The 281,643-nt window shown below is 40.9% G+C and overlaps 8 protein-coding genes and 3 long non-coding RNA genes across 46 annotated transcripts; 3 read left to right on the top strand and 8 right to left on the bottom strand.

The window, feature by feature from the left end:
• Nucleotides 1–105,818: 105,818 nt before the first annotated feature.
• Nucleotides 105,819–112,423, bottom strand: LOC148402698 (uncharacterized). Of its 2 annotated transcripts, none has more exons than XR_015855449.1 (4): nt 112,187–112,423; nt 110,842–110,897; nt 107,378–107,487; nt 105,819–106,408 (listed from the first exon to the last, which is right to left on the bottom strand). It is a non-coding gene; the product is annotated as an uncharacterized LOC148402698 (long non-coding RNA). The 2 variants fall into 2 exon arrangements; XR_015855450.1 differs by having other exon boundaries at nt 105,819–106,243.
• LOC148402697 (uncharacterized) lies at nt 111,760–112,612 on the top strand. Its single transcript, XR_015855447.1, has 3 exons — nt 111,760–112,023; nt 112,100–112,247; nt 112,370–112,612. It is a non-coding gene; the product is annotated as an uncharacterized LOC148402697 (long non-coding RNA).
• A 32,731-nt stretch (nt 112,613–145,343) lies between these two features.
• LOC148402696 (uncharacterized) lies at nt 145,344–158,194 on the bottom strand. 3 transcript variants are annotated; one of them, XR_015857305.1, is made up of 3 exons: nt 157,868–158,194; nt 156,586–156,648; nt 145,344–145,643 (listed from the first exon to the last, which is right to left on the bottom strand). It is a non-coding gene; the product is annotated as an uncharacterized LOC148402696 (long non-coding RNA). The 3 variants fall into 3 exon arrangements; XR_015857307.1 differs by having other exon boundaries at nt 157,974–158,194; XR_015857306.1 differs by having other exon boundaries at nt 158,074–158,186.
• Nucleotides 158,195–162,585: 4,391 nt separating this feature from the next.
• On the top strand, nt 162,586–168,715 carry tardbpa (TAR DNA binding protein a). 4 transcript variants are annotated; one of them, XM_088368979.1, is made up of 7 exons: nt 162,586–162,749; nt 163,047–163,347; nt 164,812–164,975; nt 165,826–165,966; nt 166,050–166,064; nt 166,154–166,324; nt 166,404–168,012. In XM_088368979.1, exons 2-7 carry the CDS (start codon nt 163,107–163,109, stop codon nt 166,887–166,889), a joined length of 1,218 nt encoding a protein of 405 aa, XP_088225105.1. In that variant the 5' UTR covers nt 162,586–162,749; nt 163,047–163,106; the 3' UTR covers nt 166,890–168,012. The 4 variants fall into 4 exon arrangements, 3 of the variants coding, with proteins under 3 accessions (XP_088225105.1, XP_088225104.1, XP_088225106.1); XR_015857113.1 differs by adding an exon at nt 168,086–168,715 and having other exon boundaries at nt 162,597–163,347; nt 166,404–167,444; XM_088368978.1 differs by having other exon boundaries at nt 162,597–163,347.
• Nucleotides 168,716–173,102: 4,387 nt separating this feature from the next.
• pgd (phosphogluconate dehydrogenase) lies at nt 173,103–178,317 on the bottom strand. Its single transcript, XM_088369300.1, has 13 exons — nt 178,229–178,317; nt 177,803–177,878; nt 177,187–177,366; nt 177,047–177,112; nt 176,851–176,969; nt 176,409–176,478; nt 176,195–176,329; nt 175,924–176,113; nt 174,995–175,125; nt 174,640–174,773; nt 174,414–174,513; nt 173,813–173,935; nt 173,103–173,496 (listed from the first exon to the last, which is right to left on the bottom strand). Exons 1-13 carry the CDS (start codon nt 178,234–178,236, stop codon nt 173,377–173,379), a joined length of 1,452 nt encoding a protein of 483 aa, XP_088225426.1. The 5' UTR covers nt 178,237–178,317; the 3' UTR covers nt 173,103–173,376.
• A 968-nt stretch (nt 178,318–179,285) lies between these two features.
• Nucleotides 179,286–227,255, bottom strand: kif1b (kinesin family member 1B). Of its 17 annotated transcripts, XM_088358945.1 has the most exons (54): nt 226,959–227,255; nt 224,565–224,721; nt 213,077–213,153; nt 212,788–212,967; nt 212,612–212,680; nt 210,748–210,926; nt 210,054–210,165; nt 209,743–209,820; nt 209,610–209,675; nt 209,439–209,456; nt 209,069–209,144; nt 208,614–208,692; nt 208,393–208,535; nt 207,742–207,783; nt 206,873–206,944; nt 205,775–205,986; nt 205,121–205,200; nt 204,812–204,887; nt 204,519–204,572; nt 203,667–203,729; nt 203,407–203,486; nt 202,815–202,921; nt 202,538–202,621; nt 202,242–202,422; nt 202,089–202,161; nt 195,965–196,073; nt 195,177–195,325; nt 194,364–194,542; nt 194,139–194,279; nt 192,017–192,268; nt 190,796–190,914; nt 190,586–190,671; nt 190,365–190,494; nt 189,974–190,109; nt 189,715–189,805; nt 189,507–189,625; nt 189,341–189,396; nt 188,983–189,183; nt 188,334–188,442; nt 187,970–188,036; nt 187,741–187,825; nt 187,436–187,541; nt 187,155–187,181; nt 185,685–185,799; nt 185,471–185,604; nt 184,564–184,625; nt 184,315–184,460; nt 183,957–184,217; nt 183,265–183,336; nt 183,068–183,189; nt 182,802–182,954; nt 182,504–182,696; nt 182,028–182,146; nt 179,286–181,943 (listed from the first exon to the last, which is right to left on the bottom strand). In XM_088358945.1, the coding sequence occupies exons 2-54, from the start codon at nt 224,668–224,670 to the stop codon at nt 181,901–181,903; spliced, it is 5,889 nt and encodes a 1,962-aa protein (XP_088215071.1). In that variant the 5' UTR covers nt 224,671–224,721; nt 226,959–227,255; the 3' UTR covers nt 179,286–181,900. The 17 variants fall into 17 exon arrangements, with proteins under 17 accessions (XP_088215071.1, XP_088215018.1, XP_088215049.1 ...); XM_088358892.1 differs by lacking the exons at nt 203,667–203,729; nt 204,519–204,572 and having other exon boundaries at nt 226,959–227,245; XM_088358923.1 differs by lacking the exons at nt 203,667–203,729; nt 204,519–204,572 and having other exon boundaries at nt 205,775–205,908; nt 226,959–227,245.
• Nucleotides 227,256–228,233: 978 nt separating this feature from the next.
• ube4b (ubiquitination factor E4B, UFD2 homolog (S. cerevisiae)) lies at nt 228,234–241,831 on the bottom strand. Of its 5 annotated transcripts, none has more exons than XM_088368954.1 (29): nt 241,464–241,831; nt 240,485–240,704; nt 240,234–240,399; nt 240,014–240,101; nt 239,529–239,673; nt 239,216–239,441; nt 238,615–239,064; nt 237,776–237,877; nt 236,955–237,096; nt 236,712–236,812; nt 236,188–236,302; nt 235,908–235,991; nt 235,734–235,790; nt 235,368–235,484; nt 235,089–235,187; nt 234,896–235,009; nt 234,253–234,451; nt 233,927–234,065; nt 233,736–233,835; nt 233,432–233,559; nt 233,233–233,331; nt 232,741–232,976; nt 232,464–232,590; nt 232,237–232,381; nt 231,655–231,789; nt 231,321–231,512; nt 230,933–231,107; nt 229,682–229,828; nt 228,234–229,254 (listed from the first exon to the last, which is right to left on the bottom strand). In XM_088368954.1, exons 1-29 carry the CDS (start codon nt 241,485–241,487, stop codon nt 229,190–229,192), a joined length of 4,137 nt encoding a protein of 1,378 aa, XP_088225080.1. In that variant the 5' UTR covers nt 241,488–241,831; the 3' UTR covers nt 228,234–229,189. The 5 variants fall into 5 exon arrangements, with proteins under 5 accessions (XP_088225080.1, XP_088225081.1, XP_088225082.1 ...); XM_088368955.1 differs by having other exon boundaries at nt 240,234–240,369; XM_088368956.1 differs by having other exon boundaries at nt 240,234–240,369; nt 240,581–240,704.
• Nucleotides 241,832–242,593: 762 nt separating this feature from the next.
• On the bottom strand, nt 242,594–245,382 carry rbp7a (retinol binding protein 7a, cellular). Its single transcript, XM_088359768.1, has 4 exons — nt 245,196–245,382; nt 243,389–243,567; nt 243,206–243,307; nt 242,594–242,943 (listed from the first exon to the last, which is right to left on the bottom strand). Exons 1-4 carry the CDS (start codon nt 245,266–245,268, stop codon nt 242,887–242,889), a joined length of 411 nt encoding a protein of 136 aa, XP_088215894.1. The 5' UTR covers nt 245,269–245,382; the 3' UTR covers nt 242,594–242,886.
• An 807-nt stretch (nt 245,383–246,189) lies between these two features.
• Nucleotides 246,190–251,500, bottom strand: nmnat1 (nicotinamide nucleotide adenylyltransferase 1). Of its 4 annotated transcripts, none has more exons than XM_088359717.1 (5): nt 251,476–251,500; nt 248,714–248,852; nt 248,447–248,630; nt 247,778–247,902; nt 246,190–246,926 (listed from the first exon to the last, which is right to left on the bottom strand). In XM_088359717.1, the coding sequence occupies exons 2-5, from the start codon at nt 248,826–248,828 to the stop codon at nt 246,526–246,528; spliced, it is 825 nt and encodes a 274-aa protein (XP_088215843.1). In that variant the 5' UTR covers nt 248,829–248,852; nt 251,476–251,500; the 3' UTR covers nt 246,190–246,525. The 4 variants fall into 4 exon arrangements, with proteins under 4 accessions (XP_088215843.1, XP_088215816.1, XP_088215834.1 ...); XM_088359690.1 differs by lacking the exon at nt 251,476–251,500 and adding an exon at nt 249,851–250,016; XM_088359708.1 differs by lacking the exon at nt 251,476–251,500 and adding an exon at nt 249,277–249,805.
• On the top strand, nt 249,218–252,946 carry lzic (leucine zipper and CTNNBIP1 domain containing). Of its 4 annotated transcripts, none has more exons than XM_088359755.1 (7): nt 249,218–249,336; nt 250,335–250,458; nt 250,822–250,957; nt 251,342–251,440; nt 251,523–251,618; nt 251,948–252,023; nt 252,103–252,946. In XM_088359755.1, the coding sequence occupies exons 2-7, from the start codon at nt 250,358–250,360 to the stop codon at nt 252,156–252,158; spliced, it is 564 nt and encodes a 187-aa protein (XP_088215881.1). In that variant the 5' UTR covers nt 249,218–249,336; nt 250,335–250,357; the 3' UTR covers nt 252,159–252,946. The 4 variants fall into 4 exon arrangements, with proteins under 4 accessions (XP_088215881.1, XP_088215872.1, XP_088215864.1 ...); XM_088359746.1 differs by having other exon boundaries at nt 249,231–249,357; XM_088359738.1 differs by lacking the exon at nt 249,218–249,336 and adding an exon at nt 249,917–250,079.
• A 1,218-nt stretch (nt 252,947–254,164) lies between these two features.
• Nucleotides 254,165–276,806, bottom strand: clstn1 (calsyntenin 1). Of its 4 annotated transcripts, XM_088359652.1 has the most exons (19): nt 276,525–276,806; nt 268,453–268,575; nt 266,207–266,236; nt 264,785–264,980; nt 264,391–264,599; nt 263,819–263,968; nt 263,404–263,589; nt 263,081–263,329; nt 262,298–262,419; nt 262,049–262,211; nt 261,778–261,828; nt 261,003–261,160; nt 260,741–260,889; nt 260,035–260,279; nt 259,159–259,329; nt 258,929–259,074; nt 258,716–258,851; nt 258,064–258,248; nt 254,165–257,220 (listed from the first exon to the last, which is right to left on the bottom strand). In XM_088359652.1, exons 1-19 carry the CDS (start codon nt 276,604–276,606, stop codon nt 257,023–257,025), a joined length of 2,949 nt encoding a protein of 982 aa, XP_088215778.1. In that variant the 5' UTR covers nt 276,607–276,806; the 3' UTR covers nt 254,165–257,022. The 4 variants fall into 4 exon arrangements, with proteins under 4 accessions (XP_088215778.1, XP_088215793.1, XP_088215784.1 ...); XM_088359667.1 differs by lacking the exon at nt 261,778–261,828; XM_088359658.1 differs by lacking the exon at nt 266,207–266,236.
• Between the last annotated feature and the right edge of the window lie 4,837 nt (nt 276,807–281,643).

Here is a 281,643-nt window from a genome sequence, read left to right as displayed (position 1 = left end):
TATCAGGTCAAAGTTTGTGTGAGGACTTGTTTTTCTATTTATTGCTGCCAAGAACAGGATAAGGTATCTGCAGTCGAGATGTGATATCCTGGACGTGCGCTCATTTGAACAAAGGGTGGATCAACTTTATTTGAATCAAACGAAGCCCTCTAATGACACAAAAATTGAGGCTCAACTCCTTGTGAAAACAGCAGGACGCGGATGTTTGAATTAAGTACGTACTTGCAAATCTTGTTTTGCAGGCAAGGCTGAAAAACAAACAGCTTTTTAGCCAAACGACAGAAAATAATTGCTTTTTATCTCCAAATACTGCACACCGGGGAATGAGAAGGCAGAGGCAGTATTAGGTGATGGAGGAGCAGCACAAGAACAAGTAAAACATGCCTTAAATAGACTACAAATGAAGTCACTTAACACCCACTCGCCTCCCTCGCCACTCTCTGCTCTGTGTCTTCAACAGAAAAAGTCTGTTTGACTACCTTGCACTCAGGTTCATGCTTGTCTTTTGCTCTTGCTTTTTTTTCATCCCTCTTCTAAAGAGCCACCTTGCCTGTCACGGCGCAGGAACAGGCATATTCCCCTTAAATTGCTCCTTTTGACAAGTGATCTGTAAATAAAGCCGGATTTTCAACTTCCCGCCGTCTGTCGCTGGCGTACTTTCTCCCCGCTCTGATCCTTGCCTCTTTCCAAAAAAACTCTACGCTGGAGACATGAAGGTCTCCCTGTGACCCATCCCCCTGTGAATGCACACACAAACAATCATAGGCGCACATTTAGCTCATACACCCCCCTTCGCCCCCAACTCCATTCCCCATGCCTCTATAAAAACACAAATATGCTATAACTCAGCCAGCGCTGCCACATAGCCTCCCCATCTTGCCCCACACCGAATGGAGGGTGTTGGAGGGGTGGGGGTGGGGGGGCAGGCCTTTCGGGAAGGTCACCAACAAATGGTTTTCCGATTCACTGCCCCTGAAATAATTTTGTGTATTAAAACCTGAATCTGCACTTTCTGGCCTGAAAGCTTTTCTAATTATTGCAGTGTCCTTGGGACAGACACAGATCCTTCACACGCCGGGGGAAACAAGCTATAGAGCAAGCACTAGAGCCTCAAACACCCCCTCGGCCACCCTCCCTCCCTCTCTCTCCCTCCCGCCCTCCGTCTATCCCTCCGTCTCCCCCACCTTCCTCTCCCCGCTTTACAGCCGACCCCCTCCCTCCCCAATCTGTTTTCAAAGCGTGTCTGTCCTTTATTAAATTGTTTTCTTTTCCACATTATCAGTTGCCATGGAGACCCCATCTCTCGGATTATTTGAATTTCATTATATCTATTGATTTGGGAGCATTTCATCTTTTTTATTGTTTTTCTGTCAATTTTCGAAACGAATAACCATCTAATTTGCGTCAGCGCTGATTATGTTCGTCCCTCAATAGAGGTCGGCAGCTGCGCCGGGGAAACAAATCAATGGAAAAACATCATAAAACTCGAAAGTACAATCAACTGGGATATGGGTGACATTCCGTGGTTGCTGAAACGAAGTCATCAAAAAATATATACTTTTTTTTCTCTCCTAGTGTCTCTGCATGTGCGTGCGGGGGTGTAGCGAAGAGGACACATATGTGCCGGGCCGGATATATTACGATATCACACTGTGGTAAATTTCCATACTGATAGCAGCCCCTCCCTGCCAGAGTAAAACGAAAAAAAAAAATGCTTACTGTATCTAAATAATTTATGCAATTTTAGCATTTATATATAAATTTTTTAATAAGCTGCTTGGAGCAAAGTGGCCATTAACAAAACACACAGCTGTCCAATGGGCTAAGCCCAGCAGATCAATTGCGCTTTTTATGACATGATAAAATGCTTTTAAAGCAATTTACGCAAATATGGAAAAAATGACTTCATGTGCTTCATTTATTCATAAGCACGTGGATTAGAAAGGAAAAGTAAAAGTCTTACAATGGCAAGACAGAAGTGATCGTCCCGGTCCTAACTGGAACGGACTTGCTGCCCTCTCCACAAGGACATAAAGTTTCATTACTGATGCACGCAGTCAAAGGCAATTTAGCAAACACAGTGTGCAAAACAAAACATCAGCATATCGCAAGTGTTCTTGTATTAAGCGGACCTTGCATGTTGTTTTCCAATTTTTATTCATTTTTGTGGGGCAGGGTGTCGGGTGATAGATTTTTTTCCCTCCCCCTGCCCGGTGTCACCCTGACCCAAAGCCAAGGGGAGGGGGGGGGGGGGGCGGCCTTGGTGACAGCGATGGACTCTTCCTGGCGAGCAAAGCGCACCCTGACCACGCGCCAAACTTTTTGGCCTCGCAGCAGAACAAGAGCGTCCAGCGCAGAGAGACAACAGACCGGCGCGATATTTCACCTGATCCGATCATTTAGCGTTTCGGTGCAGGCGCGCGTGCAGGCGAGCGTGGATGCGCTCAAATGCACGGGAGGACTGATGGGGCAAAGTGAGGAGGGGGTTGGTTGGGTCAGGCGGGGCCATTTGGAGGCTAATCTTGTTTCAAAGCATCCTCTCTTCATGTGCCAACAATGTGCCGCAGCAGCCCCGGCAAACACTGCTGCTGAAGGCCCCATGTTTGCAACACATGTCAACATTTGACAAAGCATTACTCCACCACCCCCCCGACAATATTCTCCAGCGCAGGCCTTTGAAATGAATGCGCTAACAAATGAGCTTTTTATGTTTATTTGTGCGTGGGTGTGTCAGAGGGGAGCGAAAGGCATACCTTCTTTTATAAGGCGACGGTTCTTAACTGAACCCAACGAGCCCGGGACACAAAAAGAGGGAGAGAGAATGTTTTGGGAGCTGTGATTCGGCTGTCTGGGTCAGACAGGATAAACACCATTTTAAGGCAGCAGCTAAGACCCGTCAGACAGTAATTACAGACTTGCCGCGGCCGTGACAAAAGTCTTCAGACTGTGTTTGGCACCGCAGGTGTGCCAGCCACACTCTTGTTAGTGTATGAAATATACGTAGTGTATTAGAGCTTAGTGACAAGAGCAAAAAAGAGCATTTCAACAAGCATGTGTTTAGAATTGACTAATTCTTGACAGTGTTGTGTCAACGTAGCAGGGGGCAGGCTTTCGGGTGAAAGTTTGGTTTGGGCGAGTCAAGTTTTTTTTTTTCCCCTACCCTTTCCACTCCTCGACCTGCAAAGATAACACGCCCTTGTCCCAAACAAAACATTCCCACGCAGTTGTGGATGTGTTTCCCTGGCAACTTTGTCCTGGCACTGAATTTAAGAAAGCTGATGCGATGACAGGTTTGCTCAGAAAAGCGATTTATTCTTCCGTTTGGCGGGTGACGTGTTGTCATGTCATAAACGAGGCGGACCCCTTTTCTCCTCACCCGGTCAGGCACGGTAAAACATGTCCATGTCCAAGCGTCTAAAAAGCACAATTACAGAGGACCTCGACTGAATAATTTAAAGAGTATAATTATTGACCTCTATGTGAATTCTTCTGAAAGCTACATTAAGATATAGAAAAGCACTGGAGGTGGAAGTGGAACTGAGGGGAAGTGTGTCTCCCCAGGCCTCCCTAATGCACTCTCCTGCTGTACTCCGACTTCCTGTGGACCCCTAATGTGCCCGCTGCTCGCTGGCCTGATGAAGACTGAAGTTAATGAGGCCCCTGTTTCTGAAATGAAGAATCACTAAAACCATCAACATGCATTACTATCAGGCTGCCACCCCCCCACAAAACCATGCGTTTTGCATGTTCGCAAACATGAACGCACACACAACGCCAACATGACTCTCTCTCATCAACACATGCACAATACTACCCATTCTGTAATTGTAGTCTCTCTCTTCATTTTGGAACCACCTTGGATTTTGGTCGACTGTACTCGCCTGTAGAGGAGGGGTTGCACCAGAGGGTGGGCTTTTATTTATTTTATTTTTTTTTGGGTGGGGCTGTGCGAGGGTTAACTGTCCCTCAGGGGGCTATCAGTGAACTGGACAGCCGTCTACTGGTGTCCCCGGTTCTTAATTGACAACCTGGCTCTGACAGATTAACAGCCAGTCAAGAGGAATCCGAGGCCCAGTCCACAATTAAAATAATCACTTTTCTCAAATTTGCCTGTATGTGTGTGTGGAGTGTAGATAAAGTACCAACCTTGTGAGCATGTGTGTGTGCGTGCGTGCGTGCGTGCGTGCGTGCGTGTGTGTGTGTGTGTGTGTGTGTGTGCGTGAGTGCGTGTGTGTGTGCTGTGTGTGTACTGGGGGGGTCGGTGAGAGCACCAGCAGACTTGGGGGAGGATATAGCGAGATGAGACCTTTTTAATTAAAAGAAAATATTTGTGTTTGCATACTATCGGGGTTGGATCCTGGGACAATTTATGAGAAAACTTGTCGTTGGTTTAATAGCTTGATTTGGACTATTTCACATCCTCGTTGCATAGATGCATATTTTATATCTCAATTAAGGTGCAAGTTTTGGGAGCAAAGCTGTATAACTACAATGTACAGGAGGCTGTAAAAACCCTGATTGCGCATGCGCAAATTTCCTACTATGAGCAATTTGAAGAGTTACTCAATCGGGGATTGCATCTGTCTATTGTGTTTCAGTGTGGAGAGAAAGAAGGCCCTGAAATAATTAGGCGACTTCTGCAACATCCTGAATGCCAAGGACAGGTGGATTAAAGTATTAAAACAATCGCATTTCGGTCTTGAAATAGTCCTGTGCACGACTCAGCAGCGTGTGCATCCGTTCAACTTTAGCTGGCAGCTCCATAACGCCACGGGAGAGGGATAGAGAGAAAAAAAAAGCCCAATCCCATTAGCTACGTACATGCATCTCAGCAGACCTGCGAGAAACGTGAGCAAATCTCACTGATGATTAACCCCCAACCCCCCCTCGAACCCGTCCCGAGCTCTCGTGTGATGATACATTATCGAGAGTCTGCCCTAATTTGGTTTCACGTCGCTTTACAAATTTGGTGCTTTCCACATGCAACAGTGTGTTTACTGTCACCAAATTGAAGGAGCAAGCAGCGGAGAACAACATGACCGAGTGTTAAGACGAATGTTGACAATAGACTTAAATTAAACAGCAACTGGACGGAAATAGGGAAAGGGAGTATAAGTGCTCAGCAGTCTCCAACAATATTTTTTCTTTTCTTGTATTTTAGTCAACTTAAATATTACAAACACCTTTCAGATATTGATGGGACAAGAACTGAAATTTTCCTTATAAATCACATTGGTTGAGGTGAGCTCATTGGTTAGCTGTAAGCCTATTAGCCCACCTCCCGCCATCTGCAGCCGCCACATTACAGCGCAGCCCTGGAAGGAGAACAGGAGAGACGTTAAGTGCGGTCCGCACAGCCACCGCTGCCTGCATTGCTGGAAAAGGCGTGTGTGACAAAACGCAAATTTGTTGTCTTAACAAGTGCTGACAGCTAACAAATTCTTGGAAAATTGGGCTTCTTAAAGGAAAAGGAGCTCTTGTTTGGTTAAGGCTTTGGCTTCCGAGATGTTTAGGAGCCACTGTCCACCGCAGCATCGGAGGGATTAAAAGGACGAAGCCATCTGTTGCCAGAATAAGCAGCAGCCCTTTTATGTGTCTGTAAGCTTTGTGCATCTAATATAAAATATGTCATGGCTGAGCACTTTACAGCAAACAAGTTTAATCTAAGTTTAGTGCCTTCACTTTTTTTCGGACCATGCATCAATGCCAAATGTAGTTTTTTTCCCGAGTCGCTGTCCCGCTACTTACTCCTAAAAATAAAGGCATTGCGCCTTTCCGGCAACGCAACCTTGTTTTGCTCTCACCTCTAATTTCTTGCACAGTTTCACCTTGGAACATGTTCTCCCCAATAGCTTGATAGCTTCCCATCTGAGCCGCCCAGTGCTCGACCCACTTCCGACACATATTTTCAGCACTCTAATTGTCGTTTAATCACATATCAACCTGTCACTTAAAGACCCCGTTCGCAAGGGGGAACATTTGCATATGTTGTAAAACTAATTTCTATTGAAAGCTCCACTGCTTGTGAAAGTGGGCACTCGCTCCAGCTCTCCCTCTCTTTCTCGCTCTCGCTCTTACTTTCACACGTGCAGACAGTTAAGTAGAAGAGAGAGACAAAGAGAGTCTTATAAAGTCAATGGCATCTCACCTTTATAGACGCCAAACTTGATATTCTCAAATCAGGTGAATATTTCTCACTTTTGTTCACAGTGTGTGCTGACACGTAACGTGTTAGAATAGGGACAACGACAAAAGTGATTTGGAGTGCAGGCACTGGTGCGGGCCTACGTGAAGGTGACAGCTCTGTATAGTTTTATACAGGAGCAAATCAGAGTTAATCATGTATCATTTTCTCAAATGTTGCATCCATTTGTTCACGCACAGATAAAGCAATGTCGCCTTTTTTTCTGTCACGAGTGAATTACATTTACATTATCACACTTATATATCCAGCAGCCGTGTTCCGCCTGAATGAGAATCGTGTTTTTCAGGACCAAGGAACGCCAGTCCTCGGGAGATCGCCTACTCTAATTACAAAGCCGAGGAAAGAAAGCTCTTTGTTCCACCTTTTATGATATTAATTGATAAAACAGGGCTCGGGTTGGAGGAAGGGATGGCACTTGGGGTGTACAGAAGGGTGTGGGGGGGGGTCTATTGGGCAGCTGTGTGCTTTTTCTAATCCTGTTAAAGGCCCTGATGGTGGCGCTTTGCTTTCCCGCAAGCGGCGGAGTGTAGGAGGCGAGCGGGGAAGACAGGACAACAGCGCGCCGGCTGAGGGTCCCAGCAGTGTTGTCTGGGCATAGACCTTAATTAACTGTCTCTTCAGGGGGTACTGAGGGTCACACTGAGACCCTGGGCCACAAACAGAAGCCTTAAGAGGAAGTGGCATCTCAACCACTGTTGAATCATGGGGAACCCCGTGGACCTTTAATACGGACCCCATACAGCTCCGAGCCATATAGATGTCGCAGGACATTAGCAGGGCTATTTTATAGCTGCTTATTAGCTTAGCAAATATTGCACCAGGGGGCTGATGTTTTGACCCGCCACTGAGTTATGGTTTTACAGTGTGGAAATCTACAATAGCCCTAAAATATTATACATGGCTATAGGTAAGGGGACAAGAATTCTATCGGCGCAAGATTGTCCAATCTTATTTGTCACTGGTTAAGTAGATGTAACAGGCTTTGTCATGGCGCTAATCTGCTTCTGCTCGTTTGGGGCCAACTTGCAGACAACAGTGTCTTGGAAATACAGGTACAGTGGTCCCAAGATATTTGAATATGTTACAGGGAATTAAGCGGGTATATATAGACATACGCGCGAGAGCACGCACACATATTCACCCGCAGCAGGGTTAGAGGTGTTAAGCAGGGGCCAAAGACGCCTCATTGAAATGTCCATCTTAACTCCACCCAAGTTAGTCGTACCCCCCTGCCCCCAACCCCGCGCCCTGTCCTCCGACAAGCGAGATGCTTTCAAGACTGTCAAAAGCATTTTCCGCAAAGCTGAGGAGAGGACAAGAAAAAAAAAGAAGGACCTGCCACTGTCACATATTTGTGCGTGCACACACACTTGCGAGGCTGTCAGGTAAATTAGATCTGAAAGCTGACAATTTCTGACCATATTTCCTTGATTATTTCAAACAAATGCACACCAGCCGCTCTAAGGAGATTAAAGTGACATAAAAGTCCCGGGTGGGAGGAGGGAGGGCAGAGAATCCAGGTCACCCCCATTTGTCCCCCTGCCTGACAGCAGCTATATCGCTAACCAATCCAATAAAAGTCCCCCCCCCCCCCTTTTGCTTTAATTAATTTTACAGCTAGCTTGCTTAATTACTTTCAATCAAAATCCTCTTGCCATCACAAAATTAGAAATGGTTCAACTCCATTAGTCTAAATTCTTCATTTACATACACAAAGACTGTCAGCTCTTGCTAAGCAAACGGCCTCCTGTTTGATGAGATAGTTTTTTTCCACACACTCTCTTCTTCGCACATAAGCGCCGACAACAACGGTGTTAATTCCTTTTTTTGAGAGGGGGGGAAGTAGCATAAAATTATTTGATCCCCTTACCGAGGACACCCTCTGCCTAATCAGGGCTCAGGTAATCTGCCGCACAACGTAATGGACAGTCGAGGGTGCGTCTTTGCAACTGTCGAAATTGATTACACACGCCGCTTTGCGTCGAAAGAAAAACGACTGACCTCAAACAATGCAGGGAGAAATATATCCTGCATGTCTAATGAAGAACCAGAATTATTAAGGCAATGTCTGGCATCATGTAAATGAAGCCAACTAAAGTTGTTCTCCCGGATTAGCTATTATTTCCAAAGCAATAGACGAGCTGCAGATTGCTGCCGCGCAGCGCCCATAAATCTGGCTCCTTTGCGGGCCCCACTCGCCGCTACTTGGCTCCCGTGTGAAAACTGGCAATGCACAACACTACAAGCGCTGGGCCGCAATGGGATTGTTCAGAAAGGGGTGAGGGCCGGCGCATGGCCCCCTCCGCCTGATCACTCCAACTTGGCACACAGGCAACCTCTCCATCACACACACTGCCCGAGGCCTGCACATCATCCAGAATTAAGGACATGCAGATAGCGTGTGTGCAATGACCAAAGTAAAAATGCAGGCGCACAAGCACACCACATTGTGCCTTTTTTTTTTTTTTGCACACACACACGCACACACACGCACGCACGCACGCACGCACGCACGCACACCCACTCACACACGCACACACACAGTGCGACTGCCATAATTAGATTGTCAGGATGAGAGCATTAAACTGGTAAAACGCACCCACTAGTTGAAAATACATTCCGGCTAAATCCACACTTGCCTATTGCTGTGACTTCACATGCTTGTGCCATAAACAACATCGTTTGATGTGTCGCGTTCAGATCAACTTACAGCCGCCGACCTTTCATAGAGTTGGAAAAAATAGAACACCTTGAATCAAACAGAGGAGCATGAGTGTCACCAGCTGGAAACATTTCGAAAAGAATTGCCAACAAGCGACCTGGGCCTTTTAGTCTGCAATCACTGGTTTCCTTTGCCCTCTTTAACCAGTCTCCATTAACACTGTTAATTAGCCAAATCCATCATTCTTGGGGTAAATGAAGACTGCCTCTTTAATTCAATTTAATAGGATCATTTCCCTACCCGCGTTCACTTTAGCCCCAGCTGCCCGCCCATTTGTCCCCCACTGTGACCCACCCCTCCCCAATGTATCTTGACTGCCTTGGCCGTGGCTTCTATGGTTTGGCCCCCTCCCGTCGGTGGAAGTGGAGGGTGATGATGAAGGCGTAATGGCAGCGGCGGGCCCACTCGCTGTTGATCTCGCATGTCTTGTCTTGGCTCGGCTGGTGGCGAGCAGCAGTTCTGGGTTCCCATTCTGACACACACACACACACACACACACACACACACACACACACACACACACACACACACACACACACACACACACACACACACACACACACACACTCGCACACGCAGTACCAGCCCTGCTCATCGGGGCTTGGCTAATCTTGTCACATCAGGACACAAGGGCCGAGTTGAGGCCTTTAGCAACCCCCCCGCCCCCTTCCTCGTCATGCACTACCTCCGTGCACCTCTGCACTTCGCCATCGCGCATTCACTGACTGGGCTGACTGAAGCTCACTCATGTTCTTTCTCACCTCTTGTCCATTTCACAAGGTCACAGGTGGCAAGCACCATCACACAAGTGGTGAAACATCTGATGACTCCCAGTGCGTTCCTGCCCCGCTACAGTAGCTTATCCTATTGGTGACGTGCAGACCAAACAAATATGACGTATCTTTTTTTTTTTGTCTTTATTTTCCTTTAATATTTTACATTTGCTTCTGTGTAAAAAAATACTAATGACAAAGGAACACCACACAGTGTTTTAATAATTATTTACTTGTCTGTAACCTGCTGGTTTCGTGTCAATATCAGTCCAACATGAGCCGGCTGTGTGGACCGTGCATTAGTGTGTTCTATATATAACTTTCTTACGTGGAAATTTGAATCTTAGAGTATTGTTTGTTCGTTGAGGGATTTTTTGGGGGGAGGTTGAGGGGACATTATTAAACAAATAGTAGTGTTAATAAGTATATAATTTACTCAGTAATAATCTATAATCCTTTAAAATACAGGTATGATACAAGTATAATATAATGGTTTTTTTTTACATTTAAATTAACATCATTTATTGATTTTGTGGAGAGGGGAATCTCCTAATTCTAAGGTATTGCCTTCTACTGGGCCATAGTGTGGCGCAGTGTCCTTTTGAAACTGTTGCTAAACATGACTCATTGCCGTACAATGAAAAATAAATCAAGTATGGAAAATAAAATAACAATGTAAATACATATAGTTACGCTATGGCCAAGTGGCCATTGAGGCCCTTATCTCATTATTCACCATGGGAGTAAAATTGGCCCCATTTCAACAAAATGACCCCCAACCCCCATGACAAAACACACTCATGTCCACATACATAAGCACGCACACAGCGTTCCCTTTAAAATGTTCCCAGACTTTCATTGTTTAGTCATTTGAGACAGACTCTGGGAGAGTTTCAAATGATTTTAACCATGATTTAATTTGGTTTGTGAAAGGGTGATGTCAGCACAATGGGAGGCAAGCCTCTAAATCCACTACATTCACCCCAAATGCCTAGATGAGATAATCACTGGTGGCATCTACAAAAACACTTATTATATTTGCCCATCGCCTGGCTGAAGCTGTTAAAACTCATCAGTGTTATTCCACTTTTTTTTCTCTGGGAAAGAGAAGAATAAAGTAGCTCGACTTATAGTGACAACTGTCACCCCGTGTAAAGAGACACTGCGACATTGTTGGGGCAGAGGGCACAGTTTAGAAATGGAAAAAGATAGAGCGGAGGGCTATCGAGTGTTTATTCAATAGTCATTGTGTTTGCACCCGATACTAATTAAATAAAACACGCACAACTTTCAGATGAACAAGTATAGCATCACATTTATATGTTTGTTACAATGTACTACAAGCAAAAAGTCCTAAATTGATGACATCGTTAGAGAGGCTGAGGCATTAAAAAGCAGCGGAGGAAAGAAGCTGACAAATGTGAGCTTTTGTCATAGCCTCATGTAATTTTAAATCCAAGCCCTATTTGCACTGCAGCAGGCCTTGTAAGCCCTAACTAGCATTGAGATATTCATGTAATGACTTTGTACTAAACAATAGGCATGTGAACGCAGCAAAGCCCGAACGCGCTCATATTACAACAATCCCGCAAAGTATACAAATACAGGTGGAATTCTCGCGAAAGAAAGCCAGAGATGACTGTTTACAGCCATTACAGGGAATAAACAGATTGGATTGAGTGTTCCGCAGGGGCCAAGCCCACGGAGGTGCAGGTCAGGATATGGAACACACGAGGTATTCACCTCCCGACAGGATATCCTCATGTATCAGCAGCAGTAGCCATGTTGACCCGCCCTGTTATTAAAGAGGCTAATCTGTTCAACATGTCAATGTTAGCACTTTTAGCTGCGATTAATAAAAGAAGACCCCAGGAGTGCTGCGTGTGCTTTCTCAGTGCCCCTGGTTGTTTCTCTTTGGATTGTGTTTTTACTGCCTTTTGCCGTTTGATTATTCAACATTCCTCTCTCCTATTAGCATAAACAGTGTGAATTATTAACTTTGTTGAAAGAACTATAATCAGTCGCATATCCCAAGCTGCACGGTGATTTTTTTTTTCTTTTTACGTTCCTGCCACTGCCAGGGTCTCATTGTAGTCATCATGAAAATAAATTAAATGTGCCTTTATGGTCAATGAATGTGGACCATGTGCAGGTAGTGGCAGATTTTGTGGTGTTTTATTTTGTGCTTCCACAAAGTGCTAGTAACACAACTGCTCTCGAATAGACTTGCTGTCCAAGTGCCTGGTGCTGTGTCTTAATTTGTAATCTAGTCAAACCAATTGTCCGCCCGCTAAAAAGGTCACAGAGACAAGAGACGACACAGCCTCCCGAAAGCAAGGGGTGTCTTTAGTAGCTTTTGTACCAAAGATGTAATTAGGACACCTTTATCTTCAGGGGTGAGAGGGCAGCGGCAAGACTTTTGGAAACACAAGAGCCACGTTATATGATGGGTCGTGATTTAGATGTGTGGTCAGACAATAGAAACAGTGATTTTATACATTTTGTAAGCAAGAAGCGTGACGGGGTGGCGGGGGGAAGGAAGCTTGTTGGGAAAAAGTGAGTGATGCAAAGCAACACAGGAGAGGCAGAGGGGGGAACTTAAAGGACGTGATTTATCTGGGCTTGATTGCGTGTTAATCGAGGTTACGTGAATTAAGTGGAATCTAATTGGAACAGACACTGGCAGTCTGACAGATCGACATGATGCAGATGGATTGAGGGGGGAGAAGGGGTAGAGTGAAGCAGAGAGGAAAAGGAAATGGCAGCAAGGAGGATAGTGCAAGCGAGAAAAACGGCATTATGTTATTTTTATACTTAAGATGCCGGACACAATGAACAAACAAAATAAAACCCCACCAGACAGCAGAAACACGTTCGGCTCATCAAGTTGCCGTGCATTATGACTGGCGGCTGGTGAGAGATGTAACCCGGCTAGGGGTGGACACACACGGTTGACATTGTGAGTGACGGGGCACACAGCATCCATTGGCCCCTCCCACTCCAGTTGCCGCAAACACTCGTTTCTGCATGATTGGAAATGAAGAGGGAAAAAAAACCCTGAGAGGCCAAGTGGCAGCTGCTGGAAAATTTCGCACCTCAATGAGGGGATGAGCAACTGCTCCACCGATCCTCTTGGTGACAACTGTTTCCAAGGCCCTCTCCCCAAATCTGAGGTATTTAGCTCACGGACCTGAATGACCCTTTCAAATGTTACCAGAGTAATGGGCTGTAAAACATGGCCACCTGTCGTACACTGTCAAAAGGCTTCAGAGGACAGAATTTTGGATTTGGGGGTTAAATATGTTGTTACGCAAACAAAAGTTGGGTTGAAGCTGTGCCCTGAGCTGCTGGTCTTTGCTCTCAAAGCTGGGCAGGACACGTGAGTGACAGGAAGGGCCCGAAATAACCTGGGACTTGATTGTGGCTTGTCACAGTGCCGTTATCTAAATCTGGGTTAAAAATATAGTCGTTGTCTGAGAATGGATCACTTCTGTTAAGACTGGGAACAAAATAAGATGGCAATAGGCGATCGATGTCTGAACTGTTGTTAAAATTTTAACTTGCACAACCAAACTGAGGCCTCGTATTCTTCATGTGGATCAGATTATTCTCAAGTATATATGAGATCAAAATATAGGATTTCCAAAATGTTCATTAACATCTCCAACACTTTTATAGTAATTGATGTATAATCCTGCTCACTAACAATATACAGCGATGGCCGCTTCCTAGGCTGAGTTACTTAAACCCAAGCACAGAAAAGGGAGCAAAAACAAGTCTAGGCATCATTCGGCATGTTGGATTACACCGCACAGTAAACTTCCTTCATCAAGTCAAAATGGCCAAATTGTTGGTGACATGATCCCGTCACAGTGCAGAGACCGAGGAGTAGATTCGGTCATCCCTTGATTTGATCGACTATGACTGTTACACTAATGGCATTAATAAGGGCAAAATTGCTATTTTGAAACACAGTTTTCACTCTCTGCTTACATATATCTGTAGTATATATATATATATATATATATATATATATATATATATATATATATATATATATATATATATATATATATATACACTATACACATACGTGTGTGTGTGTGTGTGTGTGTGTGTGTGTGTGTGTGTGTGTGTGTGTGTGCGTGCGTGCGTGTGTGTCCTGGTGTACTATGTCCTTGGATTGCATCATTTTGCAAGGTTTAAAAACAACACTTGACTGGAAAACTGACACTGCTATTTTAACTCGAGAGTTTTATTTATCAGTTGGCCTTTACAAAATATCTAAATATCCTTTAACACTATTTGTGTTGCGTATTCGGGTTTCTTATGAATATGGGCTGAATGTGAATAAATAGCGAAGAGTGTATCGTCATGTCGGCTGGCTCTAACATTGAGAGGAATGACACTTGGTGTGATCAAGGACATGAATTGCTCATTGATTTTTAGGGGCCAGCTTAACTATCCATTCCAATTGATTTTTAGCTTTGCTGGGTGTGCGAGTTATGGCACTTTTAATGTATCATCTCTATGTGTACTCATCTCCCACCGCCAGAGGATTTACAATAGTCTGCGCAAGAGCATATGTGTACATGAGGGACACGTTTCACGAGATATTCCAAGAGGTACATGACATAAAATTCTAATTTGTTTCATAAATAGTTCAAAAGAAGAATCATCTTTAATCTTCCGTTTTTATACCTGAGACATAACGTACGTATGAACTTGGTAAATGCTCCGTTGGGACCAAACTACTCCATTTTATGTCTTGATTCATTGATGGGCGCCAGACCTCTTTTCTGTGAATGGACTGTAATATCTTTTCATGTTAAGCAGGATTCATCAGTTCGACTCCTACCGAGAGAAAAGCTTGGGATTTCTATCGCATTTAGTCATTTTAGAATAGTAGCAGGATGATATTATCGTGACTGCAGGATTACCTGTCAATTAAATAATTAATAATCAACGATTTGCTATGTCAGAGCAATGTGATACAAAAGACAGTCTAAAGTCATCTGTCAGGTAGAAAGGCATTAAAATAGAGGCTCATTCTCCCGCACGCGGCTTAGGTTTCACCGAGCCCGGGATGCATTTCAATTCTCCAGCTAAAGGCTAAGCTCTCACACGATATCATCCTCTCAATGGTGTCCCTTTCATGTTTCAAACAACTCCAATTGAATTTTTTTTCCCAATGATTTGGGTTGAAGCGCTTGTGAGCTAACTGGGGAACAGAGGCTGCATAAAGCACAATTTACTCCTTTTAAAAAAAAAGTCATCTTAATTAATGTTTTACAAGTGCTTCTGTATTCTGAGTGAAAGGAAAAAAGCGCCTATCAAAGCCAGCAGGTTCAGATTACATACGCTAATTGAAATTCAGAATTTCTAAGACAACGTTTCTCTTTTTTTACTCTCTTCTCCCTGTGCGCACAACAAAAGGGAGTTTTTTTGTAGTTCACCAATGATAAAAAATCATTTATGTAATAAGGGTTTTTCCTTTTTTCCTCTTGTCTTTATTTCCATGTTCTGCTGGTGGGTTCATGAGACAGCTTAATAAAGCAGTAAATGCGTTGGTAATGCAGTGTGTGTGCGTGTGTGTGTCTGTGTGTGCGCTCGCGCTTGCGCATGTGCACATTCATGATCTAGTGTTTTACCTCAACTGCGGACTTCAAACAAGGCTTGTTCTCTTGAAGCTGCGTTTCTTCAAGAATAATAAGCAAAGTGACTAATGTTTAAAGTTTAACCAGACTGAGAAAATCCCAGCCCAAGCGAATATGGCCACAAAGCCATGAATAAATGAACAAATGAGTGGAAGAATGACGTGTGTATATCGTATGAATAAATGAATGAATGAATGAATAAATAAATAGACTAACAAATAAATAAATAAATAAATAAATAAATAAATAAATAAATAAATAGACTAACAAACAAACAAACAAACAAACAAATAAGAAGTTGAAGATTGAATCAACCAAGGGAATAATTATCTGATTGTCATTTGAAGGGCTGACTGCAGTAGGCACAGAAATGACTGTATTTCAAAAAATGTCATCCTTGGTAACCTTTGTTCTGAAGTTAATCATTGCTTCTCTTTTATATTTATCCAAACTCCCTTCTTTCAATAGGGCATTATTTTATTGGCTTGTTTTGCAAGCATTACAACTTTTCGTTCCCCCTGCCACCCTCCAAGGTCAGTTCCTTGTGTGTCACGAGGATTATTTGCACATGAGGCTTTTCAGGCCAGTTCTATTGTATTTACATCAAATAATTTTTGATAAGGGATGTAAAAGACCTATAAACCATGTATCATAAACGGGAGGAGTGAAGCTGAAATATGGACGAAAGATCAATGGTTGATTCTTTTCTTATCTGTTGATATTTTGAGTCAACTCTCTTAATTCCCTCCCACTCATTCGCCAGCCCTCTCAACCAACGCAAGCTTCGTCTCACTGAGCAGAGTAGAAGCTTGTTACATTTAGTTCAATGGCCTCCCAGTGCGGCCGGCGAGCAAGCTCTTGTTTCATAGAAAAGTACCTCCCCTGTTATCTCCCTAGCACTATAATCACTTAACAAAGACTTGGGCATTTGCACAAATTAAAACATCAATAATGCATAAGTGCTTTTCAGTTTTGAGCTATAGTGTCCCGCTATTGGGATGAAATACCTCCTCTGCCAGCGGAAAGGGGAAAAAAATGATGGCTCACTATCACCTATCCCACACTGAGAAAGGGCCATGGCTTTCCCCTGAGCAAATGACCTCTTTCAGATTTTAAGGCTGAATGTGGTACAAATGATTACGATTTGTAACAGGAGAAATTGGCATGGACTGAGAGTCGTGTGCCTTTTTTTTTTTTTTTTTTTATGCAAGGCACTAAGTGCCGGTGGTGCATCAGTGCAAACAGGCAACACGCTTAAGTGGCACAAGCGTTGGAATCCCTCCACGAACAACACGCAGCCACATCCTGGACTTTAACAAGTTTGATCAATTATGTGACGTCATCCCTTAAACTGTCGAAGAAAAATGATTAACGCGGGGGACAAGTGGCGAGACTGTTTCGGTTTAAATCTTGCGACTGAGCATTTTTTGCAGAGTTTTCCACTGCTGGTGAATGACATGCCAGAAAAAAAAAAAGTTTTTTATAAAATTCTATGCTTCCTCTATCGCAGCAAGATGCCGCTTCAACATGTCTATAAATCTGTCAGTTGATCAGGGCGGGGTTGCTTGATTATAGACAGTGTCACCATGCTACATTATTATTGCGCGTTTGTGTCACATTGTTCTCGCTGTTGGATTAATTGGCTGGTTCCCTTGCGTCATGTGATCAACATCCCACCTATGCAGAAAGTGCTGGGGTGAGGCTTTATTGTTTCAAACTGAAATGAACGGTACTGATTAGCGGAAATTATTTTTTTCTAGGAAGATTACACTTGGTGCATGATGGGTATGCAGAAGGTCAACATGGGAAACCAACCTTGTTATCGTTTGCCACCACGATTGGGTTTTCACTTTTGGGGGAAGCAGGAAGACGTTTCTCCTTGCGGCGGAGCCTATCAGATGGTTTTTTTTTTTCCGAACCGACTACGAGCTGGGTCCAGTATTTGTAAATCCATGACCAGCACCGGCAGAGGACGAGCCACCCTATACAGATGGCCTCAAGGACAATTAGCAGTAATGATTGGTTGCCACATAAATGAGGAGATTTCTATTTGCCACTGCACTTGCTGATGATCACACACCAAATGCCGCTGACAACAACATGATTTAAATAAGCACGCACGGGCAGGCAGCAAAAAGTGTCGTTCGCAAAAGATGAAGGTGGAACTTTAAATCATAAACATACACCAGACTATCACAAAGAATAAAGTGATGAGACAAATTGCACAGCCATCTAAAATATTATCTCTTCAATCAACCCCCTTCCCTCCGAGATATCTTCATCCCCCAAATCCCCCCACCCCACTCCCTCCTTGAATGAGTCTGGCAAACAATCCCCTTGTTAGCAAACTGTTAAGACAGCCGCTTGGTACACAAATTGCGCTCGACCAAGCGAATTTGTTTTGCAAGGGTGACCTGTTTAATCATCTCATTTTCTTTGGCGGACATTTATTCATCTGGTTTCCACGGTTACAGGGAACATTAAGGGGCTACAGTAATAAGGCTGGAGAGTCAAACAGGTAATAAAAAAATTAACGCCATTTTCCAGCAGCCGAGGACAGTGGGTGAAATGAATCAAGGGAGAGGGGAGTGGAGCAGCGAGGGGAGCGGGGGCGTCTGGGGTGCTGGTGGGGGGAGGCTTCCAATATTGTCCAAACAATAAGCCTAAGCGGTTATTTTACTCTGTAGATCAGGTGGTGCTGTTATGGACATGACACTTTGAGCGCAGAGCAGCAGAGATAAAGCTTTTAAAGTGGCCGTCCTCCTTTTTTTTATTGTCATTTAGCGATTACATATCAGAACAATTAAAAGTTAGCCCAAGATATGTATTAACTTGGCTCTTTATTATTTCTCCTTCGCTTCGGAAGGGAGATCTTTCGTGGCAGTGCCAATATCATACATGACATTTAGAAGGCCTGCTGAGAAATGTTTCGTCCTCTCGGGGTGAATCATGTTGTCTAATAGAGTCTGCTGAACAACTGCAGGAGAAAAACAAAAATAGACATGAGAATATCAAGTTTATGCCTCTCAAACTAGCACAAACTGTGACCTACGGACCAATCAGAAGAGTCCCCACTTCTTGCCAAGTATAGAAAATTCCAGCACAATAGGGGGAACAGGTGTTGAAGGCCTACAGAAAAGTGACGGAGCTGCTGAATGCCAAATAAGGCAGTGGGAAACTTTGCACCCAGGCGTCAACTGTAATGTGATTTTTCTGATAACCGTCACCGCTTCCCAACGGTCTCCTGCGCAATTGCTTTCCCGGCTTGAGACAACAATTCACCACTGTTTTCCTCTCAAATAATAGACGAACAAGAGAAAACAAGCAAGACATTTTATGCATTACTCATTTCTCCACTCCTTCCAAAAGTATTTTTGATTGACAACAGGTCTTTGGCACTCCTAAAATATGCACAAATGTTCTCAACCTAACCCTTAATCATTTAAATGGTCTGGTTTAACCAGTATTTGGGCATTTTATAACTCTGCCAACACCTGTCCCCAACCCGTGAGGAATAACAACCCCAAATTAAATTCTTTGTTTTGCGGTTACGTTTTTTGTGGGGTGGCTCATCCCGTGTGACTGAGGTCAGAGAGGGAAGCGCGACTGCGTGGAGACAATGAGAGTTGGTAGAGAGAAGGGCGACCCGATCGACACGCACGCGCGCCCCCCCCTCTTACCACACACACACACACACACACACACACACTTGAACACAAACTCGCATGTCACTAGGAGCGCTTGCAGCCCCCCTGCCAAGGCTCCACTGTGGCAGGAGCCCTGCTAAATGAACTCCCTGAGTACACGCTGGGTAAAATCCCCACGAGGCAACACAGAACGGACAGCAGATAGGGGGGGAAAAAAAGCTTAGCTGCGCAGCCACAAGACTGCCAACTGTTCTTCTAACAGCCTCTTAACAGGTGTAGGCTCCAGAACCATGTAATCCTATCAAGTTACCAACTAAAAAAAGGAAAGAAATAACAGCAAAGTCCTGCTCCACTCTGCCTCTTCTCTATCCTTCCCTTTCCGTTGGCACGGACAAAAATGAGCAGCTGCTCTTCAGATATAACGCGCACAGAGAGAAGGAATCATAGCTGACCTTAATGTCACCACCGAGCAAAAGCAGGAGGTGGAAGCTGAAGTGGAGGGTGAGGGCAGGCGGTGTTTAGACATTCATGTTTGCAGTCAATTACAGATGAGGACAGGGCTGCTGGCTCGGTAACTCGGCAGAACAAATATTTCCTCACTCCCAGCGCAAGGGAGAGAAGGGGGGGGAAACGCTTCTCTGTTACTTACATTTTCATCAAAAAGACAAAAAACAAACAGTCACGCAAAACTGAAACACAGCACCTTGTCGTGCAAATATGTGACAAAGAGTTAGAAAAAAAATATACAGAGTGGGAGCCCCACAAGCTGGTTGGCTTGCAAAGATAAGAGGGTCAAGAGATGGTCACCGATCATCGTCCTCGCCAAACTGCGCATCCGCTGCCTCCCGGCATCAAAGTTCCGAGCCGTCACATTCCACTGCAGCTAACGTACGCGCGGGCCGCGCGGTTTGCACCTCAAGACCCGCTGCCACATTTAAAAGGATTAGTCACCACATTTTGCGCCGGCTTAATCTCTCTTTCAGCCTGCCTAATAAGTGCGCTTCGATAAGCGAAGCATGCAAATTCATTCATGGCCGGTGGAGACCGCGCTTTCAGACAAACACGCAAAAGTCTTCCACTCTGCTAATTACCTCTTCATTTTACATTTTGCCCTCTTATAAGGCATATCAATGACGGGAGATTATTTCTCTCCCCTTTCTCCCTGTGAAATTTGAATTTTGTATGTAAGATTACGAGAAGGATACAACTTACTGGAAGCTTCTTTTTTTTTTTTTTTTTGGTGGCAGTTTAGATTTTAATTAGTTGTGCCAGATAAAAATACCCAATCAATTTTATCAATTGGATAAAACAACTGCATTCCAACAAAAATACGTGAGTTTTGTATTACGTACATTTTAGAACCTAAAAGACCCAAGGTACAACCTGTTTGTCATTCCATAATATTTCTGTGCAGAGTATTAATTAGGCCATTACTCCATATTGGTGACGGGGAGCTTTGAGGTTTTAATTAGGTGCCGGCCACTGCATGAGTGCACAGCCGTGAAGAAAGGGGGTGTTGATGCCACTTGCCTTACTCGTGGCCCATATCAAGTAGCCGCCAACACTTGGACTACCGCAGGAAGATGCGGGACAGCCCACGTCCACCTGGACTTTATACCACTGTTTGAGCTCACTTGTTTTCTTAATTTTTTTTTAAAAAGGCCCCTTGATGACTGGACACATACTCACTGCGGACCACTCTGTTCCTCTCTTTCCGTCGTCTACCGAGTACACACACACGCATGCATATGCTCAGACGCGCACAAGCATGCACGCGAGCCTATACGCACGCGCGCGCACGCGCATACACACGCACACACCCATGCATATGCTCAGACGCGCACAAGCCTGCACGCGAGCATGTACACGCGGGCGCGTACACACACACGCAGTTCCCTCCCCTTGTCTCCTATTTATATTCCCTCTTCTCCCACGGCACACACACACACGCACGCGCGCACACATGCACACACACACACACGCACGACCAAAACATCAATCAAGCAGTCGGCTCAAAACATATGAACTGCATTTAACTGCTGTATTTTACAATAATCTTCAACCAGTGTCTTTCTTATTTAATCTTACATTTGGAAAATTATAATCAATCACAGTGAAATTAGTCTGAATCTGAATATAAATTAATAAAAAGGTACATGTTAAATGTATTGCGCATATATCCTCACACTATCTACATCATAGGGTGCCCAAATTCCTGAAATATTTTTTATATTAACTGACATTTTTTAAAATATCTTGTAAGTTGCTGATGTAAAGTGAAGTTATTAAAAAAAAATGCGGGGGGGGGGGGGGGGGGTGAGCACGTTAGTAAGTTTTTGTTTTGACGGAAGAAAAAACTAAAACTAAAGTATTTTAAATGTTTTTCTAAGGCTCCTCATAGAATAAATGGCATCTCAAGGAGAAATTGTCATGAAAGAGGTTTAATACAATGACACTTTTTTTCACATCGAAATATCTGCCTGTTATATTTATTTCAAAACTCTGTTGATCTGTACACAACATTCTAATTAGCATAACACAAGCCCCCAATAAAAAAAAATCTGGATAGTTTAATTAAAAAATGTAAATTTACTGTCATCCAAGGAGCAAAAGAAATAGAAGTGCAACAGCATATTTTATTGCTTGGGCATCACAATGAATCAGGTTATGGCTAAATTGTGAGATAAGGTTATTGAGGCCCTTCAGACCACGACTTGTTTTCCTCCCTCGTATCATCCTGGTTTTGACGAAGGCCATAAAAGATGGAGGGTGCCACAAAGGGTTAATGAGACAACTCTGTGAGGCTAAACGCAATCAACATTATGACTCATAATGGGATGAGAAAAACATTTTCCAAACTGGCAAAAAGTTTAAAATTAGGGTGTGTCGCGATAAGAGTCTTACTCAACTCTTGTTATTCTTGACTAAAAGTGCACAGCGCTCACCGACAGTGAGCACACATGACAGGCAAGCCCGCAAGCCTGACTCGCATGAGTTTGTGGTCTCGTTGCCCTCGTGGACAACATCTACTTAAATGTAATGTGAACTGTCCTCTTCAGAACCACTTTAATTTCTCCATTATGACGAGTTCAAGTGCCAATAAGACGGACTCTGAACAGCAAGAAAACAAAAAAAAAACTGCTCACAGAGGGAGCTTATAAGTATCACACAATTATATTAAAAATAACAGCCTGAAGCAAAAGATGACGAGAGTGAATTACAGTTAAGGAAAAGAAATGTAGGACAAATAAAAATTCTGCATCTTAATATATTTGTATAACAATATTTATGACTGAGCAGCAGCACAGAAAATAAATATATTCTCATAATTTCTAACTATGATACAGTGTATGTATGTATGTATGTACGTACGTACGTATATATATATATATATATATATATATATATATATATATATATATATATGTATAAAGTTTTGTAAAAGCTGATACATTGTGTAGATATACGAATTAAAATGTACAGTAACTACTCATACACACAAACACACACCCACACTCACACACACACACACACCAGTCAGTACAGAAAACACACCCGTATTAGATGCATACACACAGACACGCATGCAAACACACAAAATGGAAAGAACTAAATGTTACTGTGCTGTAGTAATTATTAAAATAAAAGGGAACCCTTCCCTGGAGAAGAGAATACAAAGACACTCGGCCGCTGTAATTCAAATTAAAGCAGGACAAGGTTTTCCCCAGAAGTACCCAATGGAGAAATAAGCAGCATTACTGCCACAATGCCATTCACTGGAAACAGAGTGTATACAGTATTTTAATTTGATCTTCCCTATCAAGTGTATGTGTCCGTCACTGCACAACACCTACACAATTCAGAATTACCTGAAAAGGTGGTCAGAGTGACTGGCCTGCACAATTTACATGTGTGACAACAAAACAGTTTGTTTGCGTTGTCCCCTTGGCAACAAATCCTTAGGCCATTCATTCTATCCTAATGGCATTGTCAGTCCCTCTGTGGAGAAAACCAACACCTGTATTTGTACAGTAAAAATATGCTGGCTTGCTCACAAACAGATGAGAATAAATTTTAAAACAGGAAAAAAGTGCCAGGCAAGAGAAAATGAAACTGGTCCTGTGAACTTTTTCCACATGTGTGCTTTATGGTGTCAACACAGAGAAGAACGGGAGGCAATCATATTTGATATTGCAGTCACCTTTGGGCACTCTGAAAACTGCTATAAATAAGGGTGTTGCAACACTTAGGTACACTGTATACAGTATGCCGTCCTCACTGGCACGTAGTTTAATCATGAACAACTTCCCCCGTGAGTGTGTATGTATCCGTGTGTGTTTGTGTGAGGGAGCAAGATAAAGACACACCTTTAACTGTCTTCATTAAAAAAAAAAAAAAAAAAACATACCTGTCAAAATTGGAAAAGAAGAGGAGTACTCACCATATTCAGGGAAGTCGAAGTTAAATCCTCTCAGACATGTAACTTTCATAATAGTGCTCAACTCTGGTGGAAAGTCATTCAAATGTTGCTCGGTGGTGGGGCAGATGAAGCAGAAAAGTGACTACAACAAAAAAGGGGGGGCTTCCTTCAATCATGCACTAAACTCCTTGACATGTAATCTGTCAATAGTTTGTTGCTGCGATAATGCCGGCTGCCACAAGCGGATTTGATTGGCAGCTTCAGCTCTGGCCCCTCCTTCGTGCGGCTTGGGGGGAGGTAGGTGAGAGAATATGGAGCCTCCCCCTTCCCTCCTCTCTCGCTCTCTCGCTCTCTCTCACTCTCTCTCTATCTGCTGGCCTGCCTCTCTCTCGCCCTCTGCTTTGCTTCCATGCACACACGCACAGACCAAGCTGCTGGTGATGTCGTCTCAATAGGCTGATAGGAAATTATGGCAGAGGAGCCCCTGTGCTCTTTTTTTTTTTAACTCCCTCCCTCAGTGGGCTGGCCTTTTCCATCTTTGTGCTCTTCTAGCCTTTCAACTCTCTCGGGGAGGAGCCTGTGCTGCCTCCATTCAAATTAGGGGGAGCCCTTTTTTCCTCTTCTTTTAGGGAGAAACAAGTATTTTATGCATGTTCACAGTTGTTATCACTCACTAGGATGTACAGTAAAGATCCAAAATAATATATTGCACTGCCAAAAGACTAAATGGACATTAAGCAAAAACTACTTCTCAGCAACAAAACTGCAATGGCACTTTAATTAATCATTGTGCTAATGGTGATTATCTTATCTTTATTTAATTTTTACCTAAGCACATGTGCAAAAGTCGTGATTTCAAACCCTGAGTCTGGCCCAACCGTCTTGAAAATACATTCCAAAAACATGCATGGTAGGTTAGCTGAAGACTCAAAATTGTCCGTGGGTGTGTTTGAGTATCAATGGTTGTTTGTTTTCCTGTGCCAAGTGATTGGCTGGCAATTAGTAGATTACTGTTGCACCGAGTATCGGTACCACGACTATAAATTTCAGATGGAAAAAAATGACATGATACCATCATTCCCAGGGTAGCAACGGGGACACAAAAAAACAAACAAAAGAAGCAAAAGTGCTACAACTCTGTGTCAGATAGGGCAGTTTGCCTTCCGCTGCAACAGTAGAGCGGAAGGCCGTGTTGGATGTGCGATAGACGGTTACATCTTTCTCATGCAAATAAATAAATATCTGAGTCTGGATATTTATGCTGGTATTTCATTTAGGACGGTGTGCGCACATTTGAGGCACCTTCCTCGATCGCACTCATTCACTGATTCAGCTGTTTTGAATGCCCGCTGGGTGCATTTTGTTGACAGAGTGGGCGCTCATCTATTAGAATCACAAGCACAAGTGGAGTACTGCTCAATACTGTTGTAAAACGTCATGTGTATACAGCTGGTTGTTTCACCAAATATCAAGCTTAAGACACGGAGGTGCGTGTGTGTGTAAAAGCGAATTGATCACTTCTACAAAGTAACGTGTTAGATGCTTGGACTTAATTATCTCATCATTAGTAAAGTACTCCACCTTTGTGGTTCATGATTCATCTTTAAAACGTAGAGGATCATAACAGATGTATCACGCACGCACACACGCACACACACACGCACACACACACGCACGCACACACACACACACACACACACACACACACACACATATGTATATAAATATATATATATATATTTTTTTTATGGTTACCATTCCTTATTACTACTTTAAGACATGCATTCAGGATGCCTGTGATAAAGGCAAGGTGTGCCTTAGAATCATCAAGTGTCGATAAAAAAGAAAAGGAAAGAAAATTTAAAAAAAAAAACTTTGGACAACTTAGCTTAGAGCAAATAAGTTTCATCTCTCACGTAAATAGAGTTCCCACGCCATATAATACTCACTCACTCTCCGTGCCTCCCTCCGATAAGCTATCAGTTTTCGTTGTAATTTCAGGTGAAATGATAAAGGGTGGCCGTTACTAGGTGACAATGAATAGTTTATAAGTCAAACCTCGTATTTGCCTGGCAGTTTTTTTTTCCGCAGTGGAATGCAAAGTGCCTTTGGACCTTTTGGACATAATATGCCTGTACTGTCAACAAGACTTTTGGTATCAAGAATGCAGAGTTTACAAAAGGGCACAGTGTTGGATCAAGGTGGTGCCCAACTCGCATTTATTGGAGAGAGAGAGAAAGAAAAGAGGAAATTAACAAGTTTATGGCTGTGAACCAGCATGCAATGATACACTGTACTGGCTTCAGCTGAGTGTTGTCAGCAAAAAAAAAAATCTTCATAAAACAGGTTTTGGTTCATTTCTAAAATTTGATGACTCGTCTGAGATCATAAAGGGAAAACAGTTTCTCCTTGAGGAAAAAATATAATGCTTACGTACTTAATTACAGTCATAAACTTGATGTCCTTCGATCTAACAATGCATGACAAATTACATAATACAAAAACAATATAAATCAAAAACATATCAGTAGCCTCAATTTTATCAAAAATATAGAATGCTTAAATAAAGACTTTGTTTTAATGAAAGCGTCATTTTGATTTAAATTTGACACCACCATGATAAAGGTCAACCACAGTGTGCTCAGTGATACTATATACAAACTTTGATTTGGTTGACTTGGTCATAAAACCTTTATTAACTATATATGTGACAATTTAAGTCATACAAGTTCTAGCAGAAGTTAACAAGTCAGTATAAATTAATATCAATCGATTATTTTTTTTAAAGACGCTCTGAAGCTAGATTGGAGAATGAGAAGGGATAATACATATGCACTGCATGCATGTCATTTTTTTTCCATTGTTGCTTTAACATTGCGTGTTAAAACAACTATCAGCCGCTCATATACAACGTAAAAAACTACTCACACACACACACACACACACACACACACACACACAATAATCAAGTGACTCTTAATTTTCTTTTCAATTACCACCACCAAGAAAAGAAATTGCAAAAAGCATCTATAGTTAAAATAAAAAAAGGTGCAGCTCACAACAATGGAAGCCCCAAATACAATGCTCTGATTTCTCACATGATATGACTTCATATAGGCTGACTATTCATCCAATGTTGTCCGAACACCAAATTGTAAAACTTTTGGAGTGGTTAAAATTCAAGGTAAAACTACATCTAAACAATTATAGTTGCCCATGATGTGTTTCCATGGGGATGCAAATGTGAAAGCCAGGCAATATTCATGAGTCTCAGTATCTGAGTAAAACCAAGACCAGACATTATGACTGTGTGCAAGTTAAATTGCCTACAGTAAAGTTAGTTCGATACAATGTGGACGTTACGCCATGTATAGATAAAAGAGAGTGGTCTTGACTTGGATTAAAAGCACATTACGGCAAATCCTATTATTAGTCAGGCTTTGTGCTTTTGAAATACTTTTACAGGCTACAAAAGAAGCAGTCAACTTTTCCTCAATAGTGTATTCACTCCGATTTCCGCATTTGGTGTCAAGTTGCTAAAGAGATCATTACGGAAACTTGTTAGTCTAGTGCCATTAAAACATTGAAAACAAAGTGAGATTACAGCACAACGTACTATAACAATCCAACACATCAACACGCCATGAAAATATTTAAAATGACATCTTGTGGATTTGCAATGAGAAAAGCGCTGTTTTTTTTAAATAAGGAAAGTCACATTTTCATGTTTTTTTTTAGAATTCAATCTGACTAAGTGCAATATGAAAAAGAAACTATGTACTGTATGAACCAGTGTGACTGCATAGCTGGTTTTCATTCATTTCAAACATTTTCATGTTTTTTTAGAGTTCAACTTGACTAAGTGCAATATGAAAAAGAAACTACTGTATGAACGAGTGTGACTGCATAGCTGGTCATTGCAAACAGAATGTCATCAAAATGCACCGATAATGACACATCCATCCAAAACAACCTACCATTTTAAAAAGAAAATTCTGAGGGCCAATAATCAGAAGAAGAAAAAAAAGAACAATGTCAGCCAGCATAGCAATACCCACGTTCCCCAGGGAACAGTGAGTCCTGGCCAAAGTGAACACTTTGCCATCACGTTTGTTTTGCTTACGTCATTGTTGTTGCTGTTCAATGTTGTTGCTTCTCTCTGTTTTAACATGTAGCACTTTTTTGGTTTTTTGACAAGGGCAAAATACGGGTTTGTTTCTGGTGTACAGTCAATGTAAGCACATTATTAGATATGGATTACATGGGTTCAAAGACTATTACTGTTATAACTTTAAAGTATCAAAACATGGACATACTTTAGGCAATGAAGATTTGTTGTGTAAATCCGGCCAAGTCACAATCCAGTCAGGATTTTGACACAGACAAAAATAGCCTGTGCTGAACCATCTCTTAATGCTAATATCACAGTGGTGGATGTAAATGCATCATTGCATTTTCTTTGTCAATATCGAGCATGTTCCATTAAGACTTGTGATTCATCTAAATGGAAATCCAAGTCATGGAAAACAAAGTGGACAGTCAATGTTGTTAGACATTTATATTGTAGAGTGATCTTTGTTGGAATGTGCTTTAAGAATATGTTGTGCCAATATCTGTCTAGTTGGTGCTTATCATTAAAAAAAGTTGAATTACAAATCTATAATATCATTTGAGTGGACATATTCTATTCAATGGCAACTTCCTCAGCAGGGATGATGGTGGCTGGTGGAGCACAACCTCCTGGCTCTGGCGCTGCCATCGTTGGGGTCCAAAGCATTACTTTTCAAATGGAGCTGTGGGGGCTTTTCGTTTGATGTGGCCCGAGTGCATTGTATGCTTCACGCAAGAAAATGTTGAGGGTAAGGTGGAGTGTGTTCGTGTGTGAGTGTGTGTGCGTGCTGCCGTGCATGTGACATGGCGGGGGTGCATCAGTCAAAGGGCCAGTGAGGCCAGACGTTTGGCTGCCCCTCACAGTGGGGCTGGTCTGGTGCAGGCTCCACTCACAAGCCTCCGTTCCTGGGACAAAAGCTACAGTCCAGTTGAAAGATGTGAATTCAGTGGCTTTTGTGCCCAAAGCCCAGAGACATGCCGAGTGAGAAATCTGACCTTTGCTGGGAGTCAGATTGTGTTTCTCGAAACCCTCTGGGCAGCTTGGGCCAAAGAGTGAGTGAGCGGAAGGGATGGAGGGAGGGAGGGGCCGCAAGAGTGGGCTGAGGATGGAGCTCAGCTCTGACAGGTGGATGCTCAGGTTGCACTACATCTAACAACAAATAGGTATTTTCAGCAGGCCACTGACAAGTTTCTTCTTGATATTCACTGACGTGTTGCCATCAAATTGGAAAGGAAATTGAACGTGTAAAAGCTTAATTCCGAAGCTGGCGCTTTTAAAGCGGCATCCAAAAAGAGTTCAGCCTTGTGTTATTTGCGGGTGCCTATGAAGTAGGATATTATTCCCTCTCACGTTTGTTTAGACGACATTATATATTTATTTTTAGGCAGGGACTGAGCTGAATATTAAACTTAAAGCCAGCTCGATGGTGATGATGATTACGATGATGAAGGTACTGCAACAGCACCTCTTGATGATTGTCATTTGCATCACTCCTGACAATGATTCTTCACAATCTCGTTTGATTTTTATAATTGCTGTGTATACATGGACTTACACACACTATGAAAATCACAGCAGAATCTCATTAAGGTTACACACTTGGAGGCAATTAACATGGAGTTTTGTCTGGTGCATAAGTCATTTTATAACATGCTGCAACGGCTTTCTTTTATTTGCGCGCTGTTTGTACTAGTGCATGAATTATGACATAGTATGTTATTTGGCAGCAGTGTGCTGAGAGTAGAGATTTTGTAGATAGAATAGGCCTATGTTTTAGAGTAATATATTTTTCTTGACACAGCTTTCATCCCCCGGCCGTAATCATCATATCTCCCCCATTGCTCTCCCGGATGCAGACATCCATAATGCAATCTTCCTAATTTTGATCCCTCGCAATCTGGTTTTTAAAAGGGAGGTGGGGTGGGGGTGCGGGGGTGGGGGGCATAGTTCTGAAGGCTTGCTCGGTAATCATTTTAGACAGATAGCCTTTCCCATCGCAGATGAGCAAATATTTGTAAACCAGCTATCTAATGGAAAATTATAGTGAAATTAGAGTGAAATTCATGACAGTGAAATCCGATTAGCTGTAATTCTATTATGCCATCTAAGCCCACACAGCATATTTTTGTCGAGTTTTTTCCATAAATACCTATGCCAGGGGTCCCGCTAATCAAATAAAAATGAAATTCATCTCCCCATTAAATTCAGTTAGCTGCAATTTCTAAAGCCTAACAAAGATTTTAATTACAAAATTATAAAATTCTCCCTGGCCAAATTGGGTAGAGAAATAGTGCATCCCCTGCATGTGAAAAACAATCCCATGAAAGGAAATTGTTGATCAAAAAAGATATCCAGAGGAAAATAACATTAGGGAGAGCACTGGGGCCCTTATTCAGCGAGTCTGGGTGGGGAGTGACGTGTGCCAAGCGCTAGGCTCTTGGGCCGCAGGAAATGAACTTAGTCGAGATTCTCGCTGTCTCTAAATGTCTGCCCTCAGAGTTATTATCCTGTAATTGACTAATTGACACCTTAATTTCATTTATGGGGCTCCTGTGTTCATAAAGCAACCCCTGGGTGGGGCAGTGGTCTTGTCGGCGTCCAGGACACCAGGTAGGGCTGGGGGCCCTCAACTATGTCCTTCTCAGATGGTGATTACTCAAGCCATGAATATGCACAAAAAAACAAAGTGACTGTCGAGGCATGAAAGTAACCACGCACATCGAAATTATTGCAAAACTTAATTTCCTTAAGGATTTTTATTAGCTTCATCTTTGTTTATACTGTAGTAAGTACAAAGAATACAAAATATTCCCCAATTGCTTCTCTGGGTGTGTTTACGGCCAAAGTCATGTTTGGCCTACTGTGTATCCTCAGCTAGTTTGTGGCTATTTGCCATAGGACTCGGCCCTTATCCCTCTCAAACAGCCGAAGTCCACTGTAAAATTTACTGAGATTGTAAATGTTTACGTTATACTGTACATTACTGTGCCACATGAACTTCTGTTTAGAACACAACTTACCAGTAATTGAAATCATAATCTTAAAACATGAGTTAAATAGATAGATAGCTAGATAGATAGAGAGAGAGAGAGAGAGAGAGAGAGAGAGAGAGAGAGAGAGAGAGAGATAGGTTAGTTAGTTAGTTAGTTAGTTAGTTAGTTAGTTAGTTAGTTAGTTAGTTAGTTAGTTAGTTAGTTAGTTAGTTAGTTAGTTAGTTAGTTAGTTTGTTTGTTTGTTTGTTTGTTTGTTTGTTTGTTTGCTTGTTTGTTTTGACTGACTTCTTGCATTCTACCTCAGTTTCTCTTGCAAAACAAGCCCATACACCCTTAAAAATGCTGGTTTAAAAACACCCCAATTTGGGATTGAAAACTGAATCGACCCAGGGAGTTGAGTTAATTTTACCCAAAGGTCTAGGTTGTTTTGCACAAAACAGCCCATTTAAGAGATAAAAAAATATCCAACTTGTTTGTGCAAAACAACTCAAAGTTGGGTTAAAATGACCCAACTTCTTGGGTCGGTACAAGTTTTAACCAGCACTTTTAAGTGTGTATTTTATTTTAAGTTGTGTGGCCAGAACGACTAACAGGACAACTCTGGGCTCTCTCAGATCAGCAACCAGATTCAATTCCCAGCCACCCACTTCTCCTAACCATTGGGCTGCTAAAATCACAGCTCAGCACCCTCTGCAGAGTCCAAAGCTTCATCTGAAAAGGCACCTGCTGCTTTTATTCACTTTAGCCCCCTTTGGTAGCTAACTGTGTCTGTTTAAAGACACATGGAGGAGAAAGCCCAACTGGAAAATGCTGAATTATTTAGGCATGATGTCTAATTGATTCAAGGCAGACATCTTGCTTTTGGAAGGGATGGACCGTGTGTGTGCGTGTGCGGATAGGAGGGATATTTTGTGAGGTCTGTCTGCTGTGTAATGCAGACATAGTCTTGTACTATAAGTGTCTGGGTAAATATGACCAAACTGAAAATCTAATCTGCTTTTTCCACACCCAAGCTGGCTGGGTATTACGGATAATCTTTTTTTGTGAGTCATATGGTGGGAGATATAGATGCAGCTAATTTTTTAAGAGACAAATCTGATATTTGTCAACTGGTTGAAAAAAACCTGGGGATTTTCTCCTAATCCTCCCTCGGATGTGAAGGAGCGTTAACAGCAAAATGCAGATGGTGTTCTGCGCACGGAGACTACCCGGCGGCGAGTGCGGCACATACGGAGAGGCGCACCCTCGCCTCGCCAGGGCTCAGCACAACCTGCAGATAGCGAACTCCCCTCACATTTAATTAACAAGCCACTTGTGAAAAGAGAGTTGAGTTTATTCCAAAGCGCAAACTTAGCAAAATGCATTTCTCATTTGTTTCTCTTTTCTTTTTGCTCCCTTTCCTGACGCTACCTCCTTACTTCTAAGGCTATATACATCAAATATTCATTTGCAACTACACTCCAATAAGTAAAAGAAAACAAATTATAAATAAGAAGGCATGAATCTTTTAGGATCCCAATTCTAATCTTCCCTTCGAGTGTTTATGGCTTGATTTTGTCTTATGAAGCAGGTTTTCTTTCCGTTGCCACTGTTGGGCATAGCTCAACTCATCTTCAAAAGAAAAAGTGCGTTTTGAAGGTTCACACAAAAAACCAGAGGAAAATTTCAGACCTTCATTTGACACAAAATGTAAACCTGAGAGCTGCATCAACACTGTAATATTTGGGGAGGTTTTTGGCATGGCTCATTTTAGCACCAGAATGCAACATGTCAGAGCACTTTGGATGCATTCCTCAAGTACTTTGTGGCTCTGCAATACATTTGGCATTGTCTTGACACTGGTTTTGTTGCCCTCCCCCGAGCACATTGTATCATGTCAGCTATAATGCCAACTCGATAGTCATTCGGGAGAGCACAGACCTCAGACTAGGTGGAAAGAATTTGGTCTCAATATCAACATATTCCTGGCAAATAGTTTTATTGTGCTTATTGCAGCATACACAGAACTGAGCTGTCTTTGGGGCAGGATAAGCTGCCATACAAGGAAATCGTCTAAAAAAAATGTGACAAAAAATGTCACTTGATACAGCTCCTTATTAAAACCTAATAATAAATCAAAATCTTGTTAAAAACAGCTCCGCAAAGTGAAGTGACAGCTGCTGTCGATGTTGTGTGCTGGACAGTGTGGTAGAGTGAGAATGGGACTGTACAACTTACAGTCTGCGACAGAGGTGTTTACGGTTGAAAAGTTCCAATGACTTCCTCTTGTGATATTGTTTTTATGCAGTGCACCAAATTTTGATGACTCCTTTCAAGGCACGTCCAACCTATTGGAAACGTGGTGTGATGTAGAATTTGCATAATCCTATAAAACCAAGCAAAACAATACCTTCCTACCCTTCCAGGCTTGGGATCGGCACTCAGAGTTCAAGTGGCAGTCTGTTAGCCCACTGGCTGAGAATTGAACCCACGGTGTCAACACAAAGGACAAAGTACTACACCACCAATGAGAATTAGCATCACTGGTACAGTAATTACCCAAATTATTTTTTCACATTTCTGTAACAGGTAATCCACCAGTATGTAGATGCTCATTAATCAAAATGGCTTTTTTTTTTTTACAATTATTGTAATACAAAACAACTGAATAATATTAATACAAAAGCATATTATCATTTATTGATTAAGAAGTCAAATTAAAGTGATTGACTCAAAGTCCTGGCGAGAGAAAAATTGTTTTGTGGTTAAACGTGAAGCTTGATTAGATGAACCAGCTCAAATTTGCATATGAAAAGGTGACTTCAGTTTGAAATTCCTCATTCCTGTTCAAAATGGTAACACTTTTAGAGCTCGCTCATTACAGCACTCCATGATACTGGTTGGTGTCTGAAACTAATAGATGGTGGTGCCCTAATACATCTGTTGAGCACTCTACATGCATGAAAACAATTGAAAACATATGACATGGAACAATACCTATTAATGAACATTTAAGATATGTAACGAGACTGACTATCAGGTACTATGAGATGGACAGTTAAAATGGTAAAACCACTTAATTATAGTCATAGTAAATAAAAATACTTGGGGGTTGTGCATATAATTGTCTTTACATCAATAAAGAAGATGATTTTCAAGTAAACCTACAAATTGTACAAATTACAGTCTGCCAAGATTACTGAGTCTAAAATAGCAAAATGAGTGGTAATCTGAGCAGGATTCCAAATCTCTACCATACGCCACACTCTTTGAAGATATAATAGTATTTGCTTCCCCAACAAAAGCAATTTAGTTCAATTTTGAGTCCCTAAAAAGTTCAAGTTCAATGACCACTTTAAACAGTCATAAATTCTAAACCATAAAACACCTGACAAGAAACTATAATTGTTGCCTTCAGATCTAAGATTGAGCATATTGACATATAGCAGGAACAAGAGAAGGGAGGGGAGGAAAATAATAGTAAAGATAGAATGGCTTAAGCTGTTTTGCAGTAATTGGCTGAATGGCAAGGGCAGCAAAAAACGTAGAGGTGGATACCAGTGTGAAGGGGACTCGGTCACAGCGCAAAACAAAACTCAGCACCCGTGAGGAGCGTAGGTGTCTGTATGGTACATCTTAACTTGCATGAGGCACAAGTCCCTGCTCCGACAAGGCAGTAAACCGTAGATCACAGTCCATTTTCTGGACAAGTTAAGTAAATAACCCAAGCAAGCATGCAAAGACAGCATCAGGGAAAGAGAAATCCCCAAAGTCACAGTGGTGACACTCTAATAAATCCAATCAAACTGAAGGGGGGTGGAGTGGGGGGAGAAAGAGAGAGAGAGAGCGAGAGAGAGAAAGAGAGCGAGAGAGAGAGAAAGGGAGGAAGATATCCTCTTTGCTGCCTGTGAGTGTCCAACAGCATTGATGCAATAACACCTCATTCAGTGTTTAGCCCTTCTCAAAGGACAGGCGGGGATAACACTTTAAACCCTGTGGCTTTATCTCCTGCAGATTTTCCATAAAATGACAAGCCAGGGAGTCGGGGCCATGTGACTACCATGTAGGTCAAGGCAGATGGGGGGTAGAGCGGGAAGGAGGTGAAGGGAGAGAGGCGGGGTGGGGGAGGATTTCTAATGTAACTGTGGAAAATAGCAAGCGCTAACCAGATTAGATCAATTAAGATTCTGTCTTTTCTGGTGCTGACTGCAGCGAGGCTGACAAACAAACTCAATGACAGATGACAAACAATGGTCAAGAACTTGAAACATTGGCACAGCTTTCAATACTTCAAGATTTTTATGTGAACTGCTTCAACTTAAATGTTTTTTGCTAGTTTGTCCCAAATGAATCGAGTCAATTTTATTGTGTTAAACCCACAAAAGGGAATAGCATGGAATTAGTAAACACAAGTACAATTAACAAACTTTTTTGTGATTAATTTAGTTGAGATGCCAGGTCAAAATTACTTAAAACAAATTTAAAGGGGGAATTAAACATAATCAATAAAAAAAATGATATGGTTGAACATGTGCATACTATCTCAGTTGTTTATTATTGTCTTAATTTTTATTCCAAAAATGTGGCATTTGAACATGGGTGTGTAGACTTTTTTCTTAAATATTCACTTTAAGTAACATATTGCTCCACTTCCACCTAACAGCATGATTGAATTCAGTTTTGCACACATTATTGCTTTTTCCGTGGTAAATGGTAGCAAAATGTCCAACCCGGCCCACCCTTCTCTACCTTTTTGTTATTGTAGTAGTGCAGTATACTGCAGTTCATGTGTGTGTTTCAGCCAATCACTCCAGCTCACAAAGTCAATGAAAGGAAGATCTGACCTCAACATCTTGGGTTTTTTTGTTTCGTTTTTTTTTTTTTTTCCTGGTGAACCAGATCATTACAGCCTTTTTAGAATACTGATATATATCAATATTGTGAGCACCGTGGCCTCGTATAATAGAACTTAGAGTCCTTGTTTTCCACATGCTGACGGTGCAGAAGTTCCCAATGGAATACCAGTGATGCTTGATAGAAAACAAAAGGGTAAAGCTTCGTGCTTTTGAGTGACCTTGACCTATATTTGTGACCTAGTCACCTCCGTCAAACAGTTGATTCTATTTTGATCACAAACTTGAGAAAATTGCCCCCCAAAAAATTGCCTAAAAGCTGACTGCATTTCCTTTGACTAAAAACAGTATCACAGGGTGGCTTTGAGAGACCTGTCTTAAATGAAACTCAAATGCACTATCTTTATGAACAACACACCAATCAATACTAGTGTCTATCCATGCATAAGAGCTTGTTGCAATTGATTTTTGCCCTTCTTTGCAGTGAAAAAAATCCAGGAGCTTATATGAATTACAAGGTATCTTGCCTCAATTCATCAACACAACACAGATAATACTGGCCGTTGCCAAGGAAACGATAATGGTTTTTGTCAGTTTTTCAACAATCAATTACCTTGATGCGTTAAAGGGCAGTGTTTACAAAGACTGTAAATTACCAGCGAACATCTAGGTAGTTTATGGAATCCATAGCAGTGAACTATAGACAGTACAGTATGAATTTACAGTATGACTTTACTTCAATACGCTGCTAACAACAGGTTTCCTTGTGAGATTAGTAGTTTTATTTTATATAACATGGGTCATCATTTCCTAATAATTTGCTGTATACTCTACAAGCTCTTAGCCGATCAGTGTCATTCAAGTGGCTCCCTAAAGCCATATGATATTTAAGAGTGTGGCATTTTAGTGCTTCGACCCATATTTAGTCCAATGGAAATTGGAGAACCCTGGGTACACAATGGTTGAAATATTCGTAGTTGAAGTAGATCTTCACCAGACATTCAACTAGCAGTTGAAAAAGTATGTGTGTGTAGAGGTCAGTTTTATACTTGTTAAAGTAATTTGGCAGTGAAACTTCACATTACTAAGGCTTCTATGCATGTGCTTTTCTTTTACACAGGTGAGTAATTTTCACGAAGACACAATGGTTCAAAACCAGTAATAAGAGGAGCAAATCTCTTATTTGATTGATGGACAAAAAGGTCATAGTTAATTTGACCAAGTTTCTTAAAGCCCAACACTCCTGGCCAATCCACATCTTTGGGCTGAAAATAATATGATGCTCCATCTTTCAAAGATGTACTTTTCCTAAAGCATTGTTGATTGCCCTGTGTCCATTACTTGGAAGGATTATGATAATATTCCACATTGTGCTCGGCGTGATGCACAGGAAATTCAATACTCAAAAGGTTAATGCAATCAATTAGGATGACAAAGGAGTAAAGTAAAACCCTCCTGCTCGTGGAAAAAAAAGACAGGAGAAGAGAGGGGGAGAAAAGGTATTGAAAGCTTGAATGGATGCAGTGAGGGAAAAGAGCCACTTGAAAAGACAAAAAAATGGCATTTATTAACCACGTATCATCTGAAGGCGACTTGATTATAAAAAAGTAATTACAGAATAAATAGCATAGTTTGATTCTCAAGCAGTTGCAAGTGACCAATACAGGATCAACAGTTTTGTTTGAGATGATCATATATCGAATCCCAAATCTATTGTCCATTTTGCATTATGAACTTTTTCCCATTCTGAGTTAAGTTGTATCTCAAATTCCCCATGTGGCTTGCATGGGCCAAGTATTACCATCATAATTGCCTATGTGAAAGTTACCTTTGTTATTTAGATATTGTATATTGCTAACAACACAAAGGAGCCCCATCAGTGCAGATTAATGGACAAATCTAGACAGCAGCATTAAGATTTTACAACCGTTGTTGTAATCCACACTATCTTTTGAGGCATGTCAAAATGGTGATGTATTCATCACATTTCAATGATAGTGTTATGAGAGGCCACGCAGTGATTATTAGCCAACGTCTGCAATGCCTATTTTCCGCCAATATGTTGTGCAAGAAGAAAAGCCTAAAACCTTGTAATCCACTTAGGTAAGGAAGTAGACTTACCTACTTCTACAGACACAACCTGATAAATCCACTGCACTTCAGCACGTGTATATACTGCTAACACTTCAATCACATCTTCATGATTTTAATTCAAATCATTGTAGTAGAGGAAACTCTTTGTCGATGTCCAAATACGTCTAGACCACACTGGATGTTGGATTACTGCAGACGTTTGTTTGCAAGTGTAGAAAGAAAAATCCAACTTTGCAAGTCAAATGCTGCTAAATACACTCACACACGCAAACATCCAAATGAACAGGTCAATAGCACAAGCCTAAATAAAAAAATAAATAAATAAATAAATAAACTGTTGCTTTTGGACTGACTTAATCAGCTCTCCAGTGACAATTTTCTTTAAAATAAAAGGTACAAGGTCCACCAGAACAAAAGATTTGTTGGTAACCGTGACTCCAATGTTTTGCCTTTACGAATGTCACTTTTTCATGGGCTGCTGGAACTTGACCTACATCAAATTTCTCTGTTTAGGGGTTTTCAAGCCCAGGAGTCCAGTCAAAGAAACAATGGAGCAAAATGGGCTTTGAAGTTGGTGTTGAATAAAAACCCCAGGGCTGACACATGAAATGGCCTCACAGCTGGGCTGCCCCCAGCCCAAAGAAAAACAAATACTTTGAGAGAGGGGGACACGCCACTCCTGTCTCAGCTTCATAGGACTGGGAGGTGGGCTTTCACGATATGCCCGTAATGATGGATGGATTCAGAGGAAAGTCTATTCACATGGAGATGTTACATCATAAATATTTACACAGGACTGCCGTATCCATGTAGCCTTTACTTGTTTTGACACAGTGGAAAAAATTTAAAGGACAAAAAAAAAAAACTGCAACAGAAAAGTGGGGGGAATGATAAGGCTGATTTTATAATGCCATACTGAGTGAATTAGTAATGCACATTATGCTTAATAGGGTACCTTTTTGTCAAACTGTGGATATTTATCAATATAGCGACTGAATAAACTCTAGGTTTATTCAAAAAGACAGGAAGCAAGAAAAAAGCACAATAATAAAGAAAATAGGCCACCGTTTACAAAATCAATAATGGTCAAGTCCGCATTGCTTTTTCTACATGGGAACACAAGGAGAGACACTGTCAGCAACAAAGTAGGTACTAATGCTTGGCAAATCGTCACTTTAGTTAACAAACAACGTGCTCGAGCCTAACGAGAAGGAAAGGCGAGACGTCATTGTTGGTAAGCAGCCCTATACATTTCTGCTCAGTGAGCTCAATTAAAAGCCCAAACGTCCCTTGAGATCGTCCCTGGGACCAATGAAAACAAATTTGGCAGTTTAATTTTCTTCCCACTGTCTAGGAGAGAGACTGTGTGCTGCTCCAGAAGTGTTCCCTGGGCCTACGGTACGTCTACGAGAGCCACGAGGAGAGGGGGGATGTCACGCCAACACCGCGTTAAAGCCAGTCGGTCTTTATAAGTTGCATTAACATTTATCAGAAGCCAATTAAACTAACGATGTTGCTGCTATGTGGTTACACACCAGGGAAACGTTTGGATGGTATACACAGTTTGACACTCATACTGCACTTGCAAAATAACTTGTTCATCTATGCAGCTGCGTGTGGAACATCAGAGCTTCAACACCGACACCATAGAAGAAATGTGCGTATCTTTAAGGAAATCTTTGCCACAATTGTCATTTCATGTCTCCTCTCCAGTGTGCGAGTGACACCATCAGACACAAAGGAGTGTGGCGTAGCCCTCCGTCTCAATTCACGAGCATGGCAGCCCTCGGTGGTAGCCGGGGTCTCCGAGTTTGACATGAGGCAGCCCACGGTGTCACTACTGAATGTTGAGATCCCTCTTGACTAAGAGGCCAGGGGCAGGGGTTGTTGTCTGCATCCTCATGACAGACTCCCACATCAGCATTGTGCTCATACCAGCTAACATCATTAGCACACAAGGTTTCATCTCGGAGAAGAGGAGGAGGAGGGGGAAAAGGGGGGCAACCCAGTTTCTTTAAGTCACAAGTCATTAGTGTCCTCTGGAGAGTCAAATTGTACAGAGGCTGATTTTTTTTTTTTTTTAATCAGCAACAAAAGGTTTTATCCTCTTGTTAATTTGGTGGATGTCATCTGTACTTAGATGTCTGTGTCTAATGTCTGCCCCAGTAATAAATGCCATACCATGGAAAAAATTACATTATTTTGTCAAGATGACAATGTGGGATGTTGCCGTGATAATTTCCAGACATAAAGCAGGTATTATGGAACATCAGCCTGAAATTAACACAAGCAAAAAACAGCACAGTGCACAAAATAAACCTGTTGTTCCATAAAACAGTGATTTCATATTTGAGTTCATAATTTGTGTGCAACACAACGGTAAGGCAAAGCTCTTCAGCTGTTCATGTTAAGGAACTCATAAAAGAGCAGTTGTTGTATGTCAAAAGCGGCATATTGTTCTTGTAGCACGGAGCCAATTCACTGTCTGCCATGTATTTTACACAGCGTTACATACCTCATCACATGACAAGAATGGGAGCGAGTGAGAGGGGCCCTCTTTGGAAAACAGATACATCAGTGTGCCAGTATAGTGTACGACATTGCTGTGAGTTAATCAGTTGGAAAATAAAACGGTGGGATTCTAATAAGTCATTTGTCAATTTTTACAACCCCCAGACACATTGATCCATGGGGATTAATGAAGATGCCTGATATTGTTGTAGATATGAACAGGGGAGATGGTGGGGACAGTAATAAGTCATGTTGGGGATTTGTCTTACCTCGTTTTCTCTTCCTGGGGAGTCACTCCGTTCAGGGGGCTCACTTCATCTGAAAAGGAGAATGAAGGAGAAGCATAAAAACAGAGATACAGATTATTGAAATGTATACTCTGGAAAATGAAAATAGGTCATGTTGCCGATATGCACCCAATGACAACAATCTACACTCCTGATGACTTGTCGCTCACATGATTTTTATAAACAGAGTGAAAGAGCACACATAGTACGTCACAGCTTGGAGAAAAAGGCTGCATCAGGAACAGTTGGGAGAACACAACGTAGAGGCAAGGAACAAGTGGATCAATAGTCCCAGAAACGAGTTACCTTATTGTTATGGGGTTTAGTGAAAAAATATACACAAATGATTGAATCCTTTATTGCCTCTTTATCCTAAAGAATAGTACAGTACCTGCACTGTGACCTGCCCGTATCGCAGCCCGGCTAGAATCGGCAGGTGGCAGAGTACCATGCGCTTCTTTTTTTTTTTTTTTTAAATAAGCAAACCATAAGTTCAGACAATTGTCTGAACAAAAGAATCTGTTTATAATTGTCACGTAGACATGATAAATCTCATCGAAATAAACCATAGGGTAACTATTTACGTGATACGTCCTTTTTTTCCTTTTTAAGCATAGAAGATTTTTACCAAACCAAGACAACTGTCTGAACAAAAGAATCCGGTAATAATTGTCACGTAGACATGATAAATCTCATCGAAATAAACCATAAGGTAACTATTTACGTGATACGTCCTTTTTTTCCCCTTTTTAATGACATCAGAAACATAACAACATTCTCATGTTTAGATATCATTTCCCCTTTTCTTCAACAGTAATACTATTAAGATCCCTAATAACAATATCCATCTATCAGCTTTCTGAACGGCTTTATCCTGGCTCACAATATTCAGTTTCTTAGGAGCTACACTGAGAGCCAATAGAAAGTAACAAGAAAAAGCTACCGCAATAATTGTTGTCTTGTTTGAACGACTTGGGCTTGTCACATTTGGATGTGAAAAGTAAAAGTGCATTTGTCACTTATGACACCCATTAACCCTGACGAAAGGTAACACGAAGACAAACACTGACTTTGTTCATGCTGGTTGAGTCACTTTTAAATCCTTTCCAAAGTTTCCTAACCTTGAGAGCTCCCGCATCCTGGAAAAAGTAATAATTATTCTAACCTGATCTTCCTACTTATTTTATATCTCCCCTCAGCAACCTAACTTCTTCTTGGCAACAGTGCAGTTATTAATTCATGAGGCACTAATTAGTTCTTTGTTTAATTTTGTGTTAAACAGACTGACCGGAATGATAACGACTCGCGCTGTAGCGCTTCGGTCCCATGCCGCTCCTGTTTGCTACAACAAGGGAGCATCGTGCGACTAGCATGATGAACCCAATTCCCTTCTAAGTTGCACTTCATTAAGTCAAAATGTGACAAGGAGCTTAGAGGAAGAACTGGCAGATCTGATCATACATAACAATGCAGGCCCACTAAGTTTCTGCGAGGGGAGGGATGGGGTGAACGGAGGAGGAAGGGGGGCTCTGCGGTGTGGGACGAAGTGGATTCATGGATGCATGTTGATAATTTTCTATTTTTAACCCTTAGGGGACAGCTTTCATTTTCCTTTAATTGTTTTTGTTCTGAGCTGAAGTGTCCTCTTTTTAAATTGCAGCTCCTATCAACTCCCCTGATCAACCCCCAGTGCAACATTGCAGGTAAACAAGTAAACAACAAGGTTGCCCTTTTGCACGGCACAAATGCTCACGACATTTTCCCACCGAGCGCCTCGAAAGTCTTAAACTGTACGTGCGTGATGATGGCGAGGCTGGGCCGACCAAAATGAACATTTTTGGCAATGTAAGTTGAAAAACCTGCTGAGGTGACGGGCCTGTAAACTCTCAAAGCCTTATTCATAACGTAAGAATGCATTAAGGTGTTGCCATATTTGACATAGTGTACTTGCTGAGAAATGCGGGGTGAATGTACAGCACAAGGCGAAAAACACATTGAAGATGCATGATATGCACAGCGCTTATTGTTAGAACCCATTTCATCCAACAAATACCGTGTCATCTAACATTACACTTTGCTGGGAATCTCAATTTCTCTCACAATGCATGAATTCCTCAATACACTACTGGCTTTGTACAGGCGGAAAAAAAAAAAAAACACTTTCTTTTGCCAAATGGGGTACTTTTGTTCCAAATGCTTTTTCATCAGCTGACAAGCTCCACAAAGATGTTTAGCCTCAGCAAGGACTGAATATATGATAACATCAAAAAGCGGACAAGTAATTACACTGTATAATAGGCAAGATTGGCATTTTCAAAATCATTTTCATGTGGATGGAAATGACATTGCATTGACTATTCTGTATTCACTGGTGCAGATAAATAAACAAGGCATGGAGAAGGAGGGGGGTAGGTGGGGGCATACAGAACGCAGAGTACAATGGCAAGCAGGTCAGTAATTAGAAACTCTGTTTGCACAGTAATAATTTTAATATATTCATCAGGAAACAGAGCATGCCTAGAATGATAAAATCCTATCAAGGAACATATCCCAGATGCATTAACCTTTTAAACAGACTGACAGAACATTGTTGGGCACCTTGAAGAACAAAATAATAAAAAATCCACAGAGAAGTCCTTGTGGTATGTAGTCACACTGTGGCTGGAAATATTTAATACTTCCAGGACTTCCTTTCACGTACACATTTTTAAATAAAGCAAAATCATTTTAGAACCTTTCTTCCTTTTAATGCTGCAATTTTGTGTGTCAAGGTACTGACTGAAGATCGACACTGAAACACACAATCTGCTGATTGCATGAGTGTTGACAGGATGTTGGTAACCTTGTTTGTTAATGAAGGTGGCGGTGATGATGCTATGGAAATGTTTGCAAATTGCTTTAAGGAATCCTGACATGCAAAAAAAAAAACCTTGCCCTCCCAATGTCATTTCTCAAAGAGACACGAATATGTAATTATTGAGGAATTCAAGGTGGAGTACAAAGGTAATTATTCTGAGGTACCTGAAAAGAGTTGACACACCACGTGGAAAATGTAAGAAAACAACACACAGTATTCACTATTCTTGTCCGCACATAATTGAAGATCACAGTATTTATTTTGTTGGGGGTGGGGATATTTACATACTTTGAAACTGAAGCGGATCTTTGTGGAACAGGAGAACTGAACCATGCTTAGTCTCTCTATTCGTCAACGGACGCTACAGCTAATTGTTTACTTTTCAAACTTAGCTGGAGCCAGACCCCTTTTATCCACTGGTGAAAGGAGAATTTGAATCTCTTCCCTTTCTGCTCGAACCGCTTATAAAAAAAAAAACAGGGCATATGGAGTCATGTTTGCATTATTGTCAACTTTTTTAGAATATCTGTTTCGAATAGATGTTCTGATGAACATCTCTTTCTTTCTATTCAACTAGCTCAAATGACATGAAATATGATCCACAACAATGTGTCTACACTGTGCATCCACCGGTTAGCATTTGGAGTGCAGCAGAATGGGACACTGACCATTTACTCATGCATATTTGACAGCACCTAGTAGGCCCCTTTTTGAGCTGTCACTTTTGGCTTCTATTCTCTTGTCCCCCAGGAAAGGACCGAGTCGGGGGCTTCTGGGGCAGCTACCTCCACAGTCCCGCTGCCCCGTCCTCGCCTAATTTTTGTTGTCCGGCCCTTTGAAACCTCAATCTCATGCAGAACTAAAGAATTGTGATCCATGTGCAACAAGTGCCGGTGCCATGGAAACCCCCATTTTCCTGGAATAATATTCCTTTTTATCCCCTTTGAAGAGCTGTCACCAGGCATCACATGACCCCAGGCCTGACCATAACAAAGCCTATTTTCTGCCTGCCTTTTGATTGATTAAAAAAGACTTTCTAGTAAAACCATGTTAAAGGACACAAAAAGTGACACACACAAGAAAGGACCCTAGCAGATGGCCCAATAAGACAGGTTCCCTGGTAATAGGGCAAAGAAATGGGAAAATATCATCATTGTCACCCAGGAGAGGTCAGGCCAAGCGTGTAACTTGACTACAATGGTGATTAAGAGAATGATGGCCAATGTTTGGGATTACATGTTGCATATTACATATGTCAAATTAACACACAACACAGTGGAATCCAATTCCTATAAACAAACTGTGTTTAAAATACGATATCATCAGTGCTAAAATTTGCTCAGCTCTGTCTTTGTGGTTTGTTGAATTATAACAAAGCATGTTTTTGAGTTGGTTGGGTAAGTTTACAGAAAGTGCATTTCACCTGCATTCGCATTTAACAGCCAATACGGAACTTAGTTCGAGTCATCATCGATTCATGCAGAGCTGTAATGTGTTGCTATGACAATAATATAAAATGAAAATATAAAAGCCAGTTCATTGTGTTTTTAAAAAGATTTTTAAAAATCAAATTTAATGAGATGTGCAACTTGTAATCCATCTAATGCGAACACACTAACAAGGATGTCTCTTGCATTAATGGATGTTTCCTCTGTAATGCAAAATCAAAAATGGGAAAGGCTCAAATATCAAACATAGAAAGAAAATAATACTTCAGGCAACATTAAAGAAAAGGGTGATGCGGTCCCTTTGTTTCTGCATTGAGGACTATGCTGGAGACATATTTACCAAGACGATAGGAGAGGTGGGGGCGAGGTATTAGAAGCTCCCACACATGAGCAATTAGTATTCCAGATACTTATGGTTCTAAACACAAAAAGGCCTCACCAAATCCCCACGGCAGAGGTGTCAGACGGAAAATGACGAAAATCTGCTCCTTGACAGGGAGTCATTTATATTTTAGCTTCGTTCCATTATCTTAACGAATCCATCATCAGCCAATGCAATATTAACAGCAGAAAATCAACTCATTAGATCCAGGGGGATTTAATCAAGATTGCAATCATGTATGCGCTTCCTGGAGAGTTCGCGTCTTCTTTTTTTTTTTTTCTTTTTGGTCCTTTCCACGTAATTGCCACATCTCAGATCTTAATAAATTATTCTCGATCTGAGATTGATGCCTTTTTCCCCCCTCGCCTCTCACACCATGCACTCACTGTCTCCAACTATAATATTTACCATAAACATTATTATGTCATGGGCACACAGTTTAAAATGGCCTTTAGCTAACTCACAGAAGTAATTGGCTTCTCTATTTCTCTCTCGTTTCCTTGCTAATTGCCTGCTGATATTAGTAAGAGTTCCCTCAGAAGAAAAGCAAAGGACCCTCTTGCACAAGCTGGGATATATTGCTAGGAGTTTTCTGACATAAAAATCTTTCTTCTAGGGTGAATAGAAGGTCATTGTTTTGGTCTCGTTTGTTGGAAAAAAGATTGTTTACTAACGAGCACCAGATAGCAGAGGTTCTTGAAAACATGTTAACCAGGCAAGAGTGCAATGTCTTCTCACTTTTCAGCTTACGTACTATGAAAGTGCGAGATACCAGATACTATTCATTTAACATTAAACATATTTAAAAAACAAGACCTATTTTTCAATCTTAACATCCATCCATCCATTTTCTATAAATCAATACAGTAACCCAGCACCACCGGTTCCGTGGGTTCACGTTCCCAATATTTCTTTTTGCTTGTGTAGTTTATATGAATATATTTGTAATTTTATCGTCTAAAAAATGAAAACGAAGGTGGTCAAATTCAGTTAGTTAGGTGTATCATTGCAAGAGTTTCAAAGGTTCCTACTTTCTTTTCAATCTTTTGAGTCAGAGTGGGGGGTGCCACTGCAAGGGTGTGTGCATCTCTTCGAAGTCAGGTGGACGGGAGGAGAAATGGAAGTTGGATGGTTCCTGTCAAACACTAACCATTATATCTTTTTCAACAAAGAGATTATAGATCGACCATGGCTTGTCTCCGTTTCATTTAGGCAGCAGACGCTACAGTGTCTAGTGTTTAGTGAATTTCCTGATGGCTGATGTGATGATTTAAGGCTGCACATCAGCTAGTGATAGTCTTTTTAGTTGGCTGTGGATTTCAGTGAGGCATCAGTGTTCAAAACATGCATGGCCATCATGTCCCTGAACAAAATAAGCAGTAGAAAATGAATAGAAGGATGAGTGGATGGATGGATTCATGAATGGAAATCATTTGTATTCACTGACATGGTATTCACTGACAATGATATGGACAAGAACAATTTAGTGAAGAATTGTTTTGTGTCTTAAAAATATTTTTTTTGCACTGACAATAACATCATCAAAAAAGTTATACGTTCCCATAGCTGCAAAAATGCTTTAAAAAAAAGCTGTCACTTGCACGACAGGGCAGCACTTCACCAACTGCTTGTTCCCTCGTGCTTATCAGCATGTATTTGGGTTAAGAATTTGAGATATGGAGGTAATGTGTCTCTGCTGGTCACATTAAGTGAACTTAGCTGATGATGTACAAACAAGGTCATGATTGACACATGACTCAAAAAACAAGAGTTACTCCAATGGTATTTTACATTTTCTCAAAAAAGCTGTAGTGTGAACATTTTCTAACATTTCAAGTGTAAGATCCATTTTAAAAGTTTGTTTTGAGTCTATGAAATGTCTGCACCAATCACCATTTAGTTGTAACCAACTCTTATTTCTTATCTGGCTGGAGAACAGCAAGGTGTAGCTGAGAGCACATTCGCCACCTCAACCTGCTGCCTCCAATCCTTTTGCAGTGATGGGGAAGGACAGGACAGTGTACCTGTCTACATTCATGTCTCATCTTTGTGGCAACAGGACTTCATTCGGCATTGACTTCTAATATGTTCAACATGATCTCAAAGTGCAAAAACTGCCAAGGTCCTTTAATCTGTCCATGGAACAAAGTCTTCCGTACAAGGTCTAACCTGACCTTGTCACTGCGAGTCTAATTTGCTGTCTGTTAGGCAATATAAAGCTTATGCCATGCCTTCTACGCCAGCCCCTCCCAGTCAGTCTTCTTCCCTCCATAGACCTGCCTCGCTGTAGTAACAGAGTAAGCGGTGTGTAGCTACAGCACCAAATGTTGTGTTAATCCCTCTTTTTCTGAGATGGCCACAGTAAATCCAAGGCCTCTGTAAACCAATCTCAGAGTTTTTTATCTTGATTTATTAGATTACGAGCCCTGGGTCTCTGAGCCTATGCATCACACACTAATCCTAATCGGAATAGACAAGTATTAGCCCAGTTCAAGGGGAGCTAAACAGCAGGAGTGGCCAACTTTCAGTAAGAGGAGAACTACAAGCTTATTGGCTTGATGGGCTTTTATTTATCCATTTCCCTTTTTCCCCTCCACTTCCATTAGTAGAATGTGTGTGTAATTAAAAACATAAATCCTGACACATGAACCCTCAAAAGGCCGAAACCCACTGAACCTTAGCCGGTTTGGCTTTCTTTTCCTCTCACAATGAAGTTACTGAGCCAAGCCCAATCATTTGTATTTTTCTCAGATTTCTAACAATGAGCAAAGCAAACATGAAGGTCCCATTGAAAACAACTGCAAGAATTAATTTTACATCTCAGTGAATTCAAGGCAGTGTTGTCAAATTATGAGCAACACGGCTTTGTAACTAATTTCCCTTGGTCCAGAGACTGGTAGAAAAAAGAGAAGTAATCATTTTTATTTCTGTTAATTAGAAAGGTGTCTCTACGCTTTTTGCATCTGGGGCAGAATGTCACAAGCACTCATGTAACCATGACTGACCTTAAATTCAACTGTGGAGATGGTCTCAAGCATATTGCAAACGGCTGGTCTCACATTACTTTGAACCAATCCAACCAATGCGGAGGGCAAGTGGGTAACTTGGGCTGAATGGAAGCCATGTGACAGGAGGCAAAGGGCTGGGGTGCATTAAGAACCGGCTGCTTGAACACTAATGCTGGTCACAGCTGTTAGTCTGCCAAAAACTGCAGCAGCGGGGATATCCTGAAATACTATTGAAAACCACTAAACCTCCTCCCTGCTGCTGTAAAGCTATACAGCTGCTTGGCGCCAGCACAATCACTGATCAATCTCGGAGTCGACAACGTGCTTCTTTTCAACCTCGGGAGGTCACACTTTTGTGACCTCAAGAGGAATCGAAAGGCTGGCGTACATGTATATTATACCTTCGACAATTAAGCAACCCACATTGGAGTCTACTGACTGTGCAATTGTGTATGACTGGTCATGTACAGTATCTCTGCCCCTGCATGATGTACATCCATGTGGCATCACTACAGTGGTGAGCTCGCCTCTACCCACAGCCCTCAGGGGTGACAGGGGAGCTAAGGGAGATGTGACAGGCATGTCTGCTCCCTGTATGTGTTTGTTTGCCCCTGAAAATGAGACGCTGGTTTCACTCCAGCCCCCTGGGCATGTGTAGTTGTGCCTCCATTGCATCGCCTTCATCTGATACAAAGTGCAAGTCCACCGCATGATAATTTGCCTCTGCTGGTGGGGTGAAAGTGGATACATACAGCACTGTATATTACCATACACAGTTCAATTAGATCAGTCACTTTGTTTTGTTTTAAATCAAAGCAATGCCGGGGTCATACTTCAGTATTTGTGCTGTTACTCTACAAATTATTGTATGGTGGGACATCAATCACTGAAACAGGCTGTGTAGCTGCAGTTTGATTTTTTTTAATCATTGCAATTTCACCTGAATGCTGTTTTTTCAATACAAAATAAATCAAAATAATTCAAAATAATGATTTTAACTTGAACAAACATAGAAGGATGACACAATAAACCCCATGGGTTTTCCTGATGGGCAAATCAGACACGTCACTATATGATCATAATATTGAATCTTAAGTAAGAAAAAGAAAGAAAAAAAAAGAAAGAAGAATCCGAACCTCAGACTTACCATGGTATTAGCGTGCCAACAAAAAGTGAAGAATAGATTGCCTTTGCTCTTGTATGTCCTTACAACTAAGTGTCACCAAGTGTACTTTACAAGGAATATTCATTTCCTTAGGAAGGCCACGTCAGCCTTGTGACTCAATCCATATCCATTTTGTCCTGTCTGTCCTCGCTTTTCTGTAAGTGCCAGATATTTCACCTGCCTATCAGTTTCCCCCTTTAACATGCTGGTATATGCAGGAAAGGCGCCCATATAGTGTCACTGATTGTCCTCTGCAAAGCCCTCCTTGAAACTACTATCTTGCAGCCTCAACTCCCCTCTTCTTCCATCGCTCACATTACAGTGTGTAGAGGTCACAGCAAGAAATGGGTTCAATTGGGAAGATAAACTGTAGTCCAGTTTTACATATTATTGAGGTTGGGATGAAGAAAATGGCTAGTATAATTTGTAAGATAAATAATGTGAATCATTATATTGGCTTCACTAATATATGTTTACAAGAGTCAATTACAATTTTTCTACAGTTCTTGGAAGAGACCCTGAAAGACACATTGTGTTTTTATGTTTGCCTGTTTAGCGAACTGCTAGACCCGTTTTACGGCAAAATAAGAAGAATCAAACGAAATCCTTGCAGAAATGTGCCAAGCAGCTGTTTCAACGCGACAAAATCGGGAGGGGGTTAAAAGGAGTCAATGGGGGTTAAAGAGACAGAAGGTCTAGCACTTACAGAAAGATTAGCCAGGGACTTCAGTTTAGGACTTGTGGAAACCACATCAATCAAAGTGTGGAGCACTGCCAAGAAGAAAGAAGAAGAATGAGAGGAGCTATGGAAGAATCAAGTAAATTACTAGATTTGAGGAAAATAATTATATACTGTAAGTCAAAGCTATTTTGGTAGTGGTACCTTTTTTCTCTATTCCATTACGCTGGGCAAACTTTAATTTCCAACTTCCTGGGTCAGTCCAATTCTTAACCAAAATTGGGTCGTTTTTAAGCCAGCAGTTAGAGTGTAGAGTGTAATTAGGTTTGACGACAAATCATTTGCATTGAAAATAATAATAATAATAACTTTCTGTACATGCATATTTTAAGATTTGAACATAACACCGCTGAAGGATTTCTGCTTAGAATGCAAGTACACTTAATGTTGATTTGCACATGATGCTTTTTCCTCAAATTACCGTTGTCCCTTTCGAAAAGTATCTCAAAAAGTAACAGGTCTAAGTAAAATAGCAACCATGGACAGAATATTTTCTGCTGATTGAAATGAGGTAAGTTGACATGATATGCCTATGTCTCCCACCTATGATGATGGTTTGAACTCCTAATAATAAATCGTTTCATTTCCAAAAGCTGGACCAGTCAATTGTGGCAGTCAAAAGGTCATTTTGAGAAAATAGCTTCTCTACATACTGGTGTGTAAAACATAACAGGGAAATGAATGCATAGGATGTTTTAAGATGTATAAAGTCTCTTTAAAGTGAAGTTAAGGATAGCTCTCACACTGCAAAACTTTATCCCCTTTCGAGCAAATTTATGGCCGGACTGAAAGGCCACCATTACATCCATAGTGCCATTCCCTTTTGAATGAAAGAGTGTCATTTATGATAAAGCCACAAAATTCCTTATCTCGCTGCCCCCAAAAGTATTTCAAGCCAAAGTGTCACTTTTCCTAATCTGTGTCACTTATGACGCCATACAGCTTCGTCGGAGTGTCGCACTAACAGAGGCATGCACACACCCACAGGCTGTCAGTTTTCGTGCCCTTTCCAAGGACAAACTCCAGTACAAAACACACAAGGCATGTTGTGGAACAGGTAGACTTTTTTTTGTCTGTGTGGAAAGTGAATCAATTAAGAGAGAGACCTTAAAACTCACTTCTTAAACATACATTCCTTTCATGAACTATATTGTCCTGAACAACTGCTCTGTTGGAAGACTACCACATGAGTAGCATGCAAAAGAATGGCCTTCTCTAACTATGTCAGGAATATTCCAGTCAGTACCTTAAGAGTACATGTGGTTCACTTTGGTTAATAATAATCTCTTTTACCAGAGATATTGCTCGTAAGCCCAATTCAAAGTCTGCAAACTTTATCTTTACTATTGTAAGTGATTGTTGTAAAGTGAATTCTCTTGCCAAGAAGTCATTCTAGGTTATGCTGTCCTGTGGCCGTAAATATAGTTTTGTTCTCTTACTTCCCTTCAGGGACTCATGACCTAAAAAGGTACTGTCTGATTTCTGGGGTTATTTTCAGTTTGTGTGATAATGCTCACTCTTGTCCCTCTTTAGAGATTCTGACAAGAGGCAAACCAGAAGAAGGTTATTTTTGGGAGATAAAGGATCTCAATGGAAGTAAAATACAAACTCTTGGTCCAACCACTTAGTGCACAAACACTTAAACCCAAAATGATTCATATCGTACACATACTGTACATGCTTTTTTACACTTTACATTTTTAGATGGTTCACTTACATCTTGTCTAAGAAAGTGACACCATATTTTATAGCATTTACAGTGTTTTAACATTCTGAAAAATTATTCATATTCCTGAATATTTGGAACTTTCTTTATGGTACTTAGTAACAAAAGGAATATGGCCACAGCTGAGCAAAATTATGAGTAAAGTCACATTAAATTATATGTATAAGTAATTCCCAATGTTTTAATTGTTAACAAAAACCTTTATTTTCTTTTTGGTTACAGAAGGAGTTAAATGGGAGAAAAAAAAGATATTAGTAAGGCCTTTATGTTTTGTAAGTTTCAGTTTTATTTTTTGGGCCTTTGCATTGCCACTGTTCTTGTTTGTTGCTATATTTTGGTCCTTTTTGCACACTCTAATCTGTTTTTGATAGGGTGAGATGTGACTTCCTATCCTTAGCCCCATTGTTTTCCAGAATTTTAGAGGAATGAGGTTAAAACAAACAGTTCCAATGTAGAAGGTCAAACAACACTGTTATGAAACCGAGAAAAGAAGACTAAAGGTAACAGCAGGAGACCATCAGGGTATTCCTGTTCCTGAGCAAGGCAAGGCTCAGTAAACACCCTCTCTGTGGTCGAGAGTGAAAAGGGGGGAAAAAATCTCTTCATATTGGCACTGTGGACCACTTCCTGTGAGCCTTTGTCTAAATCACAGCCTCTTGTGTTTATTAGATTCCAAATTTGTATGCTCAAGGACTCCTTAATTATTTACAAAAGACACAAGTATTTCATGATTTCAAAAGTACGTATAAGAGTATTTCATGAGCCAACTGAGCGAAATCTTTATACACTGATCGAAGCAAGCAGCTTTCTTAATGCTTGACCCTTGACCTCTCTTGGGTAATAAGACCTCCATATCTATCCACACACACGTAGTAGCAGCACGGAACAATCGGAATTGGAATCCTGGAGTGCTGAGGGAAACAAAAAGAAAGGCTATGTTAGAAAAAGCTTCTAGTAGAGCCAAAGTCATGAACCCATTAAAAGACTACTTTGTCAGAATATTGAATTAATCTATCTCAAATATATTGAATCTAATATGCACATGTAGTGTGTCACACAGGACTGATCTATAAATGTCTCTCTTCCATTTCCAGTTCTTCTAAGGGAGCAGGAAGTAATAAGCATTTAGCACTTTAGCACTTCCAGTGGGCCATGTTGTCCCCCCGGTTAACATCACGAGCATTTTGCATGTTTTTCCCATCATATTTTTCTCCACACCTTCAGCGTCTCAGCTGTTCCTCCCTTTAGTCATACTCATTTCACACATTTCATAAAATTTACCACAAAGACACGAAAGAGGAAACTGTGAGCCGAGAGCTCCGAGCCAAAATAAAGCGCTCTCCGAGTACATAAATGTAATCTCTGTTATCCAGCTGCCCTCCTTAAATCACTCCCAACCCCTTCAACAAGTGGTCACAAGCCGGGGCAAAGCAGACTCCTCCAATTGCACGACAACCACAAAAGAGGATTCCAAAACTGATTGCTCAAGTCAAAAAACTGTATCTTTGAACATAATTACAGTATGTCTTAGTATCCTCCTTCCTGTTGGTGAAGTAATTGTGCAGATATTCCCAAGAATAAAAATAATTAACTATACCCCAAGATGGGAAGTGGGAGTTTTTGTCAGGGTTCTTTCATGTCAGTGTGTCAGGACATCAGTCTTTGGAGAGGGGAAATGACAGCGCACAATGAGCACACTATTGCACTAGGAATTGCCTCTAATTCATATTGCTGTATGGGGGTGCACTTGTGTAGGGAAGTTAAACAAACAACAGAAAATAAAACAGGTTACAGACCGTAAAAACCAGTATGTTTATTTCGTTTTTTTTGTCAAGCGAGACTAAAATCCCACAACATGGTCTGCCAAAGTGATTATGTGTGTAACTGGGTTGGCACCAGACCGCACAGCAAAGTCTCAAACACGTCATCTCTGAAGGCCTCAAGATACATTTGCAGACACGACACACATGAAAGCACAAGTTGACTGTTTACTGAACATGTGCTCCTATGACCGTACCAGATTTTTAACCAGCTGCTGAAATGTTGCTCTTTTCCTGAGTTTGGCGGGACAATAGCTCTTTCTAAAAAGGCTGACTATATGAAAGTTTGATGTAACAAATTGTTTGAAAAAACAGTGCCCAGACAAAGCATGAATCAAAAGACCCCTTATGATAATTACAATAAATGGATCTAGTTTTCCCTCGCTTTGAAACGGGTCACCGCAGCCCCCTTTTGGAGCCAGGCCTAGAGGTGGGACTTCAATGCTCAAGTGGCCAATAAGAGTGGCACCTGGAAGCTGTGATTGGGAGGAACAGCCACCCAATCTGAACCAAAGAGGTGTTCTGTGCTTGTCACGGATTGTCCATAACAAACACCATATAAAAAAAAAAAATAATAATAATAATATACATGTATGTTTTGGATACTCGGATGAAGAGAGGGGCAACTTGCTGGACGAAGTGGCTAGGGGGAGGGAAGTCTGGGCTCCCTTGCTTAAATTGTTGCCCCAGCAACACCACATTGGATAAGCGTAGAAAAATGAATGAATGAACGAATGAACGAACAAACCAACGAACGTTTAAAGAAAACAACTGATGTAGATAGAACGAACCAACCAACGAATGTTTAAAGAAAAACAACTGCTGTAAATAGAGTGACTATACCTAAATGTTGCATGGTTGAAATATTATTAAAGCATTTGCATATTGCTTCGAAATACATTATATTTCTTTGAAGATGATTGCTGAAAACACATGAGACTTGTATAGTGCTAAATTGTGTACATACGTCATAGCATCAACTGGCTTTTACCTTTTTAGCCAAACTGATGACTTGCTCCTCCCCCACCATAAACGGTAAGAACTTGAGCTGCCCAGTGACATAATTAGGAGATCCACTGGAAGCCACAGGATATCACCATCAATGAGTGTGAATCAGCTTGTGTGTTTATTTTCTGATCGTGGTCCACGGTAACTATTTAACTATCTCACCTTTAAATGTGCCCATATTATATTCACTGTTCTCTCCCATAGTGGTATTTGATTCACAGTAAACAGTTGGGTTTCGGCACATTCAGAGGACACTATAGCACTTGGGGGTGGAGACAATGGCTTGACTTTTAATGATTTTAAAGCCTCATTTTATGTACTTGACATTTTTTTTAATCTGTCAAATTTGGAAAGGTTTTTAACAACACCATTCTCTGTGATGTGTCAATGTGGTCTTTAATGTTAATTCTTATTGCAAATTAAAAATGTCTAATGTCCTTGTACACATTTTAGAAAGTGTTTTTGATAGCCCTCTCAGTGGCCACAATATTAGGCACAATAACACGATTTATAAACCCGCTGTAGGAGTTTTGTAATAATGTGTTCTGCAATACACAAAACTACAATCACAATAATAAACATAAGAAAATAAATGAAAACCTCTAAGAGAGCGTCATTCACAACAGTGTTAGCAAATGCAAATATTTCAACACACATTAGCTATATTGGATCTCTACTTTGGTTGTACAGGTGTATCAAATGTTGTGGCCAATGTGTGTATGCGCAGTGAGTTATCATTCAAGCAGTGAAGAGTATACAGGTTCAACTCACCCAAACAATACAAGCCCAGGGATGGTCTTGAAAATCCTAACAACCGGTTTGCAGGTTTTTTTTTTTTTTTTTTTGGGTGAGCTGTGTGCTGACTGCATTGTCTCCAGCCTCCACTCTGGTAATCTATTGTGTGTAACATGCTCTTGGTCACCTTGACTTTGGTTGCCATAGTTCTCAACACAAACATATCCCCACCCAGAAATACACCAAATAAGGCATGGAGGAAAATCTCATAAGCAGAAGAGACAGGGGGAGAGGCAGAGATATTCTCAAATTTATTGTAAACAGGTCCAAGAGATTCCACTGTGTACATATACTTGCAAGAGGTTACTGGTGACAAACACGCACACAGTCTGGCTAATTAGTATACAACATTAATTGTCCTACGCGCAGCTATTGTTGACTCAAAGAAAATGATAATTGCATGGGCATCAACACAAAATGAATTGAAGCTCTTTGGAATAGAGAGGTCTTTCAGGACAAGTCTGTTTGTACTAAAAATGACCTTTAAGGACCTTCCTCTAACACGGAGGAATCAGGCTACAAGAAGGCGGCCGTCCTGTCTAGCTGTCGACCCCGGCAGATGTGAGTTGTGAAGAGTTCAAAAGGATTCTTCGAGGGGGCACCTCCATTTACATAATCCTCTAGATATATTCCCCAGCAAACTAATCAAATTATTCACAAGTCCAGCGCCTATGTCCACTCCGCGATACGCAGTCTTTCCACTTTTCATTACCGACCTCTGTGCCTAACCGTATCGAGCCAACCAAAGTCACTTTTCCCTTTAGATTGGCCACCAGACACAGCAAACAAACAATGTCTGTGTCATCCTCCTCCTTGTCCACTTTGTCCAGCAGTATATACTCCTGGGATTTGACTTACTTTTGAAGAACACAGCAGACTAAGAGAAGAAGCATTTTATCACTTGGCATACACAATCTTTAAACAATAGGACGATATGTCCAAATAACGCTTTCAAGGGAGGTTGGCTGTTGTAGTAATTACCAGAGCAGAGTTAAAGCTATTCAGGGTAACTTTGAAAGACAAGTGCAGATGACACAAGGGATTTTGATAATCGTGGGGTTGGGTTCCTTGAGGGCCTAATCCGAAAAGAAGCTAAACAAAACTGCTGATTCAAATACAAGTATGACTTATTCAATAAGACAATGTCCAATGCGAGACCATTTCCGTATGCTCCTTTGCTCGCATAGTTTCAAGGTTGCAACATGTCTATTCCATCTACAAACCTATAGATACACAATACACAACAGTTATTGTCGACACCCATCAAGTTAAAAAAAAGGCATGTTATCTACATAGAAAACCTCATTGTCTGGATAATACATAACACATAATTTGAAATAGAGCTGAGCGTGCTCCTTTATTTGCCTTCCTTTTGTCGTGGCTTTGTCTGAAACTTCACACTGTTAATCAGGCTGCTGTCGCTTTGCGTGTTCCATCCACTGCCAGGGGGTAAAGGTTTAATGGATCAGCCAAAGTTTACATCCTGTATGCGGTCAATTTCAAAGACTTCTTTCCCCACACTGAAATAAACTATTTTATGTCTCCAAATATGCAGATCATTTTGCTTAATGAAAGATGCTTGACGTCTCAGATCCAATTAATATGCAAATGCAAGCCAGGATTTATTTGTGACATTCTATATGGGTGAGAAAACAAAAACGCTTCTTAACAGTAACTCTAATTGCTGCGACTAATTGTCATATATCATCATTCACTCTGAATCTCATAAACACCTATAATTCTAAAAATAAAAACACTACAGGCAAAGGAATGTGTGATTTTTTTTGCTTACTTCTGTTTGTTTTATTCCTGTCAAGGTTAGCCATCTGTGCTTAACAAGCTGATGTACATTCAAAAGCTGTCTGTTCCGAAAAGACATTTGTTCCATCACACAATTTTCTTGCAACATAATATATCGCTTACACGTACAGTTGCTGCTTCCTCTCGATTAGTGTCTTTTTAAACAATGCAGTTAAAAAGACGTGCGCAGTTGTAACACCCACTTTGAGTGTCACATACATTTTATGGCTTTCCATTGTCATCACGATATTACAACGCCTCCAAAAGCCAGACTAATGCAATTCGTCTTTGACATGACAAACATTCCATCGGTGATATATTTATCACTGTAAAATGAAATCAATAATGTAACTCAACTATTAAAATCATTTAATGGATGAAGCAATATAGTCTTGCATCGTCCTCAAGTTTAATGCTAAACGTTCCATTCATCGGAGCACTTATATTTTAAGAACCGTAAACTCTGATTGACACCTCATTGTTTAGAATAGGTAGTTCATTATTTTCCTAATTGTAAATATTGTACACTGGACTCCCACACGCGTCAACTCATAACCAAAGACAATTACTTCGAAAATGCCATACTTCAAGCTTGAGTGATGTAAACGTCATTGGATGAACTAAATAATTACGAAATACTAGGCATCAGACCAGAAGCTGCTAGAGCTAAGAAGGAAATGCATTTGTGCTATGTTTTCCACGTTGTCATTCTGCAGACCATTGAGTGAAATGATGATTTAGTGTCACCCCAAATGAGAAAATCTTGCAGGGCTGTAAACATAACAATCAGCCACTTTGGATTAGAGAGCCATATGTCCAATCTAACAACAGAAAAAAAGAAGAAGAAATGCTGACTAGAAGTGTGGTGGGCAAAATAAAAATGATCCACTGACAACACCTCTAATCCTTTTAATCTTCCTATGATATCTTTATAGCTTTCAACCTTGCTTTGGAAGACTCACGAGCCTCCCTGCTTGAATATCAAATGATGGTCATCTATAGAATGTACAGCACATTGTAGTTTGGAGCCAAGATGTAAAGTTGTTTTTGGAACATACCATAAATGGCCCATATCAATGCGGACAAGCAATCTGTAGTAATGATAAATTGACAAGTGTTGTGGTAATAACAATAATTGTTTTATGATTCTATTATTTGAATCAGTTATTTGAATTGCATAATGTATAGCCATATCCCAAAAATTAACGTACCTGTTCCCTGTTCGAACGTGAGACCATGAAACACTAAAAGCCACAATTACATTACAACAACAATTCAACTTTAGCGATCAGGTTTGACAATTTCTGATTCAGATATTGTAAAACATAAAAAGAAAAAGAAAAGAAAATACAGGATAATATACCAGTAGACTGAAACATTTGACACGAATCACCTCAAATATTGTGAAAGTGGTTAGGATATTTTTTTTACATCCGTAAAACATTAGTTTACAGACCCTATCCATTGATATGCTGACCAATCTGCCATAGACACAAATAAATGACTTTTTGGCAAAGAAAATATTAGGGACATTTCTGTTTCAGTACACAAGAAAACCGAGAACCAAGATGTGGTTTTCTGATGTCGCATCCGAATCGGGAAAGTCAAAATTAGACACCTCTGTACTAACTAAACAACTGCCCTGCACTATAGGCCAGACATATTTATACATAAAGCTTAACAAGACTCTGCACAGTCTTGAGAAAACATATTGCTTATGACAGAATCTGTCAGTGTTTGCTTGTGTACTTCATGTCTGTTTGCATGCTGTCCAAGCCTCAGATTGCTGTTTGAGGATGTAATTGCTCTGCTCTGCTCCCGCTGCGAGTGGCCTAGGATGGATCTACGCAGGCTGTTCAGCAGTCAATGGCCAGAGTAGATTGTAAACAGATCTCCCATGAATTGCGGCTTTAGCGGGTTTGTGAGTCTCCAAACAAGGTTGTACCGATAACGCCATTCTCTCCCTGACAAAATCAGCCACTTTGCTGCAAGGGTTTGATTTGAGAAATGCCAGTCAAAGTGATTGGCAGCATTAATCCCCCAGCGGAGCAAATAGGAGGAAACAAAACATGCCCTCTTTGAAAGCACATCCCTGCGCTAAATAGTTGATCTATGGAAAAACTGAGAACAGGCCACCGTGTGAGGTTGTACGTATATAATTCAAACAATCTAAACTATATGGACAAAAATATTGAGAGACCTGATCATATATAGCATATATATATATATATATATATATATATATATATATATATATATATATATATATATATATATATATATATATATATATATATATATATATATATATATATACACACACACACGTATATATACGTATATATTGGGTGCATAAAGTGAAAGTGGAAGAAAACTACATTGGTCCACTGGTGTAGTGTTTCAAAAGAGTTTTACAGTGCTTACACGCTCGTTCAGTGACTATTGTGAGTGTAAATAGAGGTATGTCACTATGTATAAATTATTTGATTTTAGTTTCAATGTCAAAATCTCTGAGCTGTAGTACCAATCATGAAGCAGAAAAGGGTTTGTTTGATTCATGATTGTCGAACTAAACAAAAAGATGTGTACTTCATGCAGTGTGTGCTTAAACAGCGCTACTCTATGATATTATGGTGTATAGCTATGCAACACATCCAAAGCTTTCAGAAGCTTAACATACAAGGGATAAAGACATTATGCAGCCATGTGGTTCGCTTCCCATATAAAAAATAATGTCTTTGGCACCTTGTATGAAAGTGTTACCATTACCTTCCATTTGCTTTCAAAGTTCATCCTTGATTCATGCACTGCCAGCTTGATTACGACCTGAGACAGTTGCATGGCTCTGACATACAAAGCACGCAATGACTTTTAAATTAAACATTAAGATTTGCTGGCCAGCAGGAAAGCAAGTCATCAAGCATTAAGCACACGTATTAATTTTCAAAGAACTGTTGGTAATGGGAACATCTTGGAGTCTGTGACAATAACGTGCCTTAGGCACAGGTTTCTACTATTTAGCATAACCCAAAAAATATTTTCTCTCAACTACACTGTATGGTATCACCCTTTGACATGGCATCAAGACAAAAACAAAATACAGTAGGACAATCTATTTAATTACACACAGACAGATGTAAAAGTTGCATTTGCAAGTCAAATTATTTTTAGTGTCTTTAAGTTAAGGGCACTTGCCTTTTTTCCACACTCTGGGCTCAAGCAGCTGGCCACCCCAAACATTCACTGCGGAATGAGCCCGCTGGCTACCAAAGGCCCCACTCGCCATTGGCCCTGCAGCTGTAAATGGGTAGAATACAGTAGAACCCCGGAACTTGACCACCTCGGTACTCGACATACTCAGAGTTCAATGTCTGGGCACCTTGACTCAGATCTCAAACAAAGCTTCCGAATTTGACCCGACCCGCGCGACTTTTGCAAACAAAATATGTACTGTACAGCTTGTACTTTGGTCGCATGCCATTTATTGGTGTTAAATGGCGTTGTTGTTTAGCAGGTTTGAAACCATTGTGATGCCCGACTGCGCTCATGTGCGGTGGTATTCGGGAAGTTGCAAGATCACGGGGGTTCACACTAAGGAGTAGAGTTCCCGCGATAACGACCGTGTACAAAGAGATCTAGTGTATTTGTCAACAAAAGCCATCCTTTTGTTCACATTGATTCAATGACACGGTTAATGTATCTTTCAATTTCTAACTTTCTCTCCTTTTTGAAACTTCTCATTCTGAGCAGTCGCAGATTACATCTGACTCATATCTCCACTCCCGCCAGACAACATTGGACAACATTTGCTGTATAGTAGTAGTTCTGAGGGCTATAAAGTTACTTTAATGAGTGAGGGGCATTCTGATTCCCTACAATGAGCTAATGTGGTTTTATCAGTCATAAGGAGCATCTCGAATGCTCACTGTTTAAGATTAACGATGAAACAATTAATTACCACACCACAGTGTCTCTATTCTACAGAAAAAGAGGAATTCAAGTAGCGTTATATATAACACAATATAATATAATATATGATATGATATGATATATGATATATGATATATGATATATGATATATGATATATGATATATAATATATAATATAATATAATATAATATAATTATTACTGTATATTAACGTACATTCTTTTGAATCCTTAAGTGTGTTTTTATTGTTGGCCTGCTGTTGATTGGAGCAAAAAGACTGCTTCTAAAAGTGGCACTTGGCATAAAATATTATTTATGAAGGAAAGGGAGTAAACACAACACGTAAGTAACTGTTGTCAAGATTTCGTTCCTAATTTCTCATGCGTTGAGGCAGGAAATTTCTTTCAGTTATCATGGGTACACGGCTAGAACAAAAGCAAAGGCTCTGCCATTTTTTCCCCTCCAAATGATGTGAAAATGGCCCATTATTGTGAAGAACAAAGAGGGTTGGCCTCATGTAAGAGCCAAGGCTCACTGATGCCCCGGTGACTCGGCTAGCTATTCTCCCAAGGCCTACTCCTTGATTAAATGCATAATCCAGCACTCCCCATCCCCAATGATTTAGTGTGCCTTTAAATCAGCTTGCGCACACATAAAAACCTCAAATAAAAATCACCAAGAAAAACCATTGCACTCTAACTGTTCTATTAAAATGATACCCAGCCTAGCCTTTCTTCTCTGCAATACCGTTTATTCCACATGAATGCATGTCTTCATTTTTTTTTTTCACAGGTATGCATATAAAATATTTAAAGTTTAAAATGTCACAGCTGAAACATCAAATGCAGGAGTCTCTCATTAATCAGCAAGGATGGCGCTTCTCTTTTAAGGTTATAACCCTTTGAAAGAGCAAAAATTACATTTTTGACCTTGAAGATGAGACAAACTCATAAACGTAAAATAATTTGCAGTTTAAAGGGGAAAGAGATATCAGCTGCCTCAGCCAGCAGCGCCGTGCCTTGTCACAGGAAGACCAAACAAGTCGCAATTTCACATTTATATCCGAGCTGTTACGATTAATTTGAAATCACACCAAAGGAGGGGAAAAAAAAGAAACAAAACTCAGAGAAAACATCAAAAGGGGCAACTGTCAAACTTTTAAATCCACAGGGTCCTTTCTATCTGCAGCGTGTAAAACTCCAAAGACTTTTTTTTCTTGCAGTTTTATTAAATGGTGCATGACATTTTCATTACTCAAGGAAATTAAATTGACTAATTTTCTTACAAGCCCTGCACGTCTGCTATTTTAGGGAGGTGAACAGAAGAGAGCAATTGTTCCACACCTACACAAAAGGAAGGTGTGTTCTCATAGTTCAAAGCCTTCTAAGAATTTGTAAAATTATGAGGGCGTTCAGGTTGCAGCCTTTTTTCCAAGAAATGACATTGTGATCCTTGGCTTGCCTGTTTCTTTTCAATCTGAGTGGAGCAACATAATACCACACTCAGTAACTTAATTGTGACAAACATGTTGTTTACCTTTCAGGAAAATTATACGAATGCTCATCAGATCCTATGACTCAAGAGAAGCTTTAATAAAACTCTTGTTCATGACCATGTCTCTTTATATTTTATTGTCATAGTGAAATGCCCAAAGCTATTTAACTTATCAACAAGCAGAAAACAGGGCTTTCTTGATTATTGCATGTTGCATTAATTATAACTACATCCATCCATTGTCTGAAAAGCTTTTCCTCTTAGTTCAGTATTCTGTGGATCATATGGCAATATACGATCTGGTATTTTATTTTAGAGTTTGTATGAGGTGAAGCCCCAGAAAGGAATTACTTTACACGTGTATTGTGCTAAAAGGTTTGACAAACCTTGGTCTGAAGACCCATAAATCCAAATTTTGAGTTTCTTCACAATTTCCTTTTATCAGTAGACCTTAAATGTAATAAGTTAAATCTTTTATCAGGTATCAATCATAGTCGCAAAGCTGATGCTTAAAGTTGACCTCACTTTCATTTTTATTCTTTGGCTTTTGACCCAACATAGGACTGACACTGTTCTATTGCTTTTTGGCGTCTACTGTATACTAACTTACGAATGGCATTCATTCTTTTTAATCTACGTTTTTTCACTGTCTTTGTAATTGTATCATTATTATTTGATGTTATAGGTAAAGCACTTTGTTATGGCCGCAGCTGTTTTTGTATTGTACTTCCAGGCAGCAAACCCATTCAATTCTGCCAGTCAGCAAAGTAAAAGAATAGGGAAATATGAATAATAAAATAAAATAATTAAAAAAACTGAGATAATGTGATTGCATAAGAATACACACCCTCATTTAACTGCGGATGTTCAGAATTAACAGTTCACATTCACAGCTATGGTTACAGTCACCTGCCACCATTTAATGTTTGGTTGACTACAAACACAACCACATCCCCAGTTATGATGATGTGCACAGATTGTCGGGTGTTTATTTTTACTCAATCAAGGAATTTTGTTTTTAGTTTTAATTGCATTGACCTCTACAGGTCACATTAACAGTGGAAAAATCTTTTGAAATGATTGAGCTTGCTCTCATTTTCATAAATGTTTTGGGATTGTTAAAGTCTTTTATTTTTTGGGGGGTAAGAAATTGTGATGGTTTAAATGTCGATTAACTCTTTTTTTACGATAATACAAAGACAATGTTCAATATTTATTAAGTCACAATTGTTGGGAGCCCCTGCAAAATACGCCATGCAACTTTTTTTGAGTTCAAATGTTTACGTTTTTCAACATGTACCTGTTTCAGGTTTGATGCAGAAGGTTAGCTTGTAATAAAAATTCTCCAAATGAAAAGATCTTTCAGTTAAGCAATCTGTGTGTGATTTGTTATTTCTCCTGGGATGGTTAAATATGACATTTACAGCGCTCAAAGATTATGTAAGGAGAAAAAGGAAGAGGAAAGAAAAAAACACAAGGCATAGACAGACTGATGGCAAAGACAAGGATAGAGCCCGGCAGCATGTCGACGTTGGCTGTCCTCTAGAGATGCAAAGGCTGATTACCCTCACCTCTCAGGGGTGTACACTACGTAGCTGACAACATCATTGGAAAATAGACTGCTGAGTTCCTTTGGGCCATATAACAGCTTACGTTTAATGCGTGGGGAAATCTCACTAAAAAGGAGGTGACATTAAAGCTGTACCTGTTATGTTGTTTAATATGTCACAAAGGGCACCACTTACTCAACTTGTTGGTTCTGGAGGTGTAATGGGGAGAAATGATAAAAACAAGTATGTAGGACAGGAGCAGAATGGTGTCACATGTTAAAGAATATTAGAATGCATACTACTTTCTGTAATTTAAAAAAAAAAAAAAAAAAAAAAAAAAGGATGTCCATAAGTCTGGATGACTTGTTTTTGTAGAAACAAAGAATAATGCAATGCATTTCACAGACTCTTCCAAGAAAGATTTTTGCTTAATTCACATAATAATTCACACAACATAATTTCCAATAATGTTAAAGCAACAACACCAAATTGGACTTGTTGAAAGAGACTCAGTGGTACTTTTAAATTGTCATCGGTGATTTGAGTTATACTGTGTTAGTCTCATCATTTGATGAATAAGGTCGAATCCTCTGCATGACCCCTGAGTTCATCAACAGTAACCATAATTTAGAGGCCGTCTGATCTCGATTTCAAAGGTTGTTGAATTGACTTAAAATGGCTTACAATGGTTAGAAAATGCTGAAGATTTCAGACCGTAAATCAGGCGAAAACTTGAATTACTGCAATGTTTTGGATGAGGAATTGGAGAAAGGCAGAAGTGGAGCTTTTTCAAAGCTTTGAGCATGGTTAATGCTTGTGTTAAATGATAGCAAAGCAATGTATTGTCCCTAACTACAACCATATGGTATAACAGTGAAGAGGAGGCGTTCCTTGGGGGATAATGGCTGAACGATACTAAAAAACAACAAAAAGAGCATGTAAGGTGGTCTGGATGGATGAGTGTTAGGGGAAAAAATTATCAGACGAATAAAAGCCAAGGAGCAACACTGCTCCACACTGGTGTTTCACCAAGTACCGGTACCAGTAATGTGCTGTGAATGTTAAGGGGTGAAAATAATCCGGTACCATAATTTCCAATTACCTGTATTTCGAATAAATATATATATAGTTTTTACTCCAAAAGTGTAGTATTTGGAAGCAAGAGCGGGCTGATCACCCTTTGGATCACTTGTGCCAGATGCTTGTAATTGAATATTTGTTGTAGCATACACCCAACATCCGTAGTTCAAATGGAGAGGATCCTAAATATTGTTTACGTGGATATTTATTTGAGTTAAAAGCTCGATCAGAACAAAAAATGCTTCATGCACACACCCCATTTGGAATATTCTACCAGTTTCTATATCAAAATGTGCTTTTTCCCATTTTTTGATGCGCTTAAAAATTGTGGCCAATATTAGGCTTTTTTCTCGAATTTGTAGCGTTTTCGTTTACGTTCAGTTTCGCAATTCTCTATAATTTTAGAGAAAAACATTGCATATAAACCTACTTATAGTATGGTGTTAAAAGGTAAACTCGGTCTCTTTAGGCCTTTTGTTTTGCTGGGCGTTCGTTTGTGGGTAGCTTGCACTTGGGCCCCCTGTGCTATAATCACAGAAACAATCTTTTGAAAGATTGTCCATAATTATATAAGCTCCTCTCCAAAACCAGCTCCATGTTAAGATCATGATTGCAGCTAAATTGAGCAGTGATTTGTCCAATGCAGACAGGGAACCAGTCGCATGGATTAATGGCATTTATATCAAGCCTGCTTTGCTTGCCCTCTTTACACTAAACACACGCTTACATGCAAAAGTACATCACAGCATTTATATTGTAAACACTATGACAGTAAAAAAGGTAAAAAAAAGTCACGAAAAGATTAAACCATATACGGTATATTGTTTTGTCTTTAGAAGCTGCTGACAAGTCATTTGTCATATTCATCAAGGCCATGTAATGTGATGAGATCGCATTAAAATAGCAATCAAAATTGAACTTTAAACACAATGTTTTCATTATTATCTTTTAGACTACGCATACTGTAACGGTGTTGTCAAAATACCAAACTTCCTTGTGAGAAGGAAGTGTATTGTTTGGGTATCCACACAATAACCGTATCTGCATACATCTGCACAATCTTGTAAGTGATTTATGAGAGCATTTGGTCTTGGTTAACAGTACGTTTACAAAGAGATTCCTGTGGCTTGGTCAGGTTTTGATGTTATAAATAACTTATTTAGGGAAAACTCAAAACTGTCTTCTCTAGCTTTGTTTAATGTTCCTTGAGAACCTCTCACCATTCTACCCCAAGATATTGATGGTCGGCAATCCATCAGATGTTCCAGGCAGATGGTTGTTGTTTGTATTGATATATGTTTGGTTTTCTTTTCAAATAGTTTGTTGTTCTATTTTGCTTTTTTGCAAAATTGTGGAAAGAAAAAATAGTGAACGTTAGTTAAAAACAGCTGTCAGAAGTAATTGAACAAAAATGTGTTCCCCATTGAATTCCAGTATAACTTAAAAGATTGCCTTCACAGTTTATAAAGGTTTTATGAGTCCAACAGTTTGAACTGTAACATTTTTTCCGAGGATTGTTCGATTTCTGTGTTGAAAGGTGACAAATACAGATTGTTTTTCCAAACAACTGTGAATGTTTAATCTTGTCTGTTTACGCCTCAACCATCTCAAGGCATGGCATTTTTTTTACACTCAAGACACACTTTAATCCTCAACAGTTAAAGACTTCATATCAGTTAAACATACATGTATCATTCTCCTCATTCCAGAAATGGTTGCAGCAGAACACAAATGATCTTTCTGGATGACTATTACTATATTTTTCTATCACATGTTGGTAATCAGAGACGTACAGTATGACATCCATTCCAAAAACTGGAGACCTAATTAGATCATTCTGAGAAAGAGTTATGCAAACGGCGTTCCGCCCAAATGACAGCTTCAGATCTGTTCACTTAGCGAAAAAAAATGAGACCCATTGCCAAAATGGTGCCCTAGACACATACTGAAATGATGACAAGCAATAAGTTTTGTGAGAAGTGGCTGACTTCAACTCTCCAAGAACATCCAATAAGCACAGTCAAACACACAAATGCAGCCGGTTGTTCCTCTACTTTAAGTTGGTCTGCACACAGCAGCTTCCATCAAAGTGCTGTTGGAGCCAAATTCCAGCCCGGCTGATTGTTTTAGATGTAGACACTTTTGGGACTTAAGAGGAAGAGGCTGGGGCACAATAATATTCAAACAAACATGAAATATTTCTGGAAGATGCTAAAGTCCCTGCAGAGCACCCAAAGCTGGGGGATTAAAGATTTACTAGTCCTCTTATCTTCCAATAATGAGGAATGTTAAAGAAAAGTTTTGCGTTTATGTTCTGAACCCGGTCCAACTCTATTAATGAACATTTGTTTGTGTTTCAGTACCAGTGCATGCACAGAGCACTGTTTCAATATTGCATTTATTTTTGAAATTATGTCCTTTAAGAACATCTTCCCCCTCTGCCCTACTTAGTAAGAGATTTTTCCTTTTTGTTGTTTTCCCACCCATAAAGCTGCACAACGTATGAAAGCGGCCCAACAAAAGGCACTACAATAGCGCTTTAGAACAAAGGCAGGAAGAAGGCTGAAGAGAAAACAGGGTGAAAATAGCATCATCTCTATACTTAATGAAACAGCATCCTTTCATTTTTTCCCCTCTAGTAATTATAATAAAGATGGAAAAACATAATAAACGTCGCCCTTCCCCCACCCGCTAACAGTAATTATAATAGACTCAACAATAAATGGTAAAGCAGCACAGAGCTGCATCTTGGGAATTCTCAGGGGTCTGTGGATTAGCTTGAAAAGCCTGAATGATTAAAATACACTAATTAAAATTTTGCGTTCCTTGGTAACTTGTCTTCCAAGGCCCCTTGTGCTTGCAAAATGGGAATAAATGCGACAAAAGCAAACACTCTTTTGGACCTGAATAAATAAACAAGTCTAATCAACTGAGTTTTCAAAGTGTAAGTTCCATGAAAGCATCCTTGATGACCTTTTCTCCCACACTAATGGGACTGTGGCACAAACACTGAAACTTGAGACTTTGTTGAAGCAACAGAAACGCTGCATGTCCTATTATGAACTAAGTTGTGTGAGGTCATTTTGGTCCATTAAATGTAATCACTTCAATGAAAATGTTTGGGTTTTTTTGTTGGACTTTTTGAGTGGGGGTTGCAGTCGCACAATTCTAAAAAAAATTGATTCTGTCAAATTTAATAATATGATATACAAAACAAAATCATCAACTTAGCCCTCCACAAAGTTTAATATATAAGACTTAAGAGACTTGTTTCTGTGTAATGGAGATAAAAGGAGAAGAGGGAAAAAACTCTTATGAAAATGTAAATTGATTTGTAGAGGTTATCAAAATGTTGATGTTGTCAATTATATCCCAAGCATATTTGTTTGGTAACTTAAAGATTGATTTTGAGATGGGAGTCTCACTATATTGCAGTAAAACCATATGACTGGCATGGATGATAATAAACAGCTTCAAATGAATTATTGTAAATATAACCCTCATGAGGAAAAGCATATCTGTAGATGGATGGATGGCTAACAGTAATTATCATTATGTTAGGTCAAAATTATTAGAGCAAATAAAAAGTTGACTAACGTACGGCAATCACTTTGGAGATACAATTTAAAATGGTCTAGTATTTCAATAAGTGGCTAATAAATCCCAGGAAAGGTTTGACTTTTTACAGATTCAAAGTTTTAGAGGCTAATGACCAGGACGCACATTGTGGTTACACGGTGTCAAGATGCATGATTTGCAGTGATAGGCCACGCAAAAATAAGTGACAGCTTCAGCCTATGCCTGTGTTTTTCAATGACTGATTGAAATAAGTTGTGTTTCCTTCTTTCATTGATAAAGAAGCCACAGTTTTTAGTGAGCCCTAACCTTATTCCTCCAGGCATTCAATGCAGACTTATACTATAAAAAAAAAGAAATAATCCTTACCAAAAAGGCAAAAAGAGAAATAAAAAAAACGCTTGGTAATTTAGTTTTAACCAATGAACACCTGCAAATGAGGATATTTCCCGAAGACGAACTGAGGCAGGAATGGATTGGAGACAGTTGCACCGAGTGGGCCACAGAGACTGGCAAATGTGACAGTCTGGGGTCGGCGCACGGGCAACCGGTGGGTATACTCAGTGCAAGCCAGGGCAACAAGACACACGTGGCCCGATCTTCAGCTGGAGTGCAAATTAGACACACTTGATTAAAATATTGAGTCATTTCACATTTGCTGTTGAGGGAATAAAAAAACAGGAGGAGTGTGACATGCAGGAGCATGTTTGTATGTGCGTGTCTAAGACAGAAAGTGATGGAGAGGAGGAAAGGGATTTGGTAAAAAGACAGCTTCCTTAAATTTCCACAATGGACACATTTCTCATTGCTATAGATTCCTTTTGACAAATATGCCCTTTCCCAAAAGGATAACTTGGAAACACTTTGTCTAGCACAGCAGCAAATTCTTGCCAATCAATTATTAGGGGCAGCACCGTTGTAGACTTCATGAGCGCTCTATGTTCCACAGGCTTCAAAGAACAGTCGTCTGCTTAAAGATTGTTAGGAATACGTAATAAGAGGTGCAAAGAAAAGTCAGAGCACTTGTGTTATAAAATAGCTGCTTTCAATAAAACAAAAGGAAATTAACACTCAGGAGTTACCCTGGTAACCTAATTGCATCGCGACGCAGCGCACAGGAGCCAAAGTAACTGAATTTTGATGAAAAGGCAGAGATAATTTACAGCATTGAGAAATTGGTTGCTGTGGCGACGCGTTAATTACATCTCAAATTAACAATGCAAGTGTAGTGAAATTAAATATAAATCATATTTTCTGCATAAATTACAGGGGTTGATTAGTGCGGGCGCCAGGAGAGAGAGGTTGAGATTTCAAGGGCCTGTCACATCCCCCTCTCGCCTCCCTCCCTTCCGCTCTTCCTCTGTCGCTCTCCTCCTCATCTTTCTCGGTGTCACTGCCTTCCTTCACACTTTACCTTTCTTACATTGTGACTGCATTATTGTACGCTGGAGGACACAAGTACATCTATTCCCATTTTCATTTTAGGTCAAGTGCAGCAGACCAACACCTAAATGGATGGGACCTTTTGGAAAACACGCATGCAATATATATATGATGTCATTACATTATTTCCTTCATTTCAAAGTAGACCATCGACGTTTTGTACTGTCAGGAATATAATTTTTCACAACATCAAGAGAAAACAAAAATCAACAACTCTATAGGGTCTGTATGGTCTCAAATCCCAAGCCCACTGGGCACTTTGTCCTGCAGGGATGCAAGTTCCCTCCCTTCACTTTGATGCCCTTAAATGAGCCACTAAACTCCCGCGCTCTGTCTCGCACATCATGTAGCACAGGCAGTGGATCCCATTGTTGAAATACTTTTTCAAAACAAATATAATCACTAAGGTTATTAGTTTTTCTCATTCGACAATGCGGTCATGTTAAAAGATGTATTACTTTTAAGAAAAATGAAGGAATTGAGTTTGGGATATCAATTGTAAGATCTTTATCACACCCTTTTGACACCTAGTCCCGCTTCCATTATATTATTACGATCCCGAAAATACACACAATGTACTCACAGTAAAGCATGTGTTTGTGTTTGAGAAACACATAACATCATTGACAATATCTGTCAATTACATTTTTTGTCATGACAATTTAGATTAGAAAGATACAAAACAATGATGGGTGTCCCTCTTCAGTGCCCCATAATCGACTGACACAATGCATGTTGCTAGCTGTTTTCAAATCCAAGGTGTTCTCATCTCCTTCCATATATCCACAGGCAGTGTGTGTATAAAGTGCCTCTGTGTTTGTGTTATACTAATGAGTGAAACTTAACTGGGTATTTGAAATTGTCTACGAGGAACATGTTGGTGCGGAGAAAGAGAAAGGAGACATTAAGCACAACAAGGATAGAAAATCATCATCTCTTCCTAGAAATTCCTCGTGTGGCCCAACTTGCCTTTAAGCATCACAAACAAGCCTCAGGAGAGTAGTCTAAGGGGGAGGGAGGTGTGGGCTACGGGGTGCTGTGCAGGGAGACGAAGGCAAGCACAAACACTGCGGCAACAGGAACCAACTTGAGTCGACTAAATTATTCATACACCAGATGGGTACGTTTCCCTGCGATTTCACTGTAAATCGGCCGCCAATTCCGCTCCCCGATGCTTTCCTCCAGTCGGCGGACGGTGCATGAAATTAAGATAGCTATCACTCCATCTAAATCGTTTCACGTCTGATTCGTATCATCTGTGAAGAGTGGAAGCCCCTTGACACCACGATCTTACGTTTGTTCTATTCTACAGGCACAATGAAGAGGGAAGATGTTCTCTTTCCGCCGTCTTCAAAGACACACAAACTGCTATGACCTTGTCAGATAGCTATTATACAAATGAGAGGCTCCTCAGAGACACATGTCATATATGTAACTGACTACATCTACTTGATGTGCAACTGGAGAAAACCCAAAGGTGACGGCATTTCAGGGGAAAAGTACAATACATGTACTGTGGTCCTTCTATGATAGTGATTTCCAACTAAGGTGCCATGGGAAATGATTCAATCATTCAAATTATCCACCTATACCTGTGACGTATATTGGCAGGCAGAACAAAGAAATGCTCTATTAGATGGCAGAAGGTAGGATAAACCAGTATCTCCACTTGTCCATGTAATAAATCAAAGAGATCATCAAAAAATCATCCTTATTTCAGGATTGCATCCATACTGGGACTTTCTGTGATAGTTTTGTTTGGTGGTGTGTTGTGAGATTTTTCAAAATAAAGTAATGTGGAAGCCGTGGCCCAATCAAGGTACAGAAGATTCACTAAAAGTCTTCTAGAGCCAAAGTGTGTCCCACTCTCTACAACCTTGAGCATTCTCTGGAATGTCCAAAAATATACTTTCACCTGCGAAAATTGTTTGAACTTGTGGGGGTATTTCTATCAAATGAACAAGGCCACACAACTGAGCTTAAGTAGCGATATGAAACAAGTTATCCACTAACGGCATTCCCTTTTTCTTCTTATTCAACCTTTCCTCTTTGGAGCTCAAACTGTCCTGCCTCTTTTCTGAGGAACTGAAACTTCCTGTGCTATACAAGAAGGTTGGGATGACCTCAGTCCCTTAGGTGCTTCTCTTCCATACTCATCCATTTGTGAAAGATGACGACTTTAAAAAGGACAAGATATCATTAAGAGAGTAAGTAGGCTTTCCAGTGGTCTTTTTGCACCACCCCCCTCTGGAGGTAATTCTGATGCATTTATACAGAACTGAAGTGCTTAAGAGTGGGAGGGGCTGTGGTTTAATGGTCCAATAATGTAATGGCAAAGCACAGTTGTCCTCCCAAGATGGTACAAAAAAAAGTAACACACTGAGGCTGACCACTTTGATGATTTAAAAGGCAGTTAAAGAGGTGATGAAAAAAAGATGTGCTGGGGTGTCCTGATAGCCAAACAGTTGGGGCCCATGCCACATGGCAGTGGTAACACAGGTCCACTTCAGGCCAGGGACCTTTATTTTATGTCAAACTGTTCCCCTAACTTTGTGTCCACCTTCATAATACATGCCATCAAATGACAGTAAAATACCAAATGAACAATAAAAAAGGAATGTACTTCCAGTACCTTAATTAATTCCCTGAGATGCACTGAACATCTCTATAAGACTCTGAGTTGTAATGAAAACTCTATCCGCGAGGATTCTGTTAAACTACCCGCCATGTTCTCATGTGAGTTTAGTAGGAAATCTTAATAGGTGAGTACAACAAAATTTACAAAGGGGACAACATGAGCCTCACTTCACGTGCACATATAAGCTTTGCCTGCACAATCCCCCCCAAAGCGAAGTGACTAGAGCATTGTGTAAAAACTGCATTATGCCTGAAAATTTACCTTTAGATTTGAAACAAGGATAACGAAAGTCTGACTGACTATTAAAACGTAATCCCCCACTATATTGTGGTTGCGGCCTATATCAAAGCGTCCTAAATATATCATTTTATTGAATGGAAGTGCGGCTCACCAAAATGTTTATTATTTTTCTTGATTTTAAATGTCAGGGAAAAAAAGACTGTGTTTCCATCTACTGCAGATAATTCAATAATAATCCATTTACAATAATTGGCTTTATAGAATCAAACATTGAATGCCATACAATAGATAACAGAGGGACGACCTGATGATGTTCTTTAAGATTACTAACTAGTTAAGTCTGAATAAACATCAACACTCTATTTCACTTCAATTGCAATTCAGTGACTAATGAGTTCATCGACTAATAAATAATGTCAATTCCAAATGATGCAATTGTTTGAAAGCGCTTGATTGGGAGTATATATTTTCATAAGTAAAAGAAAGTTTTTTAAGCTTAAATATAATTTCTATTAATTGCAGAATCTTACTCCTTTTACAAATCTAGAATCTTTTTGCCTTTTACAAAAGCCTACAAAATACCCATGAGAATAAGCTGAAATACCACCTATCAAAGTGTACCACTGAAACCATAAATTGTAAAATGACATTTATTTAAGTGGTATGGTAGATATTTTGAGAAAAGGTCAGTAGAACCGGTCAGAGCTCCTTTCAAGTTGAAACACTACCTTTGCCAGTTTTCCTCATTTGTCTTTCTTTCACATTTTCACTTTAGTATATGCTTTGGCTCAGCATCCATCATTTAGCGCTTAGGACCAAGCAAATGAGAAGGAGTCCATATCATTGGGTGCATTCAAAATCCTGCCATCATATCACTGCGACTGGAAACAGTCACCTACGGGCTGCAACTCAAATACCCTTTTACCACGTAGTTATGTCCTGTAAATGTCATATGGCCTACTGGATGAAAAGCACCAGATCTTCCCAACAAGTTTAAATAAAGCGCACAGGTTGATGCTGGTGCTCCCAGGGGACCCAAAAGCTGATGGCTTTGAAACGGGAGGAGGGTGATGGGGAGGGCGTATTTTCATGGGGAATACGCAGCATGACAGATCCTGGATGGTTCACAGCTGAGATTGTTTTATCGAATGGACCAAGAGCTCAGTGTCCGTGTTTTGTTTGTTTTGAAAGTCAGCACCATCGCAAAGCTTCACCAAGTTCAAATAGTCACGTGCACATGATTACTGGCTGCCGGTGCTGCAATCCCAATGAAAGAAATGAAATGAGGACCATAACATAAATGAATATCACAGAAACCCAAATACCGCAATCTGAGTGGACAGTTCAAGCCTGATTAAAGAACATCCTAAATAGATGGAACTAAATTGTGTGTTGACTCCAACACGTTGCCTGGTCTGCTGCTGGTCATGTTTAATCTGGGCTTCTTACAAACGTGATTTTATGATGAAAATCCTAGATAACAAGTTCTAAATTGAGTGCTCACTCATTCCTAAATAGTGCGCACTGTTGGGAGCTTTCGCTTTATGTGTAGGTCTGACGGTTTTCACCACTGCATATTTTCTGACATCACGGAAAGCCCAAATGGAAGTTGGTGTGATGAATTTGGAAGTGTTGTGGAAGAAGTAAACACAGTTTGGAGTTAACGACAATAAATTATCACTCATTATTTGAAAACCCAGGTAACCCAAAAAAGACCCGCCCTGTTTAATTTAACTAGCAATTAGATGTACAGGTATGTGCAGCGCCCATTCTGCGTCGCATTGCAAATAAAACCTGTTGAGCGCCAAATGTCAGAGTGGACTGAAATGACACAGACACAAAGTTGAAAGGTGATATGGCATGATTCGGGAATGTGATGGGCTCCAAGTCAGCTCTTAGGGCTGCTGCACACTGCGAGACAGTCGGGGACTTCTCCACCCCCACCACACACCCCGCACATCCGGCGATCGATCCGCACACACAACTGCAACAGCACAACCGCGGCTCCCTCGATGTGTTCCAAACCGAGGAATTATGTTGCGGTTGACAAAGAATACGCTGATCACCTTAGCCACCATAGCTAAATTTCTACGTCATCAATCAACCAAAACCCCAATTATCTCTTCACATTTACAATTTATTAATGATAACGAACTTAATATTAATATTTCACAACACCAAAATACTAACAATATTAATAATAATAAACAAGAATGAACAAAAATACAATTTATTCTTAACTAAACCAAAGCTTCTTATTTGAGATCAGTGAGAACACATCTGGATGAATGATGGAAATATCTGCATTACCATTTATATGTTCTGAAAGCACAGTGTTTGGAGCGGGGAAATAATCAGAATTAAAATTACCAACCTTTTTTTTTATTTGATGTGAATACATCTATACAACATAAAACGTGTAACAATTGTCTACTCCGAATTGAATCATTGTAATTCTATGTATTTAAGTTATGGTTGTATTTGCTGCAACTGTTAGTTTGACAATGACAATAATATAAATGACGTGAATGTATCTGAGGAAAGAAACTTCAGGGGTTTGCCTTTTCAATATTAAATGTATACCCTATTTTCCAGATTATAAGTCGCTCCGAAGTACAAATCACACCAGCCATAAAATGAATAATAAACAAGAAAAAGACACATACAAGTCACACTGGAGTTGCATTTTGGGGGGGAATGTATCTGATCAAATCCAACAGCAAGAACAGACATGTAATCTTGAAAGGCAATTTAAAATAAAAAAAATAGAGGCAACAACAGGCTGAATAATTGTATGGTATGCTAACGTTACATGACGCATAAACAAGGAACTGAGAATGTGCCTGACGTAATGTCACGACTCCTCCCCGATCATGTCCATATTGTCATAGTTTTGTCTGTGTGCTCGCCCCTCCCCTCCTGTGTGCCCATGATCAGTGTGATCTTTCTCACCTGCCTCTCATTACCTGTCTCGTATTTAAGTCCTGTCTGCGTGTCACTTCCCTGTCGGATCATTGTTGTGTGTTCATGTCATGATGTCTCTTTGGTTCCTGTTCCCGTCATTGGTAATGTCACCCTGTCTTTTTGTTTCACGTCTTTTTGGTCAATCTCGTTGTTAGGTTTTGTTAAGTCATGTCAGTTGCTGAGTCATTTCGTTTGCGTTCTTCAATAAACCCTGGTCCAAGCTGCACTTGGTCGTCCTGCTCCATTTCGATCCGTTTCCTGACACGTAACATATTAAGAGTTATCCAGATAACTACAGCATAAATAACATGCTAACAAGTTCACCAAACCATCCGTGTCACTTCAAATCACTAAATCCAATGAAATCTTCATCGTGTGTCACTTTTAAAAAACTCCGCTAACTCCGGAGATAGAAGATGCAGCGCTTACGTCAGACTTATCGTCAGTTGTAGTTCTGATTATTTCACAGGCCTAGTGCGCCCTCATGCGGTTTATTGTGAAAATAATGTGATATAATGTAATAATTTGTTAATAATTGCACACATAGGTCGCTCTTAGGTATAAGTCGCACCCTCGGCCAAAATGAAAAAAACTGCGACTTATAGTCCGGAAAATACGGTAGACATGTAATTTGCAAAACATTTTAAACAATAAAATTCGGATGACATCTCACATCTAAATTTGATACCATTGGTCGTTTCTTCACATGGGGTGAAATGAATCCCAAATTGTTCAAAAGCCACTCCAGTCAAAAACAATAACGTGGTTGAGATAGGAGCAGTCTGCCAAATACAATCAAATCATATCAAACTGTAATTGAAATGATTGGCATTGTAATTGGAGTGAAACGTCTCGCATCAGGAGAAGCTTGATACGTATCCTGAATGTATAGTACCATCGGTAGTTTATCGAGATATATAGTATATGACATCAGACCCAGTGATGGAAGAGACACATCATAAATTCCCACAATGCATCATAATCGGCATGGTCATGGCTTGTCTGGGAGCATTCAACAATTAATAAACTGCTCTCAGTATAGTTTTCTAAATGGAGCCTATCACAAAAGTCGAAAGGTCTCACTACTACTACTGCACTACACATACGTATGACAAAAATGAAATCTTCAAATGTAATGTAGTGAGAGGAACTTGACACTCACATTAGGCCTCGACTGGAAAGCGCAGTATTTGATCAGGAGAAACTAGAAAGGAAACTAGATCCCACATGACTTATTTTCCTACAGGCTCTCAGCTTTGGGTGTCACTCAGACTTAATAAAGCTCTCAGATTTTCATTTTATCACAGAAAATAGACTGAGCAAAAATAAAATGAGTGGGTTTTGCCCTAATGGAGCAAAGTAATGGTGAGGTGAATCGGGCACAACGCATTTTGTCCATAGTAATACTATCAAAATGAAAGCATATTCACTTCTGGAGTTTTCAGAGAATCAATTCAAACTGAATATTGCCCTTTTCCACAGACTCTATTTCATCATGGATCCAACAAATACAGCACTTTGGCAGTAGTCTGTCACCTTGGGTGATACCAACAAAGTCTTTCCATCCTCTCCAGTTACACTATTCTCTAACCCACTGAGCCTCTACCACCAACCTATAACTCTTATTTTATTTCCGCACTTTATACATTAGAGGTGCATTACGCACATCCCACCAGATAGGGTGAGTCCACTTTTACATCCAGGTGTTACATTGCAAGGTTAGGTCATTTAGATGGCTATGACCTTTGATAGCTCCATCTTCAATGAAAATGATCTGGTGATCTCCCCAATGACATGCACACGGATGCCCTTGTGATGTACATCGCACACTGTGGCAATAAGGCCGCAGCAATTCACGTGGGAGACATTATGGAAATATTCATTGGAGAATTACAAATTATAATTAAAAGGCCACAATTCTTGGTCTTAGCTGGGAAGGGAGTGTACATGGATTAGGTCCAGAAACTAAAAGGAGAGTCTTCAAAAGGGAAAAACTAAGTATCAGCGCCGCTTCTTCACAGCGTTTGTTCTGATGCTGCTGTTGATCATAACGCAAACACTTTGCTTTTAAAGATCTAATTAGATCAAATAAAGTAACGGGGGAAAGATATCCCAAGTGTGCTGATATGTAACTAATTATTCTTAAGGAGACAGATTTTGGATCATGTATCCCCATCAGTGCAAAGACTTTCTCAACCTTTATCATTCATGTAAATAATGAATAAAATATTTCTTTGTTGGGAGAGGAAGTGGTACATCTGTTAGGCACATCGTTTACTTTTCATTGCAAGAAGACAAGCATGACAATCTGACCTACAGAGTGGACGCGATCTATGTCAGCGATTTGTCCTTTTCAGAGGATGCTATTGTAGAGTAACATGTCCAAACCATAAGCTTGCTCAAAAATACTTTCATTAAAATAACTGCATTTATCTAATTTATGATTTAGAAGTAAAATGATGTTGGTTTTTCTTAGATGTACTATTTTAGTGAAGTTCAAGCAGTCAAAGCAGCAATGAGTATCATAGGGATCATGGAGAAGGCGCGCCGGTGCCGAGGTCAGGCCACCAGCAACCAGGACGGTAGCGTCTCCAGTCGCCCCTGGCAACCATCACATCGGCATGCTCCGGAACAGACAGGCCTGCTCTCACAACAGATGGAACTAATGATGCGAAACAAAAGAGATCATCTCACCGTAGTCCTCCAGGAAGCCACAAAGAGAGACTCAGAAGTTTGAATGATGGGATCGTATGGACTGGGTGTGCGGTGGATTTTTTTTCTTTCCTTTTGTTGTTTTTTTTAAACAAGAAAAGGCATTCAAAGTTTTTCAAAGACATTGATGTAAAAAAAAACTAAATGTACAAAGAAATGATAGCATTTGCCATGTGCCATTGACCAACCTTGAATTGTTTTTGTTTTGCTGACCACTGGTAACCACAATGCAAAAACACAAAATTTGAACATGATTCAGATCATACAGCGGCCGTTGCAACAATAATACCCCCTCAGTGCAATAAATAGAATCCAAACTTGAAAATTAAATATTTCAAATACTTTCACACTGCCAGTTATTCCTCTCACGTGTTTTAGGTTTGACAGCAAAGCCTTGAGTCAGTTGGAATAAAAATGGCATATACGCCAGAGTTGTAAGCAAACTGCTGTGTCCTGAACTGACAAAAAAACAAATCAAATTTGATCGGGGGACATTTGCATATCCTGAGGGATAGGATTAGATTTAGAGGTCATCTCTTATGAGCCAGTCCTCGGCAGAGAGCGATGTAATGTTTCTTTGTCAACCACATTCAATCGAAAGCAGTCTGTTTTCTGAGTCACACATTCACCGAGATGAAGAGCGGCGCTCTGAACAGAGTGCGTGAACAGAAAGGGGAGCAAACCACCTTGGGATGGGATTTAACCAATATGAAGCCTCCTCCCATGCCCATCCACAGATGAAGAGGATCCATGGGAAAAGTTCATCTCCAACACTGACATAAACAGCAGAGCAAGGCCTATATTAGAGTCAGGTTAGCCAAGATAACCCTATCAGCACGATCCCCAGGGGCACCACACGCAGGCCTTACTGGCAAGTAAAGCTACAGTTCCTTGACTCCTTGGCACATTAGCTCTTAGATTACAATGACCTTCATTATATCAGCTACCCTTATTACAACACGTGGTAGGCATCTTTCCCTTGGGGGAAGCACAGTGGGGGAAAGTGTCGAGCAAAGCAGTGAGAATCACTAGAGTGCGTTGAGTGGTGAATACCACAGCTCAAACTTGAAATGCAAAGTATAATTTTCACCTGTCAAGCAAAGTGTTTGAAAATTACATCCCTTGAAGTCATTTATGTGGGGTAACCAGACACCTGGATTTTCCTAGACACATGTATTTTTTTAAATTATGAAAGGAGAAATACATGCCTAAAAGTGTATTTTCAAAATAATATATTAGCTTGTAAAATGGAGAATGGATTAAACAAAATCAAAGATTATTACAATGATAAAACAAAATTCCATGGTTTTGAATAATTAAAGGAAGATTTTCTTGGAAGCAACAATTGTGGTGGGCAAAAAAATAATTATTGTTTATATGCTTCAGAGGTATATATCAATTTTTCATCATTTCTGTCCGACCGAGGAACCAGCGAGGCTCGGATAGTTTGTGTGACAGCCACCGCTGACCTTTAGAAAACATCTTCAAAATTGAGATGACCTCCAGGGTGGAGAGGCCGCTTTTTCGTCATTTCTGTCCAATCGAGGGACCAGCGAGGCTCGGACAGTTTGTGTGACAGTCACCGCTGACGCTTAGAAAATATTCCATATATATATATATATATATATACATACACATTTATACTGTTTATTCGACTATATAGGACAGTTTTGTCAAGAGTATTGCCAATGACTATTTGAAAAAAAGAGAAAACTGTAACTTCATTATAGATTCATAATGAGCACCAGTGCCAAAAACAAGTCCCAGAGCAAAGCAAACAGGCACCTGCTGAATGCTCTCTGCTCATGGGTTTTCATAGCTTAATTAATCTAGGCCTTGGGGTATCATGACTGGTGCATGCTGCTTGTGTGCATGTTGAAGACAATTATGTTGTTCCACAAAACGGAGGTTCAAGTTCAAACCGTAACAGACCAACCAGTACTTTGTAAAAGACCTCACGTTTTGGCTTTGATATAAGAAATGTTACTGACCTAGTAATTTGTTCTTGATGGGATACTTTTAATTACAAATTACTTCAGTCATGAATACCTTTCAGGAAAAAAACCAAAGCGACATAGATCAACTGGTAAATCGAGACGGACCGGTAAGAAAGTCTGCATCATAGCAGATGCTGCACTGATCCACTTGTTGATCTCAACAAAATATGTTTTATGAGGTTTCTAAAGTTTCTTCATTCCTGACGTGGCAGCTCAGCTTTTCCGTCCTCACAAATGACAGCTAAATTACGTAGAAGAAAAAAGTTAAGCAGAGCTGCAGCGCTATTGTCTGACTACAGATTAGCATTATCTTCTGATAACAGGCCTAAATGCATTTTTTGTTTTTGTTATCGGGGTTGTTGATGTGTCGGCTGCATGCACTGATTTGGAAACTACGGTAATTTATCCATCAATATTCTATGAATACCACTTGTCCTCATTCAGGCCGCTGGATGAGCTGAAGCCAATCCCAGCTCACTCTCGGCGAGTTTTGGGGTACACCATCACAGACAGGTTATTAAGACAACTATGTTTAATTTGTGGACAAACAACACGTCACCTTTAAATTGGCCTTACTTTAGAGCAGTGAAGGTGAATCTGCAGAGTCTTTATCGCCTGCAGCAAAATGCTCACGCTGCCATCGGATTTCTGTTGATAAACATGAAACACGGCATGTCATCAAACGTAGCTTTATAGAAATCAGGACATTTCAAAGCAATCATATGGCATAAAAGATTCACATATTAGTTCCAATGTTATGTATGAACCGTCAAAAGAACCGTCACACCAGACAAAACCTTTTCATCTCTGCATACACATCATGATTGCATACATCCCATATTACAATACCATGACAATCTATCCTACAGAGTGGACAAATTGTATGTTTATTTGGCAATACAATTATTTCTGACATAAATTTGAGTCACAAATAATCCAAAAATTAAATATTCTGAGCTAATAAATATTCTGCTTTTGCTTCGATTGTCTTGGTCAATTAACAAAAACAGTTTTCATCTTGCAAACCTAAAGAATAATTCAAACGACGAAGGGAAAAATGAATAAAAACAATATTGTGCTTATTAAATAGTCTAGTTCATGAAAATGTATTGGTGTTCAAAATCGAAAGGGAGGAAAAAAGTGACATTCCCATGACTGTTAATTACTAGTTTTAAATACCTATGATAATGTAAGAGAGTCTTCATCAAATGAAGTAATTACGGTTGCATATTACATTTTCAATTAAGTCACTATCGTAATGCCTTAATTATTAAAAGTTGATACTATGCACAGTGTTGCTCACTATGCTTCATGATGCAGCCGTTGGTGTGGGCATGTCAGTAATTCGCAAAAATCCATGTTTAATAGCAAATTGCAGAATTCCCACACGTAGATATGTGGTATACCTTTCTAAGTGATGATCAAATAAGACAAGAAACAGGTAATTTTGGCCAATCTCGTGCTTTTTTTTACAAAATCACACTGAAGTACTCATAGTGAGAATGATGTTGATGCGTTAAAACATTGATCACTTCATTGTAAAACATATGAAAAAATTAAAACAAGGATAAAATAAACGTGGAACAGAAAAAAAAACTTTGCTAACATGCAAGCTATGTAGGATTACAGATGGTGTTCTGCATCTGAAAATCCTCAAAATGTCACTGCTATATTTCCTATATCTTAAAGGCGTTGCTCAACGATGTTGCTGAGTAAAAAGTAAAAGTACGATGGATTAGTCTCATATGTCCCACCCGGGTGATCTCTAATCCAAACATCTGAGGTAAACATAAAACCAGGTGAAGCAATCTGACTGTCTGAGAGATATCTTTAATACCCATGAGGCTGCTACTATACCATCCGCCTTGCGTGACAATCCCATGTCATAATTGCTAAACATTTTTCTTGCCTTTCATCCCAAAAGGTCTGTTTTAGAAAATTTTAAGATTTGATTGTGAGCTGACAGATAAGGCGAGAAAGTAATGCATCATTAACAATGTGCGTGTGTGTGTGCGTGTGTGTGTGTGTGTGTGTGTGTGTGTGTGTGTGTGTGTGTGTGTGTGTGTGTGTGTGTGTGCGTGTGTTTGTGTGTGCGTGTGTGAGTGTATGTGTGTGTGTGTGTGTGTGTGTGTGAGAATGGGATGCTGCTGACCTCGAACTCAGGGAATGTGGGTGGAAAGAGAGAATAGTTCAAAGACCTACTCAATTATAACAATACGGCTTCCAATGAGGAATCAGTCTGGGGACCCTGGGGTGTGCAATCATATCTCTGGGGCTGAGGTTGCTTAGGTGGTTAACAAGCTCTTTGGTGGTCCTGCCTAGAGGGTGGATAACATCCGCCAAGAGTTCCTCAAGGCACCAGATGTTGTGGGTTTGTCTCGTTTGATATGCGTCTGTCTCTGCCTGGACATTGGGCCTCTGGCTTGACAGACAGGGGTAGCCGTTGTCTTGTTGTGAGGAAGGGGATCGGAAGGTGTTTTCCAATCCAGGAAGCTCAGAGGTTTTGGAGAGGGGCAAAAACCTTGGATATAAAACCGGTGTGGTTCCTCGCCGTGGAACAGCTCTATGGGCTTTATTGTTATGGTCAGAGTAAATCTGTCCCAAGTCTAAATTTGCGCAGGGGTGGGTGTGTAGATTTTGCACTACTGTGGTCTTAAACACAGTAAACTTAATTTGCCACAAACTGTGGCTCCTTACATTCCCTTTAAATGTGCAAATGGGAGGCACTTCTACAGTCCTTGACACGGGGAAGGGGAAAAAAAAGATTCACAGAATTTTCCGGACTATAAGTTGCAGTTTTTTCTTAGTTTGGCCGGGGGTGCGACTTATACTCAGGAGCGACTTGTGTATGAAATTATTAACACATTATATCATTTCATGTTATTTTTACACTAAACTGCATGAGGGTGCTCTAGGCCTGTTGAATAATCGGAACTGCAACTGACGATGAGTCTGACGTAAAACACGTAGAAGAGGAAGTGCTTCTACTTCCGGGATTAGCGGAGTTGTTTAAAAATGACACAGAGGATGAAGATTTAAGTGGATTTAATGATTTAGAGTGACGCGGATGACACGATAAACTCGTAAGCATTTTATTCATGCTATAGTTATTTGAATAACTCTTAATATGTTACGTCCGCCATGTTCTCAGTTCCTTGTTCATGTGTTTATGTAACATTATCATACCGTACCTTTAGCTTGTCTTTGCCTATTCTATTTGTATTTTAAATTGCCTTTCAAGATGACATGACTGTTCTTGGTGTTGGATTTCATCAAATATATTTCCCCCAAAAGTGCGACTTATACTCCGGTGTGACTTATATATGTCTATATATCTCTTTCTTCTTTATTATGCATTTTATGGCTGGTGCAATTTATACTCCGGAGCGACTTATAGTTCGAAAAATACGGTATTTGTGTCCTACACTAGGTCAAGGCACGCAAAGTACATTTGTAAGGAACTGCAAGAAGACCTCCACAGGCTGATAATACAAAGTTGGCTGGGTTATGCTTACTGTTTTGACACATTGCACAGAGTCTGGAGACATGCTTCAGCTTTCTGAAAATGTGAGAAATAAGGTGATACTGTGTATATGAGTGTATGTCTGTCTGTGTGCATGTATGTCACTGCCAAAGAATGCTGCCAACTTTGGTTTCAGTGTCTTCTCACCTCAGAGAGAGCACAAGAGGGAAAAGAAAACAAGGCACATTCACCACATCGTTTCAGATAGGGCTTATTTTGTAAATGAAAAGAACACCTTGATCGTTACGTAAAAAAACAGGTTTTGATACGTTATGGCATGACTGTTTTTCAATACATTTTTCACACATGACCTCACAGCTTGCAAAAGAATGTACACACCCAGGGAACAGATAGTTGATGCAAAAACGCTAACAAAAAGCAAAACTGGGAGTATTTCACAAGTGAATGAGGCATGTCGGCTCAAGGTATTTCCTTAACAAAAGTGATTTTCCATTACAGCACTGACACTAGAAATGCAGAAAATTAGATACTGTAAATAAGAATCCACATCTAATGTATAATTATCTTGAAAAGGGACAAAACATAATGGTGGCATAGGTAGAGATAAGCTTAAAATATAGTGTACTGACTTAAAGTACAGCGAATGACAAATATTGAATTGTCTTAAATGACATGACACCAAAACTCAAGGAGGAACCATCACATTTTTGTCTATTTTACTAGATGTTTTGCAGCTGTTTTTATAAGGTGATATTTTCCACAAGGCATACTTATTAAAAGACACACTAAGGCAGTAAACACAATCTAGAGCCAAGTGACTTGCTAAGGCCTTGTCAGAACATGCGAACAAGGGAAGGCTCTGAAAAAGTGCATATTTTGATTCTCGTGATAAAAACAGCAATCTTAAGGAGCTGAAATATGTTAACTGTTGAGTGCCTAGCTGTTGAGAGCATCTTTGGACACAAAGTAAAGACAAGTCTGAGTTTTGTGGTGATAATGGTGTGCAAGCTATTTCAAAAATGACTGATATGATTAGAAGAGCAGACTTGATTACCTTCAAATTAATTGAGTCATCCAATAAAAAAGCTGAGTGAGGTTAGAGAGCAGCATACATGAGGGCACAATAGAAAATCACGACCTGAGTGGTAAGATTTTCTGAGGTTATGTTACCGTTCGTTGCCTTTGGGCATGCGGGATAAATATATTGTAGAGTGCAGTATAGACACTGCTGTCACGCAATGGTACTTGGGCAAAAAGGTATCCACTGTACATGCTCACAATTCTTAATGCAGACAGCACAAAAAGCATCTTTCACCAGCAAAAAGTAAATATTTGTTTTTACTATTTCTTTTTTTTAAGTCAGACTTGATAACCATCATGTGGACCGGGGCTTTCGAATTGGCATGGAGACAAGACGGTTGAGTGATGGGGAAAAAATAAAAAATAAATCAGTCAGTGTGGACCGGCACAGTGTGTTACCATGGCCACTTTTGAGCACCTTGTTGTCAGCCAAGAGTCTGTGCTTTAAAGCTGTCATGGTCCCAGATACATATTTGCAGTTCAAGTTCAGTGTGAAAGCATGAAAAAGGTGCTTGAAAAAAGTAGAAGCTTTTTTTTCAAAGTCTTAGAAGTGGTATTTGATTGACAGTTGAGTGGAGCGTTGTTTCACTGCATTCTGCGGACACGCCACAGCATTTGAGAGCCCAGAGAATGTCTTGATTTTTCATGATTTCATGATGTACTTTTTGTATGTTCTTTTTTTAATCATTCTAAGCTGACAGTTTTTTTTTCACTGCAATCTTCTCTGGGGATTGTCAAATTTAGATGACTTGTTTTAACTTAATGTGGACTTCAAGTGTATGAATCTAAAAAAGAAAGACCTTTTAAAATTAAAAGGTTCTTTAAATCAATGAACATGTATGTGTCATTTAAAACAAAAAAAATACATGATTTTCAAGCCATTTCTTTCCAGGTTTAAATGAGGACAAACTGTCATGCTAAGTGATTTGTATATTACTTTGTTTAAATTTCCCTCTAGGTGCTCCATGATGCCAGATGTTGTATTTAGCTCCTCTTGTCTCTGTGATAACATTTTGCCCCAAAGCCTCACTTTAAGTACAATTTTGAAAACAAATTAAAAATGTTTTTCTAGTTCCAATTCAACATAACAAAATGTGATTAGCGCTTATTTTGACTCTAAAATGATAGTATTGATATAAACTCTGCTGTATATTATTATTTATTTATTTGTATTATTTATTTATTTATTTATTATTATTCTGCACTACCTTTAATCATTAACAAATATGGTGAAGACATTCTGACAGCGTTAAGAACCAAAGTTGAAAAATAAATAAAGTCAGAGCTCTGCACTCTTAGGTAGAACACGCAGTATAATAACAACACCCTTAGTGTAATAACTATGCAAAAATGAATTAATAAAATGTTGTTAAAATACACTGCATGAATAAAAATAAAAATGGCATTTGTCATAGCGTTTGTTTGCAGTTAGCGTCAAACTCTATTTTGGGGCATGTAAAAACAAGTATGATTATTAGCTTTAAAGCATTTAAAGAAAAATTATTTAAAATTTCCATCAAGCACACATAATCTGTTGATTGAGTGAGACTAAATTAGAGCGACTTTTGAGTCCTTCCAATTAAAAGAGATGCAGTCGACAGTGTGTACCAACTACGGACATGTTAATTATGTATGCCAGGAGTGGTTCAGTCCTTTATTGGAAAATTTACACCCGTGCAGTGATTTATATAAATCAGCATTGGCCGCAAAGCAGTAAAACTCTAATTGTTTCTTCCATTTTGAAAGTCTGGCGTCCATTAAGGATGCAGTGAGTAATAAAAAGGACTTTTAATCAATCCTGTCGTTGATAAGTTTGATGTGTGAATGGTCTCTTACCTGACAGAGCTACCATATGTTAATTTTTTTTTTTCAATTAGCTGATAACTTCTCCAAAGATCAGCTTATAGAATATGTATTACCTTCTTAGTCAAACAGAAATGTGTTTTTTGTGGTTTTGAAAAAAACAATCACAGTTCACGAGGCACCTGCAAAAATGACTAACAGCACTGTAACAAGCTGTCCTCCAGGGCTGTTGTCCTCCAACGGCGTTGCCGTTAAGGATTTCCACAATGAGATACATTTTCAAACCAATAGCCGAAATTTTGCGCTTTTCACTTCCTCACTTTCATCCCTTATCATGTCTTTAATATAATAATAAATATTAATATGATTTGTCCGCTCAATCCATATAGACCACAGGTGTCAAACTCAAAGCCCGGGGGCCAGATACGGCCCGCCACATCACTTTATGTGGCCTTCGAAGACAAATTGTGCATCAAACTCGTGTGTCATTACTAGAATTTCAAATTGTGTTCACTCTTATTCATATCTGTTTTTTAAATATTTGACCAGTTTTTACCCGTCTGATTTGAAAACAAGTTATTTGTCAGTGTGTTTTGTAGCTTTTACTGTATATAATATGAGGTGCTCATACATTTATTTGGGTTGACAGTCATAATGGCCCTCCGAAAGAAGCTATGACTACAATGCGGCCCGCGAAAAAATTGAGTTTGACACCCCTGATATAGACTAAGACGTCATGGATAACATCTATAATTAAGACAAAAACACAAACATTTTATCATTAAAATAACATTAAGTTGTAGAGCTCCAACATAGTTCCATTGTCGCATGCAAAGTGACCCTTTCAAAGTCGGATTGCACTTGTCGACCCCTTCCCGACCGGCAATCGTGGCCACAGTAAATCCTGAAGACTGCTCATGCTATAATTAATAAAATCCCCATTACATGCCTGGTGCCTGTTGTTTGCTATTTCAACACCCCATTTGTGCCACGATTACAGTCATTATCAGTAAACGCCATTAATTCTCTACCCCAATGCCAGAACTGCATACTAATACACAGTAGTGGGCTTTAAAATCTCTTTCTTTTTTTTTTTTCTTTCACTTTTCAAGGAGCCTGAGTTGGAGTGAGGCCAGGAGGTGCCACTCCAAAACTGGAGTCATCCGATGACTCGGAAGGAACCTTTGAATAGAGAGGCCTGCTGCCACTTTGGAGATAGTTTGATTATTTCTCTTCTTCGCCAAAATAAATCATTATTAAGCTTATACCATGAATAAAACAAAATTAGCAGACTGCAAAATATTGCTTTCTTTTCTCACTCTATTCCCTTGTGCAAGCATGCAAATTATAATGCTTATTTATGTAAATTGGGTGTCGTCTTTAATTAGTAATGCTTGGAGGCATTAAAAAACATGTATCCCCCCAAAATGATTTGTTTTGTTGTTCTGTTGAGTTTAAGGTTCAAAATGAATGATTATGCCTACTAAAAAGGTTTATTAAAGCTCGCTTTTTGTCCTCTCTCTTTCAGAATATTATCTTCTCCGCGCACTTCTCTGGCAGAGTGTATGGTCTGTGAAATCAAAAATCCTCTTCACACAGTGCTCAGAGCACCACTCAAAAACAAACACTTCTAAAGGTTGACAATACACTTCCACTTATCAAATAGAAACATTTGCGACAAAAATGTGTGTAATGACATTCAAGTCAAGTGTGCTTCAAACTCACATGCTTATATCTACAATTTATACAATGTGCATCTTGGTGTAATGGTGCCCAGCAAACTACGGTGTGATAATGTGTTGATTCTATTAGCATTTTGTTGAGACATCGCAGAAATACACACTTGGAACATATCCAGCCACGAGTTGAGAGCTGTGTTATCATTCCAATGCTAATACCGATGTAAATTCAGACAGCCTGTCAGCTTCCAAGACCAATCTCACTACTGATTTGGTTCCTATTTTAATATTTGTCTGAAAGGATTTGCAATGTAGTAATAAATCGAGCAGGCGGCACTGTTTTTATGCATTTACAGTTGATTTACAGTGAAGTGCTGAGTGGCTATCAAACAAAAAACTGCTTTATGTCATTATAGAAGGTGTTGGGTCATCCTCAGATAGGGGGCTACGTCACACAGTGTTTCCAACTACTTTGGGTTGAAAGTGACCAACTAAGTACAATATGCAGCTTTATTTTTTTGCGTAAACATTATTATTATCATCAGTAGCTATTCAACATTCAGCAGAGCTGCCGGAATGAGCTAAAATAGCAAGTTAAGATTCCCCCTCCCCAGCCTCAAAGTGTGATTTATGACAAGGAAGCCCAAACCATTATAGCATTTTTATTATTATTGTTCTTTCACGGCTAATGCAACAATAGATTTTTGCATGATTGATGCATTACACTAAACATTAGATGATTGCATTACTTTGCATAGAACAGCTAAATGACACAAGATTACTTATTGTTATTTTCCTCTGTGATCTTACTCTAAGTGCAAAGCATACAGTATTTCTTGTCATATATTGATTACCGCACGGGCAGCACGCATACACATTGAATAAACTGTGTATACGAATGCGGACCTTCTGTAATAGCTTTGATTGTCTGATTTCACCGATGCTTAGCTGAGTAAACTGCCTTTGTTGGATGAAAGTTAGCAAATGGGTAGCAGACCAAACAAAGACACCTTGACAGTCAGCCTCTTCTTTCTGCAAATCGTAACAATGGGCTCTTGTGTGAAGGACTACTAAATTCCACACGTACTCATAATAAGGACTATTACACTTGTCTTGGTTCTTGTTATTCCATGAAACTGAAGCGAATAACATTATATGTACAACAGAATTACCAGTAAAAACGTTTTTAAATTATTATTATTTTATTTTTTTATTAGTTATTTAGGTGCAAAAAGTGTCATTTTTATGCAATTCGTCACATTAGAACCTCCATGAAAACAATGAAATACTATTTCTCTAGCACTTCATCTCTCTCTCTCTCTCTCTCTCTCTCTCTCTCTCTCTCTCTCTCTCTCTCTCTCTCTCTCTTTCTCTCTCTCTCTCTCGCTCTCTCTCTCTCCCTATTATAAATTACCTTTTAAACCTTGTCAAAAATTCAAGAAATTAGTTAGTGCATAGACAGCAGAATGAACTGGATTGACAGATTTGCTAACCTGGACACCTCCTCTATCAGAATGTTGACAGACACTTTTGGTGTATGTCATTTCTGGCACAAAGATGTTGGGTTAAGGGCCAACTGTTTTGTTTTTATTTGTTTTGTTTCCCAAAAGTACTTATTTGTGCTGATCTAGTCTGAACAACACTATAATTACCTGAAAACGTAATCTCAAAGCTATGCCTGACAAAGGCAACAAACTGTAATAAAACACAGTTTTTGGGTTCTCAGCTGTGGTGACTTTTATAAGAGATATTAACAGGATGTTTAAAGGACATCGCACGTTTCCATTTGTCTTGAGGAAATGACTTGGCAGTCTGATCAATGTAAAGAGGTATTTTGTTTTGTTTTGGTTTTAGACAATACTATAAATTGGTCTTTTAAAAAAAAAAAAACTAAAATTTAACCATTGCAGACAGGTTAGAACTATTATAAATGGTAAGGTCTACTTTACTTGTTCATTTAATGAAAGAGACAACACCACCTACTAATATACAGAGTGGATGATAATAAATGCTGAGTTGCACTGAAATTACATCCATCCATCCATTTTCTGTACCGCTTTGTCCCCACGGGGGTCGCGGGTGTGCTGGAGCCTATCCCATCGATCATCGGGCAGTAGGCGGGGGACACCCTGAACCGGTTGCCAGCCAATCGCAGGGCACACAGAGACAAACAACCTTCCGCACTCGTACTCACACCTAGGGACAATTTGAAGTGCTCAATCGTACAACCAAGCATGTTTTTGGCATGTGGGAGGAAACCGGACAATAAAGCAGACTTTGACTTTGACTTTGAGATGTGGCTTACTAAGAGCGTATCTACTAATAACTTTAAAAACGGTATGATTTTACAATAAATATGACAGCCTTTTGTTATTTTTTTTTTTTTTTTATCAAAAGCCGGTAGATGAGAAGAGACACTCAAATGCCTGTCGGGGCCAGCATACATGAGGTAAACAAGGCTAAGGGGGAAATCTGGCATGGGCTAAGCAAAGACATAAAAATATTTTCCCTTGTATTTAATGTCTTCCATAATTCATTGCTAGCAAAAGCTAATCAATAGGATCTTAATGAAAACTTGAGCCATATTTTATTTTGCCGCAGAGAAGTCCCAGATCAGCATTTGTTGCCTTGTTATGTGCTGCTTTTCACCCTTGGGCTGTTTGACAGATGTGCATCACATTTGTAAGTACCTCAAATATTTTCTTCATCCACCAGTGATTGGTCAAATTATTGCAGAGCTTCTGAAAAAAATCTTGTGATGACAGCAGTTAATGTTAACAGAAAATAGGATGGTTTTTCTATAGAATTGAATAACATGAAGACTTTAAATTCCATTAAAAAAAAAACTTGTTTGATAGTTTTTCTTAAGTGTTATCCATACTCTCCAAGGACTGCAAGGTCACATATCGCCTACGAGTAGATGTTTAAATAAATAAATAAATAAATGAATGAATAAATAAATAGATTCACTCTTTACCAGACACCACAAAACGGGAGTCATCAACAAATCCTAGCATTTTGGACTAGAGCAGGGGTGTCAAAGTTATTTTTTATGCGGGCCGCATTGTAGTCATAGCTTCTTTCGGAGGGCCATTATGACTGTCAACCCAAGTAAATGTATGAGCACCACATATTATATACTGTAAACGCGACAAAACAAACTGACAAATAACTCATTTTCAAATCAGACGAGTAAAACCTGGTCAAATATTAAAAATAAAGATATTATCAAAAGTGAAGACAATTTGCAACTCTAGTAATGACACACGAATTTGATGCACAATTTGTCTTTGCGGGCCACATAAAATGATGTGGCGGGCCGTATGTGGCCCCCGGGCCTTGACTTTGACACCTGTGGACTAGAGTATCATGATGTCAGCATTCACATATTTTAGATTTATGGCCTTTTCTGTGACAATAATTCAGTTTGAAAATGTCACTCTATCCTCAGTCACCAGGGGCGTCATCCACTTGAACAAATAAACACCTCTTCCCTCACAGACTCAACAGGGGAAAAACTGGGTTGTTTAACAATGTGGCTGCAGGCATCTTGACGAATGCCACGATTCCACCAAGCAGTACATTTTGGTTAACATTCCACCACAGGCAATAGTAGGTACAGATATAACTACATCAGCTGAACAGTGTGCTCCATCCAATGAACGCCCCAAAGAAACCTAGAAACTGAATCAGGACGAAAAACAAATACATCACTTAATTTACAAACTATACTGTAGTGCAAAGAAAGTGCACACTCTAAAGGACACAGTACAGTGCACAAAATGTTCATATTTTATAATAGTACATCAGACCACGAGTGTGGCCATTTAGTAACTTAAGTACAAATGACTATTGTCTGTTTCGGCTGCTTTGTTTAGACTGGTGCGCTAATGATGTGTGGCATGAGGAAACAAGCAGTGAACAATTATCTCTCCCTCTACTTGTATTGTATTATTGACAGAAACCAAGAATAATTGTTCATTAAATAATAGTGACTAGAACAAAGACTGCTAATGTGATATCCCATCACATATTCCATTCCTGTTTTTAACAGGAAACAATTCTTCGCCAACGAATCAACAGACACCAGCATGTCTAGCACCACCTTTACAAAGGTTTCTTTCATCTCTTAAAGATGGTTGGTACTTTCTGCAGTTGAGTAAATAAGCACCCAGGCCACCATTTGAGGATATACAGTGTGTGAAAAGCTTAAACTAGCTACAGTGCATAATTACATTTGTTCCCCTTCCTGACCAAGCTTCATAGTTTTCTCAACCATTCAAACATCAGCCTCTTCGTCATAATCCACCAAAACGCTTCTGATAAAATTGGACTTTACCTGAGTCAACCTGTGGCACTACTTACTGCAAAATCCCCAAGAGACCCAAAGAACTATTATTTGACAAATAATAAATCAGACAAACTCTGCCCCTTCTAGAAATGTATGACAGTGACACATAAGTTAACGTGCAGCTCTTTGGACTTTATAAATGACATTAAGCATTGTCCACCTTATAACTGTCATGAATAATTAATTCAGACATAGAATAAGGAAAGAATGTGTACTGAAATTGTTAATGAAAACGACTTGTAGGCCGACGAGTGAAATAGAATGCTAATTGTTTCCAGTGATCCTTGTCAACGTACAGGTTCCGGTATTGCTCTGGTTCCCGTCAAATATCTATGACTACAATTAGATGGGAAAAGGTCATTTTTCATGCTCGGAAAGGCATCCTAATGAGCTGGTCGCCACCTATTTAACACTTTCCTCCAGTCCACTAAAAAAGGACTTTCCGTATCCACCAGACAGCATGATTCATTTGAACTGGAGACTCAACGAGATGGTTTTGTTTTGTTGTCTTATGGAGACGTGTTTAATGCCTGTGTTCGAGGTAAATTTGTCAAAAAAGAAAGAACAAAACAATAACGTTTTAAAGGTCAGGCCATAAAATACAATATTGTCTGTCTTTACAGTGCCAGGAGCATTATTTATAGTTAATGCCAACCTGAGCATTTTCATGTGTGGGAACATTATTTCTCAGGGAAAAAATTGGCCACGATCTATCTACTGCGTATGACATTACACGACTGTACTGTATTGAGAGCTGTCCACTGGCTAAATGTCGTTTGCATTTGGATTTGCATTTTTAGCCAGGGGTGAGAGTGTGGAGACACACTGGGCCGATGACAGCTGACACCTCGAGTTGTGCATGGGTGCAGGCTCGCTCTCCTAACAGTCGAGAAACCATGATCAAGTGAATCCTAATCACTGAGTTAATATGCCTCAAATGTGTAAAATCAGATCATTCTTTTCTGTGTGTTTCATGTTCAAACAGGAGCACATGTGATCTGGCATGCCTTCATAAAACACTAAGGCTTCCATCAGTCACTGATTATTGCAATGACGAACTAAAATCCCTAAACACAAAGGAACCGGCAGTGCATTGCTTTAGCTGTCACATTTAACTAGTGAGAGTGACCTTAGCCTATACAGGCTGAAGGAGAATGAATCACAGTCAATTAGACAGAAATATTTCATCAGACATGCATTCCGTGTTGATTAATATTAACCCCCAACTCCTGTCTTTCCATTTTCCGTTTGTATCTGGAAATTCCTGGCCAATAGTTTGGAATATGGGATAGAAGTGACAGCAGGCGGCTGCAGAGGGGCTGCCCGTTTGGTGTGTAAAGACCGGCTGAGTGGGCCGGCGCGCCACTACCACTCGTCTCGCCCTTATGGCACGCCGTGTTTACGCCCATCCCTCAGGCCATTTGTTTGCAGCACTTCCTTGGCCCACAGCACCATGCATAATGCACGAATGAAAATGTTAACAGTGGCAAATAAAATCGGCAAGGTGCCCCCACAAATCAGGGCAGTTTAGGAGCACATTTAATCATCCATGCGTTGGGGACAATGCATAGCAATTAATTGTGGCATTTCAAAGAAGACCCCATTTTTTCCAGGATCCTTTAAGCTCCTTGCATATTTGCACTGACACGTGCTGCAGGCCACTGGCAGGCATCTCATGCTCAACTAAATCCATGTGCACCTCTTGCCACATTTTGGCCCAATTATGTTTATCGTCGCATCAAGTAGATGACGGGGGAACCCCCTGAAGAGAGTTGCACAGAGTTACATCAACACAGCCCACCCAACAGGAGAAATAACGAAAACCAAGCATTGTTTGATGAGGGTCTCTCAAGTATACAAACGGAAAAGGAGCACCATCAAGGCCTTGCGTTTCTCTACTATGCTCCAAGACAAACAAGTTACAGTGTCATATGCTGGTGTCAGGAACATAAATATTTTACTCAAAGGCATGTGCTGTACATGGAAGAGAAAGAAAGTTAAATGCAGGCACACTCATATTTGGAAGGGGTAGAAAAACAACCACGATAACAGGTTTAACTGAATTCAGAAATATTGTGAAATTAAAAAGCCAAGACTGGTAACTGTCACTGGCCGTAAGGGCAGCGTTTCGTGCAGATACAATCTGTAGTGCCTTTCAGCACTTCCTGAACACTAGACACCCTAATCTAATGACAGGGGGGGATAGAATCTAGTCAGGCTTTTAGCCCAGTGCCATCACGCTTCCTCCCACATCTGACTGCAGTCAAAAATCCACTTGTTATTTTTATTTCCACTATATCTTCCCTGAGGTGCACTCGACGCAGCTTGAGTCATCATTGTTCAAGTCTTTAGAGTTGAAAAACCATACACAGCCGCAGACACACACAGACACACACACACACACACACTCACACACACGTATAAGCTGGTGGCAAGGTTATAGCCAGACAAGGGGCCACTCGTATTCTGCCAACCCCAGGGAAAACTCACAGAGGGCTCCGGAGAGGGAAAACAGAGATGTGCCGTGTTGCTGACATGGCAGCCGTCACGTCACACTAAGCAGTAAGAGTGATGTGCACAGACAGCACTGAGATTTGTGTAATGCTGCTGTGGCTTCTAACCAACGAGTAAAGGGTTGGTGCCTGACATGACCCACAATAGCCTTCTGAATGTCTACAAGGGAGCCCAGAAAGTCCAAAGAAATGTGGGTTGTTCTAAGATGATCTTCTTTGCCTCGTGATAGTGTGCAAACTTTTGGAATATAGGATAAAATGCAATTTTCAATGAGTAGTACATTAGATATTTCTTGTGCATTACATGTAATTGTATTTTTGTGTTATCGATGAAGACGGACAGGCGTTGAACTATCAATCAGACAATGTTGTAGATGATCCTCAAGGCTTGTAGTAAAATACATTACTGAGTAAAAAGTCTACTGTGTGATGATTTGAACTTTTGAATTTTAATAGGTTATCTGTGTTCTTTTACATGTACGAATAAAAATGTGCAACAAACGAAAACATGATTATATCGTTTTATTAATCGTTAACAGTAATAACTCCAGTGGTCTATTACGTGTGGGAGTATTTGACATAGTTTGTATGAATTTGATTTTAATGCAGCGTAGGACATGAACCAAACTAATCAAGTATTCAATTCTGATTTTTTTTTTTTTTTTAAACTATGCTCATATAGTACACTCTTAAAAGGACTGGGTCTAAAATAACCCAATTTTGGTAAAAAAAAAAAAAAAAAATGACCCCCCTGCTTATTGGGTTAATTTCACCCACTTTTCTGGGTTTTATTATGTTTTTTTACAAATAAAAAAATGTTGGGCCAAATGGACCCAAAGTTGAAATAACGTCTGCCCCTTTTCTTGGCTATTTTTTGACCCAGCGGTTTTAAGGGTGCGCTAGATCCAAACATTGAACAAGTCACAGAATAAAAACCTTTCTGTAGTCTGATTAATCTATTTTCCTCACTCTCTTGAAGGAAGTCAGCTGACACTATTTCCCCTCTTAGGGTTAATAAGCAAGAACATGGAGTTGAACATAATCTTAATTAAAGTGTAATGAATAAAAAAAAACCACACTTTAAGGCTTGCACTTGCATTACAAAGTTCAAGTGACACAATTCCAATGTTTTGCTCCCAAGTGGCAAAATTCAAATGCATGTCATGGCAGTGAAAATAGGAAAATTTACCTATGAAATTGGATACCCGTAGATCGGTATCAGGCCTCTTCCAAATGTGGAAAAATATCAAACATTGTAATGGTTTTCTGTCTAAGCAATGTCCTATGTCTGTCTCGATTACAAAGCAGAACTGGCGTACCACAGCAGCACGTCTACCGTGATTATAACATTTGGACACATTCAACAACATTCCAAACATCAACTGACAATATGAACAACCTTGATGGATGCAAGAAAATGCAATGTTTGGCAACTTTGTTAACGTAATATAGCCCAGTGTTTCCCGACCTATTTTGCACCATGAACTGGTTTCATATGGAGACTTATATTTGATTGATAGGAACAAATATACACATATGAATTAAAATATGTCTCACTGTGAATGTGGTTGTTATAGTTAGAGCAGTGCACTTTTTTTTTTTTCAACAAGCCTTACAATGTGTTCCGCAATACAATGGCTACGCTTACAATATCAATTTCAATATCCCTTTCAAAACCAGAATATTGGAAGTATTTGGGTTGTTGTTGTTTTATGTTTTATTTGTTTTATTTGGCTCATTGTCTGCGTGTGACGTCGAAACTATGTTCTCAACGCCGATTGGCTCTCACCGACGAGCGACGGGCTGTGCTCACATGGGTCAGGGATTGAAAACTCAGACACAGAGAATGATGCAATGCCTACCTCTGTCCATCATTATATGGCAATGTGCTTAATTGTTCTAACTTTTAGCACCTTGAGATCATTTGAGTTACATTACGCACTCACCTAATTCCTAAAACTCTAAATGAGCATTGGACGCTTAAAACATGATATTTGTTTTGCCGTACTGCATATCAATCCATGTTTTCAAGGACCAAAGTTCAAAAATGTGTCTGCAACCATAGCATTTTCATGACAGGCAAAACCACAGCGCTTCCGTATTTAATGGGCACATGAAGACAAAGCAAGCTTACAAAATAAGCAAAAGACGACTAACACAACATCCATGATAAATCACTGCCACTTTTATAGCATCTAATAAGTTGATGCAAAGCCATTTTTCTTCCTGCCCATCGTTCAAACATTTAACGCTTATTTACAAGGAACTTGTTAAAATAACTAATAATATTCTGTGTCAATTTCCGTGTGGCATATCATGATGAAATTTATTGTTTTTGAGTGTTTAAAAAGGTAATGACATGAATAACAAACTGTCAAAACGCCTTCATTTGCATAGACGGCCCATAACTCCTGATACCTTGCATTAAAAAAAGTGTTTTTTAACAAAACGAGCTATAAAAGAGGCATTCAAAGTGAGTGATGGCGAAGAGTCCTCCACAAAGTCGCACCACGGAGACAGCTTCAGCCACCAATACAGATGCGTCAGGGATCAAGTGAGCCAATAAAAAGACATATATCCTACAGCTTTGACTTATTTATCCTATGTGGATGAGCTCAAGATGGAACATCTCGTATAACAGAGCTTAATTAATTGTGATAAAAGGGCCAATTTAGAGGCTGCGCAACAAAAGTGAGCCAAACAATAATATTCCCCACAAATCATCTTTGCTTGTCAAATCTTTCGAGTGAAGTGTTCTTATTCAAAGTCTTCGGTTACGTGAGGCTTTTGTTAAAGATGCTGAATGAGCCAAACGGCCTGCAAGGCCTCGCTACAGACCACACATTGAATTTTTGCGCTCATGACGATGGTTAGGCCAGCATCAGATGATTAAATGTGGCCCTTCAACTAGATTTTGAGGATTTTGCACAAAAACCCGAGCCTGTCCCAACTGTCCCAGTCACAAGAGGCCCTGTTGGCGTTGATTGCGAGGCTATGAGGAGTCTCTCCCCGGTGCCCTCTCAGTGCAACTCTAATTAATAGCCAATTCATCTTCTCCGATCTGAGCCAGCACACAGAGTAATATATCGTTAGTTTGGCAACCGGGCTATTAAAGTGTAATAACCAAGTACCAGCACTCGATTTGGAAGAGTAGCACATACTTAACTATGAAGTGGAAATAATTAATTTATTGGTAGATCTGTGGTAACCAATCATTTACTATTTGCATGATGCATAAGCATTTCCAATCAGATTGCGACATGCAGCAAGTTCTAAATGGACGATCTAGAAGCCAAAACCAATAGTGTCTTATGTCAACATTAAATTTCTTTTCCCTTTTTTTTTTTTTTTTTTTTTTGATAAAAGCAATTGAACAGACCATGGGACTCTTTATGTCGAAACCATTGTAAATGTTGAGATGAGAAACTAGTGTCCTTCCAAAAGTAGAAACTACAATATGAAAGTCACATACTTCCGCATAATAGCATCTTGAAACTTATAATTGCGTAAAACGAAATACGCAAGTACTTTTGGCCTGCTACTAAAGCTACACCTTTATAACCTATTATTCTTTTTGCTAGAACTAATGAAGTTTTTGTCTCTGCAGCTTAACACACTAATTGACCGTATCTTTTTTTTTTTTTTTTTTTTGGAGGAAAGCCCAGATTGAAAAAAATAGGCAGCCCCTTAAAGACTGCACTCCCTTGCTCACTTATTAATACAAGTCCCTTATTAATTAAACTTTCACCAAGTCAGGATTTTTATTAAAAAGATAAAGGCTGCCGACTGCCGTAGTGTAAAAGCAGAACTATTGTCTTGTATGTTGAAATGTCTATAAATTTAAAAAGATTACTTAATACCACCATTTTAAGGAATAAGAAAGGGACCTGGGGATACAGATGAAAGATTTTAATCCCACAACACCTAAAATTTGACATGTTTCATTCACACTCATTTTCTTGGACTGATTAAGTCCATTCACTTCCAAATCCTAAGTATTTACTGTAGAGCAATTTAGGAGAGACTGAAGTGTAAATATGTTTTGCCATCCGTGTGTGTCATTGCAGACACCCTGGCACAACCAAATATTGACTGCAATTGTATGATCGGTCTACCACTTGATCAATTAAATCCCACTAGTGTCATTAGCTTTGAAACAAATTGATATTTGACCAATGTTTGTAAAAATGCCACATCTAAAATAAGTACCATGTGGATTTAGGGAAAGCTGCAAGTGTAATCAAGTGCAGCCACTCTCAATATGTGGAAGGAACATACATGAGAGTCGCTTAGAAATCATCTTTAACAGCTTTAACACAGCAATCAGGGCTTTGTTTTACAAACTAATTTGTTAACAAATAGATAGAAACTACTTGAAAAAGGTAGTGTCACCACCAAATAGAATTTCCTAATTATAAAGATACAAGTTCTGTGTCAAACTAATTTTTGTCGTGTGCCACATCATAGTCATAATTTCCTTCAGAGGCCCATTATGACTGTCAACCCAAATAAATATATGAACGTCTAATAATATATACAGCAGGGGTGCCCAACTCCGCTCCTCAAGAGGGCCTATCCAGCCTGTTTTAGGTGCAGCCCTACTACAGCATCCCCTCATTTAAATCATCAGCTCATCAGCAAGGTTTGGAAAGGCCTGATAATGATCCTGATGATTTGAATCAGGTTTCTTGCAGTAAGGACGCATCTAAAACTGGATAGGGGCTTTTGAGGACCGGACTTGGGTACCCTTGATATACAGTATAGTCTACACAATAAACTGATGAATAACTAGTTTTGAAGTCAGAGATGAGTAAAAACTGTTCAGTTTGTTAAAAAGATGAATGGTAATAAAACTTTCTAGCAACATCTCTATTCGTGAAGACAATGTGTAGTAATTTTAGTATTGACACAAAGTCGATTCAGAATTTAATATAATTACACTATACATGGGGGCCACAGTTTGACACCCCCTGTTCTACTACATTTTTGTTTTTCTGATTTGTTTTTGTCTGACAAGAACAATTTATCCAATTCAGCCAAAACGATAAAAGTAGATGCAATGAAACAAACGTAGTCGTCTGTTGCTAGCCACCTCTGTTGTATACTTACATTGTTTCACTTTTAATGCTATGAACGTGCATATGTACTTTTTTTGGCTGCATTGGTCAGTTTGAGTGTCAAATTCAACATGAAACATGGTCCAAGTGAGACAAAAACAACTATTTGAGGCATCCAGTTGAATGAGGAACATACAAATTGTGGATATAAGGTCATGTGGAGTTCAAGTTTAATCCAATTCCCTCATTTCATAGGAATTGAGCTTCTTGCTTGTTCTCGGAAAAGCGATTCAGGCCTGTTTTCCAATTTTTTGGAGGGTGTCAGTTTGCTGTTTTCTGCTAACAAGATGTCACTAATATGCACTGGAATGCTGTGTGAAATGTGAATAGACAATTTAACTGGCTGAATAGAACTTAATGGCGTAAATCAAATGTGGGGGGACAGCTTGGAAGCATAGATTTTTCCAGACAAGAATCACTGTTGACAACATTTTCCACCCAGTTTGCCATTTCTGTCAGAGCCAAAATCTGAAATTAAGAGTAAAATGTTTCCAAGGTACTACAACCGTTAACAAACCATGTCTCATTAGCATTTCTTCCTCAACCGGTGAGATTGTAATGACACGTTGTAAAGAAAATGCCACTTAGCAAGAGGGCACTCATAATTAAAAGAAAAACAGTATTCCTGCATGCATGGCAACAAATTTGATGTTCTTTTTAAATAAGGTTATTCGAAGTCTTAAAAAAAAGTAAATCCAGCATGGGTGTTTTGATGTGAGTTTTCCTGCATTGTTCCTCTGAGCATCTTATTCAAGTCCAATTTGCGCCACTGTGACCAGACCCCAGTCATCTTTAAACGCTATTTAAAATGCAATTTGATTATCCACCAAATTGCTACCAAGCCTTTCCCTGTGCAGCTTGGAGCTGGGGAGGTTAACCAGTTTTAATTAGAGTTTGTGCATAAAAGAGAGGTCTTTGTGGCATTTTGAACATGACATCCCAGAACGACCGCCACTTTCAAAGAGTCATCGCCTAAATGAGTTCAAACTAATAGATCCAAAGAATGGGAGCAGGCCTAGCAGGGAGGGTTCAATAATCACTGTGGTCTTCTTTGGAAGTGGCAGGCCTACAGGATATGGCGCATTTAAATCATCCAAAACTTTTCTTTAATCATAGTTTAGAAAATTGGCTTGGACCGTTCGCAAGAAACAGCTGCTGTGCCCGTTAGTCATTTATTGAGATTTACCAAAGGTTCCCCTTTAAATATTTACATTGTCCCACGGCGCAGCAATATTGTCCAAGAATGAGGAGATACGAGCCAAGGAGGTGCGTTCAAGTTCTTCAAATCAATTTGCTAATTGCTGGAGCTGCAATAGGAGAACAGCAAGGAGTCCCTTCTGGCAAATTGTATTATAATAAACACTAAAAAAATATTTTCATCTTTTGCCAAGAGTGTGCCTGATGCCATGCAACAGTGGAGATCAAACTGAGACTACAAGTTGCTGCTGTGGCGATCGCTATCAATGAAGCAACCGAGGTCTCCAAACATAAAAGAATCTCTCAGGAACGACATCTTTGCACCTACTAGGGGATCAAATGTGACTGAAAGAGCTTATTACTCTTACAGACTTGGCATGAACACACTTGGCAGCTATTGCGCAGTAACAAACATTAATGAGACTTGATGCATAAAACCACTTGGTAAAGTAAACATTGCATCCTGCTAGACGCAAAAGTTTTGATGAGGCTACCAAGATCACTTGATGTCATAAGTCCTGGGGCATCTCCTGCCCTCAGAGAGCAAGATGCCCAGACATTATGGCAGATGTTAGGGTTTGTTCTGGTGTGCTTGAATCCCATACCGCGCCCTTTGTTACAGGTCAAACTTCCTTTCCACCCCCAGGGACTGAGGGCAACTCTGTATCTGTTATGATAACAGCCAACATCCTCTTCAGGGTTGAGGGCATAACCTGCTACATCTCGTCAATGCCACATTACCTATCCAAACCTTTTCCACTCTAACATCAGTAGCCAATGGCACGCGGTTTGGATCACGACAGGTCAAAGTAAGTGTCAAACAAGAGCTCAAAGGGCAATACTGTCTGATCATCATGAGCCAATAGACAAGAGTTAAACTGGGCAAAAAGGCTTTGTCTGCTATGACCTGCTCTCTGCAGAAATATCGCAAGGTACTGTGCCAATAAGGATTTGTGGGTGTGCGAAGCCCTATAAAAAATGTCCCAGAGAAACAACTTTTGTCTGGAAAAAGACCAGATTCCAGTGTACATTTGAAATCTGTAGCTTTAAACATAAAGCATTGACTTGAGACTTGCAACCGCACAAATACATTTCTTGCTTTAGGTCACCAATTTGCGCAGTAGATTGTGTTATGCTTGTACCTAGTATTTATACAAAGTCATGATTTAAAGGACTTTCACCTTGTTTTTGCTTATTATTTTATTTGTCTTCATTTGATTGATGATTTATAGTTTACATCCATCCATCCAGCCATCTTTTTCCGCTTATCCGGGGTCGGGTCACGGGGGCAGCAGCTTTAGGAGGGACTCCCAGACTTCCTTGTCCCCAGCCACTTCATCCAGCTCATCCCGGGGGATCCCAAGGCGTTCCCAGGCCAGCTGAGCGACATAGTCTCTCCAGCGCGTCCTGGGTCGTCCCCGGGGTCTCCTACCGGTGGGACATGCCCGGAACACCTCCTCAGGGAGGCGTCCAGGAGGCATCCTGATAAGATGCCCGAGCCACCTCATTTGGCTCCTCTCAACGTGGAGGAGTAGCGACTCCGAGTCTCTCCCGGATGACCGAGCTTCTCACCCTATCTCTAAGGGAGAGCCCGGACATCCTGCGGAGAAAACTCATTTCGGCCGCTTGTTTTCGGGATCTCATTCTTTCGGTCATGACGCATAGCTCGTGACCATAGGTGAGGGTAGGAGTGTAAATCGACCGGTAAATTGAGAGCTTCGCCTTTTGGCTCAGCTCTCTCTTCACCACGACGGACCGGTACAGGGTCCACATTACTGCCGATGCTGCACCGATCCGCCTGTCGATCTCGCGCTCCATCCTTCCCTCACTCGTGGACAATACTCCAAGATACTTGAACTCCTCCACTTGGGGCAGGATCTCATCCCCGATCCGGCGAGGGCATTCAGCCCCTTTCCGACCGAGGACCATGGACTCGGATTTGGAGGTGCTGACCCTCATCCCGACCGCTTCACACTCGGCTGCGAACCGTTCGAGCGAGAGCTGGAGATCACGGCCTGAAGAAGCCAACAGCACCACGTCATCTGCAAAAAGCAGAGACGCGATGCTGAGGTCCCCAAACCGGACCTCCTCAACGCTAAAAATTATGAACAGAATCGGTGACAACGGGCACCCTTGGCGGAGTCCAACCCTCACTGGGAAGGAATCCGACTTACTGCCGGAAATGCGGACCAGACTCTGGCATCGGTGATACAGGGACCGAACCGCCCTTATCAGTTGGCTCGGCACCCCGTACTCCCGAAGCATCTTCCACAGAACCTCCCAAGGGACACGGTCGAATGCCTTCTCCAAGTTCACAAAACACATGTGGACTGGTTGGGCGAACTCCCATGCACCCTCGAGGATCTTGCCGAGGGTGTAGCGCTGGTCCACTGTTCCACGGCCAGGACAAAAGCCACACTGCTCCTCCTGAATCCGAGGTTCGACCTCCCGACGGACCCTCCTCTCCAGCACCCCTGGATAGACCTTACCAGGGAGGCTGAGGAGTGTGATTCCCTTGTGATTGGAACACACCCTCCGGTCCCCCTTCTTAAAGAGGGGAACCACCACCCGAGTCTGCCAATCCAGAGGCACTGTCCCCGATGTCCACGTAATGTTGTAGAGGCGTGTCAGCCATGACAGCCCCACAACATCCAGAGCCTTTAAGAACTCCGGGCGGATCTCATCCACCCCCGGGGCCCTGCCACCGAGGAGTTTTTTAACTACCTCAGTGACTTCGACCCCAGAGATTGGAGAATCCGCCTCAGAGTGTCCAGGCCCTGCTTCCTCAATGGAAGGCGTGTAGGTGGAATTGAGGAGGTCTTCGAAGTATTCTCCCCACCGACTCACGACGTCCCGAGTCGAGGTCAGCAGCACGCCATCCCCACTGTAAACAGTGTTGACGTTGCACTGCTTCCCCCTCCTGAGACGCCGGATAGTGGACCAGAATTTCCTCGAAGCCGTCCGGAAGTCATTCTCCATGGCCTCACCAAACTCCTCCCACGCCCAGGTTTTTGCCTCAGCAACCGCCGAAGCCGCGTTCCGCTTGGCCATCCGGTACCTGTCAGCTGCCTCCGGAGTCCCGCAGGCCAAAACGGCCCGATAGGACTCCTTCTTCAGCTTCACCTCAACAATGGAGGCGCGGAACATGGTCCACTCGGACTCAATGTCCCCCGCCTCCCCCGGGACGTGGGAAAAGCTCTGCCGGAGGTGGGAGTTGAAGCTCTTCCTGACAGGAGATTCTGCCAGACGTTCCCAGCAGACCCTCACAGAGCGTTTGGGTCTGCCAGGTCGGACCAGCATCTTCCCCCACCATTGGAGCCAACCCACCACCAGGTGGTGATCAGTTGACAGCTCCGCCCCTCTCTTCACCCAAGTGTCCAAAACATGCGGCCGCAAATCCTATGACACGACTACAAAGTCGATCATCGAACTGCGGCCTAGGGTGTCCTGGTGCCAAGTGCACACATGGACACCCTTATGTTTGAACATGGTGTTCATTATAGAAAATCCGTGTCGAGCACTGAAGTCCAATAATAGAACACCGCTCGGGTTCAGATTGGGGGGGGGGGGCGTTCCTCCCAATCACGCCCTTCCAGGTCTTACTGTCATTGCCCATGTGAGTATTGAAGTCACCCAGTAGAACAATGGAGGCCCCAGAAGGAGCGCTCTCCAGCACTTCCGCCAGGGACCCCAAGAAGGGTGGGTACTCTGAGCTGCCGTTTGGTGCATAGACACAAACAACAGTCAGGACCCGTCCCCCCACCCGAAGGCGGAGAGAGGCTACCCTCTCGTTCACCGGGGTGAACCCCAATGTACAGGAGCCCAGCTGGGGGGGCAATAAGTATACCCACACCTGCTCGACGCCTCTCACCATGGGCAACTCCAGAGTGGAAGAGAGTCCAGCCCCTCTCGAGAGGGCTAGTACCAGAACCCAAACTGTGTGTGGAGGCAAGTCCGACTATATCTATTTATTACTCATTGAATTGAAAACACACAAGATGTGACATTTTTCACAGACAGGTTGTTTGAATTCTAATTTGTATGACTTTGGGGCATTCTACTTTAGGGGTTCCCAATGTATTTTACCGGTCCTAACTCCTAAGCAGCAGCAACTTTGAACAAGAGGAACAAAACTGAGCTTGCTATGTATTGCTACCTGCAGACAAGGCATAAGAGACTGTTTCCACAGAAATTTAGGAGTGTACAAATATGGATTTTCTAAAAATACTAATTTTTCAAATGTTTTCAAGCGGTTCGGTGGGCACTGGTTAGCATGTCCGCACAGTTAGGAGGGTGCGGCCTCGATTCCACCTCTGGCCCTCCCTGTGTGGAGTTTGCATGTTCTTCCTGTGCCCGTGTGGGTTATCTCCGGGCACTCCGGTGTCCTCCCACATCCTAAAAACAGGCATGGTAGGCCAATTGAGCACTCTAAATTGCCCCTAGGTGTGAGTGCAAGTGCGGATGGTTGTTCGTCTCGGAGTGCCGTGCGATTGGCTGCCAACCGGTTCAGGGTGTCCCCCGCCTACTGCCCCATGACTGCTGGGATAGGCTCCAGTACACCTGCAACCCCCGTGGGGACAAGCAGTATAGAAAATGGATGAAATGTTTTCATTTCTTACAACCTGATCGCATTGTAAAGTAAGCGCAGAATGTTTGTTGTATATATTTCATCAGGACTCATGCTGATAGAAAATATACCCCCAGGCTAAGGTGCCATAACAATCAGTTTAAAGGAAAACTGCATATACTGTACATGATTTTATCTAATTTAGTTTTTAAAAATAATTGTGTGTAAATTATTTTAACCCCAAGTCTTTGAATGGCATTAAAACAGCTGTTATCATTCATTAAAGTAGAATCTTGGTGTTTTGTTGTACTTTATATATATCTCCCAATCCTCTATTGTTAAACTGTGTGTATGTACAATGGGTACTAATTACCCTGAATATTTTTATTATTTTTTTACCTTTATTTACCCAGGCAAACAATTAAAAACAAGTTCTTATTTACAACTGCGGCAAGTCACAGGTGAAATAACATTTGGGCCAAATGAAGAACAGCGTTACACTCTATGATTTTTTGCGCATGGTTCTGGCCCGTTACCTTAATTCACACACTGGGGGGTGGCGGGCATTATCATGATTTTGTTTGGTTTCGTGTGATTGAGCAAAGCCGGAATATTCAATGGTCTTCTTGATGTATGTGCTGCAGGATAATTAAGGGGTTGAGTTTCTTTCGTTATTGGTAAACAGTTTTGCATTTGTGATGCTATGACCCTGATCATATTTTGCAACATATATATTTTGACTCAAACATCAAATCAAAGTTGCTTTTCACTACTAAAAATAACAATGTGTTTATTTGTGTAGATTCTTATCTTACAGGAGGGAGGGAATATAAAATACAATGTGTTTCTCTAACTCGTCGTCTGTTAGCCCTTAAATCCCAGCGCAATCCCACTGAGTAATCAGGCACAAACAAAACCACACCCAAAAAAAACTGTTGCTGTGACATTTTGTTCCATCTCACCTCAACACACGGCCGTCACAATGGACCGGTGTGCAGGGAATCTGTGTTCAGATCACCATGGTGATGGCTCTCTGCCACCCAAGGCTCCCAGGAGGTGTTTGGAGAGTTAACTGGGGTAGAGGACAGCAATGGAGCAAAATAAGCAGCAACTAAAATGCAGACTGATAAAGAAATCGGTGATGAAGACGGTCCTGGTAGAGTCAAATCCATGAGAGCAGCTAAGGTAATAATTCAGACACTGTGACACCTGAGAGTGAGCAAACGATGCTGAACTGTTGCAGGGAATAACCTTTAAAAGGTACTAAAAAAAAAAAAAGAACAAAATGGTGAGCAAAGGTCTGTTAACATCTGACTGAGGCTAATTCATCCTTCCTTGCATGACAGAAAGGCACACAGATGGCATTGCACTGTGCAAGACAAACGGCAACTCGAACTCTACTTCCACTACCAGCTCCAGTTCTATTTACCCTTAGCGTCTGTCCCATTCTTACAGAGGATATAAGACAACTCTTTCACAAATGTGTGAATATTTTTTTCACATGACTGTACTTTAAACTTTAAAAACACATCTTGACATGTAACAGCAAAACCACTCACTGTTCTACTACACACACAAATCGCCCTCTTTCCAATGTGGATTAAGATTAACACCTGAGTTGATTAATACACATGGATACCACACAATATTAGCCAACCTATGTAGAAAACACAAATTGACAGAACACTGGAGCTCAGAAGAGTGATGTGGAGTGTATAAATAAAGACTGCATTGGATTTCCATCAAAGCAACATGGTTGAACAACTGCTACAAGTGAGCGGCAATTTTCTAAATGGGTTAATTGGTGTCTAGTACCGCCAATTCATCTTATTGCCTGTTGCTGGTCTACATGAAAAGTGCAGGGGCAGGAAGTTCCTCTAAGTTCAATACTCCACTTAGAACAAAACTCCCCCATTTGCCTCTTAAACGTGTCTTTTAAATCTCACGTGGTAGCTTGACTTAATATGTCCAAAAATGGGTGTTTTAAAGACCTGACTGCATGCCAGCTGGTGCATTGCCATTGAGAAGCTAGGGCATAACCTTAACCCAGTGTCTAAATGCCCTCGTTTTCTCCTTGAACAGCTATCCTTAACTGTGCTCCTCTGGTCCTAAAGTGGCCAGCTGGGAATGGTGCGTCTGTGCTGACGTCTCTACTAACCTTGGACAGTGGAAGGATTACCGTGCATTTACACTCAATGCTCTTTCTTTCCTTAAGACTTATTAGGAATGATAATGAGCTAAGAAAGGGGCAGTATGTCCCTTTCTCAACTCTGAAATCTCTCGTCTTTCTTCCTCAGTTGTTCTATTCCTTCTTTCCCCCTGCTCTCAAATGTATTGAAAAGCCAGACAACAAATGGACAAGAAAAAATTCCATCCGTGATCTTCGGAGCATAATCAATACTTATATTTCGAGTCCTTGTTGCTGTTTGTCCGTGTTTTGTTTATTTAGCTGAGGAATTTTTTTTCAGTCACAAATGAGGGATAACAATTCACCTTGAACCTCAATTATATTGGATTTTTCTACTCTCTAATTAAGCATGCAAAAAAGCAAATTTCTTCTGTACTAAAATAAAAACAATTGCGGTGATTAAAAAATTTTGTGCATCCTGGTAGGCTAGCATATCTCGATGGCAGTATATTTTTACAAGGCCAAACAATTTGCTTGTGTGAATTTGTATACAAAATCATTACACAAAGGAGCAATTGATGAAGCTTATAAGCTGGGAAAGAAAACTAATGACTCCCAAAGCCTGTCAAGTGGTCTATGGGATTGCTGATGCTTATTTGACATAAAAAAAACAGGGGTCCACTGCCAAGGTCAAACAGAGGCTTAATACACAACGGTTTAATTCTACACACCCCTACACGCAGATGGGTACTTATGAGACATGAGGCATCTCGCTGATTGAGAGGGCTACGGGAAATATGAATGCTCATGGTATCGCACAACAATTGGAGCATCCACAGCTACACACTTCTTTTTGTTACATTTTATAGCCACACAGAACAAAAGCTATAAACACATACATACCAACAGTCGGATCAAATTATTTTCAACTCCTGCGATCAAAGTCAGGGCAATTGTTGGATGCCTTTGCATTATCCTGAGCAAGTATGCTGTGTGATAAGATGTTTTTTTTTCCCCCCGACAATCAACTCGAAAGACTGTTGTGCAATCACAACTGTTAAACCTGTTCACAGTTAGCACAATTGCTGCAATTGAATGTGTGGTCACTGAGTGCAGCTGAGCCACGGACTCCTTGATTGTGATATGAAAGGGAACGATAGCTAATTTGGAAGCAAATAGAGGAGCAATTGGTCATGTTGAGCGGTCACCACAGCTATTCCCCATCATACAAATATTAAGGAGAGGAGTTTGCAAACAAAATGTAATTAATAAATGAGCTAAGAGGGGCTTCTCAACTCTCACAGGTCAGTCTTGAAACTACAACAGACATCTTGTTTGGGTAAGGAGACGTAATTGTCGGCATGATGTTCTGTTTTGGTTATTTTGAGAACGATGAAAAACAAACGCAGAAAACGCACACTTGCCAAGTTTTTCCTCATCAAGTGTGGGGTCTCACACATTTAAAAATAAATTAAAAGTTCAAAATCAGTATGGATGTACTTTGCTTAAGTCATGTCGCCAATAGTGGCATGGAAGGATAAGGGAAGGGAGCCAGGGAGCGGTCAAGACAGGAAGGAAAATAAGAGGCGGTATGTTTGACAGATGGATATTGCTGTGTGACATCAATGCTAAAGAGAAATGAGAACCTGCGCCACCAGTCAGACAGTGAAGGCTGGAAGGTGTCCAGCTCAAGACAGACCATGCAGCAGAAGACACGTGCCATCTCATTCCACACTGATGGAGCACTCAGCAACTTATCATATCTATCTTTTTTTATTGGGGGGAATGGGGGGGGACAAAAGTGCACCTAACCCTCGAGCTGCAAAGAATGCAGGTGGACTACTTGTCTTTGTCACTTTCACCTGCAGCTGGTCATTACAGCCAGTGACCTCGTGAGGTCCCCAGCTAAGTCATCTTACCTTTTAATCTGGTTAATGCTTGCAAGCAATTTACACAAAATTCTAGATGATTTCCTGCGTAAACATGTGTTTTAGGTTGCCCTGTTTGTTTCAGTGTGTGTGTGTGTGTGTGTGTGTGTGTGTGTGTGTGTGTGTGTGTGTGTGTGTGTGTGTGTGTGTGTGTGTGTGTGTGTGTGTGTGTGTGTGTGTGTGTGTGTGTGTGTGTGTGTGTGTGTGCGCGCACGCAATTGTGCTTGCTCTGCATGCATGAATGGATGCAGCACAGCTGCCTCATGATGGGAAAATACACACCAAAGTACACATCAGGTACAGTATACAAAGAATCAAAGCACAACAAGCGACATTGAAATAGTAAAATTGAAAAACGTTCATTGTTTACCTTGTGTTGTACTAGCTGTGGCATTTTAATAAAGATGATGGCTTTCCATTAATGATCTGTTTAACCAAAGACAGGAGGGAAAAGAGAGAGGGGGGAAGGATAATTAATTACTTGTGTGAGCTATTGCATGAGAGAGACAATAAACCTGCCTGGTCGCCATGGATATGACATATTTGCTCTGAAAACAACATAATAATTAGCAAAGGAGGAAGATCCGACGAGAATACGAGAGACCTGGGTTTAAAGTGCCAGTCATCTATTTCTGTGCTTATCTTCATACTTGAGAATAGCAACAAGACGCCAGTTCGAGTGACCCTTTTGCAAAAAAAAAAAAAAAAAAGGCGTATGGAATTAAATCTCATATCATGTAGCGCTAACAACTAAGTAAACAGGCAGGAGTGATGCACACTGTTTTTAAACAGATTGTTTGTCTTAGAGGAGGTGGAAGTCATTAAACCTGCCTGTCAGCCACTGAAAGCAGGAACTCACGGAAAATCATATCAACCATTTCAGATACAGTGTGTGTCCTCTGGTGCGTAAACATTCATGAAAAACAGTCTGTTTCTTAGAAGTGTTTACTCGCGACCTAATTGGCAATAGATGATGGGACGATCCCATTTCACCAAAAGTGAATAATTACACTACAGGAAAAAAAAAAGATATGACGATGCTCACTGTTTGTTTAGAACAACAACAACAACAACAAATTCATTACAAAAAAAGCAGATCTTCCGCATTTCAAGCCCTTAATGCACTTACGTATGTATAGAGGTTCCTCTGTTTACAGTAAATGATAGGGTTGGTAATTGTTTATGGTAAGTTTTTCTCAAACATGTCTCACCCAAAGCACACTTTTTGCGTCCTAAAAAATGTGTCGAATATAATTGCCGTTGTGCTGACTTGATTTTTTTATTATGCCGCGTCAGTTGAATTCATGCTGCTGAGAGCGAACAAAACAAATAAAGTTGCAATAAGCGTCACAACTTATGTGAAGTGAGTGTCTCGAGCCTGTGCACGGCGTTGCAGCTTTGGAAGTTTTCGTTTGGTATGAAAGCGTGTAAATTTGAGGTGGAAGACTGTTGAGATCGGTAATGGAAAGAGGAAATGGGGAAGGCAGGACAGCAGCCTCCACACGCGGCTGCAGTCGTCGCCGCCGTCGCCGTTGGAAACCCCGCTGGCAGGGTAAGCAAGCGGCTCCCCCGGTCAAGCGTCTGAATTCAGCTGTCCCATACAGCCCCCCTCCCTCCTTTCCAAGCAGTGTCTACTCCCGTGTCGCCTTCAGCGTGTACTTCCACTTAGGGGGGTGAAACATGCAGAGGAGTTGGAGGAAAAGCCAAAGTCTTACCTGTGTGGACTTTGCCGTCCTGTCGTCACTTGAAACTACAAGCAACCCTTGTGCCTTGACGGTGAGTGACGCCTTTTCTGGAGTATAGTCATATTATTATTATTTGCATCATCACTACTATTATTAATGGGGGGGGGGGGGGGGTTAATGTTTTATTTTTGGTATTTTCTAATTTCGTTTAAGGCGAGTCGCTCGGAAGATATGCCCTGGGACCAACTCAAAGTGGGAAGAGGAGTCCTTAATTGAGTTTGTCGCTTCAAAGGTGTGACTTGGAAAAAGTGGTCTGGACTCTCTCTGACTTTAACGACTGCACGGTTTCCCAACTCGGGACAGGGATTTTCCAATTTTGTTGATTTGCTGCCTACTTTTGCGCTGTAGAAGTTGAGAACAATGAGAAAATAAAAGGATGAAAATTTGCCTTTCAAATCATATTTACTTCATATTCTCAAATACCACTACTATTGCTTATGTCGTCAGTGTCATCCAGAGCACCCTAAGAAAGTAAGATGAACATGTCAACAGCATGTGCAGCAAATTCATAACTCTGTGCACTTCCTAGTTCAAATGTCACTCAATTTACTCATGTATAAAATTATTTATTCCTCCATACAATGAATTGAAATGCCATACTTCCTTTCCAGTGTGAGAAAATCACTACAATTTTCATCACGTTTTTGTTGTAGAAAACACAAAACACCGTATACCAGAATACAAACAGAACAACATAATAAAAACATACAAAATAAAGACGTTAACCGCCTTCAGAAAATGCAATTAAACCAAACGTCTCGCTCCCTCTTTCTCTCTCTCTTTCTCGCGCACACACTCGCTGCAAGCACGCACGCGCGCGCACGCACACTCTTCAAGTGCGGTCAAGTGGATCGTGTGACGTCAGGAGCCGCAGTCACACGGAAAGCAACTTCTCCATCCTTGCAGTTTTCATTTTGAGTCTGTGCTTTACTAATTGTCACCTTTCATATAGTGCGTTGGTGACATTTTTCACTACACTCCAGCAGTGTCATGTACAAATTTGGAATGCAAAGTCAAATATTAGTAATATTAGTCATATTCTTCTGGATAAATAGGCTAAATTTCCCACAGAGAAAGTCTCCAAAAAAGTGGAAGCTGTTCTTTCATTTTAACTTGGAGATGGTCTAATACTGCTCAATATATAGTTTGCAATTCTAACCCAACGACAACTGGAATGTCCGAATATGTCACAGAAATAGAAAATAACTGCCATGCACTTCCTCAAGTATTGATAAAAAGTATTTGTAATTCTTTATGCAAGGTGTCGAACCAAATAAATGCAATAAAATGATTGGAAATTTGGTTAGTATTTGTAAACCAGAGTGAGAAGTGTGGAACTGTTTACCAGTACAGCCAGCAATTTTCCAAATGTTGAGTCACTTCATTTTTAACAAGTCATGGTGAGTTAGATTTGGCAACATGTTAGTTTCTTGCCATCAACTCTCAAGTAGGTCGAGCATCAAGTAGCATTTTATTTTTGGCAAACAGCGCTTCGCTATTTAGACAGTGTGATTTTTGTCAACAGTGATCTGATAGGAAAACAATATAGTAGTCATTTTTGTTTTGTTTTATTTATCAGGCCATTTCACGGTATAATTAGAACATTCATGAATTGCAAGACTTTCACAACAGTAAGTTGTGTAACGCTCAGTTTTTCTTTTCATGACGTTTTTGGCTAAAATTTTACCATTGATCCTAAATTGTTTCTTTGCAAAAATACCTGTTGAAGTATCTCACTAAGGACAGGCTACCTTGTATGACACATGATTTTATGTCGACAGTTTGCACAACTTCTTTGTTTGTTTAATAATGAAACTTTGCAAAATTATTCACAATAATCCAATAATTTGGTTAAATGATTTGCGCGGTCGCACATGATTTTAACATGCCAAAATTCTCTTGCGCCCCCCTGGCATTTGCAACATAATCATGTTTTTGCATCAATTTGTGTTTTTATGGCTTTTGATATACTGTACAAATAAGGCCCGGCTTTGGAACATTGTGGATGAGACTTCACCCAACCAGTCTACATGTCTCTAATTCAGTTCATAATGTTTACATACTGAATTTTGGGGCCATGAGAGGTTCCCATCTGACGGCTTCAGTATTACCTCTGCTTTTTGCAGATGATGTGGTTCATTTGGCATCATCAAGCCATAATCTGTGTGGAAATGAGACAAGAAAAGATCAAATTACGTTAATTAGTTGTGTACAAATAATGAAAAATAATAATTTTCATTCATTTGTGAGTGATGAGCATGATAATCGATTAAGATCTTAGTAATTGAGGCAAAAATGCTACTAAATCACGCAACTTGGCTGCAAGCAGCAGAGGCGCTGTTGATTTCCTCTCATTATGAATGTGTTCTGAAGAACATGTCAGCTTTGGCAAACTGAACTCCACCCACGCTGACCCTCCACTATAGACATTTTACTGGATAGTAAGCAGCATTGGCATGCAAACAAGTTTTCAGAATATTTAGAGAGTTTTTAACACATTGAATGAAGAACACCTAAATTATAATCATTCTCATTCTCCTCGTAGTCAATCAGCAAGCTGCTAAATTGCACTAAAATTTCAGTGCGGATTCGTGCAGCTGGTGCATGCAGTGGAAACATTGTCAAAACTTGACCGAGTTTTTATTATTCAAATCCTAGAGGGGTGCTGACTGTAAATGGGCTTGACGGATGACTGCTGAATGTTTTCAATTGAAAGCAAAAAATGTTGTCATTTGAAACAAATATGTCAAATGCGTCGCATTCAATGCTTCCAACACCCTGTTTACCTGCACACTTTTGAAACACAAGTGTTACCTCCTCTTTAGGTTTTCCCTCACCTTTCCTAAAGCCTGCCATACATCAATACGTTCCTGGAAATTATTCTAAGCATGAAGCTCCTATTAGCAAGGCAGATTGACGTAGGTTGTATTTGAAACTTTCCTGATCTAAATTCTGCACTCTCGCCATCTATTGACACACCGATTATTGCCAATTAGCAGTTTTGTGACACATCCTGTTGCACATAATAAGAATCAAAAGGGTCAATCGTAATGGCAACTAATACGGGAGTGCACAAATTCACCAGATGTTGTGCTCCATTATATTCTCATAAAAACTTTTGTCAATGCAAAACGTAAAAAAGAAAGTAGACATTATTTTTGAAAGCTTTCTACTGAGTAGACTAAAAAAGGGAAAGTCAAGATTTGGCTGTAGTATTGTTGACCTTCCTATAATTTTAAGAGCATAACGATTTAGACATATATCTACCTTTATTCATCTAAAAATGTGTATTTCTATATGAGTTAAGGACTTTTTTCCATTTCTAATTCTCCATCTGCTCTTATCTGTGTTGTTGCACAGTCCGCTCACTGAAGCCTTGTACCAACTTTAACAAAATATCAACATAGTCATTAAAATATGATTCATCCCATAGTTAAGACTGTCAGAGATGAAAATCTCTTAAAAATAGTTCATTTTGTGTCCAGGCAGTACCCTTGGCTGTGTTAGCAAACAGCAGCCCGCCTGCCCCCACAGTCCCAGCAGAGGCATCCCATCCATCAGTGGGTTCCTCCTGATGTTGCAATACTGGTGATACAGAATAATAAAGAAGTACGAAAGACCAGAAAATCAATAGATTATTCTGCAGATCACTTGATTCAGTAATGATTCGCTCCATTTATTGCCAATCATAAGTCCTACTCTCAAGGGCGTAGCCATCCCACCTCTGCCCTGCTGACGCCTTCACCAGTCGCACTAATTGTAAAACAGTAAAAGCTAATCACAGGTCGGAGCAAGGTTACAAAAGACACATTGTTTGCTTTGTATCATCTCAACAAAAAACACACATACTTGATTGTTTTTTACATAAGGTAAAGCTATATTTATGTCAGAATGACATAATACCGATTATGACCAATACTGATTTGATTACTGTGTTGTAACCTTTTTATGGCTTTGTAATATATTTTCTCCATGCGTTTAGACTAGTAGCCTGGTCAATAGAATAGAATAGAATAGAATAGAATAGAATAGAATAGAATAGAATAGAATAGAATAGAATAGAATAGAATAGAATAGAATAGAAAATCTGCATTCAACAACAATACACAACAATAAATAAACATAGAAACACAACATAATAGATAAACAACAATACTGGTACACAAAATGGAAACGTCAATAACTAAACATGTCTTTTTCAGTTCACAGTAATATATGTTTTTACTCATACTAGGAATATACAAAATAAATTCCACTTGATAGTGAGTCAGACTTTTCAGATGGACCGAAATGAGAAATTGCTTGCCATTTTTGCATTAATTCACATAGCTATCTTTTATACAAATATTAATTGGGTATTTTCCATATAGGAAAATATGTTTTATCACACAGACCTGTTTTTCCAGTTAGCCCTTTTCGCAGTACTGTTGGCCCCGCGCGAACCAAGAAATAACTAAAAAGCGCAACTGTACTGAGTGTTGACCTCATTGTGACACTGCCATGTGACATACATATCCAATCACGTCTCACTTATACTGCATGTTCTGTGTTTGCAAGTTGCTCATATTTGTTTGGTAGACAGACACGGTGGAATACACTATGAAAAACTTGGACATAAATATTCTGAGAACTTAAATGACAAAAATGGGTAGACAAAGACCTTTGTAATTAATTTTAAGTTTTTATGATCATCAACGATGTCAAATATCACCCCAAGATAAGTGAGAGTTTTGTGGACACCTATGAGGAAAGGGTTTAAGATTGCCAAGACATGTTTCTGTGGAATGGGTGTCTGCACATATAAAATATGTACCATGCATGACATTGTACGAGTTTGGGTGCGCACGCACATATGCATGTTGGTTGAATATTTGAGTTGTAGGAAACTTTTTTACAAAGCTGACATTTTGATCAATGCAGAAGACACATTGCTTACACATACCTCCACTGGCAGGAGCTTGATCAAGGTCGATTTATTCTCAGTCAAATTGCATGAACAAGCCAATGAAGTGACGTTCACTTTAATTAAATAAGGACATGTACAAATGTCTTTTAGCCGGTGGCTGTCTTATAGAAGTTAACGTTGGTGGCAGGTGTATAGTAAACATAGATTTTTTTTTTTTTTTTTTTACATAGCGGTGGTGTCTTTGGTGAGATTGTACTGAACATTAAAGGGCTGGTGTCGTACCGGCTTTACTGTGCCAACTACAAGTTTGTACTCAATCAAGGTTTAACATATTTATATTTTCCTCTGCATTTCAACTCTGGTGCAGCCAGCCACACAGAGGCATTTTGAGCAGCAGAAGCTTCACAAGAAAATGTCTTGATGCCTCATATAAAAGGGCAATAACAAATTGACTGCAACATAGTGGTGCTTCAACAGCATTAAATATCAATATTGTTGCTATTTGACCAAATTCAAGTATCTGCAGTTGTTCACTTTAAGAATGTACGTATTTCTTTTATAAAAGAATCAATATTCATCCGCATATCTTAAAAGTCATCAGAAGGAGGTTTGCATAATAAAAGCACATTTTAGATTCATGTTCCTTCCAAAAGCATATACGTATATGTAAGGCAGGGTCTGGTTAATGTGTTGCCATATTGGCGAGACTTTGTATGCCGCCAAATCCATTTAAATACCAATATTGTCTCTGATTTAAAAGATAACGATACACAATTTTAAACTATGAAGTTTGTCAAACAAAACATGGGAGTGACTTTGTGTTGCAACAGCTGATGATCAAACAAAAAAAAGAGCAAAACATTTTTTTCCTCCAATCACTCTTTTTTTTCCTGACCTTTTTTTTTTTCTTCCTAGGGCTCTGAAACGAAACACTTACAATATGGGACCATGGGAATAACTGATTTGGTTCTCTTGGGCATATTTGTATCACAGACTGGTTTCGCGTAAAGAAGACATAGGGTAAATTGATGGGATGCGGAATATTTTGATAAGGCATGAAGCCCACCACCTCATTGGCATCCCTTCTGCATTCAGCAAGGAGTGACGCCGTTTGAGGTGGGCTTTCTTGTGTGGCACTCGCTCGGAGCTTGGTTAAACTGAGTTGACAAAGGAACAAATCTGTTCTTTCAACAGAGTATCATATTCTGTAGTTTGGCAGCTCCTTTTAGAAAAGAAAACATATTTGGTCACATAAACTTGAGTGGTAATGGATGCCACACACAAAACTAATCCAATATGAATTATGAATTGAGTATTATGCTAACGATCACTGTGAAAAATACGACTACTGATAACTAACTGATATCTAATTGAGAAAAAGTTTATAAACATTTATGTAAAGTTGTGTCCAGTGAATACAGTATATGAAAACACATTGTGGTTCAGTTTCAATTATTAATAACAAATATACATGTTTCAAATACATCAAATGTGGTGATTACAACCTCTGTCAACATGTGGCCTGCCTCCATGTTTACATGTTTAAAGCAGCAGACAATAAGAGGCAGGTGGGTACTTCCTCAATCACCACCAACAGGAAATTACGGTTCTCCGAGAAGACCGTAGTATCGCCACAATCTTAACTTTTCTCTCAAGAGAAATGGTGTATTCTAAGAGAATTGGCTTTTAATCCAAATTTGTCCTAGGAAATTTATAATGAGGTTTGATATGTAACATACAAGACAGTATGCTCGTCACATGGCAAAAATGAAAAACAAAGCAATCTTCAGAACTGTGCTGTTAGCATACATTGTCAATACAAGGCCCAGGTAATTTTACATTCCTAATCAGCTCACAAGGTTTCTGAAATAACACGGTTAATAGGAATGTGAAGACTCAGCAAGGTCTGTCACAGCTGTGGTCTTTAATAAGATTTGAGAGGCATTAAACAACACTGCAGTCAATGTCATGTTGAGCTGCTCTTGCTGTCTTCAACTGCGGCAGAAGGGAAACAAGAAGAGGCAAATAAGGGAGGCGTGGTCAAGAAAACACTGTCATCTGTTTCAAAAGAGCTGAAATCTGATCTCCAAGGGAAGAGACGCAGTCAGAGCCACTATACATATCATCTCCCTCGCAACATTCACGCTTTCTAATTACAGAGGTGAGGAGGGCCATCATTTTATCGTATTTGTTTTGCATCGCTGCAAAAATAGAAAATGAGGACTCGCCCAGCTGCAGCAATTTACTTAATTTCAACCTTGATGAAAAGAAAATTAATTGCCACATCTCTCATTATGTAGCAGGCGACATTTGACGACACGATTGGAAAAACTCAAAAGTGTGCAGCACTCCTCATGGCTGGCAGCCTGGAGGTTATAAAGAGGCACTCAACACAATCCCACCCTTACAAAAAAGTGCAACTAAAGTCATTTTAGTGTGATGAAGGTCAAGTGAAGTATACAATGTGTTCCTATCTACTAGTCCTTCTAAATGAAATTCACATACGTACGTATGTATGTGTGAGTAGCAACAACAGGCCCTTTGTATAGCGCTGAGCGCATTTACCAGCACAGAAAAATAATGTTGGGGTTGAGTGAAATAGAAAGAATTTTCATTAAAGAAGTTCATGATACTGGAGGGTCTTTTTTTAGTTCTCAAGCTCAATGCTATCTCATTATTTGTGTCTCCAAAGTAAACATGATTGCGACACTAAATAACACAAAAAGTGGATGGATGGAAATTTTAACCTTTGGTTGCTCTAGAAAATCCATTCAAGAGTACACAAAATTAATTGGGATAGGCCTCAGCTCACCCTCAACCCTAATGAATACAAGTGCTATGGAAAATGAACAGATGAGATGTTTATCTTTGTCTTGATAACATTCCCCCATACAAATTATTGGGAACTCAGCATCTTATGTTGTTAATTTATTTGCACTACTTTCCAAAGTACATTTTTTATCTTTGATACTGATATACTGTACCACAACTTGTCTTTCATTAAATTGTATTTAAATTGTAATTATTGTTTTAATGAGCTTTTCTTAAAGACATTAATGGAGAAATATCTAGTGTAATTGAATAAAAATATGCATAATATACATTAACATATCCAGATTCAGATGTTTTGTATATTCATAGTTTAGTTGTATGTATTCATTTTACTTCATTTTTACTATGAAGCAGCCAGGCACTTTCCCGTCATTATCACGGCAATATGCCCTTTGCAGATAATCACAAAATAAACATTTAAATCCTATTTGGGTCCCTCAAGCCCCCGTGATTCCTCCCCTCCACTAGGACGCCATATGTCTCTGTGGATCAACTTCAGATGTTTTCCGTAACCACGGTGTATGATTACATGAGAATTTCTCTCAGAGAAGGCCTCCAGCAGCAGGAGCAAAATGCTAAATGCTATTTTGGAAATGAAATTCTCCTTCATGTGACTGCACCTGTTTCCCTGGGAGAGTAAGCCAAGCAGACGCCTGATGGAGTAGGCCTGCCTCTGACACACACCTAATTCTAAAATATTTATTATCTTTTCACACCCTGAAAACTGAAAAGTCACGCTCGGGGCAAAGGCTGCGCCACTCGTTTGTCCACAATTTTATTTTCCCACCATATATGTGAACCAGGTGTCATGGCCTGACGCAGGCCAAAACCTGACACAGACATATTTCCACTGCCAATTCCCAGAAAATGAATGTTTTGCCCTTATTGTGAGAACATGGCATGCCCCGTCAAGTCACCACCAAGACAGAGGGTACATTTGAATAATTGATTGGAGTAATGTAAAGTAATCCAACCAGCTTTCTTTCTTGTCTTATCTGCACCCACTGCACTCAACTGACAGGCGACAATAAGGACATTTGAGGACAACAGAGTGACATGGAGCGATGCATTTAACCCACCATTACCCAACATCTCCAATTTCCTACCATTTACATTTTGTACAGTGGGCAGGTAAAGGGAGGTAGAAACGTTTTTTTAAAAAAAAAACATACTGTACCCTCCTTGTAGGGTGTGTACATTGAACTAACATCAAAAATTATTATTGGCACAGCATGTTCGTCTACTGGAGTTGGAAATGTTGGTTAACCAGTTTCAGCAGTGTTTCTGCAAGAGTAGCTGAACAATGTTTAACTTTTACTTGAGGTTTGACACATTGTGTCTTCATGTACTGTACAGCTAAAAAATTGTCAACTTTTGTAGTCTTGTGTGAATTACCCGAAAGAGATTCGTCAGTAAAAGTACAAATATCATATATATATATATATATATATAGAGAGAGAGAGAGAGAGAGAGAGAGAGAGAGAGAGAGAGAGAGAGAGAGAGAGAGAGAGAAATAGCTAGTGTATATACGTACATATATATATATATACATATTTATTATAGCTTACTTCACACAGCAGCTCAATTCTTTGCACATGAGCAACCTTTATCTGATTTTTTTTAAGACATTGTGATCAGCTAGCTCAGTTCTGATCTGTTCAAATCCGACCAGAGCCACTTTCATATGCAGTTCTAGATTCAATACGTATCAGAATTTTTACAATGCGACTGCAGTCCGAATCATCATGTACTCGATGCAGGCGAGCAGACAGACATCTCGAGAGGCAGAGTGACTGTGTCTCTCCACTTTTGTCGCCATCACGATTGAATTTGGAGGGGTCTTCATCATTGAAGTTTTGACTTGATTACTTTTACAACTTGTTATTATTTTTGCGCATGTGGGACCATTAAAGTTGCTTTGAAAATGAGTTAAAAGTTTGTATGATTTTTCCATTAAATCCTATGGAGAAAATGGGATTTGTTCTAGAAAATGAACAATTTGGAGTTTGGCTAGAACGGTTCCAAAATGGATCATGTTTGACCTTTAAGTTTCCACTGTACCCTTTTAGCACCGGAAAAGATGTAAACTGATTACTAGCCCAAGACACAAATGAGACACAAATGGACCCCTCATTTCTGACTCATGTAGAATGATGACTCTGTAGCTTTCAAATCATCACTTTAAGAGGACTGAAGAGTGGAGCACATTAGTCATGCATGGCTGACTGTCTTTGTTTAGCCCGTATTTGAGCAATCAGCTCCGTCTCTGTCACTCTGTTTGTCGCACACTGTGATAAAGTTTTATGATTGACCATAATTATTCCCTCAGGGCCAACTGCTCCTTGCAGTTTAATTTTTCAACTTTCCTACTCCTATTCTTAGCAGGGCGTAATGTATGGCATGTATTAAAATGCATGGAAGGGATTCTGTTTTTTTCCCCTCTTCTTCTTTAGATCCAAACATTGAAAACATTTCATCTCGGTGGCAATCACTCACAAGTTACTCCGTGTTATTGACAGATGTGAACATGCACACCTGAGGCCCTCTCTTGCATTTGAGAATTCTAGCCAAGGAATAGATTGTTTTTCTGTTGTTGTTTTTTCATTTCAATGGTCCCCCTACATTTGGGGGTGGAATTTGCATTGAAGCCGCTGTGAAAAACAAAACTAAAAGATACGTAGTACAATATATTATGATTCCATTGAATTCACATGTCCTAATCTACTGAATAATATTGGCACTATTGCTAGCACAGCAGGGGCAGTATTATGGCTGCTCTACAAATATTGAAGAGCACCAAAGCAGGTGGTGCTATTCACTAGCGCTGGATCAGTTAACAAGCAAAATTGGTTGACACAAAGCTTTTGGCTTAAAAGTATAATTAATCAATGAATGTTGTAACTTCCATGTTTACCACATACGTAGGCATTTGTTCCTAACATTCTATCCATGTTTGATGTCGCTTCAAACAAAATAAGGCGTAACGCACACAGAGTGACGCCAGTGCAATTCCTGCCATGGCAGCATGGACAGTGGGCGACCGTGACTGAGAGCTTTGGTGAATAAGGTGCTCCTGGATGCCTTAACGGCGAGGTCTGGCTAATGCGGTCAGGGCGGGCACGGATCATTTTGGCTGCCTCGTTGGTGGGTTTCTGCGACTAAGAGTCCCATATTTGGCTGTGAAGAAGCTGCTTAGGCATTGAAAGCTAATTCTGCCGCGACAAGCCACAGGAGTTAGTAGAACTGTGCCTATGAACGTTGGTGGCAATTAATCACCATTTCAGACACTTAATGACGTGTCAACAGGAGGTTGACAAAATAAGCCAGGAAACAATACGCATTACAACACTTGCCTCTCTCCTGTGACGTAGACAGGTTGAGATGGGAAAAAAAAAAACAGGAAGCCGACCTCCAAAAGTTGACGGGCCACTTTGTCATAAATCTCATCCCAAAAAATCCCATAAATCACGACAGATTCTTTTAGTGGTGTGAATTTTAGTGCTGACATTAGCTTTACATATAGACCGATTACATAAATGCCGATGCTCAGGTCAATGAACTATCCCTTTAAGTCTCATCACAGTTCATCCCATTAGATTGTGGGAAATGTGAAGAAAAATAAATAAACAGCAGGTGAGAATGACAGTGGTGGCTGGTTCTTTTATTTATCTTTTATTTGTTAATAAGTCCTAACATCCACTGCCAATGAGCAGCCCAAACACCCATGAGACAGACTTGACCAGGCATGTACACAACACCAGACCCTGTCTCGAATGGAAAATCAATGAAAATATTCTTTACTTTTAAGTGGGTACAGTGTACATCAACTTGTGCAAACCTCTTTTGTGTGCTTATCACTGTCAGACATTGAATTGAGAAAAAAAATTGAAGTTGCTGACTTGTGCGGGGGCAGCGTGGGATCGATTCTCACTCAGTGGCTGTGTGTATGTGGGTGTGATTGGTTGTCTCTATATGTGCCCCGCAACTGGTTGGTGACCAGTTCAGAATGTAGTCTGCCTTTCGCCTATTGTCAGTTGGGATAGCACCCCCTGTGACCCTGAACTCTTTAGAAAATGGATAGAAAAAAAATTGATGCTTTATGGACACTCACTTTTTACTTTTGCAAGTAGTAACCGCATTCCCGACACAACGCTACACCTTTGTTGGCACAAAGTGTTGGACAAAGATGATTTGATTACCCATGATGATGTTTTTGAGGTCTATTTTTTCCAAACACATTGGTAGAACTCCAACTTGTCCGGGCCCGCATGTCTCTGCTGGCAGAGACAGAGTGTGACTTGTCTGTCCTCACACCAGCTGCTTTGCTATAAGTCCAACGGGTGTTGTTTGCCATTAATGGAAAAGTGTGATGGGGTATATTTTTTAGATTTTAGCCACATTATTGCATAGCAACGAATGGTTTTATTATGATCAAGCTAACGCTAGTTAATACCCTTCCCTCCCTTGGCGATTGCTTCAGTGAACAGCACTCACTGAAAGTATTCAGTTTTAGGACACAGAGGTCACACCTGTTGTGGAACTTGATAGAAGGCTTATTTATAAACTTTCTGAACCCTAAATTCCTCCTTCAGAGAAAACACTGAGACACAAAGAGTGGGGGTGGGGGTCAGATGAAATGCTCGCGTATGAACACAACAACAACTGGACGATCCATAAACTACTGAAATGAGGAAATTTACAAGCCACCTGATCAAGCTTGCTTTGGGAGTGACTGAAGGACGAGCAACACACAAAGTCATATCCAATCACAGTGAGTCATTTATTGTCTGTCTTGTGACATTACTGTGAGGAAAGACGCTTCAATCAATAAAATTATACAGCATTGATGTTGTCCACATTGTCTTTTTAAGCAATGGTGGTGTCTTATTGGGTCGTTCCCAAGCAATGCAGTTGTGAAAGCCTTTCTATTTCTTTTGTCGAATCATGTCACACTGTGTATTGCGGGCGACCTTCACACAGTCTGGGTGGTAATTTGAAAACTAAACACTGCACAAGGGCAGCCTTCCATCCGCCTGCCTTTTTAGCACCCCCCAAAAAAGGCAAAAGTCAGATCACGTCCAGCCTGGGGGAGCTTTAATATATAGCCTAAATTTAGGTACTGAGTTATGGCTGAGGAGTTATCCGGGTGGGCTCATATGACGTATGAAAAAGTTTTGTAAATGCTGAGTGGATTTGAAGTGCAAGAGGACATTCTGGCTGCATTGACTGATTGCCTGACAGCTGCTGCTCGACATATGTCAGATATTTGCCCTTTTAAAATGGAAAAGACGCCACTTTAATGGCTCTTCAGTCCTTGTGACCATTCTTTTTTCTTTCACTCTTTAGTGGAATGGAGTATACACATGCTGCAATTTCCTACTTATATGTTTTACACCAAAAATTACATAATGGTCTATGGGCGTAAATTATACATCTGCCACTAAATTATAATGGATTCAAATGTGAGTAACCACATTAACTCACAGATTTTTGCGGAAAACCTATTCTATGATATTTGCAGAGAAATTCACCACATTGAAGGAATAACACACGAAAACAACCAATTGGGGTGGAAGGCCGCCTCCAAGTGCTCACTTCACAGCAGTGATCTCTGATCGCCTGGACAAGTTACGTCATCCAACCATGAAGGTCTGCTCGCAATCCCTTATAAACGTATTTTGCACGTGTCGATCCCCTGTATGGACTCCAGTGAGTCATCTGCTGCTTCTGCCATGCCTCCTGCAATGACTTTAAAGGGAATGCGAGAAGCTGCTTTCATTGGTCAGGAAGCAAGTTGGCTGTGTTTACGCCCACAACAGCACGAATGCTTGTTTGCGCCCATCTGCGAAGAAAAACACAAAACACATTTAGACCATACTGCTAGCTCAACTCGCCCTCGGCACGAAAATAGTGCCTCAAAAGTGTAAATAGTAAGACAGATTCAGTTAAAAGGTACAAAGCCTATTTTCTCAAAATGTTGTGGATTATGCATGTTCCAGTGTCCAAACCCCAGATTATTCAGATTTCCATCTGTCTCTTCATTTTCTACCCTGAACCCTGACCCTTTTAACAGCAGTTTTGCCTTGGTGGCGCTCACCTACTTAATAAGCACAATGAAATCAAATAGCTGGATTGCTAGCGAGGTATCATTGACAGATAGCTAAATAATAAGAACACATGGGCTCATCGGTTTACAAAAGCCTCAAATATTTCAAGGCTGTTGTTCTTTTAAAGTGTTTTATGGCCTGGAACTGATTTTTAAATAGGTGTTGTAGTTTTTTATGTTGGTGCGGTCTAGTCATACAGCATGTACAAATATTTACCAACATAGAAAGAAAACGTTATTGTAACCTTTCTGTGATAATAAGGAATTTCTTTCCAATGTCTTCTTGTTGTGCTATGTGACATCAGCTTGGGCCTTTAAACATTTCACATGTTCCACTCATAGCGCAGTGGTCAGGAAGGAGCAGATTGCACACAAGTAAGCAGAGAAACCTCACTCTATTACAAACGTGCGGGTTTAATATTAGTCACCTCTGCCAATAGGAGCAGAGCTAACAGCAAACCATGTGACAAGGTGCAACAGCAGACAAATCGATGGCACAAAACAGATTGCCTTGCCGAGATTCCCTTTTGCTGACAGGCCATGGGGTAGTTTGCGCTTTTAAAAAATAGCGACATCTTTTAAGGTGACCTCTGGAGTGCTTCTTATAAAATTACTAGAGACAGAAATCCATTTGCAACTGTGCTATAACGCTGAGATTACATTGTTACTTTAGAGCCTCGGTGCAAATTAATTTGAGGTTCATTTCATGTATTATATAAATGGATGGTGGTGGGAAAATTAAATCTCAGTGTTGCACATTTCTATATATTGTTTTATTTCTGCAGAGGGTGTTTTGGATCACTGTGCTTACCCTTCATTTGGCCAGCAGAGCAGGCTTCCAGCAGATTTAACTCCTCCATGGCCTCCGAAGGACAAAAACACAATACTAGCTCAATTGTTCTCTACACGCGTGTATATGTTTTTTTTTATTATTGTATATTAGAGCAGAGGTCCCCAACCACCGGGCCGCGGACCGTTAAATAAATAAATAAATCATACAAAAATTATGTCGTTTATACTTATTTTTATGCCAGCCGTATCATTTTATTTCATCGTATTTAAATATGTATTATAAATGTATTATTTATTTATATAAATGTATTATTTATTTAAATAAAGGCCCGTCCGCGAAAATATTTCTGACACGTAACCAGTCCGTGGCACAAAAACGGGTGGGGACCACTGATCGATACTATTCACTTGTGAGCTGCTCCATGAAACCATATACGTATCTTCCATGCAATACAAGCGAGGGTTCCATAGTGTAGTGGTTAGTGCTTTGGACTCTCATTCCAGCGACCCGAGTTTAAATCCCCAAAAAAGGGACCAAAAATATATCATGGAAAAATTTGCAACACAGTTACACGTGCTGCCCCATAAAACCATACACCTTAGGGTTAGGACTGGAGTTAGGGTTAGGGTTAGAGCTAGGGTTAGGGTTAGGGCTGGGGTTAGGGCTGGGGTTAGGGTTAGAGCTACGCCTTAGGGCTGGGGTTAGGGTTAGAGCTAGGGTTAGGGCTGGGGTTAGGATTCGGGTTAGAGCTAGTGTTAGGGTTAGAGCTAGGGTCAGGGCTGGGGTTAGGGTTAGGGTTAGAGGTAGTGTTAGGATTAGAGCTAGGGTTAGGGGTGGAGTTTGGGCTAGGGTTAGGGCTGGGGTTAGGGTTAGAGCTAGGGTTAGGGCTGGGGTTAGGGTTAGGGTTGGGCCTAGGGTTAGGGTTGGGGTTAGTTATCAATTAATTCAGGTCAAGACGCTTGTCCCGGTCACGTGACAAGTTGCCCCAGCCGAGCCCGCAAAGCTCGCAAAAATGAGTAAAAATTTATTTTGAAAAATATTTTTTTTCAAATTGGCAATTCGCTCCTAATTACATCCGTCGGTTCAGGTCAAGACGCTCGTCTCAGTCACGTGACATGTCACCTCAGTCGAGCCCGCAAAGCAAGCAAAAATGAGCAAGAAACAGAGATGTTTGGAAAGCTTCTTCGGAAAGGGAAAAAAGCCCAATGAGGAGACGGGAGAAGAGGCTACGACTTCTATGAAAAGTAAAGCTGCATTTAAAAGAAAATTTCTGGAGTCCTACTTAAAATATGGGTTTACTACATCTCTGACAGCGTCAGTTCATAAATTTTCACTGTAGTGTTGCTCTCATATTGGATCTTGTCGGATTGAGTTCATGATATTGTAAAAATAACATCATACTGTGATAAGAAGAACGGAAAGGAAAAACACTGTGGAAAAAGTATTAGAATACATAATACTTTGTATGTAACATGTGACATAATACTATATACAGTAGATCGTATGTTTAGGACAACTTGATTCGGTCTGTCAGGTTCGGGCTATGCAAGGCCATCTTTCAGCAAGCCTGAAAGTGTCTAAACCCTCTTGACCGGACTCACCACCCTTTGCACCCATCACCAGTCACACATATGGAAAGAGTGCAACGCACGTGTGGACGGGGCAGACTTGTCACTGAAGGAGTATCAGAGCGTCTCCGCCTCTATCGGGAGACCTTGGAGCCATGTGTCGACAAGCATCGCACTGTTAGCTACATCGCCTGGTCATATTGGGGACAGGAAAGAAGTGGCGGAACAGAAGCACTCCAGATGTTCTTCATCAGTGGGCCACAGGGGAAGCCTGTTACCGCAACACCTGGCTCGTTTCCACTCGGAGCTCCCAAGCAAAGGGTGCAATGCTCTGCCACGCTCTACCAGTCAGACACATAATAGATGCTCACTGCTCATAGGATGGAGCAACATCCAAACTCCTTTCTATTTAGGATTGCGCTGTCAAAGTAGTTGGGAGGAGCACTGTTTGTTTTTTGTTTGTTTGTTTTTTTCCAGAAAGTCGAATCGCTTAACCTTTATAATACCTTCCCTTAACCTTTGTGGACAGTGTCAGTGAGTCAAATGAAAATATGCTTCATATAGAACAAAAGAAAGGTTTAAAAGAAATTAGACACTGTAATGAATTGTAAGAAAGTAAATTATATCAGCAACATAACAGTGTCATAATCATGTGATGTCTAATTCTAACATCGTGACTTATTGTTTTGGAGCATAACGATAACTTACTTGCAATTCGTTGTTCACTTCTGCACCCTCAAGAGTTGTTAGACTGCAATTGTGGCCTGCTGCTTTAAACATTGCTGTCATAGTGGTTTATGGCTAATATCCTTTCACAAATGTTGGTCAGGGGTAACCTGTGCTAAAAGTGAGTTAAAGGTTTGGAAAATCTGAAAAGGCATTTGAAAAATCATGTCAAATTGATAAAATGAGAATTTTTAAATAAAACACTTGTGTTTGTTCTGCAGTTGTGCTTTAATATAGCGCCATACATCATCCATGATTTCATAGTGAATGTATTTATTTTTTAATGCATGGATATATGGGTCTAGAACTGGACTCTACTTTTGGAGAACTAGCCATGTGCATAATCTTGACAAATAAAAGTTGGAAAATAAATCTCAAAGCATGACAGCTTCTGTTTACATTTCTAACAATTTACGTTGCGCTCTATTTGTATGCATTTTTGTGTTTCACCTTGTAGTCATGAGATTGGGAGCATTTATGCTCCCTGTTTGGCAGTGAAGAGCAGTGAAAGTGAGGAGGGCAGCAGCCTGGGTGAAAAACGACAGATGCCACGCTCAATAATAGCAATGTTAAAATCTCCTTGACCTGCAGGTCCTCAAATAGCAACCCCAATTCGTTTCATATTTTCCTTGCTGGATCAATGGCAGCATAAATTTGAGGCTCAATGACAGGAATAATTTAAAACAGATCTATAAACGATAGAATGCTATTCCCTATGGTCACAGATGCATAACAATTCACTGGATTGGCAGGATGAGCTTTGGAAAGATTTGCTTGTGTTGGGGAAAAAATGAAGGGGTCATACAACATTGACTTAAGCATGCATGCGCATAAACATATCTTGTCCTTTTTCAACATTGTGTCTTTATCTGGCGAGTTCAAGTACATATTGAGGTATTGATCTTTTCTGAATTTCTTAGCAATTTCTGCTCTGATCAGCAAGGATAGGAAGGGCAAATTGTTTAACATAGCTGAATAAATAATAATATCAATGCTAGGACCCCGCCCCACCACTTCACCCCACTCAAGACAAATGAGAGCCTCACTACCTTGAGGGATGGATAAGCTGTAAATGTAAAGATTGTGAAATGTTAAAAAGATTTACAGAGCCAGAGAAAAGATGCAATGTTTAGTAAAGGATAAACACAAAATTCCCTTTTTTGTTTTTTGTGCGTGGGAGAATCTAATTCAAGTGTGACCACATTAAGACATCTGGTGCGCTTATAACCACCAAAATGTTCCAGCATCTACTGACACCATTCCTCTGCTAAGAGGACAAGATTATTGGAGTTCACGCTAATACCGTTTTGCACAGCATAAAAGCCTCTTGCTAATAAATATTAATTTGGGCCTGCGTGATGTATTTGAAAATTCCAGCTAAAATGTCACCACATGGAACATTAATGTAATATTTCAAGGCCTGAGAGCAATATTGATTGCATTTATTTGACTCAGGGGAGGCGAAATAATTCTTCAACGTGGAGGCACATCTGCTACGCAAAGATGCAAAGCCCGGAATGAGAAAATACAAGATAACAATAAAAGAAAATAGGGTTCATATTTAAATGCATTATCCCAGTGTTGTTTGGATACCATTGTCTTGTTAGAATGGAACAAAAAGACAGATAGACTCTGCTCTTTTATGGCAACCTTTAAGAGATTTCGTTTTGTATAAAGCAATTGAGTTTAATACACCACAATAAGCTATATTGCATATATTATACTATATTGTATCCTCACGTGTTTGCAGCACATTCCTCTGAAATAAAACTCAAGTTCTCCATGGCTAGAATCCTTTGGAGTCTCCTTTTCTGTGAGGGTGCTCACTTTGTATCGCAGATATTGACTGGCACTGGTTGGAGGCGTCGTGCTGTCCTGGCGCAAATGAACTGAAATCTGAGAAAAGACACTTTGACCCTCAACAAGAAGCTCTGACTTTACAAATTGTATCAACACTGATTACAACTACCTTTTGTTCTTGTATTGTTATTATTTTATTACTGTAATCAATGGATTGCCTCCAGAGGACCACTGGCCACAATTAGGCACACCTATTCAGATACACAGTTGTATCCACAATTCTGCATTTATTAAAGCTCAGCTTCGTCAGAGGTCTTCCGTCTATAGCATTGTGGTGTATTACAGCACTTTCATTCTGAGAGCTGTTTACATTATTTTGGATACTTAGCAACATGACAGAATATTAAAAAACTTCTCGCCGTACAATGCAGGGCAGTTGTGCACTATAAATAAAATAAACACACTACACTGTTATGTTATTATGCAGCTCTGTCACCGAAATCCTGTGACTGCATCTGTAACTACAACTGTGGTAATTTTTATTATCCGTCTGAAAATATTGTAGACGAAAAATTAAAGAAACGCATGTTGAGAAAGTTTTTACACTTTGACTCACAGGTTTACGATACAACACTGCTAAAGCGCCCCCCACTGGCTAACTTCATGAGCGAGTGCATCCGTCTCCAAATCCTTCAACAATGACTTGTCGGTGCTTTTCAAATGATAGAAAATAAAAGGAGAGTTTGGGCAGTTGGAGGTTATAGGTAAACATACAAAAATACAAAAAGAATGATCATTATAGTCTGCATGTAAAAATAGCCTGTTCAAGTTTAATTTCTTTCAAAAGAGTGCATGCGTTGTAATAATTGATTATTGGGTGCATCATGCTCTAAGGTGCCATTTCTGCCCTATTAGACGCCCACTGGACTCTGGACTTTCGGTGGCCCCTGTGGGATTTGAATATGGCGTATACTATTGATTAAAAAATAAAACGAGAAAACACTTTTGCTGCATTTTTGTGTGCAATGAAGATGGTAGGACAACAAGTAAAACAACCATTTTTGCTTTGTTTTTTTTTTTAACTGAAAATATTTGTTTTCCTTATACCAAGCCACATTTAACGACGGATGATTCTCCAGCTATTCCCTCTCTCTGGTTAAAAGTGCATCACTGAAAGACAATGATGAAAACTGCAAGACTTTTGTACTGTTCTGATTCTTGTCACACATTAACACTTTTTTTGATTTTGCACAGTTGCACAGATGAACTATCCAGGGGCCCGCACCTTCATCCTTCACTCCACTGCTAATCATGAAGTTTTCATCCAAAAAGACGACAATAATAAAAGAGCCAGCCAAGGATATCCCTCATAATGAATTTACACCACAACACAAGACAACACCTTCAAAAAGGAAATATGTTTTAATGCCATCTGCAGCAGGCACCTGGGAAGTTGAGCTTTGTGAAGCAGAGTGAGGAGGGAAATCAAGTTTTTTTGGAACAGACAATGAGCATTTAAATAAGAAATGGAATCCGAGCACACATTATTTCTCAATTCCCATATTATGTATGAAAGGAACACAAATAATATTGAAATGAAAACTGAGACCAGATGGCCTTGAACGTGTGTTTTGTCAGGGCCACGAGTCACCCAGGCGTCAAGAGTAGCAGGCCGTTGATGGGGAGAAAGGAAACGCATTTCCAGTCAAATGTGATATTTGAGATAAATCACACTCATGGCAGTGTAAGACTAATTTATAGATGTGGCGCTCCACTTTTAGCTTTTGGGAAATAAGATTATTATGCCCTTTCAAAGAACGAGCAAGTTAGAGTACATTCAATGTGAAACTGTTTAAAATACACAGAAAGACTGCTTCCCCTATTGTATTGATTTATGACCATATTTTCTATTCATTATTTTTGACTGCAACTCATGGGCAACATTGGAGCAAATGTGGGCAGTCTGTAAAAATACAGTTTAAATCTTCACTGTTGCTTGAGTCTGTCAGTGCATCACTTCTCCAAATTAAAACAATGCCATCAATGAGCTAAATATAGAGGCTCTGACTTGCATGTGATTCCTGCCAGTGGTCCATCAACCAAATGAAGAAAAAAATACAAATGTGACTTGACCTATAGGTACACATTTCTGCAGGGCACTTTTCAAGTGCCTGATCCTCTGTAAGCCTCTTTTGAAAGACACTGGAATGTGTGAGTGTGTGTGTGTGTGTGTGTGTGTGTGGGGGGGGGGGGGGGGGTGCATGCGTGCGTGCGTGTGTGTGGGGGGATATTGTTTTTGCTGAATAGACAAGTGCTTGGTGTCCTGTTTGGATAAGCAAGCTTTAAATCAGGTGCACTGATACTTGGAGCTTGAAGGTCACACAATAGCTTTGTGAACGGGCTAAAGTGATGTGTGAAATAAAATGCTCCTGTATTGTGGATGGCACGTAGGTTCGACTAACTAGTACGGTCTTTATGGTTAAACAATTCTTTTTCACAGAATTTCAGCTGAAACTTGGTTGACGTGGCAGAATTTCAAAATCCCACTGAGAGCATGTAAGATCTGACCTCAAAGTTAGGTCTATAGGTTAAATTTAATATTATTGATGTATTGATCAAGTTAATATAGGTGAAGAAAAAAGTGGCACATGTACGTAACTTAATCTAGTACATATGCAGATTGCCGCAAATGCTCCTATCCAGGTTGAAACCTTTGGGTTTTTTTTGTATGTTTATCGTGCTTCATTTCACTGTACATTTTTGTTTCTTGAGGCCTCGTGTCCCCTTTATCACATTCCTCAATTCACCACTTCCCGTTCCTTTTTGCCCATCCGGCTCAGCTTGACACAAAACCAGTCACCTATTTGGATTCAGAAATCATCCTAATTTTCCTTGACTCATTTGTTTGTTTGTTTCTAGATGGAGGTTTTTGATAGGGCAATTAAGAAAGCAGTGATTTGAATTAAAAATATATAGTACATATAGTATACAATGGAGTATAATGTTTTATTTTGATTTATTTATATTTTATACTCTATTAAAACCGTCAAGAGATTGAATTTCCATTTCTGTAATACTGTTTTTAAAAATAATGTAAGAGCATTACATCATGGTCTAAGCAGTTTGTGTTTATAGGTTTGGTAGAAATGTGAATTCTTTTGACATCTTGCCTTTTTCCAGCAGCGTTTGAACCACACTGCGTGACAGTGATTTATTTTCAAGTGACGACGCCAGATTGCTCCGTAAATCAGCCTTTATGAACCACAAAAAAAGCCCAAGTCAATGATCTCACAATGGCTTAGTCCCTTTGGCCAGCCACTGAGTCTTTGAACTCCTTCTTGTGAGCTGTAAGAGAGTTCCTCCATTGGAACAAGGCCTGGCAACGCTACATGACGCTGTTCAATGTAGCATTCACAAGCACAGTGCAGTTTGTTGCATTTACCAGGGCCAAAAAAAATTCCTGCAGCTTTTAAAAACCCAATGGCCTAATTTGTCTTGTTGGGCTCCTGCTCGTGCGTCCAAGTAACTCACCATGCTCTTTTTGCTCTCAGCTACTTCCCAACACATTCACCCCGAGCCCTCAATTGCTTGTTTGACTTGACACATAATTACTGTGGAAATATTTGTGTATTTTGTACAAGTGCCACGGTTAGCTTTGCGAGCAGCTGCCAAGTCCTTGTAGCGCTCGCTGCAGTTATCACAGCCAAAATCCCTGATTAAAACAAGATGCTGTCATTTGGGCCAGCTTTGGAAGAAATCACTCGCAGAGACGGGCCTCTGGCTGCCAAAACGCCACTGCAAGCAGCCTCTGTCGTATGTGGCAATACTGACATGCTCATTGTACCAAAGAGGATTTTATTGCCTTTGAACATATAACTGAATCAAGCCTTTTGCATCAAAGTGGAGTTCCACTCGCACAGCATCATCCTCAAAACTAACATAGTGGGTATTAAAATCTCATAAAATACCCATTTTGAAATGTGCTTGTCAACTGTCGAAGAATGAAAGGTGTGTTTCATAAAACCATTGCTCATATTTTCAAAAACTATGTGAAAATAGAGTTCACATGTGGGGGCCGGTTCATAAAGGAGACACAGATAGATAGATAGATAGATAGATAGATAGATAGATAGATAGATAGATAGATAGATAGATAGATAGATAGATAGATAGATAGATAGATAGATAGATAGATAGATAGATAGATAGATAGATAGATAGATAGATAGATAGATAGATAGATAGATAGATAGATAGATAGATAGATAGATAGATAGATAGATAGATAGATAGATAGATAGATAGATAGATAGATAGATAGACAGATAGATAGATAGAAACAGATAGACAAAATAAACGTCAGACACGACAAAAATGACAACAAAAGAGAGGAAGTAACAGTATTTTATTCGAAGTGTTTAATTGCATCCAGCTTTGTCCAGTGAAGTGATGATCAACGTACAAGAGGAAAATAGTGAGACAAAATGTCCCATGACAGGTTATGCATTCGTGCTCATGTGAGTGGACATCTGAGGTGCCTGCCTGCCTGCCGTTGTGGTCGAGCTGTCACGCGCTGAGTCACCAGCAGCACAAATGAACAAAGTCCCCAGAAGTCACTTGGTGGTTGTCTTGACACCTGTCATGCAACCTGAGACGCGAGCAGCCTGTGTGGCTACTCAAGTGTGAACTTGCAGTCATTGTCTTCAACATGAAACACAGACGAAATAATAAGGCTCTCCCATGTCAGATGAAAAGTGGCAGTGGGAGAGGGGGCACGTTCATGTAAATTGGGGACCTCATTGGCGATATTCAAAGCCAATTATCTTCATTGGCTTTCCAAATACATGCCAGGCATTTGTCAAGCTGTGAATGATAATGAAGTTTTCTGGGGTAAATGCACAATCACAATCATCTTCTATAGAACCCTTATGAATATTGAATCATTTTAATTCTGTATATAATTGTGCACCAAAGCTTGGTCCGCCAATAGACCTCACGAGCAAAAAAAAAAAAAAAAAAAAATGGAATGGAAGAGACAGACCCAGGTATATTTCATTAATCATTGAAAATAATTATCTGGTGATAATATAGGATGTTGCACTAGCAAGATCCGCATAGGGAATGCGAAGGAGGAAAGGTGGCTTCTGTGAAACTTAAGATAGATGAGGGATTAATAATAAAACTCATGAATGTGTGTAGATTTTGTTCTTGTCTCTTTGTGTTTACTTTCGTGGCCTAATGGAAGCTTGATGGTAATATGGCAGAAAACTGCTCAATTTGGTTAATGCTAGAGTTCTTTACAACGTCTGCTATTGTGGCCATTTGTCTTTAAGGGAACATAGAATAGAAAAGTTACTTTAAACATTACATTAATATTTGCGTTGCCTGCCTGCCTGAAGTCAGGTGCAAAATTATTTAAATCATTCCCACCAACGTTTGCCACCTATTGTTTGAACAGCATTATTAGTGTTGTAGTCCGATACCCAACACATAAATGCACATAAAACTTTACTTTCGAAGTTAAGTCAAAGTCAAAATATGCTTTATTGTCAATTTCTTCACATGCCAAGACACACAGAGATCGAAATTACGTTCCCACTATCCCACTGTGACAAGACATAGTACACAATATACAAACAAGTAAACAACACAAAAAGTAAAAACAAGAAGGCACAAACAATGAATAAATAAGAGCAATGAATAAATAATAAATAAACAATAAATAAGAGGAGCAAAAATGGAGCAAGTGTGCATTCAGCAGACAGGCAGAATATAGCGCAAAAGTACAGGACGCTACGCAGAATGGGGGGGGGGGAGGTCAGGATCCTAACAGCCTGGAGTATGAAGCTGTTGGAGAGTCTGGTGGTGCGGGAGCGCAGGCTCCTGTACCTCTTCCCAGAGGGCAGAAGATCAAACAAAGAGTGAGCGGGGTGACTCACATCACACACAATCGTGGTCCCCTTGCCGGTGAGATGGGGGGTGTAAATGTCCTTCAGGGAGGGGAGTGAAGCACCAATAATCTTACCAGCTGTGGTCACGATGCGCTGCAGGGCCTTCATGTTGTATTCAGTGCAGCTTCCACCCCACACAGCGATACAACTGGAAAGGACGCTCTCAATGGTGCCACGGTAGAATGTAGTCATGACCGCCGGAGGAGTACTTGCTCACCTGAGTTTCTGCAGGAAGTACAGGCGGCGCTGAGCTTTCTTGGCCAGTGATGCGGTGTTGGTGGACCAGGAGAGGTCCTCACTGATGTGCACCCCCAGGAATCTGGTGCTGCTCACTCTCTCCACCACAGCACTGTCGATGGTCAGCGGCAGGTGTTGGGTGTGACCCTTCCGGAAGTCAACAACAACCTCCTTGGTCTTGTTGACGTTCAGCAGGAGGTTGTTGTCCCTGCACCACGTGGCCAGAAGGTCGACCTCCGACCTGTACTGAGTCTCGTCGCCCCCGGTGATGAGACCCACCAGAGTCGTGTCGTCAGCAAACTTCACTACGCGGTTGTCGCTGTAGGACGCAGTGCAGTCATGCGTTAGCAGGGTGAAGTGCAGCGGACTGAGCACGCAGCCTTGGGGGGTCCCCATGCTCAGCGTGATGCTGGCGGAGATATTGTCGCCAACACGCACCACCTGAGGCCTCTGACAGAGGAAGTCCAGTAGCCTGTTGCAGAGGTAGGTACTGAGGCCCAGCTTGTCGAGTTTGCAGATGAGTCGTTGTGGCACAATGGTGTTGAATGCAGAACTGAAGTCCACAAACAGCAATCTCACATACGAGTCCCTCCTCTCCAGGTGAGTGAGGGCTGAGTGGAGGGCAGAGCAGATGGCATCGTCAGAGGACCGTTTGGCTCGGTATGCAAATTGGAAGGGGTCTATGGTGGGGGGGAGAATGGATCTGATGTGCTCCATGACAAGCCGCTCAAAGCACTTCATGATGGTGGGCGTCAGTGCCACAGGGTTAGGGTCATTGAAACAGAACGGAGCAGGTTTCTTCGGCACAGGTACGATGGTGGCAGCCTTGAAACACGAAGGGACGATGGCCTGCTGCAGGGAAATGTTAAAGATGTCCGTGAAGACACCCATCAGCTCCCCAGGGCAGTCCTTCAGCGCTCGACCTGGGATGTTGTCAGGGCCCGCTGCCTTATCTACTTACCAACATGAAAAAACATGAAGTGACAAAGTAATAGGCAACATTAACCATTTGGTAATATATTCGTCTATTCGTCAGTGTCTCTGCAAGTTTGGAAGTGGGCCCAACACCGATTCAAACACAATCAATGGTCGTCATGGTAACACAAAGAAATACTCATTTTGGCCTGACTAATTTGTCACCACTCAATAACGGGGCACATATGTAGACAGACAACCATTCGCATCGACATTAATAAAATTTAAAAAAAGACGATGTCAGGGTACAGAATCCCAGAGCAGTCTCCATCCAATTGCAAAAATGTTTAATTTAACTAAAGGTGGACAAAGATGTGAAAAAGGAACAAAAATTATGCTGTACAAATAAAGCTAACTTTTCTTGCCTTGCATAAATTGCGTGTGTCTTTTACCTTAAGGGGAGCAATCAAATACAGGAATATTGCTTTTATATTTCTGCTGCGTCTATCATACACTCTCATTTTACTTACCTGTACTAAATCAACACCAAGAGTGTGACCTACAGTAATGGGTCTTCCCAGAACAGCAGCGCGACAAAAAAAGAGTGGATTTGAGTGTCGCAGTGGAAACCCTCATTCAAATAAAACAAAGTGGGGCTGCATCGATGCGCTGTCTTGTTTTATATGATGGCTTAAAATAAATGAACTTTAAATGGAACCTTGGCAGGGACGTGGACTATTGATCGATTAAGGCGGGAGCTGAAGTTTAAGGGCACCGCTTTCCAAGGCTGGGGCTGTAACTAGAGTAATGAAATTGATTAGGCCAAAGGAGGGTGACAAGGCAGTCGAGTCAAGCCCTTGATGTAAGGAAACAAGAGTGCCATCTAATTGGGGTGTAATATGGGTCTTTAGAGGACATTAAGCACACAAGTGGCGGGGGAAGCCATGCTTGTGGATGGAGCCAAGAGGATTGTTATTATTTTGTGATTATTCTCTCGGTGATTGGATTATGGAAGTCAAAACTGAAAGTCCAGCCAAAGGTCTGCTTGTACCCAAATGGCGGAAGCAATACGTGACCTACAGTCCGTCATTCCAGTCACACTCATTCCTCAACACCTTCTTACCAATGTTGTAGGAAATATTAAGATGTTAGATACTACATGTGCAGTGTATTTTTGTTGAAACTGGACTATTTTCCAACATCTCTGGTCACTCAAGCACTGTGCTAGATTGCGTTGTGCTGAATGCGCCGTATATTTCACCATGGCAATGGTATAACTTGCTAGACCGTCAATGTTGGATGGTAAACCTTGCCAATTTACTAATTAACATTTGTGAGCTCATTTATTTGCATATTTTTCTGTAGAACATGATCACTGAAAAACGGTCTTATCCATGCTTCTCCGCCTATTTTGCGCTCTCTTGAATGCCCAAAAATGCCACCCTGCTCCTTTTAAGTGCCAAATTAGAGGAAGAGTACCTCGTGTGGAGAGTGTCTTTGTATCACAAAATCAGAAATGCAATAAATTGCAATACTGTTGAGCAGAGAAAAGTAGTAATTGTTTATTGGCCGCAAAGCGACAAACTATGCCAGCTTTCTTACATGTCATTTTTTAGGGTCACATTGTGAAATGAGTTTGAAATTATATTGAAGTATTTTGGGGTAATTTGAAGCACAGTCGTTTTAAATTGTTTACACACCCCACTACAAATGCAAGGTTTCTGTGATGTTAAAAAAAATAAATAACACCAGACACAAGATGAAAAATGTCAAACCCTTTTCACATTTAATGTGACCTATTTATAACTGGTAAACTCAGTTGAAAAAAAGGAAGATGGAAGGTAAAAAGAAACAAATGAGATCATGATCAAGCGTGCACACCCTCTTCTTTAACTTCGTCTCTTAAAACACACATGCAGACTTAATCCTTTGATGCTGGCTGAAAATTGGGGGCTGCACTTTATCCAAAATTTGTTCAAATCCCAAAATAGTATATTACTCTTGGGGATCCACCGTGTTGATAAACAAGAGGGTCCGACTGCATTCGCGCAGGCAAACAGTAAGAGACTTTTGTCCTGATATATCAGGATGCCCGTGGGTAAATCCACAAATCAGCGCGTGTCCAGTCACAGAAGAAGTCATGGCGAGTGCCATGTCCTCCTGCCAGCCGCGGCCCTGTCCACTGGAGGGGCATTTATCTGCCGCCCTGAACTGTCTCCCTCAACGGGCCGGCCAGAAGTTACGGTGCATTACAAGCACTTAGCGCAGTGATATCAAGGTTCACCTCCGATTTCCAATCTCAGGCCAGAATAGTGGGCTTGGAGGCCATCATTAAAAAGCCATTACATGGCCATATTTCATATACAACTCTCTCCTATGTTTCAAAGTGTTAAAAGCTCAATGTATATTTCCTCTATATTTAAGCGGCGGGACAATGCCGCAGCACATAGCATCTCACTCTCAGCCATTGACCTTGGCCTGGGCAGCCTTCATTAGCTTTTAGACACTTATCAGTCATAACTGGGTTTGTCCTCGCTGCGATGTTTCCTCCTTCACTTCACTTCACTTAGGTGGGAAAATAATGGCTGGAATCCATTTATCTGCCATTTCCAACAAGTATGTGACATTAACAAATTATCTACTTTTCACTAAGTATGGCCAAGGTGCCCTCTAAAGGATTCCTCCACTTTGCCGGCCAAGGTCAGCCCCTTTTTTTAGAAACCTGCACCTTTTCCTTTTTTCCATCTTCCTGAGCTATTTTCTTCCTCCTATCTTTAAATATTCATTTTGCTTTTGCTCACTGGGCGGAGATTTTATGAGCACTATCAGCCATATTTCTCCAAACACACATCTTTATTTGTTTTTGATTATTTATGCTCCACTCTGACTTTATAACTCACATCCCTAGGAAAACATTGATCCAAGGAGCAAATGAATCTAATTAGGACCTCTTTCTTCTGTGCTGGATATTGACTTGTTTTGAAAGGTGCCTCTCTATTTCAAGCCAATGTCTGCAGAATGCTCATTCCCAGTCTCTTTAAGGAAAACTTTCCAATGCTGATGAGATATTTCCATCCGTAAATGCAACCGTGCTCGCATCTAATAGCATCTGTTCGTTCATAATAGAATTTATTTATTGCAGGATGTCATTAGAGAACTTTCATTTTTGAGGAAGTTGACTCTTTTTCTTTTTAAATTTCTCAAAGGTGCATCACGAGTGATGTGATGTCTGAAATGCTTCTAAAGCTTCAAGCTGTCGATCAAGTCAACAAGGGGGCCGTTTCAACAGAACTATGAATAATCCTTGTTCAGAACAGAAAATGGGGCATAGAGAAAGAAACAGCTATTGACTATTGACTCGAGTCTCTATGCGATTTAATGTGAAGCTTCAGCATTTCTGCTTTTCACACAAACCCAAATCTAAAACATCCCCACACATTTGCAAGTCGTTGATTTATGAAAAATGAAGAAAACGAAAGAAAGAGGGAATGGTCATGATTATTTTATTTTGTAACATTAATGGAAATACATGTACGTGTGTGTGTTGGGACACTGGCTCATTTAGTGAGACATTTGCAATTCATATCACCCATGCATGATTACATTAAGAGTATGTTCTGTCATATTTGATTAATGTACCATGTTTTCCCTGAAACTGGATTAAAATATGAAAAGCGACAGAAATGACTCTATTACAAAGAGTGATCAATTTTTAATCATCTACTCCAGAAACAAAAAAATAAGTGCTACTCTGAAATGCTTAGAATCGACTAACACATTTTGTAAATAGTGTTGAACTGCAAAATGATCCTACGTATATTAAACAGCCACCAGGTTACTATCATACATGTATTGCCAAGCTTTTTTTTCTTGCGTGGATGGAAACAACACTCTTCTTCCCCATTACTCTATAGTAGTCATAAGGGGCCTATTTAAATAGTTAAATAGTTATATGTACCACATACGCGAATCAGCACACTAACTTCTAAGTGTGACTCGTGACCAGGTCATGAAGTGCTGCCTCAACAAGGGCGAATAGAACCCGTGCTGTCCTGTCGGGGCTCACAAATACGTTACAGATCGCCGTCACTATTTTTTTCTTCAGGGCTCAATGGGCAGCAACCGTAATAGTCGTGTCCCTCATCGTGATGGTAACGGAATCCATACTTGCCATTGGCCCAGTAGGATCTGGGCGGCATTATGGCTGGTTCACTTGCAAGAGACCAGACTGTCCCTTCAAAACAGGCTACTCTCAGCAAGAGTGAAGCATGCCGTAAATCTTGATATATAAAGGCGGTTTTAACAATAATTCATTCATTTATAATAAATATTTGTGGTGGTTTTCCTCATACTCAGACATTTTTTTAATGATAAGATGTCACGGACAGACACCTGAGAATTGTTTTGAATTGTAAAACATTTTTTTAAATGCATTAATCACCTTTAGAATAAAACATTTAAAATGTTAAGAGAAAATGGGAATTTTAATACAATAAATATGTAAAATTTCAAGACAGTTTATTTGACAAAATATTAAGATTAAAATTGTAATATTACAAGCTTGGATCTGTTGTTGATGTTGAATAAATCCCTTCTATTTAAAGAAGATTTTTTTTGTGGAAATATTTTTGTGCAGAAAACAGTGAGGAAAAGTTCTTGACAAAAGGTAGTTTTTTTTAAACAAAGTGTTTGTGTACTGGAATAAATGTGGGCCTTCAATTCCACCATCAGCCATTTAGCCTGACCATGGGTGAGTGGGAATTAAAAAGGGGGACCTTTATGTGCGACCCTGCAGCACAAAAGGCTACATCCATAACTTATACGGACAGGGAAGCTATTAGCCGCCACCGCCGGGCCAACTTTACATATTATGGGCTGGACTAATCACAGGGCTGAGGAGTCAAACTGCCGAAAGACTCCAGTCCATATACACAATACACATAAGAGGGGATGCAAATAAAACTGTGGCTTGTTCTAACCTAGAAGCAAATATTTTTTTGAGGGGGGGTTAAGTTATCATATGAAAACAATTTTCCAAACAAACCGCAGCCATATGGACAATCTAAATGTGGGGACAAATCAAACGGTCTCATCACCAAATTGGAAGTGAGGCTGTGGCAAAGATGCTCTGAGAGGAAGTACAACAATCTATGCGCAGCTGTTAATGTGCCACAGGGTCAACCCCAAGGGAGGCGTGTTTTGTTCTATGTAGTAACGTTCATGAAATGAAATAAAAAAATAAAACTATATTTCCAAACAAGTTAGCCCCGCAATTGATTGTAATCGCATAAAGTAAAATAAATCCAAACTGGTTAGATTCACAGTACAGTACAATGGACTAAATGATAGCATATATCCTGCTTAAAAAGGATTTGCAAAGCATTTGGCCCGGCTGCTCTTCATATTACCTTAATGCCTCCCAAAAGACCAAAGTCAGGAATGAATTATTGATGGCCATCATATGGATCGCACGCTGAGGCTCCGCATGCCTATTACACGTATGTTCATTCATTTGCGCCAGCTTGAGCTACACATCATTCTTGCTTGTACTTTAAGCCATTAGCTACTAGCAATAACGGACTTCATGGAGGATGCAAAAAAAAAAAAAAAGTTACACTGCGGGGAATCGTTTGACCTGTGACATGTCTGGCCAACCTCTTTGTCATGCAGTCCATTTAGGCTTTTCTCTATTTGTGCATGGGCTTTGAAAAAAGACAGACAATACATAGTTGAAAGGATAATTGCACAACAAAATCTAATTGTACACATCCCCTTGGAGACTATACCGGACTATCTTAAAAAAGGCCTGGCAATGATTTATTGCTGAATTCCAGTCATTTTCAATACATTATAGTTTTCAAATTGTGTTTAAATTGAGTGTAGAGGAGAAAAGGCCATTAGGAGATGCAGAAATGAAGATTATATTTAAATATTCATGCACTCTGTACCTTATTATTGAATCTGTACACTAACAAAATCAATATTAAGTGCAGTTTGACATAAATGTATTTATGAATTTCGACTTTCAAAGTACTTGCATTTTTTTCCCCTAAAAAAGGGATGAGTACAAGGGCGTAATGATATCAAAATAAGAGTGTCAAAGTGCATTAGTCTGGGAGTTTATGAACCGGCGCATAAAAAGTCACGAGCGGCCCTGCAGAAGTGCTTAGTAGGCACAACTGTCGCTTTTTACAAACATCAGTCATTTTACAGGCCTGCATCCCAGCGAGGACGGTGGCTGATAGTGAGAGAAAGATGCAGTCATCTTGTTTGTCCTAAATGAGATCTTTGCAGTAAGCCCACTTGTATTAAGGCCTCCGAGTGGGATGGTGTAGCATTTAATTAAAATGGATGTCTCTCCTTGTGCCCAACCTGTCCTCCTTGCTCCTCGAGGATGCCGGCCAGCGTCTTTGTTCAGACGACGACCCCGCGCGACACTTGTGACGCGAGGACACTGCGGATCAGTGTTTTCTCCTTGTGAGTCTTAATGCATGCGCAGCTAAGTAACATGTAATAAAGACGATACTTTTATAATGAAACCAAAAAAATCCAAACCGGCATCACACTTGCCCCCCTTTTTCAAATCCGTTTCTCATCCTTTTCCTGTTTTGCCTTTTTAATCGAAATATGAGCAAAGTTAAAAGGCTCTTTATTGGGGAAGCCGCATCTCTGGACACAAGATGATGCTATAAAAGCAGGAAGTCATTGAGAGAGGAAACACACACATAGACACAAAACAACAAATCAATCTGAACTAAGAGGGGGAGGCAATAAATCGGAAAAATCATAGCCTTCAGCCCTCCCTTTAAAATCATTTAAACAGATCCAAAAAGCCCAATTCTGCCAGAGTCTCTCTGTAAGCACCCTTATAAAACCTTTTATGTGCCTGAGGATAAATCCACAAAAGCTTATTGGGAGACAGAAAAATGACGCTGTGTATGCGGGATGTGAGGCCTTTGAGCATATCACTGTCAGCATCACATGGTGCAGATCACTGCGACAGAATGACAACAGTCTCTCATATGTTTTATAAACGCATTTTCAAGTCTCCATTTCATCAGTGAGGTGCGTTCACTTTCAGGCCAAAATAATTTATAGGATTTTATCTCATCTGACTTACAGCAGTTTTATTGTTTTCTTGTTCGGAAACATTTCAGCTGCTCTGATGAAAATCAAGGAAAATGATGACCAAGATATTTAATTTTATTAAGTAGACTTAAGTGCAATTCAGCTACCGAGTATATATAAATGACTGAAACAGAATAACACTGTTCCTGGGTCAAACTGTCACCATCATAAAACCTTTATTAACCGCACAATGTCTTAAGCAACATTTTAACATTATTAAAGAGTGGCGTTTGCTGCTTTAAAACTGCTAGCAAGATTTGATGTAACCTCTCTTCACTACTCCCTTATCACCCTGGGGCTTCTGACCAAAGTCACAGCCCTCATTTACATGCACAAGACGCGCACCATAAACAAACTTATAGGCTGCTTCATTGATAACATGACTTCTTCGTAACAAAGTGTTACTATGACATGAAGGGCTCTATCTTCTCGACCGGCGTAGTTCCTGAAGGTCGCGTGGCTTATCTGTGAAGAGGCAGGTTAGACACAATGTTGGTAATTTCACACACGAGCACAGGCTAGTGGATTTCCAAGAGGCAGGGCGGCCGCCGCTAAGAGAGTGCTCAATGCTCACAGCCAATTTCAGTCATGGCCAGTCAAAGCGGATCCTTAGAGTTCAGAATGTAACAAAACATGCTGACCACTTTTCTATATTATCCGCCGACGCGAGAACATTACAAAGCGAGATCGTAAAAGCCATGTAAAGCAGGAAATTATCAGTTATAACTATCAGTTGGAAATTTTCATAGTATACATCATTATTAATATTTCATTAATTTGTAGAAATAGTCATGAGGCTGACAAAAATAAAGCATTTCTGGTTAGACTTTTGGGAATCCACTTAATACCAATCCAAATATATAAAGTATCGTAGCAGGACATTTTGGTTACAACAATAGTTCACGTCAGAGTGTCGGTAACTTGCTCATTTCAACTTCCATTTGCTATAAACTTGAACATGAATGTTAGACTTTTTTTTTTCTCACATGTAATCTAAACTTGTTGGAGTTTTTAGGCTTTCAGACAAACACTGTATCAATTTTGAACCAACAAAAGAATATCTATGACCATGTGCTCTAAATAATGATGACTGGTCCAAGAAAGAAATCATCACAATCAATGCAATACATGACTTGAAAAGAACCATTGTGACATACTGCAACAGATGACCTGTTGAAAAAGAAAAACGTATCGAGTGTGAAGACAAAGTGCTGGCAAACACGTGTGGAGGAAAAGGAAACTGAACTGAGACAAAAGGAGAAGATAAGGCAAGTTCACTTGCAACCAAGTAAGAAAAGAAAAAGAAACAGATGTATTTTGAAAACAGATACATCATCCTCTGACTCTATTATAAGCTTTTATAGCCACAGCTGTTGAGACAGCAAAGACCTAAAAAATACAATCACTTTGCCATTTTGCAAACTGAATGATGGCTCATTCATACATCGATAGTCATTGGCATCAAAATCTGACATCTATCGATAATAAAAAATCTGTAATAGTTCATCAAAAGAGTTATTATATCATCATGATTTTTCTTCACTGATTGGCTCAGTGGCAGTGATATGGGTCCACTCCCTTTTAGTGAGGTGCGAGGGTCTTTTAAATACCAACTGAAGTTGCCAGGATTTGTTCTTGTTTTATATGTTTATTTATCTCTGCCCAAGGTGTTGTTATTGCCGCTTTGTAGGATTTGAATCTCAAAATAAAGTCACCAAAGTCAAGTTCTTTGTCAATATAAAAAGTGAGAAAATAACATGATTAGCAAAATGATTAAATGTGATGAGTACTTGCACAACATAATGATGTCCAACATTAAAGAATAATTACACTGCCTGACAAGTGTTGATTTAAACAATTGCATAATTGCCCATGTCATTCTTACCTTTAGTCACAATATCAACAAAAATACAAATGTGCATTCTAAAAGTGTGTTTTCTCTTTATCTGTGTAAATATGGTTAGGGGGTCATCCAGGTCGTGTTAATGCACAATGGTTGATACAAGGCAGTTGGACTCCTCTTGTTCGTTAAATTTGTTATATTTGAAACAGCCCTGTAATGGATATCGTTTGTGTATTAAGTGTACATTATGTTGTAACTAGCCTATGTATTATGGATAAGGATGCTGTTTAAGGTTTTTACAAAAAAAAACAAGATCATTATTTTGTCATTTAAAAAGATTAAAAACGTGCTTAGTTAGTTTTAAAGTAATTGCCAACATCATGGTATGAGATTTAGTGTACATTCAGATACAGTAAACCTATTAAAATGTACTAAAGAAGTGCCAAAGAAGATTCAGAATGTTCAGTTGGAATGAGAGCGTTATTATTGTCATGGGGTAGTGAGAAAAATGGTGCTAAACGGTTTAATTAAGAGCTCCCTGTGTCCAATTTAATGCTTTGACAAAAATCCTACTGTTTTTCATTGCAGCAATCGCAGACAAATGCAATGTGGTAGGAAGCTAACAAGAACAGCGCTCAAACCCAAAATGTGCAAATTGTTAATGAGGAGGAAATATGTCGGAGCGAAGGTGGCAGTTTATTATCAGCTCAGCACGTTGTTCTCAGGGAAACACTTAGATTTCGCGACCAAATATTTTGCCGGAAAATTAAATTTCTGAGAGTCTTGAGGGTTTTGTGTTAAGCTGGTGTTACATCTTTTCATTTCCCAGCCTCAGTTCTCTTTCACTCCACTGCTCCACTTGAAAAATTGAATCATAAAAGACGGTCAGCCTAAATGAAAAAGGCCATCGTAAAGGCACATTACACTGGAGTACATTTCTCAACACCTTCCATTCTTATCAATATCACCCTTTGTCCCCTTGTGTCTCCCCTGGCCCCCCTTCAGGGGCCTTTGAAACATCGCTTAAAAGCTTTAGAAAGAGACACAATTTGTCATTCCGCTAACGTTAAGATGAAATAAAAGTCGTTGAAAGCAGAAGCTGTGCATTGTTTTTCTTTCACCTCCCTCAAGACGGCAGTCTTTTACAGTCTTACATTACATACATTAGTATATGAAGAAGAGCTGAGTGAGCAAAGTGTAACACAAATAAGTCAATTTCCATACATGCACACACATACATTTCTTGTTATTGTCAATATGCAAAAATACCCACTTGCAGGAGAGGCATAATGTGCTAGAGGCAGAGGCATCAATAACTGAGCTGGATAGGAACACGCAAAAAGGAAGAGCATGAAGATAAGCTATATAAAACATTTACAATGCATTAAACACAAAAACGTCAAAAATATAAAGCTTGCACTTTGCCGGTGAAGCAGACGCTCATTCATCTGTGAGGAGGAGAAAATAAAAAGCATCCATCCCCGAGCAATGTGTATTTTATCTACGATAGCAACATTGTAATATCTGCTTACAGACAAGGCTTTTCCTCCTGCCAGACACACACACTCACACACACATGTCACCGATTTTGTTTGAAGCGACAATATGTCTGATTGTACTTGCTTTTAGGACTCATCTCAAATAAGCTTTACTTATATTCCACTTTAAAACAACCACCGTTGCATCCAGGGGGTCCAAACACAATCGCTTCTTTTTTTGTTTTCATTGAAATTCAGTGCCGCTGAGGCCCTGATTTCCCCCAGACAGGGCAAAAGTGGCCCCAAAGTCTTTAGATCTGACAGTCATCTGCAGAGTAGTGGAAGGAAATACCATGTTTTTTTAGATGGAACCCAAGGGCAGCCGATAGAATGAAAACAGCAGAGGCCCTGGAAGACCATACGACAGTGGGGAAATGTGGGAATCAGATCAACCAAGACGAAAATAAGAAGTTCTGCCAGTCAAATGCAATCTAAAAAAATGCGCTACCACCAATGCCCACATGAGCAGCTGTTAGATCCAACATAACAGGACATCACTTTGGTACATCTTTGCAGACGCATGCAGTTACAGGTGTTTGTTTGCACCATTGTGGGAGTGAGCACTTGCTTCTTGGCCAATGAAAGTGGCTCCTCTTATTCCTTTTAAATTCAGCACATGGCAAAAGCAATATGTGACTCATTTGAGTCAATGCAGGAAATCGACCAAGACAATCATAGACCGCTGCTGTGAAGGGGACACTTGAAGACCAACTTCCACCTCGATCATTCATGTTCATGTGTGATACCTCATGCCCCTACGCCCATAGCTGTGCCGCAGACAGATACATTATATACATAATTCATGCGCTCACACATTCACACTCACACTCTGGTAGTGGTAAACTACGTAAGTAGCCATAGTTGCCCTGGGGCAGGCTGATGTAGGCGTGGCTACCAGTGTGCGCCAACAGCTCATCCAACCACCATTAAATATTCACACGCAGGCACACACCAATGCGAGTGGCACAGGAGGCAAGGTGTGTAAAGTGTCTTGCCCAAGAACACAACGACATGACTCGGATTCGTACACGGGAGTCACTGATTGTGTAGTGGTGCATTGCCTGACTGAAAACATAAATCTACGTGAATGGTGTTCTGTCTTTATACTGTATATGCCCTGCTACATAGAAAGTATCCATCCCATCCATTTTTTTCACCTCAGACAGGGTCAGGTCGTGGAGGCAGCAGCTCAATCAGGGAAGTGCCGAATTCCCAGTCCCCAGGTACTTGGTTCAACTCTTCTGGGGCAATCCTGGGGCATTGCCTGAACTACTGGGAGACATGATCTTTCCAGCATCTCCTCCAGGTGGACATGCCCAGAACACCTTACAAGGCATCCAAATCAAATGATCAAGCCACGTTATCTGACTCCTCTTGAAGTGGTGCCACAGCGGCTCGGGTCTGAGCCCCTCATGGATGACTGAGTTCTAAGGCGGAGGCCGAACACCCTGCAGAGAAAACAAATTTTGACGGCATGTATCCGCAACCTTATTCTTTTGATCACGACTCACATTTCATGATCATAGGTTAGTGTGGGGAGATAGATAGATCGGTGAATTGAGAGCTTTGCCTTTCGGCTCAGTTTCTTCTTCACCATGTTGATCGCCTGCCCGATTCGTCCCAAGGAAACTGAACTCTTCCACTTGGAGCAACATCTCATCCCTGAGTTTTTGAGAACACTATGATTTACTCCATCTCTTAACTGGAACCTAGCACCCGGAAGGTGCTACTAGAAATTCTGTCCATAAAGGTAATTAACAGAAACTCTGACAAAGGGCAGCCTTGGCGGTGTCCAACCATCACCGGAAACTAATGGCAATGCTGAATAACCTGTAGGGTCCGGCACCCCATACTCAGGAACCACTCTCCACAGAACTCCCTAAGGGAAACAGTTGAATGCATTTACCAAATCCATAAAGCACATTTAGATTGGCTGGATGAACTCCCATCCAAACTTCTGAACCCTGCTGAAGGTGTAGAGCTGCTCTACTGTTCTGCAGCCAGGACAAAAAGCATATTACTCCTCCTTAATCTGCCATTGGACTTCCTGTGAAGAGTGCTCCCCTGCAGTTGGAACAAACCATCTGGGACCACTACCCCGGTTTGCCAATTCAGAGGTATTTTCCCTGATGTCCATGTGATGTGGCAGAGGCGGGTCAACCAGAACACCCCCATGCCAAAGCAGCAGTAGTAATTGTAGAGGTTGGTAAATGGTGATGGTAAAAGTATGAGTTTAGGAGACATCCTCTTTAAAACTGTCACTATACACCTCCCGTGGGCCCATTGGTGCACCACATAACACATGTTACTACCTTCCGACAGTCTGGGAGAGCAGAAGAGGCCGAGTAGATTTGTGGTGAGGTGTTCTGTTGCTTCTGTTGGATTTTCTCCCACTGGTTTGACATTCAAGATTGCTCAATTATGTATGAACGGCAAGCAATATCCTTTACCATCAGGCCCCAATGTAACATATTTCATTTTCAAGGGCTGCACAGCACAGCCAGACCCTCTGCCTAATTATGACTTATTAAAAAGGAAAATTATCAGTGAATCTCTAGACTTGTGTCTACGTCCAGATAGAGCTTTGTGTTAGTGGCATGGCTTTCTTTAGAGAACAAGAAAGACCCCTGATGTTGAACAATCACATTTTATTTTGGGAGTGATAGTGTCAATCATTAGACTTGTGTGCTTATGTTTTTATTTAGCACAGGGGGTGGTTTTGGGGAAGCTCCAGCCATCCACTTATTCTCTTCAGCTCCAGTCTATCTCAGCTGACCTCCGACGAAAGACGGAATGCACTGTGGACTGTTTTTGAGCAAGTTTCAGGAATAATCACAAGACATGTTACAATACATTTTATGCACTTTCGTAACTAGTTTTTGCTCCCAACACACAAGTCTCATAATGAGAAAACACAGTTCAACAGAGAAAAGACATCTCAAACAACATGTTTACCCTTCGCACAACATGGTGGAATTAAATATGGATGAGCACTCCATCCATTATTTCAACCTCCAAATGGCAAAATCTGTATAAACCTCTGAGTATCCGTCTGGGTGAAAATAAATAAATCACACATGCACTTCAGCCTTTCCTGCTCTTTTTCTGCGCGGGATATGGTGTCGTGTTTGTGGAAGGCGTCGGAGGCGTCCTGCTCTCGAAAACACAAGCAGCTTCCTTAGCATATATAAATAAACCAAAAGTTTTCAATTAGCGTTCACATCTTTTCTGTTAATTCAAATGATTTTGTCACATTTGCAGGCCATAGCATATAATATTTAGTCGACTTTCAGACATCCAAGCGCCACAATTCCCAGCTGAATTTTTCCTATCTGAAGTATTCTAATTTGTGAACACTGTGGTGTCAGAAACAATTTTGCTGTAAACTCCCTAATTATATGCAACATCAATGCGATGTGGAGGGGAAAACGTTAAAAATTTAGCATCACAAGACAAATGGAAGAAATGCGTGCTGAAACAAGGAGAAAAAGCACTAACATTCGCAGCTTTTCCATGAATAACACATGAATTTCCCTCCTTTGCCAGGACTCTTTTAGACGGGTGCCGGTGTCACTTGTGTTTTTATGTGTTTATGACTTTTAACATGCACCACTGCTGTTCGCATCCGCTCACTGTTCAATGAGCTGATTTTATTAGTATTGTTCGTGTACAATGCTGGGAAAAAACAGGCAGACAAAAAAGTCTTGAATGAGCAAAAGCAGATTTTGTAAGAATACAAATTTTAAAAAAAAAAATCTCCTTTTTATGTCACCCACTGTACTAAAATAATTAAACCTCCGTTCATATTGTGAATCAAATTGACCCGTTCAAAAGTTCAAAAAGTTTAATTTTTGTCACGGATCAAGTGTTTTCTGGGTTTGGTCACACGGAACTGGCAAGCTGAGCCTGTGGGCACTGTGATGTCAATTTCAGGTGACAGCAGATGGCAGTAAAGGACAAAATGGAAGCCCCCTGAGATGGATGGAAAAGGTTGGCTTTATTGGCGTCTGAAAATTTCTGCAAAAAGCTGCCAAACTGCAGCTTGTTGTAACGAGTTGATTTTACTGCCCCCTGGAAGTGCTCATATCTCAGTTTTGTAATCATAAATTAAAGAAAATAATCGACTAAACAACAAATAAACTATCTCGTATCGCAAGGCACCATTTGTTTTGTTTTGCAAGAGTTCAAAAGAAATTTTATAAAAGGAAAGCAACATGCAGTTTCACATGCTTGCTAATGATTGCATTATCTGCAAAAAAAAAGTGTAAGGGAGGTTGATAAACTGTTGATAGCATCAAGTTGACAGCCACTAACATGACCTTCCCTCCTCACTCTGTTAACCAAAACCAACACGCTGGGTCATCACTGCGCCAACAAACATGTTTGTTCTTTTCTGACCCATTCTTCATGAGTCCTTTTAAATCATAAATGTGTTCCTAACCATGAGGCGTTGTAAAGTCTATTGAACCCTAGTAAACCTACATTTACCAAGCTCGAACAGTTCATGAAATTGTATTTTAATTAGCGCTCCTCCTGAGGGTGGCACTGAAGATGAAGGGGTCCCGGTTATGTTTTGGCTTTGTGGGTGACTGAAGGGTGCACATCCAGTGTTGTGAGGTAAAATGGAATAATTCTAATTAAGACATGCTGTTGCAGTATTGTTTAAAACCCACCCCACCAACCTATGCCAGGAATGGTGCCTGCAGTAAAGCAATAGTGACCAGAAAACAGATATGTATCTGAATACATACAGACATACACATATACGTACATATGGCCATTTTTCAAGCATGACTTATTGAAAGTGGTCCTACTACTCAAGGTAACAACTGCAGAGGGTGTGTCTGTGAGTATAGGGGGGGCTTCTTGTACTGTCTTGTAGGGGGGGGGGGGAGATCTCTCATTGTATTAGAAGCATTAGTACGGAAATGTGCACCAAGTTAAAAATGCTCAAGTGAAAAAACAGGGAATGTATTAAATTAATGGTCTCTTTTGCCTCGAGGCAGTAATGAAAAGGGACCCCCAATGAGTTCATTTTTCACGGCTTTGGTTATGCATTCAACACTCTAATTGAATTTCAATGTAAGTTTTACAAAGTCTTTATTACCCTGACGCTTGATGTAAATTACATGTGATATATCGTGGGACTGTCAGCCATTAAGTCATTTAATTGGGACATGCACTTACCACACACCTTGTGCTTTTATGCAGATTTCTTGTCATCGAAAGTGACACTTTCTTCTATGGGAAGAAACAGTTACACTACGAGGACCAATGGCAGTAGAGAAGTGCTTTGAAAAAGAAATAAGAATTGTTCTCGGAGGTGGGGCACACAGGCAGGCTGGAGGGTTGGTTCTTCGACAGAATAGACACTAGGATGTTTGCAAATGATAACACTGAGTACAAGCATATATGCATTTAACAGATTAATCCTGTGAGGAAGCAACTCACATATCTTCCAGCAAATCAAAAGTCAAAAGCAAGCCTTAGCACGAATTACAGCAGAAGAAATGGGGGGGGGATTACCGGGGTGACCTGTAAATAACGCAAATTATTCTCATACAGTATGCGAGATGAGTCCATTTTCTGACGCCATCTTGTGTTTCCTTTTCATGCATGCTGAGAATAACCACAAAAACATCGCTTCCCTTTTCCTTTAACATTAAGGCCACTTGAAGAACAAAAAGGTCTTTAAAAACATGCACACAGTAGGGACATAAATCTTCATTTCTGACTAATACAATAAGTGTGTATGGAAAGAAGCTGTTTGAATGGTGAGGCTGATTTGACCTGATCATTAGCGAGGGGAAGGAGGTTTGACCTGATATTTCCTCTGTTGTTTGGTCAGGAAAACAGGGCGTTATTGTAAAAGGGCCGTAAAGATAAATAAGCCTGCTGTTTCCATGGCAAAGGCACAAACACTGACCACTTAAGACAAAAGAGCTGAAAACAATAAATCCAACACTGTCACTCTTGTTTGGTTTTGAGGTTTCTTTCTTTTCTTTTCTTTTTTTTTAAAGGAAAATGTGCCTGCAAAACAAGTGTCTTTTTTTCCAATGAGAACATGAAATGTGAGCTTTTTGTCTCTCTGAACAGGACGTGTTTCTCACTATTTTCCAGTGCCCGGCGTGATAATAGGAATAACTGACACCATATTTTGCCTTAGGTTCAGGAAACTCCTTGTACAGCTGTATACTTGTTTTTATAGCCTCCCAAAGAAAGGCTATTGTATTTAAATTCCAAGGAATGCTTTGTCCGGCCTTGAAAATTAAGTGAAAATCCATCCCGGTCTTTTATATCAGGCTGCATTATTGAAACGAACATGTACCTTTGCCTAATTCATGAGGTCACCAAAGGTTCAGCTGATTACAAGAACTATGGGTTCAAAATGTCATTAAGGTTTAATATCATACATGTGTGCATTAACATAAAAAGGGAATCCGGGATGGATTAAATTAAAAAAAAAAAAAAAGAAGCTTCAGGTTTTTATCAGTGCAAGAAAACATGTTACTCCAACGCCGCTGCTGCACGTCAGGGAAGACCAGCCTCATCAGCAGTGAGGACAAGTCGCGGCATCATCGTCGCCGAACAAGAGCAAACATGGGGAGTCTTTTTACAGCCAAAGACAGCTCCAATCACAAGTTGCGCTTTATCTTGACAGTTTGCACCACTTTTTGGTGAAGCTGTTATAAAAAAGAGCTGCTACCAAAAGTTGCGTGTGTCACCATCCAATTTCCAACAATCAACTGATCTTTGTTTCTGTTTTTTGGGCAATCTGTGTGTGGCATGGCGTGTAGACAGGCCTAAGGAGTCTCCTCGCAGCAAGGGTGCTACCACTGAAGTACTAGTTAGCACAGAACTTGTCGACATCATCACCATCAACAACAACATCAACAAACAGGAATTGATGGCGAGGGTTTATTATAGAGTTTAATTGCTCCTCATCTAGAGTATCTGACAGTTGCGGTTAATGAGAGAGGGAGAGGAGGCACATGCTGTTGGCAGCCAGCTTCTCAGCACAACACACAAGCGTGTGTGTGTGTGTGTGTGTGTTTCATGTGTGCATGCGTGTGTGTGTGTGTGTGTGTGTGTGTGCGTGCGTGCGTGTGTGTGTTATTGTAATGTGTATGCGTTGTGTTCTGCACTATTTATTTTGTCCATTTTGTCATATTATTGATAGGTATGATCAACAGTTATGATCCAAAACATACCACATCATCTCTATCTGTCCGCCTCTGTCAAATGTCTCTCTGTGCCTGCCTTTCTATTTATAATACATGAGCTTTGTGCATATTCGTTCCCGAGTTTCCAAAATCTGTTGTATTCAAAAGCTAAACACATCATGTTGAAATTCTCGCTGGTCGTCGACAACATCGTATCCCACCGAACTTTTCATTGATTATGATACTGTATACAGGATGTACAATATTATCATTATAGGTTGTTCAACAAAAGTGATTTGTTTGTTTCACACAAATACACACACCTTTGTGATGATCATCTACACGACATGATTGTATTCATCAAGAATATGAATCTGCCTCTCGGACACCCAGTTTTAGTTAGACCAATTAACAATAGGTTCCCTATATTGGATTGGGTACCATGCAGAGACCTCTCATGTGCATGTGTACAAATACGCTCAATTCAAAACATAGAATATATTCCCGTGGGGTGTAGTCATGCAGGTCATGTGATGATTTAAATTTAAAGACATCGCAGTCCTTGGCATAAGTCAGTAGAACCATGCCAGTTGGTGAAATAAGATGTAGACAGATACAAAAAAGAGAATAATTGCCAACAAGAAAAATATTATCTGGATTTATCATTGTTTTCAATCCATTCGTCCCTAAATCAATTCTCTTGACCAATTATCATGATGGTATATTCCAATGCGAGCCCTATGAAGGCTGAAGGAGGTCTCAGTTTTAGAAACATCCTGTCTTTGCCACACTTTGGAAGACTATACAGTACATTGCCTGAGTGACAATGTTTGTTCCGCAAGAAACCATGCAAACATACTCACTTTGGTCTTGCTGTGAATCTGGCTGCCCAAGCATGCAACACATGCGATGCATCTGTGAATGACCTGTGAGGGAAGAAACTTAAGTTCAATTCCGTGGACTGGTAGTCTTGCAATCTACTGACTGATTTTGTTGCCGTTCAGTCCTGCTCACTACAACCAGGTTAATAAACATGACGTTCTTATTCAACAAATACCTTTACAATCAAAAGGCTTTATTTACACTGGCTCCCAGGCAGCTGTAGAATAGATTTCAAAATTCTGATACTGGTCTAACAAAAATCACTGTGTGGTTGGGTTCTGAATATATGAGAGAAATGCCAATTTGAATTTAAACCCAGAAGGGCTCTGAGGTCTGTGGAGTTGGGTCAATTGGTGGAACCCTGGTTTCAATGCAAACATGGTGAAGCGGCATTTTGATGTTATGCTGCACACAAGTGAAATACACTGCCAGCATAAGTGAAGTTAGTCCCAAAATTAAATACTTTTAGATTTTATTTGATAATTCTTCAGTTACGTTTGTTGTTTTTGCTTTTGAATGTCATTAGGCTGTTTATTTGTAAATGCTTTTAGGTGTTGTGCTTTTGTCTGTGTAAACCACTTCAAAGTTGCCTTATGTATGAAATTTGCTGTATAAATAAATAAAAGTGCCTGCCTTGCCTACCGCCTTAACATAAAAATATCCTTTGTTAGGACATAACTTTGCTCTCTGTATTGGGTCTCATTAGATTGTACAGTAAAATGTTTGCGACTGCCAGAAACCTCTCCTTTGTATCTTTAATACTTGTTGAATAAAGCTGCTTATAGTACTGATCATTAATTGCCACAAAATGGGACATCTGCATCTAACTCATCACAGTAGCAATAAGTGTAGGATGCTCCAGGGAATTGCCCCACATGTGTGAGCGTGGTTTCACACGGAAGCACACAATGACAGGCCACGTACAATCGTCCAAAGTCAAGCATAGACAGGATATCTCTAAAATTGGGCCTTGTTTGTTTCATGTGGGCTACAGCAGGCCTGGCTCAAATCCAAACAGAGACCTCCCTGACATTGTCACGCACACGCATCCAATGTTTAGCAGAGGAACACTGCGACCAGGAGGACTTTTGAGAAGATGAGAAAAGTTGTTTTTAACGATGTTGCTTTTTCAACGATAGTCTTGATAGCGCCGAGTCACACACATTAACGTGCGTAGAAACACACACTGCCACAAGCGCCATCAGACGCTTGTTGTCCCATTCATAAATTTCTCCAAGGGTATTTCTGAAACGGAGGACCTACCCGCCCCTTTTACTACTCCGGCTGAGCGGGCCCATGTGGGAACAATTAGGCTTGGAGGCAAGTTTGGCAAAGGTCCGTAGCAACAGCTGCAGATGTTTTTATTTACCTTTTGCTCTACTGCTGGATAATGTCACGAGCACATCTGCTACTGTGCAACGTAACTGCGGTTACATGCGTGGTTGACCCATAATTCTGTAATTACCCACCAAGTGAGATGAAGAGGCCTAGCAACCACTCAAAGCCACACATAGCTTTACTCCCCCTCTTCCTCGCTGCGGCCCTCCAGTGGCGTGAAGCGCTGTCTACCGAGCCAAAAGCCAAAAGAGAGACAGGCACGAGCTGGAGAGCAGAGGAGACTAGACGGGGCTGAACTCATCCTCAGCAGCAACTGACTGTATTTTGCTGTCATTTTAGTCAATAGCTGCTTAATTGCCTTTGATTTGGATGAGCTAAGATAAGAACTTGTTCGATTATATTCAGTGTTTGTAGTTGCAATGTGCTGTCTGCGGCTTTGCTGGGGCATTTAAATTAGACACAACAGTTTTAAACTCAACTTAATTTATAGAGAACTTTAGAAAACTACCGCAGCTGATACAAAGTGCTGTACATAAACATCAAATAGAAATATCAACTTATATAATAATGATGATGAGGAGGATTATTATTAGTATTGTTATTATGATTATTATTATTAATAATAATACAGTAATTAAAAATAGACCTCTTTAAAAACAAAATAAAACCGGGATGTTTAAACGTTTCTGCAGCGCCTCCTTTGTGTCTTCAGGCCAAACTGTCAAAGTACCTATGCTGCCGACTGTCTCAAAGCGCATGAAGTGAATTTCGCAAATGAGAGAGAGAAGAGCTTCCATCACAAGCAAAGGCGCCACAAGAAGTTTAGCTTCTTGTCGTTGCAGCTTATGTGAACATGACTCAAGTTGCCACTGTCCAGTATGAGGGTGCTAAGTAACGTCACGTGAAAAAAGATTGCGCTATTTGCGCTTTTTTCTTTTTACATTTGGAAAATAATTCATAGCTCTCACCAAAAATTCCAGTTTTGAAAAAGAATTGTCATCATTTTGGAAATCAAAAAATGAAAATGGCAGTTTTTTTCATTAATATTGCTAGCACAATCTCATTGAATCTGTTTAGTATCCAGATCCAGATAAAATTCACCAAATAAAAAAGAAGTGTGGGGGGGGGCGTGCGCGTGCGCGTGCGTGTGCGCATGTGGTGCACATGTGTTGGAAATTCTGAAAGATTAAGGATTCTTCTATAGTAACTTCAAAGCGGACACTCAAAAAGGAGTTGTTTGTAATGATGAGTAATTATCAGCATTGACAATGAGGACCATATATGGATCACTTCGCAGAAGCAGTGTGATGATGTGTGCGCGCGCGTGTGTGCGTGCGTGTGTTGGGGGGTGCCACCAAGCTTAGCATCTCCCAGATGTGCAAACCATATGTTGTGACTGAAATTAAAACAAAATAGGAACAGTGGAACATGAAAGGGATTTTTTACTTTGTAAAGAAAGTTAGCAGTCTCTACAGATAGGGTGATGGCCGAGAAGACGCCACATGAAAGAGGCGCGGATGTTGCTGTGCTTTTTGAACCTCTTATTCCTATTTCCTGCTCATAAGTTCATCGAGCAGATGGGGACCAAAGACACAAGGAAGTTTAGATTTTCTGCCCCACGGCCCATTGTATATGATGCATGTAAGTGCGTAACACTGCAGTGTTATCATTTACAGATGCTTGAGTGCACACCAGGAGGTCACAACAACAATGGGGGAAAGGGCCTCACAAGGACAGAGCTTCCACCATCCTGGCATTAATTCCTGACATCATGTGCATGATATCTTTCTTTACAAAGATATATATATATTTATAAGAAAATGCAAATCAACGTATTGCTTAATTTGAAAAACTGAGTCGGGAGAATAGTCCTCTCGACTGCATTTGTGATTTTTACCCAATAACGTTAATGTTATCATGAAATGTGAGGTCAATGAGTGAGTGAAGTCTTTAAGAGAAAATGTGTTTAAATGGTTAAGTGGGTACTGGGAAAAAAGAAGCTTGAAGCGGATCGCTCCGACTCCGACGGACCAATCCAGGTTTCTGAAAACAAATACAATACTGCCATCTGTAGTTACTCTAGTATACTACAGCAGGGCCACGGTAAGGTTGGCAGTGAAACATCACTTTGATTTGATTTTGTTTATTTCGGCAAGTACAACACACTTACCACAACTTCATTTCACATTTTGTTTTACACGACTTATCAAAATGGGAAGTGGGATAAAGCAGTTCTGCATATCTAGTCCCGTCCCGATTACAACCAAGGGTTTCACTGCCAGACACACAATCTACATTACTACAGTACTCCCATAATCATGAAAAGAGAGAAACAAAAGAAAAAGGAAATGTGACCAGGATAACATATTATTGAATATGGCAATAACAAATAAAGTTGAAGTTTGAATATGGTTTGGATACAGCAATTATTTGGATACAACAATAACAAATAAACTGGAGGTTTGAATATGATTTGATGATGATTTACCTAACTAATCTTTTAATTGATATCAATTTGTTTTGAATACTGCAATGCCAAGTTGATTTAGTTATAATATGTTTTAACAGTTTGATTTGAATACAACAGCGACAGTTTAATCCATTTCAAGAGAGTTGGAGTCACAATCTTTTAGGGCACCCCGGGCACTGTCCCCAACAACAGGCGGTACTTGCACCCACCGATCACAGCTAATCGTTTCCCACTGGCCTCCTGTAGCTTCCCACTGGCCTGTAGCCATTTTCTTATGAAGTTCAGACATCTCAAGGCCATTATCTCTGGCCTCTCTACTCTCAGTCCTCAGGTTGCTTTCCAAGGCTGGAAGTCCCTCGCTTCCAAGGACGCCAGCCTTCGCTCCTTTCAGCTTATTTTGTGGGTGCAAGTGCAACCTCATGAGGGTCAACGTAGAGTGGAGATGGTTGATTTCACTGAAAACCCAGCTTAGGAGAGCCATAGCATATCATACAGTTGGGGAAGTGCCTGTTCCTGCCGCTAGGAGCTCTGCTCCTGGTGTGCTCTCAAGACTGCAACTCCCTCTCATTTATGTATTATTCCACATTCCACAATATTGTTTATGTATTTTGGTATCAGCGTTGACAACAGTGTTCAAGAGTTTTTGTAACAACATTTTCACTCCACCAGCACAGGCACCAGCCTGGATTGTAGACATAATACAAGAGATTTCTATTACCTGGTAGCAAGTGTTCAAATATCAACAGTCCTCTGCGCCCAAGGTTATTTTGTCTCAGTTTGAATAGATTTAGTTTGTTGGGGTGCATATGTACCCATATCGCCATTTTCATTTTTCTTCTTCAAAATTGAAATTCTGTAGGGAGCATGTGGCATTTGTTTTAATTGTCACAGATGGAAAAAGACTGATTTCGATTGTCACAAATCCACATGCATTTGCAATCACCATTGACATACTCAGTAGTGTTTCAAAAACAATGTTTTCAATCTAGATTCCAACTTGTTGCGTTTTGCTCAAGATGTCCGTTGTTGAACAAGGAAAACAAAGATGTGGAGTCATAGTTGGTTCTTTATTTGCAAGATCTTGGATTGTTTTACGGCAGTCAGTACACAATGCACTTCAGCAGATGAAACAACAACCTCATTGTTCCAGTCAGAAGGCTTTATAGTGTGCACAAGCAGGAATACAGAAGAGAAGAAAAGGGAGGGGGAAAGAAGGAAAAACATAACCTCATAAGGCAGTTATTTGTTCCGTTATCACCTGAACGTCTTGTTATCTACAGAATGTTTTGTATCTATGTGTCATGAAGTTAATGAGTTGTGCCTTATGTATAATGGAAAAGTTACCAAGCTCTGTGTGCCGTGTCTGTGCTCTGATGGAGCAACTATGTTTGCATAAATTAATAAGAGTACTTACATATTGATTGATATGATAAAGTATACAAGTTTGTATAAACTAACAAGAGTATGTACACATTGCTGTTGCTCCCTCTTCAGACTCCACCACCTGTTTTGTTTCTTCTTTATCTGTGAACTTATTTGTCCTGTGGAAACTTGTTGACTCTGTATTTTCTTTTATCCCCGTTTGATCCAAGTTTCTGTTATTGCAGTGACGTTGAGAAGTTTATCCAATGTCTAAAGACAGTCCTGTGTTTTTCAGAGGGTTGGACGGACGGATGATCGGATCATCATTTTGGGGTCTTTTCAGAGGTTTCAGAGTGGGCCTAAATAGAGATGTTCACATACATTTTGGCGCTAATAGATCCTAATTGATATTTCGACATTATTAGCGATGTATTTACAATGATTTTGAATGGACAAATTGTGATCGGTGCCTCATATGATCACCAAGTCACCAAGACATGAAAAAATGGAAGTGGGCGTGGCCATATAACTCCTTGAAAGTGAACGTTTTTCAAGGCGTTGGTTATTTCATAATTTCTCCAAGTTGAATGGGTGAAATAAAAATACGCTTTAATTCTTTCCCAAAAATACCTAAACTAAACTTGTGAGTGAAAATGGACCATCATGATGATTTCCGAGTAACGAGGAATTTTCGCTTTTACGCGACTTATCTGGCCACATCCAACATGGCAACTACGACGCAGCATAATTCTTCAAAGATGCGGGAAGCATCTAGCTTGTATCCTTGTAAAATTCCAGCGTTCTCATTAGGGTGACGTCAGCCCCAGCAGCCATTTTGTTAGCTAACTCAGAGGTAGCCGCTGGCGCGTGTGGTATAATTGCGTGCATTGTGCGTAGCAAAGCTTGTATTTCAATTCCACCGTCGTATTTCGAATTTTTATTTTACTCCAATCTGGTTTGACCATAAAACCGTAGGTAAGGAGATTACGTTTGTATTTGTTGACTGCGAGCCCACATCTAGACTGGACGGTCATTCATTTCTAAAGCCCTCTCGAGTTTGCTAGCTTTGGTGGCAAGCTAGCTAACTTGTTTGTCGTCGACAAAGGAGATAAGTGACGCATTTCGTGCGCCCCTTCAGCTCAATAAAATCAAACGTCCGAGTATCTACAGTTGTGTGGGTGTCAACGTTCGATATTTTTTTCGTGTTTCTATTTGCTTCTGGGCGGAGCAAATTCGAGTAACGAACTCAAGCGCATTCTTTTGCGTGTTTAGCTTCCTCGTAGCGAGGTAGCACCAAGAGGCTTCAAGCTGGCTACCGGCCTTTCAGAGAACATGTCCGAGTTGTACATTCGGGTGGCCGAGGATGAGAACGAAGAGCCGATGGAGATCCCCTCGGAGGACGACGGCACGGTTCTGCTGTCGTCGGTTGCGGCCCAGTTTCCAGGGGCGTGCGGACTTCGCTATCGAAATCCGGAGTCCCAGTGCATGCGTGGAGTTCGACTTGTGGAGGGCGTCCTGCATGCGCCAGAGAGCGACTGGGGCAACCTGGTATACGTGGTCAACTACCCCAAAGGTAAGCCCAAGTAGTGGATTTAATGAGAATTTAACAAAGGCCTGTGTATGGTACAACTAATCAAAGTTAAACGCTTTATAAACACGATCTTAAATGCTAAAAGAAAACATTGAATGTTTCTTTGACGCCAAGGAAGTATGTCAAACTGAGGGGAAGCGTTTAATTGAGCCTGGCTCAGCTTTGACTGAAAAATGGGCTTTGCTTCCATTTGAGGGCATTTAAGGGCGGTTACAATTTTTGAAGCGTCTGGGTGTCAATTAATGGCAGATGTATCTATTCCTATCCTAATTCTGAAAGTACACGTGTAAGTGCAAATCCAATATGCAACTTAGTTGTACTTTCTGCCATCTAGTAGAAGAGCATGTAAAATGTTGTGCTTGTTACTATACATAACTGACTTTGATAGATGACTAAAGAGGCATAATTTAAAAAAAAAAAAAAGAATCTGACTAAATGAAAATATTTTTGGAGTCACTGTTCTTTAAAGCTGCGCGAAATTGGAAAGAAATGTGATATGCCATATGGATTATGGATATATAATATTATTGAATATAGCGATATCGTCAGTGATATTTAATGTATCTAAAGAAATAACATTTTCATCAAATCAAGTACATTTTTTCTTGCAATAAAATAAGCTAGGTATTAGCTAAATGTAATTTCCCCTAGATAATGTTCAACTGTTAGATGGCTATGCGCACCTCAGTTTGCGTTCGACTTTTCAAATTCAGATAAAAGCAAAACATTCCACGAAACAAGAAAGTGACTGATCTTTGCAATAGGCCAGTAGGTTACGTTGATGCCGCAATATCAATATTTTTTTCATTATATTGTGCAGCCCTATTCCAGCTACATTAGCACACTTTCTAATTTGATAGGGCATCATTCCATGTCCATTCACACACCCCTCCTAGAATCTACGCTGGAATGCCTCTTAAAATTATTGCCGCCTTATGATGTCAAATGAAAGAATCTGATGATCAGATTCTCATCACCAGAGGGTTCCCTCTCCCTGATTTAGAGTTTTGAGGCACTCAAGCCTATGCTTTTGGGCTACCGGATCACCCCAAATATCAATAAAGACATGGTTAAGGGACAAAATGACCATCATGCTCATTCTGTGTGGTAAAGCTGTCGCAAACAAATCTTTTTAAACTCAATTATCCCGGCGATTACTCCAACAATTACTTGCGGAATCTTCCCTCACCCCAAAGGTGCCCATGTACTGCCTAGTTTACTTATTTCTTTTCTTTTTATTGGGGGTAGGATAAATGATTAAAAATGATTAGCATGTGTCTGCACACTCCAAAATAGATATTTTTCTTATTTTTTTCTAAGCCAATGTCAATGTGCTTGTCAATGACGTTTAGGCTGCTCATCAGGCAAATGGGTGCAGTTTGGATGGAAAGCCAACTACTTCATGTTTGGTCATCCTCAAAACAATGCATTTTCCTTCTTCCACAGATAACAAAAGAAAGATGGAGGAAATAGATGCTGCCTCAGCTGTGAAAGTCAAAAGGGGTTACCAGAAGACATCAGACCTTATTGTCCTCGGCCTGCCGTGGAAAACCACAGAGCAAGACTTGAAGGAATATTTCTCCACCTTTGGCGAGGTCATCATGGTACAGGTAGTGCAGCCCGTCCCTTTTTATGTCACATATGTGCAGCACTGTGCAAAAGTCTGATGCTACAAAGTTTTCCCCATCTTGTCACCTATTAGCTCAGTATTAGCACGGACATCGGACGTGTACGTAAGTGCATGCGGTGATTTATGTGGGCCGGCAACAGTGGCTTTTAGTATTTAAACTTTAGATGAGTAAAACTGCTGAATTGATGGAGAAGCTTGTTAATACGAGGCTAACGCCACCCATATAGTATGTCGAAAATGGGAAAGTCCCGTGCTGCTAAACCATGTAACCATCCGGAGGTGTTTAGTATGCACAATATCTTCATACTGCAAGAGTTGTACTGGCTCCATTGATCTTGACTTGAACAAAATTCCACGGCACCTTCCTCTCGTGTACGCAATGCGGGCACGTCTTTGTTAGTGTAGTTGCTGCTTCGTTTGGTTTACCTGCTGCTTTGTGGTCGCAGGTGACTGCACGCTGTATACAACACGCATAATGGCATGTTTTTTTTTGTTTTGTTTTTTCTCAAACAAATATTTCATGTCGATCATGATACGTCGGCGGTCTAGGACCTTCCGTCATCGTGCGTTCGTCGTTAATCATATTATAATCGCCTGTCCTCATTATTTTAAAAGCACTACCGGCATAACTTGTAGCTGTCTGTTAAACATTTGTTGTCGGCACCGACACGGAATGTTGGCTACCTTAACAAACACTTGCAAGCCTTCGCCTCTGTGTGAGATACATCGGAGCCAGACTTTGCCTTGTGTCAGCTTGTACTATTGTTGAGTTGGAAATGGCAAATTGTGGTTGAGAAAAACTATTACCAATCAGCAACTATCCTTTCCAGATCAAGAGGGATGCAAACACAGGCAACTCCAAAGGATTTGGCTTTGTGCGTTTCACTGAATATGAAACCCAGGTGAAAGTGATTTCTCAGAGGCACATGATAGATGGACGATGGTGTGACTGCAAGCTCCCCAATTCAAAGGTATTGTTTGCACTTCTCAAAAAAAAAACACATCAACAAGTGGACTGCTCTCTACTAATGTGTGGTCGTATGTGGATGGGCAGGCAGATGTTTGCGGTGTAAGTCTGTGAATGGATGGACAGGTGTTTGTTTTACTTTGTGTGACTGAATGGAGCGCATGAGTGACGTTTGTGTATTTGGCGACCAGGCCTTCCCTGACGAGCCCATGCGGAGTCGTAAGATCTTTGTGGGCCGCTGCACGGAGGACATGACCCCCGATGAGCTGCGGCAGTACTTCATGCAATATGGAGAAGTCACTGATGTCTTTATCCCCAAGCCCTTCCGGGCGTTCGCCTTTGTTACGTTTGCTGACGACCAGGTGTGACCAAATGGGCCGTCTATCCGTCCGTCTTTTTTGAAAGGCCGTCATGACACAGCCGCTGGTTTTGTGTCCTCAGGTGGCCCAGGCCCTGTGCGGAGAGGACCTCATCATCAAAGGCGTCAGCGTGCACATCTCCAACGCTGAGCCCAAACACAACAATAGTAGGCAAATGATGGAACGAGGGCGCTTTGGGGCTGGCGGCTTCAGTCAGGCGTACGGCGCTAGTCGCGGCGGGCTGGGCGCGGGCGGAGGGGGCAAGGGCGGGGTCAACTTCAGTGCCCTGGGCCTCAACCCGGCCATGGTGGCGGCTGCCCAGGCGGCATTGCAGAGCAGCTGGGGCATGATGGGCATGCTGGCCAACCAGCAGGGGATGAGCACGGCGGCCGGCGGCACGGCCGCCACCACCCGCGATCAGACGTACGGCTCCACCAGCACCAGTTACAGCAGCCCCACCACAGCTAGCCTGGGCTGGCCGGCAGGCACTAACTCTGCCTCAGGCAGCGGCTTCAGCTCGGGCTTCGGCACCTCCATGGAGACCAAGTCCTCCAACTGGGGCATGTAGATAAGTAGGCGGCAGTTGTGTCGGTATCCTAGGCCAGGGCTCGGGGCCCGCCGTCAAATTAGGAAAAGCATTTAGTTTGAGGTGTTCGCCAGTTTAGCGTGGCCCTTTGAGACTGTACCAAAATTTTCAAGTCCCTGGTCTAGGCTCCTCCGGTAAGTACGATAAAAAAAAACATGAAAAAAAAAACACTGCCTTTTTTGTTAAGTCGGTATGTGTGTGAGTGACACTAGTCATGAGTGGGTTTAGTTAGCTGCTTTTCAGAAAACCATGTGCATGCGGCGTTGTTTGTAAACATGCGAGAGTACCACCAGACCGCCAGGCCCTCTCAAGAGGGCTTGATATCCTTGTGTTGTGTATGTAGTGCACTTCTACTTTTTTTTCTGATCTGATGGAAACGCCTTGCCAACCGTCTCTCCTGCAGTTAACCAACTGTTTCGCACGCTCCCGGGAGGAAGCGCCTCACTGGCGGCAATGTTCTACAGATCTCAGTATCACGTGTAAACGCTTTGCCATCAACACCACACAAGCTTCACTCTGCATTTACTGTGCTCCACGGTGGGTGTCACCTTCTCATTCCTCTCCCTTTGTCGTGGACTTCTTGTCTGAGATCGATGAGTGGGATTTGATGTGGAGCGAGCGAACGAACGAACGAACGAGTGCCACGTGAACGAAGCACGAGTGAGCAGAGACTGCCTGGTTTTTGTTGGATTTTTGTTTTTCTTTTTTGGAAGGGACAAAATGCCTGCGAGGGTTTGAAGAAGCTGTGGCTTTGTACGAGTGTGCGCATGTGTCATCCCAAGGACATCGTTTCCCAGCCCAAGTAGTCGTTTTTAGAATGCAAGTGCTAAGACTTATTTGTATCCTTCCAAGTTTCCTCTTGATGTCCAATTCAATGTGAATTGTGTGTCTGCTTGTGTGCTTATCTTTTCTGTGTTATTACCTGGCGACCTCCGTGTGTGGAAATTCGACTGCTGCTGTTTGAGCGTTTGGAAGTGTGCTGACATGGCAAATGTTTGATATGGGCCTATTGAAAGTTTGAGTTTTGAATGAGGGTTTTCTCCCCACCCCCCGTTATGTTTTGTGATTTGAAACTGAAATAAAAGGAGAATTTGACTAGGTTTTATGCACTCTTCACGGTGACTTCTTTTCCTCCAGTCCATTAATTGAACTGCCAACGCTTTAATTCACACGTATAGGGGCCCTCGGACACGGATCTTCGGAACCAGGAGTCACTCACGGGGGGAGTTGAAGACCGCGGGAGAAACCACAATGGAATTTCTACACGAATGCCTTAAATCCAGAAAAAGGATCTTCAATCCCGCCCCGCGAGAAACCTTGGACCCCCTCATGTTTAAGTGGCCCCAAGTCCCACTGACATCTTCCAAAACCTTCCCAGTCTAATCTAACATACAGGAAGCCGCCTGTTTTTATTGTTTTGTTTCGTTGTGAAGTACTTTTGGTGCACACAAGTTGAGCATATGAAACGATATTATGGACAAAGGACATAATTTAGTCATGGAAAAATAAACGCATTTGAGTTGTTCACATGTCTGTCATTGGAGATGAAAAGCAGATTTATTTGTACTCCACTTTGAGCTCTGTTTATTGTGAGCCCATGTCTGACCGCCTCCATAGCATCATTGTTTATTTTGATAGCTACGCGTTTCATTTGCTGGTGATTCGGTGTCTTTAGTGAGATTTAGTGCACCCGATTCTGACTGCCTTGTAAATTTCCATGTCAATTTTATTTTAAATTAAATGTTTGCGAAAACGAAAGATTCAAGATGGAAATGTTCCCTTCAAGGAGATTAAAATTTAAACCTATACTTGCTGTATTTGTTCTGTCACGCTTAATTGTAGTGCATCCTTTAGTGACTTGCTATTAACCACTTCAGTGAATGTACTGTCACGTGTTGATTTAAATCCAGACAAGCCAAATGAGAAAGGGTTGGAGGGGTGGATTTCGTAGCATTGGCGACATCTATTGGACAATCGCGAAACTTCTCTGTGCGCCTGTTTCAATAAACAATTTTATGGGTGTCTAAGCAAAATGAATATCTCAATAAGCTTGAAGTAAAAAAAAAAAGTCCAATGCAGCAAATCTGATGTTGCATTTTAAAGTAAGAATCCTTCAAAGCTTGTAATTTCGACCTTAACACCTGGTTAAAATAATTCATTAAAATACGATCGTCATTTATTCTCAACTATTCTCAAAATACTTAGGTTGGATACCTCTACTGTGCTCAAGCACTAGCGTAGCAAATTTGATTTTTAATAATAAAAAAAAAAACAGGTAACTGAAAATTGCTGAATTCAGAGGAAGTTTTATGATTGATTGATTGATTGATTGATTGATTGATTGATTGATTGATTGATTGATTGATTGATTAGGGCTGGAGTTAGGGTTAGGGCTAGCCCTAACCCTAGCCCCAACCCTAGCTCTAACCCTAAACCTAATGTTGGATTTTGTCCACAATTTAGGGAGCGCGCTATCTGCGCCTCACGGCAAAAGCCATTGCCAATCACCTCTTATCCAATTTACTCACTGCGTGCTCGTTTGATTTCTTCAGATTTAGGAAAATGCTAAGACACTGAAGCAGAAATTAGACTTACACAGGTTGGTTGAGTTCAATAACAATTCATGTTCAGGAAGCTCTGTTTTCAGGAAAGTACAATACAGCGCTGGGCCTTTCAAGAGCAGAAAGTCTCCATTCAGAAAAGGTAACGTTCAAGGTTCTTTGGTCAGCTTATATTCAGTTGCACATGCCAGTGTGAGCCGAGTTTGATGGGTGATGAGTCTTTGAGGCGGGGCAAGTTCGCAGGAGAGTCTGATTCCATGGGAGTGGGTGCTGGTTCGGTGAGAGCTGGTTCCGTGGGGTTGGGTGCTGATTATGGGCGATTCGATGTGTGGGGGCTGTTGTTTTCCTTTCCGTCTTTCAGACTTGACGATCATCTTTGGCTGGGCTGTCTTCCTCTGGCACCTGCTGGTTTTATCTCCAAGTGACCTTCCTGTAAACATTCTCCTCCTTGCACATACACTGTTCCACCTCATCATTCTTTCAATTTTGTCATTTTGTATGGAATTATGTGCGCTTTTGGCTGTGACATCATCTACGTATTTATCAATGTTCCCTGACTATGCAAAGTTTGTACTCACCACTTACCTTGTTTTTGTTTGTTTGTTCTTTTGATCTCCATGTACTTGCTTACGTCATCATATTCTTAGTTTAATCATGCTTTCAACCATCTTTTCTTTGTTAGGCAAAATATTTCCCTCTGTCTAGAACGTTCAGTAGTAATCGAAAACTGGCGTCTAGCATTAGTCAAAACATAAGATACAAGCAAGTACTGAACATTTTTAGACGACTGGCAGTGTCCGTGATTTAGAAAATCCTCAGGCATGCATTAAACAGTTCCTTAAGGGTCATTAAGCTATTCAGGCAATATATCAAAAAACATTTGTTATTTCAAAGTGCTCAGAAGTATATATCATATATATCTCATTACCACTTATCAAAAATGTCTAGTTATGTCTCCTTTATTGATTTGGTGTGTAGGTATAATTATATGCTTAAAATGTTTATTTTATTTATTTAATATGTGAATATACTTGTCTGCTTATGTACTTTATTCAATGAGGTTTGAGCATATCTGTTTTTGTAGCTAGGCAGGACTTTTTGTATTTCGACGCCATTCCTTCACTAACTCCAGCACGAACCCTGACCCGAGCCCTAGCTCAAACCCCAACCCTAGCTCTAACTCTGTGTTGCAAATTTTTCCACGATAAAATAATTTTAGGGAATCTTGGAAAACATGTTGGAATGCGGCCCCGAGGACGAGAGCTTGACACCTGTGACCTTTGACCATGATATTTCCCTAATAAAGTGGCCTGTTATTAGGTACACTTGAAAATGGCGGTGTATATAATGGAGTGTCCGTGTGATTCCCTCGTTAAGTGCACCTGCGTGAAAAGTTTTAGCTCCTGCAGAACGTGAAAGTGACCAAAAACATTTCACGCAGGTGCGCTTAACGAGGGTCACTTGGAAAACATGTTGGAACGCAGCCCCGAGAACTAGAGCTTGACACCTGTGACCTTTGACCATATTTCCCTAATAAAGTGGCCTGTTATTAGGTACACTTGAAAATGGCGGTGTACCTAATGGAGTGTCCAAGTGACGTCACAGATCAATTAGCCAATCAGGAGGTGGGGATGAGGGCGGGTGTGGCACTTTTCACTTTCACTTAAGCTTTTTCCCCATTGAAGTGGCCTGTGATTAGGTACACCTCATGGACATTACAATAGGTACACTACTCGAGGTAAAAAAAAAAAGAAAGAATAAATAAGAAAGTGTAGCGAACGATTCGGTGACCGATTCTTTTGAACAAATATTCTGAGTGAACCGATTCAATTCAGTTCGTTAAACTGGAATGCACATCACTAGTACAGTTGACCAGGTAGTGCCAAGTTGAAATAGCCGACTGGTTAGTGACGCGGGCTCTTGATCCGTAAGAACTTGGTTCGGTCCCAGGAGTCAGACTCTACCTAAATGTGTTTTTATTGTGCAATTAACCCTTTATTTATTTATTCTTTTTTTTTTTTTTTACCTCGTGTAGTGTACTTATTGAAGTGTCCATGAGGTGTACCACACATATACCTAATCACATATTGTCATATAAAGCAGTTAACCAAATGTCTGATTTTTATGTTTTAATTGGCGAATATAAAAACAAGGAATATAACACCAGACAAGTTTTAACAGGTTTTAATGTTTAATAAAATAATAATGACAATAAAAGTAAATTTCAAACCAGCAATCTAATGTGAAATTGCAGTAGATATATTGGATGACAATATTTAGGCGTATATATGCATACACGTTATTTAAAAACTACTATAAGTGTTATAAAATCAAGATTACCCAAAGAGAAGCATAATCTCCCCGTTGTTGCATAACGGCGCATCCCTTCATGCAATAAAGTTAGCCGTTGCTTGGAGAAAACGCGCATAAAAGAAGTGGTGTTTCAGTGAGTGGTTCTTTCTTTCCTTTGCAAATCGTAAATCGACATTCTGGCTTACATAGTTCACACCAGGAGGGAGACGCAACACGTTCACTGACTGATCTGTTGATGCACGGGAAGGAAGGCAGTTGACCCATTGACTCGTTCGCGAACGGGAAAGTCAGGATTCGTTCCCTCACTGATCCGTTCTCGCGATGAACTGGAAATGCGAATCACTGACTCACTGATTCTTCACTCACAGATTCGTTCGTTGGTGAACGGGAAATGCAATTCACGACTCGTTCGTGAACGGGAAGTTACGTCATTTTCTTCTTCGTTTGGTGTTACGGCGAGGTGGCACCAGCTTCAATGGGCATTACCGATACCTACTGGTTTTAAGTCATATGAACTGAAAATAGAACGAATCACTTTAGGAAGTGATTCGGTCACTCCCGTTCAATGAAAGGATTCGTTATTTTGAACGAATTGTTCACTCACGAGCCAACACTATCGCATCCCAGCTGATGCTGAGCTCCCATCAGGCAAGTAACATTAGACACGCTGAGGTGCGGAAGAAGGCACTAGCATCGCCCAATGAACAAATAGAAATAAAGGAAAAGGAAAAAATAATGAAATAAAGAGGAAAAGAGAGAACACTGCTGGGAGGCTGCCACTCACAGTCGTCCCATAAATAAATAAATAATAATAAATTGAATTGCAACATCGGATTTGTGTGAACATGTTTTGTTTGGATACTTGAGGTGGTCTACTGTACCCTCTGGCAACAGGATAACAAAATTTTAATTTTAATGAATTTATTATATTTGATGTAATGGTCAAAATTGCGCAATTGAGAAGAGTTTTATTTTCAAATGCACCATTAGATTTGTCTGGAATCCCGGTGGGGTCTCTGTCGTCAAGAATATAACACCACACAGGAAGGCCAAAGCCGGAATCAAACCCTTCAACTTGAAATGTGAGGCGGAAATGCTAACCAGTGCATACCCTATTCTTTTTTATTATATTATCTCTTTTGTTATTATTATTATTTTACAATTAATAACCATGTAAAGCCTTTTGAGTCCAGTCTGGTAGAAGTGCACTGCAATGTAGCAGGTTACTAGGAATTGAGTAGTCTGTTCTGTTCGTCGTCCCCTCATTTAGAACTACACACAAACACTTGGAAATCCTGTGAGTAAGAAGCAAACAAGCTAATTATAAAGGGATTGAAATCTTTATTTAGCCTAGTACAGTAGAGTGCAAAGCTTCACCTTAAATCCAGTGTTAACACTGCGGACCCCAGCCTAAGTTTGACAATGTAGCAACACATTCTATGGCTGGAAAGATAAAAGGTGCACAACACGTTGCTGATACGAGTTAAGGAGTTAAAATTGCTGTGGTTATACTGGTGGAATGTGTGACATGTCCTCTTTTGCATTCAGTGTGTTTGCCATGTTATTCTTTGACGTGTACGCCGCTGTTCTTCTCGCTACGCATTGTAGGAGGAAGACGAAACGTTTCCACCGTGTCCTGTCCAGTTGGTGTGGATAAAGCGGCCCGGCTCGGTCAGCAGCTCGTACGTGTGAGCCCCAAAGTAATCTCTCTGAGCCTGAACACAACAACAAAACAGCACTGACAAAAGGCACACTCACACCAGGGCTTTTCAACTCTGATGAACCCATCCATAGAATTTCTATCGGGCTCCTCCTCATTGGGGATGAGTGTGCTGAAGCATGACAAGAGGGATGGTACAATCTGAACCAGTGGCTCAGCCAATTGTGGGGCACATTTGGACAGATTCAAACCTACAGGCAAGTCTTCAAAGAACCTAACATACATGAAATTGGAAGCTAGCGTACCCAGCTTTTTTGAGTTGCACATAAAAAACAGAATCAATGTGGTCCACCCAAGTGGAGTTGAGGTACCTGGAGGAGGTTGGCAGGCAGCATGTTGTGCCTGTAACCGTCGTAGAAAGACAGAGCGGTAGTGAAGCAAGGCATGGGGATGCCGTGCTGGACGCCTGTGCTGACCGCTCGACGCCATGACACCTAAAAATCAAGTGAGAAATCTTGCTGTGACTGGTAACCATGCCTATTGAAGAACATCTCTTCAATCAAGAGCAACTTCCTATCTGAGGAGCCAGCCAACTAAATTATCGATTTATTTCTTAATCATATCAATAAAAGTGCTTCTTTTTTTCCTTTCTTTCTTGCTTGTTTGTTTCTTTATACAAGAATTGGCACAGGCCGTGCTAAATTTATCAATGTGTGAGATTGTTGGCTAAAAAAGACGTCACTGATGTTTTGGCTCGGGAGTATTCGGGGCGCATTTTGTTTTGATAATTCAATCCCCAATCAAATGAGTCACAAATCCCAGCTCATGTTCAAACAGGCTTTTTGATTTTGAAAGATTGCAATAGTCACTAGAGCCACAATGTCAGAGTTGCTTCACCGCAATCTTGACACAAAAGCGGAAATTGCTCTAGTGCCAAGCGGGTCTTTGTCAACATGTGACACTTCCTCATACCTGACACTGCTGCACAGCATCACTGAAGAAAGAGTCCAACAACAAGCTCTGCAACTCCGAGTCCCTGTCAAAGGCCTCCTTGATTTTGCCAAGGAACACGCTGAAGGGAAGCAAACACACTACTGAGGAATGAGGAGCAAATAAAGTGAAGCCTGGTCAAGCATGTTCCTTGTCACCGTTGCCATCATTTCAAATTGTGTGTGTGTGTGTGTGTGTTGAAGTGTACCTGCGGATGATGCAGCCTCCTCTCCACATTAGAGCAATGGCGCCGTAGTTGAGGGACCAGCCAAATTCTTTGGCAGCCTGACGCAGCAGCATGAAACCCTGCGCGTAGGAGATGATCTTGGAGGCATATAGGGCCTGCAAAAACACAACTTGATTGGACTTGACCACTTGTGAACCCGCGATGATCAAGTCATATATTGGTATGTGTTTCCTCAGGGATTGCGTGTGCTGTGGAAAATTAAAAATTAACGATGACCGTACCATTTCAAATGGCGAAACTTCGTGTCTTGTAGTACGTTAGTTTGCTTTGAGTTATGGATAGCAGAACAGCATGTGTGCTTAGTACTTGGTTGTACCTTCCTGATGTCCTCCAAGAAGGCAACCTTGTCACCGGTGAATGTGACTCCCGCCGGCCCCGTGAGCCTCTGGCTGGCCTCCACCCTCTCGTCTTTGAGGGAGGACAGACACCGGGCGAAGACGGCCTCTCCTGAGAAGACGAGATAGCTAATCAAGCCCGCATGCACGACTCGGCACACGCGAGGAGGAGCCGGGACAAGGAAGTTGTTTGTATTTCCCGTTAACTTGCAAAACAGGTTATTGAGGAAGCGTGGTATGAAAGAAAAAAGTGTGCCGCTACACCGTTGTTCAAATTGCTTCTTACGATTGAAGTAGCTTTGACTCTCACGATATTACGGGATATTATGGGACAAAGTGTGTCCCTTTACAACTCAACACAGGAAGCGTACTTTTATTTCTATAGGCAACCCTAGGTACAACCTTGGTTGTTTATGAAAGACGCCATGAGTCAGATGGCTGGCTGACAAATCCCCCTTATGTCACCTGAGATGAGCAGACTGCAGGAAAAGCTTCTTAAGGGCGGACACAAATCAAGCACGTTCCCTGGAAATGGCTCACTAACCTCCTCTAAAGCCAGTCACGCCGCAAGTCTGCAACTACTTTTCATGGGTTGCCGATTCTGGATGTCGAATCGCAAATGAATGGTGACCATTTAGCGGCTGCATTTTTTGTTATGAATATCATGCTGTCTTCTTCTGTGAATATAGTGGTTTTTTTTTTTAAATATTGTCCTTTTAAATCCTCACCCATATTTATAATGTCATTGCTAATGATTCATGAATTTCTAGTTCAGTCTTGTTACATCATTGTGTGCGGGTGGCTTAACCTTCCCACTTCCTGATTTCTTATTTTCCCCCACCGGTGTGACATGACACATTTGGCAATGATTTGGCAGGTACACGAAAAAGGAAACAAACTACTTCCTTACCGATCAAAGTCACCGGAGTGCCGTATTCCAGGGCTGATATAGCAGTCCACTTGCCCGTGCCTTTCTGTCCCGCACTGTCGCGGATCTTGGGTAACAAATGCTTGCCGTCAGCGTCTCGATACTTGAGAATGTTAGCGGTGATCTCGATCAGGAACGAGTCCAACTCAGTCTTGTTCCAGTCATCGAAAGTCTGAGGGGTTGAAAAGCAAAACGGGCAGCTACAGTCCACCAGCGGTTATCAGAAGTGATGCGGTCATATGCGAAAACTCACCTTGGCCATCTGGTCGTGGTCCAGGCCGAGCACATCCTTCATCAGGTGATAAGCCTCACAAATCAGCTGCATGTCGCCGTACTCGATACCATTGTGAACCATTTTGACAAAATGACCCGCGCCCTCGTCTCCCACCTACACAGGGAAGGAGTCTCACATCACGGCGAAGGCGGCTACACACGCCACATTCCAAAAGTCAAGAGGAGCCGCTCACCCAATCACAGCAGGGCTCTCCTGTTCCCACTTTGGCAGCGATGCTCTGAAAGATGTCTTTAATGTGAGGCCTTTAAAAAGGAAGCGTAGCAAAAGTGAGGATGGAAGAAGCAAAAATTCATTGTAATGTATCAAATTGTCAAGTGTTCCAGTTCAGTTCCGGATTCAAACATTTCAAACTCAAATTTGACATTTTTTTCTTCCCAGGCCCACTGTCGAAGTATTTTGAATCAAAGTATTTACTGAAATTATGACGTCAATACAGCATGAGACTGCTCCATGATTTGGCCGTTTACGTCACCATGAACTGCGACACAAAACTCAATGTCTTAGAACTGAAAATATGTGACGTACACCAACCATTGGTCTCTCATTGATGAACAATTTTTGTCATCACTGTGTCATTGTCTAATTCTTCTGCTGTTGGTTATACTATGTCTCACCAGGCCTCTGGATGTCCTCCCGGCATGAGTGAGGGTCCATAGCGCGCCCCCTCCTCGCCCCCGCTGACTCCGCTGCCCACAAACAGCAAGTTCTTCTCTTTCAGACTCTTACAGCGCCGCTGTGTGATACAAAGGCAAAGAGGCAGTCAGAGAAAATTCTAAGATGAATCTCCATGACATGTTGTGTCCTTCTTACAGTCGTGTCTCTATATTCAGAATTGCCGCCGTCGATAATGATATCCCCGGCCTCAAGGAGGGGAACCTAAAGGAGGACAGAAACACAACAAAATCAGCAATAAGTGGAATTCAGGCACTTATAATATTGCAGAAACCAACCAGCTTGTCGATGAAGTCGTCCACGGCCTGCCCGGCCTTGACCAGCAGGACGATCCTCCTGGGCTTCTTCAGCTTGGACACCATGTCTTCGAGTGACTCTGCGCCAATCACCTTGGAGCCCTTTGCCTCGTTCTGCAGGAAGTCATGCACCTTGGACACAGTGCGGTTGTAGGCACACACCTATTGAACAGACATCAGGATACATAATTTCCAATGGTGGGAAGTATTTGTTGATTTTTCAAGTCTCTGTACTTTACTGGAGTATTTAATTTCCTGATAATATTTTACATTTAGTGCCGACATTTGAACTGAGATATCTGTGGTTTCTATTACTTCTATGCATATGGACTCTTTAGGTTTTTTTTTCTTTGAGCCAGGTTATCAAAACGAGTATTGTGTATTATTTTTGTATTTATCAATATTTCAGAGTCTGTAACTTTTTATTGTTACTTAACTAAAATAGGTACATCAGTGCTTCTAAATTTACCAGAACCATTTTTTTAAAGTATCTGTACTTCTACTAAATGAGTGTGAACACTTTTGCTACCTCTGCTAATGTATTTCATCCTTAAGTAGTAGGCATCTACTGTAGGTTAAGAAAGACTTGATAACTTACGACGAAGCCATGGTCATTCATGTTCATGATGAGGTTTTGGCCCATGACAGCCAAACCAATCAGTGCGATGTCTGCTCTGTGAGAAGAATGGGAAAGCGTTACATGGGCTAAAATGAAAAGATAGTATTTCTTGGGAAAACATGACATGGGCTAAAATGAAAAGATAATCATTGGTGGACTCGCATTGCAAACAAAGCAGAGTAATAAATGTTCGCTCAAAGAAATGTGTGGTGGCAATTATTAGAAGGAAGTGGATCTCCTAAAGCTCATCTTACATATACTACTCCGACACTTACTAGCAAACAAGCTAAGGTTCAGACAGTTGTTATTTTAAGTAAAATGCAAAAGCCTAGAAAGCAATAAGAATATTTATATAAATATCACTACAGCATGACTCTGACTACTAGAGGACGGTAGAGAACTTACTCAGGCATTTTGCTCAGTAGCGTTGTTACCGTAAATTTTCGAAATGACAGGCGGACGGCTTCCTCGTTCTCACATCAGTTTGATGGCTCCACCCCACTCCGACTATTAGCCAATCAAGAACCCTAAAATCACTCGAGTGACGACAAAAGAAAATTATGATTGGTCCTGAATGCTGGGCAGAGATATCTAGTGTGCTATTGGTCCAATCTGCCGTCACTCTTTGCGTAATCAAACGTCATTCAATGCGTAAGCGAAGAGTTGAGAAGTTAAATTTTTGGTGATACGGATGATTTATAAAAAAAATTAAAAAATTCAAGGTAGCCGTATTTGTTTTGCCAGGTTTATTTCTGATATACTATTGTGTCGTTGTGTACGCCGTTCATGTATTTTTAGTAGTAATTCAACACCCCCCTCCAAGAAAAACCCAGAAGAGTTACGCAAGTGTGGCATTCAATTGAGTCAATACACATCTTTGTTTGAGCATAATAGCCGACCTTCATCATAAGTTGTTACTTACAATTCCATAACATTTACAGTGAAAAACTTAACAGGGGAACAATCTGGAAAGATGCACCCCGTGATGACTGGTAGGAGTTTGAAGCCGAAATTATGTCCTGGGGAACGCCATTTAAATCAAACAAAATATCTTGTTTTTCTTCATACATCTTGAGATTTCACACACTTTAACCCCTTTCTAATAAAAGAACTGGAAAATGACTTGCTCTAACCCATTTATGAGTCATTGCTCTTGGCATTAGGACTTAAAGGTTGTGTTAAGTGTTTTGCACATCTACATCTTAAACTGATGCAAATTTTTTGACTCAAGGTATGTTTCTGCAAACTGAAAATATTTTGCCAGGTCCGCCTTGCCTTATCTGTACAACTAACTCGACATGAGTTGTGTCAGATGTCATTTAAAGCAAGGAGGCGGGAGTCCCCATACATGGGTATAATAAATATTAAATTCTAAAATATCAGTAATTAACTGCAAATCAAACTTGAGAACCATTAGTACAAGGACACACTCAGCACCCAGGACCAGACAAACAGGCCTCACTTGTTGCTAGTTTGCACTTTTATTGTTTCCTCGTTCACTAGACAGACTAATGGTGCAGGTTTACCAGACACAGTTATTAGGATATTTGCATGACACAGCTATGCTATACAGCGAATGGATTATAATTATTACAAATACAGTAAACATATTTACATTTTAATTCAAGCTCCATACAACACAGATATTTACAAAATAAGTATGGAAATGAAAACAAAACAAATAATGTACAATGTTAATGTTTGCCTTTTCTATTTGAAACTTGATGACTTGGTGATTCCAAAGAGTTAACTGATAAGTGTCAGAGGGAAATCTTGTTCTGTCTAAAAGGCATCAACGGAAATGTGTCAAGGTGACGACAGAAGCACAAACAGTAATTTATGTGATTTTAGATATCATACTATAATATAGTATTTCATATTATAATCCCTGATATAAGATAAAATAAAACCCTAATATGTTTAGAATGTCTGGCTCATACGAGTAGAACATGAATATGTTTGCAATCACAGGCAGATTTTTACTGGAATCCCTTTCTAATGGAAAAAAGGGAGCATCAATGCAACCAACTGTCTCCAATAGGAAACTATGAACTTCATTTGGTTTCTTTTTCCCCCCCTTACAAATACTCTAGAAATACAAACATCTTCACAGAACATTCCTCTGCCATGCCACAACATTTGGTTCAAGAGCAACTAAACCGTGCAGATTTTGATCAGCTAGTTGAATGTTTTTTTTGTTAGAATGTGCAAAGAACTGCAAACTAATATGTACATTGCAAACAATAAATAGACACTCCAAAGTATGAGAACGCTACAAATTCGCTCCACGGATGGAAAATATATGCTCTGGCAAATAATATAAGGAATGTAACACGTCTCCAAAAAAATGAAAGAGAATAATAATAAAAAAGAAATCTCAAAAGTCATCAGATTCAATTTGTCAACCAGCAGGCTGTCTGACCTGAAGAAAAAATGTTGCTGATGACGTTTGAAATTGCGTCAGTCTATTGGGGAAAAAAATAAAAACTGTTTTGGCGCCTCTGTTCACCTTCATTTTATGTAAATGTAGTCATGTTATACAAGGCGAAACTGCTGGTTGGCTGGCCAGAGTTTAAAATCACCCATCTGTATCAATCACATCATGCTCACATGTCACAACTGAGGCGCCAAAATGAGTTGAGCGGGAGCTCAATGGAGCCAAGAACGCATAGAGCAACTATTCTCCAACAATAGCACGATTAAAAGTATTTGTGTATTTTGTCCCTTGAATATATCTTCTTTCTAATAACCCTTTTGTGTAACAGCCATCCAGTGTAACCTTGATATGTGCATTTCGGCCCTTGTCTTGCTATAGTGTACACAAAAATAAGGTTAAAGCTGGCTCACAAATAGAAACAAATGCCCTGTCACATTTGATAGAAAAAAAATCCTTATTAAATTGTGATAGCCATAATACAAAACAGGTTAGTAGCAACAAAAAAGAGCAAATTCCAGATCGTGAAGCAAAAAGGAATAAAACACATGGTGTTGACACATTGACATTGAGTGGATGTTCAACACAAGCAGTATGCACGCCGTTTCATCCATGAAACGCTGCCCCTTCCTTCATTTGACAACCATGGGAAGCATGCGGAGAGCCAAAAAGGCTCCAGTTTGGTCGGGTGTATCAGGAGTGGGAAACCATTTCGAGTGAAAACATTTTTGTGTCTCATTAGCAGTTCATTATGAGCCAGTTCCAGAGGTTTTGCCTGTGTTTAGAATAGCATGGGGGTGCGCTCATGCACGGTGCATGAGATTGGCTTCCCACGCCTGAAGTACACGTTCAAACATCCAAAGATGAGCTTCCTGTATGTCCTGCTCATGTGAAAGCCATAATCTCGAATAAGTACCCATTCACAATGAGCTGCCCTACGGCAGGATAACTATGTACACACAATCGGGCTAAAGCATGGAGAAGGTCCATCGCCGTGTCACTAAGTGAGATCCTAAACACGTTGTTTGGTTTCTAAAGGCCATTTGGGAGCAGGAGGGGGGCCTGGCGTCTTAGGACGAGGCAGAAACCTGAAGTAACTCTTATGAAAAAGACTACATTAGCAGCAATTGTTCTTCAACATGTGTTGCTTTGCGCGGAGCAGACGCATCCCTTTGAGACATGTATTTTCCCTTCATGATTTAACCCCATTTTTTGTTGGTGTTTCAGTAAGCAATTTGGGTGTTCTCCTGAGGACTGCTGCAGTTATCATGCTTAAAAAAACAGAATAAAAACTTGGTGACAAGTCACAAGGGGAGACATTATCAGAGGTGATCGGCAAACAGAAAATGAGTGGCCAGAAAAACTTTTCCGGCAGGATCGTGCACACGGGTAGACTTATCACGACATGCTACTGGTTAGAGACTCGAATGACAGCAAAGCAGTGCGAAATGAGACTTTGTCGTGAATGAACCAAAACGTAAAAAGCTGAGGAGGAAGGGAGACAGAAATCGCAAGAAAGGAGACGTTAAGCCACAAGTCTACTTACAAGAGAAAACTGTCAAGAATCACACAATTGATTAATAGGTATTAACACTTGGTATGTTCAAAGGCGTTTAGAAATCATGGAGCTCGTGGTATCCACTTCAGTTCTTGATGAGGCCACTACGCCTCCTCGCCAGCTTGGACCTATGAGGAAACATGGTGAACAATGCAGAGTGTGAGCATTGTCATTTGGAAGTCAAGTGTGACAAAAAGTAAACAAGTGTTAACCTTATCGTCCCCGCAAGCAGAGGGTTAAAGGCGTACAGCCAGTCGTTCATGTCTTTCTCATTGTTGGCCTGCAGAAGGATTCCTCTGTGCTTTGTGCACACAGCAAATGTGTTGGGTGTCTAACAAGAAAAGAAGATTAAATAAATAAATAAATAAACAAACAAATGAATACTTTTGTAATGCAAGGCTCAAAATAATAAGTTTGCAGGGCAAAATTTACATTTTAAACCTCATCAAAACACACTGAAAAGCAAAAGTGAGAATCAACTGCTGACACAGTAGCAAAAAGCTTTGCTGGGATGGATGCAAGCTCGGTGCTACCTATGTTGCACCGGAGAGTGAGCAAAGAGGTTCGACAGGTTACTATTCCGTCTACTCGAAACACCTTGCCGAGTCGCTTCAAAGTCAGTGATAAGAAAATGAAGTTTTGCTCCGTTTTTAAATAATTATTTTGTCATTCCTTATGAATGGCGTACCTTGAGCATGGCCTGCTGGTCTTCACTGTATTCCACTTGTGCAGTAGAAAGGTTAAGCACCCCCCTTTCCACGGGGTCCTTGTCGCTGTTGTAGATAAAGACGTAAGGCCGGCGCACTACCACAAAGTGCTTCACCCACGAGTTGGAGCGAGGCTCCATGAAGCTCAGGAAACCCTTCTTGGACACGACAGATCTAACAAGGAGTAAAAGTACAAGTTGAATGTCTGCTTTTGTGCATGAGCGATTTGCGACTCTGAAAACATTTCATATTTAGTCAGGGGAGTGCAGCAGTTTTCACCCCGGCCTCATTTCTTCAATATCAGGCACCAAGTTGAGGAATTCGTTCTTCCCCGCACGTGCGAGGTAGGATGCCTCCAAGGTGGGAACCATGGGGAAGTTTTCATAATCTGAGCAGGATGGGCTGGATGCACGGGAACAGTTCTCTGGAGTCCTTGGGAAGAAGATCACAAATTTAAAAAAAGGCTTCTGTGAACATGAGCCTGACTGTAATGGAGGTTATTCTCTTTAATCATCTGCTAGCTGGAAATCGAATGACAGATTTACTTCTGTTCTACAGAGCCACAGCGGGAGTCTGAGAGGGAAGGGCAGGTGGAGGAGGGGGTGAGCGTGGCGCTGCTGAAGCTGGTCACCGACATGTCACGTCCCATCGGCGAGATGTCAGAGAGCTGACAGGAGAGACGGACAGTGAAGACAGCGTATACAGTGTGACGTCGGTCTTGTGACGCGACGGTGGTTGTCACCTTGCAGTCACTGATGCTGTTCACCAACTGGTTGTATTCGCTGTTGAATGTATGAGTCAGGAGACGGAGGCACTACGCGGGAAGCAAAGTGACAATTGTCAACCCACAGCACAGTAACAGATGGAGGCAGTTGTTTGCTTTGGAACACAAATTCTTGGAATGGGTATGATTGAGTTTTGATTAGAGAAATGTGGAATTTGTCTTTTTTTTAACTTGGAAAAATGGAGGCCTCGTAGATGTAATTGAGGTTAATTGGACTTTAGATTGCACAAAATAGGTGTGAATAAACATGTGAAGGGGATTGTTTTACATGCTATAACTGAATGGTGGTCCAGAGTAAATCCTGCCAAAAGTCAGCTGTGATAAATCCCTGTTAGTCAATAAACTTCGAACCTTACATACTGTATACTTGTTCATATTTCTCAATGCGTTTCAGCAGAGTAACAATACTTTAGACTGTTTGGATTTTTAAGATAATTGTTAATAAAATCAAAAATATTTATGGAACTGAAAATGAAAAATAAACCAGCTGTCGAGGAAACCACTTATGTCTAGCTGTGCCTGGAAGGAGTAACAAAAGCGATCAAAAATCAACTTTATGCCGTCAAAAAAAAAAAAAAAGCAAAAACAAAACAAATGTTTTCATCAACCTTTTCATAGTACGTATCCCAAATTGAGGAATTTCCCATCACCTTAGTGGCCAGCTCCTTTTCACGATCAACCAAGCTCTCGATGTCAGCAGAGTCGTAGCCGCTGCTCTCACTGGGTGTGATGGCGCTCTCAAAGGTGGTACTGGAGATCTGCGAGGAAATGGAGGTGGAAGTGGACAGGGAGCCTGAGCTCATGCTTGGAGACAGCAACTCGCTCAGGGACTTGGTGGTTGGCGCCGATCCCACGGGAGCCGATTCTCCCAGTTTGTCTCGCAGTAGGAGGAGGTGACGGGTCTTCTCCACCTAGACGAGTAAAAGAAACAAGTGAGTTTCAAACACCTTCATAACAGCTAGTATCGGGAGCTTGCTGGTGAATTTAAGTTATAAACCATGTAGGTACCTCATGCAGCTGCTCCATTTTCTCCAGCTCCCATTGGTGCTCCAGGATGAGACTGTCTCCTCTGGGCCTCCAACCTGCCAGGTTTTCCTCGCCACGCACATATGCCACCGATGTGTCCAAGACCTTCCTCCTCCGGCGTTGCATGCCTGAAAACCATGAGCGACATGCTCCGTGAGACGATACCCTTGACAGATGTGGAGATCGTTGCACATCACTTGCACTCAAACATCGTTGGGTCACAAAGCTCACCTGGACTTCCAGAATCGGACATCTTGCACAAACTCAACTCATAGATCCCGGTAACACGGTTGCTGTAAATCAGTAGAGCAGATACGCAATGAGTCTGAATGTCATGTAATCAAGTAGTTTGGTGACTCAAAAACTATCACGGTGGAGGGACCCTTTACACAGGAGAAATTTTTCAAAGGGCCCAATCTTGGGGCAATTAATGTGCACCAAAAATGCCATGGAAATGATTTTGACAACATGTTAACCCAAATAATCGGGACTTGTTTGGCTGAAAGGCAACCAATTGAATTTAATGAAATGATCCATCGTTGTTAGCGGACGTTTACCGCTTCAACTAATAATGTGGCTATAAACTGAGAGGTGTTAGTTTAACTTTGTTGTCAGTATTTAGCAACTTTTTGGACTTTAAAAAAAATTGACTCCAGAAATACAGACAAAGTGAATGGGATCATTTTCGCATTGAATTCTGAATGACAAAAAGGGAGCTTGTGGAATACAATCACTGAGTCGAAAAGCAACCACAGAGTCAATCATGCTTAAACATTGCCAAAGACAAGGTAGCTATTTAATCATTGCAAAAGTAGTAATTTTTAGAGATTTTGAAAAGCGAGGTATGTGCTTCCATCCTTCAGTCAAGCTCGCCTCTCTGAGGAAAGACTTTGGAGAAGCGAGAAATGTTACGTGCATGCAGAGACGTTGGATTTTTTAAAAAACATTTAAATCATATCAGTGCTTTTAATTGGAGCAAAGCTAAGGTAAGGAGGATTAACTGGTTCAGTGTGCTTGATTTATTAGCACACTAGATTCTACTGGTTAATTTATGGTCAATTACTTTGCAGACCCCCAGGTATGTATCCCAGTTCAAGAACCACATATTAATGGAATTGTCAGCAGCATGCAGCCTTACCAGTCTGGGGTTTTAGAGTACCCACTCCCAAAGAGGTTCCTGAGGGAACGGGGAGGTGAAATCTTTGCATCTCGAGAGTAAAAGACCATACAGATGTCTTTAGTGATAATAGCAGGCTGGATGCAATGGTCAAGCTGCAAAGAGGTGATGCAGGTCACATTTGAAGATAGGGAAATATACAGATAATTCCATAGACAGAGAAGTAGAAACAGACCTCCAGATATGCCGACAGAGTCATGTAGATCTTCTCTCCATAAGGAGTGACCCGGTTTAGCAGTAGCGAGTTGTGCAGGGAGCTGTCCCAAACTGCCTCGAAGCGGTAGAAGGTCCTGTAGGAGACCAAAATCATAACAATTAGTAAAAATGCAAGGACAAGACCCCTTCATTTAGTCAGTGCAGTACAAAGAGGTGATAGGGTAAGGCTGCTACCTCTCAAAACTAAAAAGCACAAAGGCAGCTATGGGGAGTGTCATGTCGGGAGTTGAAACCTACAGAAGTTGACATTGACATTGTGCGGTGAGGCAGCACTCACGTGTTTCTCTAGTCACAACATGATGTAGAAAACACATTGAGCTGAGAACTCGACACCACAACATAACATAGCGATACAGTGCTAGAAAGTGTCGCTAGCTTTCTGAGTGATTGATGGGCACAACCCTTTTGCGTGCTGTGCATGATACAAAAATAAGGCAATTTCCATTTGTAAAACACGTCTTCTCCTATAACAGCTAAACAGTCTTTGGACATGAACAATTTTGAGGCTTATTTGTCATGATCGGCAGCAGGAGGTGCTGTCGTGCAGAGACAGACGTCATCTGTGATAGCAGTTGGTCTGTCTCCAGTCACTTTTGCTTATTAGGGGCAAAGGCTGCAGATTTAAACGACACTACACAAATGTATTTATCCCAAATGGATCCGAAAACCGGCAAGATTTCAGAAAGTATTGGACACACAACTGCCTTGGCGGCCTTGAAGTACACTCCCGTTCAAAGGTTTGGGGTCACTTTATGTGGTAACCGATTATTCTAGCTACAAACGTCTGGTTTTTAATGCAATATCTACATAGGTGATATTGCATTAAAAAAACAGACATCCAGTCCATTGTGTTTGCAAATTGTGTTAGAAGGCTAATGGCTGATTAGAAAACGCTTGAAAACCCTTGTGCACTTTTCATGAAAAACACTACATTGTCTGGGCGACCCCAAACTTTTGAACGGTAGTGTAGGTCTCAAAATAATTTGCAAGCTCGGTGCAAGTGTGCTTGGAAGGGAAAGTGACACAATTAAAAAATTATTACAAAAGACAGGGTTGAATTTGCATATTATCACCTATATTTGAATAAACCCTGCCTGGCCAAAAAACAAACCACCACACCAAGGTAAAAGTTCAGTTTGCTGATGAGGACAATGAGAGGACGCGGTCATGTGGTTGGGAGCATCCATATTCACCCTAATCATTATGAATGTATGTGAATTATGTCAGGTTGCGTGACTAAAACTTTTTCTTTGGCCGGGCAAAGTGTATTACAAGAACTCCTCTGTTCAGTGGACTGTAATGAAAAATAAAGGCAACACACAATGAGGCCCACAGACTATTAAGGAAGTGAATTATATTATTCCATTGGACTAAGGGGAAGCATAAAGGTCTTTCAGGGAAGGAACCTTATGTTCTCCAGTCACACTACCTATCAATATCCTTATCAATAGACAGCCTGAGCACAATCAAGAGCCCAGCAGCAGCAACAAGGACGAATGCATAAAAAAAGAGAGAAGCACAAAGAGTCAAGCAACAATGGAGCAAATCAATGGTCATGCGGCGATTCCAAAACAGACAGTAGGAGACATTCACACATAGTCATCTATACTCCGTATATGAATGCAGAATTACATCTTAGTACGAGATATGGTGCAATGGAACAACATCTGAGAGATACTTTTTATTCAAAGCTTTCTGTATTGAATTTACCTGTTCGAGTTGTGGGAAGATTTGATGTTCTTTGCGGAGATGATGTTCAGGGACAAGACGGCATCAGCAGCGCCATCATCCACTTCAGCCTTGTTCCTAATACGACCTGGTGGGACACAGAATGGCTCAGTGAATCAAATTCACCGCTCTCCCAAAATCTTTGATGGACTCGAAATGGGCAGTCTGCCATGTTGCATCAAATTAGCTGTTCGCTTCTTGCATTTTGGTATTTTGTTGTCCTCATGTTTTTTGTTTTTTTTTTGCCCGACCATTGTAGCACTATCAATCTCTGACGCAATACTCACCAACAACCAGCTCGCGAACATCTTTCCAGTGCAGCTCGCTACCCTTCTCATGGATTAGTGTCACAGTGATCCGCCGCTGGATTCCCTACAACCGTAACATGACAACAGCTTAGGCTCAAGTAGCTTTTATTGAAAATCATCATCGTTTTATGAAAATTTTAATGAATATCAGCCGAAGCTGTATAATGAGACTTTAGAGTTGAGCGGCAAGACCAAGCATCTGTGGTACCTGGTGCAGCAGGTATGTGCCATGGCAAGGCAGCGCTCCACTGTGATCCACTATAGCAGGAATGTACCTGTAAAGGAACACAGGCTATACTGAGCTCAGACAATCATAGATAAGAAAGCTCAAAACTGCACCTCACCCCAAAACTAAATGTGTGACCTCTGAATACAAGTAGCTCTAATAACACTTTGTTTCTTGGGAGGGTGTATGTATACTGTAAATGTCAGCGTTATTGCATTGACATTTACAAAATGCTAAACTTTGATTTTGTCTAAATGAAAAGAATGTATGTAATGTGGCTTTCAAACCAATTAAGTATATTTTAAACAAAGTAACTGCATAAACATATGTATGGGCAGAAACTCACTCTCCCGTGGGCTCCAGCTCGCTGATCTCAAACCAGACGAGTAGGTCGTATTTGCTGACACACTGACCCAGGTTGGACTTGGTGATTGTGTTCAACTTGGTGGCTGGTACTGATACATACAAAAATGAACATTAGAACGCTATGAACACTCTGAAAAAGTAAGTGTAGAATGAAACTTATAACCTATTTGCTTGGTTTGAATGCATGTGCTTCCTGGGCTTATTTTAAGACCACCGCACACTGCGTGATGCTTACCAACATGACTAGGACCCGACCGTCGCAAAAAAAAAAAAAAAAAAAAGACAATTGGGCGTTCAACCCCCGCACATTGGACAAATTACTATACGGACTCCCTGCAATGTGAATTCTGTACTGTCAAGCGCTCTGAATCTGAACGTATAAAGGCTTGAATTATTTTAGTTATAGGATGCAGCAAATGCTAGTGACTGGACTTTGAGGGAGCTGGGATCATTAATAAACAGCAGGAGAGTGTTGACTAGAGAGAGGTAGGGGACTAAACGCACCAGCAGGTACATAACACTACTGCAGAGACTCATTGCAGTGCAGTGACATTCAGAGTAAAGCACAGCGCTAGTCTAATCACCACATACAGTAGAACCTAACATCTCTAACTGCCCGCTGTACCAACCATGATGCTTGGGCACAATAAACACGGGGTCGTCAAGCACCGAGAGGAAAGGAAAGTGCGATAGCTGATCAGCTTCGTCCTCCAGGCTGGCCACCGCGGAGGAGGCCAAGGCATTGGCGTGCTCGGACAGAGTGTCCAGCACCTTGACGTTCACATAGCCACTCATCAGGTAGCGGAGCAACTCTATCTTACGAGTATGGTCTGGGGTCGCAATGTATCACGTGATGAGCGTTGCAAGAAAATCCAATCGAAGCGAGAAATGAAAGACAAGCGGAAGGAAATAAGCAGCATGCCGATAAGGTCAACGAGAATGACTGTGGGGCTTGAATATATGATGTAGTGGAAGTAAAAGCCTTACCGGGTTTAGACAATGGCATTGGAATCGGATAGTATTTCCTGGATGGTGTTGGAGGACTGTGGAAACACATGGGAAGGACTTGAAATCAAAGCAAACACCCTCAAAGGGTACATTTTAATTGGGTACAACTGATCCAGATTCATGGTACTACTTCCTGGTCACACACCTGATCAGCTCCTGGCCATGGAGATGTAGCGGGTGCTGTTGGTAGTGGCCGAACACCTCAAACACGATGGGCTTGGTCTTGACATAGTCAATGAAGGACTGTGTCACTTCAACTGAAATCTGCTCGGAAAGTAAATAGAGAAACGTAGTCAAAATTGGGGTTGGTGCTTACTGGTTCAGATGTGTACACAGACTCTGTATGTACTCACATTTTGGACATGATAAAAACCAAGAGGAGCACCTTTGCCAGTGTTTTTTAAGGGCTCGGTGGAAAAAGCTTCATCGTGACGGTGCAGGAAACTAAAGAAGATTAAAGATGTCAGTCCATTACTTGCCTCTATACGTTTACAAACGAGTTCTGGTCTTTCTCGACAATTCATTAGGCCAGGGATAACAATTTTATACCTGGTACTTTATATGCACCACGTTAGTAATTAATTTTCCATGATCTTCAAGTTGAGGACTCACTTGAACTGGCAGAAGATATCAGCATACTCTGGTGGAACACCAGTGGTCTGGAGCACGGTGACACGAAAGGTGAAGGTGCTCCCTATCTCCAACTGGCCTGGTGGACTGTCACCACAAGGCAGCTTGGGCTCTTGGTCTGAAAGAGGAGAGCCACGGTTTGTGTTTGGAGTCACTGGAACCAAAGGGCTGCAATTTCAATCTGCATACGCATAGTCAGTTTAAAGCAATAAAGTTCATGGTTAGCTCAAGATTTGTTGCACCAGACAAGTGCTATTGGTTCATCAGACCACTTTTGCACACATTCCCAGACTTTACAAGCCCTCCTTTCCATCAGCCCTATTTTGCATTCAACCAGACCATCTGCCAAGGAGAAACGGTCTGGCAGCCATACTTATGTCGTCGATTCTGTTGAGCTCCTCCGAAGGGGTGATGACCTCTGAACTCTGACCCTGGCCCTCCACTATGCGCAGCTCTTCCAGGGACAAACCAGATTGGATCATAACTGTGGCTGGGAAATCATTCTGATGGAACCAAATAAAACAGGTTAACATTTAGTAGACATTGCTAATACTCCTACTACGTGTTTATTAATAGAAAGCCATTATGAAATACTTTTTTGAAGTAGTCGTCATCAAAGGATATCTTGGCAGTTCCCGACTGTCTTACTCCAGAACCGTAGTCTGGGGCCTCCTCATCAGCTACAAAGAAAAACTTGATTCTCTTAGAAAGTTGGGAGGATCTTTTAGCTAAAAACAAAATGTAATCGGGCGGAAAATAGCAGGACCACACACGCATTCTTTTGAGAGACTTTCAATTACTCACCGGCTATGGCCTGAACCCCGACACGCAGGAAACCTCGCACGTCTCCTTTCTCTGTTACTATGGCAACACGATGAACCAGTGGTACGGGGTAGAGCAGGTTGCTCAGGTACACGAAAGCTCTACAAGTGGAAATGAAAGAATAAACATCAGATCTGCTGCAGTGCTGTGTGAAGAATGCATTGAATTTAGCTATTTGTGATCTTAAGAATTCTTAAAGCTTACTATAACCTCGGACTGAAATGTTATCATTTTACAATATTTTTGCGGGGGGGAAAAAAATCCTTAGCACCCCTTCCACCAACCATTTGTTATTACAATATGACATGAGGGTGATAAAGCAATGTGGGTTCTAAAAAGGTTGTGCCATGTTCATCTTGCACACACTGACATCTTGTTTTGGCACACATTTGTTGTCCTACTTCCCTGCAGGCCCACACTATCTCTACTGCCTTCATTTCTCTCATCTTCTCCAAGCAGGGACTTTCAAGGCCACTGTGGTAGATAAGTGATAGCAATCTGCGGAATTTCTGAAGTCACAGTGACTCAGATTTTCTGTGCTGCTCTGAGATTAGCCCACTGTGTCAACACGGGGTCTGTTACAAAGTGTGCTCCATCAGTTCTAATTTTCCACCGCCACTGTTCATTACAAATACAGCCACAGCCTTTTAAATTACTGCAAACATTCTGTTAATATCTACAACATATACACAAACATGTTAAAGATAACTGGAATAGTATTAAAGGGATGAACAAAACAAAACGCCAAGAATCATTAACAGATGGAAGTTAATACAAGTCAGTGTTACACCATGGTGGCAAGGAATGACACATCACACAGTGGGAGGAGGGGGAGGGAAGAGAAAAGGATGGTGGCTTTTTACTTCCAATGAAAAGCTAGTCTTGCACAGCAGGCTGCGGTGGTGTGACATTTCGACCAGACAGATTCATTTTTCTATCTGTGCACGTTGCTATGAATGCCATCTGAAACTATTCTGTAATCACTCGATGGGGGAGGCTTCTTCAGATGATGAATCCGATCACAAAGCATGAACCCCGCAAGTATGATTTGCTGTGATGTTTTAAAATGTTTGTCTGAAATGGCATTCTTTTCTTACTAGAACCCAAGCAACATAGGACCTAACCAGAGCAGCAAGTGTCCTGAGTGCTGTGCTAGCCTGCACACATGTGCATGGTATGGAAAAGCCACCACCAGTCACCAACCTTCCCACCAGGATGAACCAGGGGGAGCGGTCATAGAAGGGGTCCTGGCCGTCGCTGAAGATATCCGAGCCCTCCTCCGTGCCGGCGTCTGAGCTGGTGTCGTCGACGAACGCCTCGTCGTCGATCAAGTCAGACATCTCGCTCTGGCGCTCATCCGCCAACTCAGTGATTTCAGAGTCGGTGGTGGAGAAGGTGGGCGAGGGCGTGCGTTCGGTCAGATGCTCATTTACGCAACCGTGGAAGATGGGGGAGCTGAGAGATGAGTTGTACGGGATCATTGGCATCAAGAATAACCCAGTAACAATGAAAGAAACTTTTACAGCCAAATGTTATGGCCAAGAGCTGATTCATAAAGGCCATTTAAATTTCCCACAAAATGAAATATGAATAAACATGAATACCATACACAAAACTGTATTTGAATTAATTTTTAACAATTACATTTAAATGTTTGCTCCTCCCACCAAGTTGAAAATTTACAATGGCACAAATTTTAATAGAGAATGGGTATAACAAGTGGAGACAGCGCCACAAAAGAAATTGGGAGGGGGAGTGATGATGACTAAACCTTGTCATATATGGTGTCGGACGAAGGAGCAAATCGTCGGGCTGAACATCCAACGTCATAATTTAGTAAATCATTTCACAAATAGTCTATATACTATTGATCAGACCACAGATGTGGCTGTTATTTTTTACAAATGATTAAATTATTGACTAATGTAAAGTATTCAAAATGGCTTGCTCTCTTTGATAATGCACTGTTAATGGTTGAACAAACAAGTCGTTTCCTTGAAAAGGGATGATTTTGGTGGTACGAGGATTCTGCCCGACTCCAGCCAAATACAAACTGGCACATATCGCTCGCTATATTTATAAATTGTTAACATGCTTTTGTACAGTATGAGGTAGAGGTAACATCCAAAGAACAAAGGAAATAAAATTAGTAAGTGAAATACAAGGTAAATACAATGACAAGGTATCCACCTTATTCTGGAGGAACGAATGTGGGAGGAACTTCCGTTAAAATGCTCCTATTGGTTTCACTTCATGGAGCGGTGTACAGTATTCAAACCGTTTTCTAAGCGATGGTTATCCCTTGTTGCATTGAACAATGTCTTGCGAAGCGTGGGAGCTTGTTGTGCTGCTGGTACTTATACTAACAAGCAAAAGTTGAACCTGTTTTTAACTGGCTTTTCCAGATGAGGAAAGTGCACTCTCTCATAACTTCCAGCTTCTACCCGAGAATGAGGAACACAGACAAATTAGTCTGAGAGTCATTTGAAAAGATCACCTCGACATTGTACACATGCTCCTTTTTTATTTCATGGACAAAGTCCATTGCAGCACTCGCATTGAACATTGTGCTTACATTAAAGCACTGGAGGAAACTCGCCGGGCGAATGCCATAGTAACATCGGAAATTCTTTAAATGTGTGTGGAGGACTTTAGTATTTGTCAACATCTGAACTTATGAGAAGGATCAAATATTTTGGATTTTAATGGCAGTAAATAATGTGTTTGTCAGTAAGCTGTCGTGAGCGAGGAAGACGTTTTGCTTATAAAATTTGAAAAATTGAAGCCGATCGTTGATATAAGTATTTACATGAATTTTCAAGAATGAATGCAGTTTTATGTTTTATTACCATTGAAATAAAACGCTGGTTTTCCTATTTCGGAAGTGCCTCCCATATTTCATGCAAAGGATTATGGGGCGTAGGAATAAGGTGGATTAACAACAACAAAAAGACATATGGTCAAATGAATAAACCATGAGTAGTGACATGAAATCCAAAACGACAAACAAAACATTTGTTTGTGAACAAAATATGGAAAATAAATTCATACAATGAGTTTGAACGAGAATGACAACGATAAATGATGAAATAAGGGGAAACATTCGGGGAAAGAAAAAAGGTAACCTTGTAACACAAATGAAAACTGATTTAAGAAAACGATTGGCCACTATTAAAATAAAAGGGATCGCATGTGCTGCCAATGTAAATAAATGTCCACAAACATGAAGCTCATCGTTTCATTTCAAATGAACAATTGTGACTATAAGCAAATGAGTGGTGAATATTTCAGGTATGTGTGTGTATTTTCCTGCACTTTTACATACCTTCCTACAAGCTTAAACCAATGGAAGCGATCATAGAAAGGGTCGGTTCCCGTCAGAGTGCCTTCCCCACAGTCCTCCTGGTGCGTGGAAGCCATTTCTCCTGCTCGGTCATACATCTCCCTCATCTGGTCCAGACGCTGCCTATATAGTGATGACAAGACAAAGAGCGTACATTTAGAAGCAGAACTTAACGAAAGCTAATTCACCGTGCGTGATGGTCATTACTTGAGTTTCTCAAGGGACCAATAGTGCGTGGCTCCATTCTTTAGGTCTTGGATCTCAACGGCCACCACCGTGCGAGGGAAAGGCCTGGAGTCACGCTCTTTTTCTGGTTCTGGTGGCAAGAGCTCCGGGGGCAGGGGCGAGTAGAGGGTGTCTGTCAATAAAACAAACTGGAACTGGACCTGAAAGATGGAAGGTAGCAAACATGGACCTTAAAAGTGTGTATTTTACGACTGAAGTCTTTACACAAGAGCTCCAAGTACCATAGCAGCTATACCAGAAGCTACTTTTTTCTGAGGGAATAACAGACAAGTGTGCCGCCACTTTGAAGGCAACCGTTGCTGTCATGATACTGCCAAAGCATTTTAAGTATCTGTGTAAGTGAAGGCACAACTGACGTGTGACTGCGCAATTCAGACATAGCACCGTATGAATTTGGGAAGTTTTGTTTGAAAGGACCTTGTGTGAAGAAATCCCAACGATACTGTTATGTCTCTGGTGATCCACTTTGTCATGGAGTTTATTTTACCTCTAGATCTTGGGGAAATGCCAATCGAAACTGCTATGTCCAGTTTCAATCATGTATCACCTCGAAAAGAACAAGCCGCTGAGAAAGTCAATATTTGATATGTGGCAAATTGGAATATCCCAAACCTGGATGATTTAAATGACTGACTTGCCGGTTATCACAAATACAAAATAGTCCATCTTGTATACTGCGTACACAGGGAGCGGCAAATTGGAGGGCAGAATATTCATTTCACTTTTCAGTTTCTTAAAAGGGAGAGTCATGTGATGTCAAGTTATTTTCCTTACTTTCTTCTTTAGCTCCACACTGATGGCATTGGCCTCCTTCAGGTAGACGGCATTCCCCCACAACTGGTCACGGAGCGATGTGAACTGGTGGAACCTCCACTTCCTGAAGGCCCAATGAGCCAGGTTGAACTCGTGCTGAGTCCACGGCACTGTGGGACACCGGCAGACAATGCAGTCATTAACATGGGCGCCAGGAAGTCCAGAGAATACGTCTGATGAAAAGCCTTTAATCAATTGTCATGCCACACGAGAAGTGACTGAGAAAAGACAAATTCTTTCGAGATGCAGTCATAGATCAGTCTATCCATCCATTGATCCGTTTTCTAGACCTCATTAAGGTCACGGATGTCTATCTCAGCTGCCTTTGGTTGAGAGGCATTGGGCACGCTGTACTGGTCGAGTCAATAGGCAGGTTACTCTTACTGTAGATAATCAAAACATCACATTCACAGCGAGGATCAATTTAGTCTTCAGTCAAACAGGCATGTTTTGAGGCTATAAAAGGAGGCCAGAGTATGCTGAGAAAACCCACGCCACTATTTCTCAAACCGACCGAGTGGAATTACTATATTTTCCAAATGTTCAAATGGATTTAAAACCATATAGTCTACTTGTATATTTATCGGTCACAGCCACATACAAATACATATAATGAATTTTGGGAGTGAATTCTGCGATGTGGAATTTTCAAGACCTGCTAGGATGTGGACTAATTCATAAAAAGGCTTCATTTGATAATGAGTGAAGTGGAATAATAAAAAAAAGCCCTTAGGAATCAATGGACAAACCTTCCTCTTCCTCCTCCTCCTCCTCCAGCTCCTCTTCATCTGGCGTTTCGGCAACCAGAGAACGTGTCTCAACCTGTTTCTGAAGTTCCTGTAGTTTGCTCTCATATACCTGAACAGGCACAGTGATGAGGAAAGAGCACATAGACAAGTTTGGATAAGCCACACAACCAGGAACGCTTATATAGCACTCACAACGACAGCTAGGTACATGCCGTTTTAGCAATTAGATACTGATTGAAGTTTTAAAACAATTAAGGTAACAATGTCTGGAGAAGATGTGAGGTCCTGTAGAAGTCTGCTGTAATCCAAAGGGGTGCCATCATCATCATCATCGTGGTCCTCATGAGAGTCCCACTGCCTCCAGTCTTGGTGACCTCATTGTCTTTGTTCAGTGTCTTGCGGGCAAACAATGCAGTCTTTTCATTTAGATTTGACCTCCACCCTACTGACATCCTACCAACAAATGACATATTCTACCACAGTCCAACATTTTTAATGAATTAAGGCAAATTATGTTTATCTTAAGAGTTTGACATGGTAAGCCTAATAACCAAGACACAAAGGATGGCTAAATAAAAAGAAGTAGGAATTGATGGAATTTGCAGCTAATTCAGTATTAATCAGTCACAAAGCTAAGAGTATTGTGCTGTGATTATGAGGTGATATACAAAATAGAAAAGCCGTCCAACCACTTTGTAGCCCATGAGCATGTGTAGTTGATCATGTTCTTTTGCAACTACATTGGGGTGATGATCGGGTGATGCTTAGTCGTAGCCACGATCTCCATGACGGTTTAACAGGAGCAAACAAACTGTACTGCAGCTCCATTTCTTTTTCAAGAATTGCAGCTTTTCCTGCCCCCTTTTGGCCTCTGTGTAGAAGATTTTTCCATGCAGAACTTACTGTAACCTAGCTGCCTATGACAATCACTACTGTGGCGTCATGACTAACGAAAGACGCATTATTAGGTGGGGAGCCAATTCCATGTCTTTTGCCTGTAAACATTTGCAGCATAACTCTCATTAATAAGAAATGCATGTGCTTGAAACTTATCAATTTATTACAGTAATAAACCGCCGACAACACAAGATGTCTATACAGTATGTTCTTTTAAAATCTTTGAACAATCTGGTTCCGATAGGTATGTATGTATGTATGTATGTACTGTACCTTGTCACAACAGTTTTGTGCATGATCACCATGAGGCACTCTGATTATGCAAAATCAAACAGCAGATGCTTTGAAATAACACTTAACACATACAGTAAAGAACAGGCCACTGTACATTGACTTTAGTGTACTGTACTTTCCAGCTTCCCCGGCTGCCATGTGCACCAATGCAAACATTAAATAAGCAAATATAATGACATATTTATGAGCGATTGAAATTGTTGCATGTAAAAGATAGTCACCGCGGGACAGGGTGTTGCATAAGCCTTAGTTATATGATTCTATTTTCATTACAGCGCAGGTAGGTAAAAGTAAGAAAATATAAAGACATTAGTCAAAGTAGTCACTCATTATGCAGAGTGTCCAATTTTTCCTAAAGGATACTAAGTCTATATAGTACTAAAATAAAGTATGAATAACTAAAGACTCTTGTTTCAGGCATACATGCGGTGATGGGCAGACTTGCTGCTAATAAAACAGGCACTAGTTAAAACAGTGGGGTAGCTTTCATAGAGCAACTGAAAGCTGATAAAAGGCTGTGCGTTATTTGAATACACGTGTTCAATATTGTCTCCCCTCCAACATTTTAACGGGATCTAGAACTATAGATATGTAGTATAACAGCCGTAAAACACAATTACGGTGAACGAGACATGAAAAGGCCACGTTTCTAAATTCTATTTTCATTTCACACAGGCACCCTCACAGCTGAATAGTTCATTAAGCTGTCCACTGTATGTCAAAAGATTCAAAATGCAACACATATTCAAACTGAGGTTCAATGGCATTCACAAGAGTAAAACGGTTGCATCTAATCCTAACATTCCGTTATGTGGTTGATGGGAAGAAATTTTCGTTTCCAAAGGGTGTGTACGACAGCAACGCGTCAGTGTGTTCAAACTGAGTTGGCTAAAATAATAATAAAAAATATGTAAACACTGAAAATCAACCAAGATACATTTGGCAAATTGAAAGAGGATTGATGAATTATCACACCAGCTGGGAAAAAAAATCAACAGTGAGCATGGCATGGATATTGGGATAAAACAGCATAATACACTCTAATATGTACTATGTGAATGATACAATTTCATTTTTATAATACATAGACTTTTGGATCAACCAACAACAGTCTTTTTATGCTCAGTTGTGATCTGTAATGTTTTTTGCCTGTGTCAGTTCAATTTCTAAACCGCTGTCTCTCTGCTGGCTTTCAGATTGGGGGCAGACATTTGCCTGCGGATCCGGGGAGGTGCCTGGAAGTTGAGTGGCTGGTTAGCATGATCAGGCTGATGGTACTGCTGGTAGGTATTGAAGCCTCCGTCGATGTACATTGTGCTATTATAGTGGCAGGGATGCTGGAGGTGGGGCTGGGGGTATGAAGGCGGGTTCTGATAGTGGCGGGGCTGGTAGAAGGCTTGCGTGTGCCTCCGGTTGGCATCGGGCTGCTGCAGCTGTTCTGTGGAACCTGAAGACCGCTGCCGAAGGTTAAAAGAGTTACTGCGGCCTCGTTCGTGCGGTTGTTGATGGTAGTTGTTCCGATAGTTATGCCTCTGACCCTGGTTTATTCCGTGCTCACAATGTTTGTTTCGACGCTGAACTGTTGGACTTGGCAACGGGGGAGTGACCTCTATGACGGAAGCAGCTATCTTTTCCTGAGACTGTACATCAGAAGTCTGGTTTTCAGCATCTTCTTCCTCTACAGCTTCTTTGGGCACTTTTAACTCAATCACCTTCTCATCTGTAATAATGATATGGGTACCAGGGCTCCACGAGTTGCGGTGTTTGGGGTTACTTTTGAAAGGAAAACGTAGCTTGCGATCTTCTGGCGGGATAAATCGGTGAGGTCCGGTATGCCGACGGAGCTGCTTGGCGATTTCTTGTTGCTGAAGGCTCTTAAGGCGTAGTTGCTCTTGACGTATCCAACGTCCGTGGCCTCGCTTTTGGGTTGAGTCATCTTCCGCGCTTAGACCCGCTTGAGACTCCCCACTTTCCACATCAGATGTTTCAGGAACAGGCGGTTGAGGGCTTGGTGTACTCACTGTGCTCATAGGGGGGTCTGCACTGAGAGGTCTCTCCTGACCCTCCGGGGTGATGAGAGGAAGGACTTTTTCCATTTTCACCATCTTATTTCTGAGAGCACGAATCTCCTCATCCTTCATGTTGTTCTGTTTCTTGACCTCATGCAAGATGTCCTCTAGCTTATCTATGTGCACCTTTAGCTCATCCATGACAACCCCACCGGCTCGAGACCCGTTGGTGATGACGTCCTCAATACGCTCATCACCGACCCCTACAGTGTCCCAAACATCCCGAGCCACCGCCCTCCATGAGTCCCGCTCATTGGGGTCCTTCTTGCTGTAGCTTGCGCAAAGCTCCTTCATCTTGACTATGGCCAGCGCTTCGATTTCCTGACGAGTGTGGCGGAAATCATTGAGCGCTACCTCATAGCAGATTTCTTTGACTGCCTGGATCTTCAAGTCAGAGATTGTCACCCACTTAGAGTCCTTGGTGATGCGGCGCCGCTGAGGGATCTGGTACATTTTTACGGGCTCTCTTCTCTTACCGCTGCTGGGTAAGCCACATTTTTTCACTATGGTTTGTAGTTTGCTGGGGGGCAGCTTTTCCCGCAAGGAGGTGATCAGTCTCCAGCTCTCCTCGCAAGACCTCTTATCTGAGTCATCCCCACTATCAGAGTCGCCATCCTTGAGAACAACACAGGAAACAAACCAAATGGTCCCCCCCAAAAAAGGAGAAAATTACAATGGGAAAAACAAAGAAAGGATGAAGGATGCTTTTTAAATAAAGATGAATACAAATGTTTGAATATGCAACATGGGAACTTCCAATGTTACTGCCTCAACTCAGGACATTTTCATTATCAAATTTCAGGGGGTACTAATGCAGTTGAACGATGTTATCTAAATATTTTGCATACATCATAACTTTACCAGATGTATGACAACGTGCAACAAATCATTCCCAGTGTACAATGAAATTATATTTACAATCAAAACAAGAAAACAGTGGCTTCTATTGACTTTCTTGTGTTTTGAAATCTGTTTTTTGGATCCTGAAAAGACGAATAATTTGAGTGAGAAAAAAAAATAGAATTTGAACTTCAATTAATGTGCTATCAAGCTTTAACAATATTGCTCCCAACGTTGCATATTGATATTAATTAAAACTGAAAATTGATTATGCCTGGTGCGATGAGCAAAGGAATCTCAACGGAGGACAGAAGCTGCTGATAGAAGCTGATACGTATCGTTTTGTCAAATTCCTCTTCGTAAGTGAAAAATTGGGTCCCACACATGCTACTTGTGGCAGGCATGCATGCACATCCTTGGATTTGGAAGCTCTCTCCGTTCAGTCCACAGAGTTTGAGTGTCTTTAGTATTAGCTGAGAGTTAGAAGAGCGTGTTCTTGCAGCTGACCAGAAAGCCAGGAGAGAGAGAGAGAACAGGCTTGGTGGAGGTAGCTGTTAATTCACTACAAGAAAGGTTAGTTGGAAAAAGAATGCAGTTTCTCATTAAAGAAAAAAACCCATTACAGATCACAACCAGTAAATGTATTTTTGTGTAGTGTTTTAGGTCTTGCTGATTATAGAATCTGTCAAAAATACAAGCATATTCAAAATGTTCTGTTGCTGGGAGTTTGGTCCGAGAAACCTGCCTCAATGAGATGATGCTGTAGGTTTGGCAATTCACTATTTCAGCTGTTAGCAGTGATAAGGCTGTTAGTGAGGTGTGCCCTCACTGTGCTAACACATTCGCAAACACAGTTGGTCAAAGAAGTCAATGAGAAACCACATTGTCACTGCCAAAATCTACTACAAGCGTTTTTGCTATCACAATGCAGTGTACAAGTCAGCAACTGCATTAGAGAAATGAAAATTAAGAGCAAGAAATCTAGACTAGTTAAAGCAAATTTGCAGCCACCCAACAGTCAACTTGCTCAACAGCGAACCCCCACAATTGAGTCCACAGCCAGCAATGATTGAATTAAGAATACATGCAATTAACATGAACCGTGCAAAAGCAGCCATTCATAGAATTATGCTTGGATTCTGACAATGTGCTTGGTCTTGTTTTTGTTTTAATTATGCTTATGACGAGGGATGGACATGATGATTATTTAATAAATTGATCATTAACAATTTAGTGGACTATATGGAATTGAATGGCGATAAATGTTTTTTTTATTTAACAAAATTCAGGGGCAAATGGAGTCCACGCCTTTGCTCCAACCAGCAGAGGCGCTAAACTAGTTTGCTGTTTGAAAGAAGAACATGACTTAAGATATGGAAAATTAAGCAGTATTCACGCACACCTCTGCAGCATTATAACGCTCAATGAAACACTCACATTGAAACATGGCCAGAGCACTCGAGAGATGGATTCTCCCATTCCACAAAAATAACATAACATAACAATTGATGAACTCCTCATTGATCATTACTTTCCCCATTCAGTCATTCAATGGAATTTGGTAAAATGCCCATCCCTACTAAGTATCTGCTGTTTTGCAAGATTCAAAGGCAATATAGAATATAGCAGAGAAGTGACATAGGGGTTCTGGAAAGAGGAGAAAGCTTCGCAATCTAATGCAGTCCTGAATATAGCTAAAGAAAGCTCATCTGCTTCAAAAGTAATTTTCCATGCAAGACAAATAGACATGCACTGCATAGATCCGCATAAGAATTAGTAGTTGGCAATTGAAGTGGGCCATTGGAAATTGACTACAAACACCTCAAAACTTGCATAAAAATGACAAGTTTGCTTGATCACTGAAAAAACTGCCTTTAGTTGTGACAACTAGAAAGCATCCTCCACACTATGGTTCAAGCCACTCAGCACTCACATCAACTGTAGACTAACAAGCTAATTGTTTAAAAAAAAAAAAATCAAACTCAGCTTTAAGTTTGTAGGAACACCAGCTACTTTGAACTCACCAGTCTTTGCTGCTCAAGAAGTTGGTCGGCTTCTTCCTTCTCTTTTTTGTAAAGGATTTCCATCTCAGTGAGCCTACCCAAAAAAAGGTCATCGGCTTTGAAAAATACCTTAAATGGCACCACACATAGTTTAGCTTCAATTTCAAGCATTACCTTTTCTCCATCTCCTGCTTCATGTCAATACCCTGTTTCTCCAGCAACTCTCTTTGAGCAAAGGTCCAGTCGACTGGCTCCACAGGGGTCTCGGCCGACGGCGTTTTCTCCCTTTCCGCCCTGGCTTGCTCCGGGTGGTTAAAGCGAAACACGTGGTTCTTTCCCATAATGATACGGTTTCCTGAAATAATTCAGGTGGAGGAAACGAGCAAAGAAAACAGTGCAATTGCTAGAATTAGTTCTTCTGTTGGATATTTTTTTCTTTTTTTGAGATTGGTCCATTAAAATGAACATACCAGAACGCAGCTGAATAAAGTCCTCAACACGTTTGCCGTTGACGTAAGTCTCTGATCCCTCACAGGGCACAAGCATGACGATAACTTTAGCAGAAACATACCAAGCAATTAATTAATCTCTATTTCGTTTGACAAAAATGCATATTTATGCATCAATTTTATTCTCAGACAATAGAGTGTTGATTTTGCGGGCAATTGTACTCTGCTTTTAAATCTGACTGAGACAGGAAGGGTTCATCATCAAGTAAACCCAACATAATTTGATATGGGGTTTTACCATCTCCATTAGCATCCTTCTCACTACGGAATATACAGTGCTCCTCCTTGATATGAGCACCACTTAAGACGATATCCTGCCGTCTTTCAGCATCAGCCTGTCCCACCCTGAAAGCAATGGAGAGGCCGATTTTATTTTCTTGCACTGCAAGGACACGCATTCCGGTCAGTCTCACCCATTAAATAGGACCTTATGACACCTGTTCATTCGTATTCCTAAATGTCATTAATATGCATGTATGTTTTTATTGGCACTTGCTAATTTTAAATTTCCTTAGCGGATGAAGGATAAAGAGACAGGGCATCAATTAAGGAAAAATATTTGTACTGTTTCCAATAGCAAGACTCTGGCAGTTAATGTGCAGAAAGCAAGAATGTTAAGTCTATTAAGAGGCATCAGACAGGGCGAGTAAGTGCTCTAACCTGGTTAGCTAGAAAGAGGAAATATGAAACTGTCAACATGTTACACACCATTAATGGAGCACTATCTAAAGTAGTCAGCCGTATGCATGTATGATGGCTGCCCTTTATTTTAGACTTGGGCAGACACGTTTTTATCAGCATTTCAAGGACACTCATGAAGTTGAATTTACCTTGTAATTCCATCTTTTATGTAGTAGAGTAGACACTCAGACATGAGGGGATCCTCGTTTAGGTTAACCAGGTGAGGAGTCTATAGCAGAAACATGACAGGGAGACAGTTAACTATGACACAGTATACGTATGTAAAATGTAAATCGGGTGAGCACAGTTGTCTATCAAACATTGCTTATAAATGACTACTACAAATAAATCTTTTGACTGTCTGCTTAATGTGGGCTACAACAACACAATTCTCTGTAATACAACCAACCTTCTTTGGGGAGAAGACCCCATTAAAGTCTGTATAGAGATCACAAGTCTTCTCATTGAAATGCTAACCAATGGAGCAGCAGTGAATGAGAGAGAAAAAAGAATGAAGACAAATGAATGTAAACAAAAATGGGGGTACAAAAAGATTACAGCTAACCGCATAGGATGACTTGGACTTTTGTGCACAAGAAACAGAAAAAAAGCAAGTAAGCATAAAGTCAAGACAAGGGATTTTCCACTACACAGTTCTGGTGCAACTCCACTCTATTTGGTTTGACTTCAAAATGGTTCTGAGGGAACCTGGTAAAAGCTGGCCACATTGACCACTTCAAGTACAAAGGTGTACAGACTAGAGTAAGGATTTTATGTGTAAAAAGACTTTGGACAACCAAAAAATCAAACACGACAGAAGAGTGGCGACTGTGGAGTATAATGTTGCCGCATCCACAGTTACAACACAGCAGCAGGCTAAATAAATGGGTTTGGTGTTTCATTTTTGAACTTCTAGCCATGTATGACCAAATGTTCCAAGTGGGCTGAAAGCCAAATGGTATCCATGTGGCAAGCTTGGAAACCCGGCTGACCATGTACTTCGTAGTACCCAGATTTTGTCACTGAAAAAGCCTTCATAGTTGGTCGAGACATGTGGAGATAGGTAAATCCAACACTGTGGAAAAGGGAACCGTCACACTAGTCTATGCGAAGTTTCAGTAGCAAAAGCAAATAGAAGATTTGTTCTTGTTTCTTTGTTTCATTCTACAACTACAAAGAGAGGGCAGGATGGTACACAACTACTCTTTCTGAGGGAATTACTCAGGAAATTGACTTTTTCTGCCAACTTGAATCGACAAACCTTCTTGGTGGAAAAACAATCAAACTGTTCATCAAATGGACCTGCATGGCTGAGCTGAGTACACGAAGAAAGCAACTCATCAAGCATGAAGACAAAGACAAACGATAAAAGATAAGATTAAAAGAAACAACGGAAGATGGTGCATGGGGGTGGGGGGGGGTTGTTTGTAGAACACTAACACGTGAAACACAAAGAAGGAAGCAAAGGTGGGGGGGAGCGAATCACCAAACTTCTGTCTGGAAACTCATTCCACAGTCAGTGTCTTTAAATGTGTATGATGAGAACTGGCCTACCTTTTTAGGAGAGAACACGCCCAAAGTGCCGCCATCTTCGCGGATTGCTACACCCATTTCCGCAAGTAATGCCTCTCTATAAAAAAGACACAGCAGGTTTATCTTTGGTACACTATGGCAAACAAAATATATACACTGTCATGATAATTATCTTATTCATATTAGACAGCAGATGAAAAGTCATTAGGTCCATAATATGTTGAGGATAATGGCACAAAAAAAAAAAAAAATCAACAGAGCTGCACATGCTTTGATTGGTGGACAAACGATGGACAGTCAGTCCATAATATGTGCCTAATTGATAGTGACCTCTCCATGCGGATTGCTTCGGTCTTTCGCAGCTTCTCTTCCCAGGTTTCATTGAGCTCTGCAATGATCTTTTCAGATTCCTAAAAAACACAAGTCAATGTGTGAAAGGGTGTACTAAAAAAATGTCTGTTCTTCTGGATTTGTTGAGAGAAGCCTCATACACTTATCCCAGTTTATCTAATATCATGTTTGCATGTACAAGGGTAAGCGGCAGGATCAAAAATACTAAAATAAACATGTGCCGCTTTTGACTAGTATGTGCCTCACTCCTGGAGCTGAAGGGGAATTACTCAGGTGCTATTTTTGTCCACTTTCCTCCATATCTGCGTCAGGGTTTGACGTCATTAGATAGCAGACAGAGTAGGCACTGTTGTTGTCACGGCAACTGCAGCTTCTAACGGTTGGTTACTTGCACTGCTCTATCAACAGTCATATGAGCAGTATTAGATTGATGGGGGGGTTATTGGTGGGTGCTTTGAAATTATAATATAATAAAATATCAACATCTGATTTGAGTAAGATTTACTATAATTTGTGTAATGATATATTGTTTAAGATAGCCCATAGTAGCATTTTGAGTGTATGTTTAAAAAACCCACCCCTCTCTGACTTGTAGACTTCCATGGTATGATGCAACACACAAACCAACTTTACCTTGAGCCTTTCAATAGCTTCTTCTCCACCAGGAGTGGACATGATGCGCTCCTGGATGCTGGTGGCCGACTGCAGAGCCCCCTGGCTGCACAGTGAGCCAGAGGACGGTGAGGCTGTCAGGGAACCAATAGGTGCTGTGGAGAAATGGCCAGGGCGTTGGTTCTCTGAGGCTATCAAGTATCTATTCTTATTGTTCTGAATGTCTTTGAGGTCTGAGGCAACAGCAAGAGGGGAAAGAGAGATAACAACAACAGAGAGAAAAGTGGGCCAGGACAGGATGGAGGAGTGATAAAACATTAAATGAAAGGAATCAAATACAAAAGAGAGAGGAAGAAACAGACAGGGAAGGGGGGACAAAAGGAGGGAAGACCAATGTGAGACACACATTGTACCAACAGGTTAAGACACAAAGTAGCTACAGAGAAGCAGTCTTCACTCCACACAGTGGTGGTTAGTTCCTCCATCTGCTTTTACTGTTTGTAAAGCGAGTCAAAAACATCTGTATATGTATCTTCCTCTTTACAACTCCTGAAAATAACTAACTCATATTTGTGCAAAAACTGCTCTCCCTGTATATAGCGTGGGCGCCAGACCGCAATTGCAAGATGGTTCAGAGGGAAAATGACAATGGACGACATGCTCCCCAAGTTAGGCCTGCAGTTCATCTCACACACACTCAAGAAACCACTTATCCCTCATCCACATCAAAGTACTACAATGGGTCCAAATGTCAAAATAACTAAAGAGAAAATACATAGTTTTTGGAATATGGCACGATTTTTGCATCAAGGGCCACCATATTAAACTACACGACTTCTTTAGAGGACTTCGTCAGTCACAAGAGCCAAATTTTTGTTTTTTTGTTTTATTCCTTTACAATAACAAATTATATATGTGTGTGTGTGTGTGTGTGTGTGTGTGTGTGTGTGCGTGTGCGTGTGTGTGTGTGTATAATGTGAAATGGAACATTAGTACAATGTAAAGGTGTTAGGAGGGAAGAAGTGTTAGGAATCCATCACTGGGCAAACTATCAAATCAACTACTCACTCTAGGTTAGTGGAATCTCTTCAGGCTACAAAGAATTCCTATTTAATGCACCTTTTGTTCTGAAGCTCTGAACCTCAGTTTGACAACTGAGCAGTGGGATTCTAAAGCTTTGAGTTGTGTCACCTGCAGTGGACGATTAGTAAGAAAATAAATAAATACAAAGAGAGACAGCAGCCAAATAAGATGTGAAAAATAGTGCGTTAAAGAATGCAATGGAATAAATATTCAGGTGGATATGGAGAACTAGCCTGAAAAAGCAACACTCTTAATGATCATCTGGGACCCTTCAATTAGCAGATTCTATCAACACAAGCACATGCTAACCATGGCCAGACCAGCACAGCAAGGGAACATTTCTATTAAGCTTTAGCTTTTCCGCATTTTCATGCAAAGCTGGTAGCAGTTTCATTTAAGGCTGGGCGATATGGCTATGTCAAGATGAACTCAAAGGTTACGATGAAGTTTTTTGGGGGGGTGGGCATTGATATGAAAGGCATCTTATGTTTAGCTGTCTTGACTATTGGGACAACAGCCAGTTACAGTCTCAACAAAAGAGGGGCACAATAATTATTCAAGGACTAATTATTTATTGTGATCTTAAAGAAGTCTGTCAATTGTGTGGGTTAATTGTTGAATAGCCTCTTATAGTAATCCTGGTCAAATGGAATACGCTAGATGGTGCGGCTTTAAAAACAAAAACTGATGAAGCCATCACATATTTCAAAAATTTCCATCCGCAATCTAAATCTACAATTGCAAATTGATATTGACAAATTGTTACAAAAAATACCCTATCAACTTGAATCTATCGCCCAGCCTTAGTTTTAATATAGAGCTAACCTGGGTCATAGAGCAATGTTATCTTAACTGCTAAAGAGCAAACAGCAAAAACAGTGCACGACAATCAGACATATACAAACATTTGATTCCACTTCCTGGGCAATCATCCCCCAGAGGATCAACTGAGGGGAAGTGAGAAAAGATGAAAGGGGTCAGAGTTGAAAACAGATAGAATGGTAGAAAGGGCTTTTAGACATTATTTACGGAGTAGAATGACGACAACAAATGGCGACACGGGCCTGGTTAAATGAAGTCAGTAATGAGCAAGTGACTGTAGGCCCAGTTTGCACCTCTGGTTTGTTGGAATCAAGAACCAAAATCAAGTGTCTATGTAGGGGTATAGATTTCCATTGGTTGTCACATTGAAAGTAGTTACAGTATTATTTTAGTATTTGTGAGCATATTCGCATCATCTAATCATGACTCAAGCAAGATTGTAACTAGGAGCCACTTGAATATCGCAATTGGGTTAAAAATCCTTTTTGATTCATCATATGCAAAAGTTAATTGGCTAGAGGCTACAGGCAATTATGAGGCACAAAAACAGAAGTGCAGCTGGGGTATTTTTTGGGTGTTAGCAAAATGTAACAAATAATTTTTAAAAGTTTTTTTAAATAAAATCATTGAAATCAAACTTAGTTTGTTCAGAGGGCAATGGAACCAGAAGCAGAAGACAGGAGATGTTAAGAGAAGGTGGCCCATGCTGTGCGGAACATTGACGTAACACTCACTGTCCAGGATGTCTCCCAGTCCTTGTGCACGCAGTAGTTCTTTCAGTCGAGCCACTTCATCCTTAAGGTCACGCACCAGCTTATTGTTGGGATCCTCATTGATGACAGCATTGCATTTGATATTCTTTGCTCTATCAGCGTAGCTAGTAATCAAATAACAAATAACAGATAGTCATGTTCTGGAATTATTCATTACCATGTCCAGTGGGATGGAATCTTACCGCAGTGTGCTCAGAGTTTCATCATAATTGATATCAGCAGGACTGAGGGCTGCAACCATCGCAGTTCTAGAGTTTCCACCTAATAAAAGCAATAGGCATAAACCTTAAGACATTCTTGCAAGACAAAAATGAACAAAAATCTCTATTTCATTAACTGTTCCCAACTGTTATTTGTGTAAGGAAAATGACAGACATGCTGGTCTGTTTTTCTTTGTTTTAACTAAGAACTTTGAGCTTGTATGTACTTACTGCACTCTATGTGCTACATTGTAAAGAGAGTGGCACAAACACGCTAAAGAACTTAGACAGTGTAGATTACTGAAATGCATATGAGGAATATTTGCTTGTAACTTCCAAAATTACTTCTCTATCCCTGCAAATTGTGTACATTATTATGTTTGCACCCATGATATTCAATCATTCTACTGCCAAGTGATGTGATACAATATTCCTACCAAGATTTTCCCTCAAGAGCCATGTCAAAACAGAGTCTCTGTATGGGATGAAGTCTGACTTCTTCTTCTTCTTGCTCTGAAATAAAAACGCAAATACATTTTTCAGGTGGAAGACAATTTGCACAAGTATGTGGTGTGACAACAATAGTGGTGGCAGCATACACTAGTATACAGTGGAAGATCTTACAGCCTGGCAAAGAGTAGGTAAATAGGTTAACAATGTAGTTAAAAAAAGGAGTAGTGGTGTCGTTAGAAAAATGTATTAATAAAGATCACAGACTGTCAACACAACATATGACAAAAGGCAGTCAACTCTGGTGCATGGGGTGAATCGAACATCAACAATTTAGCTGCCAAAGGGTTTATTTACCTTGCTGGTACAGTTATCCTGTGTAAGCGGGTATTACAAGGACAGGAGAAAAGACAAGGGCAAATATTACAGCATGCCAAGGGGGGAAAAAAACCTTTCCAAGAAAGGGTTTTCACCTTAGTAGAGACAAAAGGAAAAGAAGAGCAAAATCGAAACAGACAAAACACTTACGACTTCAGCCAGGGCAGAGATGACCTTTCCTAACGTGGTTAGGGACTTGTTGATGTTTGCGCCCTCCTGTAGCCAACAGCAACAAGTTAAGCCATTTATGCTGTTATTCAGTTGTGCAAAAATTGAATCTTACCTTCAGCCTGGTCCCCTTAGCTCCAGTGGAATCTGCTCTTTCACTTCCTGCCAAGTCCACAAGACTAATTTTACTGACCTGAAAAGGGAGCAGAAGCCAACAATGAATTTGATCAATGGCAGATATATGATTTATTCATATACAAGCTAACTCAATGTGCGTCACATCATCAATGGTACAATATCAAAAAGCATTTGTACACACTGTGTAGCACAATATTACCCTGACTAAAAAACAACAATTGTGGAACCGGTTTTTACATGAACAACTAACCCGAGTACAGCTAAATGCGAGTCTTTCAAGCCGGCTACCTTTTCAGTGGAAAGGTCTGTCTCGCCGTCGTGTTTTCGCTGTGTGAAAACAATGGTGAACACTGCATGGGACCTACTGCTGGTCTCATTCATGTTGGTAGCTGCCACAGTTCTGTCCGTGAAAAGATATAGGCGTAATTGTATCGAGTCCAAATAACATAAAGCTTTGTTTCAACGTTAAATTTCAGCTTTTACGTTATTTTACACACCACTGGGCTTTACACCTATTGGAGTGACGTAAAAATTAGGGATTATGCAGCATGGCGGAGGTGGATAATACCATGAAGACATCAGACAAACATGCAAGGCACACTTAATAGGGCTTATTTCTAGAACGTGACGTGCAAAACCCATATCTCCGCCTGTGACTGTCCCACTTGAGTCAGCACAAGAAGATTAAGGCAAGGTTCACTCCTCCCTGCAGGAAATCGCACGATGACACAAATACACACTTACACACGTACACTAATTCAATGCAAATTACTTCTGTACATGACTAATTTAATAAGAAGCTCTTAATAATTCAAACAACGGCTAAATTTAGAAAACATGGACTTCAAAGTTATGAATTAGCCGGGAATTTGTGTTTTCACGTGCAATACTAAATAGGAAAGTGAGATCAAAAGTTGCTTCATTGTGTTAAATCCCTTCAATTTATAACTTAATAAAATTATGCTGATCTGATCACACACACCTGGCCTTATTGCCCGCATCCATGAGGTCAGCGATGTCGGTATAAGAAGTAACAGCAAGCTTGGAGAGGTCCTCTACGTAGGGGCCCAAAAGTGGATGCTCTCTCACTCGGAGATTCCCTTTGTTTTTGGGATTGAGCAGATCCCGCACCCGCTCACAGTAGATCTCCATGTAACTGACCTACAGACAAAAGCTTACAGTCATTTCCTTGTTCAAACCTAAATACGTTGATCATGTATGGTGGAACACCAAAGTAACAAATCCACGAATTTTCTGGCAAAATGTGCCAAAACCACCTTTAGTCATCAGTTTACGCAGCAGCATATCACTTCAACAAGCATCAGTCAAAGCATTAACTTGGAGAGCCTGTTTTTCTTTATTGACTCTTAATTATGAGAAGAATGTAAGAATGAGGGAAAAAAATGAGTGGGTGTGTTAAGGTACCATGAGGTACCAGCGGACTTGCATATAGTATAATAGGCAGACTCCAGGAGGGTATCAATACTTTTAAAGCTTTGGAGGTGACCTCCAAGGGGCCACTTTACAGATCTGTGGCCTCCATAGCCAACTTTACATCATCCGCCCATGGAGTACTGCTTGGAGTTCCTTATAAGTATACTTTGACTGCTTCGACCTGCTGCAGGACATAAGCAAATCAGTTCTTATGTCAAGGACTATCAGCGCAGTTCTCATGTGCCAAAGGGAATGAGAGGTGGTTTTGATTGCCGACAAATAAAGGAGGCTGAATTCATGCCCGCAACGGCGTAAAACATCTTTTCTAGAATGCTGTGCCCGCATACATGGGTCCAAAATCGTAACATTTAGTCCAACCCACCCTTGTGCAATTTTGGACCGCGCCTCGTGTAACACTTGCACTAAGCACGAAAATAGAGCCCTGTGCGTTTTCATGATTTTATGTTGTTAGAGTAACATAAAAAAAGCTGCCTGAGAACCACGAAGCTTTATCTTAAACAATCATTTGTAATCTGTCTTTGTGGTTGTCCCATTGAGATATGTGAAGCGCTTTATTAAAGCTGCAGCTGTATTAAAATGCGCTATATAAATAAAATGTATTGTATTGTATTGTAACACGAATTGATACGTTTTGGTGTCTTTTTATTAACAGTGAATCGCTCATTTTTACACTTGTATGACAGTTCTATACAACTTTCCAAATGGCTTATCTTCACGACAGTGAGCTGGAGTCTGGTCACAGACAGCACATGTAGATAAATAACCAATCACATTTGCACTCACATTCAAAACTACACCATGTTCCAAATTATTAGGCAAATGTTTTTTTGTCTGATTTTCATAAATAGACCATGCAAGTTGCACTCAGCGTCATTTTTAAGTTATCAATCGCTACAAAATGATTTGAATGTTTTCAAACAAACCTTTCAATGAAAACTTTTTTTTTTTTTTAATAATAACAAATAATAGTAACTAAAGACTGGATGCTATTAAAGCTCATCATTGTATTTTGGTGCCTATATCATTGTACCTTTATTGGCTTTGCAAAAGCCGGCCGGCTCAGTGTTATTTTGCTGATGTTTTAATCTCTTATGAGCCCCAGCGTATCAGGACATCCTCATGCAGGATCTTTCTTTGTAGTTACAACAAAGCTGAGTGAGCATTTTAGGCCACCAGCCTCTCAATACTGGAGTGCCATACCACTGTATCCCAGATCTAACAACTCAGCAGGATCCTTTAATGTGAGAATCAATTATTTTCCAAGACGAATATTGTAGCAAAATCAAGATAATTTGACACTCACATTGCAAAAGACACTTAAGTGCTGGAAAAAGACATCAAAACATGCCAAAGGATGACAACAATAGATGGAAAAGTAGCCTGAGATTTACCTCTACTGAATAGGAGAGCTCCTCTTTGTTGTTATCCTCATTGATTTTCTCAAATAGATCTTCACAGAGCTGAAAGAGAGATAAAGACAGCATCTTGGAAAGAGCATTAAGCGCATTAATCAATTAAAAAAAAAATCTGTAGCGCTACTGTCAGTAAGTAGCACTGAAAGACAAACCATGGGAATGATTCCTTCCTGGCCCTCCTCCTGCTTGCCCATCATGGTGTAGGATTTGCCAGCCCCAGTCTGGCCGTAGGCAAAAATGCACACATTGTAGCCTTCAAAGGCATGCTGCAGCATTTCCTTGCCAATGTCATTGTACACTTGGTTCTGTGCGGCAAAGCAGGGGTCTTCCGGCTGCAGCAGAACAAAGGACAGAAAGCATAGAATGTTAAACTCAGAGAACAAACAGGGGATGTATTTCCTTTATCAGTCATGATATTCAAAACAAAAACGCTTGACTCACCGTCGTGTGGGACCAGTAGGAGTAATCAAAACTGAAGGTCTTTGCTGGTTCTTTTGGGGCTTTGGGGTTGAGAATAGCTGAGGATGAGGAACAAAATCATGGGTTATGATTACTTTCATTATTTTGCGGCCCAAAACACAAAAGTGCAGTACCTGGCACAGACGCAGTGTATTTTTCTGAGGAGCACACATGCTGTTTCAACTTTTAGCCCACTTTTTTTTTTTTTTAAATAACTCCGAGCATAGGGAACCTTTACTGAACCATGTACTGCTATATCTGCCATGGACCTGATAACATTTCACTTATGCACAGCTGAAGTGTGACGTTTCATAATGAGCAAGAATCTGCAACTACGTCTGGCATTTCATCCCTCTCAACCATGCTTGCTGCTCACCACAGGCAATCTATTAAAGCTTTACGCACTGAATACGAGATGGAAAGACAACAAAGCACGTACAAACTGAAACTTTACTGGAGGATATTTTCAGATGTTGATATCTTGGTCTGCTCACTGCTTTTCAAACCTCTTTACTGTTGAACTAACTTTCTTGAGTGTCAGCGTAAACACAAAGGGCTGGTGGACGGGGTAGATGTGCAAATAAGTGAGAGGGAAGGATTTTTGAAAGACTAAGTAGCAGCTATCACGTGAGCAACAATGCCATAATTATCTGAGCATTTCTAATGGGAAAAGCCTAGACTAGCAACACAATTTAAGAACGCTTATTAAGTGGCTTTCACATCAAGATGTCCCCATCAGAGTACTCAGAGGATTCAGCACGCTTATCAATAATGCAGGAGATGTGGAGAGACGGGGATTGAGTGTCACCCTCCATTGGTCACATGCTGACAGAAAAGCAGGTGTCCTCAGACACTGAAACACTGACAACCTCATGCTCGATCTGTGACAATTTCATCAGCAGTCCACTGCACTGAATTCCAAATTGTGTTCAGAGAGGTAGAAAAAATATGTGTTTAATTCATTGTTTTGTAATACACCTAAGTCTTGATTTTACGCAGACTTTGGGGTCCAGAATTTGGACATGATGACGAAACTGCATTAGACAGAAAGTGGCGTAGGATCGAAGCAATCGAGATTTAGGTGAATGTTGATTGTGGATAGCGGGTGTGCACAACTGGGCTGCAACCAGCAATCAAATTGTCCAAAGAAAAACAATGTGATATTGAGTTGCACGGCATATACCCGTATGAACTATGCTTGTGCTGTGGCATATGAACAAAAATTTCCCAGTAAAATAAATGTAATAAAAAGCCCATCCATACTATCTGCTGACAGGTTAAGGTACAATGGCAGAGCAGGAGCTTCCATATTGGTTACCGAAAGTGGATACAGTGAGACGAGTGGCTAAATACAGCCTAAAGTTCACCTTTAACCTGCCTCCAAAGGGAAATTGGAGACAGGGCATTTAGAAACATTGGGGTGTTGTGGTAACCAGTGCCCCTCAGTTACCTTTTCCTGGAACAATTTATACTGCCAAATAACAAGAAGGAAGCTTAAGCGATGACTTGGTGCCAGTGAACACCAATAAAACTGAAAGATGACCACGATAATGTAGGATGGCCGTGACAAGAGAGGGAACCAACTCGTCTTTTTGATAATCACACTTGAGCTTTAGCTCACTATGTGACATTATGCACAGTAGAGTGAAAAACAAAAATGGTTGCCGACGCACTAACAGCAAGCCAGCCAAGAATCAGAATGTTAATGAAACGTGCCCTGATTTCAATTTATTAACATTCTCAGCAGAGAAACCACCCTGGACTTAAAATGGCAGACGAGTCTGCTGTGTAATGAACACAGTCATCGCACGTCTTTCCAAACCATGGCAACAGGTGCGGAAGCAGTTACTGCTTGGTTGCCATAACAACTTCACCTTGGCACACAAGAGAGGATGCAGCACCTTGCGCTCTGTATTTTGTTTCTTCAACTGTTCCAGCACAGGTGTTTGGTTGACAGTGTAAAGAAAACAATGTCGCAACTGCATACCCAAAGAATAATTTCATCATTGTAACACTTAAACAATGTAAGTGCGAGTGTAAATATTTTGCTTCAAAAGTTAGACAGACATTAAGCAACTGAAAATGAGGATTTCCAAAACAACTTTCATACTGCAAAAAACACACCAATATTATTTAATATCAATTGCAACCACATCTTGACAGCATATACAAATAACTGGGCCAGCATCAGATTATCCCAAAACACTTAACTCACACTAAAGGATGACATGCAATGAACAATGAGACAAGTCACACAGAGACACTATTAAGGGAAGGATTAGTCAAATATTTATTTGCTCCTAAATGTCAGTGATGTGGATTTTTGGTTCCTGATGAGCAGGATAAGACAAACAGGTTGTTAGTGTTCCATGTGTGCTTCCTATTTCATGATGAGGTGCATAGATGGGAAATTATCCTGCACTGTAGGAATGATTTTGTTTTTGTAAAATGTAAAAAAAAAAAAAAAAAAGACCAAACAATTAGGCAAATACGTGCCGGAGGTGTGTGCCAGTTGAATTTAAATTAGTTTGTGTTTCAGTCATTGGAATGGTACTTGCCTCCCTGTGGCCTGCATAAATATGAACTGCAATGTGATGCAATTGTTGACCTTGGAAGAACATCTATGCAGCTCTCATGCAGTATTGTAGAGTGCCCTTTAGCTGAAAATTTGCATGGTCGTCCCACAAGCAGCCAATAGCATTCATTGTATTATGAGCATATTAAATGCAATGCAACTGTCACCATGGCGACAAAGAATCAATAAGTTGACACTCTAACCATCCATGCAAAATCCTACTATAGGATTCCAATGAAAACCATGCACACTATCTTCTCTTAACTTCAACTTTTTAACATGACTTGATTCTCTATTGTCTCTTCCATGTACTGATAAGAGTATGTAGCCAAACCACCAATGAAAATGTGTTTGTAACGTTTGTAAAGATCACTGCATCTATGTTTGCTGTCAGAGATGTCTTTCGAAAAACTTACTTCTGCTTTACTTTGTAAACAAGATGCGTAGTGTCAGACAACTTGTTGAAAAGCCCCGAGGTGTCACTTGTCTTAATGAACCATGTTTTGAGAAGATGATTGACAATAATATATACCATATATTATGAAACCGCTGAACCGATGTCTACATGTCAAAATTAGATGACTTTATTTTACTTGTCACGTTAATTGCGTGAAATTACCAAGATCTTTATTGGAAACCTGACATTATATCTTACAAGCCAACTGAAACGAGTTATGAATATCACTTGGGCCATAATTACATTTGTAAGCGTTCCAATGATGACACATACAAGTCAGCAGTGGCTGAGAAAAGAGGTGATAAATATGTAAGTCTAAAAAGTTAAATTAGTGGTGTCTTCTGCATTGCTCCTATAAAAAAAAAAAAAGTGGAATACATGCATGTTGTCCAACAGCAACAATATAATATGCCAGCTACTGGAGTGTGACACCCCCTCCCAAATGAGATTAGCATGAATCCTACTACAGAGACAGTTACATCACAAGTGGAGAAGATTTCGTGCAAAGAACAGCCCCAAGCCCGAACACTATGTGTATAAATGACTTATGTGTGTGGCTACAGTATGCGTGATCTGAAAACTGGATGTCTCACGAGCAAGCCACATCCCCCTGCCTAAGAAGATATGCCCCATGCTATCACCTTGCACGTACAGTCATCCACAACATGACAGCTGTTATGCTACGTCTAAATAATATTGCCACTCTCTAAGAATGTCCGCACGCATTGTGGTGAAAAAAAAGCACCGTTGACATAAGCTGATGGTTTGAGCAGGGCTACAGGACGCTAACGGTTGTTTGCTTTAAAATGGCAGAAAGACTGCAGGTGTTACATTTTGCATTGCCACAGAATGAATACTTGGTGTCCCTCTGTAGCCAGTGTCATGTAAGAGTGTGATGTATCCCGGTTGCCTGGGCTGCAGTACAGATGGCAGAGTTATCAAGGGATGCAACTCAAAGCTGTGAGCTATAAGTAGTGACCATGCGCCGCTTGTTCAACATTCGATAAACAGCTGAGCTTGCTGCAGGCACAGCGCCGGACATACATTTCCAAAACAACTTTGTTAGTGCATTGGTTACAGAGCACCTCAATGTCCTGTCAAGGACATGCAGTGCGTCTTCTACTCACAAATGCACCCAAAAACATTGAAGCTGTGACACAGATCCCCCGACCCATCAATAAAAGGTTGATTGCATCATTTTTGTCAACAGAGAGTGCGGATGGGGAGGAAGTAGGAAGAGTTGAATACAATGCACTGAATACAGGGTACTGTAGTTGACTGCAAAACATGTTAGGTAATCTCATCTGTTGTGACAAGGCATTATGTGACCAGCACACACCATTACAATAGTCCTTTTCACATTGCATGACTCATCTCCATTTTTTAGGTTTGCAAGTAAATTAACTTGAAATAATTAACCTTACAGAGTGCTGCACTGGTGTATGGCCGCCATTATATGATAAGACTGATGAACCTACTCAAGTACCGTAATTTCTGGACTACAAACCGCACCTGAATATAAGATACATCAGCTGGAATTAGGGGAAACTCCTGTTTTGTTTATACATAAGCCACACTGGAATACAACCCGCGGGTGTTTTAATGTTTAATTTCCATATATAAGAGAATATGCGCGAATCATACAATATCATAAAAATGATGAAAAATCTATAGATATGCCACACTGGACAATAAGAAGCAGGGTTCAAAGCTTGTGCAAAAAGTAGCATCTTATAGTCTGGAAAATATTTATGGTATTTCTTAGCCTCTCTATGAAATTTAAAATAAGTAGTAGGGACAAGGATGACTACTGATTATGTATTCGTTAAGCATTTGGTCAATTGTCAATCAACTGTGTCCTAATGTAATTAAGTCAAAAATTGAGGAGGTGCAGTTGAGTCATTCTTAATTGTTTGTAGTTTAAAGACAGCATGGCTATCAGTTACGGGAAGTTGTGCTACATCTACACAGAACCAAAGTACAGCATTTCAAAAAACGATATACCACCTCCAATGATAATTAATCAATTAAATCGGGGATGACTTTGGTTTGTTCATAAATGCATGGAGAAACACATGCACGAAATGGAAAATTGGACATTTGATGAGAATATAAAGTTGCTTTGGCGTTGATAGAGTGTGCGGTGCTGGCCTAAGCGCCAGCTGTTCCAGGTCCGACCGCTGCCTATTTATACATGAGCAGATGGAAGCTAGTGCTTTGCATGCCGACAGACTGTCAGTGACAGGAAGGAATGGAAAGATTTCAGCCGCCCAAGCAAGCCACCGCAATGCCTGCCAAAGCATACTGTACATTGCTCACACAGCCCACAGGCACTGAAAATTGCTGCATACTGCGACTGTCTTTTGATATTAACAGCTCACGCAGACACACACCCACAACACACACTACTGTGGAGGTGGGGTTGTAGAACCCACCAGAGAGAGAAAACATGCTGACCCAGCAGGACTCCGTTCGGAAAAACAATAGAACTACAAACCAAGCCTCTCGGGTGATGCTTGTGACGTTAAACCATAAAGCACTAAGCTGATCAAAAAATGAAATTCTTTTACTGGCTTACAAGTGTTCGAACAGCATTAATATTAACTAAATGATACAAGACCCAAGTGATGTTTGTGACGTTAAACCATACAGCACTAAGCTCACCCAAAATGAAATTATTTTACTGGCTTACAAGTGTTTGTTATTAAACACAACTGCTAGAACAGCATTAATATTAACTAAATGATACAAGACCAACTGGCTTTTGAGTTTATGGTGTTTGTTTCCTATGGGCCTTACTCAGGATAGATGTTCTCCAGCTTGCAGTTGTGTTCTCGAAAGGTTCCCATCAAAAAGACAGACGGACACACATGAAGCCTCGATAAATGTGTCGACAAAACTTCTGACAATGTTAGTATTTGGCCCTTTAACGATAGATCTTTAGGAACTGGCAATGCAAACTTGAAGTCAGTGTTTTGTGCCCTAATTCTCACAAATTTCTTCCTGTTTCAATGAAAATCGTACTGTTCAGAGTAGACCTTTGAAAGAAACGCAGAAGAGCTTAGAGTCACAGCTAACAACAGGAGAGCATTTTAAAAAGCAGTGACCTGGATTTCCTCAGCTTGCTGCAACTCAGGGACCCCGAGTATCACTTTAACTGCTTTCAGGCTTTACGTAAGCACTGTGACATCATGAACAAATCTGTAAGATCTGTGGGCGGACAAAAAATTCTCAAGCTAATGTCAGATGATGAGCACATTTCATCCATTTTCTGGAGAGGTGGGCAGGAATGTGTGTCGTTTGTTTATTCATCTGTTATATCTCTGCCGTACCACAAATAATTCAAAACTCCCAAAAGTTAAGGAAGATCAGTTCTGCGGTCACATCACTGTTAGTCTTCAAACATGACATTCCGCTAACCTCTGACAACGTCCTCAAGAAAAAGCATTGCACCCACTAAGCGCATCGTGCCTAGACTGTCAAACTGCGCAGCGGCGCTATGAATTCAGCCCTCCGACTGTGGGAGGAAGGCAAACTAAACAGTCTGGAAAAAGAGCAGGGTCGGTTTGGGCACAATCGCTGTAAAAACACTTTCCCGTTCTTGAATGTGGGAAAGAGCGCAGCTATTTCACCCAAGCTCTGCAAAGAAACTGAGTGAAGGTAACGGAGGAGAGATACAATAAACCATTAGCCATCTTTTGGCAAAGATTTGTCTCAGTAAAGCCACATTCGCTGCAGTTTGATTTGTCTAGGTGTAGTCTTGAATGGTAAAACCGTGGTCTGGCTTGTTTTCACAAGGCATACTGTATAGGTGGTTAAGTGTAACCCAGCAGAATTGAACAACAAGAGGATCATGACATTGCTACATGCCAACATTGGAATATAAACAAGAATCATGAATGGCTGTATTTTTGTTGTTTTTGTTCTTCTATTCCACCCATCACTTGAGTATACGTTGACCAATGTTGTGTTACACTGCAGTCCTGTACAAGAACATGATTGACTATTTTTCTTTGCAGGTTTTACAGCATTGTTTCATTTTGGAACTAATACTGTACAGTATGTTTACAAACTCAAATCTGTTGGTGAAAAAGGGGTTTCAGGGTTTTTGATAAGAAATTAGTGAGAGCTGCTTTTGTGTGGGTGGCGTAGTAGTGCACTCAATCCCAGCCAATGAATGAACAAGCATTGTTCAGTCACCTAGATGCTCTCCTTTTGTATACCACTGTCCAGTATGTGCTAAAAGGAAACCACAAAACAACACAAGACTCTTTGTCCTGCGGACATTCTCTAACAACTATTTGACTGAGCGCATGCTTAACAAGTATGTACGTATAGTGAAACAGATTCATTTAGCATGTTGTAATTAGATGTAAAGGGCCTTGTCTTTTTCATAAGATTAGAGTCAGTTGAATACAAAATTCAGCTAAATATTTGCCAGCCATAAAATGTAAACTGCATTAGTGGCCTTTATGAAATGTGCCACAAAGGCTGACTCATCTTAATCCCCTTTAACATTTCACAACAAATTCCTGAAAAACACCCGTCAATGGGCAATTTGATTGACAATTCAAAGCGACACAGCAGCATGACTCCCTTTATCCTTTTAGCTCAAATGTACAAATATTCAAATTGCATTGATTTGAAATCAAGCTGCGAGGCGGCCTGTGATGCTGCGTCACGCTCCCTTGCATGTGAATAAAGCTTGTGCACGACTTTGGCTAATGTGGCTGCTTCCAGAACTCCCCTCCCCCATCTGGCAGGCCGGCTCCGACTCAGTATCCATTCACCGCCGTCACAGGCTCAAACGGACAGTGAGCACAACATCAATGAGGTGAACAAAATGTAGCACGACTCAAGTGTAGCCCACCGCACGACTTGGACACTCACAACAGAGGGGCACGGTTTTATTTTTGATAGTCACTTAAAACAAATCTCTGTAGATGAGTAATTTCAAATGATGGCCTAGGTCTATTTGGACATTGACAAAGTTATTCTCTCATTGACTCTCATAGAAATGGTCATCAGTGAGCATTGAGTTCAGTGACTTTGATCTAATAGGGTTTCCACGACAAGAGGGGCGGCGCTCGAATCAAACCCTGCACTGAATTGTGAGGCAGACATGCGTCACCGTGCTGCCTATGCCGAATCAATCTCTTTCTATTTCTAATCTTGATCTACAGCTATTAGCTGCAGCTATTAAAGTAAAATAAATGACTTGTTGAGAAGCAGTCAGCAAGATGCAATTATATTAGTGCCTCAAGAGTCTTATGACACAAACACAGCGGGTACTGATAACAGACACAGACATCTGCCTGCAGATTCCCCCCCCCCCCCCCCCCTCGCTTACTCCCTCATTAGGAGGTCAGTCTGAAATGTCAAGCCGCTCTCCAAGTGGCGCACGTGGGCACATGTGTGTTGTGTTGGTCCGAGTCAATCCCAGCATGAGGCGATAGGGAATGTGACACCCTGGAAAGTCAGCGCACACTTGACAAGGGTCACCAAGATTACGGCTGAAGGGCGTGGCATCCCGAGGCAAACCTGTGGATTACTGCTTCTAATCGGGTCAATCGGGCCTGTCTGCAGAAGGTTCAGCGGCATCATGATATGCCATAGTCGTACCGACATCCAAAAGATGGATCCTGACCGAGCAGCACCGAGCGCAGTGCGCTCAGGTGAAGGAACCAGTCATATTTCGTCACCATCCACTGTAGAGCACACAGAGAGGACCCGGCCTCATCTGAATTGAAGCGGCTAGGTGACCGTGTTGACGTGTTTGTCATCTGGTGAGGTGGTATTATGTAACATGCACTTCAAAGAGAAAGTTGGGGGACGCTGGTGTCTTTTCCTGAAGCATTTGCGGTACCATTCCACCCAAGACACCCAGACACGCACAAACACACGCCTGTTCCACTACAATCAGTCCTTCACTGATTGCATGTTGTTGACCTTTTTTGGCCATCCATACATGCAAGGCTGGAGACCGGGAACATAACACGAGTTATATAACTTACTTAGAGAAGCCATCAGGCCCATATTGAAGGCAGGCTCTGGTTGCAATTTGAAGCACAGGCAGAATTGATGAACGTATGGCGTCAAGATCGTCATCCTTTTCAAATGGCATTGGCTCTGCTTTGTAAGTGGAGGAGTCTCCACTTAGAGGCCTTGGATACATTCCCTGAATGGTGAATAATCAGTTTGCAAGCACTCGATCCTTGACAACCCTCCATGCATAAGGAGCAGGCTGAGAGGGAGACAGCATATCCTGCCTTTGCCCCAAAGCGGTCTGTTTTGCAGTGTTATTGACACAAACAATCCCACCTTTGCTACAAAGACCAAGATTTCTTGCGGAAAAAGCAAGAGTATGCGCAGTTAGAAGACAGTAACCAGATCGCGTTCAGAAGCCAAGATATTTGGGTTAGAAGAGAGGTAATCAAGGGTTGTGTTCAGAATTTTAAAAACCTAATTAAGGGCATATTTGGGTTCTTGTGTTCGTTTACCTGGACTGAAAAATTGAAGACTTCCAAAATTCGGGTTTCAAAAGGGTTATTAACTGCATTAACTCCACTTTTAGTTATGATGCCTTACAGTCTGCATCTTCAACAGCAAGTACTTGTTCATCATCTGCCAAACCGTGATTTGTTTTTTGCTGGCCATTAGCTCCAGACAGTGACCTACTTAATAATATTGAAAAAGAAAAAAAAAAGTGTTCTTATTGCTACTATTACTAGTGTTCTGGTGGCTAGTTGACTTTGGATGAGACAATCAAATGCGCTGTATTTGTGCTACTTGACATGGATGAAAGCGTGCACGTGTGTTTTACTAGCGATGTTCAGCCTTTCAGCATCCTAATAAGATAAGCATTCTCAGCATACCGTCTGCAATGAAGTTCCAATGAAGTGAGAGGGTGGCTGGCTGCCAGCGCCCCTCTCGGCTCTGCAATCTGCCCGTGTGCTAGGACGATGAGCAAAGGACTATGCAAGGACTATCCGTGCCACCAAAAGAAACGGTGCATATTCTACTACAGCTCTGCCACAGACCACACACACCGCCCAAAAGGGATACTGGTATCATGAAGATCCAAAAACATGGAGGACAGCCACTCCGAATTCCACACAAGCTTTCTTTGGCAGAGAGATAAATAAAACAAGTCAGCCATAACGGGCTTGAGAAACTTGGGTAGATTTATGTCAGCTTAGTCTAATAAGTCTGATATGACTGACAGAACAAATTCACAGTTGGGAGAATAGTTTGGTGTTACTGGGTCCATGAATGTTCATAGCAGATAGACTTGAGCGCATATCTCAGATGGAAGAGGAAGTATAACTTAAGTGCAAACCGGCACCGTCTAAATTCTGATGACTCACAGTCACAAAAAGCACACGTGTTCAATCACAAGACCATGACACACATTCCGCCCATCTTTCTAAAGACGGGTCTCAGGAATAGCAATTATGCCGATGGCTCAAGTTATCAAAAAGCATAAAAAAACTAACAATCCAATAATAAATATATAACAATTTTTAACTAACCATCAATTAGTGCATCATCTTGTTAACGTTATCAAAGTCAGTGTTGTATTTTTGTAGTATGTACTGTACTTGTGTGAAAAGTTAAAAAAAAAAACTGAAGTGTGAGACGCCATCAGTGACACAACTTTAATGATAATTAAATTTGTCTTTAAAGTTAATGTTTTATCATCTTAATAATATTTGGAGACTATGAGTAACAACTGAAAACAAACAAACAGTCATCAAAAATCTTACAATGTGACAGTTTCTCTCTGTTTTTAATAGTTAAAACAGGACGATGTGCTTTAAAACAGAACAAATCAGACCTCACAAGAATGGATTGTGTTCAACGTCATACCTTTCTTATAAAATTTACAGGCAAATAAAAGTAGTCATCTGGTAAACTTGTTAAGTCTTGGACATACAGTATGCACAATGACTAATCATTCAGCTCTACAAAGGATATAACACTCGTCATAACAAACCATAAAAAAATATGATGAGTCTGGGGTGTGGTCAGGCTGTGCCGTAGCCACCGGGTGTCCTGCTATAAACCAACACAGCATTTTACACACACAAACTCCTCAGGCATGCAGGCCACATCAGAGGAGGAGGAGGATGAGGAGGAATGTCATCCTGTAAACCTTTTTCATTATTCTCTTCAGGCCTGTTTGTCCCCAACTGTTTCACTGTTCACTGCTAAAAGGCCCAAAGGACAGTAGGGGTCTGGAAACTACAGCTCGTGGGTTATATGTGGCTGCCGAGAAAATTGAATCCGGCCCACCGTGTTTTCCCATAAAAAGTATTTTATAACGTTTGTGTACATGTGTGTGTGTGTGTGTGTGTGTGTGTGTGTGTGTGTGTGCGTGCGTGCATGTGTGTAAACTTCGCTGAACAGGGCCAACGTGTGCACCTTGTTAGACTTACTTGTAGTGTTGCCTTGCATTTGAATGATACATTTCGAATCCTTGCTCGTCTCCCTGGAGTTGAAGGGTCGAACTCGAACAGCGACTTTCACTGATGCTCCGGACATTTTTGCCGTGCAGGACTGTCTCCAAGTAAGTTGTGTCGTGTGCCCTCCCCCCTAGAGGATGAAGAAAATGTTCCCGTTAAACACATGAAGGTACGACAGGAAACTGCAACAAGCAACAAAAATGGTTCAGAATGATCACATTTTCCGCACCATAAGGCGCTTTGGGTTAAAAGGCGCAGACTCAATTGCAGGGGCTACTCCGTATTCGATCCACACATTGGGCGCACCGCATTATAGGGCGCATGCATGCCATGACTTACGGTAAAGAAAAAAATGTCACGGGAACAAGACTTTGACTTTGGTTATACTTTATTCTACTATGTACTGTACTCACATTATTGTTAATCGACATTCATACGCAAATCCATCAAAGTCTTCATCTTCTGTATCCAAATTAAACAGTTGGGCAAGTTCGCCATTACACAAACAAGTTCCTTCTCGTCATTGTCGCATTGCTGTCACGTTGCTCTTTGGCAGTGATCCCAGCTTTCCAGAAAGCTTGAATTGTGCCTCATAAGCATGTCTCTTCGTCGATGCCATGACCCTCTAAAATGCTGTTTGCTTTGCACAAACCGAAAGTATTTATCAATCGCGGCAGCAGTAAGTACTCTACGTATTACGTAAAGTCCTCTGACTGGTATACCGCCCCGGTCTACGTATTTTACGTACAACGTAATGTCCTCCGATTGGTTGATCGGGTCTACATATGACATTTACATATTACGTTCCTGCATATGGCGGCAGCCACATAACATGTACAGATTTTGGAATTCTGTCCACACAAAAGGCATACCTTATTAAAAGGCGCACCTTCGGTTTTTGAGAAAATGAAAGGCTTTTCAGTGCGCCTTATGGTGCGAAAAATACAGTAGTCTGCCTGGGCCTTGATGAAATCCAGCAAAATCATGTTGCACCACTTGCACTACAACTTAGACCGGCATTTAGCCGGTCTAAATTATAGTCTACTTTCTGCCACCAGCTTGTCAGGTGCCCCGGGGACGTATAATAGAAAATGCCCTCTGGTCTACCAATTACCCAAATACGATAAAGCATACTTGAATATGCGCTAGTTTTTACGCCGAGTGCATGTCTACAAAAATACACCAAGTCACCATGATTCACAATTCAACCATTCACTCATGCTTTTGTGCTTTTTCTACAACACTCAAAATGCCACAAGACGGCCCCAAACCCCGGGAAAATAGGAAATTAGTAATTGGTGTCAAGGAAGTATGCTGAGGTGATACATCTCACCTGATGGAAGTTGTACAGAGGCTCCTGGGCACTTCTGAGGCTTTTTTTTTTTTTTTAAATAATCTCTAAGCTATTTATCAAGGGCAATGCTGACTTGAAAATTTATTAGAGGGTTCAAGGATCGAAGTTTAACATAGTCAACACTAAACACCTTTAGGGAAGTAAATTACTTGCTTTTTTTTTTTTGCTATTTGCAGCGCATCTCCAACACCAATGAGGACTAAAAACAAAAACTTTACAAGTGTTCCAATAGCCAATTCCAAATACCAACCATAAGACGTCAGAAGAAAACTTTTTATACATCCAACCCAAGGAAATGTTTACTTTCCAGATGCTTGCAATTCATCAATAAGCCTACTTGTTGAAGCATACGCCCATGAAATTCTATCCAGCAGCCCGTTTGCTTGGCGCTACGGAAGGACGGAGGGCCGGGCCTGGCCGGTGCATCCTTTTCAAACTGTCGAAGTGAAAGGGCTCAGACCTTGTTTCCCATTAAAAACAAGATGTGGGCAAGCGTGCTAATCCTCTGCTGCTGTACTGTTCAGTAGTGCGACAGGATGCAGCCGGGTGCTTTTTTTAGCAGCACAGCATTGTCCCCGATGAACCGTACGTGTGCGGCTAAAGTGAATGGCATTGAATGAAAATTGTCAGGACATGTCTTATTTGATATCCTAGTTTATTTCGTTTGCATAGGCATTGTTAAATCAGTGCAAAGTTAAACGCCTATACATTTTACATATGGCACACGATCTCGCATCAGGCGGCGGAATAATTTAGTAACTCAATTACTTTCAATGCATTTGTAAACCGATAAAAGATCGTGTAAAGTAGAAGTTTTAAAGAGTGGGGTGGGGAACGGACCGTGTAACGGTACGGATTCACCCTCATTCACCCGCCCGTCTGGGACAAGCTATAGCAGGCTAATGCTCACCAGCCAAGCCACAAACAAATGCCTGGTATTACTGAGTAATAACCACCTCGTTTACTGGTGACATTGGGGGATTTAAATGAGGAACTTGACTGTAGTTACTCACCTTCAAAGACTGTCACTCCAGAAGCGTCAAGACCATAGGGCAGCGGCAACCACTAACGATTAAGCTAGCGGACGTCAAACGTGTTGTTTTTCTATCAGAATGCGCAAGCGGGGAAACTGTCGTAAAGTCCACTCTGGCAAAAAAGGCCCATTCTAATGGTGTCCTCCGCCGGGTGGAGCTCGAAGCGTGACCAATGACTTGTGAAGCCTTGTTTCCCCGTAAAGATGATAAGGCGGAGGTCTCTCTGCAGCCAGGCGGAGAGAATTGATAAAAATGTCTTGATTTACCGAGATTACGTCAACTCCCTCACCAGCACTGAGAGTGACAACTCGCTTGGCCAATGAGAGATTAGATTCGGATGACTAATGGCCAAATAAACCAATGAGCATCTTCAGAAACGGAAGAGGTGTGGTTTTTCCCTACAGTGACGCCCCACTGCAGGATTTCTTCTTATCAGTAGTGCTCCCTGCAACACACAGCCAATGCAAAGATCTTACGTCTACCGAGAGTTTTACTAGCATGTATCTGTTTTAGTTTATTCGATAGGGAACTTGCACAAGTAACATCATTAGGGACGAAAATGTGCTTCACGACAAAGTTTCCATTACAGGGAAATAATAGATGAATAATGAAAATAGATGAATGCATCTATTTTCTGAACTGCTTCTCCTCACGAGGGTCGTGGGCGTGCTAGAGCCTATCCCAGCTGACTTTGGGCAGTAGGCGGGGGACAACCTGAACTTGTTGCCAGCCAATCGCAAACAACCATTCACACTCACACCTACAAATAACTTAGGAGTGGTCAATTGGCCTACCAGGCATGGGGAGACAGGAAGCTCCACCCACACAGGAGTTGGAATCGAACCTTGCACCTCTGAAATGTGAGGCAGACGTGCTAATATAGTATAAAAAAATGAAAATAATGCCTTCAGAAATTATGTTGCTAAAAGCGCATGTCTTGAATAAAGTAACATTTAAGAAAATATTTGGTATGGCAGGTTTTAGTGCAGAATGTTTTAAAATCCATGCAGATTGAGTCCAGTTGGGAGTTTATCCACTGTTTTGAATGAAAGAAAAAAAAAATGTAGTTTTGTGATTATTTCTCTTTAGGGTCCTGCACACTACAATTTGGATGTATGTTGACCTGGTTCAGAATAACTTATTTTGAAGATTGTTTTTGCATGTTTCCATTCTGTGATTCAAACACAGTAAGCATTATTTTTGCTTTTGATGCCAGTCCAGGGCGAGGTGGTCAATCAATCACACCATTTAAAATAATGTGCATTATCATTTATTTTCAGTTCAAAATCCTAGCTTCCAAAACAGTTGCGTGTACTTGGTGATCATTTCCTGTACAATTAAGGTCAGCAAGGTCACGTTAGGTACAGAGCGAGAAAGACGATCACTCAACGTGATGTCAAGGTGTTTCGCTTGAGCTCATGCTACATTCCGTCATGTATCGAGCAAGTTGGCTGTCTATGAGTTATTTGTTCTTTAAGGGTTGAAGGATTTTGGAATAGCAGCCATGCACCCAAAAGAAGCCAATTTAGTATTTCGAAGTCAGCAGGGGAAATGTGACTGAAAAAGAATTAAAGAGAAAAAAAAAAAAAGTACATCAACGCTTATTAACATCTGACTGCACTCAAAAGGAAAACAGATATTTTGGATTGTTGAAGCTACATCCTTAATTCTGCCTACAACAAGCACAGGTGGTGCATCTCTTAAGCTGTGGGACTCCAGCACGTTATACCAACTCAGGTTAGTCATTGTCATAGTCTTGCTCACTACAACAACTCCCAAATATGCTTCACAGGCAGTCACCCTAAAAGCATCACAAGTCTTTAATAGCGCCCACATTTACATTGTTACAAAACACACAAGAACCATAAAGGAAATATTCAATGAAGTCACTGTGCAGCTCTCTGGTAAACCTGTCTGTGATGAAGACTGTTTTCTGCATACTTAGAAACACCCTAATTGTTAAATATATGTATATATTTGGATATACATATACCTTATTCACAAATTCTCAATGTAAAAAAACCTCCCCCACCAAAAAAAAAAAACTATTATGATCTTTTTCAGTATTATTCTAATGTCCTGGGTAGGGCAAAAAGGGCACAAATAAAACTAGTTGGTTATTGTTGGTAGCAGTGACACTGAATTCAGGCGATTTGGGCGAAATGCCTTCATTATGGAGAGCAGGGCAAGTCGTAGTTGACATCAAGTCTTTACACAGGTCGTCCTCCCTGTTTCTCTCTCATCCATGCGTGGATCCTCTCCTTTAGTTCAGGAACTGTGGAATGAATATACACATGCATGCTCTGATCCATTTTTCCCCAAACAACAGTGGTACCTGGATCTACAGGTTTAATCTCAAAACCACGCTTGTAACAATTTATATGACTCAACAATTTTCCCCATCGAAGTCACCAGAATATGCTATTAATACGTTCCAGAGAAATAGCACTGTGTTGTACGAAAACATAAAGAAATTAGCCACTTAATGGGCATCTGAGTGTTAGTTTTGGCCAACTGAAGTGTTTTCATTTTGTTTTTGTGTGTTTGACTCAAAGTGCATCGACAAATGTGACGCTCCTTTTTTTCCACTATACTTGAGTGGGTCAAAAAAAAAAAAAAAATTAACGCAGAAGTAAAGGCAACTGCAAGTCAAGGTACCACTATATATTCAAAGTTTTTAAGTTTAAAATAAATGTAGTTACTTGACTCCAGCATGCTCTCAGTGAGCGGCTGCCGATTGAAGGGATCAGTCGGCGAGTTGAGCAAGTGGCGAAGGATGATGGACCGGTCCATGATGTTCCCCGAGGGCAGCATCACAGGGTCGGTCATCAGCGTGTCCATCAAAGGATCTGGAAAAACAGCAACAACCAAATTTACTATACTCAATGAATAAAATGAGAGGTAAAAAAAAAAGATTTGCACACACCAAACATCAGCAAATATCACATGATAATAATCGTTAACAACAACTATTATTGTCTCACACGTGATTTGTTAAAAATGGGACATATAAATTTCTAAAAAAATATATATAGCGTGGGAGATTTTGGTTGTACAGAAACCCGAGCCGGCTGTGCCCTGTGTGACACATTCCTGTTGAGCATGGCAGTCTTATTGGGAAATCAAAGGAGGTATGCAGGCCACATTCTTGTTCTAGATTATAATACATCTGTGGTTATAGGATAGCCTCTGTCCAAATTGTCAATTTGACTTTTATGGGGTGGCAAATCCCCTGCAGATGTCTGCTATTCAACAGTTACAGTGAAGGCTTTTAGCTCATTACAAGGCCAAGTAATGGTATGTATAGAGTGTATGGGGAACAGCACCTATTATTAGAATACATTTTATATCAACAAGAACATGTTTTTAATGCCATTTTTGTTTTTGTTTTGGAGGGGCAAAATACCCACATTAGGGTACTTTAAGATTTAAAATTGTACATAGGTGTGAATGTAAATGTTGTCTTATATGTGCTAACATTCAGTCTAAAGTCAGCTCCAGGTCACTTTGCTCCTATTTAGAAAAAAATAGTACAGAAAAGTGATGGATGAATGGTTTTGAACCAAACAGTTTGTCTACTTGTATTTCAATTACAATTTTAGTTTTTTAAAAATAGCCCGTAATCCAGATTCCAACTTTAGTCCCGGGCACATTATTTTGTTTTGTATTGTACTTTGTCACTGCCATTGACCACTCCAGTGGTTAAAGGTCAGTGAATGAATTGAGTGGCTTCATCATAGCAGTATTTTGAACCCGTGAGTGAGGATTTGTAAAAGTCATGAGATGACACTAGAAGGGAAAGAGCTATCATGACAAAATATGTACAAAATAAATAAACAAGAATTAAACAAGTGTCTCGGCTTTTATAACATTTAAACATTTAGCATGGGGGATGTGAAACCAAAGCAGACAGACTTTGGAAACAAAAGCACACGAGAGCAGCTCACACAGACCTTTGAACTCATCAGGTGCATCGCTATAGTCCATTTCCAACTGGGAGTTCTTGGCCACTATTTCCTCCACCTTCTCTGATAGCAGCTTGAATTTTTCAATGGCGATTGAGGACTTGATACCAGCCTTCCTCATTTTTGAGATGACCTCCTCAAACAGCTCTCGGCTGTACGACCGCTACACACACATGCAAACACCAAAACAATGTTATTCAAGGGACTGACAAGACTTTCAGAACATGACTTGCTAAAATTTGTTGACAGCCTGATTACTGGGACTGTAATTTGTCATATACTCCCCTTTTTTTATTCATCATCATTAATTCAGTCAAACAATATTACAGCGTTTAAAAAATGTTCGCTAAAGTCAACTGAAAAAGTTGTCTCTAACCTGGTCATCTGCAATTGCTTTAGCAAAGCGGGCACAGTCTAGCTGTAGGTAGATGTCAGTTAGCTGGTCTAAGAGCTTCTTGGGTTCGAAGCCATACTTTTCAGGATTCTCCACCTTCAGGTCCCGACACTTGGGCCCACAGAGCTGCTGGAGGTTGAAGTTCAGCATGGCAGCTAAACGTGGGCCGAGCTCCTGCAAGAAGATGACAATTCCCCTGTTGATAGTTTTTACGAATTCTGTATGTCCATGTTAGGCAGACTTTGGCTGAAGCGAAATATGGATGACACCTTTTCCCTTCCGCTAACTAATATATTGTGGAGTTAGAGATACTCACGGGCCTGAGGAAAGGTTTTTGGACCTGCTTCGTGAGTATGTGAAACATTTCGACTGTCTCTGTGGCCAGGGCCAGATAGGAGCGGGACACTCGCTCATCCTGAGTCAGCTGGGACTGGCGGCTCTGCTGCTGATCCTGAATAAAACCAGATACACACTCAGACATTGTCATGCTTGTTTTCTTAAGGTAAGCGTACTGCTCATCAAGGTTATGTTCCTGCACTAATTTATAGTAGTATTCAGGGATGGCTCATTTATATTTTTTAGCAAATTTAAGGTTTGTCTAAAATTCATTTGTCAAACCTCCGCTGAGTCTTAAATACAGTATTTGGGTAGCAGGTAAAGCTTTCTGGAGCTGAGAGAACAAAATGAAATATTATTTTACATACAGTACACATCAAATCAGATGCGATTGAAACTGATATATTATCAATGTGTGAGAATAGCTTGGGAAAAATGCGCAATCATATTTAAGAGCTGTACTATATTGAGAAAACTGAAGTCAAAGTACAAAACATGATGTAGAAGTACTAATAACCGCGAACCCTCTTGGCATAGGTAAACATTTCAGCAAAGTACAAACCCTGGGAAGCTGATCCCACTGATCCTTATTCTTCATCTCCTCTTGAATCTCATGGATACGCTTCAGAGACTCAAGGCTCTCATCTAACAGGAAGGTGGTGTCATTGATCAACATGTTGATGTAGCGGACAAACTGTTTGCCGGCGCTAAAGGGAAGTAAGCATGAGAGTACATAAATTGGGTCATTAAAAAAAAAAAACGCAAATTGTACCTTGCAATCAAACTCACTTGAATTCTTCCATGAATGTGCCGTGATGGGCAATGTTTTGCCACAGACTCTTAAAGATTGTGCTGATGTGGTACCTTATGGTGAACTTATCATAGAACTCGCTGGTGGCACCAGTATGCTCGACATCTAGCCACATAAGACAATGAAAGAAGAGTCAGCGGCAGACATAAACAATATGTGGATACGTACATACACACAAATACTTACAACAGTGTTTGGAAAACAAAATTTTGATTTTAAAAATGGTTTAACTGTTAAAACATCTTAGCCACTCACCAGTGTAGAACTTCATAAGGGCGGGCACCAGCTGTTTGATGGACAAGGGGTGGTTCTCCATCATTTCAGAAAAGCGCTGAGTGCGAGGCTGCACGGCAGGGTTGGTGACAAACAGAACTTCTACCAACTTAGCAATAAGGTATGGATTCCTGATGTAGTTCTGACTGCAGATGAACACCACCAAAAAGGTGACTATGTCTTGAACACAAGGCTCATATAAAACCTGGGGAGAATATCTGCAAGAAAATGCAAGGAGAGGAATATTTTTCTTTATCGGATATAAGCATGGCACTGTATTTAATTGTTATTACAATGCTACATTATAGGATGGTATTACCAAACAAGCACAGATCAACCAGTACCTCCTAAGGAGGATTAAGGTTCATTCGTGTGAAACGGGACCACAACAGATGTGAAAACACCATTATGGATATACCTGTTGCTGCAGAACAGATTTGTGGGCATGTGCGAAGGACTGAATTGTGAACTTACTGCACAACAAAAAGCAAAAACTCAGCCACATCTTCAATATAGAACTCCGGGAGCGCAGCAAAGCTTTTGGGAATCTCAGGGTTCAACGGCAGGGTGATGCTGTTAAGGACAGAAATGAATGTATGTAGTCCAGCAAATCACTAAAATTTCAGCTTGACTGAAAGAGTCAAGCCACATCAAGTAGAGTCACGTGACTCACTTTGGGTATGCAGGGTCCACCATACGGAGAATGAGCTGGATGACAGTGCTGTAGAACTGCAAACATTTACGGAGCAGGTTCTCATCCAGAAGACCCACGTCAGCGCAAGCTTTGGCTCGAACCAGTTTCTGAGAGGGCACGAGGCAAATGCCATAAAGATTTTTAGTGTGAAGGTACAAATAATGCAGTGTTTCTACATTTAAGGAGAAACAAGAATATTTTGCTATTCAAATGTTTTGTGCGACCTCGTAGAGACACAATGCAGTCAAAGAATACAGGAGCGATGGTGCATGTAAAAACAAACCTTGAGTTGCGTTTTGCAACGCTTCAGCATTTCTCTGTGACGACTGGCCAAGGGAGAGTCCTTCCATTGGGATTCACTGTTTTTCAGCTCCTCTACAGTCCTAATAAGGCACAATAAATAAAATAATGTAAAAAGACATGAACAGCAGCAGGGCAACTATCATGACCACAGATGCATGAGCATTTGTTTACCTGTTGAGTTCACGAATTGCCCGCAACCTGCGGATGTACCGCCTGCAGCTGGGCAGGATAGACAAATGGTGGGTATGCAGGGTCAAGAAGAAACACTCTGTGGGGAACTTTGGCTCGGAGAATTTGGTGGGATCTTCATCTGAATATATAAAAATCAACAATCCACAAATTAATTTAGCAGTGAGGTAATAGAGTCGTGAAAACCTGCAACAAAGAACGGGAAAATCCCTCTGCAACAAATGCAGTTTATTCACCATACGTACATTTATAACTGATGACATTTTATCTGACATTATTCTAATTCTTTTCGATCAATGACAACTCACGTAGCTCAGACAGCCAGCTCTTGAGCTCTTCCATTGTGGCCTTTACGCGCGTCTCCTCTGGGCTGACGACAAGGCGACAACGAGGGTGGAAAATGTAGAAGGGATCCACTGTCTCCAGCTTGATTTTCATGCTGAGTTGCTGCAGCACTGACAGGAAGTTGAGCATAAAACCGTCTGTCGACACCAGCTTGTCATCGGTCTGAGAGAGAGAGGAATGCGAACCAATTCTTATTAATTTACCCAGTCTGCCAAAAGTCTTCATTTAACAATGATTATTATTGTGGTTGTAGTATGCAGTGGTCTAAAGATGCACCAATTGTTTAGGTATTTTCCAAATGCTTAAAACGTCATCTTCTGAACAGGAAATATTATCCAATTTAAGTACTCCTGCAAGAGGACTGATTAAAATTGTGTTAAAGGGACAGTGTGTACATTTACAATATGAATATATTCAAATAAATCATGACAATGTTTCAAGCTCAAACAGACAAATCAATCATGCATCATTATTTTAAAAAGAACTGAACATATGACACAGACTTTGTATCCTATAGATCATGCAAGTGTACATCATGAAGTGGCTGGTGAGTACAACAATAACGGAAAAGAATGCGGAAGAGTGTACCAATACAATAAATCCTACCTGCATCTGCGCTTTCTTCACATTGTAGTTGACTATAGCTGCCATGTAATTTAGGGCTAAATCCCGCGTCTCTCCATTTAGCAGGATGTTGTGAAGAACTTTAAACAGGTCACCCTAAAAATTGATTATTGATGACAGGGACATTAAAACAGTAATCGGGGCAGAGATGGCAACAAAAGGCTAAAAAACTCACCCTTGCTGACTCCAGATAATGCTGCAGGGACTGGCTGACAACTCTCGTGTTCTCCATGGTGATAGCTGGACCGGAAAAATACTTGTCTCCTACTTTGGTCTAAAGGAAATAAAAAGCAATGAGGCGTTAAATATGTGAAAAATATAAGCATATATTTTGCAGCATTTTTATTTCTTGTGCGGTATTTGAGTCATTTACAAGAATGTGTGCAAGTACTACTACAAGCAGTAAGCGTTAGAAATGAATACACAGATATAAACGGACAAGCATTGTTCTTACATCATCCTCAGAAAAAACAGAGAGGCTGAAGAAAGCACCAAGGTAGGACAGCCTCTGGATCTCCCTGCCACATCCTGGGCTCAAAGGTTTAGGACACCACAGTGGAAGGGAAGTTACCTGAGGAAAGGATTCATTTTTAGCCATCTTTTGGAAATATTGTAAACAAAAAAAGAGGTGCTAAAAGACTACTGGACTATTAGAAGTAATGATTGGGAGAAAAATAAAAGGAGCAGGGAAGCAAATTGATGGAATGGCTTGATATTTCCACCAATGTTTACAGGGGGCATTTGATGGGAACCCGTTGACCTTACAAATCCATTAATAGCCACAAGGACATAATGAGTATTCATTGAGCTGTGCACTCACCAAACTGCACACAGGGTGAGTCTTTCCAAACTTGATTTCACAAAGCTCAGCTAAAGCCTGTAAAAACAAGAGAAACATAATAGAAACAAATACACATTTAATTACTACCAAGGTTTGTAACAATGTTAAGCCATTATGCCAAATTGGACCTTTACCTGTCCTATAACGTCTTACCATGAGGGGGAACTTAAAGTTGTCGCTGTCAAAGGAACATTCTTTCACGGCGAGAGCCAGCCCATGGAGGATAGGACTGAAGATCTGAGAAGCATGTCATGATTGTTAACTTCCAAAGTTGAACTTATAGACAGCAGTAAATCTGAAATCATGTCATATATTCACTGAAAATAGTAGTCAAGGAACATGGTACTCATGTAATGAGCTCTACTCTATCCAAATTTGTGCTTTCGCGCTGCACACAATTACAGATAGCTAAACTGGCAAATGTGTGTCACACCTGTCTGAATACGTCTTCTTCCTGGTGGGTAATGCGCACCAATTCCTGGATAAAGCCATATGGGAGGTTCCGGCACAGCATATAAGGTACCAGCAGAGAATGCTGGAGAGAGCTCCTGTGTGTAGCAAAGAGACAGACGAACAAAGAAAGCATTGTTGCAAACATATATAGTGTATCTGAGAGAAGGGGAAAGAGGAGTAGCTTTGGGGACAGTCAACGGGTGGAAAAAGGACAAAATGTCCTCTTATTTAGAGACAGATAAAGGAACTTAAAATACTGGTGTTTGTGAACCTTAGTTTTAAGACAAAGAATATTAATCAAGTATGACGTGTGTCCAATATGGTGATGGTTTTAAATGATAGCCAATAAATAATGGAGTTTTGCGTTTAGCTTAGAGGTCAAAGCAGCCTCAGAAGTAGATTTAGGGCCAAATTCAATTGAGTGACCCTGAGGGTATTGTTAGGAGAATTACACGAATACGACGAGGCTATATACTGTGGAAAAAAAGCTTCGGGAAAACTTACCGAGGCTGAGTCAAACAGCCTTGCAGAACAAGGGCAATGTGAGAGATACACTGAGAGCGAATGTTGCTAAGAAGCTGGCTGACATTTGGTTGGTTACACATCTGAGGGACAGTAAAGAGAGGAAAGTTAAATGTATTAATGGATTCCTCAGGACGTAAACTGATACATGAATTGATTGGCTGCATGAATACCGGGGGGGGGAGGAACCCAGAAAGGGCGTACTTATTTGTCTACGCCAAATACCTTAGGAGCTTTCCTCTCCTCCATGCCAACACTGTCAAAGCGCTCAATGAGGTAGTTCAGCATCTCTGTCTCCTTGCATGCTTCGATGGTGAAGCGGTCGCCGGTCAACTCACAAGACACTGACCCTCCACATGCGCCATGACTAAACAAACACAAACAGGAGGAATTCAACATTTGCCACAATGAATGAAAGATAAGATGCAACGTTAGCTTCGAGTAAGCTCTCAATCACAGGCCCTGAAAGAAACACATTTGAGGCATTAGCGACTGCATCACATGGCATGTGGCGCTTGAAAAGGAAACACTGAGGCCGATAAAACAGCTGTTATTATTCAGTTGCTATGAGGATTGTCATTGGTAATGCAAAGTCCATTAGTGGGTCAGCTGCAACAGCATAACCCTCAGAAGGTAGAACATTAGCTTTAGTTATTCAAGGAACACTGGCAATGCACTGTGATAGACTTAAGAAGTTAAAGCATGTAATGTTAAAGCTACAATAACATACAGGACAGGATTGTAAGGCCAAGGTGCGAACCACTTTTTCCACAATACTCCATAGGTAGAATTGATCCAGGAAAAATATATTTACCTACTTGTATAAAAAAAAAAATTAAAAAAAATACCTACAACCTAAAAGTCAAACCTTGTAAAAACACATAAAGCACTCTTAAAGAGAGCCGAGTCCGCCTTTGTTAATCATTCACCACTCTGCCACAGTGTGTTTGTGCGCTGTGAGTGGCAAGGCACCACTGGTGCATGCAGCAGACCTTTGCTGGGCAAGCGGGCACACGTAAAACACACAACACCGTGCAGCGGTGTACCTGGACCCAAACTGAACCCGTGCAAAATCCTCCTCCTCCTCAGACTCTTCATCGCTGCTGCCCTGAGATATGTCAGAGAAGGCAAACGGGAGGGACAAGGAGCTAACATGACAAAAACAAGAGGAGGAGTGAGGTCAATATTGGAAGAGAAAGGGTATGAAGGAGCAAGCAAGGGGAAGGAGATAATGAAAACTGAAGAATACATTTGGAGTGGTAAAAGAACATAAGATGGGGGGGCACTACTGTTGCAAACATCCGCTTCAGGGCTAAATGTTCTTAGTTAATGCCCATTTGATTGCAGTGTTTACACATTGTTGGAACATTCATTCCTCAAGTAGCTAGTTCAGAGCTGGAAGGAACAGGCTATTCTTTACATGCTTGATAATTCTACATCACTGTTGATACTGTAAAGCATATCTCACACAGAGTTATTGTACTTGAAATGAATTATTTTTGCTACTAATATGCAAACAAAGGATGTGAAAAACCAGCATTAGTTGCCAAACCATATTATTAGTCATATGTATAGCAAGTGCAGCATTTTCAAATCCTCTAATTAGCAGTATTAAAAAAAAAAAAAAAAAGTGCATATCAATCGATTAAATAAATGCTCCTCCCTACTTTGGCTATTCTCAAATATTAATTGATAATATCTCTTCTTGACAGTTAGTTCATATGGGAATTACCTATCAACTTAAATCTGTATTGGGATCCATTTCCAGCTTGAAGTTTGTGTCAAGTTCAGCTTGAAGTAAGTCAATGTTTTAGGGTTAATGTTTTAGTTTGCTGGCTTGCGTGTGCCACACACACACAACCATGCAAAAGAAATGGTGAGATACCTAGAAGGCGGGATCCTTGATGCAAAGGTGGCCTGTCGGGCATTTGTTCTGGGAGAAGGCGGGACCACAGGAAGCAAACTTAGGGAGAGGGTCGGGTTGCTAGGTGTTGACAGAGGAATTGGGGTATTTGGGGGCACAGTGAGGCCTGCTGGGCTAGGAGATAGTGGAAAAAAGCTAAAAGCTCTTTGTCCTGGGCTGGTTGGGGACGGGGCTCCCCAAGGAGATGAGACAGAGTAAGGCCGATAACGCTGGGAAATGGGCATGGGGGCAGACGAAGGGTTGAGAGATGGTCTGAGGGGAGCGGCGGGAGTAGGTGGGCTGGGTGGAACAAACAACTGTGGCGTAGATGGTGTAGAAGGTACAGAGGGGGTGGTGGGTGTAGGGGCATTTGGTGAGCTCCTCTTGGCTACATCCAGACTCATTGGGTAAGGGCTACCACACGCATACAGACTGTGGACAATATTGATCACATGATGATTGTAATGACAATGATTTTCAACCTGGATAACTTCCAAGTCATTAACAAATTTGGAGAGAAGAACATCTCAAACTTGATTGGAGGTTTTGAACAGTGGAGGAAAAAATAAACGTCGTCACTTGCCTTGACAGAGAGCTTGCGCCAAAGGAGCCTGCACTGGTGCCCATGGGGCTGCCACCTTGGCTGGAGGGTTGTACCAATGTCAGGTGGCGGTCCGGAGATTTGGCTGCTGCAATTGGCTGCGAGGTGGCGGTCAAGCTGGCGAAGGGGTTGTGGACAGGCGACTGGGTTGAGATGAGGAGGACCTCCATCAGGATCTGGCCGATCAGGTCTTTAAAATCAGAGTACACTGCGAGAGACAGAATGAGAAAATAAGAATTTCAGAGCTCCACTTAGAAATGTTTTTGGTGAGATAAATATAGCGTCTCTAACATACCATCTTTAGGGTTACGCTGGAATTCAGCAGCCAGTGAAGGGAGGAAGATGACATCGCGATGCTGCTCCTTCCATGAAACGCGCAGGATCTTACAAATGAGGTGCAGAGCCTGGTCTTCTGTGACATCTGAGTTTGCAGAAGCTTCCTAGGGGTGCACAGGTTCCATCGGACAAACATTTTAAGATGTAACAATGGACATTTTGGCCCCCCTCAAGGGACAAAGGTTGTAGAAAGAATGTTATGTATACTGCACCATAAGTAAACCCTGAACAGATTTATTACAAAACTTTGCATTCAAAATTGATGATTTTCATCATATGCAACAATATGCACCCCATTGATGAATTTATCAAGGTATGCACATTTATCCATCAAATTCATCAACTATCACGAGTTTCATTTATTTTCACCACAGTATTTGTCTGTGTTTGTGTGCAAGCACAGATGTAATGTCAAATCCAATGCTGTAAGAAATAGTGAATTACTTTTTCAGTCAAGTTCCTCTTCTCTCTGCGGTCGCTGTCTTCCACCTCCATGTTCTCTATCCCCGAGTCCACATCCACTTGGGACATGCTAGAACAAAAAAAACACCAAAAAAAACCCACGCACATTTCATTGTGTACTTTGTACCATGTAAATGTCTTGAGCCAGGTGCTCCATCCACAGTCATCTTTTGTCATGCAAACCATTGTGAAATGTTATTACCTCTTTTCACAAGAGGCAGTGTCAATATCCATGCTCTGTGAACGGGACAAACTCTGGGACTGAGTCTCAAGGCTGTTGGAGGGGGAGCTGGAAAGGGAGCTGACACCTTCACTACTTTGACTGCCATAAGCCACACCTTGCAAAAGGCAAAACACGCGTGAGCACACTGAAGACACAAGGAGGAAATAGTTCAGGCAAGATATGACAAACTGTTAAAACCAAGAACAACTATTCTCCGTCAAGCTTTTTACCCGTGGTGCCAATGGGGGATGTGGCAGGGGTACCGCTGTGAGCATTGAGCCCTAATGATTGTGAGGCAGCTGGTGGCGGGGGCTGAGATGTTACACCTGAGGGTCCAGGGAGCGGTCCCGGTGGAGTTTCTCTCTGTGGTGATGTCAAGGGGGTGCTGAGAGGGGTGTTAGGCTGTGAGGACTGTCCCCCTGCCAACCGTGCCAATCTCCTTCTGCGAATCTTGAAAAGTTAAAAGTCCAAAGTTAAAGAAAATAGGTTGAACATAAATACACAAATTGTTAGTGATCTTCGTGGTTAATGCTCTTTTGAAATAACAAATGGCTTTGCTATGCCAAACTGAAAAATCACTTTTTATTTTGAGTAACAACGCTATGGAATCGTTTTAACATCAATATTGCGGAACACAACAAAGAAAATAATACTGTTGCTGTTTATCCAAATGTGTTCTTTATCAAGGAAAAGATCACAGTCTCGGGGGTTTATTCGAAACAAGACTAGCAATTTCAGCTACCCAAAAGTCGTCCGCGAGAGAACATTTAAAATAATATGATCTACATTAACATGCGAGACAAACACGAGGCAACTTATCAACGCAACTGTGATAATTTTCACTTAAACTATGTCAATTTGGGACCAGGTTTTGTCTGCTACAAGAACAGGGTTAGCTGCCTAATTTACGACCGTGCAGTGCTCATGCAAACTACCACATACGCAGTTTGCCCAAAATAACTGTCGACGTCCGCTATTTTGTTTTCCAAACACGCCGTATTGACCCGGTGGATGACATGCTCTCTTGTATGGTATTGTTGAGCTCAGCGTGGTTTTGTCGCTGGTGTTTTCACCAATTGCTCCCGTGGTAGCCGCTTAGCTAAGAGTAGCACAAAGCTAGTCATCATGTGTAAATCTATTATCTGTAAACGAAAAGAGATTGCAAGTTGAGCCACACAAAAAGTGTTGTCGTTGATGCGTTTTCCTTACCTCATCTGCGCTTAATTCCTCCATCGCAGCTGAAAGTTTAACCAGCTATCTCAATTTCAACCACTTCACTATGACTGTGCCAGCCAGAGCCTGCTAGCTAGCCTCAATCTGAACTAGATATCTTATGCATAGCCCAAATCGTTCAACTAAGATGTCAGTATTGATTGTCTCCAAGATAAAAATGACGACACTCCTGCGCAAAGACTAGAGACATAGATCGAGTCCAAAATGTCTCTCGTTGGCTTAGCTTTTCTGTCAAGTCAAGAGTGAAACAAAAAGAAAAGTAGCTAGCTATTACACGTCAAAATACTAGAGCGGCCATTTTGGTCTTGCTTGCAGTCACGTGAGAATACGTCACAATGGGCGGAGCAACACAGGAAGCGTTGAGGAAAAGTACGTGGATGCTATTAATACAAATTAATCAACAAATGATCTTGTCAAGAACATGAATAATATTGAATGTCAACTAATAGCTACATTTTAAATCACTGACTTTGCGCTAATAAAAACAATCCATGTTTAATTTTAAAAATAAAGAATATTACTTTTATTCATCTTCAAAACTTTACACACATATGTAGGCACGCACACGTACATATGTACACTCACACACACACACGCGCGCGCGCACACAAAAACAATTTATGTGTAACGACTTCATGTTTCTTGCAAAATTGTTAACTTTCCTCATTTTTAACAAGATACTGAGAAACCGCAAGTATCATATTTTAGTATCAATTTCTGTTTTAAAATAAATGCAATTATCTTTGAACACATTTTTACTGGCTTCTGACTAAAACGAGAAAGACTGTTCAATCAGTTGCTGAAAAGGATAAGTGATGTTGAAAATGGATGAATATGGAATATGAAGCGATCACATATTTATTTTATTTGAGTTCAGCATCATAACGGCCATCTATGAAGGAAATCTTAACTCTGTGGCACGTGACAAAAAAACATTTCAACATCCCAATGACCAATAGACCAGGTTAAAACATTTAGCAAGATGATTTTGGCTCATTGGCCAAACTTTGCCCAACCTTGGATTTGAGCATAACTGTTTGTCAACAGATTTAAAAAATAAAAATGCTGTTTACATTGGTCTGCATTTATTTGAATTTTAGGTGACACATATGCCCACACATAATACGGATATGTATGTCTACAACATTGACAACAGTTGTTCCATAAAAGCACAAACACATGGAGAAACGTATAAGTAACCAGAAGCTGCTAATCTTTTTGCCCCTTGTGAGCTAACCTGGATCAATGCAATGGTAAACAGTCATCCACCGTACTCACAGTGCGTACAGTATTCATGTTGATGTACTGCTCTCTAGTGGTATTTTAATTATTCCCTCACAGCTCACAGGAAAGCTCATTTCTTTTGTGTAATGTCCATTTTTGACATTTATCCTCCTCTTCAGTCATTGGCCTTCTTGAAAACCTGCTTGCAGATTTCCCCTTCACAATACAGATCCTGAGAATAGGAAAAAAAGATGCCACATTGAGTAATACATTCTTCCGTTTTCTATGGCCCTTTTTAAAAAACGTATTATCGTTAACTAATAATGAGCAGGTTGTGGGACAGATGTGCAGACCATGATTTTCCAGTGTTGCCCCATAAATGACAGTAACTGAACATGAACATTGTGTATCGTAGAGAGAAGAAATATTATGGTATACAGTACGTACTATAATATGAATGGTAATAGTTGTTTTGTGTGATGCTAAAGTCATACCAAGTGAAGCTTGTCCTCTTCAATCCAGTGACACCACCCTCTGTCCTTCTTCTCACCAGTCTGTTCGCACACCAGCTTGTTCCCCTCCCACCTCACCAGCGACTGAACGGCACAGGAGAAAACGCCAGCTCATCAAAATTCAACGCAAGGCCCTCAAGCGTTTGTTGGGCCACTGCTATTCACCTTCATGTGCCTGTTGTCTAAGCCCCCGGAGAACTCCTCAAACACCTGTCCCACTCGAAAGGACACGGTGTAGTTCCTGAAAGTGCTACATGTTTTGATGACGTACCGGTCGCCCTGTTGTTCAATCAACTTCTTCAGCTTCAGCTTCAGAGCAATTTTTCTAATACAAGGGTTGATATCTGGGGAAAGTGGCCACGTGTGAACAGATAAGGGCAAACACATCTTGGGGCTTACTCATACTATGCCAAATGTATTTGTGATGTTACATTATACAATGCAGAATTGTTTCTATTGTTCAATAGCCGTTTATCATTGATAACTATAAAGAGGATCTATCATGCTCATTACAGCGGATATAACATAAATTCTACTAAATAGCCTAGTTCAAATGCTTTTTTACCAAGCTAAATAATTTAAAAACCTTTTCCACCATAAATATGACCAAAACCTGAAAGAAAATCAAGAAGCAAGGTAAAAATAACAACCAAGATTATGTGGCTGCACAAGTTTGCATGAGCTTGGCTCATCGGTATATGGCTGTGTTCAGAATTAATAACACTTGAAACCATGTTTAACCAGCTCAGTGGCCTAGTAGTAGAGTGTCCGTCCTGAGACTGGAAGGTGGTGGGTTCAAACCCCGGCCGGGTCATACCAAAGACTATAAATATGGGACCCATTGCCTCCTTGGTGGCACTCAGCATTAAGGGTTGGAATTGGGGGGTTAGATCACCAAATGATTCCTGAGCGCAGCACCGCTGCTGCTCACTGCTCCCCTCTCCCCCAGGGGATGGCTCAAAATCACATGGAGATGGGTTAAATGCAGAGGACAAATTTCACCACACCCAGATGTGTGTGTGATGATGATCATTGGGGACTTAATGGTGTCAGCGCTCACTTGCCAACATTTAATGCTAATTTTGAATACATTTCAGATGTTCAAGTAAACCTTTTTTTCTTTCATGCAGAAGTCTTGTGCAAATTTGGAACTGTTAATAAAAAAATCCTTTCAACACATTAATCAATTTGGTGTCAGTGACCATTTAATGTTCATTTTGTCCATTAAAATTACACACTAGTAGGGGATTTTTTTTTTATATTTGCTAAAACGTCATTGTTCGTGAGCAGAGCTTGACAGTGACATTTGATTAGTGTAGGGCACCCTTTTTTTGCAGAAATGTATTAATGAGCTAACTGACCACAAACTCATAGCCTAGTACTACTATGTTGTATGGAGACCCAAATTTCCCGCTCAAATTGCTTGGTGACATCAAATGAATGGTTCTTTCTTTCCCGCATGATCCAATGTGGGCACGCTTGAATGAGTTTGCTTGGAGAACCACCATCAAAAACCTTTGGCAAAATCTTGAAAAGAGACACAGACACACTCACATTTTGCAAAGTATTCCCAGAGAGTGCATATGGTTTCACTTTCTGTACAATATGTAGAGACTGGAAGGTTGTGGGTTCAAACCCTGGCCGGGTCATACCAAAGACTATGGAACCCACTGCCTCCCTGCTTGGCACTCAGCATTAAGGGTTGGAATTGGGGGGGTTAGATTACCAAATGATTCCCGGGCGCGGCTCCGCTGCTGCTCACTGCTCTCTTCGGGGATGGGTTAAATTTAGAGACAAATCTCACCACACCCAGATGTGTGTGTGTGACAATCATTGGGTCTTTACCTTTACTAGGCAAGTGTCCCAGTACATTTACCCATGTACAAATACTGTACAGGCTAAACAATACCATTTAAAAAGGCTAAGACAAAAATGAATGGTCAATAACAAGAAGACATTGAAAGTATCTTACCTAATGCAATCATGTAGCCCTCAAAGTTCTCATTGCTGATCATGTCCCATGTGCCACACAGGTTTGCATGCATTCTTGGTTAGCCTTTCAACGAACTCTGAACCACTGGAGCGGGTTTAAATCTACGGCTTCAAAGGCTTCTTCCAAAAGGCAGAAAAAATGATGTTTAGTAGCAGTAAAGTATTAAAGTAGGTGTGCCCTTATGTCAGCTGAGCGGCGATGCTAGGCGCGCTCATGCGTGGCAAGTTAGACTGGTCCAATTATGTAAGTCAATTTACAGGCACTCACAGATATGTCATAAGCTTACACGCCACAACTTTCTATAATGATGATGAGGGGAAAACTGTCTGAAACTACAAGTGGACATAAGCAACTGATTCAAGGCTTCTTATACATCAGAAGACAAATTCAGTTGTTTTAGCCGTCTGCAAGCCCAAAAGGCAGTAAGGCACACTTGTTTCCTTGTTCTTTACTCAAGTGAAAGAGACACACCTGCATAACAGGGCCTGCTAAAAATATCAATTCTGACTGCCAGACATTTACATGCATATTTACAGTATGAACAAACACCTTTGTGGCCCCCCCCGTAGCAATGCACACAATTAAGATGGCTCCTTATTATAGTACCTTCCAAAGAATTATGACTGCACTGTAGTCCAACATTTGCATATCAATGGGTAACTTGACGTCATTTCTGTTTTTGGAATGAAATCAGTAAAAAAAAAAAAAAAAAAAAAAAAATGAGGTTAAGCTCGAGCTTATTCTATTTGACTTTAAGTTAAGATGCACCCTGGACCGGTCAAGTCAATCACAGCTAGGCACAAAAGACAAACGACCATTCATGCTCTCACACACACATTCAGACCATTTAGTCTTCAATGGTGTTTTTCGAAGGTGGAAAGAAGCTCGAGAACCCCCCCCCCAAAAAAAATCAAATTTTAAAAAAGACTGAAACATGAAGTTTTGATGAGTTTGTAATAACAATAAAACACTATTTCCAGGTTGAAAAAACAGACAGACATTTTATTGAATTTCTACTAAAAACAAGTCCAAGCCCAGTCCATCAAATATGAATTGTGATGTCCATAACCAATGTACTGACTGGATGAATGACTAACTTCAGTTTATGAGCTATTAGCAGTTATGAGCAATTCATGTACAAAGACTATGTAAACGCTTTATGACGACGCCAGGTTGGACTCTCGAACAAATTATATCAGATAGAATTGATCTCAATGGACAATTCTACTCTATTACTGTTTTGTGGAGTAGGCACGAGTCAAAGCTTTCATAAATATGTCAGTTCTGTGTAAAAATGTGACTTTCTAAATTAAATGGCAGGGTCACCAGCATGTTTCTGCAAGGGTGCAAGAACCACACCAGCGTTGTTCTGCTCGCTCTCAGCGCTGTAGAGGTGGTTGTCGTGTATGTAGCGAAGGACGTTGTCCGGCAGCAGGTACCTGACACTCTGGCCACGACGCAGAGCCCGGCGCACATGCGTGGCTGAGATTTCGTTGGCCACCCACTCGGGAACCACATGGATGTTCTTGCGGTGCTTCCACAGCATGTCTGACCGGTGGATAAACTTCTGGGGGTCGGCGCCACAACGCGTAATGCAAACCAAGCCGAAGCGGCCCACTATCTCGGCGATGTCCTCTTCCTTCCACAAGTTTGGGATCCCGAAGGACTCGAGGACATCAGCGCCGCAGAGCAGCATCAGTTGAGTTGCTTCTGCATTTTGAGTAGACAGTTTGGTTGAGTCAGATTTTTTGTCTTTGTTAAGGTATTGAAAATAAATACTATACACAATTGTAGATTTATGTTTAAAACTAGGTATTTCATTATGGCCTAAAAAAATCTGTCATGTAGAATTTAGAGGTAAAAAAAAGAGGAAAGCAATCTAATTAAGTTTAGAAAAGGGATGTTAAATATAATGTGTAAAAAGACACAGATCCACTGGTAGTCAATTTGACATTCATGCTTTGGCTGTAAATTTTGGCAGGCCCTCACAGACATGTTTTGTTGTCACATATTACATCTAAAATGATAAGAAATCTACAGTTTAAAAATGCAGCTAGACCTAAGCGTCCATCGCTTAACATCAGTAAATATAAATGTTACAGAGGTTTTCTTTTGATGGCAGACTAAGAGGGTGCGCTACAATTTGACTGTTGTGTAGTAATGATGATAAAGTATCTAATAAAATCACTAAAAGATTTTAAGATGCAACCAATCACAGCTCAGCCTCAAAAAACTGGTGAGCAGTAATTAATTGTGACCTGAGACCAGGCAATTGTGAATACATTTGCAGTCGACAGCAAGTGGCAAAATAGCCGCCTTCTGAGATGGACAAAAATTGGCTGGATTTTGATCATTCAATTCATATTCAACAAACAAAACATTCATCGGAACACTGAGTTTTGACTAGTTGGGTTACACAGAACATCCATCCATCCATTTTCTGAACCGCTTAGTCCCCACGGGGGTCGCGGGTGTGCTGGAGCCTATCCCAGCTGTCATCGGGACATATTAGAAAAAAAATAATTGGGACCAATAACACTAGTGCAGTCTAAATCACTTACCTTTTTTGTTGTGATCTGATGCACTCTCGACATAATTCTCTTCAATGCGTCTCTTTTTTGCATACTTGACAGTGTCCACATCATCACCAGCTTGCTTGGCTTCTGTTAGTTCAGAGTAGTGATGCCTGAGAAACAAAACCAATATAAGACCAGTTTTTAAAGGTCTTAAGAGTTTGGAAAACTGACTCGTGAATTTGTCACTACACCCTCAGTTTTCACGGTGCTGTAATCAGAATTGACGCAGCCTTACGTTTTGGAGTTCATTTTAAGATTCTTTCACTTGTCTTAAAATAGTCTCGCCCCACCTTACTTCTCGGAGCTCCTCCACCTCTAGGGTCTTGCCCGATGCCTTAGGTCAGCGAACCAGAGGCTATTTAAGGTATTGACTACTCAGCAGAAGTTCAGAGTGGATTGAGCATTGTCAAACAATTACTATTAGATCTTCTTAGGTGCAATGCAATTCCTTATTGTTTGTGTACAGTATTATCGCTCCGAAATGTCAGAAACCTGGAAAAATTACCGACATTTAAACAAGTTCAAATGGTCAACCACTTTTCAACAACTGATTGTTATGCCCAATAACAGGTTCTAGCATATGAAGCAAACTTTGGAGAAGGAAGGGTTGTCTTGAAGCTAACGCAGTTGAATGAAAGTTGTTAAATCACTAACCAAATCACTTTGGCAGTCTCCACCCACTCAGGCTGCGAGCTCTCCCACGCATCCACTGTGATCCACTCGGAGTTCTCTGTTGCCAGTCTGGCCATTTTCACACGATGGAAAGCCTCAATCAGACCCTGTTTTTTGTAGCCATCGCCAACCGCAGACAAAATGCCTTTCACCACCTTATAGCGACCTGTCTCAAATGTCATTTGAGTAGTTTGAGTCAGAATCACCATAAAAGAAAAAGTTTCAACAACAGACAAATCGTTACTCAACCTGTGTCCTCCAGATAATCTCGTGCCAGTTCAAACATCCTCAGGTGCATGTTGGTGATGGGGTTAAAGGATCCACATGCCAGAAGGATCACTCTTGTTCTTCTCTCGTTCTCCATGCCTCATTCTGAAGCAGGGTTAACCTTCAAGAGGCAAAAAGGTGTTTGTGAAGGTGGTAAGCACTGCCAACTCACAGCACAATGTTATGAGTTTGAATATTGAGACTGAAATGCAAATGTATAAATAAATGAAGTTTAGGTGGACTCTGGAATCACACATTTATCTCACAACTCTGAGAGGTTATGCACTACCAGTCGAACGTTTGGAAACATGCAGTGCTTTAGTGTTCATTATTTTAAAAATCCTGAACTGTATTGATGGAACTATTTGATAAACAAATAAAAGTTACTCAAAATATTTTTTTTGTAATTTCAAAGTAAGCACCTTTTGCCCAGATAATAGCTTTGCACATCTTCAGATTTAAAGTCAGCTTTATGATGTAGATGGCTTTCAGTTCAAATGTGCATTAGCAAGTTAATAGCTTGAATTTCTTGACCGCTTAGTCACAGTCGAGTGCTGGATGAAGCCTTAGATCCATTAAGGCATTGTGGATGCTTAAATCTAAAGGTGTTTCAAAACTTTTGACCGGTATTGTAAATAGATTAATCTAGTAATACTAATACATAAAACAACCAAGTAATATCATGACTTCTTCATCTTTGAACATGTTTTAATCTAGGATTAAAAATTAACATTTGTAAAAACGTCTGCGATAGTTGTGTGTTTGATTTTAACAATCTCATGAAATAATGACTGAAAACATGGTGTCACGTCTTCGAATAAACAAATGTTTTAAGTTAAATGAAAATTCGAAATTGTCTTTCGGTGAGAATGTGCATGTGTATATGCGAAGTTTCGACGCGTCTTGCCCGATCAGCTAACGTTATCTTTAACAGTGATTTAACACCGCTAACATTAGCATGTTAGCTCGTACCCTAACCAACGACTCCGATTATTCAACTGCATCTCGTGGGAAGGAACATTAAAAATATATATAATAATCTAGAGCAAACACAGAAAAATCGTTCTCTTGACTCGTATAAGGTGAAAGTTGTAGGAAATGTAATTTTATTTTTTTTACCAGGAAACACTATAATGAAGTCATGAGCTCGGCTAGCGTAATCATTGATCGACGTCCGTGGGTGACGTAGAAGACCACCGAAGAAGTCGTAAACCACACCCACGTTTTTGAGCTGCATTCACGATCGCAAACAAACTAATGAGCCACATAACAACTAAACGACACTGTGGGAGACAGGTTAACTCACGTCGAGAGCTCGAACTCGGGGTTCAGTCGTCACGTTTATGAAGTGGGTATGAATATTTATTTCCGTTAACTGCGTCACGGATCCAACATCTTGTTTATCAGGTCATGGTGATCTGTTGTCCTATTTTAACATGCTAGCTGTTCTGCTAACTCGAAAACACTTTTCTTGGTTAAATCCCTCAGTTCAATTTGTTGAAACAGTGTCGCGTTCTTCACCGTGTACCTTATCCTAACCATAGTACCCGTTGCACGTTAATTTGACGTGTAATAAACAAATCTTAATTCTGTGATCAAATAGATTCGTCGGGGAAACCGTAGAGAATGGCTTCTCGTGGAAAGTCAGAAACTGGGAAACTGAGACAGAATATGGAGGAGCAACTTGACAGACTGATGCAGCAGCTGCAGGATCTAGAAGAATGCAGGTGCTGTATGGAGACAGAATACTCTTACATGTTTGATTTACTGATGTAGGTACTGGTGCTACTGCACGGTAGCACTTCTGCCTGATCAAGAGGTTCTGGGTTCGAATGTCTGCTCCTGCCTGTCATGTGAAATGTGCATGTACTCCCGATTCAGTCCACATCCCATAAGCATGTCAGATTTAGGTTCATTGAAGATTTAGGTATGATTGTGGTTGTGAATGGTGGCCTGGTGAGTATGTCAAGGTGTGTCCCGCTTATCAGCTGTGAGGAACCGCAAATGGTACAAGCGTTATGGAAAATGGATAGAATAATCAAGAAGGAAAATAAAAACAGCCATGCTTTCTCAATACGTCTTCACTGCAGGGAGGAGATTGATGAAGAAGAATATGAAGAAACAAAGAAAGAGACATTGGAGCAGCTGAGTGAGTTCAACGACTCTCTAAAGAAGATTATGACAGGCGACATGACACTTGTGGATGAACTCAGCGGCATGCAGCTGGTATGCACAGTGGACACACGCAACAACTTGTGTCTTGTGACTTCTATGAGTTGTGCCACCACAAAAGAAAATCATCCTCTCTCAATAACAAGTTGTGCACACATACCAGTTGTACTATCTGAACCTAGTTTCAAATCGTGAGCCGTCTCACACGACGAGGGGAAACAAAATCACTGCACATGCTTGCCGTGGTGCACTCCAGATGACCAACACACCACCCCTATAATGTCTGCTGTAGTAACAAATCTGCCCTATGGGAGGCTGCCACAGAAGGAAAAGTAGTACAGTCATTCTCTGCATACTTGCATTTTTGTATTCTTAGAAGATTGATGAATGGGTTACTACGCTCATATGTCTTATTCCTCAGCTGTGTATTTTGTTCAGGCCATCCAGGCTGCCATCAGTCAAGCATTCAAAACTCCAGAAGTGATCCGACTTTTCGCTAAGAAACAGCCGGGACAGCTCAGAACCAGACTGGCCGAGGTGAGCTATGTTTTGAATTTTTTTGTATCCGTTACCTTCTGTGCTTTCCAATCCATCTGATCTCGTGTGACATTGTCCACAGATGGATCGTGACGTAATGGTGGGGAAGCTGTCTCGAGACGATTACAAGCAGCAGAAGATGGAGGTGCTCACAGCACTCAGGAAGCTGGGAGAGAAGGTGAATAAAACCAGCATTAGGGTCATTTTAGGAAAAAAACTACTCGATTAGCCATATTTTGCATGGGGAATAAGCTCTTACTGTGAATAAAGTAATAATTTTCAATGACAAGATATTAAAAAGCTACATTACAAAATTAAAAAAGTAGTATACTAATATTTCAAGGTTTAAGCTTTATTTTTTTACAAAACAAATAGTATTTTTTTTAAAGTAATGGACATAATCCTAGGATAAAATGTCATCAATCCAAAAAGAACATCAAATGTCTCCTACTTAGCAACAGAGTCAACTTGACCTCGTCACGGTAACTACTCTTCATTTGTTGACAGCTCATGACAGAGGAGGAAACTTTCCTGGCAGAAAATGCCACTGCTACTTTGAGCCAGTTTGAAAAAGTGGCAACAGGTAAGTAAAATGACACTTTTAATAGTTAAAAATATAATTTAGCTGCAATTGTTTACTTTTTTCCATTCTTTGTTTCCAGGGTCTGAAGATAAAATATTGGCGTTGGCAAGTTGTGGTGTGAAAACCAAAGTGTAGTCGCTTTCATTTCAGAAAATATATTTTAATAGGTATTTTGCAGAGAAAAACTGACGGTTGCGCTTGTAAATAACGAATGCACTTGTGGTTGTTGCTGTTGATGCTTTTTAACAGTATTGTTTTTATACACCTCAAGTGTATTAAATGTGTATGCTCTCGTAGGTACTAGAATTTGAGGTGTTTTAATGTGTGGGGTAAAAAGTTCCATTTGAAATGTGCTGTTTTTTGTGCTGCATTTTTACTGCTTATTATTATTACTATTAGACAAAAACATGATATTCATTGTCATTGCGTGTGCTGTGTGATGTGTATTAAGTGGCTGTTTTATTGTTTGTGTCGTGACGTTTACAGTACATGGGAGTGTTAGGGCCCTGAAAAGAACATGTGAAAAAGCATCAATAGTAAAATAAAATCCAAAATGAATGTCTTTTTTCATATCTTAGAAAAATTTGATTTTCTAATACTGTATTCTGACTTATTGTTAATCTTATTAGTTCTTGTAAAAAAAAAAAAAAGACTTCTTTATTAAGCTTGACTTTAAGATCATGATATGACTGTTGTAAAATTCAGACATGATTGTTGTCCTGTAAATAAAATCATCCTATTGTGGTTATATAACTTTTTCAAAAATATTTTCACGGTAGCTCTGATACTTTGTTTTGTGCAAGACATTTAATGTACAGTTTTTGCATACAATATGAAGAATTTTTCATCTTTCTTCTTGGAGTACAATTTTGCATATTACTTTTTTTTTTTTACGTCATCATTAAATAGCATTTTGTCTCTTTTCTGTGCCTTCAGTTTTGCACCCCTTGATTTCATTAAGTTGTAGTGGCAATGTAAGATGGCTGGCCTCAGCCATGAGGGGCCTATTGTTAACCCATTCTTATGTCCGTGGTCGCACATTACCTTTCAGTTTTGGCCTTCTTACGTGTTTGGCCACCACCTTTTTCTTAGAGGGTACCTGAAGGAGCAAATTTAGCAAACACGTCGTTCCTTAACACACAAGTACTAGATGTAACAAATACAATGCACTTACTTTGTCACTTGCAGAAATACTTGAAGTCGTATGTGAAGACATTTGCGCTTGACTTGCGAAGTGAGGTCTATCTGAGGCCCCTAGATCATTCCATCCTATTAGTTCACTATTAGAGGTAAGTGAATTTAAAAAATTTAAAGTTAAGGTACAGTGTTTAACTTTACTTTAAAAAGTTTGTAGAAAGAAGGAAACGTTCACTTTTGAATACTGTCATCCAGAATTGAAAAACAGGCTGGCATGTGACGTTTATCAAAGTAACTTAAAATGTGCAGATACAGCAAAAGAATAATAGCTATAATAGGAAAACTACAGGACAAATGCCTGTTGGTGCAGTGAACGAAAGTCTTTTTATCGTACTCTTTAAAATATATTTTATCAAAAAGCTGCAAATTTTTTGTAGAAATCCCACATTAACTTTGCAGCCTTACTCAACACAAACACAATTATTTGCAAAGGTACAAAATGGATTGAAATGAAAAATAAAAAGGGAGGGGATTTTTGTTGAGAGGCTTTGTTAAAAAAAAATAGCAGAGCATAAACAAATGAAAATAAACTTTTAACAACACAAAGACCACAGCATCGATTCTTGCATGGCTGCTCTGAACCCAAAATACGTCCTTTGCAGCAGTGACGGAGAAAATGGCCCGGTGTTGGAACAAAACGCCGAAAGGTCACAAAACATGTAACTCAAGTTTCAACAAATCTTTCCAGATTGTACCACAAATATTTGTTACTAAAGCAAATATTTTTCATGGTATTTGCAAAATACTTACGGAAACATGGAGCTGCCAATGTTGAGTAAATATTTTTTGACTGGTAAATTCGTTCAAACCTACTTGCCGCTAAATGCTAGAAACAAAACTTTCCCATAATGCCACAGAGCATTCCCTTGCCTTGTGCATGTGCGATAGTGTGCAAAAAGAAATGAGGAAGATGACAAAGGAAGGAAAAACTTCAGACTGCGAAATTCCATCCAATTCTCCTTTATTTTGTTCAAGAGCAAGCATCAACTTGACTACAGTGTGCCTGTCTATTAGTAGTCGAAAAGTGAGAGCAACTCCAACAAGCACAAAAGAACCTTCCAACTTGCAAAACATTTCCATGTTTTGAGCAAACGTCAAAGAAAACTAAAAATCAACATGGGGTATGGGGTATTGTGGATGTGTGAAAGACAAGAATAAAGTGGCTCACATCTACACACTCCAGTCTCAATAACATGAAATATCCACAAACTTGTGATTCATGCGACATTCCATCCTTAAGCGTTATTGTTTCTATTTCTATGGCTGAGACATTCAATTGGGGCAAGTGATGCGTCGCTCAGTGGGGTTGATCACAAATCAGATTTTTAGGTGTGCGCTCACACACAGAATTGCTGCCAAAGCTTTGTCATTACGCACTGACACTGTACATCTGGTTAAAGGTGGATTTAGTACGATACCTACAGAAGATACACAATGGATCTATATAAACTACACATCAACATGGACACATTGACAGTGTGTAAAATCAAAACTAGTCGCGCTTTGCTTTTTTTTTTTTTACTTTTTTTTTTAAGACAGACTTAACTTCAATAAGAAACCGAGTAGTATAGTTACAAATTAACAACTTAAAACACAGGTTTTGTTACATCTGCTCATTGCACTGTGACCAGCTAAAGGCACTCCCATCATCAAGCCTGCAGGGGGCGTCACGGAGGGGGCATTACGCAAAAATAATTATGCCTATTATCATGCAGAATTACATTCTTCTCATCAGCCTCTTTAACTCAAGAATCTTGCACCAGAGCTGTAGCAGACGATTCCGACATTTATCCCGCTTTGCCTTTGACACAAATTCTATCCAAGCAAGATATTGCTGCAAAGGTGCCATCCAACAATGAGATAGTGTCATTCGATAGAAACAATTGCTTTAAACACACCAGGTGTCATGTTCGTGCTTTTCTGCCACACAATTGCAGTTGTGATTAAACTTTGAAAGCCGAAAATTGCGAGTTGGACTTCATGCCCCCAATTACAGAGATACTGAGCCTCCTGATTTCCCAAAGCGAGAATCGGCACAACTCCAGCTACAACGTCTTAAAATATGTAAACATCCTAGTAAAAATCTTTTCTCATAAAGTTTTTTTTTTCCATTCCATATTTTGTTTTAATTTTCTCACCTTATGACTGAATTCAAAAGCGCACCCGCATTGAGCAAAAATGATAATGAGTGACAGGATTGAGACCTTTACTTAATTGTTTAAAAACATTTACTACAATACATGATGGATCTTAGCTCATCTATCTATACCATTGACAATAGTGACAGGCAGAACAATGACAATCTCTTCCAATAGATGGCAAAGGTCCAACAAACAATAGGTTTGTGTCAGGCCAAACAAGAAGGGATTTCCCACAGAGTCAGTCAATTTGGGAGTAAATAGAGACAAGACCATAATTTTTTTTTTAAGCATACTGTATACCGTCGGTGACATTTTGGTTGATGGTGGGCTGCAAGATTTTTCTTATGGAAAATGTGCCTTGGCTCAATAAATGTTGCTCAACACAGTATTACACGTCCGTAATGCATATTGGGATCGGACACCTGGGCCTTCCGGGAAATGGGGAGGTTGGCATCACTCATCTGTCTACCAGTGCCATTTGGACACAAGTAAATGGCAGCTTGAACAAATAGTGTGCAGTAAGGAGGACCCAAACCTGCTACTTTGTTCACATACGTACTATATGTGAAGAAAAATATATACAGTAAAACGTCATCTGGGAGTAAAATCACAATGTTGTCATGTACGCTAGACAGAAAGATACTGCGCTTAGCAAGTTTTCAAGAAGCTATACTGTCCAATATTTAGTCCAACACCCAATTATTACTACTTGGAGATAAATGCTTTAATATTATTAGCTCACATTAAAACAGCCGCACCAGAGACAGTTTGCTTTACAAGTGACAAGACGTTTTACCTGGAGCCGGTGTGCTCCCTTGTGAATTAGGCTGAGGATGGCTGTCTTTCCGTGTTGCTCACATCGCATCTTCGCAACTGTCGTCCGTTTGCGCACTCTACATCCCATCAAGCGGGAACGAAAGGGACGCACGTGCGTGCAAGCAAAACGAAGCACGTGTCCTCTGTGCAGAGAGGAGAGCACAAATGGGTTTAAAAAAAGAAAAAAAATCCTTAGAACATTGGTCATGAAAGCTGACACTTTTGTACACATTTTCAGCGACATGCTACAACCTGCGTGACACAAATAGTAAGCATTTGTAGATATTGGACCCTGTGGCAAAGGCCTTCACAAGCACATTGACTAATTACATGGTTTCTTAATATTTACAACAACTTTGAAAAGAAATGGATCTCTCTACACATAAGACTTCTTCATGCACTAAAAGGTTAAAAAGCCAAGCAAAAAAAAAAAAAAACAAACCCACAAGAAAAAGGTGGTCGAGTTGCTAAAAGCATTAATTCAAATCACTGGTCTACCAGCGGTTATGTTCAGCTGCTGAAACAAATCTAGAAATGATTCCGAAGCCTTGTGTGGGAGAGACAACTAAAAAAAAGTGCACAATTGGCTTCCTCACACACTGGAAAAGAAATGTTGGCCAAGATTACCTGTGAATGCAAATAGAATAAATTAAGTTTGAAAAAAAAAAGCCGCTGATGACTACACAACACCAAGTAGGGCCACTAAGATGACAAGAGGGAAACCTTGACCAGGATTATTTTTGTTTAAACTTCACGGCTCCTTATATTCGTGTGGCGAGGATGAGCGTCTGAGTGAGTGCAAATGAGTGATGTGTGCGAGTGGGTTTGTGTGCGCGAGTGTTGTTCTAGTAAGTGAGGGTGGAGTCGTCCCATTCCAGCTGCTGCTGTCTGCTGGCCCCCTGCTGGTCCTCCTGTTCGCCACCCTCGTCATCCTCACTGCTCTCCGACTCGGCGCTCGTGATATCGTCTTCCTCCTCCCCTTCCTCGCTCTCCTCCTCCTCTTCTTCCTCCTCCTCCTCACTGCTGTGCTGGTCTTCATACGTCTGTGTCAACAGTAAAACCTTCTGACGCTTGTGCTTTGTATCTGAACCATTTCAAAGTCTTTACTCTCGTAAGCAGCATAATGAAAGGACATACTGGCAATTCCAACGATAACGATGTCTATGTTTTTATTTTGGGTGATGGCGAAATGAAATATTACACAAATAAAATGTGGCTTACAAAACATGTTCTTGTGGGCACAGCTCCTTTTTGCAATTACAGGTGCCAAAATTCATCACTTAATCGACTAACTTTTCTATTATCAAATTAATTGTCAACTATTTGAATAATAGAATAATCGTTTGGAGCCATTACCAAGTACCAAATAAACAACAATTGGTTAATAAACCATAATTGGGGAAAATGGTTTATTGACTGTAGAAATCTTTAAGGGGTTCATTACTTGTTTAGGTTTTTATTTAATACAAGATGTCCTGATAACCCTGGAAGCTTCCTGCACTTTATGTTTGTATTTTGAAACAACGCAATCTATTACTTTAAGTTAAATTCCATTTAGCACGTTTGAAACATGCTTAACAACTTTAAAGCCAAGATATGAGCTAATCGGTATCAGCTCTAAAAACATCAAATTACAATATTCTTTGAACTTATAGGTGAGGAAAGCAAGTAAGATCCTCTCTGACTGGCTGTGCGTGTGTGTGTGTGTGTGTTTAAGGAAATGAACAAGGTAATGCCCAATAAATACACCCCCCTTCCCCATCCCCAGCAGCCTGTCAATCACGACAGCTCAGTGTCAAAGTAGGGCGCTGACAACATCATCAAGCAGCGAGCATTAGCAGGTTAACGGCTGTGTTCTTGGCAACCTCACCACATGTTTTTCTTACCTCCATGGGGTTGACGGTGATAGTGAGGGCTGAGTCGTCCCAGTCCATCTCGTTCTCCTTGCCGTTCTCCTGATCCCCCATAGTGCGTTGGTGTGCGGATCGGATCCGGAACACGCCCAGAATGATCATGAACACCAGGAAACTGACGCAGACGACGATAACGATGGTGGCCGCGCTGGGAACCACTATGAACAAAATCACAGACACATACAACAGTTTGATTGTTTTAATGGCACTCGATGTAGTACGCAGCTCCGCTTAGCTCCATATTAGCGTTATCGAGACTCTCTCGTGCAGAGACAGGCTTAGCGAGCCTGACAGCCTGGAAGATTATTGGAACTGGGAAATAAATGGTGGTGCGCAGATGTCACATGCTGCACTCAAGTGTAATCCCTAAATTTATGCCTATTAAAAAGAAAATAAAAGGCACTGGGTGTTTGGGGGCGAAAGAAGAGTGACTTGTAGTCAACAGACTGTAATGCAGCTGCAAATTTGCAGTGTCAGAAGCCACGGGCTTCTCACTAAACTAAGATAAATGAATAATGGTTTTCTAGCTCTCATCTATAGTTCCTTATATCTTTGCTACCACATTGTAGGAAGATCAGCTTGCCAGGTGAGTTTTTCACGAATGAGGCCGGTCATGTCGCAGTACCTGACGCCTGGTGAGCGTTGACCAGGTTGTGACCAGACAAGTCCACGGATGCCTGATGCACAGGGTTGATGAAGTTGGGCTGCACCATGGCACTGCTCAAATGCTCCATGGTGCCGGCCGTGTGGATTACGTTCACCTGGAGAGCATAAACACAAACAACACGTCAACTTGTTGAAGGCATTACAGTTATGGGACTAACAAGTTCAGTCCTACCTCGACCTTGAAGTCATTGCTGACGTAGCGCCCATTGAGCTCAGAGCACACCAGTTTGAATTTCCTGTCGAAGAGCGCCTCAGTGTGCCAGTTCTTATAACGGATGAGATGTAGGACTTGCTCGTAGTTGGCCATAGTGTTCACGCCTGGGGCACAGTGAGGCGCACGTCTTCAAAACGCGTGGAGAAATAAGACGGCAAAAGGCTGAACGGACGCGCTGATGTCCGTACCTGTGATGACGAGGCCAAGGTGGGAGGAGCTCATCTCAAGGCCACGTTGCTGCAGCTGCTCCATGTCCACCTCCAGGCCCTCGTGCTCTGCGTTCAGTTCATCTCCCACCACGGTCACTTCGCACGTGTCCAGGTTGTGCATGATCTCCTCAGACACCACCGTCTCTTGGACTAAATGAATAACAATGAGGATGCCGCATAGATTATTAGATACACTGAGAGCTATTAATAGCAACACATTTTTGAAAACTGCAGGTACTGTATGGGTGTCACGCAATGAGTTATACTTGGTCTGACTGCAGAAGTACCATTTTCAAATCTAAAATGATTTGTTAATGTACGCCGAACCCTTCATTTTTTCATTACTCAAGTCAAGTCAAGTTGATTTATATCGCAAGTCTCAAATATGCAAAATTGACTCAAGTACTACAGGCTGCATATTGAATTTGTGTATATGTAACAATTAAATGAAGTCATGGATGCTTGTGACACTTAGGTTGTCCTCATCAATACAGCAAATGAAATCTTCCTGTTTGTGTTTCGACCACGGTGCAAATCTATTGTCTCCTGATGTCAGCTTTCGTACAGTACAAAGCTAACAGACGGTAAGCCTCCAATGGGCCCTCCCACAAAGGACTAAACAACTTATCTGTCACTCAGTCTGTCCAATCCCTTCGGCTACAAGGCATAATCCTCCCGCCACGCTGTGATTGTACCCATCTATTAGCAGTGCATTTGCCCTCTATCGCTGTTTTCGCCGTATCACATGACTCGCTGTATGCGAGGCAGCTTAGTTGAAAAATAAAATGTAACACCAAAGAGGAAGTGAGAGATAGTAAAAAGCTAATCTTCCATTCCAGTGCGAATTTCTCCCACCTGTGGGGTCATCGTCCGCTCCTTCTGTGGCTTCAGACTCGGCGTCAACCTCCACCTCGCGGGTGATGGTACTGACGATGCGCAGCTCGGGGAACAGCGTCACGCCTTCTTGGCTCTCAAATTCGGCAGCACTGCGGGCAAAGTGGTCAATGCCGCTCAGGCTGATCTTGGGCTCCTCGGGCTGCAGCACCATCACGTAACCTTCGGCATCCTGCATGGTCACGCAGGACTCCTCGTTGAAGCATCTTAGATTAGAGGGACATGTTTTATTATTATTTTAATAACCCTGTGAGTGAATTTCAGTAAGAGGCGAGACAAAATCATTATTACCTGCAATCACTCGTCAACCACAAGGGAAAATTCTTTATGTTTAGGTTCGTACATTTCAATAGTGTAGACAAATTATTTTTAATCTTCCCAAAAACTAACAGTAAATAAATATGTCTGAGCTCCTGATGATACCACCCGAAAGGTTATTGCATTTCTCATCTGGTGTGATCACTACATATATAAACAGTGAAAAGTTGGTTTATTGCAAGTAAGAAATCAGCAATGCAAACTGTTGTTCTCTAAGCACAAAACAAGTTGTCAATTCTCTTTGTTGTGGGAAGACTTGTCCTCAGTTTCACCTCAATGAGCCTCCCTCACTGCCTTAAAGACGACAGAGAGGAATCCAACAATAGTGTTTGTAGCTACTGCTGCTTACTTGACAGCGGTGGAGATGCGAAGGTGCCTGATGCCGGGTGTCGGGAACTGGCGGGAGTTCAAGTAGGAGATGTGCTGCATGACCTTGTCAAAAGCATCAATATCGTCCCCCTCGACAGTCAGAGAGGACTGGTTGGGGTTAAACTCCACCTGGAGGAAAAGTAAACAGGATCATATTTGAGCGACTACAGACATGCCAAGCAGGACGTATGCATAAAATTAGTTCAGATGAGCCAAAATTAGGATTGCTTTGCTTTCCTCACCTTAACCGCAGAAGCGACCTCCTCAGGCAGCTGCACATCTAGGCCCTCCTTGCAAGTGTACAAACAGTCAATAACCTTCTTGTTCTCCAGCTTGCCCGAGCGAATCATCAGCCCTGCAAGGTTTCCGTGAAAAAACTGGGCCATGCGTGCGTTTCCGCCTGTGTACGTCACAATATCGATGAAGAGAACAAAACAAAGGGAGAAAGAAGAGTTAAGTGTGATTTTTCACCTTTTCGGACAGGACATTGGTGCATGCAGGCTGAAGGCACAAAGGCAGTCTAAAGTTCATGCAAGTTAGTGTGCGCGCCCATATGAGGCTGGTTCAGATGCCAAAATAATGGGCGGTCTTATTCATATACGCATGCAGTGTCCAATCAACGGTACTGCTGCTTTACTGCTTAACGATCAAATTATAAAGACATGAAACAATGCATCCTGTGGTGCTAGTGTATCCATCCTGATGAGATGAGGTTGCTATCTCTGTGTATGCGTGTTTCACAGTTATCGGACGTGGATTAACATCCACTTCCGCCGTCAAGGTCATGCTATGAAAGAGCAGGCTGCACTGAGCATGGATGAGGATGATGTAAAAATGACACTCAAGCAGCAATAAATGATGTCCACATGGCAACATGCTTGAAAACATAATGTGGAAATAAATGTGTCTGCAGCTAAGAACGTATGGCAATCATTAAAGTGGCAAGAGGATGCAGTTAGCGTGGTGGGACATGGCGGACACATGGAAGTATCTGAGAAGGGAAAGATTTTGGGCAACCTGAGGAAGACTCAGAGACTGTCTCAGTATCATTGTCATATCCCGAGCGTTCTGTAGAGAACAGGGAAAAGAGAATCGGAAGAGACAAGCAGGAAGGTTGAGGATTTGCTAGAGGGATTCAGTGAAGGTTGCTACATTGAAGGTTACGCTGTATCATGAGAGAATTGTTGCCGGCATTATTATTTTGCAAACATTACGATTCAATATGAATTGTGCAGAGTAATATCAGCATTTGCACTGCAAGCATCTGAAGGAAGTTTACACATCCTACCTTGCCAGCAAGCACCGATGGTGACCTGAGGCTCAATCTTGGAGGCATGCAGTGGGTAGTCCTCTGTGACCAGGAAGGGTTCGAAAGTAGCCCCATCCACAAACAACATCACCGTGGGGAACTCCACATTCAGCACATAGTGATGCCACTCTTTGTCACACACCTGTAAGCAACATAGGGCAATTTGGAGCCATTAATAGCATTTCGGGGGGAAAAAAAGCCGAAATTAATCCAGCAGCAGAAGCCCACCTGGTCGAGTTTCCAGTGGAACTCGGCCGGTTTATAGTTCTCCGCCTCCGATGGATCCTGACGGAGGAGAAGGATCAGCTTGCAGTTGTGCACGTAGAGTGAATAGTGGTGCCTGTTCATGTCTGCAGGGGCGATATGACCAAACATTATAATTGGAATTTAAAAGAAACTTTTCACTTGATTTATTATGAACTCAATTACATTTGAGAGGAACTGACACATAGCAAAACAACAAAGTTGTGCTCATCAAAGGCAACAATTGTGTTCACACATGGGCAAATAATCATTTGTCTTCTGAACCGAAAATTATCTCAATTGTGGTAAAAGCTTGTTCAACTTATGACTCCATATGCTGTGCTGAATGGTGTTGGATGCTCACAGGCAGTACAGGTTCTTTTTCTCCAGTGCCCAATTGCATTTAATTAATCCTCCTCATATAAAACTGGGGATGAAAGTGGATGAAGCATCAACACATTTCTCTGAGACTTTACAGTCAGTAATATTCAGTGGGAGCTTCAAATTTACAACTCAAGACTAAAATGGAGCTGTGAGCGAGAACTTGGCAGGGGTGGGAAAGAAAAGATAAAAGCCAGCCAGCCGAATGCAAAAACATGGATTAGGATACAAGGAACTGTGAAAACAGATATTGCCTCTCCTCATTTGGTGTCTAGATTAGTTTATTTAGTCAGCTGAAAACAGGGAGGAAGTTTTATTTGCACAACCGTTGACATTTATATTAAGAAATTCTTTCCAAACTGCAATCAAAGATGTATAGGCCTTTACCTGTCTTGTCAGAGTTGCAGAGGATGGTCTCCTTCTCATGGCCCCCGGGGCCATGTCTCATCCACACAGATATGGTGAAGGGTTCCTTCAGGCTGGTGCTCACCAAGCCGTCAGGAACCTTGATGGCCTGGGTGCCATTGAACTCAAACACCTGGTCACTGTCGTGCCCATTATCGGTGGGTAGTCCAACCGTCCAGTTGGTGGAGCTGCTGGGTGCTGGCAGGAGCTCCGTAGCACCGGAGCTGGCTCCTACATTTTTTTTCCAATTAGTCACCAGAATCATTGACAATGGACTCCCGCTACTGAGAAAATAAGTTCCTTACCGCACAGCTTGTGCAGGGACTTCTCAGAGTAGGTGTCACGGTCACATCCCTTTCCAATATGGTTGGTTTCTAGTTCAACGGTAGCCCTGATGGAGGTAATTGGCTCATCGCAGGTCTCCAGGTGCATGCTGGGGAAAAGAGCCAAGCTGCCTGTGCCAGGCTCATATTCAATCCTCTTATTGAAGCCTGAGGGCAAGAAGTCAGGGGAGTGTGACAAAAGTGTCCTTCAACAGAGCGATGATAAGGCGCCGCAGTCGATACTGGGCTCGTCAAAACAAATTATGCTAAAAGATATGGTGGATTTCTGACATGGACCTTTCCAGATTAAAGGCATCTCACAACAGCTGTTGATGCGAGACTCTTTTCTTGTGCACATAAACAGTGAAGGTTAGCAAGTAGATGAGCGTGATGATACCTTGCCAGCTGGGCTTGCAAGTTGGCTTGACGCTGATCTTGACCAGGACGTCCTCAGAGGCACGGTTCTTTCCACAGTCATAAGCGGTCACAGTCAGCTTATACATGTGCTCTCGGTCGTAGTTTAGTTTCTCTGTGTTCTTGATGAAGCCTGATTGAAACAAGGAAGAGTGTGAGTTACCATTTATTAAATATCAAAGCTGTGATAGGATAAAATGACTCCAATTACTGAGTCATTCCGGAAACCTGTATGCTGATAGCAGAATTTACGGTATTATTCAGAGATTAAAACCAATTTGAATGAAAATGTTTTAATAGTGAGTTGCAGCAGTTGGTAGCTAAAATTCTAAATCAAAACTAAATACATATTGAATGACATTGCCCAAACTGTGGTCCTGCCTGAATAGGAGAGCAATATTTCCTCGCCTTTGTCTAAGAAAGAATCAAGATGCGATGCAGTCTAAATGACCTGTCCAGCGGGCCCATTGATTGCAAAAATCAATGTTCCGAGCAGGATGCAAATTCAGCTCCTTTCCCACCAGGGCTGTGAGGTTCATTGGCGGGAGTCCTTACCATCTTTGTCAACGGTGAAGGGCACATCCGGGGTGACAATTTCATAGTTGCAGATCTGACTGAACTGGAAAGAGCAGTCTGCGTCCACAGCCTCCACCTTCAGAATGCTGTCGTATTTTTTCCCCTCAATGACGGTGGCTTTGTAAGACTTCTCTTTGAACACCGGCGAGTACTCGTTGAGGTCGTTCACCTGTATGTGGACAGTGGCCCTGACAAAGACAAACTCCAGTTAATACGCAACAGCCGCAAAACTGGTGTTGCATTGCCGACAGGTTTGTTTTAGGATACAGAGGACTGAATGAGAGGTGAAGCAAAGAGGCAAAGGAAGGGAACGTAGAAATGTTCCGTTTTAATACTACGGTCTTAGTGGACGTTGGAAACTACTCATACTGACTTGTGTGATTTCTTCATGTTGGCACCGTCAGGTCCCTCTCCGCAGTCGTATGCTTGAATGGTGAAGGTGTGTTCCTTCTGCAGCTCGCAGTCTAACTTGTCCTTTGCCCGGATGATCCCCTCGCCACTAGACTTGTCCAAGACCACAGCTTCGAAAGGGACATTCTGCCCGTGGATCCTGAAGCCGCAAATCTCACCTGAACAAAAACAGAGATGGCTTTAAAATGGCGGGGAATCGCTTTTGTTTCAAAACTAGGTCTTCACAGCAAAATCCATAAATGAAGGCAAAAAATGATCAGCCACAGGTTTTAGGAGCCAGGGAGTTGAAGTTTAGGGTGGGTGGTGTCTGTGGAGGAAGCCCATAAGCACTTTTATAGTTGGGTGAGCACTTTAGGGGGGAGTTGGGAGCGGGTGTGGGACATTCAATAATATACAGAAGTCTTTCCCAAGCCATTTAAATAATTGTCAGCATTCAGTCATGCAGGCAAAAACCAAAAAGATGTGGACAGGCATTTCACAGAAGTATAAGAGATATTCGAGATGTATTGATATTAGATAGCAGTGTCAGTGGTGACCAATTTCTCAGTGTAATGAATCGAGGTACAAACTGTCTGTGAGGAAAATGTGCATAACATAAGTCAAAAGAAAAACAAAACGGGGAGGGGGGTCTTCACTGTGTTGAAATACAAAGATACTGTAAATTCATCAATCCATGAAGAAATAATTGTCACCACACTGCTCTGTGCCTTTTTATACATTAAACCACAGCTACTGTGTAATTAAGTCACAACAAAATAAAGGGACTTAATCTGCATAAAAGAAAATGTACTGGATGAGAACTGGGATTAGAAACATCAGCTTGCCTGACATCCATATCATGTGACAACTGCAGCCATGCTAATGGTATATATATTAGTGCTGGGGAATAAAAAAAAAGAAATCCACTCGGGCAAAAATGCAACAACAGCAGAGAGTTTGCATAAGTTAACAATCTCAGCAGCTTTCAATTGAAGAGTTTACAATTAGAAAAATGTCATCATAAGATTTATTCAGAATTTTAGACTAGAGAAATCCAATTGGGTGAAGAACTGCTGTTTTGAAGCAGCCTTTTTTGGTTTTCCTGTGATAGCTGAAAAACTGTTAGGGTCTGCAAACTGCGATGGATGCCACATGCACAGATATTTCTAATTTAGTAAGGCCCCACATCATAGTGATCATCCAGCTATCAAAGCTCCAAACTATTCTAAAGTGTGTGTGTGTGTGGGGGGAGAGGGGGCAAAAAAGAACATAAAAGTTGAGAAAACCAAATGGGTAAAATCACGGAGCACGGCGGGCATTTCTGTGTGAATGTGCAGATGCCAGTTTGTGTTAGTGGGTTAATAGTAACGATAAGCACAAAGCAGAAGAAAGAGCCCAAGATCACCTTCTTCAGTGAGGGTCACCTCAAAACTCTCTACAGGGAGGGAAGAGAAGATAAACCGGGGTCAGTTAAAGAAGAGTTAGAAGCTCAGAGAAAACAGAAGACATGAGGGAACTTACTGCATGTTGATTTCACGTTTAAAAGCTGACTGTATGCAGTATGGATAATTTATACTGTATACTGTATGGATAATAATTTATGGGTAATTTAGAAAGAAAGGCTTCTAAACATTTCAGACCCAAAGAAGAAAGTCAGAGATGAGTTGGACAGAAAACTTTACTTTTAGATTGTGTATTATTTTATTAATTCCATAATTTAATGAATGACTGCATCTCAAAATGGCACCACCAAAAGAAAGACAATACATTAGTTCCAGGTCCAAAGTGTCAATTTTGACAATAAAAACATGAAAAAAGGACAGCCATGGTTTTATGATCTATCCGGGACTCTGTTGGCCTTGTCCTTTTTGTTGTGCTTAACTAAAACAATCCAGAGGAGGCGTCACATTAGCGGCTGACCAGGAGCAGTCATGCAGTGCGAGTTGTGGGCCTCAGTGTGCACCACAGCTCTAATGACCAGCACACAAAGACTTCATAAATTCCTCAGCACACAGCCTGGATCAACAGCCATGACAAAAGACTGCTAAGGGCTCCAGTATGCAAAATGTCACGCTGTACAGAGAATTCACCTGCTAACTAAAGTTTAAGAACCGTTTTTCTCATTTCCAATGGTTGCGCTAAAAGCGTGTAAAAAAAGTGTTCTGGCTCTTAAACACAGAACTCAGTTCCAAGCCTGCATAAAAGCTTGGCTTTAATCTATTCAAGTCCAATTAGCCTCAAATCAAGTCCCCACGCAGATATGGACATACGCAATGAACGGCAGATTCATTTCAAGGCGAGCGCTTAGTGAGAAGAGATGTCCCAGTCATCCCTGCCGCCACGTGAAGTTGGGATGCTGGCTTTGTCCACGGGGAGATAGTTCACATGGACATGCCGACTATTCACATCAGATAGGGAGGCCCAGCTGGGAGGAGTGAAAGCATCAAATTCTATGTGGATATACGATTGATATAAGAAGTCAACACACAAATCTTGGTGATACACCCCCCCCCCTGCAAGTCCAATATAAAATATTTCAGATCTTTTCCACGAGTTAAAAAAACAATAACAGTACAACATAATTGAAAAACAAATGTATTACTTTATATTTTTGGTTAGAGAAATCAAAAGCAAAAATGGGTTGGTAGGAACTAGGTAGGTGAGTAAGTAGATAGGTTTGGCTCAATTTTTGGTTAATTAGTTAGTTAGTTTTTAGTTTAGTTACGAACATTGCACCTTGCGTTTAGTGCCTAATGCAAAGGACGTCTACGTTTACTCGCATTATGATCCTTTCTGCTTCATGATGAGCCACAAAAGTTAAGGATACTACAAACGATATTACTCTATCGCCTAAATGCTTTGCTAGTTAAAATACACGGTAACTGGTACTTGGTGCAACACAAGACAGATGATCAACCAGCATGTCTACAAAAAAAGGAATTAAGAGTTGCTTGCGGGCAGTGCCGCAGGACTGCTGATTCACCATGACGACGCGCCTGCTCAAAATCGGTTCCTCTGTCAAGGTCATAATAAGTCTTTTTTTTTTCATGACAAGAGTTCATCAAGGCTTTGAATTTATTGTAAAGTGGGTACCAAAATGTGAGCTTTGCTGCAGGAAAGCTCTCCGGTTGGAAACATTGCAATTCAACTGACTTTGTAAAGAAGTCACATTAGCAGGTTGCGACAGGCACGTGGATGGGAGCGGCTGGCTTGCAAAACCACACAAGGTAATCTGAGATAAAAATGGATCGGATCAAGTGGTGCGAGAGCACTGAGTTAGAAGGGAGTAGCGGACAAAAGAGCCCGACACGCTCATGTGATGTGAAACGGTGGGAAATCATTTCCAGGGCTGTGGTGCTTTGAACCCCCAGCCAGAGTCAACCCCAATGTGATTAACTCCCCCAAAATACTCTTTCATTAAACATCAAAGGGTATTTTGATTTGAATATCAAATAGGTTCGGATTGGAGGATATGAGCGCCAGCCATCTATCTGACTGCCATGGCGATCACACAATTTCAAACCAGATGAAAAAGACCATGGCCTTTTCAAATTGATTTGGGTATGTATTCAACGGAACCATCCCTTATTATTATTGATTGTGCATCCAAGTTTAAAAAACAAGCATCATCATTAGGCCCAATTTCCTCACCTGCATAGCGTAGAGGCGCATCCTTGTCCAGTGCAATTAAAGGCGGGTCCAGCAGCACTTTGTCATCGTTCTCTGTCACGATACCGTGGTAAGTGGTCTCGATCCATGGCTTGTGCTTATTGACTGTGATGAAAAGAAACAAAAGCATAGCATTAGACCTCTTCGATGAAAACCTCCATTTAAATTTCAGGGTTTTCTTTAAAACAGTGAACCTTTTGTGTTTTCCCACAAATTCCTTTTGACTTTCAGTACCTCTAAACATAAAATGTAAAATTAACCCTAGACATCCATTCCCTACGACCCATCACATTTCAGTCTTGACAGGAATGATGGCCGATCTTTGTTCCGGTCGCTGTGTGAAACAATGGTTCGACCATTTCCAGTGAGGAGCGTGCATGAATCTGGCTGACTGTTGTAACTGGCGGCTGCAGAAAAAGCTGCAGTGAGTGGCACATTTGGGTTGGCTAACAGAACATGGACGGAAGGCAGCTCTCTCACATAATGTGAAGAGACGCGAGATGATGCCGGTGCAATGCAACTGATCTACCAATTTGATGCTAACCCAGTCTGGCAGCACATAAGGATAGATTCTCAGGGAGAGGGAATCTTGTTATTTTTTGGTTCCACATGAATGTCGAAGTATTTATTAGTCCTCTTCGGTTGAGATATGCTATTTTGGTGCTAAAGACTGCAAGCATTATATAATCTCTTTGAGCATGCAAGACCTATTTATAAAGCAGCTTTACAAACTCTCGTCCTGCGTTAAGTGACTGTCCATTTTGTTTCCTGATTCAAGAGCGCCGGTTAATACTGTAGGCTCACTCTCAGTATATTGTAAGCCACCTAATTGAAAAGAGGATAACTCCAACAACAATGACAAGCAATGGCAGCATTATATGCAAGTGGCCCACATGTAATGTGGAAAACTGTTCCGGTTATGTAATAATCCATCTGGTTGAATATTATCAATATACTACATTACATATAAGAAATAATAGGCGGTGTTCAAATTTTAGCTGTGTTCAACATCGGGAAAAGCTTCTCTTCCAATGCTCCGTTAGTTAATATGATGCACAAACAGCAATTTGCTGTGATCTAAAAATGAGAACACTAATTTTCATACCTATTTTGGCTGACAGCATTATCTCTTTTTTTCATCATTGCTGAGCCAGAACTATTTCATGCAGGAGAAAGCATCATGTCATTTATAAAAGATATTCAACAACACAAAAGGTCCCGTAAACACATAAATACTGAAATTACCCAAAGATGGTCAACAACAGAATTATAACAACATTAAATGTCAAATGAATTCCAAATTGGATTTCCACAAAATGGTAATTGGTTGCAAGAACAAGATAATGCCTGCATTATTGGATGATTTCTGGTCATATCCCAATGAAAATCGAATTCCGTGCCACCTGTACAGGGCTGGAATGATGCCGGCAACATTACTAATGTAAATCATCCCCTGAAATGGCAAGAGAATATTATATACAGCGCTAATCTTAAATGAAAGGAAAATATGGACTGGAAATGATCACACCCTCTGAACTTGTGAATGTTGAACCAAGTAAACATTGGTTCGCACAGCAATGGGCAGGAGTAATCGGTTGTGTTAACCAGTTATTTGAGACTGATTAACACCCCAAATTTGATTAAACCAGAGCATAATGTGACTTGAAGGGAATTGGATGTCTTGAGACGGATTGTGGGGCCAGACTGCAACATTAATCCGCTTTAGCCTGGATAGAGTCATAGTTACAATTAGCTTGGTGACATTTGGATTTCACATTGTCCATCGTCAATAATGTTGCAAGTGTAACTCACCCCAGCACTGAATTGTATAAGACGCAGTAGATATTAAAAAAAAAAAAAAAAAAAAAAAAAAATAAACCTTAACCAGTTTGAGATGATTGCTCTGAATTAAACAAAGATAAATTTATCCCACAAGACACTCTTAAATTAGCTAAAAAATAATAATGACGGTGACGATAAGTACAACAGTGTACTTTTAACTTGACCTGGAGCGCCACCCGAACAGCTGCCATTGCAACAAAGTACTGAGCATTACTTAGGAGGTCAAACAGCAGTCAGTCAATCACACATGTGCTCTGGAGTCAAGGCAAGCCTTTTTCCGGATTACATTAATTCCTCACAAGGACAAGAGCGACACGAAGCACAGCCAGGCAAGATAACTAAAGAAAAAATGGAGCGAAACATTTTCACACAGGAAAGAATGAAACAAGCAACAAAATCATATTCAACTGACACACAAACGCGATCGGGAATGAAAGGCGCACTCCAAGTGGCCACCTCACAGTGGCCTCAATCATCTTGGAGACGTTCTTGCAGTTCCGTATAAATTCACTTTTTGCGCATCAATATTCTGCATGGACTGCAGCGAGTCAATTTATGCTTCTACCGTATTGACCGCATGCCTCTCCTGCACTGAAATTTAAGGGAATGACAGAAGGTGATACCAGGAAGCAAGTCAGCTGTTCTCTCCCACAACAGCGCAAGCACCCGTTTCAAAACTAGCCAAAGAAAGAAAACTCCCGTTTTCAGTTAGTGTGCACTTTTTGTGAGACTTGCGCTAGGCACAAAAATAAGGACCCATGTGCCAAGAAGGAACAATAACGTGATTGGTACAAATGAAGACTTTATACGAAGGAAGGCTTTTCGTTCTGTCTGAAATAAAGAACAGATGTCTATTACCATGAGCAAAAGAACCGGCGTTTAATCCGATAATGAGATGTGTCCATTTATTCACTGACAAGGTCAATCAGTCAAAGCAATGGAAGCAGCCACTGTCACATTTGACCAAAGAACAACATTTAGATAGTAGACACTAACTCACTCCCTGGTTAATCGGGGATTTTGGACAATGCACATCGGGTGCAACATGCGAGACCAAGTAGATTCCGGACAAGGGCGGACAATGACCATGCAGACTTTGCTGTGTCACTGCAGTGTCACTGCAGAGCTGCTGTCCTCCACATGCTCTGCTGAGGGCATTGCTCACATGCTCTTTCTCATGCTCTTAAACACACAGCAGTGACAAGGCATATCTAGAAAAATATGATGTGGATTATAGCACATACATACAGTACGTCAAAAATTAAACAGTATCCATAAAGTTGTCAAAAATAAACAGTGCAGAATATCATTTTTATGGTGAAGCTTTACGACAGCTTGTCAACTGTCAGCCAGAAGGAGGGAGGACAGAGAAAAAGTGAATATTTTTCTCAGTATTATACATTCATTTATTCTTTGAACAGCTCTCCAGGGTGTAAATCGTCAAAAATTGTACATTTGATTTTGCAATTTGCATGGACATAGATTGACTGCTTGCAGGTGATGTAATTTGATGATTTGCCGCACAATCTTGTTTATGTTCAATCCTGAGAAACTAAAACTCTGAAAGTGTCAAACATATTCTATTCTATTGTCACATGAGTTGGACACGAGAATTGTATATTTATATTTTCACTTATCAAAAAATACAAACAAATCAGAGGGCCTGGAAATTATGTTCCACCTGTAACGTGGTATTTCCCACTGAGCTACGGTTCACTGCAACGTCTGTGCTAATCAACCACAAAAACTGTTTGTGTAATTTAATAAGGTACTGTGAGTGGGACAAAACATCAAAAAATAAAAAAATAAACACCTACAAAGGCCACCTCCAACTCCAAATTGTTGGTGAATACACATCATCACAAAGTGTGACATCATTGATGACATTCCCTTACACTCACTGGGAAACTTAGAAGCCCAATTACCATGTCTCTTTATGGTTGTTCAGTCCTTTATTAAGGGGTCCCAATTGAAAGAGTTTGACCCAATAACCATGATGAAATACTTGCTGAAAGACCGTCAGAGCCACCACAGGCCTGAGAGTCAAAAGGACACACATGTCCATCATTCTCTTTCAAACACCAAAAGCGCACTCCGCGTGTCCTGTGTGTACAACATTCACTAATGCCACAGACAGACCAAACCAAATATATCATCGCTCGACAGTTCTCATGCTCCCCGCAACCCAGAGCTAGCAAGCCAAAGAAATATTCAAGCAGCTGTCCACATTACAGCATCATGACTGCAGCAGATGATCGGGCAGTCATTATCAGATAACGCCTGGCACCCTCTGAGAGGATGTTGTGTAATGATGATTTAGGCAAGAGTCATGTTAAAAGCTATGCTTGATTAATGACGCTCAACCACCCCTGCTCCCGCTGTAATGACCCTGTGTCATTGAGAAATGCTTAAAGTTGCTTGTTTTAAAGTTATTGCCTGCTATTAGAACAGGGACGGGCAATTGGTGGCCTGCACGCTGCAACCACAGTCAAGAGTGGCCCTCCAAACATTTTGGAAGATTACAATTTCAAAGACGTAATATCAGTGTTACCCAAGGCAGTTTTGTGCTCTCTTTGAATGGGCATTTTTATGCAGGACAGCGCTTTGCAGGCTTGGGGGAGTATTGATAGCATTCTGTAAATTGGTTCAATAAAAAAGGGAGACATATATAAAGGGAAAGCCAACCCTAAAATTGTCTAAATATTATTAATATTAATATAGTTCTATGTGCCCCCACGAGTCTAAACACGACATTCAGATTAATATTGAGTTTGTGGAATATATTAGCAGCAAAACCATCAAGGTATGGATCGTAAAATGCTTTTATCAGGTTAATTAACAAAACAATCAATAGATTGTTAGTTGCAAGCCTGAAATCTAGCGACTCAACATTTTTTAAATGCTGCATATATTTTTTTACCAACAAATGATTCAAAATACGTTTAAAATTACAATGCAAATACAAAACTGTAAACTGACACAAATACTGTAACTAGTCATTTGCACACACACACAGAAGCATTTAGAGGTTTGAAAGGTTTCATTTGAAATGTTACTTAGCAAACTTGTTTTTCATTTTAATTCCATAAACTCTCGCAGAGGATAAAGAAATAGGCAACTCAATCAGCCAGACCTTGATGTTACCAGGGAAACAGACACAATATTGCTTCAGAGTGACTAAAATATCTTTTTTTGTATAACAGCGACTATGTAAGCAGCAGCCACTTTTCAAGGTTGACAACTACCAGCAGATCTCTTGTACTGCGTGTTCTGCTGAGATCATCCAAATGAACAGAAACTTCCACCAAATTGGTGAGCATGGGATACAAATGCGACTTTGCATTAATAAATTCCTTCAAATTGTGCTCAAGTGGCTCTCTTGAATGTGCGGCATAGGAATAATTAAGGAACAATCTGCTCACGGTCTGAAACAGTGAGCACACTTCTCTATTTGTCCATCTCGCTTTACATGCCTCCTAAGCTTGTTGATGCGAGCCGCCTCGAAAACAGAGCGAGAACTGTTCGAGGTGGATTTAAACAGCGTGGAACTTCGAGACCTGAGGGACCTTTGGTCTCTACATAGGGGCGCCTCTCAGTTCCCCTGCCAGGGAACAGCATTTGTTTGTCCTCCACGCAATTACAAGCCCCCGACAGAGGGTACACCCACTGCGGCCGAACAGCTCCTCGAAGGAGGGGGAGGAGGATTTGATGGGGGTCTGGGAGACGCAGAGCCAACTCAATTGCGTCTCTGTGCATTGGCACAAAAGGGCCACTGAGAGCGAGAGCGAAGAAGTGAGATGTCTTGATCGGCCGGCTGTAACCGATTAATACAATTAATTTGGTAATCTTACACGAGGCTGTAAAAGTGACTGATGAACAATGTTGAATGGAAGTACTCATCCAGTTAAAACGGCTCTGGAGTAGAGCTTTACACGCTATGTCATAGCTGCTTCGTGGCAGGAACGGTGAAGGGTGCGATCTTTTCCACGCAGCAGCACTTGAACACACAAATGAGATTTGGACACCACCGTAGGTAAACGCTGACGTTTTTTTTGAACCAATGTAAATGTTTACAAAAGGGGCTTGATCGAAAACATTTGGGGCTAAGACAGCCTTGCCACATGATCAGCTTTTAAATGCACACACTGTCTGACAAAAGAATTTTGTAAAATATAGTGAATTTCTTTTATGTGGAATCGTTCATCTTTACGACTTCAACAGCAAATTAGTACATAGCTTTTATACACTACAGAAGCAAAAGTAAAATATTTATGCAAGATTATGTACATGAGAAATCACACTGTCATATTATGCTGTGACTCAATTACATTGTAGCCCTCTAAATCATAATTGAATTGAATCATCAGTTGGTAAGCTACTGTTGATAAAACTTGTCAGCTATATAAATAAAAAAAATACACAATGCAATGTCCTCTATGAGAAAAGGTTCAAGCAGGTAAAGAAGCACCACATCAATCTTATTCAAGAACTGAACATGACCAAGCTTGACTCGCCTACACAGGAGCTGGAGCAACAGATTCAGAAGCAACGACATGCTGATAGAACACAAAGCTGAGCTGATATAATGTGAGCCTTCACCCAGATGGCGATTTCACACTTCACATTGGTCGATAAGTGATGGGAAGCCGGCAGATGCGGGTCACAAAAACGGTACCATATTCTATCAAAATAAAAATGCTTTCTGTTTGAACAATTGATTGAGTGCTGTATTCGAGTATAAAAGGAGGGCCATGTTCAATAAAAGCGTTTTTTTTAAATCAATATTTGATGAATAGAAAACCGATTTTCATCATAATTGTATCAAGTACCAGTACTCAAATGGAAGTTCAGTACCTACTTGGAGTCAGACTGGGTCTGAAAAAGTTCTGTTACGATACATCCCTACTCGCTTTAAAGACGGAATCTGTGCCTATAACTTTTCATCATGCAAAGATAAAGGTGCCCTAACGCTTACTTTTGTAAACATTTCACTACATTCTCAAGTCAACGACATCCCAAATCATACTGAAAAAAAATTCTGGTCATTTGCAGGAGAATTACATCCACCAACGTTTATTTCACACGTAGACCCTATTTTGCAGGGCCGTCGATCATTATGCTGCACAATAAATGCAGATGATTTTTCAAAATTGATTGGAAGAGCATGTATACATGCACACGAGGTGAAGACTCTGTAACTCCCACTAACAACCCAGATTACATTTAATTTGGATTGCTGCAATTTTGCAAGTCCTGTGTAGACAGAAGTAAGAAAAACAAATAAAGCCCAACATAAACAGGATATACATGACCATGCAAAACCAACACAGTATTGATCATTTGATCAATGCCACGCCATTCAGCCTTCTATTTTCCAATCCAATACACGATACACCAATTCCAATACACGTTGGTGTGCCGTCAACTCCAAAACTCGTTGGGTGGATTAACCATAGTTTCACACAAACAGGGTTAACCTGTCTGAGCCGTGGACAGTGGGAGAGGGTCGCAACGCCTGCAACAAATACAGACCTGGAAGACCCCTCCTGCCTGAATGATGTCCTTTCTTGATTGGGAAATTCTCACGCCACTACGACCGGAACCAATTGTTTTTGTCCTCAATAATCCCACTTGTGTTCATAATCCACAGAATGGACCAGTATTGCGTAGTCGCCACAACGGCAACCATATATGTACACTTTTATTCAGTTTAAACCTCAACACAAACAACTGACTGCATTTAACGCGTGTGAATGTACTAAAATCGGTACACAAATGTGAGGTCGCCCTCCCCCCAGCTCGTTATTTATATAAAGCAACTAAAAGACGACGCGGTGCAGTCTAACGCTAAATATAGCAGAAGACACAAAAGGGCTGTTCCGTTGCCTCAATTAATATTAATGGCAAAATCCACCCGGATAGACTGCAAAGCGCAAAATGGGAAAGAAGTAATGGCTTTAGTGGGGAAGAAAGGCCGTGAACGAGTGCGTTGGATCAGCATCGCTGTTTGCACTTGCTGCGACTCGGGCAGATGAACAGCCCTGAGCAGGTTCCTCCTCTGGACGCATCCCTCCTTGCGGTAACCTTCACCGGCTAAGCAAGCAGCCTGGCGACTCGAGAGAACCGTCGCTTATCATCACTAGTCATCACAACCTGTCCGACACGTCCACACAGAGCAAACATTGCGTCATATAAATCTCATCTGAAGTTACCTTTAGCCGCATCCAGCGCGCACACCAGCGCCAGGACCAGTCCGACGTTGGATGCAAAGAGTTTATTCCTTCGGAAGCGCATCCCGACTTCGAGTTGAGCCGCGACAAACTTGGATACACGCACCCTTCGTCCTCTTCTTGTTCTTGTTGAAATTCGCTCGCCAGTCGCTTATCTAACGAGGAAAAAAAGAGGGGAATCAATGGGTGATTCCGCGGTGTTGATGGTAGCTCTAAGATGGCCGTCTGCACTCCCCTCAATCGCCGCTTCTCCCGCAGGTTTGCACTTTGGTGCGTTTAAAGACAGTTTGAAATCGTGGGATCTTACCGACTCCACTCTTAGCGGGGGGGCAAAACATGTCACAGCTCCCCTTTTATGTACGTACCTGAATAGCCATTTTTCTTTCTTTGGTTATCTTTTGTACAAAATTGTTAAATTAAAAAGTAATTTTCAAACACCGCACATGCCACCAATTAAGTCATCGCTATGGCAGGATGATTACAAATTAGCCTACCAGAGGGCTAATGGTGGATATTCACTATATTTTAACCATATAAATCAACTGTGACAAAATATTGTTTTAAATTTATTTTATTTTACAAAATTACTGCAAACAAATCACTCTGTCAATCGGATAGGTGTTTCAAGCATTTCTCGGGGGGGGGGGGGGGGGGGGGTGTTGAAGTACCCCTAAAAATTGCGTGATAAAAAAAGTTTGGACTTCTGTCCATTTTATGTCATTGTCAGCTGTGAAGAATGTAATTTTTTAATTTAACAGTAGCTCACTGTTTATGTTATGTGGCACTTACTGATATTTTTCCTAGCTAGGGAATAATTCACGTGGTCAGACAGTACCACTGTCCTTTGTTTGATTTGGAACGATAGAAGGTATCCATCCATCGTCTCTACATTTTCTTTTGCACTGACAGTATATGTACTCTATGCAGATGCAATCGATCAACAAGGTGTCATCCAGATTTTTTTTTTTTGTACTTTGACAATATTCAATTCAACACCTCACCCAACCTCCCTCTGCGATTTTGGCTCAACTTGCAAGCAGGTACACAAATATCGGAGGTAAAACGGAGTACCTGAATGCAACACGAAGAGGTGGTGTTCAGTGACGTCAATACTGTTATTGTGGGAGCACATGCGGCTGAGACGCTCAACTAAGACCAACGAGGGCAGACCAGCCTTCTGGTGTCACGCAGGGTGATGAAGATCGTGCTACTGGTGATCATGCAAAAGTGGAGAGTGAGACCGCCTTGAAAACAGTTCATGAGAAAATAACAAGGACTTGATAAATAAAAAAATCTGAGCTTCCTGTATAGAGGATTTTTTCTTCTTCAGATAGCTGAACAGAAATGCAACAAACCAAACATCCAAGTCGTATTAATTAGTCAGAACAGGATGCCGAAACACCCATCAACCTATCTTGGATCTTGAATAATCTATTTATGAGAAGATATAATCATGGCAGCATGGCAGCAAAAAAGTGGTTAGAAAATCCGCCTCACATTCAATAATCATTCAATAAAGAGCTGACCCCCCTGCAAAAAAATATATATATATAATTTTAAAATATTGAAGAAAGAAATTTGACTGTACAGGTATTGAGAAAGATTGGCATACAGACACTACAAATAATACTAGCAATAAAATATAATGCAAGAATATTAAATTACCAAGAGAAATAGGAGGGGAGAAGGAAGAATGACATACCAGCTCTCCGAACCCCTAGGGTTCGATCGAACCCAAGTTAAGAACCACTGGTATAGGCCAAATGATTTCGATTGAAAGGTTGCATCTTTACATACAAAAGAGACACACAATAAAAGTACAACCACTCAATGTTTACAGAATGCATTGTCGAAGTAATTTGTAAATAAAGGTCAGTCGTTAGACCTCAGCTTGAATGGGTACGATCACAGAGAAATAAATGAGAATGGATGCATTTGTGTGTTGTGTTGCCACAATTGAGTGAGTGCACAGCAGCAGTCTGTGGCCATCAGGGTAGAGCTGGGAAGACAATTGTGTGTTTGTTTCTACTTTGGCAAGACATGAAGTGGCTGGGACAAAGTGAAAGCATCCCCCCCACCCCCTCCTCACAGATGCAGGGGAGGGGAGGGAATGGACAGAGTGTCCATTATCATTCCTATGGGGGATACAATGGGCCCTGGCAACAGGAGGGCTTGGAGGATAGGTGTGAGCCACCAGCGAAGGATCAGAAATGTGCGACTTCCTTCGAGACACCTCACACCCTGCACTGAGGGTTTAGGACTCTTGCTGGTTCCCAAAGCAATTCCATTGTCTTGATTTTTTCTTGGCCACAACCCCGTCTCCTATGCAATCCTAAAATCAAATAAAACATCAGAAGACCTGCTGTGAGCAGAGCCACAGTGCATTTGAGTATGATTCTGAATCCATGGATTATTTCTTGCATGATAACTTGACAGCAAGACCGAGAGTTTGAACCGATCTGCCACAAGCGATGTCGAGTCACTTTAGCAGGAGGCGATATCAGCATTGCACTGCCCAAGTGGCAGTACATAAAGTGTACAAACAACCTTGCAGTCAGGCAAATCAGAGTGCATGGGACCATGAAATCACCGGTCTTTATGCTTTCCGTTTCCTTTTTAGAGTCTAGACCAGAGACTGCTTGTGCTATTAACAACTTGCCATCGCAGGAAATAGGCATCTAATGATTTGTTCCACTTGTTCCGTTTCTAGAAGTGGTGCTTGCTCATACTGACTTGACTCATGTGGTTTTAAATGAAGGGAAGTGAATTGAATTGTTTTCTTCTTCAGCAATTAATCAAATTCCGGTGAAAGACCTGAAAATTGTGGCTCTAGATCAGGGTCTGCCATCAACTCCGGTCGTCTGGGGCACTTAGCAACAGTGTTTGAGATGTGAACCTCCTGCAACACAATTAACTGAAATGATCAGGATTGTTATCACAACTGTGAAGAGCTTGCTGATGAGCTGATCATTTCAGTAAGGGGTGTTGGATGAGGGAAACATTGAAAACATGGAGGATAACGGCCCTCGAGGACCGGAGTTGGTGAGCCATGTTTTAGATGCTTTATCTTTATCATGCTATTACCCCAGGCACCACCTTTATTATCCAGACTGAGATGTCTACATTCACCCTAAAGCAGGTACATCAAAACATTACAAAACATTTTTTTTTGTTGTAATACAAATCCACAAGTTACATTTTATATACGTGGGTAATGCTCGCATTTAACCTTTTTGCCATGTAAAAATTAAATCACACTTGGGACACAGAATGGTAAGTCTTGCTCATGAAGTAAAATGGCCCTTCAGAGCAAACAAAAATTATGTGAAGTTCTTTCAGAGAAAACCTTAAGGCCAGTGGGTCTGTCTGTGCCAGTGGCAACAAATCACACAGCGAGTGGAAAGTTCTTTACCTTTAAGCTGCCTTTGCAGTCTAAATCAAACACCTGCTCCACATGGGGAAACTTTTAAAACTTTTGCTCTGATTGATTTGCCTCAACTTCAGTTGCTCTCATCCATCTCACATCCTTGGTTTTGCTGCTGGCCATTTATTAACCTCCAGGCAAGCTGATGTGCACCACCGCATGGGGTGCACATAAGCTTGCCTGGAGGTTAATAAATGTTTAATATATATATATATATATATATATATATATATATATATATATATATATATATATATATATATATATATATATATATATATATATATATATATATATATATATATACGTTGATATTTGAGAGATTCAATTGACTCATTTAGCATTATTATTTTTTAATAGAACTGTTTCAATTTTCTAATTCATTAGTTTTCAACATCTGTTCTATGCTGCACTGTGATTCATGATGCGACTTGGCAAAAGGTAGCAAAATATCTCATCGAAAATCATAGAATTTTTGTTTTACATTGTTCCCAAGCTTTCACCTAAATTACTTCCAACATTGAGCCCAGTCAACCGTGTCAGCTGTCTCTCGGCCCTATTGTTAATGCCAAGACCACGCCATGAGTGAGAATCTGACAGATGGAGGTTTCATCATCTCACAGAAACTTGGGCCCTCCATCGCGCTCAAGGAGTCTTCGCGCTGAGCTCCGAGACCACACCTTCAGCACAACCGCATCCATATGCATGATGTTGGAGCTTAATTGCCAGCTGTTTGCATTCATCGCTTAGACTAGAGTCAACAGTCTGATGAAAACGTCACAATATGCCAGCTGCATGTGGCACATTCCTCCAGATGGGCATCAAGTTGCTCTGAGTAGTGCAGGTGCCGTGAATAAAACCTGACCTCCTCTGACATACCACAACAAGGGTTCACAGAGAGGGTCAAGTCAGTGTCAAACGCTCAGCTCTATGGCTTTACTGCTGCAAATGGCTTAAGAGAGGAAGGAGGGGCACTGTGACATGGGTGTCAAAGCCACTCCAGTAATTCATCAGTGATCAGCATGGGCCTTTCTGGTTCCCTGGAGACACTTGTGAAAAGTTCAATTTAAGGCCTAAAGGAAACCGACTGATGAATATAAAACATGACGGACATTTGCTACTTTTGCTACGGAAATTATTTCAGCCTCAATTTCTGTCACAAAATGTAGTGCCTCCATTCAACCAAACCGGATAAAGAAAACTTGGACATACTTTAGAGAACACCAACGGATCATTGCACCACGTTGCTTCACCTTTGTGATTAAGAGCTGCATCTCTGTTGTGTGTGGGAAAATCTGCGGTCCATACAGAGGAAGTGAGCAGTCTGCTCCCCCTTTTTATCCTTGAAGGAGGCTCATATGGTGAGTGGGTGATATCAGAGTGTAAGAGGTTAAAAGTGGCAGCATCAATATCCATGTGTCCCTCCGAGATATCTGCTCAGTTACAGCAATGTGCAGCACAAAATAATGAAATGCATTCATTATTTTCATTCTATGATTGAACCATTTGGATCACTAGTTGACATTGCAACTCTGCATTGCTGCTTGAAGTCAACTAATAGCTAATCACGCGTTTTTGCCATCTTGTTTTCCAATCCATGCTGTTGCCGTACAAAGACTATAACGCTCTGCGAAGCAGAAAAATATCGGCAGCTCGCTAGCTTCTGCTTATTATTGT

This window comes from Syngnathus floridae, chromosome 2, assembly GCF_059516105.1.
Source record: "Syngnathus floridae isolate MCC-2025c chromosome 2, RoL_Sflo_1.0, whole genome shotgun sequence".
NCBI classification, from domain to species: Eukaryota; Metazoa; Chordata; class Actinopteri; order Syngnathiformes; family Syngnathidae; genus Syngnathus; species Syngnathus floridae.
Note: the sequence above shows the minus strand (reverse complement) of the source record. Positions and strands in the feature narration are given on the sequence as shown.

Excerpts from the sequence above, each read along its gene's own strand:
- tardbpa (XM_088368979.1), top strand. The coding sequence starts at position 163,107 with ATGTCCGAGTTGTACATTCGGGTGGCCGAGGATGAGAACGAAGAGCCG. Across the intron at positions 163,348-164,811 it reads CGTGGTCAACTACCCCAAAG|ATAACAAAAGAAAGATGGAG; the intron begins GTAAGCCCAAGT and ends CTTCTTCCACAG. Across the intron at positions 166,325-166,403 it reads TTACGTTTGCTGACGACCAG|GTGGCCCAGGCCCTGTGCGG; the intron begins GTGTGACCAAAT and ends TTGTGTCCTCAG.
- pgd (XM_088369300.1), bottom strand. Across the intron at positions 175,126-175,923 it reads CACTCCGGTGACTTTGATCG|GAGAGGCCGTCTTCGCCCGG; the intron begins GTAAGGAAGTAG and ends TCGTCTTCTCAG. Across the intron at positions 173,936-174,413 it reads ATGCTGTGCAGCAGTGTCAG|GTGTCATGGCGTCGAGCGGT; the intron begins GTATGAGGAAGT and ends CTTGATTTTTAG.
- kif1b (XM_088358945.1), bottom strand. The coding sequence starts at position 224,670 with ATGTCCGGAGCATCAGTGAAAGTCGCTGTTCGAGTTCGACCCTTCAAC. Across the intron at positions 196,074-202,088 it reads TTCTTGAGCAGCAAAGACTG|GTATATGAGAGCAAACTACA; the intron begins GTGAGTTCAAAG and ends GTGCCTGTTCAG. Across the intron at positions 182,697-182,801 it reads ATTGAAGAAATGAGGCCGGG|ATCTGTCGTGTCCAAGAAGG; the intron begins GTGAAAACTGCT and ends ACTCCTTGTTAG.
- ube4b (XM_088368954.1), bottom strand. The coding sequence starts at position 241,487 with ATGGAGGAATTAAGCGCAGATGAG. Across the intron at positions 240,400-240,484 it reads ATCCCCCATTGGCACCACGG|TGTGCTCACGCGTGTTTTGC; the intron begins GTAAAAAGCTTG and ends TTGTGTCTTCAG. Across the intron at positions 239,442-239,528 it reads CCAGCGTAACCCTAAAGATG|TGTACTCTGATTTTAAAGAC; the intron begins GTATGTTAGAGA and ends TGTCTCTCGCAG.
- rbp7a (XM_088359768.1), bottom strand. The coding sequence starts at position 245,268 with ATGCATGCAAACCTGTGTGGCACATGGGACATGATCAGCAATGAGAAC. Across the intron at positions 243,308-243,388 it reads TAGACAACAGGCACATGAAG|TCGCTGGTGAGGTGGGAGGG; the intron begins GTGAATAGCAGT and ends TGTGCCGTTCAG. Across the intron at positions 242,944-243,205 it reads AAGAGGACAAGCTTCACTTG|GATCTGTATTGTGAAGGGGA; the intron begins GTATGACTTTAG and ends TCCTATTCTCAG.
- nmnat1 (XM_088359717.1), bottom strand. The coding sequence starts at position 248,828 with ATGGAGAACGAGAGAAGAACAAGAGTGATCCTTCTGGCATGTGGATCC. Across the intron at positions 248,631-248,713 it reads AGATTATCTGGAGGACACAG|GTCGCTATAAGGTGGTGAAA; the intron begins GTTGAGTAACGA and ends CATTTGAGACAG. Across the intron at positions 247,903-248,446 it reads GAGACTGCCAAAGTGATTTG|GCATCACTACTCTGAACTAA; the intron begins GTTAGTGATTTA and ends TTTGTTTCTCAG.
- lzic (XM_088359755.1), top strand. The coding sequence starts at position 250,358 with ATGGCTTCTCGTGGAAAGTCAGAAACTGGGAAACTGAGACAGAATATG. Across the intron at positions 250,459-250,821 it reads CAGGATCTAGAAGAATGCAG|GGAGGAGATTGATGAAGAAG; the intron begins GTGCTGTATGGA and ends TCTTCACTGCAG. Across the intron at positions 251,441-251,522 it reads TCAGAACCAGACTGGCCGAG|ATGGATCGTGACGTAATGGT; the intron begins GTGAGCTATGTT and ends CATTGTCCACAG.
- clstn1 (XM_088359652.1), bottom strand. The coding sequence starts at position 276,606 with ATGCGCTTCCGAAGGAATAAACTCTTTGCATCCAACGTCGGACTGGTC. Across the intron at positions 266,237-268,452 it reads TGCGCCTCTACGCTATGCAG|AGAGTTTTGAGGTGACCCTC; the intron begins GTGAGGAAATTG and ends CCCTCCCTGTAG. Across the intron at positions 264,981-266,206 it reads GGTGACCCTCACTGAAGAAG|GTGAGATTTGCGGCTTCAGG; the intron begins GTGATCTTGGGC and ends GTTTTTGTTCAG.